General features: G+C 39.2%; 1 protein-coding gene across 1 annotated transcript; it reads left to right on the top strand.

The window, feature by feature from the left end:
• Positions 1 to 56011: 56011 nt before the first annotated feature.
• PIK3C3 (phosphatidylinositol 3-kinase catalytic subunit type 3) lies at positions 56012 to 163458 on the top strand. Its single transcript, XM_028524375.2, has 25 exons — positions 56012 to 56172; positions 58053 to 58241; positions 58924 to 59067; positions 67745 to 67874; positions 81001 to 81087; positions 83412 to 83507; positions 86827 to 86898; positions 90496 to 90600; positions 91212 to 91304; positions 96903 to 97088; positions 103129 to 103283; positions 104875 to 104965; positions 110524 to 110591; positions 119126 to 119231; positions 120745 to 120861; positions 123816 to 123947; positions 126704 to 126832; positions 127482 to 127551; positions 129448 to 129512; positions 132370 to 132454; positions 136003 to 136077; positions 145878 to 146046; positions 152850 to 152940; positions 156003 to 156128; positions 163163 to 163458. The coding sequence occupies exons 1-25, from the start codon at positions 56105 to 56107 to the stop codon at positions 163175 to 163177; spliced, it is 2664 nt and encodes an 887-aa protein (XP_028380176.1). The 5' UTR covers positions 56012 to 56104; the 3' UTR covers positions 163178 to 163458.
• Positions 163459 to 288358: the final 124900 nt, after the last annotated feature.

The following is a 288358-nucleotide window of genomic DNA, read 5'->3' as shown; positions in this document are numbered from 1 at the left end:
TTTGACATGAAAGCTTGTTTCGTGCTCCCATTTTTTGAGTCAGGCATATTATTATAAGTAATTAGCAGAATCGTGGAACGTTGGGTCCAGCTGCATCCCCGATCTGAAAGCAGCAGACAGAGGGAGTGTCTCTTCCCTAGCAGTCTGCCTCTTCACCCATGTTCGCAAGGTGGCCCTCTGCCTCGATAAATGGTTCCTTAGTGTTATGGATGAGACACGCTCTGGGTCCTACCACAGTTCTCAACTCATTCTTAACACTTTTGCTAATGCCCTCCCCACTCATCATCTTCAGCAGGTTACAGGGAAACAGAAACTCGGGCTGTATGATACATTGATATTATACTGTGACTGATACAAATAACTTCCTACTTTTTAATTTTCACTCACAGCAATTCATTCTCATAAAAAATGTTTCTGATACTCCTACGAGATGATGCTGTAGTTACTATAAAATATGTATCCATGGTGGTGGGAATGCATGGAGTAAGCACAGTAACATAGTAACACACCTTCACATGATCTGGGTCTGCCTTCCTACAAAACAGAGGACTCAAGTGTGTTAAGTCCAAGGTTCCCAAACCTCATAAACCCATGGAACAAAAAATCATAAAATCTCTGATTTAATACTCCTGTCAAAAAAATGATAAACCCTGTCTACCTCTCGCCCTCACAGCCTTCCCTTTCTCTTTGCTGGTATTTTCATAGGTCCTGTGTGTTGCTAGGAGAGGATGGCGGTAGCATTGAGACTCTTGGGGAAACAGCAGTACACACAAGTGCCGAATGATGCCATGTTACAAACCATCCTTTGGCGCCAGACTGAATCCTTGCCCCAGCTCAGACAAAGTCAGTGACCCTCAATCCTACACACCACCCTAAACAGGAATGGCTGTTTTACACATTGCTTACTTGAGAATTTTACCACTAAGCCTACCTTTTCTGAAAGATCTAGTCATTGCTCATTTGAAAGTATTCCTAAAAGTCCAGGCAGCAATAGAAGTCCATATTGTTCAATCATAATGCCCAGTGAAAGTCTCCCTAAATAATGCAATAATTGCACATGAGAGGAGAAATGGTTTCTTCAGAGCATCACTGACCTGCATCTCTTAAAGATCCACTTGGTCCTTGCTTCCAGCACTGCCCTATGAAGCACTCAACAACCATTTACAAGGCAGCCCCATCTCTCACTGCTCTGAAGATATGACCTTTCCATGTCTTAGAACTTACTCAGCCTATCTCAGAATCTTCTGGAGCAGTCAAAAAGAAGGACATTATTAAAACAGGAAATGAAAAAATAAAAAGAGAGTATTTTTTCTTTGATATATCTACTTCCAAAATTCTTCTTGTTGTTCTGAAAGATCCAGAAAACAGATGTTGAGATTTTTTAAGAAAATGGAGAGTTCCTTTATAATGTCAAACTACAATGATCTGAAAGAAGTGTAAAGACTAACAAGACATAGTTCAAATCAATTATGTCTTTTATTAAGTTGTATTAGTTTCCCCAATTGCAGCTTAGCATAGTTTCATCCACAGTAAGTTACTGCTTTCTGCAGTCGGCACAGAAGACATCATCCATCTCTATTTCTCAGAGGTGGACACAATACCAGAGAAGTTAGCTTTCCCATATTTATCTGGATAAATGTTGGTAGAGACAAAATTAGAGGGTCTTCATGTTCTTCGACCAATTTGCTTCCATTTCATTACAAATTCTTTTTCACGAAGAGTTTGGAATTACGGAGGGGAGGGGGTTTATGACATTGCAGAGTATCAGAATTGTGAAAGAGGGAGTGGACAGGCACTTAAAAAATGGGGAAAAAAGCAACAATGTTAAGATAAATAAAGATGTTATTAAGGCAGTTTAGCAAACGTGTCATGAAGATAAATTCTGCAATCAGAATACCAAAACTATAATCTCAGCTCTTTCATTTCATTCTACATGTTTGAAGACAAATAACCTTCCATCCTCAACATGATTGTCAGTAAAATGGGGGTTATCAGGGAATCATCCCTTTTGATGTTGCTTTAAGGATAAAATGAGACAATGCATGCGCAGCACATAGAATAATAAAACCTAACAAATACTTTTTAACAATTTTTATTGCTATGTCACAAGTTGTAACACAAGGTAAAAATTTAAAGTAGCTGAGAAGAAGCCCTGGCTAGCGTAATTCAGTGGATTGAGCATGGGCTGCGAACCAAAGCATCACAGGTTCGATTCCCGGCCAGGGTACATGCCTGGGTTGCAGGCCTTGACCCCCAGCAACTGCACATTGATGTTTCTCTCTCTCTCTCTTTCTCCCTCCCTTCCCTCTCTAAAAATAAATAAATAAAATCTTAAAAAAAAATAAAGTAGCTGAGAAGAGTCGATAGGAATTTATAGAGATGTCCTTGAGAAGAATCGGATTTGGACAATGTTCCCAAGTCCTTAACACTACGAAAAAGGGGCAGGGGCTTCCACAACCCCTTCTCTTGTGCCTTGCTAGAACAAACTCTAGGTGGATGGAACACAGAGCTTAACATATGTATTTATAGAAATTGTTGTGTCTTGGTTAATACATTCTTAAGACTATTGACTTCTGGAGGGCAAGGACTGAATCTTCTTTAGATCATCTAAAACCCTCCTAAAGACCAATACACTGCTCTGCACTCAATGAAATAATTTTAATCCCTTATTTATTGATGGAAAAAACATGAGGTATTTGGAGAGATTTGCCAACAGCAATTGATCGTGAAAAACAGCAATTAAACTTCATCAAGCAAAGTCAATGGCAGGTAGAAACCAAGAAATAAGCACTGAGATAATGGGGAACTGAGGCAGCAATTGCTTAGTGTAGAAACTATCCATAAAAGAACATTTATTCTGTAATTTTACCTTAAGTGTAAAATTTGATCCTCTTGAATAGCCCGGAAAAGTATGTAATATTTTTATATATGATAACTCTGAGAGTCAGAGAGAGAAAACAGCTGGCTTAGAGGCATGCAGTTGATAAATTAATATAAAATGATAAAGCCAAAGCCTTGAATTTTGAAAAAGGCAAATGGTGTTTGGGGAAATGATTGTGTTTCACATTTTTGTGTTTACAGGCAGCCAGACTGATGATGATTTTCTGGCACTTTTCTCTAGCTATCAAGATGATAATACTTTCAGACTGCAGGTGAGTCTTGTTTTTTAATGGAGCTGTAGTTGCTAAGATATAACCATTGAGAACTTCTGACATTTTCCTGAAAACCTGGCCCCACAGCTTGAAATGTTGAAGGGGTGTGTGTGTGTACTCACCTAACACAACTTCAGGTCACCATCAGCCTGGGAAAACTCAGACCATGTGACAGAATAACCCTGTGAAAGACCCAGGAGTCCCCCCACAGAGTGATCTGAGCAGTGAGGGCTCATAGGTCCCCTGAGAGCCTCCCCTTCTCTGCCTCCATAAACTGCTCCCATCGCTGAGTGACACACCTGCCCACGTCACACCATGGAATCCCACCCAGCAGTGCTGCCTGAGGGCCCCTTCTGATCTCATCGGATCCTCCTGACTGTGCTGAAAGCCTTTTAAAATCATGTGCAATTTCTTTTCCTTGTGTTTAGGCAAGAGCAGGTGCTTGGCAAATATTTACTGATGAATGCATTGGGGCTGGGGAATTGTAATGCAATTTAATAACCGTGTGAGGATAAACATGAAAGAATTCTATAGAAATACAAAGAAAGAAAATTTGTTTCTGACTGGGGGACTAAGACTGGACATCACAACATAACACTCAAGCTGGGCCTCTGGTTGAGTGGATCACCGTGGTATTAGGATAATTAGACAAACAGAGGGCTGGATGGGAGTTTGGTGGTGGATAGAGTCCAGCAGTGCTGGTCACACTGTAAAATCCCTCCACGATTTGAAAAGCAAACTCACAATTTTTAATCACATAAAATGTCTCGGCTGATTATAGTGATATTAATGAAATGACAAGTGTGACATTTTGTTTTGGGGTATTAGCTGGGTCTATCCAGACCCCAGTTATGGTTTTGTGGCACCTGATGGTGGCCATCTATTCCAGATTAATACTGATGAGGACCGTTCAGGGCTTCAGGGATCGCCGGGACTTCAAAGAGTGCTGCAGCAATTCCAGGAAGGATTGAATGAAACGGCACCTGTTCTACAGGCCTGACTGGGAGATAGGGCCAGAATGCATGCCTGCTTACTAGAGGGATGGGTGGCCTGCCCATTTCCCTTCTTCTGTCCCCTGTTCACACCCACATGAGCTGTCCATTCCCTCCACTCCTAAGAAGATAAATTTAGCCAGCCCCATTTGAAGAAGAGAAACAAAGAGGCTACTTGTCAAGTACGCCATATTAGAATCTCGATTATCATGGGCTCATTATCGCAGGATTTTACTACATCAGTGGGCAGTGGATGTACACTGCATACACCACTTGCAACGCAACCCATTCCATCAGTGGATGCTTTTAATTGATGGAAAGTTGTAGCCCAGACACCACTTCATCTTAACACACATACATTAGCACTAGCCCTGTGATTGTCCGGAAGGATGCCGTGCCCCTCCAAATACTAGGAAATGAATAGCACATGTTAGCTAAGTTTTCTCTTTCTTGGACTAAATTCTCTGTGTTCTTGGGAATTACTTATCTGCCTTGTCTGCTGTTGTATCCCCAGAGCCCAGGGAAATGTCTGGAATACAGTAGGCACTCAGTAAAGATGTACTAAATGGGTACGTGATGAATGTTTTCAGGTGTTTTGCCCTGTGAAGCCCATGCCCTCATTTGTCTCTCTCTCTCTCTCTTCAAGTATGGCACCCGAAATCGACTGTAAAACTTGAGGTACTGCCCGGCAGGCCCAGAGAACCAGATTGATCACCACTCTCATCCTGAATGCTAAGCATCCATGAATGCAACCTGAGATGGACTTCTCTTTTTGAACAATCCTATTACTATGGATTCATATCAAGTTTATTGCCAGCTAAGACCCTCCTGAGATTTTTTTTTCACAGATCTACTGTTAAGCTACATCTCCCCCAATTGAGTTTTCAGACTGAAGTGCAAGACCTCACATTATTCCCTGTAAATTTTGTCTTATTGGATTTAGGCCATTACACCAGCATCTAAAGACCTTTTTGATCCTGGATCCTGACCTCTGACATTCTAGCTATTCAGCCTAGCTTTGTGCCATTTACAAATTTGATCAGCATTCTCTCACTGTCCTCACACAGGTCTTCAATAGTCGCTGGACAGAGTCCTGGGCAGAGCCCTGAGACTTGCTTCAGAGACTTTCCTCCAGATTAGTGGTCATTTATCTTGTAGCTGCATTATTGCCTGAGGCCACATGGGAAGTCACAAGAAAGAGAAATAATATACCATCAGAGTTTAGACAGGACCACTTTGTAACCCCAGCTTATCATGTACTAATTGTGTTCCTTCTGGCAAAAGATAAGGGAAAAAACATAGCATGTATTGCCCATTTAAGGACATGTGGCAGACATTGGTAAAAAGTTTTGAACCCATATGTTTATGTCATAATTAGTACAACCTACAAATATCATGATCCCCATTTTTACAGATGTGAGAATTGAGGTTTAAAAGGGTGAAATAACTGAATGAAACTATATAAGTAGGAAACAGCAAAGCCAATATTAGAATCCAGGTCTTTCTCAATTTCAAGCACATGTTCTTCCCACTAAATCTGTGCTCCATTCAAATCTAATTTCATAGGACAGAAAACTTAGAAAACTTAGCAACAGAGCAACCAACAGACACCATCTCAGCATAACCTTATATTAAACCTGAACATCTTTGGGCTTTTGGGCTTGTTAAAAGTCTCTTGAAACTTTTTAAATAGAAATTATTATCAGTTTTTTAAAGGCTCTAAAAATTAATTATTTTACCCAAAGACATGGGGCCATTATTAACAAAGCCCATTTGGCAAATATCTAGTCAAAATCAGACCTCCATCTCCTTTTACCTGTACACGCTTCAGGACAGGAAAATGTGGTCTTACCTTAGGTCAAAATCAATCAATAATACTTGACAGGTGTATTCTTTGTACAAATTTCTTTCTTATAAGTTTCTGAGAGCATATAGAGAAAAATAAGGTATGAACTCTCCCTCAAGATGTTCACTTTCTAAACGAGAAGACATAATACATAGGATTTGATTCCCTTCCATCTATGTGATTCAATATCCTTCCATTAATGGCCTACCACAGGTAAAGTGGGGTAGAATATGCAAGTGTAAGTAAGAGACAGCTCCTGTAGGCAGATGGATTGCACACTAGTAACATGCATTATCTATGCAAGCCCATAGGATGAGATGTATTGGCATTTTAGGGCCCAAGAGATACAGGAAAATGTTCCAGGGGCTCAAGGAAGAACGAGACCTGCCTAAGATCTCTCTGTTGGTACTCATGGCAAAAGGGGAGTTTTCCCAATAACAGAAACATTAGTTCAGTGTAGGAACTTCTTTGGATCCACAAAATAAAGGAAAGATTACAATAGGAAAATGAAGCTTGATTTTGATCTCAAGAAACTCGTAAGATTTGGCTGTACTGTCAGTCTCTTCTGAAGTTCTTCATCTCCACTGTCCAATATGGTTGCCAATAGCTACATATGGCAATAAACCACTTGAGATGTGACTACTCAGACTTGAGGTGTGCTCTCAGTATAAAATGCATATGAGATTTAGAAAACTTAAATACAAGGAAAAGAATATAAAATACCTCATTAAATTTCTGTATCAATTACATGTTGAAATAATGTTCTGGACATATGGGGTTAAATAGATAGATTATTGAAAATAATTTCTACCATTTCAGTTTTTTATGTGGGTACTAGAAAATGTTAAACCTCCCATACAGCTTGCGCTCTGTTTCTGTTGGCAGTGCCAGTGCTGAGGGTGGATGGCAAGGAGCAGGTGCTTCCTACAGGCATGTTGAACCAGGCTGAGGGACAGGAAAGGCTACTCCAAGAGAATCAGACAACAAAATTGGTGCCACAAAAGCAGAAAACTAGGGTATGCTCAGGGCACAGGGGGAAAGATACGGTGTGATGGTGCTTTAGGAAAAAAAAGCTATAAATGCACTTTTTTTTGTTTTTATATTTGTATAAAGATTGCCTTACTCCTTTTGTAATTTATTTGGGACTCATTAATTGGAGAAAATAACCACTTTAAATGATAAAATAATTTCTCTTAACAAGTATTTACATGCAATTTGGTATAACAAAGGTGACAGAGAGTCCCAGTTCTTCACAAACTTACTTTGTGACATTGGTTAGGTCACTTAATTAATTTCTTGGGTCTCCACTTTCCACAAAATGAGGGAGTTGAACTGGACTCAGCTCCCTGCCATTCTACTGTGGAGGGTGGAGGGCAAGGGGTAGTCTATGGGACCTAGAAGCAGTAAGTTACCATCTAGTTCCTGCTGATGCATATTCTTCCTTTTTCTACTCCATGTGCTATGAGCTTTAAGCTTCCTAGGAACTCCAAGAAATCTTTCTTCTGTTCTTGTTGGTCTTTGTTTGGAGAAAACATAGGAGAAGAATGTTGGCCAGCTCAGCACACTGTTGGTCAGTACAATATTTAAGGAGAAAGCTAAGGAATGAATGAAAAATCCATTCACTATAAGTTTCCCTATAAAAATGTGGTAAATTATTGCAAGTATTTGATTCTGTGCTAAATAATAGTTCTTGCAGGGATAGCTAATACTTGTGCTTCAGGACATAAAATGATCATTAAGTCAAGATGACCAAAGTTTGAATTATAGTTATATTTTCTTGTAAAAACATTGACTGTTTCCTCTATTAGAGTAAGATGGCAAGCTGAGCTAGAGATGTAAAATAATTTAAATAATGGAATTCCTAGTACCCCTACATATGCCATGTTAGAAGACTCAGTCGGACTGGTTGGGGAATATATTAGTCAAGAGTTTCACGGCTGACAGTGAGAGTCACCCAGCTCAAATAGTTTAAGCTAAAAAGGAATGGCCTGGGCCAGTTAACTGGGAGGATCAGAGATGGAGCTCTTTTATTACCTCTGCCTTTGTTGAACTCACATCTCCATCTCTTTCTGCCCATTGGCCTCATTCTCTATGACTTCAGAAAGTCTTGCTCCGTGACTGAGGGGCAGAGGAAACCAGGCCACAAAATGTCCCAGCTTTACATTATCGAAGCTTTGCTATTCCAGAGAAAGAGATGGCATTTTATCTGTCTATCTATCTATCTATCTATCTATCATCCATCTAAAATCTCAGAGAAGTCTGATTGGCTGGTTTTGGTTCCTAAGCCAATTATATAACAGATAATGTGGTTGATGAGGTCTGATGACATATGTAACCTGTAAGCAAAAGATTGAGACACTGTTTGGTAGACCCAAAAGAACCACATGGAGTAGAATAAGGTCAGTTGCTCAAATGAAGGAACATATTCATAGTAAAAGAAAGAGGAAAGGCATGCTAAACAGAAAAAAAAGTCTAGTACAGGAAGCCAGTGGCCTTTAGAATGATCATTTTCCATAATGGCCGTAAATCCACTTCACTATACTTCAGAATCTTCCGGTCATCTCTTTGTTTGTCCCTGACAGTAGCAGTAGGTATCACCCCAATCCACACACTTTCTCTGGTTGTGATTAATGCCTGCAGGCCCGGGCGCCATGATAACAAAGAAAACTAATACAGCAGGAAGCAAGCACGCCTCTACTCTTGGGCCAGTCCATCGTGCCTGACAGTGCCTGCCACCAGGGAGGCTTTGTCGTACTCCGACCTTGTCAGTCGGGGGCCTGCTTGCCTTTTGGGCTGTGACTCCCTGCCTCAACCTTCCATGAACACTTCCTTATGTGGTGTTTTGGCATCGTTCACATTCCCTCAACTCAGCCAGGCTGCAAGGCTGTCTGCTGTCACTACCTGCACCTGACCCACCCATTTCTCACAGGTGGTTTTCAGTGCATTTGCTTTCTGGAGTCTGTATACATGGCTCTTCTCAAACTACACCTCTGGCACTCTACCAATAATTCAGTCCCTACTTATTTCCTAATTAAATCGAACACATTTGGTGCTGTCCAAACCACAAAGCTCACTAGACTCCCGTGCATATGTTCCTTTACGTGATCAAGGATGGTTTTGTAAAACACACAAAAGTAGATAGCCAAGATGGCGGCTTCACAATCAGGAGGGAGGTATGTCGGACACTGCCCACCAAAACTTGATTTCCTACTACTAGAATTTTATCCTATTTGTTTTATCAATTTCTTTTTAAATTTTATTTTAATTGTTGTTGCAGTACAATTTTCTATCTTTTACTCCCATCCCAACACCAATTTCATTCTTCCTCTCCTGTTAAAGTGTCAATCTTCAGTTGGAATTAGTTTATCAATCATTTCCCCAAGGCAGGATTTGATAAGGACATTTGAAAAGAGCATGAAAACTCCAAGTAGCCAAGAAGAAGACCAAGAGATGCCATCCTGTGGTCAAAGGCATAGGACCAGAGACATGGAAGACACTCCCATCTCTAGGGTGTATCTGCCCAGCACACACGTTGCTGTTTCACATTTCCCTTTACTCCTATGAGCCAATCTGCTGTCTCTCTCTTTTTTTTTTTTGCCCTGTTGGGATTCCCTGACACCACCCTAATCTTCCTTAGGACACATGTCCCTTTTATATCAGATTCGAAGATGCTTCAAACATGTGCTTACAGCAGCTTAGACTAAACAGGAGAAAGCTAAGGCTACTAAAGGGCCAAGATTAGACAAGACCTGAGAGAGATCAGCATCAGCACAGTGGTGACAAGCTAATGGGGTTGGCAGGGCTGAAACTGGCAGATCGCCAGTACCTTACCTCCCAGAAAAGAAGTTGTGGTTTGCTGGGTGGTTCTAAATAGCGATAGCAGCTCCAGGGCCAGAGAAATGACGGGCACAGGGAAGCAAGATTGTCATTTCCTCTAGCCTTCCACTGGGATGTCTTGCATCATTGGGGTTTTTGTTCTTTTGCTTGCTTGTCTGCTTGCTTGCTATTTTTTCCTTTTCCCCTTCTCCTTCTTCTTCTTTTTTTTTTTTTTTGAAGATGTGTCCTACACTGGTCTTGACACATTTGTGGATGATGTTCACAGTTGCTATCACGCTTTGCATCATCTAAAAGTGTCCAGATGAGTTGGAGGCAGCAATGAAAAACCAGGCAGCCAGCTCTCATAAAGATGAATCAAACTATGGTGATCTGATAAGAAGACTTGTGAGATCCATTTATTTTCACCCAAAAGGCTAAGAGTTATTCTATCTTCTGAAATCGTCAGTGTTGATAAAGTAACCAATTGGAAGACACACTATTCATGCTTCACCCAAATGTACCGACTGGGTAAACAGAACCATGGCTCGTACCAGCAACCATAAATTTAAAGTTAGTATTTCAGGTCTATATCTAAGGCATGACAGAACATCATCTCTCCTGATTCATCCAGCCGGAATGCATCATCCTTTTTCTCCCAATCTAATCAGGAACACTTCTGCCATGTTCATTTTTCTTTATAAGTCAGAAAGCACAGAAAAGATTTAGGCCTCCTCTCCTAAACCCCTCTTCACATAGGGTGGGGGAGGAAGCCGACTGCATAAGAGCAAAACCTCAGATTCTATTCTGACCACACCACAGGTATTCTTTTCTTCCCAGGAATCAATTTCAAACGCTGTACACAAGTGCCATCTAGTGGTCAGAAATAAATTAACATGGCTCTTCAAGAAAAGGAAAGACTTATAGCCGTTTGTGAATAATGAAACATGCTTTATTTTCTTTTTACTTAAACAAGATGATTTTTTCTGCATTTGCCTTCTTTTTCAGAGTGTAGATTACTTCTTCTATCAGTTTCTCTCTGGTCAGGATGGAAGCATCTTGGCTCATCTTCTGCCAAACTGTGCTTCTAGCCTTAAAATGCGGGCTGGAGTTTACATGTAATCACAAGGAAACATTGAGAATGTCTCCTTTACTGCCAGTCACTACTCGGTGCAATAAAACCCAGGTGCTTCTATTGACACTGTGCTCTACTTTCACAAACGCTTTGGAATTGAGCGATGGCTGAAATGAACGAGAAGATGGAGATGGAGCAAACCCCAGTCACCGTCCTCAATGGTTCTACATTGAGGAAATGTAGAAAACACAATTGTAGGAAAACACAATTTCCCACCCTGATATCAAAATGTCTACAGTACGACTCAAACTCACTTTTCTAGCCTCTTTCTCCTTCTGCACCCTGGTGTAAAGTTTTAGCTCCACATTAGCCTACCCATTAACTCCTGAAAAAATAATGTATTTTAACTTCTCTTCCTTTCCTTACTATTGTCCCTTCTATTGTGATACAATACTGTCCTCCCCCTTCGTTGCTTATTCAACCCCATTCGTCCTTCAAGTCATGTGTCATTGTAACAGGATATCAAAACGAAATTATTTTACTCTTGTTTCTCAATGAGACATGCATCAATTAGTTATTCCTGCCTAATAAATCGCCCCCAAACTTAGTGGCTTTAAATTACAAATATTAGTCATTTTCCACAAGTCTATGAGTTGGCCAGATTGTTCCAGCTTCAGCTACGCCGACTAAGGAGTCTGTGGTCAGTGGTGGGCCAGGCAGGCAGCTCTGCTCTTCTTGGTCCAGCTCGCTCCCATGCGTGTTGGTGTGATGTAACAAGGAATACATACAGGGCCCAGCACAAATGATGTCCCTTTTTATTACATGATCTTATACTACAAAATCATAAGCATATAATTCTGCAACATAACAATACCACACTCAAGCACACTGTATGGCATTTTAGGTGAAATGTTCAAATTAAAACTGTCAATTATTACCCCATATTATTACCCTACCAACCGCACTCAAGTGAGCCTTACGTCTGCTGGACCCTGTATTTGGTCTCTTCTCCTGGTTCCCAGCACAGAGCTTCTGAAACCCTGAAACCTGAGTAATAGCAGTGTTAGGAGTATCTTTTGTCTTAACGGTTGGTCTTCGACCTTGGTTCCTGACACAAAGCTCCTAAAATCCTTGGAGAGTCTTTTGTTCTAAGGAGGCAACTTTTGGTAGGTTCCTGGATAGCTTAGGATGGGGGGCTGGCCACCAGAAAGATCAAACCACGACTGGAAGCTTAGAACCTTCAACCTCTAGAGAGGGGACAGGGGCTGGAGATTGAATTAATACTAAATCATGCCTGCATGATGAAGCCTCCACAAAAATCCCCAAACTATGAGGGTTGATAAACCCAGCCACGTGTCCCCAGCTGCGTGGGGACAGAAGGTCCTGCACTGGGGACCTTCCAGACCTTGCCCTCCATATCTCTTCATCTGGCCATTCATCTGTGTCCTTTGTAATAAAACCAGTAAGTCTAAGCTGTGTTTTCCTGAGTTCTGTTAGTCCTTCCAGCAAACAATCAAACCTGAGGAGATGGTCATGGGAACCTCCTACTTATAGCCGGTTGGTCACAAATACAGGTGACAGCCTGGGACTTTTAACTGGTATCTACAGTGGGAGCAGTCTCTGGGCCTGAGCCCTTAACCTCGATGTCTATACTAACTCTGGGTAAATAATAGTATCACAATTGAATTGCAGGACACCCCATTTGGTATCTTGAGAACTGGAGCATTGGTTGATATGGGGGCGGGGAATACAATTTGGTGTCAGAAGTGTTGTAAGTTGAGTATACAAAAAAAGTTTCTATTTAATTAGTTAACTGGCTATCTGCAAGTCTAAGATGGCTTCAGTTGGGACAGCTGGGCCCTTTTGCTGTGGTTTCCCAACCTCCAGCAGGCTAGCTTACTTAGGCTTGTCCATATGGTGGTACAATGTACTCAGAGCAGAACCACTCAAGGCTTCTTGAAGCCCAAGCTTGCAACTAGCACCCTGTCACTTCCACTGAAATCAGTGGGCCAAGCAAATCACAAAATCAGTTCAGATGTAAAGAAATAGACTCCATCTTCTGACAGGATGAACTACAAAGTCTCTTAGCACTGAGATGCAGGGAAAAGTGAAGAAAAATGGCCATTTTCACTATCAGTCTACTTCAAGGCCCCCATAGAGGCTACATTTCACAGTGATGTGGGAGCCCCTGTGCAGAACTTTATTACATATTTACAAAAATAACTGATTTGTATGAAAAGCAACTGTATATTCCAAAGCAAAATAACTTAGGGGGAATAGCAGCATTGTTTTTTTTTTCATTGTTTGCAAATCTTTTAAATATCTGCTTTAATAGAAAACAGCTTAGATTCGTATACCTACTTTAGCAGTCAATACTGCAATATGTGGTTTTGATTATAGTGCATGAAGAAAATTGGGCCTCAGGCAGCTATGCACTTGAGAGGGGGAGGAGTATTCTAGGAGCAATTTCAGATAATTGTAGATATTCTTTTTTGGTACCATACTAAAACTTAACAAGTGGTAATTTCTTTAAAGTTAGTTATTATGTGAAATCCTGAACCATATTAATCAAAGATTTTTGCACTCTGTTACATGAAAACACGTTGCTTTACTGTATACTCTGAGTGGATCTCTTATCCACGCATGATTGGAAAATATTGGCTCATTGAGTTATCTACATCATCTCAATGTTGACACATTTTATTATCCAACATCAAAAAATATATTTGTTAATAATATCACCACTGGCTTCATCAGAAAATTCTTTAAATGTTGGGAAGCTATCATTTAAATGTGGCAGATAGATGGGATCTATACTGCCAATTTTTGCTTGAAAGCTCAAATATTTGCATTGGCAATAACTATTGTTCATTGTTTCCTTGACGTGACAGATTCACATTGTTCATTTGCAAAAAATATCTGCCAAATTCTCAATTCTGAATAACCATAATTTGTCTGTCAGTGTTCGGCTTCAAGCAAAATGGTGCCTCATTAAAAAAAGAAGAAGAAAGAGCTGCTAGTTAAACTATTTCAAAAGAGCTTTTCCCATGGAAACTGGAGAGTCTGTCATGTTGGCCACGCTGACTGTGCCTCTTGGCCACCTTAACAGGGGTGGCCTTTAGTCATGGGTCTCAGCAGGAATCTTGTTTTAGCTTGAGTCATCCGGAAGAACCACAGTAATAATGCCAAATTTAGTGAATTATAGAATTAGAAAATATTTCAGACATCACACTTAGAGAACATTCTCTCTACAGAAGGCTTGACACAAGGCCATTCAGCTTCTGATCAAGCACTTCCAGCGATGTGAATCTCAATAGTTCTCCAAACAGCCTATTCCACCATTCTTGGATAGCTTCAATTATTATTCAGACCTTCATCATATTAAGCCAAATGTTTCCTCCTTGGTTTTGTGATGCAGAAGAGAATGCATTTACTTTCTCTTGCATATGGCTAAACTTTAAATATTTAAACTTTAAATTTCTTTGAGTTTTTAGGATTACTTTAATCCATGCCTTCCCCACTTCATACACACACACACACACACACACACACACACACACTCCTTTTCTTTGGCTATTTTTTCTCTAGGACAGAATCTGGTTTCTTTACTACTCTTCCTGAAATAACATAGTTCCTAGATCCCTGTCCTCTTATCATCCTGGACTCTTTCTGTTCATTCATGTGCATCTTAAAAATAGCACCAGAACAATAATAAAATATTCTAAATTAAATCTTTCTGGATCAAAATTTACTTCCTTCCTGTACTTGTATTGATACAGACAATAGTTGCATTTGCTTCTTTATTTGTTATTTGTTTGTTTGTTTTTCAGAAACCATATCAAACTGTGAGCTCACACTGAATTAGTCTTCAAGCAAAATCTTTAGTCCTTTTTCCTATATGAACACTGTTAATTTGGCTTTCCTAACTCTACTCATGCAATTATTTTTTTAGCCTAAATGAAGGATTTACTTACTATGCTGAGAAATTTTATCTTTTAGGTTTAGATCCATTTAGACTGCTCTTGATTGTTGAAATTTTTATCAATTTTAATTTTCTATCTGTGGCAAAGAATACTTGCTGGCCACTAAAACCTATTATCTCGTTCCTGGGGACAAGACCAGATTACATTTCCCAACCTTCTTTGTAGTTAGATGCAGCTCTGAGACTGATTCCCAGCCAACTAAATGTGAGTAGTACCAGAGTGTGTATTACTTCAGGGGCTTTAAGCAATGGCATGCTTACCTCATTCTCTCTCTCTCCCTCCTTGCTTGAACCTGGACATGACAACTCACCTTAACTATACTATATCCAAAAGATCTATGGGTACGAAAGGAGGAACCTGGTTCCCTAAATCTCTGTGCAAGGGCTGCTTTCTGACCTTGAATACCTTGAAATTATTTGAACAAGAAATAAACTGCTCCTTAGGCTACTGGGGTCTATTTATTATCATAGCTTAGCTTACATTAGCTAATATACTATGCAATATATTGATGAAAGATATGATTATTAAGATATAGGTCTTTATCTAAATTGATTATGTTTCCCAGTGGTTAGAATAATGGAGAGAAGTATAATGCCCACTGAGTAAATTAGGTCTCCATATGTCTATGCTTTGTTTCAGCTCAAGAAACCTATTTTGTTTCATAGAGGATACCGTAAGTCCCTGATTCTGGTCACATTGTGCTTTTATCCTAAATAGCCTCCTCTTTGAAGTTCTTTCCATCTTCCCCAGCAGAATCAGTACCACTCTCTACCACACTCCCACTGAAACCTTGCCCGGGCCTCACAACTGTATGCCCATTAAAACTGCTGGCCTGCTCTCCTTTCATGAGACCATGTGCTCCAAAGACAGACACCACATTTCATTTGTGTGTGCATCCTCAGAGCTGTGCTGCAGCCTCTAACATACAGTGAGTGCTCAATAAAGCTGAAAGAAAGAAAGAAAGAAAGAAAGAAAGAAAGAAAGAAAGAAAGAAAGAAAGAAAGAAAGAAAAGATACTTTTTATTTAAACCTATAAAAAAAAGATATCACCAGGAAATAGTGGCTCTAACATCACTAGTTTCTCATTAATGTCAAATCAAGACTGAGTCCCTGAATACAAACTTATAGAAACAGAGTCACAGTTAGTTATCTGGAGAGTCTCACTAGCACTCTGAGATCTGGGAATCCTTTGATAATCCTATTTTTGCTTTACTGCCTAGAACTAGTATGATGTCATAATCACCTATGGCTAGTTTATGTTCCAGTTGCAATGAACAAGCCTCTGACAACCAGAACATGTTTTCCAAACCTTGCACATTATCTTAAGATGGCAACTACTGTCTTTTTAGATTTCTTACTTTTGGTTCGATTTATTTAAGACTATTCATGACAGCCAGATGGTCTACACTAGTTGCAGACAATTTATCACAGTGCTCAGCTGTTGCATTAAATCTATTTCTTAATGGAGAAAAATCATTTATTATTTTACCAAGAAAAGAATAGGGATTAAGACCTTCAAAGTAGTCTAAAGGTCAGCTCATGGTTCTCTGCTCTAGAATTTTTATCTGGAACTTATCTGATTGGCTCAAATTCTATTCAATGCCCTGTGGTATCCCAAAGCCCTTGCCAGATTTTCTCCCAGTCCATGGGAATCTGGAGGTAGGTGGAGTATACCCTGATAATAAACCTCTTGCTTGGAGGTCTTGCTTATCACCATCTCAGGTGCACATTCTCCATCTACACCACGTGAACTCAGGTATGAAGATGAGCCCCTTTCTCAGGTCGCACTAGAAATCCCATCAGACATCAATGATTAGGGAGAAAAGGCATGGGGAGCTTACATTATAGAATTGCAAGAGAAAAGAAGTTCAAAGTGAATGTTAGCCTTTCAGGTAGCCTTGCTCTGTCAATATTTTTTAACCCATCCAGTGATTTTGTTCCTACCAGCCCCTTCACCTGTGATGTCTCAGCCTGTGTCTTTTTACTAGCCCTTCTCTCCTTCCCTCTCCTATCTCTCTTCTTCCTCCCATCTCCATTTTTATATCTTTTTAACTCAGACCAATGTGGTTAGCTCATTTTTGGCTCATTGTGTGGCTTATTTTGGCTCATTATTTCATTGTGTGAAGACACAATGAGGATCTCCTGCTTATCTCTGAATCTTATCAAGGTGCTTTCCTAAAGAATGACATTATTTTTCTAAGTGGAATTCTGTCCCTGACTGTAAGACAATAAGACTATAAGCCCTTTGGAGTCGGAGAGAAGGATAATATCTAAACCTCAGTCATTTTGTATAAAGACATGCCCATCTACAGGGCATCAGCTGCAGAACACCACCCTGCCCCTGGGCCCCCTGACTCCCAGTTACCTCATCACCATACGCCACATCACCAGCATCTGCAGTGTGGAGTTAGTGCATTTTAGCCTGTACACCAAGCCCCGTGAACACCCCTCATCTCGCTCCTTTATGCCCCAGTTCAGTAACAGCACACCTTTCTTGCACCCTGATCCTATGTTCTAGCCTCACAGCCTGCCCATTACTTCTACCCATCTAGGACTCGGACTCTGATGCCCCAGTGCATCTAGGAGGAGAGCTACGACACCAGCTTTCTGTGTTTCACTGTTCCGGGACATTGTGCTACTTCCATGCACTAAATTATTGCATTTTGTTTATGTTTTTCAAAACCTTTGATCCTTATGATTTATACCGTGAGCTACATCTTTAAAAAGCATTATGACCATATATATCCTCATCCTGCACTAAATTGTTGCATTTTGTTTAGGTTTTTCAAAACCTTTGATCCTTATGATTTATACCGTGAGCTACATCTTTAAAAAGCATTATGACCATATATATCCTCATCCTGTTTAAAGAGACATCTGCAATGTCTCTCGTTGTTTTAGCTCACATTTCCTGAGTTACCAAAGAGGTTGGGCAGGTTTTCTTATCTTTACTGGTCATTCGAATTCACTTAGAACTAGGCAACCTTGATAAAGTGTTAGAAGTTAGATGGAGATGGGGGAAAGCCAAGAAAACCTGGAAGTGGACATAGTGTTGAATTAACCATTTCCAGGATGAAGTATTCAATATGTAATATGTAAATAGGGTTGGACATTAGATAATTCATTCATACATACACTAAGAGAGAATTATCTACATTCTGTAAATAAGACCAACATATAATATGGACTATACTTAAACATTATAAACTAGATCATAAACACTTTTTCTCAGAGTTGGGTATAAGAGGAGTTAACAATTTGTTTCAAATAACAGCACTATATCCCCTCAAAAAGTTCATACATACATACACACACATTCCAGATGTGGTGTGTTCGTGTTCCGGACACCTGGTTGTTTCTAAGTAGCTGGGTGCCTGGCCTCCTGTAGGTGGAACATCTGGGTGATTGACAGTATTCTTCCCTATTCATCCAAAAGTTTTGGCAACTAATTGCAGACAGATTGAAACTCTTTCCCTGAAACAAGCAGGAGTAGCCTCTGTCAGCTGAATATTGACAGGGTCCCTGGTAGAGTTTTTCCACAAATCTGGGCTACCATCAAAATGTTATTTTCCCACTGCAAAGTGCTGATCTTTTACATTATAACTCAACAGCAATTATATTTGTAATGAAACATTCAAAATATATTCAGTAAGACTGAAGTCCTGGCAAAGTTGCGTATATAACAGATAAAACCATAAAATGATATACAAGGCAATGTACTTGTAAATATCAGACTGTTTGACATCTGAAATTTTCCCACATGGCGAATTTCAGTTTTATGTCTATAAAAAAAAAATTGGAGTTGATCATCTATTGGCAATTAAATTTTCATTGTTTGAGACCTGTGTGTGTCCATTTATTCTAATGAACAGTGGAATGCTAAATTAAGGAATTTTCTGAGTTCCAATGGAATAAACATGCAGTTTAAATTGATTACAGATTGTCTAGCATTGGCAATAACAAATAAGTTATGTAAAACATATCTATATAGTAAAATGTATACATTTTTGTCCTGCATATACATGCACTACTTAGCTGTATGGCTTGATGCAAAACAACAACTGGTTTGTGTATAAATATTGGCTCTACCACCTTGTTTCTACATGCACTGGGGCAAGTTATTTAACCTCTCCGTGACTTTGTAAATGTAAATAACAGTAGAGACTGCATCATAAGGTCGTGGTGTGGGGTTAAATGAGATGATATGTGTAAGGTATGTGGGAGATTCCTGGAATAAAAGAAACTCCAATAGACATAATAGGAATGTGTGTGTGTGTGTGAATGAGTGTATGTGAGTGTATATGTGCTTAAAACCTAGCTTAATGCTATTTTTTCTGAATAATGAACAGCTCTTGACATTGATTTCCTAAATATTACCCTCTAAGAACTGTCAAGTGATTCATAGATTATATGAATATAGGAGGGAAAGGCAAACTAAAGAACAGAAGACACTTTTTTCAAAAGTTAAATGTTAACTATCAGCGCTTATCTCTACATTGTTAATCTTTCTTAAATATCATTTCACTTTCCTGCTCTAAAACCTTCGATGGCTTTTGGTCAAGTTTTTGCTCAACCGTTTACAAATTATTTGACTTTGGGCCAGGCACCATGTCCTCCTCTCTTAATGAGAATGGAAATTCCTGTCCTGTCTGCCTCTGGGAACCACTGTGAGAGTCACAAGGGAAACTTTGAGCCATATGTGCTGGCCTCTTCTGCATAGTTCCTTCTTTCCTTGAAGGAACTGGCTCCTTATCCATCTGCATGTCTCCTGTGGATTGTCTGTCGCCGAGACCTGCTTGCTCCTCATCCCAGACCTAGGCATGTGATACAGGCCTGATTAGCTGTGGTACTCCATTCCCATGTCCTCAGCAAGGGGTCCAAAGAATAAATAGACACCCAAAAAGAACCAGAAGTGGTCTATCCATGATTAGATATAAACAGACTCTTGGAGAATGTGGGCTGGAGCTTTTGGCACTGTCTTTAACAGCTAAGAAAGAGGGTAATCAGTGAAAGAAGTACATGTGGACATGAAGAAAGAGCAAGTCCACAGCAAAACCACTTTTCCAATCTCTCTATAGCTCTCTAAGGGTTGTTTAAATTATTTCTTGCTGTATCATGCAGTCTCCAAGTTTATGCCTTTACTCCCCGTGTTCTATTGCTGCTCCTCTTACCCTGCCCCACTTCTAACACCTAAATCTCTTTTCCCGCTGCATTTTCAGTCTTGGACCCTTCCATTGCTAGATTCCTTTTACTTCTCCACCCCTTACTGATTTCCTACTCCTCTTAAATTTTACCAACCATTACCATGTACTTCATATGTTGGTACTGAATGATATGCTATAATGATACTTTTGGATGTTTTATGCATCAGTTTGTGCTTCTGATCCACACCTGCCTTTGTATTCTAGTCCCAAAACTTCTCTTTATAGTCGAGTCAAGACTACTTGCTTGCCAGCTGCTTCCTAACCTTTAAATATTCAATCCATGTTCACAGCTAAATAAGTGGATCTTTAATAGTGCTTAGTGAAAGAGTTAAAAAAACAGTGTTATAACAACTGCATTTACAGACATTTAATATACAGACACTAAAACATGCATCCTAAAAAGCACATACAAACAGAAAGATATATATTAATCAATGAAAGTAGATATAGAAGAAAGACATAATTACAGGAGTAGGGCACAATGATGAAAGAGATTTTGCGTGAACTCATGGTGATGGTGGGCTGTAAACTGAGAGCATAAAAAAATCAGCTCTCCACATCTGAGGTTCTAAATACATTCATAAATATGTATCTGTATTCTGAGTCACAAGTGTCACAAGATCCACCAATATTTGGCGTAATTGAAATCAGACTCTCCAGTATATGTTTTGTTACATATACCCCATTTATACAATGAAGCAAAAAGAGTGTGCATGGAGTGGGTGTCAAACTAAGAAAATCCAATATAAGAAAATATGAATAAAAATTCTATTTAAAAAGCTTGAGAAGCAATTATGTCTATTGCCAAAAACTGTGTCCTATTTAACAGATAACTTGCTGCAAGTTCAGTTTAAAATTGGCCAGTCCTGTTTATGTCAAAGCATGTTTCAATTAAAATGCTCCTCTATTTACATAAATTTAACTCACATCCATATTTCATAAGAAGAATTTTTTGTTTTCCAATTCCAATTTTTTGTTTTCATTCAATCTCTGCTTTTCCAACTTTAGTTTACATGTTACGTGTCTTAATAATGAATGAAGTATGCAGCATAAAACACAAACAGATAAGTCTAAGAACATTTATTTCAAGAGTAATTTAATCAATTTAAAAATACATTTTCCAAGTATTTGTTAAAAGGGATTTTTGAGGGTTTTTTAGTGTTTTTTAATGCTAGGCGACAACACGTAGGTTCTCAAGAGCAGAGCTACGTACGCAGTGTCCTTTCCGTGCGCGTGAGTCGCAGATCCGCAAGATCTGAGGATGCCGGTTATCACGCTGATGATGTTAATGACAGTAATAATGCCGATGGCAGAGGTAGTCAAGACAGGCAAGATGAAAAATCTTATGTCTGAAATAAGCCCCTTTTAAATTGTCATTTTTTTCCTTCCCTCCTTTCCTCCATTGGCAATAATAGACAGGAATCACAAATAATTTCAAACTACATTATGTTCCTTGACACAGGGGACCATATCTTAAATCACCAGTTCTCAACCAAGTTGTCATGACACACTCATTTGTTCATAACAGCTGTGAAGTGCTTGAAGATCAGTCTTAGTGTGTGGTGTGAGTAATTAGATGTTAATAGGGAAAATACTTTAAAATGTGATTCTTAATAAAACAGAGTGTCTTTGAGGCAATGCCACAAATGTCACTTCCACTCATTTTTTTTTTCAAATATGCTCTCTTGAGTAAGGGAAAAAATGAAGATAGAGATAATATGTTAAAAATTGTACATAAGGCCCTTCTATTTTTGTCTACACCGCAGCCCTGTGCTGAAAACCCTCACGGATCCTCATTGTAAAAGCCCCGTCATCCCATAAACAAGAAAAGATTCCAGCATTCAGGTCTGCCACAATCTCACGATCTAAATCTAAATGTGCTTCTCAATGGAGGAATTGGCACAAAAATATTTTGTTGAATTCTGCATCCTGAATTTTTTTTGAAAAATATGTTTAACATGGAAATCTGCCAAAAATATAATAGTTGTTAATTGACATATAAAAGAGAAACGGAATCAGAGAACCATTATACAGATAGTTCATGAGACATAAATCAGGCATAAACCAGCGATACATAAAAATCCAGTTAAACAAACATTTTCTTTCATCAGAGCAATGCATTTAACTGATAATTTCAACATTTTCCATCCCCTAAGCCCTCTTTGCTATGTCTGTTAACAACAAAAAAAGGAGAAACTGCAAAGGGCATCTAAGCTTCTAAGAATTTATACGACCAAAAACGGAGACATTTGGTTATATTCATACCTGCAATAGATTGCCAGTCATTTGCAGTGCACTGAATAAAGAATTGCCGTTTTCAGTTCACACTGGGGAGAGAGAATAGGGAAATTCTACAGGTAAAAAGGAAAATGTCACATTCACACAAAATATTAAAAATGCAAAGTTGAGTGAGGAAAAGAAGTAGGGAGAAAGGGAGAAAAGGGGAAAAGCAGCCTGTGGGTGTCGGGGCAACAGTGAAGGAGCAGAGAAACAGAACTGAGTTTTTAATTTTAAGAGAAGGAATTAAATTCTCCACCAGAAGAATAAATCAAGAATACTTTTATAGAGTGACTAATACATTAAGAGGAAGAGGTAGGTTAATACATTAACCTACAGGAAGAGTTGGGCTCCCAGGTGAAGCCAGTTCAAGGACAAAGGGGCAAGCTTCCACTCCCCAACACTGTCAAGGGATCCTCCATGAATTCACAGAGCAGAAACACAGAATCCAGGATTCTTAGAGATGCTCGTCTGTGTCCAGAAAGTCTCTTGTGAACATCTCTGAAAGGCCTTATTATTGACTAATGAGCTTGTCTGAATCACCTATTTGCTTTATTATTTGCAAGCAAACATACAATTATGCCTGTGTTAATTTGAGATTCCAACTTTTCATTTTTAATGCAGCTTAGTTAATGCATAAAAACCTTTCACGGTGTTCATGACAAAAAGGTTACTCTTTATTCTTTTGTGCCAGTGATTTTTTTTCAAATTGAGCTTCACTGGATGTCATTTTCTCTAGAAACTTTTTTTTTTCCTTCTTCCATTAGTGGAACAGTCTAATTACAGCATAATAAAAAAAAAAAAAAGAGGCGCGCACGGCTGCCTAGCTTCGCCACATCTGCACAATGGTGCCGAATGCATCTTAACAGTCCAGTGAACTGTCAGCGGCAAAAGTAATTGGAAATTGGGGGCTATTTCTTCATGTACTGGTAGTGGGGGTTGTTCTGGTGCTTTGTTAATAGGCAAATCATTCTCGGGAGGTAAGGAGTCTATAGTTAGTCTGTAAAGACTCTTTATAATTTTTTTTAAAGTTAAGACACTGCCTTACATGCTCCTAAAATTTTTTTTCACTATACATTAAATGACTTGGCATTTGAGGAAATGTTATCTACTGTTAATTCACCTGTTAGGAAATTGCCTCTCTCCAGAACCTGGGGTTAATAGAGTGCAAAAGACCATTCTTATCAAGGGGTGGAGAAAGGCGATTAATTTACACTATAAATTAAAACACAGAAAATGGAAAGAAAACAGACTCTGAGTTCTGGCCTCAGTCCTGAAAAGCCATTATGTTTTGTTGTTTTTTCTGTTTTTAATTTGTTATTTTTATCCAGTTTAGCAGGCCTCTAATCATTTCAGGCAGAACACACAGCATGGATGAAACTATACATGAAAGAATATGCTTCAGGAAGCAAAATTAATTGACATTGCAGGGAACATATTCACAGAGTCCGTGGAGTTACAGCTGTGTGGCTTCTATTCACATCACAGTAGAATCATTTGTCTGTTTAATATTTGCAAAAGCACGTTTGAAAAGGAAAACCATGAAGTGCTAAGTAGCCTTGTTGACAAGCATGGATCTCCTTTGTCATATTTCACTTTTAATAAAAATAATGATACTAATAATGATTAAATCCATTTGTACCACATTCAGAACCCATTGCAAAGCCACACAGGTCAGAAGATGGCTTCCAATAAGTGAGCCTGGAAATAATGATTTATGGACCACCATACTGTTCTTTGTGAAGATCAGTTATCATAAATGAAGTTTCTGGTGAATTAACAGAAATAAATAAATAAAGTTAGATACATTAGTTATTTGTTTTCAATTTCAAGAGATAGACCTTTCTCTTTACCCACTTCCAACAACTAAATTTAACAGCAGGTCTTCTTACATGCAAAATTGTAAATAAGCTACCGATGCTACCTTTCACTTCCCTGACTGCCAAGTCCCAACATCCTCATGATGACTGGTACCTTCGCAGAATCCCAAACTCAATTGCCTCAAGTTAGGCTTTAGCATTGCCCTTCTCCCTCTCTGCCCAGACTCTGACATAGGGAATATGTGTGATTGGTCAAGTGCCCACCACTTACAAGTTTGGTAGCGTTGGGCATGTTGCTTCATGTTTTAAGCTTCACTTTCCTCATTTGTAAAACTGGGACAATAACCCTGTAAGAGTCTGGGGGAAGTTAAATGAGATGATGGATATAAAGCATCGATCCCAATGCCTAGCATATACAGTTAGTTAGAGATGAGATTATTATCCCCACAGCCAAGCACAGTGCCTGCCATATAATTGGAACTAACTTTCGGGTCTGGCAGAAGTAATGCCTGCTTGAGTGAGGTTGGTAGGGTAATAACATGGGTGTAATAATCTATAGTTTTAATTTGAACATTTCACTTAAAATATCATGTGATGTGCTTGAGTGTGATATTGTTATGTCACAGAATTACATGCTTATGATTTTGTAATAAAAAGGGGGGTTATTTGTTCCAGACCCTGTACATATTTGTTGACTAGAATGAATGAATGAAGACAGATGAGACCAGACTGCCATCTGCACCTGAAATATCAGAACAACTCATCGATCAAGTAGCAAATTATTTTTTTGCATAAAATATCATGCAAGCATCATAATAGTTTTCAGAAGAACATAACATTTTGGGTTGGTTCAGTTTCCTCTATGATAACGCCTAAATTACAAAGACAAAGAATAATTTTATGTTTTCAGAAAGGCATTAGAGGCTATTACAAATATCATTAGCACTCAAGAAAATATGGAATTGTTCCCATCACTGCTACCTGGGATCATTTGAATTGGAGTTAGTTAGAAATGACTCACTACTCACCTGACAATTTTAAATGATGGCCCAAATGACACACCTTTAGCATCTATTCCACTCAATCTATTTGTTGAAAACAATGATTCTTTTTTTTAAAAGATTTTAAGTATTTATTGTTAGACAAAGGGGAAGGCAGGGAGAAAGAGGAGAGAAACATCAATGTGTGGTTGTCTCTCATGTGCCCCCTACTGGGGACCTGGCCCACAACCCAGGCATGTGCCTGACTGGGAATTGAACCAGTGACCCTTTGGTTTGCAGGCTGGTGCTCAATCCACTGAACCACCCAGCCAGGGCCAATGATTCTTTTTTAAGAAGCAACACTGCAGTTAATAAATTTCAATGTATTACAAAGTAAGTATTAAAAGACAAAACTTAAAATGTCCCTGATGATTTGCAAAATTGTCCTTACGATAGTATAAAAATCAATGGGGACAAAGCAATCCTTTTAGAGAAAATAAGTAAAGAGAAAGACATGATAGAAGAAAAAATGGGGTGGGGGAAAGGGGTTTTTAAAGAAAAAGAATATGGATTTGAATATAATTCCATCACTTCTAGGCTGAATAACTTTATACACATCACTTAGCTCTAAACCTCAGTGTATCTTTAAAATGGAAATTATAATATGTCTGTGCAAGTTTCTCGTGAAAACTAGTACAATAGATATTCCTGGCCCAGAAGAGTCCATCAGTAAACAGCAATGGTGGAAGCATTGGTGGTGACGGTGGCAGAGGCCACCGGACAGCAGGAACAGTAGGAATAAACTCGTCTTCAGGGAGTCACGTTTAACGACAGGCTAAGCAAAGCATCCATGTTCCAAGCTGTAGAGGGATAAAAACAGTATTCTGAAATGTATTTTTTAAATATGTAATGGAAGGGTAAAAAATCAAATTACCAATAAACATATTAAGAGAAAAATGCAACTGTACTAATAATCAGGGAAGTGTCAATTCAATGATGAGATACCATTATGCACACATCAGCTCGGCAAAAACTAAAAGTGAAGATGTGAAAAACAGGAACTATGAAAGCAGCTTGGTGAGCGACTCACAATTTCCAGTTTGAAAGCAGCAGGTCCTCTGCTGCTCTCCAGCAGGGTTTGCCCACGAGAGGCACTCTCATGTGTGAACATGAGGACACGTGTTCAAGCACTGCTTATAATAGAGAAAAAAGAGGAAATGCAAATGTCTCTCAACAGGAAAATGTATATGAAAGTGACATATTCATTAAATAAAATGATAGAACCTTTAAAATGAATGAATCAAAACTACATGTGTCAACATGAATAAACCTTAAAAACAGTGCTAAAATGAGAAAAAAAGATATGCAGTACATTCAAAATGGCAGATTTTCCTGGGATGGGAATGAGAAGAACAGAATTAGAGGGGTGTACAGAGTCTACACTATCTGACTTCTTTCAAAAAGAAGTCTGAAGTAGGCACGACACATGGATGACATTTCCTGAATTTGGTGCTCTGTATTCAGGAAGGCCCAAATAAACACATGAGGTAGGAAAATCTCTGTAGTTTAGAGTCACCATCTAAAATGGAGTGGCTGGGGTCCTGGATGGGTAACTCAATTGGTTAGAGCATTGTCCAGATAATGTCAAGGTTGAGAATTCTATCCCTGGTCAGGGCACATGCAAGAATCAACCAATGAATGCATAAGTGAAACACAAAACTTAACTCAAAATACATCATGAACCTAAATGTCAGAGCTTAAACTATAAAATTCTTAGAAAAACCCATAGGAATCTTTGTGACTTTGAATTAAGCAAATTAACATCATTATTCCTTAGAGAAATCCAAAGTAACCTCACAATGAGCTACCACTTCATACCCACAAGGATGTCTATAACGAAAAAGACAGGTGATACCAAGTGTTGGAGAAATGTGGAGAAACCGGAAACCTCATATATTGCTAGTGGTAACATCAAATGAAGCAACCACTTTGGAAATCAGTTTGGAATTTCCTCAAAGAGTTAAACATAGATTTACCATATGACCCAGCAATTCCACTCTTAGGTATATACTCAAAAGAACTGAAAGCATATATCCACACAACACTTTTACACAAATGTTTATAGCACTATTATCGATAACAGCCAAAAGTGGAAATAACCCAAATGTCTAGAAACTGATGAATGTGGTATAGCCATACAATGGAATATTATTTGGCCTTAAAAAGGACTGAAGTATTGATACATTCTAGGAAGAGGAATGAAGTACTGAGACATTCTACAACATGAATAAACCTTTAAAACATTACGCTGAGTGGAAGAAGCCAGACAAAAAAGGTCACATATTGTATGATTCCATACAATAATGGTCAGGATAGGGACACTCATAAACAGAAAGCAGGTTAGTGATGGCCAAAGGATCAGTGAAGTGTAAATGGGGAGTAACTGCTAATGGGTACAGGTGGTCAAACAAAAGGTCCTAAAATTAGTAGTGATGGATGCACAGCTCAGAATACCCCCCAAACCATGGATTTAAATAAAGGTAGGGATGTTATTGTATATTATTTATATCTCAATAAAGCTGTTATTAAAAAGTTCAAGGGGGAAAATTTGGGGTTAGGTGTTTCAAAGTATATCTTGATGATCATAGTTATTAGAATTGTTAGGCTTTCCTTAGGAAGCTCACAGAAAATACGTGGACATTGTTGTGGAGGAGTTCCAGGTGAAAATGTGTTACAAACTCTCCTGATGCCTTCAGACATTTTTTATATGAAGGCATGAGATTGGTTCATAGAATTTTATGAAATTTCTCCCACTTTTATTCAATAATGAACCTAAGACTTCTGTTACCAAATATTGATTTTTTTGTTCTGTTTCTCTCTTGGGTTATATTTCTAAATACAAAATGTATACTCTTTCTCATCAGATGTGAGGAAAACTTTGTGGAAATCAAAATTCAGTGATAATATATTCACCTGTCATCATTAAGAAGGAATTGTCCAGAGAGGTAAATACTGCAAAATAACAGAGATTGATCTGCAGCCAAGCCCATATTGTGTTTGCCTTACCCACACTTGATAGAAATACCTTAAAAAATGCTTTCTTTTCCTGAAGCCGAGGGTAGTGACCATATCCAGCCCTGCTTCATGAAATAGGGTTAGCACTATCGATGTCCATTCCCTATAACATGCTATTGCGCACTGTCTGGCTACTCTCACCAGATGTCAATAGTCACTTCTGCTGTCATTGCAGAATGCCTGCCCTAAATCTTTTCACAGGTTTACAGAGGGATTATATTACTTCTTCTTAGCCCTCCCTGATGCTCCAAGCAAACAAACTCTTCACATCAGTCACTTTTAGATGGGGAAAAGGGGACTTTTTTATTGATAAAAAAAAACAAAAATTAAGGAAGACAATTGCCCTGCACTCCCATAACGCGATTGCATCCCGGCTTGACTGCTAGGCGAGGACTCTTGAGTCCAGCCATTCTTCCTTTAAGGATGGGTAGCTTATTGGACACTTGCTGTGAAGGAATGGATGGATCCCCATCTTTGTAGTCCCAGCGAGCGCCAGAGAAGTTGAGATGCGTGCAAGGACTTCTTCCTCATAAAATGGATATAATGTTACTTCTATCAGCACCATTCTGTCACCAGGACCCCTTCTCCCACCTCCTTTCCCTTCCCCCAATATCCTCTGAATCAAAGGAGTGGTGGGGGGATGAATGGTACAAGGCAGGCAGGCAGGCAGGAACAGGATTCTTACATTGACTTACTTCCTCCTAAGACATTAGCAAAAAATAATAGGAATTAATTATTATAGTATTTGCTTCTTAATCTTACTTAAAGGTACAACTTAAATAAATTAGCACATTCCTCTGGCTGCATTATGTTGACCAAACAGGATTATTTTTATTCATGTGCTATTTTTCATCTTTGAGCCTGAATAATATCATGGTCTTGGCTTCTGTTTTTTCTAAAGGAAAAAAATATCCGCAGAGAAAACTTTCTGCCAAACTGGCTGCCACCTGGTTTCCTCCTTTGTCTTCCCAACACTTCAGCGTCTTATAATTACAAATAAAACTTTCATAGCCTTTGAATTTGCATGGGTAGGAAGTCAGATTGATAAATGCTAAAATATTATAACATAGTTTGGATTCTCAGAGTTCCTGTCACTTATTTCTTGGTCCACTATATGCTATAAGGTTGAGTATATCTGAGGTCTTTTTTAATAAATAAATGAGATTATGTTCCATAAATTATTTAGAAGAAACAAATTTAATTTCAGTAATTGAGGTTACTGTGTGTTTTAGATAGCACAGTTATTTTTTCAGGTATTGGTCCATGAGTGATTTGTGTGGAAGTGAAATCTCTGATGACCTTTATTAGAAATGTAGAATAAAAAAATAAAGATTTGTTACATGACTGATATTTCAAGGTAATGTGTCGCTACAACATAACCTACCAATCCTGACTAATATAGGCTATGAGTCTAAAGATGCAGCAAATCTGTATGAAGGGATGTTCAGCCTGAGCTTTGTCAAAACTGGTTGTTACTTGGAAAGAAAGAAAAAGTATTCTAGGCTACGATATGCAACTTGAGCAAAAGGAGAGATGTGAGGTCCATGTGCGTAAAAGTGGAGAATGATGAATATAAAGAAAGCATTAGAGGATATCGGGCGATATGGCTGACCATATAGTATAGGACCAGACACCCTTGAAACCCAGTCAGTACATAAGACACTTTAACTGCAAGTAACAAACTGATTTAAGCTACCTTAAGCCAAATAGAAGAAATTATTAAAATGATATGGAGGGGTTTGAAAGAACCTAAATTCAGGAATGCCTCTGAAAATTTTGAGAACCAGATCTTCTGGTAAAACTTGTAGAAGTAATGTCTCTGAATATCTCACATATCTCTCTCTCTCTCTCTCTCTCTCTCTCTCTCTCTCTCTCTCTCTCTCTCTCTCTCTCTTTCCAGACTGGCTTTCTCAGATTTGATTTACATATTACAAATTTACAAATCCTGATACAGACTAGCCAGTTTTAGATTCCTATATCGTATCCCAGGATAGATGAACTTTGGGCATCATATAAGTCAGGTGACCCACACTGACCCACTCAGATGGAGGCCAGGAGGGAGGACCACATCATGCATACAGGGATGCTGGAAGCTCACTCTGAATCAAAGGTCTCCCAAAAGGGATATAATCTTGTGGGCTGGACTGGCAGTTACCTGTTACAGAAAGTATAATAATGATTGGTTTTTGTTTGATACTACAGAACTTGAGTATTACATGGACAAAAATTTCTTATTCAGTTAAAGGCATATGGAATATGAAAAAACAATATTTGTTAATGGAACCAATCACAGCATTTCCTTAAATTTTAAAGATGAAAATACATAGATCTCATAACATTAGTAAATGAAATATTAATGCCTTCTATCAGATCAATAATGGGAATTTTCCCTATCTTTAATCATTTAAGTCAGAAGAGTTTTCTGTTTAACTTTTCAGGCTATGAATAATATATTTTCTCATATATTTTTCACATTCAGAATTTATATCTTCTTTTGATTCAATCCTATAAGAAATGATAGTTTGATGAGGTTAAGAGGACCCTAGCCTGATAGTCGGAAGACCTGTTCAGAAATTGTAATTCCACCTGTCTTGGTTTGGAGTCCTTGCGCAAAGGATTTAGACAGTCTGATTCTTTGTTTCCTCACACATGTATTGATTTTTAAAAAATATTTAGTAAACAGGGTTAGGAGCAACACAAGAAAACATTTGATTCAGGCTGGACACCAAAGACAAAGGGTTGACACATGTATGTCTCCCCAGATCTCATGCCATCCTGTATAGCAGTGAGATGGGCTGAGTGTCACCGTTCCACCATGGGGCTGGGCTTCGAGAGAAGGACCCTGCCTTCTGCAGCTGCCCCACCTTCCTGTGGTGCTTTGCATTGCAGGGAATGGATATACAGTCAGTGCGGACACCAGAGTCCGAACTTGGGTGCAGCTGTTCTGGGTTGCTCAAAGACAGCAGCCCTGCACAGTTACTTTGTGGGGAGCTGACCTTTTTGTGAAGCCAACACTTAATTAGTTACTGATCTGAACAGTGTTCCTATTCCAGGGTAATGTCTGTCTTTACCCAACAGCAAACTTAGATCACTTGATAGTAAGTTTAGTGCTTGTGTGTTCAAATAAATACATGTTCTCCCATAAGAACCAAAACTACATTAGTGTAAGCCATGGCTCCATTTGGTACAACTTCCACTGACGTTCCTTATTACATGGGCAGTGGACATTAGCGTCCCCCATTGAATTCTGAGATTCTAAGGTAAAGACAACTTGCCTTTTTCCCTTTTGTACTACTTGAACTTTTCACAGTGCCTAGATCAGAATACAGACTTTCAATAAATATTTACTGGGCAAAGAAAAGACAAAACATGTCCTGGTGAAACAAACATGCCAAAAAAGCAATGAAGAAAGAAAGAGAAGCAAAAATTTGAAATGTAAGCTTACAGATGAGTAGCTTGAGACTTTAATAAAGTTCCAAGTGGATTTCTACCTGCCCGAGGGAGTGTTTTTCTGTGAAAAGAACAACGGGGATGTTTAAGTAATACGAAGTGCCCTTTCTCTCGCCCAGATGCTCTCCCTCTTTCTAGCTAATACCTATAATCAGAGGGGATGTGATTCTTTGGATTTATTGCATTTGATGTTCACTCAGCTCTTTGTTGATTTATATCTTTCACCACATTGGGGAAATTTCAGCTGTCATTTCTTTGAATAAATTTTCAATCCCATTCCCTTCTCTCTTTGGGGGATTCTACAGACATCATTGTTAGCACAGGTCCCTCAGACTGTTTATTTTTTTTCAGCCTATTTCCCCTTTATTGTTGAGATGAGGTAAATTATACTAATCTATCTTCAAATGCCCCCGGTGCTCCTCTGTCACCTCCACTCTACCACTGAACCCACTGAGCAAGTTTTTCAGACCAGTTACAGTATTTTCCAGTTTTATCCAACTCCATTAGGTTCTTTTTTATTACTTCTGTTTCTTTATCAAGATTTTCTGTCTTTTCATTTGTTTCACAGGAATACGTAATTGTTTGTTGAAGCATTTGTCAATGGCTGCTTTAAAATCTTTGTCAGACAATTCTAATGCATCATTCATCTTGGTATTAGCATGTGTTGATTGTCTTTTCTCATTCAGGTTATGATTTTCCTGGTTCTTGGTATGACAAGTGATTTTCAAATATATCCTGGTTATTTTGGATATTATATTATGAGACTATGGATCTTAGTTTTTCTGGGCAGGCTGTCCACCTGTTGACATGTAGTGAGAGGGCCAGATGGCTGTGTACGTTCTACTCCTCTAGGCCCATTTCCCATCTCTCCCCCACACAAACAGCCCCCCTGAAAAAGTGGAACCCTGATTCCTATTGCCTTTTTGTAGATGCTTGGAGTGGAAGCTCACCTCCCACTGGCCAGGCTGACACCTTCCTGGAAGGTGAGCATACACTGTCACCACAGCATTAGGCACAGTGGGAGTGCAAACTCGGCTTCAAGCTGGGCCTCCACCGGAGAGGGAAATGCAGGGAGAAAATGAAGTGCCAACCATCCCTGTCTTTTACCAGCTCACTTTGTATCATTAGAGGCCAGGTCCGCCTGAGACTGGCTGCCCACCAGGCTCTTCAGAACAGATGATGGGGGGGGTAGAATGCGACAGGGGAGGAACTGGGGAGAACGGCCTAGAACTCAGACGTGCCCTGCTTTGCGCCATCTCATTCAGTCTCATTGCAGCCATGGAGGTGTGGAGGTTCAGCTCCCCACTGAGCCCTGCCAACCTGGGTTGGGCTAGGGGGAAGTGAAGTGTGGTAGGGTGGAACACCCCCAAACCCCCAAACTCTCCATACCTGCCTTCCTCCTACCATCTTTTTAAGTCTTCTTGCTGCCTGCTGGGAATGGAGAGGCTCAGCTCTGTAAGAATCCTGCTGCCAGTGCCCTGTTGGGGGAGCCTGCTCCACTGGGGGAGAGAGGGATGGAAGATCCCCATTTAGCACTTCGCAGTGGGAGTGTGTGCTAGTTTTCCCATTAGGCCAGTCTTTTTTAGATTCTTTGCCTAAGAGAAATAGATTTTTCTTGTAGCTCTTTGATCTGTTCCTGTTGGTGGCTCCAGGTTGGAACCTTCTGTCAGCCTGATCCAATTCAGGGATATATGGGAGGCAGTAAGGAAACTTACTGGGAACTCCATCCATTTTTTTCCACCTTTCAGAGACTCCCAATGTTTGTTCTGCTATGTTCAGGTTTTTTTAGTTGACATCTGTTTTTGATCAGAACCAAAAGTTTGGGGTATGATACTTTAATTCAAACATCTCCCCAGATTCATAGGCAGGAGCCAGCCCAATCAGGAATCTTCCCAGGCAAAAATACTTTGGAGGAATGAATGAATGATTGAATAAGGGAATGAATGAATGAATGTACTCTAAAATGTTAGTCATTGTCACATGATTGTGAGAGAAGTTTCTCCCGCTGCCATCCATTTTTAGGTGACTTAACATAATCACTCTTTATTTTCACAGAAGAGACATTTTACTCCAACTGGACAGGTTAACATAAGAACACTCTCTATTTAGTTGTGATGTGTGTAAATATTTACTTATTAATCTAATGTTGAGCTTGTCTCCAAATCTGATTTTAAAATCTTTTTTAACTTTCAAAAACTTCATTTTATTTTTTATTAGAAAAGTACTACTAGCTTATTTGGAACACTTCAAAGTATAGAAAAGTTTAAAGAAGAAACTAAAAATACCTTTAATCATACTACTTTTAATATTTTGGAATATTTCTTGCTAGTCCTTTTGTGTCCGTGTCTACTTAGATGCATTAATTGAATTCATTTGGTACATATAGTTTAAATGCTCCTGTTTTTCATTTTTTAAGATTTTATTTATTTATTTTTAGAGAGAGGAGAAGACAGGGAAAAAGAGAGGGAGAAAAACATCAATGTGTGGTTGCTTCTCACATGGCCCCAATTGGGGACCTGGCCTGCAACCCAAGCATGTGCCATGACTGGGAGTTGAACTGGCAACCCTTTGGTTCACAGCCCATGCTCAGTCCAATGAGCTACAACAGCCAGGGCTCATCTCACCATTTTCTTTTGTGACTAAAAGTATTAAGAAATTTTATTTTAATGGCAATGGAGTTTTTTGCTACTATATTTTGTTCTGGAAAGCATAATTTTTAATAGAAATTTTTATCTTTATACAATTGTAATTGTTGCATTAGGTTACATTTCTTGCCTTTGCTCTTTATTTTGGAGGACAATTTTAACCCCAAAACGTTAATGCCAGTATTTTGGTCTGTACAGTAAAGGTGAAAAAATAGTCAAGATTCTAGTTTTGAACACTGCAGTATGGCTGAAAAAGCATATAAAATGTACCCAGTTATATGAATAGTGAGCATTCCATGTTTCCAGTACATATTTACATCTTAGCTACTAGGTGCCTTACAAGAGCTCATGATATTTTCAATAGCCTCTGTAATTTTGTTGAATTAGTGATGAGTGGCTCTTATCTGACATATGTGATTTTCCCACGTAAGTGTGAAGACTGCATTTGAAATACTAAGCAACATTAAAATATACCTGAACGTATGGTTTTAGGGGCAAAAGTTCTGTTTGTTTTAGTTATTAATGGTTTCATGAGAAAAATATTTCATAATAACTTTTCCTGAATGATGTGTAGAAAAAAAACATTGTTGAACAATTTGCTTGAGAATAGCATGTTAATTAGTGAAATTTTTAAAGATTTTTGGTAAAAATCATGATTTTTTAAAAAAGTGAATTTGTTTATCACTGGTAAACATAATAATTAAGCTTCAGTTGAAAGGATACAGGACTATCAAAAAAGATGAAAAACAAATTGTGTTCAGATGACTTGAGGATGAAGAGAAAATGGTTATAGATAACGTTCATTTCCTAAAATGTTCAACAGTGAAAAAATATTCACATAAAAAGGTTTAAAGATTAAATTACCTTTCATTTCTTTAGAAACTAGATCCAAATATGGATCTTTGCAGCAACAGATCACTTCTGTAACTGAAATGATAAATAAATGGAGCCAAGCAAAACCTGAGGTTGTTTGGAGTCTGAGCTGGGAGTATTGCATTTACACTTTCCAAGTTTCCTTCCTTAACTTGTGACTCTGGGGCTGAAATAATGATCTCCCTTTATTCCCTTTAAAATAAATCTTTCCCTGCTTCTAACTACCAGGGGAATATTATGAAAACATTCAGAACTAACATTACAGAACTAACATAGCTAAAAACCATGCATCAGCACTGTGAAAAAGCCTATAATCCCAGAGAGAGAAAAACTCCAAACATTATCAGCAGTGCAGAGCTCTTTACTGTTGATTCTGAGAAATAGTAAGTTTGGGGTTCTTGCTGTTCATTTAGCAAAAGTAAACTTTTTTAAAAAAGAAGAAGAAATAAAGAAAAAAGGAACCACATAGAAAACACTTCCCATGTTACCCTTCACCTTGGTACTGCATGAGGATGTAACTAGTCACACTGTCACAGGATGAGAGCTGACACTGGGGAGGGCTGGGAGGAGAGCATGAAAAGAAGGAAGGAGAGAACAGAAGCTTATAGTTCCTGGGGTGCTGCCTCCCCCTCCATGCTGCTTTGCTCATCCAAAAGAGAATACAGATGTCAGTTTTACTGTGCTGTGCCTTCCCAGCTAGCGTGGAATTAAGCAGCTCAGGTTCAAAAAGCAGATGTCCTCAAAAATTATGACTGCCCACACCCCCCACCAAACACAAATTAAACCAAGTGCCACATCTCTCCATGAGTCCTCTGGTTCTTCCTAGTATTTCAGTATAGTTTCACTGTGCATAGCTCTATCACAGCATCACAACTGTATGTGTGTATGTGGCGGGGGGGGCGGTAATCATCTATTGAGCAACTACTATCTCCCAGAAGCTGAGCTAAGTAAGTCAAAATGGCTAGCAAACAGAGGTTTAAAGGATTAAGTTACTGGTCCAGGGTCACCAGTGACTAGGGGCAAGTTAGCCCCAGGTGCTAGGCTCCTGGTACGCAATAAAGCCTCACACATTTATTGAATGAAAATAAAAAGCACCTTTACTCTCTCCCATTATGATAACTGTAACTATACAGAGCTGATATTTTAAATATAAAAAGTTGAAAAGTCTGTCTTTTCAGTATTACCAAAACACAATTTAGCACTTATATATACTGAGTTTGCCTTATAAATGTTTCCTGTCTTCTAGAAACCTCAAATCCAGGGCAACTGCATTACCGGCAGCACAAGATACAAAAAGGACACACAGCCTGAAGAATAAAAGCATTACTCTATACAACAGTGGACCATAAAATGCTGTTCAGAGGGCCTCACTTTTCAAACTACACTTGAAACTACAGCAAGAACATCTGATATACACACACACATATATACACATACATATATATACTTCTATAATTATATATATATATATACACATATACATGGATAGATAGACACACATACATGAGAGAAAACAAGCTACTTCTCTATTGATTGCTCTGACAGCTCCACTGTAAAATGGGCATTGTAAGAATTAGAAAAGATAAACCATAAAAAGTGCTCCAAATGCAGTCTGTACCCTCTCAGTCATTTCACAGACCATCACAGCAGGAGGGAACATTCCCCCTGAGGTTGAAGTAGGCATTCAAGTGAGCTGAACTCCCAGAGCAGGGCTCTCATGGACCATCAAGCCACTCGGGAAACATCTCAGGACTGCTCCAAATGCATCAAGCTCCACGTTCGTGTGCCTCACACCACCTGAAGTCCAGGTCATCCATCAGCACCTGAATTCTTATTCCCATTTGGCCATACCAGCCCACCCTGTCTCAGTTCCATCCTTCCCCTCTCTGAATCCTTTCCTGGTTCCTTCTGGAACTATCTTTTGCAATCAGACAGTAAAGTAACTTCAGTATCATTTCTAAAAGCTGTTGTTTCATTTTTTTCTCTTAACCCACCATCCACTCAAGGTCAAGCGGTGGATTAGATAAATGCTCGATCCCCACTGCTGCTTTCAACCATCCCCTTTACCCCAATGATGGGCAAGTGACCCACTGGGCCATAGGCATAGTGCCTAGGACCTGTGTTGCTTTTATGGGACTAGGAACATATTTTGATTTCTTTTAAAATCAGAAGAAAAAATAAATATAATCCAATCCAAATTATATTCCTTGTTTACTAACACAGATGTAAAATATACTTTTTAGTACTTTTCTGAGAAAGAAGGGGCCAACATGCCTAGGGCCTAGGAGAAACGTAATGTGGCCCTGCTATCACCTCTACTCCTAGTGGCCCACCTGAGGACTAGGTTTCTGCCTTTATTTACATCAGACCTGAACTCCTGTCCACCACTTTCCTCACCAGCCATACTCCAATATCCTGGGTTGGCCCAACTGAGACAACAAATCCTTTTTTTGTGTGTTTCAGTTGCATTTTTATGCTTCTTGAAATAATAAACCATAATATGCTGAAAATGTTGCACATTTCCTTCCATCTTCAATACTGAAATGGCTACATAAAAATTCACCAATTTTGATAATTTTTCTTTGAATTCATGCTGATATCACAGCTGTCACAATACAACCTAACAAAATAGTTTTGAATGAAGTTAAAGACAACTAAGCACTACTAGGGCCATCTTATGGGGGGAAAAAAAACTTTTTGGCCAACCCAATATCTTCTTGTACTATACTCACCTTTTCACTTAAAGGAAGTACTTTACAACTTTTCTTTGGCATATCTGAATTACCAGCATCATTATGCATATGCTTTGGGGATATTCTTTAGTAAAATAAGGGTTACTTGAACACAAGCACTGTGATAGGCCACCATTCAATCTGATAATCAAGATGGCTACTACGTGAGTAACGGAAGAATGATTCACGTTTGGGGAGCGAGGGAGCTGGATGTCTCGAGATTTCATCACTACTCAGAGCAGCACACAATTTAAAACATATGAATTGTTTATTTCTGAGTTTTTCCATGCAATATTTTTGGACCACAACCAACTGCAGGTAACAGAAACTGAGGAAAGCAAAACCACAGGCAAGGTAAGACTGCTGTACAACAGTTTGGGGGGTTTTCACCAAGTATTCTCTCCCTCTCTGTAGCCTTTCTTTTCTTTTCTTTTTTTTCCCTCATTTACTTGGCAGAGCTGGGTGAGCCAAGAGAGAGTGCCAGGTGGGTGTGCTCATGGCCTAGTGCTGCTAAGGTCCTCTTTATGCTTTAGTCCTGGAGCAGCAGACCACATGCCTTTGCTCACTGAGTGCCCATACCTGAAAGCCACATGTGAATTTTCAAGGGGCTTCAGTGCATCCTATAGGGAAAGCAGTGCTCGTCACAATGGAGGGAGAAAAAAAATCTTGAATCCTTATTTCCCCTGAAGCTTCATAAGTTCTTGAAGTGCAAAGTAGAGAGAAGGGCTTAGTAAGTGTGCAGAGGGCTCTTGGAGCTGTAAAAGCCAGTCTGAGAGTGGCAGGCAGCACTCATTAGGAAGGCTCCAGAGAAAGCCTCTTCTTCAAATCGCAGGAGGCAAGGCAGCTGCTGATGGGGCAGATGTGTTAGTTTTAACCTGGCTGGGTCCTGGGACTGCCTTGTGGGGTAGGAGGACTGCCCGGGGTCAGAGAATGACCCTGCCCCAGGCAGCTCTCCCCCCTCCCTTTTTCTCTCTTTGTTAAGATACAGATTTACATCAGGAAGCAGCCTAGCTTCCTAATGATGGGGACTGCCTCTGTGCAGATATAATCTCTGATTGATGGGGTGTGGGGAGGGAAGGAAAAAAGACAAAAGAGAGTTTATGAATTCACTCCAAGATTCAAATCACATCAGGGGCCTGCCGGTTTCCTTAGGCATAAAATGGGCAAGGCAGAGATCAGCACTATGTGTGGGTGTTTCACTTGCTCCCCCTTTTCTCTAAATCTATTTACTCACTTAACAATCTACTGAACTTTCATAAGGGAGCCTTACCATTCCTTATCACATAAAGCAAAACAGAAATGGGTATTGCTTTTTGTTTGTTTGTTTTTCTTTTAATCACTGCTCTTCCCTGGGGACACTGGCAAAACTGAATTTATTGGTTTACTTAAAAAAATCTTTTTTTGTTTAAGTTGCTCCCAGTGGGATGCCCCAAGGTTATTTAGTTTACTATTTGTCTCACTATTTAAAAGATTAACATATTAATAATAACAGGGGTTTGGAAATGCTCCCTGTCTCTCACCTAGAGGCAGTTACTCCATAGATAATCGATTTAACATCAATATTTTTTTTAGTGCCAATATCTGTCTGGCTCTGTTCTGGGACCTTTTGTGATTATAAGAAAATCAAGGTCATATTCCATGCAATCAATGTGGGGTAAAAAAGCAAAGAAAGCAGCACACTAAATAAAAAAGTACCAACAGGCAAAACCATGTCCCTTATACACTCTAGGTGTTCCACACATGTACTGAATAAGTACAGCTTTTATTTTCTATATAGTAATGTTGACCTGTAATAACATTATGCCATTTCATAATTCTGGTCACCTTACCTATATAACATACAAATTATCTGGTTCCAATGAAATAAAAAAGGGAGAGGTCTTTTTCCTTTTGAGGTGAGATCACTTGTGAGGCTAAGAAAAACAAATCAATAAACCACAGAAAGATTCTAAGTCATGGCAGAACTATTTAAATCAGTATAAGAAAAATGTGCTTTTTAAATGGATGCTTTCTATATAAAAAGAGAATCCATAGCTTCTATGCATTGCACTGAAAAACACTTCCAGTAACCCTAAAGTCATCTGGAAATGCAAACAGTGAAATGCATATTATCAAATGTCCAAATGGTACTAAATGATTTTATGCACCAAGTACCATTAGAGACAAGCCAACAAGTTGTATAGTTTTCCCTTCAGAATTTTTCTTTCTCTTTCTTCAACTTTAAATTATTTTAGTTTAATTATAGTTAAATCCAATAAGAAGTTTTTTATTTTTATTAGAGGATGATGATGATGGTGCAGGAAGAAGACAGCCCTCATGCAGAAGGTCCCAATAGCAGTAGGTTTGGGCAACAGATGCAAAAACTACAGGATGAGACTTCAGCTAGTGAAGGGGAAAGAGGACCAAATAGATCTGACATTGAAACTAAGGTTGATAGGAAATACTAATTTCACTGAACCTACAAGTTGATTATTAAATTCTATATTTCAATCCAATTTCAGGGCTGTTTGGGGGTACTTGGAATCTATGACTGATTGGTTCTTGTCTTTGACAAAAACCAAAGAAGAAAGAAAATTGCTTTTATTCAGGCTATTACTATAGGGAGAATACTCCAGACTCAAAGATCAGAGTTTCTCAGCAAGATGGTTTCATCTTAGAGTTTTACAGAGAGAAGTAGTCAGATTATAGGTGGAGAGATTTTACAGTTGTGATTGTTTTTATAATCAGGGTGTTCCTTAGTCAGTCACTGAAGAGGAAATGGTTCTCTCTGTGTCTAGCTAATTTGGGGGAAGCAAACAGTTTAGTTAATTATTTATGACACAAAGAATAGAAATGTGAAGGGTCTGTGTCTGGTATTGTCATAAATTAAGGAAAAAAAAGGTTCATTAACAAGTTTTATCTAAGTCATGGTGTTGACAGGAGAGGCTTGGTTCTTCTTGCTGATGCATGTAAAGAATTACATATCAGCAAATCTGTAGGAGGGTGCAGCCAGAGGGTCCCCAAAAGAAGGATTTGTAATGGGGTTCAGAGCTCAAGGTGCCCAGGAAATATTAGAAAGATATATAGGATGTCCTCACCCTTCACCACAGCTGTGAGTTGGGGGAAGGGACACAAGGAGCAGGGCCATTGAGAGCTGTTTTGCATAGCAACTAATCTTTGCAGCTAACCTCTGGTGTGGTCATTTAACATATCTATAACCTTTAACTGGTTGCATAGATATGTTAAATAGCTGTGGCCATGCTCTGAGCCAGGGGGATGGAAGGAACTTCCCCACAAGATGTAACTGGGAGGCAACTCCCCCTAGTTACAGCGCCTGCATGAGAGCTTGGAGATGATTGGCTCCACGACATGGGGTCACCCCTGTGCAGACTCTTGATGGAGCCCAGTAAAGCTGGAAGGATATTTAAACTCAGACTCGGCAGCCATTGAGGAGAGAACCATGTGGTTTTGGCTGAGTGGAAACTCCTGCAGCCATGTAAGGAAAGAGAGCCATGCAGCTGTGGTAGTGGAGAGAGGACCATGCACGTGCAGCCAAGTAAGGAGAACCACACACTTTTGACACAGGGGAACCCCGCCCCCCCCACCACCACCATGAGAAGAATCACCATGCAGCTTTAGCTGGAGATCCCAGTGACATAGCTGATAGTGCTGGGAACCGAGGGAGCCCTACCAGTCGAGCACGGATTACTGGGAAGAACCGGGATCTGCCTGAGCCATAGACTTCTATTTCTTTTCCTGAGATACGGTACCCCAGACTGAGCAAAGGGGGGAAGGAAGGACTGTGTGTGTTTGTGAGTGTTTTAAGGAACTTTGGGATTTTGACAAAGACATTAAGTCATTACTTTTAGTCTGTATAACTTGGATAAATAACTCCTTTCTTTTTCACCAATCTCTAACATGGAGAGCTACAATTCTCTGGTGAAGGGAAAGGTGAACCTAGTACAGGGAGACCCCAGGAGAAGGAGTGGTAGCTTTAAAGTAATACGACTGCTTGTACATGCGCAGTAAATGCCCACCAAAACTAGCCAGGAAGGATCCACCCTATAAGAATAGAGTCCCTCCAGCCCACGAGGTCAATCTCTGCTTGGAGTTGGCCTTCTCCCATGTTCTCTTCTATAAAATCTGGGTGTTTGGTTCAATTCTTTGTCCCGATCACTAAGAACCTGGTTACCTGTGCCCACCTGTGACAAATCCGGTAGTGTGTAATCAGTTTATTAGTGGCCTGTTTCCATGGAAGAGAACAGGACTGGGTAGAATAGGGGATGAAAGGCAAAGTTTCAGGACAAAGCAGGGTGAGAAAATTGAGAGTAGCTGAAGACCAGGGTGGCAAGCCCCTGGGCAGCCTGAGGCTGGGTGGCCAGAGGCCCTGTGACCCAAGAGCCAAGAGCACCCTAAGCCCCAGAGAGAGAGATAGAGAGAGTCCTTTGTTCTCAGAGCTTATATAGTTGGTGGGATAGGCAGGAAAAAAGTCACATATTGATTAACGGGTAAATGTGATGCCAGCTTTCCTAGGGGAATGTGACTACCCAAACTTAGGTATGTGTGGGGGTCTGTTAGCCCAAATCCTTATCTTGCTCCAGATCCCATTTGTTCGTCTTGTCGTAAAACAAATACGTGACAGGAGGCAGTTAATTAAAATTGAGGCACTTCCCAAAGTTATTTATGTGGTCTTTCTGTAAGCATCAGGAACTCCCTTGTAAAACAGATAGTGACCAGAGGTAGGCAATTAACCAAAGTTGTTTTATGGGCTCTTTCTTTGGGCACTGGGGACCCTCTCCCACATTCAGGTCTTGGGATGAAAGCACAGTTTCAAGGCTTTCTTTCCCAGATAGTGGAAATGTTACATAGAATTTCAAGGACTTTCCTTCTTTCTTGCTAATAAAGTGTTTCTTGTGATGCTGGAACACTTGGCAATATTATCAGACCAGGCTTAGGACTGCTGAGTTAACATGTGAGACTTGTCTCCTTCCTCCTCGCTGCCTTGGTTTACTATTTATTCCACCTAATTTGTAAAAGGTGTTTCCTGGCAACCAGGGACATATGCTGGCCAGTGACAGTATTGCAGTCTCAGAGTTCTTCCTATGCTGTCTCCTGCTTCAATAGAGAGAAGGGTGCTTTCTTTCAGTAAACCATGTTTTTCCAAATCATAAAGAATAAGGGCTTCTATCCTGGCTGATGTGGCCCAGTGGATTGAGCACTGGACTGCGAAGCAAAGGGTCACTGGTTTGATTCCCAGTCAGGGCACATGCCTGGGTTGTGGGCCTGGTCCTCCGCTGGGGGCGCACAAGAGGCAACCACACATTGATGTTTCTCTCTCTATCCTTCTCCTTCCCTTCCCCTCTCTCTAAAAATAATAAATAAAATCTTTTAAAAAAGAAAGGCTAAAGGTTTTTTAACCATCTCTGTTTTCCAAGAATATAGGCAGTGCTCAGATGAAGTTAAACATTGTCATTCTCCATCTGTTATTAACTAGAACTAAACTGTTTTACCACTTGAGAGTTTACTTAGTAGGAAACCTGACTTATTGATGTGCTTGTTCATTTATTGTAGAATCATCCATTGAGGGCTTTGCATTCTGGTAATTTTCAGAAAAAGGTAAAATGATGATTCTCCTACAACTATAAAAAAATAAACACATGTTAATTTTATTCAAAATTAACTCATTACTCAAAATTTACAAAATTTAACAAAATTTACTCATTAATCAAAAAAAGAAATCAGGTCAATTTCATAAAAAGGTTGAAAGAAAATTCAAAGAATAGCCCTGGCCAGTATGGCCTAGTTAGTTGAAGCGTTGTCCTGCTGAAAGGTTACATGTTTGATTCCCACTCGGAGCCCATACATGGGTGGCAGGTTCAATCCCCAGTCCAGGTGGGTATGATCCCCAGTTTGGGTGTGTATAGGAGGCAACCAATAGATGTTTCTCTCTCACATTGATTTTTCTCTCTCTCCCTTCCTCTCTCTCTAAAAGCAATATATAGATATATATATATATGTAGTCTCCATATCCTCCATCTCTTTATATGAGAATATAAAGATACAGTCTGATGTACTCCCATGGAACACTATATTATTCTCATACTATCATAAATAATTATAGTCAATTTCTGGTTATTTCTGTAGTTCTGTTCTTTTTTTAAAAAAATATTTTATTTATTTATTTTTAGAAAGGGAAGGGAGGGAGAAAGAGAAACATCAATGTGTGGTTGCTGGGGGTCATGACCTGCAACCCAGGCCTGTACCCTGACTGGGAATCGAACATATGACACTTTGGTTCGCAGCCCGAGCTCAATCCACTGAGCTACGCCAGCCAGGGCTGTCGTTCTGTTCTTTAAAGCAGCCATGAACACCAAATTAGTGAATACTGACCCATTGCTCTTAGGGAAAATACAGGGTTAATTTCCTGTGAGCCTCTGGTCCCAACATTTTCACCCATCTATTACATAATTTGTTTAAAGACACTTACTGAACGTACATTATGGATTCATTAACATTGACTTCATGGCCAACAGCTCTATAACTCAGCCAGAAAGAAGCTTATCTGACACATGTATTTTCTTTGTAAGGCTCATCACAACTTTCCTACACTTAGGAATATAAGACAGCACTTCAGCATTGTAATTGCAGGCCATTTTAAGCAGTGGGGTCACCATTAAAAAGTACCAACAAACTAAACAATCTGTTTAGTGCAAAACAATGTGGTACTAAATAGATTGCAAAGTGGACATTTGTTTAAAGCACAAGAGCTGAAACAAGGAAGAGCATTGCCTTGTCCAACCTCAGCTGGGATGTGCACATCAAATGACTCAAAATTTTTTCCATTCTTCACATGTCTGTAAATGGCCACAAAAGTGCTGTTTTAATTTGAAGGTTACAGAAAAGTTTCAGTAAGAGTAGGTAAATTTATAAATACGGAACCCTTGAATAGTGAGGAATACTGTACTTTTTAGTTGTATGTCTTCCCTATGGGGCTGTTAACACGGAGAGAGCAGAGACTATAACTAAATCTATTTTCTCTGTTTTCTCTGAGTGCTATGCCTGGCTCATAGCAGATGCTCAATAAATATTTGTTGAATGAATGAATGATAGGTACAATATAAATTTTCAGGCAATTCTGTGGAAAATATAAAAATGAATTAATTTTGGTTCTGGGTTACTTATACAAGATAACAAATGTACATACATGTGCATGCCAATAAATATAGGGGTTTCGAAAATATCTAGAAATTTGAAATATTTGTGCCTGAAGATGAAAGGCTAGATGTAATGAAGGTTATTCTTAAAATAAGAGGGATAATGAGGAAAGAACAGACTTTTTAAGGAGGAAACATAGCATAAGCAACAGACACATGAGGAAACATAGGTTGTACGGAAGAGTGCAGTTGGCTAGAGCTTAATCAGAGGGTCTACCTTGAGAAGCAGTAGAAAACAGCACCAAAAGGAGGACCATCTGAAGTAGAAGACCTGATTTTTGTTCCATCAGATATGATGAGCCATTGAAGGGTTTTGAGCAGAGTAGGGACCAACTGATACATACTAAAATGCAGGCATGATGGAAAGAATGGAATGGGCTTTTGTCTGGGCTTATTAGAAATCCTGTTAGAAAGGTTTTGCTCTTTTAAAGATATCTCAAGTAGACCCTCCACAGCATACAGGCGGCCTTCAAGAAGTGCAAAAAGATTTGGGAAAGGAATGGGGAAGGGAAAAGGCAGAAAGTGGCCAAAGTACTTAGGAAGCCCTAACTGTAAATTTAATTAGCATCACAAAAGCCCAGCTTCTCACTAAGTCTTCTGGCACCCTTGCTCTGGTTCCAATTCTACAATTATCACCTGGTGTTAGCAATTAAATTTCTACAGGACACAATTACTGTGCCTTTAAATAAAGAGGGATGGATGGTGCAGATTAGTATTCCTCAGGACAGTCTTAGCTCCACTCATCAGAAATGTAGACTCTCAGGTCCCACTGCCCACATCTGTTGAATTGGAATCTGAATTTTAGTAAGATCCCCTGGGGAGTCATAGTCATACAGGTCTAGATAAGTTCTTTGCTCTCTTTTGTGAACAAATACAGTTGTTTCTGATTATTCATGGATTCTGTATTTGTTACTTTGCCTGCTCACTACAATTTATTTGTAACCCAAAAATCAATACTCACAGCCATCATGAGCATGCACGGTGAGAAATTTGAGTCACTCGATGCACATGTTCCCAACTGAAGTCAATCAAGGCAATGTTCTGTCTTCTTGTTTCAGTTCTCTTACTGTAAACAAGTGCCTCTTTTTTGCAGTCTATTTGGTGTCATGTTGTGGTTTGTTTCTTTGTTTTTTGCAATTTTTGTGGTTTTTTATTGGCTATTTCACTGTTTAAAGTGGCCCCCAAGTGCAGAGCTGAACTGAAACCTGCTTTTCATAAGTGCAAAAAGAATGTGATGCACCTCATGGACAAAATACATGTGTTAGGTAAGCTTTGTTCAGGTATGAGTTATGGTGTTATTGGCCATAAGTTTAGTTTTAACAGATCAACAGTATATATTAAATGAGGTGTCTACAGACAGACACATACAGAAAACAAGGTTATATACTCATTGTTTGATGAAATGTTGGGACCAGAGGCTCTCTGGCACATAACCCACTAACAGCAATGTTTCAATAGTTATTAATTCAGTGCACACTGACCTTATAAAACCTAATGACCATAAATAACAAAAATCAACTATATCACTTACTGGTGAGGATAAAGATAAAATCTGATTATAGAATTAAAAAAAGGATATTCAAAACTGATATCTTCAAACAAACACTGAAAGGGAAATAAAAAATAAAAATTTCATGATTCCAGGGTCAAGATGGCAGTATAGGCACGCATGGCCTGCATCTTCACACAACTACATCAAAATTACAGCTAAAATATGAACAACTGTCACTCAGTAATGTCAGAAATCGAGCTGAATGGAAGTCTGACAACTATAGAATTAAGGAAACCACATCCATCCAGACTGGTGAGAGAGGCACAGACACAGAACAGGCTGGTCCATCACCCACATGAATAAAAATTTGAGAGGGTATGTCAGGAATGAGGAGTCCTAGACCCACACTAGACCCCCCAGCCCAGGATTCCAGTGCCAGGAAGATAAGTCCCCACAACTTCTGGCTGTGAAAACCAGTGGGGATTGAGTCGGTGGAAGAAACTTCTAGAGCCCCAAGCAGTTCCTACTAAAGAACCCACACACGGACTCACCTACTCAGACTCATTCCCTCTGGGCTCCAGTGCCAGGATGGCAGCTTGAAGAGCACCAGTGGCACACAAGAAGAGACAGAAGTCTCTACCATCAAGGGGAGCAGAGGCCACTACCCCTTTGCTAAATCCTCCCCCCACTGCTGATAAGTTGGTGCTATATTGGAGATTCCATCAACCTGGCTAACACTGTTTGATCCAAGCTGCTTTTCCATAGAAATGGCTGGTCTTGGCTCCTAAATCCTATCAAACAAACAATAGCTGGCTTCAGTGAGCCCTAGTGGCAGCCAGATTAGATTCACAGTTTGGCTTCACCTAGGAATCTCCTAGCCCAGCACAAGTAACAGCCATCTCAGATTGCTTTACAGCTCAGGCAGGGCAAAACAAAGGTGGTGGCTGACCATGGGCTGCACCACCTGTGAAACCCCAGGGTGAAATCATCCAGTGGACACCTACAGACCATGTCAGAGCGCCACCACCCTGCCCCTGCACAGCTGATCCTCCACAGATGGTAGAGGTTGGTGGTCAGTGGTCACAGCCAGTCCTTGCAGCTGACTGGCCTGGGTAAATCCCTTCCATTGATCTGCCAACAGCAACCAAGGCTGGACTGCAAAAGGAGGGTATACTCGGCCCACACAAAAGGCACACCTCAACTACCCAGCTTGAGTAGTAGGGGAGGTTGTGCCCCTGGACACTACAGGAGGACACCTACTGCATTAGGCCACACTACCAAGACACAGAGTCAAATCTCTACCTAATACATAGAAACAAACACAGGGAGGCTGCCAAAATGAGACAAAGAAACATGGTTCAAATGAAAGAATGGATCAAAACTCCAGAAAAAAAGCTAAAGCTAAATGAAATGGACATAAGCAATCTATCAGATACAGAGTTCAAAACACTGGTTATATAAGTATGCTCAAGGAACTTAGTGAGGACCTCAGCAGCATAAAAAAGACACAGTCAGAAATGAAGGACACATTAATTGAAATAAAGAACCATTTACAGGGAAACAATAGTAGAGTGGAAGAAGCTGAGAATCAAATTAATGATTTGGAACATAAGGAAGCAAAAAACAAACAAACAAACAAAAAAACAACCATGCAGAGCAACAAGAGGAAAAAGAATCCAAAAACATGAAGATAGTATAAATAGCCTCTGGGACAACTTCAAGAGGTTCAACATTTGCATCATAAAGCAGCCAGGAAGAAAAAAGAGCGAGCAAGAAATTGGAAATCTATTTGAAAAAATTGTGATAAAAAACATCCCTGATTTTGTGAAGGAAATAGACATGCAAGTCCAGGAAGCACAGAGACCCAACTATAATGGATGCAAAAAGGCCCACTCCAGACACATCATATTTTAAGCTCAAAGGTTAAAGATAGAATCTTTTTGCAGCAAGAGAAAAGAAGCCAATTACTAGATGGTTGTCAGATGGGAAGTGGGGGGAGAATGGGTGAAGAGGTGAGGGGATTAAGAAATATGAATAGGTAGTTAAAGAATAGCCATGGGGATATAAAGTACAGCACAGGAAATGGGGTAGCCAAAGTACTTATCTACTTGGCCCATGGACATGAACAATGGTGGCGGTATTGCCTGAGGGAGTAGGAGGCACTGGGTGGAGGGGGCAGAGGGGGAAAATTCAGGACAATTGTAATAGTATAACCAATAAAATATAATTTTAAAAAATTTTCACAGAACAACTAAAACTTAGCTCCAATTCGAAATAGTCCATGAATCTGGAAATCTTATTTCCTCCTAACCATTGTGAAGAGCCCTGGCACAGAAAAGCATTTGTGTTGGTTCAGAAACTCCAGAGCTTCCTGGATAAAACCTGTAACTGACCCACTGTACACGAAAGGCAAGGAGAAACAGAAGGAAGATGTAGGCCTCTTTGGATTGGTACCTGGCAGTTTTAATAACTAAGGGAACTTACCCATGATACTTGTCTTGGGTGGCTGAAAGAAAGGCAGATCTCTGCATCTACCTATCAGAATCTTCAAAGTTTATATAGAGGCCTTAACTGGGTTCATTCAGGTCTACCATCCAGATGGTCTCAACAATACCTTACTCTTGCAGGGTTTTATCCGTGAAACTGGCCCCAGCTAAGGAAACTGCATTAAACATACACTCCAAGGACAGTGGAGGGGTGAGGAGCCTCCAGTTGCCTGGGTCCCACTCTCCAGGCAACCAGCAGTAACATCCTCTCAGTGACCTCTTCCAATAGCCTTTAAGACAAAAAAGAGACAACGTTTCAATGTTGCACATAAATTAGACTTGATTTCTCTGAAAAGATGGAAGCCCCAATGTTTTGTTTCTCATATTCTGTCATTTTAGTCTTTCTCTTTTCCCTTATGAAATCCCTCCTCTAGCCTGACAAACATCTCCCTTTTTTTTTAATGGCAAAGGTATTAACTCTCAGAACTCTTACACCAGCACACAGCTCAAATCTAAGCAGACTCTCAACTGAACAGTTTTCATTTCCCCACTTCTCTCTCATTCCAGGTTTTCTTTTGGTGTTTACATAATCTTTTTGTTTCTCATTCAAACAAAAATTTCTACAACACAGTGAAGATACTTCTTTCCATTGAGGATCTCTGTCATTTTTTCCCCCTGTGCACTTACAGAATCTGTAGGTAGCCAAGTGACTTACAATGGCATCACTAATTACTGTCTGTGGACTCAGACTCTGATTGCTCCTCTTCCTTCTGTCTCAGAGAAGCAAGTCTGAGTTGGGTCAATAACCTTTCTGTGATTAAATATTCATGCACAAACACAAATGCACACAGGCGAGGCAATAAGAATTGCCAAAAATAACAGCAGCACCTCTGCCCTGCAGAGCACACAGAAGCGCAAGTAAAGAATGAACACGGGGGCAGAACTGCAGATCAAACATAATGTGGGCTGATGATGCACTCATTGCAGTGAGTTTTCTAACAACAGTGAGTTCTCGGAAATGGATAAAATGATTATTATGATCCACCCAACCATTCTTTTAACATTGTTTCTGTAAATGATGACTTGTAAATTCTCATGTAGCTACTGATCAACAGGAGCTAACCTCAAAGGAAGCAGGCTCCAGCTTTCAGGCATTTGGGCTGCAGGAGATTTGTTCACCTTCCAGGAAAACAAGAGCATTCCTTGGCCGGCTCTGAGATGGTAATTGAAGCAGACTGTGCTGGCTTGCCCACCACCCTCTCTGCTTTCCTCTGTTCTGCCTCCCCCTTCCTCACTCCTAAAACCCCCTGCCTGCACTGAGGTGCTAAGACGGTCTTTGTGACAAGCATCCCTTACCTTCTCAAGCTACTGGCTCTTAAATAAACTTGCTTTCCTTCCACCAGACCCTGTCCCCTGATTATTGGTGTTTGAGCCACAGGCAGATGAACCTGTGTTCAGCATCATTACCATCACCCAATATTTAGAGAACAAATGAACTAAAGTCTTTTGGCCTAGGTTCTTCTAAGACAGATTGCCTGAAGGCATAGGAAACACACCCTGACAGATGCTGGGGTGGTACCACATGCAGAAGGGGCTACGATTTTCTCCCTGGTGGGACTGGAGAAGCCAGTATCTAAAACAATGTTTCATGTGGATCATGGCACACAGTAAGTGTTCAGTATATACTTGTTAAATAAATAGAAGACTTGCAAAAATGTTGAGTGCGATACCATCTCCTCCATCCATGTAGTTAATCAGTAATGAATCAAGATGTTTACCTGAGAATATAACCTATATAGAGGTAGAGGGATCAATAGCAGTGCTAAATAACACCAAGGATGTTAGAGACACTGCCATTAAGAATTTATTTTCCTCAGATGAGGTCAGGTTAAAGGAGTTCATCATCACCAAGCCTTTATTATATGAAATGTTAAAGGGATTTATATAAAAAAAGTGAACAGTAAAATGCCAGCAAACTCACAATTATTGACAACCACACCTAAAACAAAAATAAAAGCAAACTAAGCAAACAACTAGAACAGGAATAGAACCACAGTAATGGAGATCACATGGAGAGTTATCAACAGGGGAGGCCGGGGGCAAGGAGGGGAAGATACAGAGAATAAGTGGCATAGATGGTAGGTAGAAAGTAGAAAGGGGGAGGGTAAGAATAGTATGGGAATTGTAGAAGCCAAAGAACTTATACGTATGACCCATGGACATGAACTAAAGGGGGAGAATGTGGGTGGGAGGGGCATGCAGGGTGGAGGGGAATAAAAGGGGGGAAATGGGACAACTGTAACAGCATAATCAATAAAATATATTATAAAAAATGTTTAAAAAAGAATGTATTTTCACTTGCAAAAAGGAAGATCAGGAATCGCTCTGGAATATCCCATCACAGTTTGGTAAGTGTATCATGCCTTATGAAGTCAGACACACCTGGCTCTGCCCTGTATTTGCAAAAATCATATACAAATCACCTAAATTACTTTATGGTTACTTTTCTGTAAAATCAGGCACCTAATTCACTGATTGGTTGAAATAATTAAATAAAATAATATACATGAAGTTGCCTAATGTGTTATCTGACAGATAGTAGCTTTTCAAAGCCTAGTTTCTTTCCTATTTTCTTTACATCTGCTCAGAGCCAGGAACTTAATGTAGGGTACAGTGGTAAACAAAACTGAAATAAACCCTTTCCTTGCAGAGCTATCTGAAAGTAGAGTGTTCCTGTGAAAACTTTTATAAGCTCAAATGGTGTGAATAGAAGCAGCAGTTATTAATTCCTTTCGAATGTTTTTTAGTGTTGCCAGACCTAAAGTTCAACTTATGCACAGTGGCTTTATTTTGTTCACCACCATCGAAATGCTTAATTATGCCCAGCATTACACTGAGTGTAATACCCTTATGAGCACTCTGAGGCTTTTCTGAAACCTGCGGACACACCTTGCTAACAGATGAACAAACTAAGTCAAGATAAAGCACAGATGCTCATAGACCCAGTTCAAAGCAATGGTGGCTCGGTGCTGAGTGTAGTTCCAGGGATAAGAGTTGTGGGGGGAGGGGTGCAGTGGAGGTACTCTTTCTGATTAGGGTGCAGCTGCTTCTATAATGGCTGGTTGAAAACAAATGCTGAGGGTGGCTCAGTTTGGTTGGAGCCTCATCCCATCCACCAAAAGGTTGTGGGTTTTATTCCTGGTCGGTGCACATACCTAGGTTGTGGGTTTGATACCCAGTTGGGAGGCAACTGATTGATGTTTGTCTCTCACATCTGTGTTTCTTTCTCTTTCTCCCCCTTCTCTCTGTAAAACCAGTAAACATATCCTCAGGTAGGATTAAAAAAAAAGACACTGAATGCTATTTTTGCTTTTGGCCTTTTTCCCCCTAAAAAAGCAAAAATCCTCTTTGGATTTCTTTCAGTTAGCAAAAACCGGTACTAATGTAGTTCATAATTAAAAGCAAATTGGTGTAACTCAAACTTCCAAAAACTGGGGGATATCTGTATTATAATAGAAACTCTTGAAAACACTGAGAAAGAAGAATACAAGAAGGGATAAATTTTTCAGTGAGATGACATAACTAGTCTTGCATGCCTCCTACTGGGGACCTGGCCCGCAACCCACAGGCTGCCACTCAGTCCCCTGAGCCACACCAGCCAGGGCCCCATTCCTCTTTTATAGCTGAGACTCTTTACAGTGATGTCATTTGACTGCAAGTTTTTTTTCTTTCCTCAATTGTGACACTGAGAGAAGAGCTTCTTCCATTTATAATAAAAACATTACAAAGAAGCTCAGGTACAAAATATGCTTTTATTATTTTTAAGAATACCATTTGCTTCCTGTTGGGTACTGAAAATATGAGGGGGAGCACTTTGTAAAGTATATGATCATCTAACTACTATACTGTACCCCTGAAACTAATACAAAATAATATTCGATATAAACTGTAATTGCAAACATATTTTTTTAAAAAGAATACCTTTTGTTTTTGATCCTTCCCCTTTTGTAGATGATTACAGTTCCCTTTTTGACTGGCACCACCCAGGCTTTGTGGGATGCTGCTCCAGGATCACTGGTAGCCATTCTCAACCACGTTGTCTTTCACATTGTCACCTGACAAATAGCCAAGAGTCTTGGCTTATGATGTAGAATTTTTCAAGTTTCCAACACCGTTTGTTTGTTTTACCACGTGATTTGGTTCTAAATGACCTGGAGTTATTAGAAAATCTTGTAAAGGCAATTTTTCAATTGGAGCAAAAGAAATTATGAAGTCATTTTTTAATTTTAATTCATTTTTTTCTTGATGAAAGCTCAATAAAAGGTGATGGCTTTTTAAAGCTTCAAGTGCAATTTTTTTTTTTACTACGAGCTAAGGAGAGTAAGTTGGGTGACAGAAGTTGACAAAAACAAGCTTGATGATCACTGTGTGAGTCCTGGGCCACTCAGACGAATGGGCCACTATCGACAGATTCCTTAACCATCATTAAAATCCATTATTTGAATAATTAAGCATAAAATTAAAAGAAGATGGCAAAAGAAAGATAAAATCAAAATGGCAACTCCAAAGGTGAATTAAATATAGAACCAAATAGTCAGTGACGTAGCCTAACACACAAAAGAAGGACCTATGCACACAAGTTATCTTTTTACAGACAGGCAGTGGTCTCTGGAACCATGGGGGTTTTTCAATGCAAATTGTGTTGCATAAGTGTGTGTTATACTAATGAGCTGTGAAAAATCACACGGGGAAAGAAAATACCATGCTCTTCCTTTCAGAATAAAATGCCTAAGGCTTCCATTACCCTATGGACGTGGCCTTGACAAGTGTATTCTGGTACTCAGATCTACTAACCCACATCTTCCTGACCAATGGTTGGTCCAGGAAAGGAACTGCCAGATTTGGCTTCTATGACTTTTACCATGTTTCTAGACCTACAAGTATCTCCTCTTTACTGGCACATTAATTTTTCTTGTTGCATTAATGCCTTTAACAATTACAGTCCAGTCTTCTATGATTTTCTGTAATAAATTTTTAATGTTTTTCTCTATAATTATATTTAAAAAGTTAATATAAGTTTATGCTGGATTCTATGAACAAACATCTTAGAACAAAGTACTAACACTTCATTTTTCTACCTTTATCTGTGTTGTGTGTGTTATGTGACTGTGTAGGTGCCGACTAGTATTACCTTAACTGTTAATGAGCTAATGAGAAAAATACAGTGATAGACTTAGGTCAAAAAAATGCTTTGGGGAGCATGTAAGGGACAAATAGATCATAGTACTTACACTAATGAAGATTTCATGTTAATATGAATCAAAAATGAGGCAAGAAAACTGAATTGCCCATGGCATGTAGTAGTATAGACCAGCAGAATTTCAAAGAGCTGGTTATGTAAGACTAGTAGATGTCATATGCATGTCATATGCAATAGAATTTCAGCAAAAACATTGTTACTTAGGGCTATTAACTTAAAGTTCTTGTAATTTGTAAATTTGGTTTTTAAATAATTTATAAGAAATAGATGTATGTTTATATATGAAGTTTTATTTAGGTTTGGACATTAAATAACATTATAATAAAAGTAATTTAAGTCAGCACTGGGTTTAGAAAATGTAGTTCTTTACAAATTGTCAATATTTTATTTAAGTTTGAGAAGCTTGTTTGACATCAAACCTCACACCCACTGCTGAAATTATCCATAAACAGGGCACTTGTAACCATTTGTTTTACTGTGGGGTAGCTCTGACAATTCGAAAGGTCAATTTTTACTGCATGCTACATCTACATTTTTTTGTAAGTTCCAGCCATTGGTGGTAGTTATACTTAGGTACGAATTAACTCTGCTCTCTTTCTGTTGGGATTTTTAGTTATTATAGTAGGATAGCTATCATGACTTTTCTCAATCTTGCTTTCACAAATATTTTTGAAAACTTCTTTTTGAGGACAAAACATTGTACATTAGCCATTTTTTAATTTTTCCCCTGAAGGGAACTACATTTCTTCTAACCACTCCCTTAAAGATATTTTTCTCTAATTACTGTAAATTATACATACTCTAGTGATTTCCCTCTTACAATGCATCACTTAAAAAACAACACACAGAAAACGGAGACTTTTATTCATATAGCCAATAATAATAAAAGTGAATTATTAAACTAGGTACTAACGTGTTAGGCACTATGAGGTCAGCAACAGAACTATATTGGCACACCATTTTTGCCTTCAAAGAGTTTGACTCTAGTTGGAAATGAAATTACAATTTTAGATAATATTAAATATTAGAAAGACAAGCGTTGTAGGAGGGTTTAGAAAACTGAGTTCTGGAGTCATTACTGACGTTTCTGGAATTACAGTCTTGAAAGCTACAGTGGGTCTGAACACACGCAGTGCAAACAAGCACCTAAGCACTTTGCCAAATATTGCATAAGACCTGATAATGCCAGGAATTCATTTTTTTGCTTTGTCTAGTCCTTTCTCCATTCTTTAGAGCAGAAAGAGGAAGTCGTTGCTTGAGACAGCAAATTTTTTATTAAATCTACATTTTTAGAAAGGTTACTGAAATTTATACTTGGCGAATTTCCACTTATTGTGACTTCCTTGTTTCGCCTGTAGCCAGTGAAAGTTGTTACAATTCTTCACGAAACGAATTTTCTCTTGTATTGATTATAGCAACAGCTCAAGCCCAATAGTCACCTTGTCTCCTTAGCAACAACAACAAAAACGTCCCGTCAAAACAGAAACAACACAGAAAGCCTGGAAAGTAACCTGACCCGCGGCGTTTCTGGACATTATTTACCCTTAAGCAAGATGGAGGTCTCCTTTGCACTTGCGCAGAAGGAAAGATGGGCGGGGAGTTCCGGCGCGTCTAGTTTCGCTCGGGGCAAGGATTGGCGCCGCCCAGGGTGAGAGGCGGAACCGGAAGCGCTCTTGTTTTCGGACCCAGCTGGTTCAATCCCGGCGTTTTCCGGCGCCTTACTTCCAGCGGTAGGGTCTCGTTTTGCAGAGGTGCAATGGGGGAAGCGGAGAAGTTTCACTATATTTACAGTTGTGACCTGGATATCAACGTGCAGCTTAAGATGTAAGAGAATCTGGGCACAGGGACTGGCATTGCTGAAGTTGAGAGACAGGGAGGCAGGGACCTATGGGTTAGAGAGAGAGGGAGGTTACTAGTCTGAGGGCCGGCTTGGGGGCGGCGGGGAGGGTTGTGGCCAGGGCTGCGAAGGAAAACGGGAGCGTGGAGAGGGGTGCTGTGGAGGAAGGATTGAGGACACCGTTTCTGGGAGAAGGGCAGCTGTTAAGAATAATCCCTTAAGTCCCACGGTGTTTTACTTTCTTCAAAGCATTTTGATGTGCACAGCAACTTTTGAGGGATTATCCAGTTTTACAGATGAAGAAATCAAGTGTCCGTAAAGTCGTCCCGCAGTTAATAATGGGAAGATCTTTACTTTGGAGCGGGGCTTGGAGGTGGAGCGCAGGCTGAAGTTATGGAAAGGTAGACACAGGCAGATACAGATGCTGAAAGTGAGATGACCATGTGGGTGTACAGTAGTATTAGAAACAGTGAATGTGGTAGAGAGTTGAGAAGAATCTTTGGACAGTCTGACATTGTTTCGCCAGGGAAATTGGGAAGGTTAATGCAAAATTTGATGCAGGTTCGTTGCTGTTCTTGCTCAGTCATTTTGAATGGTGGCCACACAGTACACATACTTACTCAATGGAATCTACCACCCACTGACTAGTACAGTGAAGTCATCATTGTACATGCATGTTTATTCCAGTCCACTTTCCTTGGCTGCCAGGTTCCATTGATGTTGTATACACTACTCTTAATATATTAACAATGGCTGGATTTTTTTCCGGACAGACCATGTATATGCTGCTGGTTTTGTTTGTTTGTTTTCTGTTATGACTCCCTCCTCTTTGCTTTTCATTTTTAAGATATTGTTCAGGCTCTCTTCAGACATCTTTCTGGGACTAGAGTTCCCAACTCCAAGACTTTGATGTACAGCATCTTCCTGTGGTGGGAAGAATGTTGGCTTCGACCTTCTCTTCCTGGGTTTTTATTCTCATCTCTGTTACTCTGTGATCCCTGATCTCTGAGTCTCTGCTTCATCATTTATAGAATGAGCATATGGTGAAAAATAAATAAGAAAGAGTATATAAAATGCTTGGTACAATGTCTGACACAATCTTGACTTCCAATTGACGTTTCTACCTCTTAGAGTTTTCTGTGTTTATCTTTAATGACTTACAACACCATATTTTTTAATTTAAAGAAATGATCAGATAATACATCTATATAGAAAAAAATGAAAGTATAAAAAGAACATGCAGTTAAAAGTAAGTTTTCCCCACAGAAGCAAGGACTTAACATTTTCTTGTAATGCTGTGTTGTTTATCTTGTCTCTCATTTCTGGGCCTCTATGCCAAGTAAAGAAATCATTTGAAAGAATAGATAAATAAGTGCTCAGTTTGGAATTAATAAAAATGAAATCAAGGCTTGGAAAGCTGGTGATGTCTAGAAGGTAGACCAAGAGTTAATGATAGGATTTAAAGTTAAGAAGATAGAGGAATATGTTGATGAAGATAGAAATGGTTTTAAGGAAAGATACCTTTATTAGATGTAAAAGTAACTTGAATGTCATATACAGGAAAATGTTTAGGTCAGGGGTCCCCAACCTCTGGGCTGCACACTGGGACCCGTCTAGGCCTGTCAGGAACCGGGCCACACAGCAGGCGGTGAGCTTGAATGTCAGGTGCTTGAATCATCCCAGAACCATTCCCCCAACTCCAGTCTGTAGAAAAATTGTCTTCCACAAAACTGGTCCCTGGTGCCAAAAAAGTTGGGGACTGCTGGTTTGAGTAATATAAATTTATTGTAACAGCCATAAAGTCTTTAGTATTTGTTATCTATATGCTTAACAGAATGTTTGAACATTATTGTTCTTATGCTTCCAGAGGAAGTTTGGAAGGCAAGAGAGAACAAAAGAGTTACAAAGCTGTTCTAGAAGACCCGATGTTGAAGTTTTCAGGACTGTACCAAGAGACATGCTCTGACCTTTATGTTACTTGTCAAGTTTTTGCAGAAGGGAAGCCTCTGGCCTTGCCAGTGAGAACATCTTACAAGGCATTTAGTACAAGATGGAAGTAAGTAGTTGTCTTGCATATGGTGGGTTCCAGACTGTTCTCCCGTTTCTTTATACGTGTTGCTAACTGTGATTTGGTAGTGATTACAGGGGAACTTCCTAAAAAATTTCTTTAGTACTTATAAGAATGGTTGAAAAGTTTAAAGCAGTAACCTACTCAGATAGGATAAAGTATTAAGCATAATTAAGATGGAAGTGAGTTTGTTTGTATTTAGTATATTGATATGTTTTTATAACAACTTGACTGATTCACAAAATGACCCAATGAAAACCACATGTAGCATCTCTAAATTCTCTATTCTGTGTCTTTGAACACATAAATACTTCTTTTTTTTTAAGATTTTATTTATTTTTAGAGAGGAAAGGGAGGGAGAGAGAGAAACATCAATGTGCGGTTGCTGGGGGTCATGGCCTGCAACCCAGGTATGTACCCTGACTGGGATTCGAACCTGCGACACTTTGGTTCTCAGCCCGCGCTCAATCCAATGAGCTACGCCAGCCAGGGCTAATACTTCTTGATAGTCTTAAATGTTGTCTAGTTAGATGTTTGGAGCTCAGATTTGTGAAGAGAGATTTATTGTCATCTGTTTAGATCATATTTTTATTATATGAAACTTTTTTTTAAGTTCATATGGTTTGCTGATTTAAAGTAAAATTATGCTTATATTGATTTGTTTCCATAGCTGGAATGAGTGGCTAAAACTGCCTGTGAAATACCCTGACCTGCCCAGGAATGCCCAAGTGGCCCTGACTATATGGGATGTGTATGGACCAGGAAAGGCAGTGCCTGTCGGCGGGACAACAGTGTCACTCTTTGGGAAATATGGGTAAGCATTCTATTCTCCCAAGCTATAGGGATGTTGTAGTTTTCTGGTCCTTTTCTTTCTGGGAAGCTTAAATGGTTTATGCCCAGTCAGGTTCTTCTTCTTGCTGGCGCAGTAAAGAATTACATATTAGCAAGTCTATATTGCCAACCAAGCAAAGTTTGTTAGTGATACCTTCTCATGGAAGAGAATGGGCCCTGCTGATGTGGGGGTGAAAGGCATAGGCTTCAATGGCGAAGAGCAAGGGGGGGAAAGCGTCAGGTCATTTGTCCTGAGGATGTAAACAGTTGGCAGGATGGTGGTGAAGAAGTTACCTATTGATTGGTGGGTAAATGGGGTGCCAGTTTCCCCTGGGGGGACGTGACTTCCCAAATGCAGGTATGTGTGGGCATCTGTTAGCCCAAATTCTTATCCTGCTCTAGACCCCATTTGTTCATCTTGTTGTAAGACAGGTATATGACAGGAGGCAGTTAAAGTTGGGGCAGTTACTCAAAGCTATTTATGGGCTCTTTCTGTAAGCATTAGGGATACCCATGTAAAACAGATAGTGACCAGAGGTAGGCAGTTAGCCAAAGCTGTTTTATGGGCTGCTTCTTTGGGCACTGTGGACCCCCTCCTCTTCCCCTTTCTAGACCTTGGGATGAAAGCATAGTTTCAAAGGCTTTCTCCCACACAGTGGAAACCATATGTAGAATTTCAAGGACTCCCCTCCTCCCATGATAGCATGGTATTTCTTGTGATGCTGGAATACCTGGCAGTACTGTCAGACCAGGCTTGGGACTGCTGAGTCAGTGGGTGAGACGTGTCTCCCTCCTCCTCCTTGCCTTGGTTTTCTATCCTTCCTGCCCAACAGTACATTGTTCTGTCATTCTTGAGACTGAATTTGACACATTTCTTATGAGATATGCAAATAGATTAATCAAGAAACACAATTTATATTGCTCTACTTTTAGTGATTGGTAATGTGATTCCTATTAGAAAATAGTCATTGGAAGTAGGACTCTTGCTTTCAGGAAAAAAGACCATATGGTGTGTACTGTAATAGCGTTGTTTTTTCTGCTTAGTTATAATAGTGATAAAAAGGGCAATAAGCAGGTTTAAAAAGCACTAATTTTCTAATAATGGTAATGATTATAATAGAAAACTTGTTAGTATAATTTCTAAAAATTTACAGATAATAGAAGTTGATTGTGGAAAAAAACCAAAACCATATTTCTATCACTTGTCTTCTGGAACAGAGGAATCACTCTTTATCTTTAGGGAATTGTTGATATTCTGTTATTCTCTCTGCATAGTAAGTGGAATTTTTCTTTAAAGAACTTGATAAAGGTCATTTATCAAGTATTGAATTACCTTAATATATGCTTTCTGTAGGAAAGACAGGTGTATGTTTTATTTTTAATTTTTTTAACTTTCATTTGTTTTAAGAATGTGGTACTGCCCTGGTAACCTGATGGCTTTTGAATTTTTGTCTTTAAATTTTGTCATGAACTGTTACTCTTAACATGTTTGAAATATTTCCATCTTTATTCTCTGTAATGTGCGATAGGAGCCCCTCCAAGTTGACCCCATGTCCTTTTGAGAGTACCCCAGCAGTCATTAGTAGCTTTGTGCTTTCTGGCAGACAAGCTATTCCAGGCTCATTGGCAATTTTCTGCCCCAGAAGTGGTGTCTCTAAAAGATGTCCTACTTTCTTTCACTGCCAAACAGTAGAAACCTTAATCTAAAGATTATCAAACTTATTAATTCTGATCCATTTTGTCCAGTAGGGAGTGGGTGAGAGACAGGGGGAGTGAGAGAGAGAGGGGAGAAACATCAAGTGTGGTTGCCTCTCATGGGCACCCTACTGGAGGCCTGGCCCACAACCTAGGCATGTGCCCTAATGGGAATCGAACCCTCGACCATTTGGTTTGCGGGCCGGCACTTAATCCACTGAATGACACCAGCTAAGGCTCAAAATGTTTTAATATTATATAGGGATAATCTTCTTCATTGGTTCTCCTTTAATTTTTTTAAAATTTTTTAATATATTTTATTGATTATGCTATTACAGTTGTCCCATTTCCCCCCTTCTCTTCCCTCCACCCAGCACCCCCTCTCCCAACCACATTCCCCCCCTTTAGTTCATGTCCATGTGTATGAGTTCTTTAGTTTCTACATTTCCCATACTATTCTTGCCCTCCCCCTTTCTATTTTCAACCTACCTTCTATGCTACTTATTCTCTGTACCTTTTCCTCCTCTCTCCTCCTCCCACTCCCCTGTTGCTAACCCTCCATGTGCCCTCCATTTCTGTGGTTCTGTTCCTGTTCTAGTTGTTTACTTAGTTTCTTTTGGTTTTGCTTTAGGTGTGGTTGTTAATAATTGTGAGTTTGCTGCCCTTTTACTATACATGTCTTTTCTTTATCTTCTTTTCTTAGATAAGTCCCTTTAGCATTTCATAAAATAAGGGCTTGGTGATGATGAACTCCATTAACTTGATCTTATCTGAAAAGCACTTTATCTGCCCTCCCATTCTAAATGAGAGCTTTGCTGGATAGAGCAATCTGGGATGTAGATCCTTGTCTTTCATGACTTGGAATATTTCTTTCCAGCCCCTTCTTGCCTGTAAGGTCTCTTTGGAGAAATCAGCTGACAGTCTGATGGGAACTCCTTTGTAGGTTACTGTCCCCTTATCTCTTGCTGCTTCTAGGATTCTGTCCTTCGTTTTTACCTTGGCTAATGTAATTATGATGTGCCTTGGTGTGTTTCTTCTTGGGTCCAACTTCTTTGGGGCTCTCTGAGCTTCTTGGATTTCTTGGAAGACTGTTCCCTTTGCCAGATTGGGGAAGTTCTCCTTTATTATTTGTTCAAATACGTGCTCAATTTGTTGCCTTTCCCCTTCCGATTCTGGTACCCCTATAATTCGGATGTTGGAACGGTTAAAGGTGTCCTGGATGCTCTTAAGCTTTTCCTCGTTTTTTTGAATTCTTATTTCATCATGCTTTCCTGCTTGGTTGATTCTATCTTCCTTCTGGTCTACAGTATTGTTTTGAGACTCAGATTCCTTCCTTTCACTATTGGCTCTCCTCTGTGTATCTTCCTGCATCTCTTTTATGGTAACCTGCATCCTTTGATCTAATTTGCACCCAAAATCAACCAATTCCGTGAGCTTTCTGATCACCAGTGTTTTGAACTGTGTATCTGATAGATTGGCTGTTTCTTGGTCACTCAAAAGGATGAGTCCTGGGGGACTGATCTGTTCTGTTGGAAACATGTCTTTCCCTGTCTCTCCTTTTTTTTTTCCGGTCTGGTCGCTCTTGTTACAGTGGGGGGCGGAGCCTTAGGTGTTCACCAGGGCTGGACACCCCAGTCGCTAGATTATGACGTTATATGTGGGGGTGGGGTGGGGGCGGGAGCAGGGATGGGAGGGAACAATGGTGGTAGTTCCGTTCCCCTGGACTCAGACCCTTCTTTGGGATCCTTGGCTGTGAGCTCTGCCCTGGTCCACAATCGCTGCCCCTCTGGGTCTGCCAGCCGCAGCTTGCGTACTCAGGGATCACCGCTGCCTTCTTGCGCCCCCGGATGGCTGTCGCGCCGATTTCACGCCAGACTTTCCCCGACCTCCGCGCGCCACCGACCCGTGCCAGCCCTGCGCCCGCCTGGCTCGTCTTCTCCTACCAGTCTGGATATATGGGTCTACTTCAACTTCTTGGCTGTCCGACTTCCATTCAGATAAATCCTCTGTCAGTTCTGGGTGTTATTCTGTCTGTAAATTATTGTTGTTCTAATCTTGGTTGTGCGAGGAGGTACGGTGTGTCCACCTACTCCTCCATCTTGCCGGAAGTCCCCTGGTTTTCTTTTTAGAATTTCTCTGGACGTTCTGTTTTGTCAGACAGATTTTAATATTATTTCCTCAATTTAAAAAGAGCTCATTGTTATTTTGTTGAAAAATTGTATTGAATTGTATATGTTAATTAAAGAGATAATCGGCACCTTTAATAATACTGAACTGTTCTATCCAGGAATAGGGTGTCTCAGAAAGGCTTAAACTCGTGGATAAAATCTAGATGTAATTCCATTTAGAATAGCTTGATTGTTTAGTAATAAGTGGGTATTTTAGTTTAATGTAGCTATTAAAGAGATACTTATTATTGAAATCTATACAGGAATAATAATTCAGACATAGCCTGAGACTTTGATAAAATAGCATGTTTCAGTAGAACAGGCATATTACCAAATAAGTGTTGTTCCTTTTCCAGAGTGTTTGTTCCTTTTTACTTTTCTAGGGTGGGGTTTGCTTTCCTCGGAGAAAAAGTACACAGCAGTTTATTTCTCATACTAGAGTCTTAGTGGTTAAGTGTTCTTGAGAAGCAGGCAGGTAGACCTCGTGGTTTTTCCTCCTGGCCTCATCATAAGTGGTTTACCTTCTGGAATATTAGCTGCAGGTTCCCTCATAAACATGCCTCTTTAGCACCGTGTGCATTTTAGGTGACCTTAGCATACTTGCATAGTTTCTGGGGCACTCTGATTAGGACATGGGTGTGAAACCATTGAAACTCCCACCGAAGTGTGGTGAGATGACCTGCCTAAAGCAAATAAACTCTCAGATTGACGTTTGTGATACTCTTTCCCTCAGATTTTGACAAGTTCTTAAAAAGTACATGGAGTCAGTAGTAGGCAATCTATGTATAGGAACCATCTGGTGAGCTCACTAAAAAAGCCCCTTCCCGAGTTCTCACTACTCATTAAGACTCTGGTGGGGGTGTAAGAAATCAGCATTTTTAACAGGCATCCCCAGTGATTCTGTGAGTGGTGGCCTGTGGACCATATTTTGAGACACACTGCATTAACCTTTTCATAGTAATCTATTTATATGACTTTTGCATACAGTTCTTTTCAGAGTTTCTTCCTTTACTCCGTCCTCTGGCACCCACTTTATTTGTATTTGTATGTATATCCCAGTAAAAGAGTAATTTCCTTGCCTTTCTCCCAAACATGCCAGAAATGTGCCTGAACATAAACCGGAGTATTTGTTCTACTTTACAAAGTAATTAAAGCCCAAAGATTTCCATGAAGGTAGTGGGGGTTAAATTTCAATTAGGGGTTTTTTTGGTATCAAATGAAGTAAAACTTTTAATCTTGGAGAGTCATCTATTTTCTCTTAACTGGAAAAATAGCTCATGCTGTCCCTCCATGTCCTGAACACATCAGATGTTACATACAAATGAATGAAACACAGCCGAGAGCAGCACTGATTCTGAGAGATTACCTCCTGGAGAGCAAGGTTCCTCAAAGACGAGTCATTGATTTACTGCTTTCAGAATTCCCGCATGTCTCTGTACTAAATACATACACTCTTATTCACTTGATATTTTTTATTTAAGTCAGCTCACTTTTCTTTGCTTCCAATTTAGTTGAAAGCAAAAATTTAATATCCAGCTGTACACGGAAAACAAGTATTATTTAACATTGGCAGGTAATAATAAATACAGTGAAAATAACTGTTACTAATGTCACTAAGTATTAGAATTAAAGCAAAAAATTCCAATGAAATACAAATGATACTAAATCTGTTTGCTTTGCAAATATGTATAAATGCCTACAAAAAAAGTCCTTTAATTAGAATGGTTCTGTTTGTGCCTAGTTAAATATAAGGGGAGATTCAGCTAACTGTCACTTAAGGTTTTACATCAACATTTTCTTTTACTTGTTGAACTCCTATATGGTAGGGCATTTAGCCAAATGAACATTAGATTTTCATAGAGTTAGTTCCATGGATACTTTGAACAGTGGGGAAGGAATGCAAAAAACCTAGAGCCCTTTCTGCTATTCCCTTGAGGCTGACACTTATACCGACCTTTACCTCAGAAGAAGGAATTCAAAGAAAATGTATAAAATTAAAATAACTCCTTTTTCACTCTGTGTCCTGGGGTCTTTCTTTGAGTTTCGGTGGAGACAAGCCCAGTAATTCCCTAGAGTGATGCTGGTCTTCCTGTGCAGCTCTGAATTGTTCAGGAGTTCCAGGCGCCACAGCAGAGTGCAAACATTGACTGGAGCCGCTGCACAGCTGCCTCTCTGCGTGGTGCTGCTGGCATCGAGGGAGAGAGGTCAGCCTGGGTCTTCTGAGTGTCCTCAGCCAGAAGCCTGTGCCGATTTTCTTCCACCTCCCATTAAAAATCATGCCATGCGCTTCCATATCCTCCTGACTTAGGGAAACAGTAGTTTCCTCAAATGTTTCTTTAAGCAGTGAAATAATACCAGAAGCTCCCCAGTTGTTCCCTAAATAGTTCTGGTATGGACTTAGTAGGCTTTAAATAGTGGTCCTCAAAGCATCTAATAGTTGAATTATAGTATTGGGAATCTCATGGCTATCAGCTCTTGCCATTTGCAAGTATCTGTTTTTTATACTTGAGTCAGTGTGAAGCAGTACTTCTTGAAGAATAGTGTAATTAATAATTGAAAGACCGTGTCTGTTAGGATATGGCTAGAATAACTAATGGTTCTCATTTTGAAAGTCTAGCTTGTGAGATTTCTAAGTAGGCGAGGAATGGATTGATCATTAGATTAAATTGGCAAAGAACCATAGGCAAGCTGCAGATTTCTCCTGCAGATGTCTTTTCCAAATGTGACTTCTGAAGTCAGGGCGGTTGCTGCTGTAGTGGCTTGGCACTGGGAGCTGGAGCAGCAGCAGCAGCTGTTGCTGGGGCCTCCGCTGGCATCTGAAGGAGGGCCTGCTGTGCTGTTTCTTTTGTGTTGCCTGCTTGGCTTAATTTCCCAGTGGACACGATGCTCTTGAGCATCTTCTGGCTTGCCACCTGGAGGCTATGTAACTCTACAAAGTTTCCATTAGTGTCAAAAAAGTAATATGTTTACTTGATCATTCGAGTCACTCGCTATCACCCCCGCCCTCCTTGTCCCCATCCTTAAATCTACTCTCCAGATCCATCCCAAGGCACCTAAATCATTTAGTAAACTGACTTCCTGCCAATTGTACTTATTTTTGATTTAGTTAAGTTCAGCCAGTTGAAGTAGTCACTGGAGTGTAGGGAGGTAGAGAAAAGGAGTGGAGACCTTCTGAGGCTTCTGAAGGTAGATTTAAGGATATTCATGTAAAGAGATGTTGTCACCTCGCTGTACCCAGTTTCTTAGAGACTAAGCGGGTCTGCTTGATGTTGAATCTGTATCTCATTTGAATTGGAAAGAAAATGAACTTTATGAAAGGCTTGTATATATGCTTTTTTGTAATGCAACTTTTATTTTTGATCTTGAACATGGCAAATACTAAGACTTTTGGTTCTCCACAGCCAGTCAGTGCATTTGTGTTGCGCTTACAAGTAAAGCTTTTGCAGATGTGGTTGCTGCATATTACCTGTTTATTGCCCACCTTAGAGACTTTGCAACAGATACGGTCTTTAATCTTATTGTGCTCATGAGCTTCTAACCATCCTTTATAGTTCCCAAACTAAATGTTTATGGCATCATTACTTTGCATAATGTTCAGTGAAAATCCTCTTTGTTACTCCAGGAAAATCTATGAAGAAATTTTCCATTAGTCAGAACATGATAATAATAGTTTTAAAGATTCATGTAAAACTTTTACAGTTAAGTGCAATGTTTTTAAAGATTGGAAAAATGTGTGTGTGTGTGTGTATATATATATATATATATATGCACGCAACATGTACCTTATTTTTAAAAATATTTAATGTCGGTGTGCAGAGTGCTTTGGACTTGCCTGTTCTTTGGCAGCCTGCTCTTTCAGCCTTGGGGGATACTATCTGAGTAGACGTTATGTTGTCTGAATGGTTTTGTTAAAACAAAAACACTGAAACAGGGAGGACACACTAACAGAAGACTTGTATTCTAGATCTTCTTGGTAGTTTTTTGAAGGAAACATGACAATCAAAGGTCATTAATTGTTTCACTTTAAAGTAGGATCACCAAGCTCAGAATTTCTCACTATGTGTTTTGTAGACGTGGGAATTTTTCTTTATATGGATCCACTATTTTATTTTCCATCAGACATTGCTCTTATAGAAAAGAAGACAGGAAAAGAGTCAACCTGTACCTATTTTGTAGCAGTTAATACTATAAGCACTTCTTACTTGTGCTGATTTACTTATTTTTCTAACAGTCCTGTGAGGTACAGGTACTCTTTACAATCATATTTTATAGATGAGGAAGCTGAGGCACAGAGAAGTGAAGCAATTAATTTAACCAAGGTCACATAGGTCATAGATGGCACAACTGGGATTTGGACCCAAACAGTTTGACGGTACAGCTTGCTATGCTGAATCATCGCCTAAAGTAGACAGTTATGTAATTATTTAAATTTTGTTTCAGTTGTTGTGAATATGACATTTTTTCATTGGGCGGGAATCTGGTCTCTATTACTTCTAAGATCTCCACTGAAGTGTTGAAGGGTGTGTGGTCCATTACTGATCCTTCTGTTTGTCCAGTCTGTCCTTAGAATCTCTGTAATAGTTCTGATTGCCTGGAGAGGGAAAGGATGGCGTGTGAAAAACAGTGTTTTACTTGGATTTAAGTTGCTTAGTTGCTTTACAACCCACGGGAGGTTTAAAGCTTGGCAAAAGAGACACATATTTCCTAGTGTGGGATTCTCTCTGTTTAGGGATCCAACATTTTCTATAATGAATGGCATTAATTTACTTCTACCCTGAACTTTCTCTTTTTGCCTAGCATGTTTCGCCAAGGGATGCATGATTTGAAAGTCTGGCCTAATGTGGAAGCAGATGGATCAGAACCCACGAAAACTCCTGGCAGAACAAGCAGTACTGTCTCAGAAGATCAGATGAGCCGCCTCGCCAAGGTAGAAAGAAACTATTGGAACAGGTGGAAAGCTCTGAATGATGTCTGTTGTAGTATAAATTAACACCATGAGTTCTGTCATATTATTTTTTAATTTAGATTTAATTTTTTAATAGTTTTATTGAAATATTTACGTCTCATAAAACTCACTCTTGGAAAGTGTACAGTGCATTGAGTTTTAATAGATTCACAGAGTTGTACCATCATCACCACTATTTAATTTTAGAGCATTTTCATAAAAATGTAACCATGTACCCTTTAGCAGTCACTCCCTATTCCCTCCTCCCTCCAGCCACGGGCAACTACTAATCTGCTTTCTATCTTCGTGAATTTTCCCATTCTGGATATTTCATGTAAATGGAATCGTATATTATGGGGCTTTTTGTGTCTATAATTCCATCAGATTTGAAAATGTGGAGCTTTTGGTGATATTTTCAAGATGACCACCAACCTTTTTGTGACATAGTCCTAAAGATGCCACACATTACATGCTAGAAATTCTTAACCTTTGGAAGTGAAGATTCCATATACTATTAGTTAATCTAGTTTTGTAAGCAGACTGAGTTACTACCTTTTTCCTTCAAAATTGTTTTAATGAAGTGTTTTCATTTAGAAATACAAAAGCTAAGCTCAAATCTGTGCTTAAATCAGAACAATATAGCTTATTTTTTCAAAATTTTTTCACAAAGCATTATGCTAAATAGATCCTTTTACAATTCTTAAAAGACTTTCTTTTCATTCTTACATGTATTTTTTCTTTGCAATCTTATTAGTATAGATGGACCTCTCATGTCTGGAGAAAGTTTTGATCCCAAGAATTTTGTAGCTTGTTGCCTGAAGCCTGTATATGGAAGAAATACTAATTACAGAGAATAAGTACTTGCATTGGCTAAGCTTTGTGCTTCAACATAAAGTTTTTGCTGTCAAGTCCATTCTGTGTCTTTTTGTATAGTTCTCTTATGGAAAAATGATGTCATGGCTTTCTAACCATATTACTATTACCACCATCCTCCTCCATAATTAAATAAATGAAGTGTAATTTTCAATTCAGCTGCTTATTCTAAGATTTTATTTACATTCTTACGTGGGATATAGGAAGGTTCTCAGACTTGTCATTTGTCTACCTACTTTTTAAGGGTTTATCTGAGTGATGAACTTTGATTTAATCTTCCCTATGGCTTTTGTAAATCTTGAATAATTAATAGAAATTTCATAGAATGTGTTAAAGAAGCAAACACTCTTAAATGGCTTTATTAGAACATCATTATGATTCACATTATGGTTGAAATACTAAGTTTGAGGGGGAATGGGCAGACTGAAGAAATATAAAGCTGTATAGTTGTACGGTTTATCCACTTTGCTTCTCATTAAATGAATTATTTAGGCTTCTGTTCATATGTTTTTAATTTTTTCCCAATTATTTTTGATGAAAGTTTCAAAAATAATTTTTATAACAACTGACTATGACCTCCTTCAAATAGCAATATATACAGCATTAGAATTTGTTTGAACTGGACTTCTAGCTTCCTACTGTAGCAAAATGTCATAGCACACATTTCTCATTTTTACCTTTTAAATTTTATAGTTGGAAAACAGAGATGTGACTTGATAATGATCAGCTCTTTATGATTGAAGAATAACCCTTAAAAACTCGTGTGAGTTTGTAGTTATTTTTTTGGTTATCAGTGCACATTTGCAACTCTAGAAATGATGACCAAGCATGCACACTACACGAGGGGTTAGGAAGAGGCCTTGTTATCACTTTTGTTAATTAGTAGCTATCATCATTAGTAATCTGAATTTTTTATAACTGAGTTGGGCGAGTTGGGCCCTTCTTTTTCAAGAGAGAATTATTAAAATTTATATGCTGTCTGTATTGCCCAGAGTGGGTAACAGTTCTCAAGTCAGTCTTTATGCATTGGTTTCTAAATTTTTTAAATAGGAATAAAAATTAATGAGAATATGCATCTTACAGTCTTTATGATGCTAATTGGAGATGAGCTTTTTTCAAAGGTCTTTGTCCCTAAAAGAATTATGCTTTTTACTTGAGTGGAGACTTCAGAGCTTGCTATACTGTGACAGCTTGCATTTCTGTTAACTCACATTCCCCAGAAATTAAATGGAAACCGTTAAAACCAGTTATTACATTTCTTAAGGGGAAAAAATGCATCATGTTTGCAGCATTGTTGAAGTAACTGCTCCTTCTTTGGAGGAAGCTTTTTATTTCTTGGCACTTGGGGCTAATATGTCTCACTCTTCTCTAAGCAACAGTTGGTCATGTTCTATGAGGTTCCAAAGCCTAGTATATCCCTACTGCTGTAGAAGAAGAATGGGTTTTAAAAGTGATGTCTTAGGTTTCATGCAATTGGGGCTCAGACACTTGGGAGCAGTGTACAGTGGGAAGAGCACTGTAGTACGAGGCAGAGATTTGCTGTCCAGCCGACTCAGGAAAAACCGTTTCTAACCCTGTAAAATCAGAAATTCAGAATGAGTGATTTCTGAGGTTCTATGTAGCTGTGCATATATCCTGTGATCTAAAAGCACTGAAATAGTAGATAATTGGGATTATTCATCTACCTGGATTTTATAGTTATCACCTTAGTAGAGAATGAACATGTGGTTGTGAGTTTGCATTTGTGAATGTGTTGTGTTCATGTCACTTTTTTTCTTCAATGACTGTGCCTGCAGCAAAGTATTGCTCAGGGCCTGTCTAATGTGAGTGCTGTGGTTGTGCTCTCAGATTTTGTTGTTGTTGTTATTGGATTAGTGCCTGCTTTGTCCCTTAAATTTTTCAGACTGGATTCCTGAGCCCGTTTCCCTTGCCTTGTACCCCAGAGAAGGTGTACTTTGGTATTTGTTATGGTCTTAATTTCTACACTTACAAGAAAGAGGGTATACTTGCTATTTGTTATGTTCTGAAATTGAAATTATTCATTTTGTTTAAAACTGTTCCAGAATAGCTCTCTTTTTCCCTCCATCCCTGTCACTCACCTTTCCTCCCCCACCTCACAGGTTTCTGGTTCCACTTTAAAAGGTTTGTTCAGTTAAATTATCATTTTCTTCAGCAAAATATTTGAAAATTGTCTTTACTGTAACATACTTTTAAAAACTAGGAAAGAATGTGTATGATCATGTTTGTATTTTCATATAGTAGGAACAGAAATTTTCAATGTAAAACTCATATTTTTCACACTCCCTTTTTAAGACAAGAAATGAATATTCAAAAGATGAGGTTTAAATGGTTAGTCGGAATGGTTTATTTTTTGTTGCACTTTGATTTTCCAGCCAGTGAATTTACTATGATTGTTTCTAATTGTTGAGAAGGCAGTTGGCTTAAGTGTAAAAAGGTATACATAAATCTTAATAATAGGGCAGCATAGTTACCATGTATTGTACCCACGAGCCAAAATAAATAGCAGAGTGACAATTTCGAACTGCAGTGTTAGACATGCTGAAGTCTTGGCTGCCTGGGGATAATGGGACAAGAGGACTGTGAAATGAAGATGAACTGTTTAAATGGCCTTTGAAAAGATGGTGCTACATAATTGTTAAACAAACAATCTGAAACCCAAGCTGGGTTAAATATTCTTATTCTGATGTATTGCTCAGCTAAGAAAGGAGAATTATAACTGCAGTATGACTAACTGAAGTTTAAAAACCTTATTTCTACGTTTAACATTTTAAAAAATCAAGTCCTTTCAGAAGAATTTTGGTGTAATTAACCTCTAATGATTTGACACCATTTTGCAAACGTGGGTAGTTTTCCTCTGAGGAAAAATGAGTGTGAAAAAAGGAAACAATTGAATAGTCTTCAGTTTAGTTATTTTATGTAATTGGATTTCTTAGTGTAGGGGGCAGGAAGAAGTGTATATTAAAATACACTCTTTTCCCCCATCTTCCTCATTATCTTGTCTTTTCCATCTCTAAATTTCCCTAATTAATTTTTAGTGATATAGTACTTTTCTGTTTGAATTGATTTGTGAAAATAATCAAAGGACAGACTTCTGGGGCATTTATTACACTTCCATTGTCCATGACCCAGCCTTTTAATGATTGTGGCCTTGAGCGAATTTGCCCATTGTTCCCATCTGCTCTGTTTTTCAGCTTGTCATATGTTAAGAATTTTATGACTAGGACGCATATCCACCTGGGGTTTTGGATGTGACTACCAAGCTTTAGTGTTTGATTTATATTTGAATCCATGGCTTTAGACACGAAAGGTTAGTACAAAAGCATGCTTTTCTACTGTCTCCTTTTCATTTTAGCATCTCTGCTTGATGCCTTTGGAATGTGCTGTAGTTTCCATCAATTTGATTAAGTGGCGGCAAAGAGAGTGCAACGACTAGATGAAAAACGTTTTGTGGTCTGAGTGACACAGATAGGTTAGGGAATGTTGACCAGTGTGTGCATATTGGTACAGTGAAGTGGTGGTAAGATGTGATGTTCTAGACTGAGCTTCAAATTGCCTGCATGGGGTCACTGTGGTTCAGGGGCAGGCCTCAGGTTGTTAGCAGGAGGAACTAGATGTTTCTAATTCATGCAAGAATAACTAATATCTTGAGAATAGGTTCATGTCAATCAATTCAAAGGGTTATTTATAATCTAGAGCTGTACTGTTTAATAGTCACAGATCACATGTGGCAATTTAAGTTTCAGTTAATTAAAATTAAATAAAATTCAGAACTTTATGTTACCATAATGATTTTGCCATAATCACATTTCAGGTGCTCAGTACCCAAATACCCATATGTGTCTTGCAGCTGCTTGTTGGACAGTGCAGATACGGAATGTTGTCATTATTCCCGAGAGTTCAGTTAGATAGCACTGGTCTAGAGTGCTAGTTTACTAATTTGTAACGGATGAGTTACCATTTTATTGCCTTCTTAGTAATCACAATGCTTGTGTCGGCTATCCAGAACACCATTTTCCAAGGTACCTTGGAAATTAAATTAGTCTTCAGGAGACTGTTGATTTCTTAGTGAGCCATGAAGGAACTAGAAAGTTTTGTGAGATATTTCTCTCATTTTGAGGGAAATCTTAGAAGAAAAGGACTTTCTCTCTTGACATTATCGTTCTAGTTGCAGGATTACTTGAATATGCTAGCCACACCACATCTTTTGAATAAACATTGACAAATTATCATGATCACAAACAATTTTTTAAAATTGAGAATAAGGTAACAAAAAATTTTTTGTCACATTAGTGAGGTGGGATTGAGACTCTTAGAGTTAAATTATTATATAGTACTATTTGACCTGCTGAAATACTTTGCACTGAATGCATTGCATTGAATGAGTACTTGTCTTGAGGCATTAATTGTTAGAGAAGTTCACTGGGATTTTTATTTCTAGTATGTGGACGAGCCCTCTTACTCTCCACCATCATCACCTGTTGTGTGTGGAAGGCACACTTCTAAATGTCGAAAACAAAGTATATTACCAGGTTGATGCTGTCATTGTTATTAGTAACGTTATGAGGAATAATAACTGTAATGATAATCATCTTGCATGTATAAAGTGCTTTAATTACCTGTAAAACCCTTTAGCATAGATTGAGAACTCAAATGGAGAAATTGTTAAAATCGTGGCTTTGGAGACCATTTTTCATTCAGATTCCAGTTGTGTCTCTTGTTTAAATGTGAAGAATCATTTAATTTACATGGTTCTTCGGTTGGCTCTATTTGAAGGGCCTTGGAAGAAATAATTTGAGAGCAGTTATGTTAGTACCTGGTTTTCATTTCAGATGGTGAAGTTATGTTAATCAAATGGGTTTTTATTTTTTGAGTTTTTGTTATGAGGTAAGAAAACTTTAGTTAGCATACCTTAAAAATGCTGACTTCGATGGTTTTCTCAACAGAGATTTTTGCACAGTGAATTGTTTTTAAAAGAGCTGTAGTGTTTAAATAACATTATTTTTTTCTCATTACAAAGATAGTATACATCTTCTACCATGGTAGGAGCTTGTTAAAGCACAAAAACTGTAAAAAATCACCTCTGATCCTTTATCCAGAAATAACCATCATTAATATTTTAATTGACATGCTTTCAGTAAATCAATATGTATGTTATAATGAATGAATGCAGATTTTTTCCATTTATTTATTTATTACCTTTTAAATTTGCATATTTTGTTGAATTTATTGGGGTGACATTGGTTAACAAAACTATGTAAGTTTCAGGCAGGGGTACAGTCCTTTTTTTTTAAATTTTAAACATTTTTTTAAAAATTTTAATTGTTCAAGTACAGTTTTCTGCCTTTTACTCCCATCCCAGCCCATTCTGCCCCCACCCTCCCCACCTCCCTCCTGTTTCCACCCCCCGCCTTGATATTTTTAAATTGGGATCATATCGTGTGTGTTTAATTGAATCCTGCTTTCACACTTAATGGTGTCTCAAAATTGTTTCAGGTCATTTAGGATACAGCAAATCTTCAAATGATGTCATTTCCTTATAATGTTGGTAAGATACCATAGGAACTTAACTTTTGTTTTTATCAATTAGCCTATGGTAAAATTAGTTTTGTTACAGATCATGTCGCTTAAAGTCACTGAACCTATCAAGAATGTTAAGTGAGGAGTTACTGTACTAATACAACATGTTTGTAAAGACTTCAGGATTTTACATAGCATAGGTATGCCATAATTCATTTCATCAATCCACAGTGGTTGGGTATTCAGAATGTTTTAAATTTTGGGCTTAGTAAAGCTATTAATCACTTTACATTTTCTATTGGTTTGAAAATTAAAAAATAAATGAGACTTGGTTCTTTTGCGTTGTTTTTAGATAACTTATTTGACTTGCTTATATACTATATAAAGAAGTTACCAGACATAGTTTTATAAGTTGTATGTGGGTGCTTTAAATCAGAATCTAACTTTTGTATATATCTCTGAGTTTTTGTATTCATAAGTTATATTTTTATGTTTTCATTTTGTTTTCACAGCTACATATTAAACTTCTTAAGCAATTGTATCATCAGTTATAAGCAAACAAAAGAAAAGTAACCCAACTTCCACAGCATCTGTGAACTTGGGCCACATTATCTGACATTGTTTGTTAAATACATGGTCATTGATATCTTTTGTAAAGACAGAGTAGCATACAAATATATGGAAGAAACTGGCTAAGGAGAATTTGTAAAGCAATAGTCATTTCTCTTCAGTTTCACTTACCTCTACAGATTCTTGGGCAGACTTGAAGTAGTAAACATTGATTTTTTTCAGTGTTTCTCACCCTCTCCTTTACCCCTTCAGGCTTTTTAAGTGTAGTGTCTACTATAAAGAAAAATTTAGATCCTGAGGACCTCAGGAAGGTTGATTACCAGTAAGCATCTCATGTATGTATAGAACTTCCTACTTTACACCTTTGAAGAGAACTTGATTTATTTAGTTAAATGTTTACTGAGGTCTGTTATGCTGATCTCTCTTTAATGCCTGGGCATGTCATGCTGACAGACAAGCTGTTTCCTCTGCCTGGAAAATTTCATCCAGTATGTTTGGCTGATTCTTTATCCTTTAAGTCTCTGCTCAAATGTTACATCCCTGAGACGCCTTCCCAAGACCCCCGTTAATTTCTGTCACAGCACTCTGTTCACTACTTTCATACGGTTTCATTTTTAGTGACTCATTTAGGTATTTACCATGAAAATGGTTTATCCCCTCCTAATTTTAAATTTTGTGAGGGCTGGCTACCTCCTTCTAATGTTCTTGATTATCCAGAGCAGGGGACCTGATGGAAGTTTGAAATTTAAAACAACTAAGTATTACATGTTTACATTGAGAGTACAGACATACCTTGGAGATACTGCAGGTCTGATTCTAGACCACTGCAATAAAGACAGTTTGTTTTTTATTTTTTGCTGGTGAAGGGTTTTGCCTTCAGTTTGTAAAAACCCACAACATCTGAATTGCAGTAAAGCGAAGTGCAATAAATTGAGGCGTGTCTCCATGTCAATACTAGGGAAAAGTGACCAACAGCAGGGTGGTTCTTTTTCCATCTTCCTGTTTTCAGTATCACTGCCTCTCCCATCAATTCCCCCGAGCTCTGGAGCAGAAATTCCAAATGCACAAACACTTGTTTTCCATTCTGTCACCTTTCCACATTAAAGGGATTTTCAGTGAATACAAGTATTCAGTGAATAAATAAATTCTAAATTCTGACAACCATTCATAGCTCTAGCACTGAAGAACCTTATAGTCCAGTAGGACAGATATGAATAAGGAGCAATGAGTTGTGAATTGTGGTGATCATGGAAATCTCTGTTCCCAGGGGTCACTGTTTGGTTTGACATCTGTTTTCCCAGCTGTTCTTAGTCTATATACAGTGTAGAAAGTTGGTCTACTTGTAATTCTGACCCTGGTACTTGTATCGAACATCTACAAATCTGAGACATTTTTCTCAAGCACGTATTTCTGGCCTCCCATCAAATCTGATAATACATGATTGTGTTTCAGCTGTTTGCCTGGGCATGTTGTTATTTGGTTCTCACAGATTATTCTAGCTAAATAGCTTTTAAAACCTCTTGCTGTTTAGGTCTTGGAGAAGTTAGAGCTCAATAACTATGCTACTATTTCTGTTACAGTGGACTTCTCTTCCAAGCTCTATATGGCTCCTTATGAATTCTGTGGGAACCTGTGCTCCTTAAAAAGAGAGAATGACACTGTCAGTGATTGACCCAGCTTCTTCCTGGGGTGGGCCCCCTAGTGAGGATCACTTCTTCACATGCAACTTGAAACAGATTGTACTAGTTTTACCCTGCTGTTTAACAAAATGTACATTTTCTGTTTTTTTTCCCCCCTAAGATTTTATTTATTTTTTTTTAGAGAGAGGGGAAGGGAGAGAGGGAGAGAAACATCAGTGCATGGTTACCTCTCACACACCCCCCACTGGGGACCTGGCCTGCAACCCAGGCATGTGCCCTAGACTGGAAATCAAACTAGTGACCCTTTGGATCGCAGGCCTGTGCTCAATCCACAGAGCTATATTAGCCAGGGCCACATTTTCTCTTTTGAAAGATCTAGGTCACTGACATTTCAGACCCAAAATGAAATATATATTGTTAAAGTTCATTTTTGGTCCTTATTATCCATAGACATTCCCAGCCTGGAGAGAACTAGAAGCTGCTCTGAACTGGTGAAAATACCCCAGTCTGCCTACAGTGTCGTCAGCACCATAGGAGATGAAGTGACACAGATTATGGGCTAATTATACCAGCTGCTAACAATTTACACAGTGCTTTATAGTTCAGTAAAATTTTTATAAATTTTAGTAAAATATTTTCATCCAATATTTAATCATTTAATCGGCATTAAGTCATAAAAGTGAAAGCCTTTATGGTTTGAAGAACTGAAAAGGGTGGTAGGAGTATAGTGTGTCAGATGGAGAATTATAGGAGATTATTTTGGAGAGGAAGGTAAGGGCCAATCATTTAGGAATTACAGTAGCTAATTCTAGACTCTCCCTGCTGACCAAAGCCCAGCCAAGAGACTTTGCCAGCTCCAGAGTCCATTCTCTTTGCCCTTTTGCAATTGAGCAGTCAGTTGTATTGTATGCTTGGACTTCCCAATAAGTACATGCTCTGTTGCCTAGTCTCCAAAGATGGTCCTCAATGAAACATGCCTCCTGATACTCACATCATTCTGTGTTTGATCTTCACTAGCCCTGTGAGTCACTTTAACCACTATGGTGCAGCTGAAGTGTGATGCTGTGCCTGTTTTAGGCCTAACCCTTAAGAGAGCTTGACAGCTTCTGGTTTTGCACTTTTGGGAGCAATGAGCCACCATGTAAGAGGTCCCACTACTATGTTGGAAAGACCCCTTGGAGAGGGAACAACGTTGAGAGGAAGAGCAAAAAGAGAAAGTCCCACCACCCTGGTTTCCCAGCTGGGCCCACTCTTTTCTACAAAGGTGTTAGTAACGTGAGTAAAGCTTCAGTCACCAAGTGACAACAGTTTCAGGAGAGACTGTTACACCAGTAGAAAAAAATCCAAATGTCCCTCAAAAAGTAACCTCATGACTTCTCCAACAGTCATGAGAGATAATGAAATGAATGTTGTTTTGAGGCACTGAGGTTTGGGGTACTTTATTATACAGTAGTAGGTAATAGTATAGGTGGCTGCCAGGGGACATGTTGAGGGGTAACTCTCCAGCTCTGCAGAAAGTATAAAATTAATTAAAGCAGAGAAATATCTAGAAATTCTGCTCTTAGTCTCAAGAGTCTAGGGCAGGAGGCAGATTTGTAAGCAGTCATAGCATGAGGCAGACCTCTCATTTTGCAGCTGATTTTGCATTCAGCTGCACTGTACTAATCTTTCCCTACTGGGGTTTATTGATATTCCTTTTCTTTTGATTGCAGTATTTTATAGTGTGTGTTTACTCTAGTTTACTTACAGTGCCCACTGTTGATGGACATTTACGTTCTTTGTATGTATAAATTTTCAGTATTGCAAATAATGATGCATAAATGTGACCGTGCCTAGGATCATTTAAACTTCTCCCAAGTGGCTTTACCAGTTTATGATTCTACTATCCTGACCATATGTTCTTTGGTTGCTATTAATAAGGTTGAGAATGGTCATCTTTAGCATTCATATAGGAAAGCTAGAAATATGGTATATAGGAAGTAATGTATATTAGCAACAAACATGAATTCTGGAGCAAGTGAAAATGACGTTTTTTAAGCATGTTTAGGTGGCAAATTGTGGGCATTTAACATTTTTTAAAAATTGTTTTTGTTTAAGAAAACATAACGATGAGTCACTAGCCCAGTTTGTCTTATCCTGATGTTGTGTATGGTTTCTGTTTGTATATGGGGATGTGTCAGATGTGAAGGTGACATAACCATTGTGGAGCAGTTTTAGGTTCACAGCAACATTTAGAGGAAGGTACAGCGATTTCCCATATACCTTCTGGCCCCAGGTATGCATAGCTTCTCCTGCTTTCAGCATTCCCCACCAGAGGGCACAGTGGTTACAGCTGATGAGCCCACACCGACTCACCATTATCACCCAGTGTCCCCAAGTTTACTCCAGGGTTCACTCCGTGTGTTGTATGTTCTGTGGACTCAGACACATGTATAACGACACGTACCCATCATCATGGTGTCATTCAGAGCAGTTTTACGGTGCTAAAAATCTTCCGTGCTTCCTATATTCAGCCTTCCTTCCCCTCTTAACCCTGAGCTACCAGTTATCTTTTTATTGCTTCTATGGTTTTATTTTTTTCAGAATGTCATAGAGTTGGAATCATACAAAGTATCGCTTTTTCAGATAGATAGGATTCTTTCACTTAGTAATATGCATTTAAGGTTCCTCCATGGCTTTTCTTTTTCTCTCTCTTTTTTTTTTTTGTTTTCCTCCATGTTTTTTCATGGCTTGATAGCTCGTTTCATTTTAGTGCTAATATTCCATCATCTGGATGGACCACAGTTTATCCATTCATCTACTGAAGGACATCTTAGTTGTTTCCAAGTTTTTGCAATTATGGATAAACTTGGTATAAACATTTATATGTGGGCTTTTGTGTAGACAAAATTTTTCAACTCATTTGTATAAATATCAAGGAGTGCAATGCCTGGATCATGTAGTAAGATTATGTTTAGTTTTGTAGGAAACCGTCACAAAATAGTTGTACCAGTTTATATTCCTATCAGCAGTGAATAAGAGTTTCTATCATCTTGTACCCTCACCACCATTTGGTGTTGCCAGTATTTCAGCTTTTGGCCATTCTAATAGGTGTTTAGGGATATCTTGTTTTCATTTGCATTTGTCTGAGTCATATGATGTGGGATTTCTTTTCATGTGGATGTTTGTCATCTGTGTATCTTCTTTGGTGAGTTGTCTATTAAGGGCCTGTTATTTAATCCAGTTACTATTACTGAGTTTTAATAGTTCTTTGTATATTTTAGATAGCAGTCCTTTATTAAATATGTTTTCTGCAAATATTTTCTTTCATTAGTGGCTTGTCTTAATCTCTTCGCAGTGACTTTTACAGAGCAAAAGTTTTTAATTTGAATGAAGTCCAACTTAATCAATGATTTCTTTCACAGATCATGTCTGTTCCATCTAAAAAGTCACTACCATATCCAAAGTCATCTACGTTTTCTTCTCTGTTACCTTATTGGAGTTTTATAGTTTTGCATTATACATTTAAATCTGTGGTTCATTTTTAGTTAGTTTTTCAAGGGTGTATGTTCTGTTTCTTGATTCTATTTTTGTTCTGCATGGATATCTGGTTAGTCCATTTGTTGAAGACTGTCTTTGCTCCACTGTGTTATCTCCGCTTTATCAGAGATCAGTCGGCTATATTTATGTTGGTCTATTTCCAGAACATTTATTCTGTTCCATTAATACATTTGCCTGTTTTTTTGCCAGCGCCAACTTGTCTCGATTATCCTAGTTTTATAATAATTCTTGATGTTGGATAGTGTCACCCTCCAGTTTTGTTCTTCTCCTTCCATGTGTTGTTGACTGTTCTGGACTTTGCCTCTCCGCATCAATTTTAAAATCATGTTGTTATCTACAAAATAACTTGCTGGGATTTTCATTGAGATTACATTAAATCCATAGATCAAGTTGGGACAAAATGAAATCTTGGCAATATTGAGTCTTCCTGTCCATGAACTGGAATATCTCTCTGTTTGTTTAGGTTTTTCGTTTTATTTTTCGGAGTCTTGTAGTTTTCCTCATATAGATCTTTTACATATTTTATTAGATATATACCAATCTTATTTTTCTGGGTGTTAATATAAATAATGCTTTTAAAATAATGGTTTTATTGAGATGCCATTTTCATCATATACATATGTCTGTGTTTTTAATTTCTAATTCCAGTTGTTTATTGCTGGTACACAGGAAAGTAATCAACTTTTGTATATTAACCTTGTATTCTGCAACCTTGCTATAATTGCTTTTAGTTCTGGGAGGGTTTTTTAAATATTCTTTCCTATTTTCTACATAGACGATCATGTCATCTGTGAGCAGACAATTTTATTTCCTTCATCCCAGTCTCTCTCATTATATTAGCTAGTTCTTTCTGTATGACACTGAAAGGAAATGATGGGAATCACTGTTGTCTCCCTCCTTTCTGTGAGATCTCTGTTAAAATGTTCTTTGTTATATTTGTTCTGCAGCTCACCAAAGCTCATCGACAAGGACACATGGTGAAAGTGGATTGGCTGGACAGATTGACATTTAGAGAAATTGAAATGATAAATGAGGTGGGTTGTATCCCCTGTTTTAGAGAGAAGGAGGGGAGGGAGAAAGAGAGGGAAAGAAACGTAGATGTGCGAGAGCAGCGTGGGTCAGTTGCCTCTTGAATGCCCCTAACTGGGGACTTGGCCCGCTACCCAGACATGCCCTGACCAGGGGGTCAAACTGGTGGACGACACCCGATCCACTGGCTACAACAGTGAGGACTTCATTTTTTAAAAAAATTTCAGAATATTTTTTCTCGAGTATCAAAATCAAGAAGAATTGTTTATTGCCAGGTATCTCACAAATGTGATGTTTTGGGGTTACCATGTTGTTTAGGGAGTTCTATGCTAATAAAGTGGAAAACTTGAGATTTCTACCTTTCCTTTATCTTAATGTTACGTCCAACCACGAAGCAGGTGATGAATATTTTAAGTGTAGTAAATATGTAAGTGAAGCCTGTGGGAGTTTGATGCCTCACTTGTGTGTTCTCTCTCCCTCCATATGGCAGCTCATGCCCAAGTTCAAATCAATATTAGATAAATCTATCAACAGTTCTATCTCTTCACTTCAATTACCTTAAATCACCTTTAGCAAGTCTTTTCCCTGATTAAGATACTTCTTATGTCCTGCATATAGGACTTTGCACCCTTAATAAATTTGCGTGGTTCAAGTATTTGATTTATTTCTTGATCCTATGTATTAATCTAGAATATGGTTAATTAAAAGACTTCGGTGAACCTTTCTAAAAGTTAGAACGTAGTTTTTTTTTCCTTTTTTTATGTATTTTCACTGAAATACTAGTTGTTTGACCTAATATTTGGCATCTACAGAACATAAATATTATATTAATCACATTAGGAAAGAATATTATCAATTTTGTGATGTACCTAACTTATAGAGACTACCACGGATCACTAATCTTTAAAAAGTTTTGAGGAGATAGAAAGAGAAATTATTTTATTTTTACAATGAACACTTCTAAATGTTATATTCCGGTGTCCTTTTTTTAAAAAAAAAACAAATTAGTGGTGTTGTCCACTTAAATTTGATATGAATACTGGGCATCTTTTCTAAATTTATTTATAACACATTCTCATATTTTCAAACTGGAAGAAAAATTTCCTGTTTTCAATTTTTATAATAGTCACATTCTAAAAATAGTTTAATCAAAATGCTTTGCTATTATTATTTTTTCTTTAACTTAGGTTCCCATGGTATAGAAAAAGTAATGTTAGGGCTTACTTTGCCCAGCCTTTCCCGTCCTCCCACCCCAACTCCTTTAAAGATAGGACACCATTACTTACCATGATAGACTATAATATGCTTTATAAAGCTAAACAATTTAAGTGACCTTTTTAGACTTTTCTGTGGTTTTATACATGTAGATTTAAAACCATTTTAAAAAGCGTGTTGGGTTAAGACTAATCATCCTTTTAGACTTCATTTGATTTTCACTTTATTAACATAGTATTTTGTTTAAGGGACAAATACATACACAGAATCAGAATCAACATTTTTTTTTATGTTGAGAAGGAAGTAACTGTTTCCTGGTATATTTAAAAATCTGGCCCTGGGTGGTATGGCTCAGTGGATTGAGTGCCGTCCTGCGAACCAAAAGGTCGATAGTTTAATTCCCAGTCAAGGGCACATCCCTGGGTTATGGGCCAGGTTCCTGGTTGGGTTGTATGAGAGACAGCCAATTCAGTGTATCTCTTGCACATTGATGTTTCTTTCCCTCCCTTCCCCTCTCTCTAAGAGTAAATAAATAAAATCTTAAAAAGAAAACTAATTAAAGTTTTGCAAATGACTGCACGTAATCTCAAGACCATTTATAAATTGTGAAAAACCTATAAAAGTTGTATCTGTTAAGCTTAAAAGGCCTCAATACTTTGTTACAAACTTTGTTTAGTTTTTGTCACCCTTATATTAATTGTTATAGTTAGATTAATCATATGGTTTAAGGGTGAGCTGTTCTTTACTTAAAATTGTTAAAGTACAAAACATTTTTATTTTTGAAGTTAAGTAGTTCTTATGCAATGTATGTAAACACACTATCAAGATTTTATGTAATAAAATCCTAACTTCTGAATAAACCGACAATGTCATTAAGTTTTAGGAGGAGTTATAAGTGACTAGTAGACACTACTGGATAAAAGAATAGTGCTGTATATAAGATAGTAGAGCTGTATAAAACAGTGCATTTATAATCATGAAATGAAAATGTGCTGCATTTTAACTTGTACCTGATAGGTTCATATGTAACTGAGTTGGAAATAATGATACATACTTATCCTTTAAGAGAATGTTAAAGATGATTATTTTTCATAAAAATCCTTTTCTTTTTCAGAGTGAAAAACGAAGTTCAAATTTCATGTACTTGATGGTTGAGTTTCGATGTGTCAAGTGTGATGATAAGGAATATGGTATTGTTTATTATGAAAAGGTATTTGCCTTGGAACTGTTATGGTCTCTAAAGTAGAGGAGAGGGGAAACGTTAAAAAAGATGACTGCTGTTCCTGTTTCAGTGAATTATTTGGTTGTAGGATAGGATCAGACAGCTGTCATCAGCAGCTGTTCATGTATGCACAAATCAAGTCACATAGCTACAACAATATTACAAAAACCAATCATTTGTAGAATGTAACTCTAGGTTACAGAATATGCAAAAGGTTAAAATTTTTTTGTAATTTTTCTGAAAATTGGCAAGAAGGATATTAAAGTAATGGCTTTATTAACAGTTAATACTCATTTAAAAAGTGAAAAGAAGGAATCTTATTTTTTTAAGTGGTAAACTTGAAAGTTAAGGATTATTTATTTGAGTATATATGAGGAGGTGTGTCCAGAAAGTATCCAGCCATGTGCTATGTAAAATAGGCATTCATCGAAGAAGATACAAGAAATACTGTGCATAAGACAATGATGCCCCAATCCCCTTCAAAGTAGGCACCTTGGGATCTCACACAGTTCTCCCAATTGCCATTTGCTGCCCCATAGTATTTTCTTGAATCTCATCAGTGATCTGAAATCTCTTCCCTTTCAAAGGTGATTTCAGTTTTTGGAAAAGCCAGAGATCGTGGGGTGTCATATCTGGGCTGTAGGGGGCTGAGTCAAGCTTAACACAAAATTTGATGCAGATTCATTGCTCGACTCGTTCATTTTGAATGCCACAGCCATGCAGTACACATGCTCACTCACTGGCATCTATCACTCCCATTGACTAGTACAGTGAAGTCCTCATTGTTCATGTATGTGCATTCCAGCCACTCTCCTTGACTGCCAGGTTACACTGATGTCATGCAGGTGTTCTCATAATATTAACAAGGGTTAGACTTTTTCTGAACAGGCTAATAAAATTTATATATACACATATATAGCATTGAAATTTTATATGTGATCCAAACATATATATGCTTATGAAAGACTTCACAGATTTGCATTTATTTGTATAGTATGTACAGAATTAAGAAAATTTTGTTATCAGGCTAAGTGATAACATACATAGTTCTGGATTTCCACTGGTTTGCTCATTATGCTAAAGAGGAGTGGTGAATGCTTGACATGTAGCTACTAGAAAAATATCTGTGCATTAAATACTTGTTGAAGTATTTAAGTACAACAAGTAATTATATGCATAGTTCAAAACAGTGTAAACCAGGTACCTGCTATTTTTGTAGAAACACTTAAGTGCTTAAATCAGTGCAAATCAGGACAGACTTTGATTTGTGGCATAATTGAATAATATATTCTCTAGTGTATAGCTGAGCTTATATGAAGTATATTTGTTCATTAGAAGCAGCACTTTTAAATCACATTTTAACTGTAGTGTTATTTGTTAAAGTTGTCACAAGTGATTTTAAACTATATTTGTAACTATATTATTTGAAGGATGTTTTCATAATGGAAATACAGGGTTTGTACAGTTAATTTATGATCACTTTTCTGGCATTTTTCAAGTTAATATTTATATTTTTCCCTTGAGCTTATATCACTTCCTTTTAGTAAAAGATAAGGAAACATTAATTTCTTTCAGCTTTTTTATTTTATAAATTATATTTCCTGGTGAAAAAAAGGAGCTAGAAAGATAGACTAACATTGTTCATTAATTTATTAGAATTTGTGACATGAGTGATTCAAAGACGAAAAGCCAGGTGTGGGAAAGTGAGGCTGAGGTCGTGTTCCCTGAGCTGAGCCCAGGGTCTGGGTGACCCTCTTCCCGGTGGGGAGTTGGACCCACAAGGGGGCTAGTAGGACCTGGAGTGTGAAGGTGAGGCAGCATCTGCCAAACCACCGCCCAAAGCAGAGAGAAAGGAAGACTGGTTATTAGGAAAATAATCTTACAAAGAAAGGGGGATGTAGGTGAGTGAAATTTGTCACCAATACATTTTAATAAAATTATGTTTTATACTTTATACCATATGTAATTTCATGAAAAGCAGTAGTCCCTGCCCATATGGAGTTTATATTGCAAAAACATGCTAATGGAGGTGATAATTTATAACATTGAAGATGTGAAGGATTGTTCAAAAGACACTTCTGATTATAAATGAAATAATAACAGAATAGAAATTAGAAGAATTTTGAGTGTTTTTGAAAAGGTTCTTGCCCCCTTTCTACTGCTTCTTGAGCAATTGCCCATAAATTAATGCCTGTGTGCCTACCCTGTCATATTTCCACTTAGTGTAAAGGTTGCTGGGCCAGTGTATTGAATCTAATGGAAATAGACTTTCTTGTCACCTGTCTTTTGTGACAGATAGCCTTACTGAAGATTACTTGTCACAGTGGGACTGATGAATGTGTTTTCTGTTGTTGTGACTGAGAATCAGCCTGTTAAACAGCAGCTGTGGGAATTTGTGGTTTTCGCTAAGACGCAATTACTGCGCTAAAGTCAAGTCACAGTGCTTCCCCTATTTCAGTCTCCTGGTTTTGTTGCACGTATCTAAACTTGAAACTATAGTAGCATTTGGAAATTGACAGAAGATCTTCATTCTAGGTGTACAGTTGTGAGGAAATGAATTTCGACCTTAATTAGTTTAGCCTTTTCTGGTATGTATGCAGTGACATTTTATTATGCTGAATTACCTTTCTTGCCTGAATTGGATAAAAATAAAAGTCACCATTCTTCAAAAATGATAATACCAACAAAATAAGACAGCTTTATTTCTTAAGGAATGATAGACTGATTCTCATTATTCAAATTTGCACGGTGTTGAATAGATATCTCTCTGAGAAGCAATGTTTCTGAGTCTCTAAGCTGTGTATAAATTTAAGTAACATTAACCCCATTCTTAAAATTCTGCTTCTGTGAGTGGAGCGCAATTGTGACAATTTGAAGTTACCAACATCCACTTAATAGTTTTTGCAAATGATGTAACGTACCCATTGTAACATATTTTAATTAGTTCTGTGGTTTCTTATTCTAAGTTTAACAATCAGAACATATTTTTGACCTATCATCATTATGAACACAGTTTTAAAAAAAGATGAAAACCATCTACTGATTTCCAGACCTCATATCTCTAAAAATATAAGTTTTTATTGTCAGATTGTATTTTTCTTAAAATATTTCATCAGCAATGAAAGGTAAAAATAATGTATTCTAAAATATAGTTGAAAGAAGACCAATTTTTGAAAGGAAGAAATGTTCATTAAATAGAATTAAAAAACATTGGAGTATACATTATCATGTGTTGTTTCTTACCAGTTGGTTAAATTTTAACTTATTTGTCTATTTATTTATTTTAATTTATTACGCTATAACCCAGGATGGCGATGAATCATCTCCAATTTTAACAAGCTTTGAGATAGTGAAAGTCCCTGACCCTCAGATGTCTATGGTGAGTTACTGTCAGATCACTCCAGAGTGATTATTACTTAGATAGATTATCATGCACTTTCATTTTAAAAACTGTATCTGTAAAGTACCTCAGCTATCTAAAAGTGATGTATAAATCTACTTCAGCTATCTGGAATCAAACTCAGGTGGGATTTGTACAAGAAGTATTAACACGTAAGGACAAGGTCAGGACGGAGCCGTGTGGGGAAGCCACTTTGTTCGGGTCATCGAGAGAGTGAGGGAAGGTGGTCGTGAAGTGAGCCCTGGGGGCACAGGTCTAGGTGTGCCCCCGCGTCACCGCATGTTGGGTTCCACACTACTGCAATAAAGCAAATGTCACAAACAAAGCAAGTCACACAGACTTTTTGGTTCCCCACCTCTGCTAGCTTCAGACTTTCCTTTTACAGCTTCCTCACCTCTTTCAGCCCTCGTACAACTGAAGAGAGTTAGGGCCTTGCTCTGGATTAGACTTTGGTGTAAGGAAATGTTGTGGCTGGTTTGATCTTCTCTCCAGTCCACTGAAACTCTCCGTATCAGCAATAAGGCTGTTACTGCTTTCTTATCACTTGTGTGTTCACTATAGTAGCTCATTTAATAATGTTTTTCAAGAACTTTCCCTCCACATTCACAACTTAGCTAACTGGTGTAAGATGCCTAGCTTTTGGCCTCTCTCAGCTTTCAACATGCCTTCCTCACTAAGCTTAATCTTTTCTAGCTTTCGATTTGAAGTGAGAGATGTGTGACTCTTCTTTTCATTTAAACTCTTAGAGGCTGTTGTATGGTTATTAATTGACCTAACTTCCATTTGGTTGTGCTGCAGGGAAGAGGGAGGCTTGAGGAGAGGGAGGGAGATGGGGAACAGCCGCTCAGAGGGGCATTCAGAACACACACATTCGTCACTGAAGTTCACTGATCTATATATGTGGGTATGTGGTACCCCAAAACAATTGCAATGGCAGCATCAAACATCACTGACCACAGACCGCCATAGCAAATATAATAGAAATAAAAAGTATGAAATATTGCAAGAATTACTAAAAATGTAACACAGAGACACAAAGTGGGCCAAATGCTATTGGAAAATGGTACCTATAGACTTATTTAAGTCAGGGTTGCTACAGACCTTTGATTAGTTTAAAAATGCAGTATCTGGGAAATTCAGCAAAGTGAAAATGCCAGTATTTGAAAGATTGCCATCATACATAAGGGGAATTGGTTTATACCAGGATGTGATAGGATCAGTGGATGAAAATTTTAGGGAGACTGGGTTAGTTGCAAAATACGGAGGGTCATTGTAGTTGTTGGAAGTGTTCAGTTTGAGTCATGATGTCTCAGATGATTTTGAGATGCCCCCCTCTTGAATTTGTGAGATGATAGCTCTTTCGTGGATACAAAGAGTAAGAATTGCAGGGGGAAGAATCCTTTTAACAGCATAGTAGATAATTATGATAGTCATACTTAGAACTCATTTACATCACTCTGAACCATTTCATTCTTACTTTATGCATTTCTAATTAGATTAGTTACCTTTCTAATTCGGCCAAAACAGGTTGAAAGCAGCACATTGGAAGACTGAAAACACAAGGACTGAGGTAAATGCAGATCATTGTCAAGAGCTAATGGCTGGTGACCCAGCATCAGAGGAAAAGGTAGATAGGGAAAGAGAGTATAAAAAGTTAGGAAACCTGGCTGGCATAGCTCAGTGGATTGAGCTCGGGCTGCGAACCAAAGTGTCGCAGGTTCAATTCCCAGTCAGGGCACATGTCTGGGTTGCAGGCCATGGCCCCCGGCAACCGCACATTGATGTTTCTCTCTCTCTCTCTTTCTCCCTCCCTTCCCTCTCTAAAAATAAATAAATAAAATCTTTAAAAAAAAAAGAACACACACAAAAAATGTTTTAAAAAAGTTAGGAAAAAAGGTCACTTTTGGGAATCTTAGAAACAAACACCCTAAATACCTTCATGGAGCCTTTTCACAGCATAATAAAATCGAGTCAATATATCTTAATTTGAAATATTTTGCATTCTGGGTAATTCAGACACATGAGTGGAGGTACCCTGTAGTTACCTTCAAAATGGGCAAGAGTAAATAAGTTTTGTCAAACTGGCATCATAGATATTACTTTTGTGTCACTCTGCCAAGATGTCAGGTACATAAGATGTCTATATATTGAGTGTGTTCTTTTCTAAAGAAAATGCTCGACATTTATAGCTTAAACTTTATAGATAATGTAATTTTAAAACAAAGAACTAGGGCTCTTGTTAATTTTTTTTTTTTATTTTTAAATGTAGCAAGCAGGCACAAAAGAGAAGTTTTTGTTTTTTTTTTTTTAAAGCAAATTACTCTTCCTCACCCTCTGTGCTCAAAAGGTCAGTTCAGTTTGAAGCTGTGATTATTTACTAAATAGAGGAGTGTATTTTGACATCATACCTGGGAATGCCACTGAGCCAGTATACTGGGTATCAAACAGAACAGCCTATGAAATTTTTATAAATTTCAGGAGCTATACTTGTACTTGCACTTGCACAGACAGATTGGCGGAACCGAGTAAAAAGCCCAGAAGTAGATCTCAGTAAATATGAGTATGAAGGTTAGTATATGATAAAAGTGGCATTTCCTTACTGAAGCATAGTGCTGGAGAACTGATTAGCCATTTGGAAAAGATAAAATTAAATCAGATCCATACTTCATACATTCTATTCATAAGGAAAAATTCCAAATGAATCAGGGATTTAAGTGTTAAATATGAAACTTGACTGGTACTTTACCCTTGGTGTAGGGAGGAAAACTTTCTAATGATGGCTCAAAATCCAGAGGAAGGAAAAGATATGCTTAATAAAAAACTGTATTAAAAAATTCACTGCATAGCAAAAACACCAAAAACAAAGTCAAAAGACAATTGATAAATTGGGAAAAACTGTGACTTACATCACAGACAAAGGGGCGCATATCTACTGTATGAAGAACTATTAAATACTAAAGAACAAAGGTCCAAAAAGCCAATTGAAAATTAGGAAAAAGACATGGACAGACAATTTACAAATGCAAAAATAAAATAAAAAGTCTCTTAAGCAAAGACAGTATGTTTAAAATGAATTGTTTTGGCCATAGGTAAAATAGTCAACACCAAGTAAGTATATTTAGTAAAATATGGTCATTCTGTCTGCCCTCAAGTTACCATAGGGAGTTAAACCGCTAAGATGATAGTACTATAACGCATCACAAGCTGTTAGCCGATTGGAAGAGTGAATGCTTTAGCCTGGGCTGCCAGGGAAGTTCTTAGAGAGAAGGTGGTGTTTGAGTGGGGACAGGGTATAAAAACCTTGACTACCCGGGGAATGGGGGTAGGTGTTTTTAAGAGCCGGGATGGCATGTGCATATTACAGTACTAGTGAAGTGTAAAGCATGCATAGCTTCCTCATCTCAGAATGGTGATGTATTTTTAAAACATAGGAGACTAAAGCTGCAACCAAAAGAAAACATTAAGTATGATAAAATGATCTTAGGTAACTGTTTACTTTTCTATTTCTAACTGGCTGTTGAAACTTCCTTTTGGTGATGTTTACATTGTTGATGAATATTTTTAAATAATTAATAGGAGAACTTGGTTGAGAGCAAACATCACAAGCTCGCCCGGAGTTTAAGAAGTGGACCTTCTGACCATGATCTCAAACCTAATGCTGCCACAAGAGATCAACTAAATGTAAGAATTTATAAAATATCAGTGTAAAAATAATTAAATGGGTATTTTGGTTAGAATTGTGATACCACTTCACTTAAATGTGATTCAGATGTTTTTTCCCCTAATTTAATGAACCCGAAGTAATTTCAAAAATTTCAAATTTCTGTAGTTTTACTATTATTTGGGGGCTTTCGGTAAGTATGTTTGTCCTGCAGACAGACGTGTAGCTCCTGGAAACTGGCCCCGGGTGCACTGCCCAAGGGAGGGAGGCCGTGGTGCACTCACGTGCGTCACCGTGCAGCTGACTCGGCAGGAGAGACGTTTATTCGGATTTTTCCTGTTTGAGGGGGGAGGCTGTCATTATTTTGGTTTAATTAAATTAGCTCTGTTGCTATATACTTCACACAGAGTTTGACTTTTTCATCTTTTTCTCCCCTTTACAACCTAGTAATAATCCTTTTCGGACTGATAGGTACAGTAAATTGAAGTCATACTGGGCTGCATGCACATTCTTCTTGGTTCTATAGTAGTTCTATACTGGAAGTATTTAGATAAATGAAAAATGTTAAGTAAAGTGGAAATATATGGGAAGAATGTTTGACAAAAGTAGTTCTTTTTTTTCTTGGTTGCAGATCATTGTGAGTTACCCACCAACCAAGCAACTTACATATGAAGAACAAGATCTTGTTTGGAAGTTTAGATATTACCTTACTAACCAAGAAAAAGTAAGTTTCTTGAATGTTCATGTATCAGATTGTCTCCCAAGTTTGTTGCTGATGGAAGAAGATGAGACAAAACTGCGAGAGAAATAAAGAATTCTTGTCCCGGAACAAGATATATGATACTCCATTTTAAAAAATTACAGAGATAGCCACACAAAGGCACATGTACCTTTTGTTGATGTGCAGACAGCAACTGAACAGGTTAGGTCGGAGAGACGTGGGTTTGGTTTCTAGCCCTATACCTTCTTATTACTAGGCAAGGTGAAACAAAGTGCTTTGGAAACCTGGTTTCCTCAATTTTCTGATGGCAGAACCCTCCTTCACAGGTGAGATAATACAGGTGAATAACCTGGCCGAATAGTAGGTGCAGAGTAAATGTTGGTTTGCTTTTTTCCTCTCCTCTCTTTGAGCCTGGGTTCACTAGCAGAATGTTTACATCATTTCAGGAAATACAGAATCCTGGAGGAGCGTGACTAGAGAGAACATGAGGAATGTAATTTGAAATTTGTAAATTGAGTTGGTAGAGTGACAGCCGCTTGGAGTGCAGGAGAGGGTAGGTCAGAACTAGACATTTGCTTTCTGTAATGAAACCATGGATTTAGTTAAAGTCTCTGGAGAGGCTGAATTATGATGAGGGACTCAGCACTAGACTTGAGTCTGCAGACTGGGTTTTGATTCTTAGTACTGCCACAGTACTAAGTACTGCCACAGTACTGCCACAGTACTAAGTACTGCCACAGTACTGCCACAGTACTAAGTACTACGTACTAAGTACACAGTACGTAGTACTGCTACAGTACTAACAGTCAGTGTCTGTTAAATAGCCGTTCACGCCAGGGATCTTCATATCCCGCAGCCACCCCCCAGTTTCGGTGTTGCTGCTGCTGTTCCACGGATGAGGACAGTTGCGGCTGACATTAAGGACCCTGTGCAGAATCACAAAGCTTCTCCTTGATATGCTCACATTTATGAGTTTGAATGAAAGTAGTCAGTGAAGACAGAGAAGAGTGTTGGAGAGAAAATATTTGCATATTTGCAGCATTGTGCACACGCCTTAGCAGGAATTAGGAAATGCATTGGGGGCAAAACAGAGAAGCACAAGGAAAATTAATATCTGTCAGAAAGCTATTCTGTATTTACGTGAGAATGCATGTTTTACAATCTCATGAGATGGTCTTTAGCTGCTTTAACTTGTTTTCCTGAAACAATAGTATTTTCTTAATTACAAAAGTAAAGATAAAAATCCAGTGGCAGCTCATCTTCACTCTTCAGCTTTCCCTCTTTATCTTTTATTGAGGCCTTTGAAAATTCGTTGTAGTTGAATCATCTTCCTTGTCTGTATATCCATAATAAGAATGAGAGAAGAATCTTAAATTTACTACAGCTTTGAGTGTTGTTCTCTCTATCACAAAAAAAGGAAATAGTCATTAGTAGGATCACAGGGTTGTGATTTTGTGTTTAAAATTTTTGATTTAGGATATGATACTTTGTTAAATGAAGAAAAACTTTGGTCACAGAAATTGTATCTTGAATGCAGCACAGTCTTGTCTAAAACACAGCAAGAAATTGGATTGAACTGTTAGAATGTATAGGCTCAAGAAGCATAGAATAGATTTACAGAGCAGAACTGCCTTAGATAGAAAGGCTTACAAGAAAAATTGTTTGTTTAAAAAGTAGTCACTTCCCACTGAAATTCAATTGCTTCTAGGTATGTGCACAAGAAATAAAATGCTCAAGTGATATTAAGTGTGTGACAAGTTTCATTTAACTAGTTGATTTCGAGTTTTCAGAAAGTGGGTGATGAAACTTCAATTCTCAGGACATATTACAGGGTTCTTTTGATCGCTTGGGTGTAGTGAACAATATTTTTTAATGTTTGGGAAGCACTTTTCAATATATTGGCCTTGATGTGACCAGAGAAGTTATTCACACAGCCACATTTGTATCTTTGCAATAATTTAAAATGGGTCTTGTAGAAAACAAATGCACTTGGACCCTGGTCCCTTAATTTATTCTTCTCTGTGTCAGTTTCCCAGGAACAGTGCTTTAGGTTAGTTGGCACTTGGGCCCTGAGGCTAAAAAGATTTTCTAGAGAGAAAGCTGTGCTCATAAAACAGATTGGTGGAAATTGCTTCTTACAAAGTTTTACTTATTTATTTTTTAATTAAATTTGGCCTTTCCACCTATTTTTTTCCTAAATGACCATGTATCAGGGCTTGCTGGCAAACATAACTTTCAGTACTTCGGATGACAACTCTCTCGTTTAAACTCGATGTTGCACCTAGAAAGTTCACAGTAATAGCTTTGTCCAACAAAACCAGTAAAATTTACGGAGTATTTTAAAGTTTACGGTCCATAGCATTTAAGAAGTGACTCATTTTTATGGAACCCAAAATGTGAATATTGTAACTTTTCAAAACCAGCTTTTACCATGGTAAATGGCCTTTTTCTTCATATAAAAATATTAACTAAAAAATTACTGGTATGTTCACTTAATTCCTTTTCATTACATTTGGGGAAAGTGTGGTCGGAAGAGTACTATATGGTGAAGGTATGAGTGATACACTGCATGTTCTGAACAGTCTGCTGCTGGGACAGTGACGTCAGGACTGCCGAGACACGGGCTTGTTTTTGCCTCCTGACAAGAAGTTGTTGGTGAACACAACGGGAGGGAATTCAGTTCAGCAAGCATTTGTTTTCAACTCTTGGTCTAGTATTATTCAGAAGTCTGGGCTTAAGATACCATTTTTCTGTCTTCATATAAGCTTAAACTGTTTCAGGGAAATACCATTTAGGAACACAATGAGAATGGAGAAGTGGGGGGTAGTAGATTGAGGGTTACTCTCTTAGTTAGGAAACACTGAGGTAACTACTATAATAGAAATGTGGAGTAGAACAAGGTCAGTGGGCTGTGTTACGAAGCAGGTTTCGCAGAGCAAAGACTGGTCTTAAAATTTGAGTAAGCTGTTGTGGTATTTTTTATCTGGTGATTATGTCTCGTGGGAGAGAAAAGCATGAGTAAGGCAACGTGTTAGGTTTAGAGACAGTCTCTGAACCTCCGTGAATGGATAGAAAGTGGAAAAGATGGCATCCGTTTGTGATGAGCCTTGCATTCTGTGCTCAGGAGTTGGATTTCACTGGCAATAGAGAACCACTAGAGCTACAGATTGTGTCTTCACAAGTGATATTTTAAGGAAGAAAAAACCAGGGTAGATTGGAGCAGAGCGGAGAGTGACAAAAAAGAGACATAATTACAAGATTCAATGTACTGATTTTGAAATGGGAAGTATTCTTGTGAGACTAGCCCCTTAGCCCTTGGAATCTGCACTGTTTCCAGGGAGTTAGGGCCAGGATTGAGTTCCGTTGTAGGACATCTAGTTGGTGTCCTCAGAGAATTAGGGGGCAGAATGGTGTGGAAAACCCACACGTTTGTATCAGATGTGTCTTCAGTAGAGAAATAGGTTTCCCTTTAACGGTAAAGTGGGAATTTCTAAGAATTGAGTTGGTAGAAGTTAAAATTAGAAATGTGTATGATAAACACGGTATATTCAGCTCTAAAGTGATTGTGCTTATGATTGTAAGAATAGGAGGTACCAGTGAGGTGATTCTAAGATCAAAGGGAGGTGAACAAAAATATTGCTGTTAATATAAAACACAGTAATAAATGCAATAATGTTAACATTTGACATTGTATTCAGTGTCAGATATAGACTATTCTATATTGTTATATAGAATAACAATAATATTGGACAATAAAATTAACATTTATCAAGTATTTATTACATACAAGTTACTGTCTTAAACAGTTGTAGTCAATAACTAATTTAATTTTCACCACAACCTTAGGAGATAGGTTCCTTAAAAGTTAAATAATACGCTTCAGATAACTCAGCCAATAGTTGGTGGAGCCAGGTGTTAGGATTTGAACCCAGACACACTGGTTCTAAAGCTTTATGTGTACTCCAGTTATCTGTGGAAGCTCTAGGGACAACATTGCATCTGAATGCTGTACCTTTCCATAGGGCAGTACAGCCTCTTTAAGGATTTAAAATGAAGTATCATTAGAATTGCTGTTTTCAGATTCTTATACTTTTGTCTTCCTCATTCCTCTTTCCTTGTTTCTCCTTGTTTACATTTGTAGCACTTAGCATTGTAAAGCTGTGGAATTCGTTCAATAGTGCCCTAAGTTTCTTGGCAGTGGTGTGTGCTGTAAATCGTACTAATAAGTCTATAAATCTGAGAATCTGGGAGCTAGATTGTTTCAGTTATTGAATTGAGGATATTGGCATACTGCAAGATTTGCTTATGATAAGCACACAGCCACATGTTTCTATTACTGCTGCTGATGTACTATGAAATGGAAAACCTTTCACTGTAGTTATTTAAGAAGTATTGCTTTGTTTCCACATTCAACCTAGAAATACATTTTAAAAGTGAAAAATAATTGCATGGATTGTTACTATGGCAGTTTGTGTTCTTACTTGGACACAGAACACGGTATGAACAGTGTGCAGCATGTGCAGGAGAATGGATCACTGTCCTTGGGAATGCAGATAGCAGTTGTAGAAATCAGAATGTCCTCAAAGGCATTCAGCAGGTAGAAGAGCATCATTTAAATGAAGGTGATAAGATCGAGGCAACTACTAAAGGAAGAGCTGAAAGTGCAGAAAACTTCTAGAATCGTTGAACTGTTGACAAGTACGCACCTTTCTTTAAAGAGCATTTATTAGCCACAAGTGATATTTTCCAAGGCAATTTACTCTTACCTGACAGTCTGGTGAAAACTCAGTATGCTACCTTAAACTTCTAGAATCGTTGAATTGTTGACAAGTATGCACCTTTCTTTAAAGAGCATTTATTAGCCACAAGTGATATTTTCCAAGGCAATTTACTTACTTGACAGTCTGGTGAAAACTTCAGCATGCTACCTATGTAAAGAAGTGAGGTTCCAGAAAGATGCTACAGACAGCTAATGGAAATCGTGAATATTTGCTAACTGCCTCTGTGTTTATATGTTTTTATTCTTGTTTCTGTGGAGTCTTTATTGGATTGTCTTTTTAAATAGTTACTTTGTGAAGAGAGACAGAATCATTTGGGTCTTCATGTGTGTGAGCATCTAGGAAAGGCAGAGACTCTGGAGAGTATTCAGGAGTGGGCTTAGTAGTTTCTCGTGTGCTTTGGACTTTTTCATTCATTGGCTCCTTTTTGTTACATGTAGATGTTATAAAGTGAAGGTCGTCTCAAAGGCATCTCAGAGTTTGTAAGACATGGATGCTTCAACTGTTTCCAGGCCACAGTACTATAAAATAACAAATGCATATTGAAGAAAAGCCAAAGGAAACTTTAAAATTTATAGTGCTCTGAAAATAGTTTGGTCTGTAAAGTTATAGGCATATAGGCAACATGCTTTTTTCTCTTTCTGCCCTGCACTGTTCTTCTGGGATCGAATGTAAACATTTTTAGTGTTTACATAAGAAGTCTATTGTTTACTCTTTGACTCTTCCATCTGGACCGCCTGGAACTCTGTGTAATCATCCTTGACCTCCCCTACCCCAGGTAATACGCTGTTGTTTCTAATTTAAAAATCTTTCCTGATTTTAGGCTTTGACAAAATTCTTGAAATGTGTTAATTGGGATCTACCTCAGGAGGCCAAACAGGCATTGGAACTTCTGGGGAAATGGAAGCCAATGGATGTCGAGGATTCCTTGGAGCTGCTGTCTTCCCATTACACCAACCCAACAGTGCGGTGCTATGCCGTGGCTCGGTTGCGGCAGGCAGATGACGAGGTGCGTTACTGTTCGTCATTCCTCTTTGGGTGCGTTTTAAACTAGAGCCTGGTTGTAGACTCTGAGTGTGTGTGTGTGTAAGAGAAAGGAGGGGTGGGGAGATTTTTTAGAGGGAAGAGGATATACTAGGTGTGTTTTCAGAAGTAAAATTAAAATATTCCTCCAGGGACTCCTCGGTGAAATGAAAATTTACTTCCTGATCTGTTTCATGATAGGACAATCTCTCCCAGGACATTTCCCTGGCAGCGGAGCTTGTATCGCTCTGTCTGGAAAAAGGAATTCTAATGAAAAATGGCTTCATGCAGCACCAGCTGGGGAATAATTCAGAGTCCTCTATTAGTCAGTATACAACAAGCCACATTTAATTGTAGCCTTGAAAAGCCCTTGTGGCCTTTAAAGCACAGAGACGCGTGGGCATCTTACTCTCCTTCAGACTCCTTTAAACTTTCAGTTGCTGACAATTATGTGTATATGTAGATTTTCTGAAGATGGTTTTGAATCCTCTGGAGAGCAAAGATCACAGACTTTATATTGGCTATTTTTGTACCCCAAAGGCCACTAGGGAAGGAGGAATGCTCTGTGTTGTCACAAAGTGTTGCTGGATTTGAATTTTAGTAATTCAGTCGTTTTTTTACTTATTTAGTAATAAGTAAAAAAAAAACTTAGTTTTTTTACTTATTTATTTTTATAGGGTGAACGTGCTCTCAAACATAACCTAACCTGCTAGCCTGCAGGGCTTATGGGGTATGGGATAACTCTTCTCAAGCCTCGATATGTGTATAGGAATGCTGACCCCACAGAACAGTTCTTATCAGAGACCTTTATTGAAAAGTAATTAAACCATTTTGAATTTGTAATGGTATTTGAACTACAAAGAAGCAAAACACAGTGTTTACTGAGGTTGATATTTGTACGGATGCATTATAGTAAAATGTCAACACTGACGTCAGTAGTGTGCTGGGCGCTCACATGTAAGTTTCCCATCCTGAACAGTTGTGAACTCATAGCTCATCTTGTTTCATCTGTAACATTTCTCACCCTCTGCCCCATTCCCTGCCCTCCATTGGATTACTTTGAGGACGATTTCAGATGTTGTATGGTTTTATCAGAACAGGATGTTATTTACTCTCCTATCAAAGAACAGTTCTAAGCAATGCATTTCATCGTATTATCTTCTTCCTAATTGTGTTTGCTGTAGCACAAGTAAAAAAAATTTCAGAATTTATTTGAAATATCAAAATATTTATTTTGAAACTCATTAGAAATTTCACTCAAGTCATTAATCCTCTCTGTTTGACACGAGTCATAGAGTTCAGATAAATGCCTCTGGGGTGTAGTCAGCTCAGTCCCTCAGTGTGGGTTCAGAATTTAAATAGGAAAATTGTAAATCATTCATGACTGCCTGGCTTAGTTCCTTCAAGCTTAGAGGCTAAGTATTTGTGTCTGGAGTTATCAGTGCTTGTGTAGGTACTGAGCTCTTTCTAGACCATTTTATAATTTTTGTTGTGAGGCAGAGGATAGAAATGTTGTGTGCATCCTAAACTGCAAAATGTGGTTCGGCTATTGAGTGTTAGTGTTTTGAGGTTTTAGAGATACAGCATAACTAGTGCGGTGCTTAAGTTAGCTCATGATTTCTCCTCTGAGTTTAGTTAAGTAGTGAATTACATATACTCAGCTAAAAAAATGTCTTTAATTCTGTAACTACTAGTTTGTTAGATGTACTGTATACTGTATATTAAGATCTGAATTTTGCCTTTTCTCTGACTCAGTATAGCTGAGTCTATGTGTTTGGGAATACTGTATACAGGAGTGGGCAAAAGTAGGTTTACATTTGTTTGTATGGGAAATAATGCAGTAAATAATAATGCAGGAATAACTGTGTTTGCTTACTTACAACTGCCAACTTACTTTTGCCCACCCCTGTGTTATTCTCACCTCAGTTTCCTATCCAATTAAAAGAGACAGAGAATAGTTGCTTATGCCACTTGATAATTATGAAGAAAAAATTATGTGGGGCAAAGTTTTGAAAACTGTATTCATGCACATGTCCATAAAGATTGCACATTTATATTATGTCAGTTTTATGCTAAAATCATGCAAGTTGTGCCTTTTATTCCTAATTGGTTTAAAATTTCCCCTTGGCTTTTGCTGTATCTGTGGAACACATTAGAGTTTATAAACTTCAAAAATTTTTGATATTACAAACGATAATAGAATCCCATAAATCGTAGCATCAAAAGGTACATCAAAGGTCATTGTGTCTAAATATCTACATCTTGGACAACTGGGTGTTTTATGTTTGGACAGTTAGACTAATGCCTCAGCCTCTCTGCTAGCGGTGCCTCTGCCTGTGTTCCTTTGTTGCCCCAGGTGTCGTACTCTGTCCCTCCTTCCAGCTGGAGTGCAGGTCTCGCTGCCCCTGAGAAGCTTGTGTGAGCTGTCTCAGGAGCGGGAAGCATTTGGACTTGTTTCTCTTTAGCTCCCACAGCATTCGGTTTATTCCTTTGCTCTGATGTTAACCTTTTTTCTCTGGTTTACTCTGCTTTTTAATTGTGAAAGAAATAATATAGGACCCACTCATCCAACAATTTCTTACCCCCAGAAGGGTAGCCACTCATACATTGATCGTTTCATATATTCTCTGCAAATTGCAAGCATATGTGTATATATATACACAGTATATGTACTTTTTATAGATTAATATAAATATGAATATCCTATGAATATACTGGTAAAAACTTGCCTCATTCTAACACTATAATCTTGGACACTTTCTCACTAGCACATGCATTTGGTGTCTGTAAAGTCTGGAAACAGGCTAATGAGTATAAAGTCAAATGATGTCCAAGTTGTGTTTAATTTGTAAAAAATAAACAAACAAACTGTGTTTCTAGACTTTATGAATACCTGGAAATCTACTTCTATAATTTTTGTACATTTATTTTTCTCAAGAATTTAAAAGCAATTTTGTCATTTTCCTAAAACTCCACCAAAATCTTAAGTGGAATTACATTAAAATTTTATATTAATTAAGGAAAAAGTATCTTTATGATACTAAATCCTTCCTCCTAGAGATGGGATTTTTTTTTTTTAATTCAAGCTGTGATTTTATAAACAAAATGTGTTTTTTAAAACAAAATTAGGTTTATTTAGTGACAATTATTGTTATGAATTACTTTACCCATTTCATGTCTTATTTTTTTTTAGTTAAATGGAAAACTGTGTTTTTGTTTAATATTTATATTTTACCTGGTCAGCTTAGTGAGTTGTCTTATTCTAATAGGTATTAGGTGGGTTCCTGTTTTTTGTCTCTGTAGCATCATGCTATCTGAAAAACGTCAGTATATAGAACATACATGGAATCTATGCTTATAGTTTTCCTAATGCTATACTAGCTGTACATTTATAAAATAAATCTTAATCTTTTAATACCTTTCTGAATTTGACTTGCTAATAGTCTACTTGGAAATTTTTTTTAAAGATTTTATTTATGTAATTTTAGAGAGGGAAGGGAGGGAGAAAGAAAGGGAGAGGAACATCAGTGTGTGGTTGCCTCTCATATATCCCCTACAGGGGACCTGGCCTGCAACCCAGGCATGTGTCCTAGACTGGGAATCGAACCGGCAACCTTTGGTTCTCAGGCTGGTACTCAATCCACTGAGCCACACCAGCCAGAGCTACTTAGAAAACTTTTAAAAACATATTTTTTATTGCTGTGTGGCTCAAAAGGAGAGATACCCTATTAGAATGTAAGGAGGAAGTAGCATTTGAGAGTCATTGAAGGAAGAATAGAATTTTCACAGTTGGACAAGAGTTTATATTCCAAGTGAGGAGAGCAATGTGAACAAAGTCAAGGTGATTGAAAAGTGCTGGAAAAGTAGAAAGTATTTCACTTTAACAGGTATGTGGGTTGTGTGTAGCTGTGAGTCAGGATCAGGACCCATGTCTCTAACTGCAAATGGAGAGTTATTCTCCATTCAGTATGAAATGAGAAGTCAGTGAGTGATTTTTGACTGAAGACTTTGCATTTGCACCCTGAAGCATCACAGTTAACTTTTTCTTGAGAAAAATGGTGATCACTATCTACATAATATTTCATAGCTCTTGGGAAATTCTTACTGAATTGTCTGAGATGGAAACCTGATTTCTTTTTTTCTTTGTTTTACTCGTATGCTATGTCCTTCATGCTTGGAGGAACTTGATGTTTTTCAAGATGTGACTGTATAATGAGCAAACAGTCTTTGTATTTTCTGTTGAAGTTAATTCATTTCCATACAAATGAAGGAAAGTGTAGTTTGAATATAGAATACCAGATGACCAACAAATCAGATGGTGATGAGTTGCTTAAAAAGAGTAAAGTTTTCTCTGACTTTCTCCTTCCTGGGGAATTTAATAACAGTGCTGCTTTTCTGATTTCATACAATAAGTCTTTTCTGTAATTAGGAAAATACAATATGTCTGGTGATACAATCAGCAACATTTCCAAAGCATGCCTTCGTAATGAAGACTATCAGTGAAATTGAATTACTTCTACCTCCTAAGAAGGTTACTTGTCATTGAATATATAAATCTATTTTCTGTTATGTAATTCACTGTTTTTTTTCCCCTTAGAAAAAGCATGGAACCATACCTATTGCTGTTAGATGCCATAAATTTTAAATAAAGTAATAGTAAATCAGATGTTTATTGCTCCAATTAAAATAGTTTTTAGAAACCACAGTACACTGTAGAGGTGCTTTGTACAGTCACTTGATTTCCCTGGCCATTGACATTGATTAATATATTTGAATAGGAAATTAATAAGCCAGTTAAGTGCTCATTTAATTTTCTTGTGAAAAAATCATTTAGTGGTGAAATCATGGGTATTACTCTGTTAGTATTTGGCTAATGATAAAAATCTTGGGTATGTCAATATAGGAAAAAAATAATAAAAAGCATATTATGGTATTAAGGAAGGGGAAATAGGTTGTTGGGAAGTGGTCTCTGTCCCTGTGGAGTTTATAATATAGTGGAAAAGGCAAAGAGCAAAGCAAGTAACTACAAATGCTATAGGTATGTTACAGATAGGAAGGGAAACGGGGCCTTGTGATGTTTTCACAGAGGGGTTAACCTGGTTTGTGGGCTGAAGAGACAAAATGAATTCGTACTTACAAATTTGGAGGAGCTAACTAGGTGAGTGACCGTTGGAACTGGAAGATAATAGATACTTTAAAAAGTCATTGGGAACGGCTAAGAACTACATTTATAGAGTAAGAAGAAATATTTCTATCCTAAATATTAAACCTAAAGAGTATTTTTACGCCAGGAGAACGCTCAGAAAAGTAAAAGCTATGTTGTTGATATATTTAGATCTAATTATCTCATTGATTGTCAATAGACATGGGAAATTTAGGCTTTGGGATTTGCTTTCTTCAAATTGTTATTGGAAGTTGTTGGGGAAGTAAGTATTTTGCGTAACCACAAGTGTTAAAATACCTGTTTTATAGGATTTTAAGAAGCAACCCAAATTCTTTAAAACTTGAGTTTTCAGGAAAAATAAAAGGAATGCCAGATTTTTAAAAATCCAAACCAGAAAAGGTTATGAAACAAAGCCTTAAAAAACTTGAAAACTTTGAGTTTCTTATGTAATCTTGAGTATAAAATACTGTTACTTGACTTACTGCTGTAAAAGGGATTCTGTCTTAATTTCTAAGTTTAACATGAATGGTCTCAGTCCTTTTCTTGCTTTGTTTTGTTTTTTGCTTTGCTTTTTGAATACTGCTTTAAATCAGGCATTTACTGGCCACGTACTCTGCGCCAGGCTCTTCTTTGCATTGATTTAATCTTCATACCTCATCTCTGGCGCTTGTGTGATTATGTCCATTTTATGGATGAGGACCCAGTGAGACACCAGAAGGTTAGGTATCGTAGTGATCTGCCAAAGGTGACACAGCTGATAAGTGGTAAAGTGAATCGGTAGCTTGGTATTTAGGAATCAATTATGTCTATAACATACTACATTTGTTTTTCTAATATTACCTTCTTTTTGTTTGTTTTCCAGGACTTGTTGATGTACCTATTACAGCTGGTCCAAGCTCTCAAATATGAAAATTTTGATGATATAAAGAATGGATTAGAACCTACCAAGAAGGATAGTCAGGGCTCTGTGTCAGAGAGCGGGTCAAATGCTGGAATAAACTCTGCAGAAATAGATAGGTATGACTATTTAGGGAGAGCATATGGTCAACTCTGACAGTTTCCTTCCTTTTCAAACTGTCTTCTTTCCATGTTCCCCAGGTGTGCCCAGCCCTAGTTGGTATTGAGTTTGAAGTTTTACCAGTGACTATGTCATGTGCACTCACAAAACACAGGGCAGTGTTTGCAGACTATGAAGTCAAACTGCCTAAATTAAAATCTTAACTCTGCCACTTACTATCTGTGTACACTTGTATAAGTTCCGTATTCTCTCTGTGGCCCCAATTACCCATCTTCAAAATGGGGATATAAATAATAACTGATCCTTAAGGGTTGTTGAAAGATCAAATGAGTTAATGCACATAAAGCATTTAGGAAAGTGTCGGGCATACAGTGCTCAGTGAGTGTTAAATACTGTTTATTGTTAGTGTAAAAATAAAATGAAGAACAGGGCATGTCAGCAAACTCAAATATTTTATTGTAAATTATATTTTTTGGTAGTTATACTAAAGAAATAGCATATTATTTGAATTAAATCAGCTAGTAACAATAACAACAATTAAGAACTCACCTCTTCAGTGACACCGTGAGGTAGTCTACGCACATTGACTTGTCACAGTAATCCACTAAGGTGGTGTTCATACCCCACATTTAGGTGTCTAAGACTTCAGTAGAAGTTAAGTAAGTGGCCCAAACTCTGTATAACTTGCAAATGGTGGAGTTAATATCAGATTCCCTGTTCTTTATACTTTGCCATTATGTTTTCCATAACAATCGTAAAATTTTTGAGATGAATAGGAACATTTGGGTAAGAACTTCGAGACCCAGTGATATCAGGTGTTTCGTGAAAAGTCACCAGAGTTGTTAATGACCAAATGAAATTTGGAAATAGGATTCTTTGAATCAGTCCAATTATTTCAATTATCACATGGGTTCAAGATTGTATTTCTGAATTTTTTTTTATGAAAATGCTGTTTTTCTTTTGTGTTTCATTTGGAGAAGAACTGAAAAACAGGAGAAAACATTTTTTTCTTCCCTAGGCTGCTTTATATATTTGTGTTGTTAAGAGAAGAGGCCCCTTGTGTCTTCTCCTACTGTCCAGTGGAGGCCTTCAGTCCGTAGTCATGCTCACTTACCTTACCTCATGCCACACAGAATGGTTTTTAGGAGTCTGCTTAAGATTTTATGGTAGGGTATAAACTGTAACCCAATGTTTCCCAGATCATGGTTTGCTGGTCACTAATTTGTGTATTTTTTTTTAAAGATAGTAGAGTAGGTAGAGGTGGTCTTTTGGGCAGATTTGTTTAAGAAATGCTGAAATGCTTATTTATAGTAAAATGGGCTTTTTAAAAAAAATATATATATATATGCTATCAATATGCAGACTGGCACATAAATCCCCATGAGGCTTTTACCCATATTCTTTGACTATGGAGCTTCATTTCCAAAGAACAATATGACTCTAGTATAGCCCAGAACACACTTTAGGAAGTTACACATTATCCAGACAAAATTGAGGTGAACTGTGCTTTAAAAAAAAAAAAAAGATGTGTGTCTTCTCTTCCAGACAGAATATTTGATGTATCAGTGACATCTCCTATTATTTTTTTAGCTCCCAAATTATAACCAGCCCTCTACCTCCAGTGTCTTCCCCTCCTCCTGCATCTAAAACAAAGGAAAGTTCAGACAGTGAAAATTTAGAGGTGAGTACAGAGCTTTTCAAGTTTCCTGTAGATGAAATCCTACCAGATACACATTTTATGGTGGTTTTTAAAGCATTGATTTTGATTAATAAACCAAATACTGCAACTTTATTAAATAACTTGTTTTATGATGCATGTTTATGACTTTTCCTCTCAGCAAAAAGTGCCAGATGATCATCAATTTGAAGCATTTTATTGGTGCTTTGGGTATATAAATGGATTCATATGCAATGTGAAAATAAACTGGCTTAAATATTTTATTAAAGAAGCTCAGAATATTTATTGTTAACATATCCACAAACATTACTGTAATTGTTGGTGTTTGTGATTACATTGTGGAAATGTATGACTTTGATTCTAAGGCTAATACATTACAAAACTGTTTTTAACTCATAGAAGAATTAAATCCTTTTAGATAAATAGGCCAACTTTTAAGGTAAAACAGGCCTATTTGGCTGGTGCTGCTCTGAAAAATATGTTTGGAACTGCATTTGCAGAAGCATTAGTATGTTTTGTTGAATTCTAAGGCTTCTAATTTGAGAAGAATCTTTCATACTCCTATTTAAAACACATGTTTGATATTAGGTCAGTTGATTTTTTAATATATTCAATATATGTATTACATTTAGTCAAAATTTATGAGTTACTGTTAATGATTGAAAGAATCTTGTTTTCATTAGTAACTGTTAACCAAAGTTTGTATGCTGTCTTAACCTTTTGAAGTAATAGAAAACATCGAAACAGGGATTTTAAACTGTAAGATCGTAGAATGCTTGGCGGAGCCCTTTAAACAACCATTCGGCTCCAGTTTAGTTGTTTTTGCCCTTGCAAAGCTAAGGTGCTGATGAATTGATTCAGTAATTCACTCGTTCACACTTATTTTTTGAGCTGTAATTATTTACGAGAAACTTTCTAGGTCCTGGGGATGGTATAGTCATAATCTTTGTCTTCATGTGACATACATTCTTGTGTTTGGGCAGATGATAGTCAATACTATTTATATATAATGGAAGAGAGAATATTTATTTTCTGTGGAGAAAGATTAATCAGAGAAGGATAACAGGGAGTGTTGGGGTGGGGTTAGCTGCAACTTCGAAAAGATTAAGTCAGTAAAGGCCTGTCTGAGAAAGAACCATCTTTATAAAAGATGAAGCAGGTGAGGAAACAGCCACGTGGTGGTCTGGGAAGAGCATTTCAGGCAGATGGAGCAGCGAGGATGGAGGCCCTAATACCAGAGCTTAGGTGTTGAAAAGCAGAGCCAGTGTGTCTGGCTCTGTGGGTTGAGCACAGCCGAGCATGGCAAAAGAGTGGCTCAGAGAAAGAGCAGGAGACAGTCATGCTGGGCCCTGTAACCATGGTCTCAAATGACTTCTACTTGGAAGTTGTTAAAATAATCCAGGTGAGATTCACTGGTGGCTTGAACCAGTGTGGTTTACATTGAAGATGGTGAAGAGGTGATTGAATTCTGAAATCCAATGTTCAGAATAGAGTTTAGCACACTACCTATCACGCAAAATTTTTAGGCTAAAAATAAAAGTAGGCTTTATATATTTCTTTTTTTTTTAGATGTTATTTATTTTTTAGAGAGGGGGAAGGGAGTGAGAAAGATAGGGAGAGAAACATCAGTGTACTAGAGAAACATTGATTGGTTGCCTCCCTCACACCCTCCAACTCTGGGCCCAGCCAGGAACTGAACCTGTGACCCTTTCACAGGTTGGCGCTCAATCCACTGAACCACACTGGCCAGGGAAGTTTCTATATATTTCTGATACTGTTTCTTTTTTGACTGATGATCATTTCTGTTTACACATCAGTGACTATGCCATTTAAGCTGTTTTGCCTTTTCTCAGCTCAGTAGTTCCTTAAAGGGTGCAGGTAATCCAAGCTATTCCAGAAATCAGTAGGAATTATTATTATGTTAAAAATGTTTTATTATTTATGCTTTTACATTTGTCCCAATTTTCCTCCCTTTATCCCCTTCCACCAATCAAACCCCTCTTCCCTTATCCCTACCTCGAATGGACTGATAATACTGCATCAGCAGCCATCGCCTTTAAGATACCTGTAAGCAGTTCTTAGGGATATCAGGGTGATATCCAGCAAAGCTGAATTCCCTCTTGTTAATCTTTATAGATAACTTTCTTGTCTCCTCCCCCACACCTGAGGAGTGTCTTGTTTGCTTAACTTTTTCTTCCCTGTTTCTCTTGGAGTTTCAGGAAACCACTAAGCATGGCTGGCCAAATGTTAAAAAATAGAAACTCAGTTAACCTCATTGCCCAAATGTGGTCATTTTTCATAAATTCCATGAAATCTTGAATAGAGGGCATATTCCCCAATTTTGGAGTACATCATTATTTATATGTCACTTGAGTAAGCTTCTGTACCCTTCCTGATTTTTTTTTAATGCCTGATCTGTTAAAGAATTAGGGTAAAATTATCCCTTGTATAATGGTGAAATTATCAAATTCTCTTTATCTTTCTGTTGGTGTTTGCTTTAACTATTTTGAGGCTATTTTATTAGGAACATTCAGGTAATGAATATTTTCTCACTGTTTAGTAGCCCTCTTTATATCTAATTATGATTGTTGTCTTAAAGTCTGGTTTGTCTGATACTAATACAGCTTTGTATTGATTAGTATTCACTGGTATGCTTTTTAGTTCTTTCGATATTTTGTGCCTTTTTTTTAGGTTTATCTTAAAAATGTATAACTAGGTTTTATTTTTTAATCAAGTTTAACACTCTTATCTTTGAACTAAATTTTTTTACCCCATTTGTTTTTATTGTGATTAGAGCTATATTTGGATTATTCCATTATCTTATGTGGTACTTTTAACTTTTTTATATCTTTTTTTCTTTCCTGTGTTTAGCTGGATCTCTTCCTTCCACCTCTACCCCCAGCTTAGGTGTCTATATCAATTCTTTTGCTGGTTAACATAGATATTTTAATATCCATTCTTTAAGTCTGGCATAATCAGCATTGCCCTTTTCTAAAACTGTACTCTACTTGTATGCAGTTTTTATTCATTGATTTAGTCCTATCTTATTTAAACCCCAAATTGGATAATATTATTGTATATAATCAATAATTATTTAGAGGCACTTACTTGTATCCTTATTCACCATTTTTTAGTATCTAAACTTCATTATGAGATCATTTTTTGCCTAAAGAACATTCTTTTGTTTTACATTTTTAAAATATTGTTCATCCAAATTGAGTTAAAAATTTTATAGTATGTGTTTCCTGCTTCACAACTGTTTTAAATGTAAGACTTCCCTATTTATGCTATGTAAACAATTTTTAATGAAAAGAACATAGTGTCAAACACATGTTTTCTATTTAAATTTTACATCACTGTATAAAAGTATAGTACCTTTCTCATATAGTTGAAGAAAAACTTTAGGCCTAGATTCATTCTGCTTGTTACATTCATGAATTCAACATTACATACTGGCTTTCTAATTGAGGAGTTTTCTTACTGGGCTCTTCAATGTAGCACTTTTATACTAAAGTGCTCAGGTTTTAGGTCTAAAATTGGAGGTAAGATTCTTGCCACTTCTGAAAGTACTGACATGCTCTTTTGTGATAACAACCTGTTATTAACTCTAGCTTAACTTTCATAAGTACACCGAAACTTCTAATGCATCGATTTCTACCCTTTTCTTTGTTTATCAGCCCCCTTTAGTATTTGCTTTTCTCTGAATACAGCTTTTATTCTATACCACATTATTTCAATCATTCTTTTATTAGTACCTTCAGTTCCCCTGGCAAAATCTTAACTCTTGATAAAGCAAATAATTACCTCATTTCTCTGTGCCTGAGTACTGCTGAAGAAAAGACCATCGCCAGCACGTTGGTGTCACTATGCATTCGTGAGCACAGCAGTGCCTGCCATCTTCCATTTCTCTGGTTGCGTTGCTGCCCCTGCCCTGCGGTGACTCCCTCATTCCTTCCGTACTCTGTTCTTTATGCTCTGTCTCCCAGTCTCCAGGTGACAGTTCTGCCTCAGACTTAATGTAAACAGGTAGAGACCACTAGGTAAAAATGGTTCCAATTTCTCATCACCAGATTTCCAGGCATGACTCGCTTTGCATCCTTTCCTTATGTTTCCTTACCCAGCAGAAATATAATTCTCTTTAAAGGTATGCTGTCTTCTTTTCCTGGTAGAAGTGTTCACATACGTGTTAATACCTCCCACCTTAAACATTCAGAAAGGAAAACACAAAACAAATTCTTCCCTGTTACCACATCCCTCGAAATAGCACCTTATTTTTTCACTTCTCCTCACGATCAGGCTTCTCCAAGGAGTTCTTTGTACCCCTGACTCTCTCCTTTCTTTCTGTCTGTCTTCAGGTCTTTAGCACATCATTCTGGCTTTGCATCCCATCACTATATTAAAACTTTCCTGAACTCATAAATGACTTTAATGTTTGTGGTTGTGTGTAGTTTTTAGTTCACCTCTGCAGTATTCAGCAAAGTAAAACACTCCCTCAAAAAAACTAGCTGCTCTTACGGTTTACACAACTCCATACATTCCTTGTTTTCCTCTTCTCCTCATTTGCTGTTCCTTCTCTTTCCTTTGTCTGTGCTTTTTCTCCACTGCTTGATACTTTTATGTTCCTCAGGGTCCTCTTCTATTCTCCATGTATACCCTTGCCCTAGGAAGTACTGATAAACCCAAATTTATATTTCTAATGCATTTCTCTCACCTGAAGTTTGAGATTCATATATCCAGATGATCAGCTTACTTGATGCCCCTTGTATATCTGTCAGTCATTTCAAAATACAACTCCCTTTCCCCACACTCTAGCCCATTCTCACCTATAATTTTCATCTGTGATGTAACAAGTCAACCCATTAATTTGGGAATCACTGCCAATTCCATTTTTTTCTTCCTACTTCCTCTTTACCAGCAATTCCTAGTAATTCTACTTCCTATGTATGTTTTAAAAATCTGTCTACTTTATCCATTTTCACCTTTCAGTCTTCTAGACTTCTGATGTCAGGTCTTGTAACTGAAGTCATTTTCATAAAACATAAATCAGATCATCTCACTCTCTACGACTTTTTGTTGAGTATCCATTGCTTTGAAAAAAAAATCATACTCAGTACTTTGACCTTAAAGGTCTTGCACACCCTGTCCTTTGTGTATCTTTTCAGCCTCCTATACTTTAGAGTTCACTCTGTTTTAGCCACATTGAGCCTTTGTAAACAGTGTTGTTTTGATCTTGTCTAAATATCAGATCCTCATCACCTTTGCTGACTTCCCAATCTAAATTATTTCTGTGACTGTTTCTGTAATGTCTGTCTTCTACACTCAATGTTAAGCTTTCAGTAGACAATGGACCCTGAACCACGACGCCCTTACCTCTTAGATAGTGTAGCCTGGGTGAGAATAACTATTTGATGGAGGGATAGAGGGATACATGGATGCCTGGAATCAGATCTGTGACGTGAGATGTATAGATGAAAACTGATGGGCAGATGCAGATTCTCTCATATTTTCTCCTTGTTAATAACTGACAGTAATATAACATATAAACATTTCTTTTCTTTCAGCAAGACCTTTGTACCTTCTTGATATCAAGAGCCTGCAAAAACTCAACACTGGCTAATTATTTATACTGGTATGTGAAAATAATTTTTTTTTAATTTTCTTACCAATCTGGCGGACTTCCCCTCCCCATACTATAAACATAAAGTCAGTTTAAATTAAGATATGAGCAATCATACCTTATATATCTAGCTGTTTTCCTTTACAGTTGTGTTCATGGAAATGTTTGTTAGCACCACTGTTTCTTTTCCTTTTACTATCCAGTATCTAAGATGAAATTGGGTAATGTTTTTTTTTCAATTTGATATCTGTTTGCTTTTTGTGGTATCTAAACAGTTTGATACTTCACTGTCCCTTAGCAGTGTGTATTTCACATTATTTACAAAAACATTGGAATCATACAGAAATGAGGAGTGGAGATTTAAAGTTATTTATTTTATAGATGAAACTGAGGCAGAGGCATGAAATAATTGAACTTGATACAACCAGCACTAGGATTAGATCATTTATCTAGTTCTTTGCCATTTAAAGGGTATTTTCAGTGACCTTTTCTCATCTGTCCCTGTGCAGTTAAACAGGACAAACATAAATACCTGTATTTTGCCAGTCTCTTGAGTTGAAGGAAAGAAACTAAGGCACAGAGAGGCTAATTGACTGTTTGAGACACAGTTAATATGAAGCATGGTTCCCTTTTCTGTCACAGAATTCTAAATTGTAAAAGACAAGAAACTTAAGCCACAATAAAATATTTTAGTTCAATTTAAAAAACTAGCAGTAGGATTAAACATTGTGACAGGGAAGCCTCACCCAGTTGTACTGAGCAAACGGGGACGAGCCAGCTGCTTGGCCCCACCCCAGGAGCCTTCCATACATTTGAGAGAACATTAGAAACTTCTGGACATACTTGATATTTTTTAACTATTGAAGTGATCTCTGATCTAGCCTTACCACTCAATTTACTATGTTTATCTAAACAGTACAAATGAATAGATACTCATTCTGGAAGCTCATTATTTTTTAAGAAAAATAAGGCATTTTGAGCTCAATGACAAAATTTTTTAAAATGCTGTCTTTACACTGATTTTTAAAAAACTGTCCAGTTGGTCAAATTAAGCCTTAACTTTCTTCTCCCACTTTCTAGACTTAATGTTATCGTGGATACTGCCTGGGTAGCAAGTAAATAGGTAACTGAATTAAAGGGCTCTTTACAAACACAGGTGCCCATGATTTACATAAACAATAAATAATTGCTTAGTTTCAGCCTTTATGGTTCTCTTTACAAATAATAAAACTGCTATCAGTTATCTTAACTAAATCTGTCATTTTTACCCCCTTTGGGCCCTGTGATTTTTTCTTCCTGTTGGCCTTAATGGGAAGAAAAATAGTTCTTGCTTTTACTTTAGCAGTTTAATATAATATTCATAAAACTACATTTCCCTCACAGTAAATTTCAGTATGTCCTCGAAAATATGCCCACAAAATGTTTTGGCTAGTTGTTAATCACCATTTTTACTTTGAAATATTTACTTAGAAATTCTCATATTACCAAATAGCAACTATTTCCTTTTAATGCAACCTCTTGCTTCCTAATGTTCTCCATATTCCAATCTGAATTCTTTACTGCATGTCTATTCACTGGTGTTATGAAAAATATTTTCTCATGCAAATCTAGGTAAATATTTTAAAGGAAATAAAAAAATGTGGGCATGTTGTTGTGTTTTTGAGTAGGTTCTTATAAGCCTCTTAGGTATTTTAAAATTAATATTTTATATTTTTACATCATTTACTAAGAATTTCTTTATAGGTATTTTTATTTTCTTGCACTTTTCATGGAAAAATGTTTTCTGGCTCAGAATTTACAGTCTAGAGTAGTTACTATTATTATTATAAGAGCTCTGTGGATATAGTGATCTGTGGTGTTTTAAAATTATGTATTCTTTAGATTTGCCCGTAGAGCAGATTTCACTGTAAGACACAAAATAAGCTGTGATAGAATCTTTGATCTCTTATTTCAAGTAGGAAGAGCTTTCAAACCATTCTGAAAGCGACCGAACAGTAGGAAATCTAATAGATGAGCAATTTGTAACAAGGCAACAGTTTCTGTTCAGAAAGACCAATTTGTTTTCTTGGTAGATAATAAACAAAATGCAATCCCAGCTCCCAGTCTTATAAACATTCCATCAAACTGAGATTTGATTTGTGGTTTTCCACTATATCTCTGATTTATTGAAGCAACGGTGTGTTGTGTCTATTCTCTGAGGAGTAATTGTTTTTCCCATATTTACAGTCTGCATATTACATACTCAGAAATACTCAGGGGAAAAGCTATTGATGTGGACTTCTGACTTTGGTAGACAGTGATTTTGTGACTGTAGGTGAGTGTGTGGAAAATAATTTCAAATAGTTGGTTTATAATGATTATTCTCTCCCTTTGAATATTGATAGAATTGTATAAAGGTATTAATCAAATGTAACAATTTAAATGTCACTAAGCTTACTCTACTACAGCATATGTATTAAGATACAAATTTTAATTGATTTGTTTTCTTTTGAACATTTTGAATTTCTGTTTTCATTTGTTCCCTTTCCAGTGATTCAAATGGGATTTTTGCTATAGCTGAATCCTTCGGGGCCTATTGTTGTACAGACAATCCTTTTAAAATGAATAGTGTCAATCTGTTAAGCCGCAGAGGGGAGTTAGTCTGGGATCTGTAAAGCATTGGGCATGAGGATCTATAAATCGTTTCAGTGTTTTATTTTTACAGCTGTTCCAGTGTGTTGAAATTAAAAGTAAACTTCAGATGCTTTGACATGTTTTTCAATAACTTTTATGACCTTTCAAGGTAATAAAGTTTATTTGCCCCACAAAACAAAATCGCCGGGAAACAGCTGGCCCACTGATACCGTCTTACAGTGGGTGCCAGACAGTTCCGTGGGCCGCTCTGCTTCAAGAGGACAGATTTCAAGGGAATACGTGGAGTGCTTTGTGGAATCTAGCTTGCAACTCTGAACAGAGAATTGAGAAATGATTCCAATCTACATTTTCTAGTCCTGATTTAAATTTTTCCTTCATATTTGGAAATGGCACTGCTATTTTTATTTTATATGGACTTTCTCTTTGCCACAGAATGTTGGCTTGAGTGACGTTGAGAGTGTGTGATACTTGAACCTGTTATCAGGAGCATCGGTCTGTACCCGCAGTCACTCCGACTCGGGAGCCAGTGTGTTTACCTGGTGGTCAGGAAAGCCCGAGCAGAGCAAGGGAGCCTGCGCAGTGTGGGCACCTGTGTTGCTCATTTGGAAATAAGTCTGCTGCATAAACACACAGGAAAATACGATCGAGGCAGTGAGGTCATACAGACAGTCAGGGACTTTAAAGGGAGAAAGATATAGATTGGATTTGAATCGGGCCATACTGACAGGTCTATAGTTTAGAATTACTGTCTGTCTGACATTCTTAGGTGGTGTCCTGAAATGATCAAACATCGTGGAATGCTGTGGATAGGAAATATGAGTTTGCCTTAACTGTTCTTAGCCTATTCACCTAGAACAGAGCTGTCCAGTAAAACTCTCTGCAATGTTGAAAATAACTTACAATGTTGCATATATGCACCCTGAGTGGTTGAAATGTGTATATTGTGACTGACAAACTGAATTTTTAAGTTAATTTAATCACAATTACTTTTATTTTAACTAGTCATATATTTCCTGTGACTCTAGAAAGCTTTCGTGATTCAAGAATGCCTTCTTGAGTTTTGGGTTTAGAACTCCTGTTGGGAACACGGTGTGGTGGATACAGTGTCATAGTGTAGTTCCTCTTAACACTTCACAGGAAATTCTAGTTTATAAAACTCTGGGAACTATTTCTGTCGGATAGTGATAAATAAGATAAAATGATTCAGCACAAGGTGTGTGAAAGGCTGTGCCTATTCTAGGAAGAGAAGGAGGTTGTTAAGCCTTGCAAAGCCTTCCTGAAGGAGACAGATGTGTTGGAAGGGTGGGTAGAACGTGCAGCTGGGAAGGGGTTCCTGGACGGCACTGCAGCGCAACCCGAAGCACAGGTGGCTGTTAGGGGATTGACCTGGCTGGAGAGTGAATGTGGACAGTTGGGCATAGAGCAAGTATGAACCAGGAGTTTGGGCCAGAAACTCTTAAAATAGTGGAAAAGAGGGAACCATTGATGCTTTTGTTAATATAAGTGGGACATGATAAAGGTAGTTTAAAAGAGAAAAATTGAAAGTGATTGTATTGGGCAATACGGAGGTTCCTTTTTGGAGTTGAAGAGGCCAGGTGAGACATATCTGCTGGTGGAGTCCAGACGGGGCTGGCTGTACAGAAGACCATTGTAAGAGGCATTTTACAGGGAAAAGTCAACAGGGCCCCATGACAAACGGAGGATAGATTGGGGAATGTGAGCGAGGTTTGGCTCTCGATGTACAGACCACGGATTAAACACAAAGCATCAGTGACAGCTTCAGGTGGAACTTGCATTCTCTGGTTTGTTTACAACCTCATTTCTCTTGTCTTGTATTCAGGTGATTCATACGTTTGTGTTTCCACCTGACCTTTGAGGAAACTTGCATTTATAAACCCTGCTACGAGAGAATTTGCGGCCCAGATGCCTGGAATATTCATAGTATCTTCAATAGGGATAGAAAAATAACTCATTTAGTGTGATAACATTAGTTTTATGCAGATTTGTTTAAAAATAACAAGCAATGCCTTTGAAAAAGGGCTTGCTGCTTGAAAATTGGGGTAGGCGAATGCAGAAGCAGGCTGCCTACTGAAATACGGAATTGAACCATAGTTGTGTTAAAAGGAATGCATATTCATATTTGAAAAATACCAACTTTGAGATAATGATTAAATCCATGAGATTGGAGTCATTTATTCAGTCAACAATAATATATTGAATATTATGAGCCAGGCCTGAAAGTGTTGAGGGTATAGTGTGAACAAGGCAGGTAAGCTCTCGGCTCTTGTGAAATTTACCTCCTACATGGCCAAATATACTTTTTCCCAGAAATAGTACAAAGGAAATAGGTGGCTGTGACTTGAGATTTGTGAACCACTATCACTGGACAAGGCTGAAAAGTTTCATATGGCCTTTAAAATAAAACAATGTGTTGAGAGTAAGCTTTGTAGAGCAGGAAGAATTCTGACCTGGAGGCCCAGGCTCCTGTGTTCTGATTTTAGCTCTAAAATTAACTAATTGCACCACCATGGGCAAGACACAACCCCTCTAAGTTTCACTGTTGATAAAATAAGCAAGTTGTTCTAGATCTGTGATTTCCAAACTATGGGTTTGGCCAAAAAGTTTGTTTAGTTTTTTCCAAACTAAGTCTCAGAAGCATTTAGTTGTCTTTAACTTCTTTGGAAACAATTTTGTTAGTTGTATTATGGCAGCTATAATATCAGAGTGCAATAAAGAAGATAAATTGCTGAATTTTTGTGCAGCCATTTTAATATTAAAGATGGAAGAAGATACATTTTTAGTGTATTATACTTTAATATTTCAAGAAAGGGAAAAATGCAACTGAAACACAAAAGATTTGTGCAGGGTATGGAGAAGGTGCTGTGACTGATCCAACATGTCAAAAATGGTTTGCGAAGTTTCATGGTACTATTGACATTTTGGCCAGATGATTCTTTGCTGTGGGGCTGTCTTAGGCATTGGAAGATGTTTAGCTGCATCCCTGGCCTCTACCCACTGGAACCCAATTGTGGGAGATAGCCAATATACTCAAAATATCCAAATCAGTAAAGTTATTGGTGAAAATAAAAACAGTTTGCATGACTTGAAAGTAACCTGGCAGCCAAGGAGAGGGGACTGGAATGCACAGGAGTGAACAATGACAACTTCACTGTTAACAGTCAGTGGGGGCGGTAGCTGCTGTTAAGTGAGCATGTGGACTGTTTGGCCATCACATTCAAGATGACTGAGCTAGTAAAGCAACAAAAGGGCATCAGATTTTGCATTAAGCTTGAACATTTCTCTATGGAAACTATTCTGATGATTTACAATGCAGCAAGTGCAGTGCAAATAAAAATGTGGCATAAACACGTCAAAGATGGCCGAGAACCTGTTGAAAGTGATGCATGTTCTGGAAGGCCTGCAGAACAGGCAGAACACCTGAGAATGTTGAACGGATAGAGGCTACAATCAACAAAGATGGGTGACTGACAGTGCAGGAATTAGAAGCTGATCTGGGGATTCCAAAAACTATTATGTTCAAGATTTTGATGCAGGATCTTGGCATGAACCATGTTGTGGCAAAATTTATATTGCAGCTTCTGCTACCAAAGCAGAAGGAACATCGTACTTTAATTGATAATGACGTGACTTAAACTGCTACCAATGAACCATATTTCCTTAAGAAGGTCATAACTTGGTAGGGGACTGAGATGTTATAGTCCTATGTGCAGTATTTCTTGTATCTGATATCTTCTTCAGTATCTCTTTTTCATATTACATGCCAGGTTACTTTCTGGAAAGACCTCATACATTACAATCCATTGACATCACCTTGAAGGTTCACAGTCTAGCATTTGTCATTTAAAGAAAAAATGTGAAACTTATTTTGTGTTAGGCACCTGTGTGCACCCCTGTGGCCATATGTACAAAGTTGTGACAGGAACCCCTGAGCACTATTAGTGGGATTGTAAGTTGGTGCAGCCACTATGGGAAACAGTGTGGAGGTTTCTCAAAAAATTAAAACTAGAACTACCATGTGATCCAGCAATTTCACTTCTAGGCATTTATCCAAAAATCAAAAGCACTAATTAGAAAAGATATATGCACCCTTATGTTCATTATGTTATTTACAATAGCTAAGATATGGAATGAACATTATTTACAATAGCTAAGATATGGAAGCAACTGAGATGTTCATCAAAAAATGAATTGATTCAGAAGTTGTGGTGTATCTGTAGAGATAGAGACACGCTGGAATATTACTCAGCCACAAAAAAAGAGTGAATCTATTTGCAACGACATGGATAGATTTATAGCAGGGGTCCCCAACCCTCAGTCCGAGGACCAGTACCTTTCTGTGGCCTGTTAGGAACCTGGCCTCCAGGGAAGCTTGCCTGAGCTCCTCCCCCTGTCTCCGCCCACTCCTCCCCTGCCCCCTCAGCCCACAAAGCAGGAGGTGAGAGGTGGTGAGCAATCGAAGCTTACCTGAGGCGCTCCACCTCCTGACCCCCCACCTGTGCCTCAGCTTCATCTCCTGCTCCCCACAACCCCCATCCTTGGAAAAACCGGTCTCTGGTGCCAGCAAGGTTGGCGATCGCTGACTTAGAGAGTATTATGCTAGGTGAACTAAGTCAAAGAAAGACAGATACCATATGATTTCACTTATATGTGAAATCTGAAGGTCAAAACAAGTGAGCAAGCAAAACAAACTCATAGATACTGAGAACACACTGATGATTGGCAGAGGGGAAGAGGATGGAGGGATGAATGAACAAGTGAGGGGGATTACAAGGTACCAGTGTCCAGTTATAAATGTCATGGGGATACATTGTTCAGCACAGGGAATGTAGACATTGATACTGCAGTACTGCATGGTGGTATGTTACTAGAATTGTTGTTGTGATCACTTTGTCGAATTGCTGTGCTATATACCTGAAATTAATATCATACAGTGTGTTGACTATACTTAAAAAAAAAGAAATACTGGATTAGAGGAGCTCTAAAATGTAATCTAGATCATTGCTTATATGATTGTATAATAGTATAAGCAGTTTAGGTTTAACATTTAAAATATCTTTATCTCTCCAGGACCATAATGTTATTATGATAGAAAAGTTTAAGGTTATGTATAGATTCTTGAGACATAGGGAGATTGGATGGGAAAGGAAAAATCAATTTCAAATTTTATTCATCTTTCAGGAAAATGTTAATGAAGGAAATAGCTTCAGATGGTTTTCAGAATGAGAGCCTTAAGTAATACCAAAAGAATAACATGGACTGTGGAAATATTCTTGATCTTGGGTCACTTAGTAGATGTGGGAGCGTAGGTGACTTCTGAAGGTGTTAAGGCTCTATGTCAGCGATTTTCAGCCTCCTTCAGTCTTGTGGCACACGTAAACTAATTACCATCATTCTGCAGCACACCAAAAAATATATTTTTTGCTGATTAGACAAAAAATAGGTATCATTTTGATTTTCATTGACACCAGATGACCGTTGTTGTGGTTGGCTGTTGTCATATTTTTATTTGACAGTCTAAGGGAAAAGAGGTCAGTACCCCTGACCAAATAGTCAGGTATTGCATGTTTTACAGTTTGTTGTGACACACCAATTGAAAATTAATGCTGTCTGTACTTTTTAAAGAAATAGGAGAAAATGTTTTCATACCAAAATTTTTAGAAAATCTAGGATATTGTGCAAATTAAAACATTACTGTTACTAATTTACCTTTTATAGATAGTTGTGTGTGTCGTTTCTTACATTTCTGCTTTTAGAAGAGTGATGATAACATCTCATTTCTCTCAATTATTTATGCAAATGTGAATTAACCTCTTAATGGAAAGGCATAAATATTTACAAAATGAATCTGAGCTTCATTTCGCGTCATCTGTATGACTAAACGTATTTTTAAGGTATGTGATAGTGGAATGTGAAGATCAAGATACTCAGCAGAGAGATCCAAAGACCCACGAGATGTACTTGAATGTAATGAGACGATTCAGCCAAGCTTTGCTGAAGGTAATCATTTAATGTGTGGGTTCAGAAACGGTGCCTGGACCAGATACAGCCTATTTTTGCCTGTTTTGGTATGTCCTCTGAGCTGAAAATGGTTTTTATATTTTCAGATGGTTGAAAAAAGTCAAAAGAAAAATAATATTTTGTTGTGATAGAGGAAAATTATGTGAAATTCAAACTTCAGTTTGATAAGTGAAGTGTTACTGGAACCTAGTCGTGCTTTTTGTTTTCATATTGTTTGTGGCCAGTTTCGCTCTGCAATAGCAGTTGAACAATTGGACTGCAAAGGTGAACAGGAAAAAAGAATTTCTTCATTGGCCCTTTATGGAAAGTTTGTTGATCTCTTATTTAATGAAGTAAATTTATCCATGGAACAAAAATACTTCAAAGCTTTGCCTTTTTATTTCTATCTCTGTTTAATATTTTTACTTTCAAAACTAGGTACATTCCTAGAATTTGGCAGTGGTTTTATTACAGCTAATGGTCCTACTGCAAATACGTTGTATATAACATATATTTTCCTTTATTAGACAATTTTTAGAGATCTGTAAAGCCATTTTTCCCTTGGTGTTTATGGACTCTTAAAGCAATGTCACAGTTCAGCCAGCAGAGGGTGTGTGAACAATGAAAAGAAAACTCACATTAATCTGTGGTTTATGGAAATATTTATTTCATAGCATCTTTTATTTTTGTTTAATACTTCATGTTATTAAATAATTAAATCACCTCTTACTGAACTCTTGGAAACTAAACTTTTATGTAGTTCTCAGAGCTCAGATTGTCTCTGCAGCAAACTGATGAGCAAATAGGCAGTTGGTCCTCCTGTCTAACCCCCAGTCCTGTCACTTAGATCTGTCACTCTGCGAAGAAGTCTCAGTTCCTCTGAACTCAAACTTTCTCATCTTCAAAATTAGGATGCCAATATTTGCCCAGCTGCAAATTTTGGAAGATTAAATGAGAAAAGCTATTTTGTAATATTTTATGAACTAGGAATCTCTAACCTAAGTCTTTATAGCATTTTGTTCTTATGACTTTTATTAAGCAAGCATGCAATATGTTGCTATTTGAGGGCTTTGCCCTTTTTGGGTAGATTTTTAGTCCTTGAAGATAAAATGGTTTCTTCCATATCCTTAGCAAATTTCCGAAGACATAAGTGTCTGGATATTTATTGAATCAATGAGTGAATGCATTTTGGGTGAATGAATTCTATCTTGTCACATGGTTATATGTGAAAAAAGTGCTGTTTTTGGTAGATTCTGATATTTGCTGAAGACTCAGATGATATTTCAACTATAGAAGAGTTGGTTGTGTTTAAGATAACAGGAAGAGTTGGTGGTATTTAACTAAGATAACAGGCTTCTCATTATCTCTGAATCAAGATGATTAATCTTTTTCAATTACAATTTGTATTGAAGTTTGAAGCTATTAGAATAAATAAAGATCGCCCATGCTATTAAAGAGACCCTGATCATTATGCGGTACACAACTAATTTTCCTTACCATTGAATCCCTTCAGGGTGATAAGTCTGTCAGAGTGATGCGTTCTTTGCTGGCTGCACAGCAGACATTTGTAGATCGGCTGGTGCATCTAATGAAGGCGGTGCAGCGTGAAAGCGGAAATCGCAAGAAGAAGGTGAACCTGTAGGCTTTGCTTTCTGTTCATGACTAATAATGTCTTGGTATCACAAAATTCTGAGTTTTTTACTTTCCTTTTGGATTGATATCTTTTATCAAAATCTTACATAATTTTAGAAATAGGAACACTTGAAAGTACTGATTATGTATGAGATTCTGTTTTACTATGCATTTATGTATATTGATTTAATCCTCACAGCAACCCTGTAAGTTAGGTGTTGTTATCCCAATTGAAAGGAGAGGTAGGAATAGAGAGGTTAAGTTAACTTGTCCAGTGTCCTTAGTGAGTGCTGGCATTTGGATTGGCGCCCAGACCTCTAGGTCTATATTTTTATCTACAGTGTTTTAATTGACTCTTATTTTAGAGTCTTGGCATCCCAGAATAGAGTCCATTTGACATGGAAAGGACCTCCAGGAGTAATTTAGATTGAAATCCTTCAGTAAAAATGAATGTCCAGAGTGACTAGCTGGAACTTCCTTGGCTTTGAATCTGTTTCCATGGCTAGTACATTGATCTTTCTCTGAACAGGGAGGTTTCTGCTCAGTGAGAACAGATGAGTGTCTCTTCTTCATATGTCGGTTTTTTCCCCAACCAATCACCTAAATTATATGAAGGACTCACTTGATAGCTTCTCTTTACCCAGTTCCCTAAGACACAGGTCCTTCTCAGTGCCCTTGGTTAAGCAATGAATACAGGTTGCTGTTGCTCCCCAGGCTGTGAGGGGCCAGTGGAGGAGGGAAAGCAAAAACACTGAGTCAGAAGCTCCAGGTAGGGATCGGGCCTGAGGAGAGCTGCTGGGTGAGATATGTACGTGGAATAATGTTGACCAGGTTAGGAGGGAGAAAACAGGATAACGAGAAACATGTTTTTATGTGTCACATGGATAAAACAAATGATACTATTGGTGCTATCTTCTTTTTATCTGGACCTCTAGTTTAAGAAAATCTCTCGTTAGAAGAGGCCTCTGAGATGTTTTGAGTTCTAATAAAAATGTATGTTCCACTGACGTTTATTAAAAGGTGAAGCTTTTATTTTGCTTGTTAAGTCATCTCTTTTTACCTGGTCACGCTTTAGATAATGATAGGCATTTATTTGTTCTATAAAAATGTATTGCATGCCAATCACTCCATGCCAATCACTTTTCTGGGTTCTGGGGTTACAGCAGTAAATATAAAAGTCCCTGCTCTGATGGAGCTTACATTCCTGTTGGAGGAAAAAGTAAACAAAATCAATAAGTGAGTTACATAGTATGCTTCATACAACGTTGTGTGCTATGGAGAAAAAGAAAGCAGGAAATGGGGATTGGAAGGGCTGGGTTCCTCTCAGTAGAATGGTCAGGGAAAGCCACACTGAGAAGTTGACATTTGAACAAAGACCTGAAGCAGGTGAGGGAACAAGCCATATAAATATCAGGAGAAGACGATTCCAGCCAGAGGAACAGCGGGACAAAGGCTCTGGTGTCTCCGCTAGGAACACCAGCTCTGGGAACAAGTTGACATGTTTGAGACACAGGAAGAAGCCCAGTGTTTTTGGAGCAGAAAGGGTGTAGGGAAGAGTAGTGGGCAAGGAGGACAGAGGACAGAAATACTAGGGAGGCGGATGGAGTGCATCCGTGTAAGCCATTATAAGGACTTGACTTGAACATTCAGTAAGAATGGAAGCTGTTGAAGGTTTGGACAGCAGAGGGATGTGATTTGACTCTTGTAGCAGCAGCACTCTGGGCTGTTGGATAAGAAACTGTAGGAGGCAGAGGGTGAAGAACAGGAACCGTCAGGAGGCTGTTGCAGGACTAGAGATGAGAAATGGTGGCAGGTGGCTTGTAGCAGTGGAGGTGGCCCGGCTGGATTTCTCGCCCTTCTCACATTATCTGATTTCTGGTTATTTTATTGGTTTATTTTATTGGTTATTTATCTGGTTTATCTGTTTATTAGCACACCAACTAGAAATTGGTTATGATAGGATCATTGGAAATTCAGATTAGTTGATGTTACTTTAATGCTAGTATATATCTGTTGGTACATTTGGTCAGGAAGATTTACTGATTGATTTTGGTAGGGGATATATAGAAATTTGTACCAGTCTTCCAATTGACTTTAATTTTCCAGGATTCAACAGGAGAATTGGGGTATTATTAAAGGGAAAGAATTTAATTTTGCATCTTGGTGGTCCTTGAAACAGTTTTCTGAACTCGCATCTCACTGATTCCAGAGTTCTCTCCTTTGAGGTGTACGTCCTGTCAGTAGTATTCCAGTTGGAGTGCTCTGTGCTGCTGGGACTGACAGGTCAAGCTTTCCCCCCTTAAGAAGAAGCTCACCTGTTCAAAGAGTGCTTGGCTCCCACAGCATTCAAAAGAAGCACATCGTTCTTCTGAAATTGAACGGCAGGGCTTAGTCTAAATATGATAGATGTTGGTAAATGATGAAGTTTGTTCACTGTGACTTGAAATCTTGGCTCAATGCAGTATGTGTGTGAGCTGAAGAAAATAAATGTTGATACCTTAGGAAAAGTTTGATCAGAGTCAGGGAGCAGTAAAAGGTAGGGTCCAAGTTTTTTGCTTAATATTTGGTCATGCAGAAATTAAGGTTCAGGTGAAATTAGTTTCTCTTTGTGGTTTCACAAGTCCTTTGAAAACAGAAATCAAATCCGTAAGTCTGGCTATTCCTGAGGATATTCCTGATTCTTGGCTGCAGCAAGAGAAATGTATTTCCTAACCCTGTGAGAGTCAGCTCTTCAGAGTCGAAGGATTCCTCCTTTTAGAGCACGCTGCTGCTGTCCGCCGGGTTACGAGTGCTTGTGTCTCACGTATACGCTGTCTGCTTTATGTTACTTTGCACTATTTTTTGTGGTGCAGATATTTTAAAGTTAACAGAATCAGTCTTTATGTCTTTACTGTGTTTTATAAACTACTTTTTATTTTAACCTAATTAATCCTTTCTGACTTGTTCCCCTAGAATGAGAGGCTACAGGCATTGCTTGGAGACAGCGAAAAGATGAACTTGTCAGATATGGAAGTTATCCCATTGCCTTTAGAACCCCAGGTGAAAATTAGAGGAATAATCCCAGAAACAGCTACGCTCTTCAAGGTAATTGTGATGGGTCTTTAATGTCTGTGATTGAGACCTTGTTCTTCAAAGCTAGAACAGACATGCTACTTTGAAAATTATTACATTGCAGGTAATATCTATAATTTTATTGATTTAGTAAATGCTAGGAAAAAAAGGTACCCTGTATTTTAAGATCTTGTATTACCAGTAGACATTAAAGTATGAAATGTGTAAAATATTCTTATAGTCTGGGTTGTTTTCGTCTTTAATTTTTTGAACTATTTATTAATCAGAGCCACACCTACTTTTTTCCATGTGAACTTTTTTTTAAAGTTAAGTTGAAAAAAATGACATTACCCATTTAATTCATAAGTTCACATCTTAGATATGAGTCCCAGTTAACCTTTTTTAACATTAGATATGAGTCTCAACCTCTCTGTTCCTGTGACTGAAAGTTGTCCTACAATTTTACTACATATGTAGTAAGTACGTACTACATATTTTAAAATAGTACAGTAATTCTCTTTAGTCCTTAAGAGCATGCTAGGCATTTCTCTTGGCCAGCTGCCACTTGGGCAGTTAAAAACAGCCAGCAGATGGCAGCTTTCTTCTGCAGTTGGGCCAGAGAACGGAGCACTGTTACCTGTGAAGCGCAGTTATCTGCCAGGCGTCATAATGAAAGGTCTCTGTGAGACATGGTGTTTTGTTAATTGTAGGGGTGGTATAAGAAAGGTGTAAGTTGCACCAAGATGTTACTTTGCATTAGATAAGAAAGGGTTCACAGAACAACTTAGATCTATAAAAAGGGATGTCATGACAGTAAGAAATAATTCATCCCTGCCTGGATAGCTCAGTTGGTTAGAACATTGTCCCAGTATGCCAAAGTTGCAGGTTCATTCCCCCGTCAGGGCACACACAAGAATGAATCAGTGAAATCATAAATAAGTGCAACAACAAACTGATGTTTCTCTGTCTCGGCTCTCATTCCCTCTGTCTGTCTCTCGTCTCCTCTCCCTCCTTCTCCCCTCCCTCTCTCTGTTTATAATCAATAAATTTAAAAAAATGAAATAGTTCAGATTTCTTTAAGGCTGTGTTTAAAGGCAAAATATTTCAACATTCTTGAAAATCCTGAGTTAAAGTTAGGGTTAATGGCTCTCGCTTAGTAATAATGCTTAGTCATTTTGTGTCATGAAGACCTTGTATATGTTAGGGAGTTAACCCAGAGGCTTGTGTGTCTTGCCCTTTCTGCACACAATTCAGGGGTGCCCATGGGTTCTTACTGTCCTTTTATGTGCTCCTTAGAGCTGAAAAGGTTATGGACCCAGTGTTTGGTATTTTTAAGGAGTGTTTTGTAGACCTTAGCCTAAGAGCCAAAGCCTGATCTTCATGTGGAGTGAACCCCTTAAGGAATTAAGAATAGTATCAGTTATCTTGTGGCTGTCATCTGCTTGCTTAGATTTCACGTGAGATCTAAATTTCAGAATCAGGTCTGAATCTGAAAAGGGAAATTACTACAAAGCTCCTCTTGCCTACTATTTATCTTGAGGAAGATCAGTTCCAGTTAATTCTTCTTGACCTTTTATAAACTAAGGCCCAAGGTAATTTATAAAATACATTTTTGCCTGGGGTTCTAAAAGGATACTCCAGATTTAAGATAATTTGAAATTCAGAGTTTCAGTTCACTAGAGGTTATAGAGGTTATATGTTCAAAACATATATTTTGAAGCATTTTTGATGCCTTTTCCCCCAGCATTATGTAGGAAAGTTTTTAAACTTACAGTAAAATTGAAATAATTTATGGTACTGTAAATAACTGTATACCTACCACTTTGATTCTGTTATTAACATTTTATTGTAAATGCTTTGTCACGCATTTCTTCATTCCTCTGAGTGACACTTTGTGCTATTATTTGTCATGGCCTGTGTAAATCAAGGTTATTATCATTTGTTTTTCTTACTTGTCAGACTCATTTATTTTGATTATTAGAACTTTCTCCAAGTTTCTTATATAATTTCTTCACAGTAATCAAAACCATTAGGGCATATTTCTCAAAAACAGTTTTTTGAACTTTTACCTCCTAAGTAGTAGTTGTAGGGTGCTATTCTATATGAGGTTTTGTTTCTAAAGAGAATTTAGTTATATGCTGATTTTTTAACATGCCCCTAAGCTAAGCCAGATTTCATTTAATTAAGGGAAAGATTCCAGAGAAAACATGTAGTTATGCCTGAATAAAAGATAAAGGTATTTGAGATCACCCTTCATTTTGTAATAGAGTAATTTAAGTCTCAAAGCTGCAAAGCTGGTCATGCACCTGCCATTAGAAGCCAGGGCTCTGGACTCTTTATCAGGTGCATTTTCGTGCTGTACGGTTTTACCTCATTTACTCCAGTATGTCTCTGATAATGGCAGTCATCATGGGGAACACATACGGAATGTCTGCTCTTTGCTAAGCACGGTGCCAGACTCTCGAACCTGTCCCGTTTTAGGTTGCCTTAGCAACTCTGGAGAGGAGCCAGGTCAGAGAATGTGAGCAGGGTCATCCAGCTCTGGTAGAGCCTGGGCTCCTGACCAGGACCCACGCCGAGCTCCTGGCCCTCAGGCCCTGTACTCTGACTATTAGCTAGGCCGTTGTTTTCTCCAGGGTGCCCTAGTGCGTCTTGCTGCCACCCCATCTTGTTTCTCAGGTCCCCTTTACCTGTTTGTTTGTCCCACATGTCCACATTGTGTTCTGTGTACAGTAAATGTCATACATTAATTTATGTCCAGATTTGAAAACGGTATTATTTATTTCCAGAGCGCCCTTATGCCTGCACAGTTATTCTTTAAGACAGAAGATGGAGGCAAATACCCAGTTATATTTAAGCACGGGGACGACTTACGCCAAGATCAACTTATTCTTCAGATCATTTCACTCATGGACAAGGTGAACGTAACCTTATGTCGGTGCGGAACAGTATTTAATCTGAGAACACTGGTTTAGTACATACGCTGTACTTGGACCCACGGCGTTTTTGTTACCTTCAGGCCCAGGACAGAAAGCTCAGCAGCCTCCACTTGGCCTTGATCAAATTTGGTTGTTTTTATACACTGCAGAGTGGCTTTCATGATGAGTATAAAATGAAACGGCATGTGTTTCCTTTCATAAAAACTTCTTCCCAATTAAGTTTTTTCAATGTTGTATTTAAGTAATTTCTTTCACTGGATTTTCTTTTTTAAATCCATCCCCATCCCTGGATTTTAAAGGAATATATTTGCTCTTATTTCTTTTTCTCTGAGTCTAAATTACTTATAAAATACTTTATATGTAGAAAGAAACTGTAAATTAGTAGGAGGAACTCTACTGTTCATTGAGAACTACTGACAGTGATTTAGAATAAGATAAAAATTTGGCATACCATCTAGTAAGTGCTTAATAAATTTATTTTGAAGATGAAAATTAAATTAAATAATTTAGTTAAACCTTAATTTAGGTCCAGTTCCTTACTCTCTTAAATTGCTATAATAAATGCCTGTAAAATTGTTCCATAACAGTCTTTCCACCTAGTTAATATATTTTGTCTTTTGATCCAAAGCTTCTACGGAAAGAAAATCTAGATTTGAAGTTAACACCCTATAAAGTTTTAGCCACAAGTACAAAACATGGTAAGTTGACTTACACAGTGATTATTTATTTCGATGTCCAGTGAATATATTTTTCACTTTCAATTGAAAGTTGTTAAAATGCTAAACATCAAACTCATTTGTAGCATCAAACACCAGCTGGACTGGCCTGCCTGCCTTTCTTCTTCTCTCCCTCCCTTTGAAATTATTAAACACCATATTTGGAAGAAAAATTAAAAGCTTTATAGTGTATTTCTTTGCATTCAGAATTGTTTATAATTCACAGCAGTTTCTTACATGGTCACCTATGTCCCGAGTCATCATTTCAGAGTTACTACCACCAGAGTGGCTTTGTACTGTGCTCTGCTTATAATAGCCACTAATTAACTAACTTCTTCATGTAGAATCTATAGTATCCACATCCTTTGGAGATTGAATAACCTCTGGAAGTTTGGTGAAGAGTCCCCAGGAATGCTAGCCTAGTGCTTGTGAATTCTGTAGTCTTGTTACTCTTGGAGCTTCGTATCTGTGAATACCCTGGAGAAACAAAAATATCTCTTAGGTTTCCTGCCCTTCCCTTGGCCACTCCCAAATCTTTTTTAATTCCTCTTCACATTTTTCTCTTAGAATGATCTTATTAAAAGTGTAAGTATGCCCTTTGACTATCCTGCTTAAATTCATTTACAACCTTTCGTTTGCTCTTGGGACAAAGACTTAAAGTTTCAACTTAGTTCTGGCAAGTGTTACATTCCTCCTGCCACCTGTGTCTGGAGCCTCTCTTTTGCCCCCCCCCCCCCCCCCCCCCCCGCCTTGCTTCCTAGGCTTTTGCCCCTCTGACCACCTTCCAGTTTCCTGAATGCACTGTGGTCTTTTCAGCTGTAAGGCCTTCACGTGTGCTGTGTTCATGATCTTTAACATTGTGTCCTCCACAGCTTTACCTGTTAACTATCACTGCCCTTCCAAACGTGGCTCAAATTGTCAGATGCCCTCTGATCCCTACGCTGTTCCCTTTTATAATGCCCTTTCATTTGTAGTATTTATCCTGATAAAACTTGCAAGCTTGTATGAATTGTGAAGGCAGGGTCAAGGAGCTAGGTTTTACCTGGGAAAGTTCTTGCTACATAGTAGAAAAACAATAAAAGTCTTAAGTGAATTAATGAAGCCTATTTCATGTTTATGATAGAGTAATGAATGAAACATTTCATATTCTAAAGGAGTGGCCAGTCTCCACATTTGTGCACAAATAGCTACAATGTGTAGGGCTCACCGAAACCAGACCAGGATTATTTATGATCCTGTGACATCGTTTCCTTCATTCAACTTGGCTTTATTTCACATATTTGTTGTTATACTCCTGTTGCTCCCAGATCTTTCTCCTTCTTGTTCCCCTGTATACTATATCCTCCCTCTTCTTTTTCATAGTTTAAAGCATTTATACTTTCTTCTGTTATTTCCAGTAAAGGGCAGAGATGGAGTATTAAACAAAAAAAGCTAATGAGTATACTATAAGTTTAAGGGCAGATGGTTGATGTTACATAATTTCAGATTTCTTAAATTGATTTTAAATGTGGAATGGAATACTTTTAATTGATAGATTTTAAAAAATACTACAGAATACAGAAAGACGACATTTTTATGCCAGAGTTAAGAAGCTTGGCTTTCTTAAATCTTTGTATTCCTTATGTGCTGTAGTAGAAATTGGCATAAGAGAAACATACAGGTTAATACAGCCTAATTTTTTTTTAAGTTTTCCTGTAATTCCTTTGAGATAAAACTCCAATATAAATGTATAAACTGAAATAGTGTTTGCAGACCTTTTATAAGTTATTCAGGTATATAGTGTATACATTTGCAGATGAAGGTTATTCTTAGCAGAAACTCTATTTTTATTGCTTAACCAATAACTCTGCTTAAGGCAATGCGTGTATTTCCCTGTAGGATTCATGCAGTTTATCCAGTCGGTTCCTGTTGCCGAAGTTCTTGATACGGAAGGAAGCATTCAGGTATAGTAGCTATTTAAAGATTTACGCAGTTCATGAATATATTCTTGTTAAAAAATTTCAGTCTTTATAAAAATAAGTTAAAAATGAATGTCTCCTTTTATCACCCATTTTTCTTCAAGTGCTATTTCGTTTCCTCACAAGTAAACAGTGCTGACAGTTGAAAATTCTTTGATGTTAGGACATACAGATGCTCAAATCCTTAAACGGCACGTAATAGATCAGTAATTGTGAACAGATTTAAAATGTGTTAAAGTTTCTGGCTCTATTTCAAAATATGGAAATACTATAATATACCCATTAATGAACACTTTGATTCTTCCCAGTTTTTGTTCAGAATAGTGCGATGGTGATATTCTTGCTCCTGTGTGTTTTGCACAATCATTTTTTAAGGCCCTTCTCCTCCCCTTCCAGCCTTCTTGCTCTCATTTGATGCAAGAAAAGGCAAGTAGATTCTAGAACTCAACCTTGTTTATCTTTGGAATTTTTTAAATATTTTGTTTACATGGATTAGTTCTTATTATACCTTAATGGTTTATTTTTGTTATCTTTCATTTGTAATGTTTCCCTTTTTCTATGCAATTAAAATGTTTGTAATTCTCACAGAATAACTGATAGGCCTGAAATGAAAGATGATACAACAGGGCTTGATAAAGGATATTTGCTACAGTGTTTTTGTATTTTTCCATTTGGAGTATCCTAGTAATTCAACACAGAATTTAGGTTTGCAGAAAAGCATTACTCTGATTTCTTAACAGAGCAAGTGGCTGTTCTGTTCTTCTGTTAGGGGTACAGTTATGTGCAATGGTTAAAAAAGCTCAGACTCAGAACATCAAACTGCCTGGGCTTGAAGTTTGGCTATGCAGCGGTCCAGCTGTTAATATAGTGACTGCTCACCCCTTTGTGGGAAGCATTAATGTAGCAGGCGGAGGCTACTGCCCTTAAAAGGCCTGCTTGATTGCATGGTTAGTCTTTTGCTGTTGTCAGGGAGCTTGGCTTTCAGTGTGTTCCTCTGTTCTATAGCTGAAAACAGGTTCGCTGTGCCTACTCTGTATAAATATAATTTATAGCAGACAGTCTGCTTTCCTTTCAAAATTTTGATAGTTCCTAGACAGAGGGTACCTTTTGCTCTAATAAACCTTAATTGCGCTACAATTATGTGTTGCATCTGTGACTGCATCTAACAAATCAAACCTATCAGGTCCGGAACACCCTAATATACCCTTCAAGCCTCAGGTTTTGCATCTGTAAATTTTGGCTAAAAATTAGTAGTACCTAACTCTAGGATTATTCCAAAGATTACATGAAATGTATGCAGAACTTTAACATAGGTTACAACTGAAATGATTGTTCAATAAAGTTATCAATTGCTGTATTGTTGTGTGCAGTTATGCATTTATAAAATGGTGATGCTTTGCCTGTTGATTCTTGGTTCAGGTTTGATCCATGTATATAGTTTAGCTGGGCCATAGGTTGTTTCCATCTTCAACTTCAGTAGATAGATAAAAATTGCTTTCCAAAATAGTTGCATCTCATATGTTTCTTTTTGCTACGTGTCTTTTCCTAATCTCCTTATTGTCAGAATTCTGAGTTTTTGTGGGTTTTTTGTGGTTTTAGTTTGCACTCCCTGATTACCCACAAGACTGAACATTTTTAAATAAGTGTATCTGTGATTTGTGTATTCTGTGAAGTGATTGCTCACATCCTTTGCCCATTTCCTGTTGGGTTGTGTGTCTTTTCTTTATTGATTTATAGTAGTTCTTTGCATATTCCAGGTAAAGATCCTATGTCAAATGTACAGGATATACATAAAAGCTGAAAATATAAGATAAGCTTATTTTTTAAAGGATATGTGAGTTTTATCAACTATGTTTTTCTGTAAGTGGATAGGTCCAGTTGGTAGTCTGAAAAGCTAAATTAAATGCACTATTTCCCCCCATTGTTTTCAGATTCTTCCGACACTAATGCATTTATTGTGCCCGTGCGATTCTTTTGCCCTAGCAACATCTAGCTTATATTTATCTATCCATCAATTGCAGCTGAATTCTGAGAATTCTTACCACTTGTATTATAATTATCTAAAAGTTTGGTTGTAATTTCATTGAGCTTGTTAATAGTAACTGTTTCAGTAGCTATGCTTAAAAGGTACAGTTGTCCTATGGCATCCTTGAGGGATTGGTCCCAGGACCCCCAAGCATACCCAAATCCTTGGATGCTCAAGTCCCTTACATAAAATGGCATAGTATTTTCATAGAACTTGGGAACGTTGTCCTGTATACTTGAAATCACCTCTAGATTACTTATAATACCTAATACAATATAAATAGTTATTATACTGTATTGTTTAGGGAATAATGACAAGGAAAAAAGTCTGTACATGTTCAGTACAGATGTAGCCATAGTATATTTACCAACTCTATTTCTGGTCTGCTGCTGGTTGACCCCACGGTTGTGTAACTCGTAGATATCAAGGGCTGATTATAATGAAAAAATAACTCATGTTCATTTTCAGGAGAATGTGTCCATTTCAAAAAACAAAACCTCATGTTCACCGTCAGGAGAAAAATGAAACAAAGTGACATTTGTTAAGTATTGAGGTAGAGCAGTAAATTTATTTTATTTTCTTTAATGTTTTCACTGGGTTATAGAAGTAGCAACATATATATGTTGTTGTTTATTGTTTGTTTTGTCTTAACAGTTTGTAAGCATCGTAATAGACTTATTCCTGAGGAACATATTTCCTAAAATTCACATTTTATAATTACTGACTAAATTTTAGATCAGACGTCTATGGTCATTATTTACAGCTTTGAAATGGCAAATGCATTCATTTCTTAATATGTAAATACTACCTTTTCAGAACTTTTTTAGAAAATATGCACCAAGTGACAATGGGCCCTATGGGATCAGTGCTGAGGTTATGGACACTTACGTTAAAAGCTGTGGTAAGTTTTACAAATAATTATTTCTCATTGATACATTCAAACGAGGGAAAGTGGGCTAGTCTGGGATTGCCACAATCACACGCATTTAGAATATGTTAAGATACTGTCTCAGTCCCTTCAGGCAGCCGTGACAAAATGCCAGGGACTGGGTGTCTTATAAACAACAGAAATTTATTTCTCACAGTTCTGGAGGCTGGAATTCTGAGCATGGGTACCAGTGTGGTCAGCTGAGGGTCTTCTTTGGATTGAAGACTTCTTGTGTCCTCGTGTGGTGAGAGGGGCTAGGGAGTCTGTGGTATCTCTTTTATGAGTGCTAATCCCATTCATAGGGCTCCGCCCCCTTTCCTCAATACTTCCCAAGGGTCCCATCCTCTGACACCATCCCTTTGGGCATTAGGATTCCCACAGGTAGATTTTGGGGAGATACAAAAATGCTCTATAGGAAGACTAACATAAAATGCTGATAAAAGAAGTCATTCATGTTTTTGATTAATAGTAATGATGAGGTATAAATCCTACTTAGTCTTTAATGGATATATCTTATAGTCACTTAACAATTTTAAAACTACAAGTTATTTCTTACTGGAAGCTGTTAATTGTTCCCTAGATTTTTCCTGTATTTGAGTAAATGAAATTAGACTGCCAAAGAAGTTCCAGTTAGCAGTACGTGTGCTTTAGATAAATCCGGAGCTAAGATACCAGTGTTGTGTTATGAGGGCGCCTCTTGTGGTATCTTAGGTTAGTGCTCACGGTCCATTCCTGGAAATGAGTCGCAGCATGCCGCAGGGGTCATTCCTGTGTTTTAACCACATATGCCTGTCCTCATGAAGTTTACATTCTAGAGAATTATTTTTTCATTTTTTTAAGTTTCTTTTTTTTAACAACTAGATTGTTTAAGGGAAGCTTCACAAGGGAATTGACACTAGATTAAAGCCGTGAATGTTATATGGTATATGTTATTGCTTTTTTATATAAATATTTATTTATATTTATGTCCATATGTCTACCTGTACTTGAGCAACCAAACCTGAGAGGAGCAAGTAGATGGCTTTCTAGACACATAACAACTGGATTTAAACCTTCATATCATTGTATGGTTTATAAATTGATTTGTTATGCACATTTTTAAATTGCGAACAATGCTCCAGTGAAGTAGTGTTCCAGATTATTTTGAACCCCATTACTTATCCCCAAATTTATGCTTGATGATACATTTTTAGCTGAGAAGTATAAATAAAATAAATTTCTAGGAAATTTGCAAACCCTGAAATAAAATATTTGTCTATTAGAACCCTTTATGTTTTCAGTTCGTATTTTCAATGAAGGAGCATGTGTTGCATGTGACTCTCTTTCCCATAAAAATGATTATATGCGCTGTATTTAGGTTTAAAGACTAAAAAACCAAGATTGAAATGTTTGAAGAAATGTTTTTCTTTTACTCCCCCTTGCTCGCTCATTCCATATGTTTCTCTCCTCTCCCTCCCTCCCTCCCTGCTTTCTTTTCTTCCTTTTGCCTTTTTTCTTCTTTCCTTTTTTTCCTCAGACCTTCAGGTCTGTGTTTTCTGTGACCTGAAACAATTACGTATCGTCTGTGGACTTGAGTAGGTGACAGATCACTCACAAGACAAGTAGTTTACATTGTTTTTCAGTTAGACTCGTCAGTTGAATCTCCTATGCATGGCTTTTCTGAGGCTTGGGCTCCTCGGAGCTGGGTTCCGAGAGGAAGTATTCTAGGAGACGGGGGCCGAAAGTGTTGGTTTCTGAAGGCCGGGCTGGCAAGTTGGTACTTTGTCACTTCTGTGGTATTCTGTTAGTTAAAGCAGTCACAGAGCCTGCCTGGATTCATGGGTGAGGAACGTAGTTCCCACCTGAATGCAAAGAGTGTTAAGAAGTGTGTGGCCATCTGTAATTCACCACACCTTGTTCTCAATACTGTATTAAATGAGAGAGTTTTCAGGCCCCTAGTTATCTTCTTTTTACTTGACTTTCAGATAGCTACCGTAAACTTTTTTCATCATAAATCTGTTTAATAAAGGAATGCTTACTTTTTCTATTTGAAATATACACGCATATACAATCTGTAAATACTGACTAAAATTTGAGAATCCCGCTCGCTTAGTAAAAATTACCAGAACAATATATTATGGATACACACAAATGAATCTAGGAGATGTCTTTTACCTAAGCACAGTCTTGCCCCATAAATCCTGGTTTGGTTTTGTCTTAAGGAAGAAGCATAGATAGAAATTACGTAGGCAAACTAGTAGTCCCTTTCATACTACAGACTATATTTGAGAATCACTGATTTGTTAACAACTAAGTAAAAATTGTTAATAGACTAGTGGTATGATTAGAAGCATTTTTTTGAATAATGGTATGTGATGTTCCATTTATTCTCTAGATATAGATATATTTTGAAATGCATAATTTTATTTGTAATTAGAATATTGTTATTTATTCTAAACAAATATACTTTAGCTTAAATATCTTGTTGAGTATTTCGCCTATCAAAATACCACTTTGGGGAGGAGGAATTATACAGTGCAAAAATAGCATGAGCTAGGACTTCAGAGTCAAGCTTAGATTCAAATTCCAGCCCATTAAATTTGGACAGGATGAATTTGGCCATTAACAGGTGGTCTCATCATTTTTGTACATATTGGCTGAAATAAACACTTTTTGTAAATGCTGTTATAGTCATAATGTATTTTTTCAAGTCATATTTGTTGTCAGGTTACTAATGGGAAAAATGTGTATTATATATTATATGTTATATATTTTGAAGCATAAAATATACGATACACATGAAATATATAAAATATAAAATTGGAAGTATATACATATATGTCTATATATATACATATGTGTGTATGTATCTCTATATGCATATGCTTCAAATTTTGTTTGAGCATTTTCAACACATGCCAAGGTTCCAGACTCTTTGGAAGAGAAGGATAAAGGAGGAAAAAGCTAGAGCCAATGACTCTGCCCCTAGCCCTGGTCATTTTATTTATCTTAATACTTTAAAAGACTGTGATATAGATTTCATAAATGTCTTTACCACTTAAGTGAATTATTTTTTTTTTCTCTCCATTGGCACTTCAAGATTGTTTCTCTAAAATTTTGTGTGTGTTTTTTCACCTTGCATTTTCTTTTATTGCCCTGTAGTCAGCATGGTCATGGGGTGATTGACTGCATTATCTGCATTTCTGTAGACAGTGCTTTTTCACTGTCATCTTCAACATGTGTCCAGTTTTAAATGAGAAATGATAGACCTGGAACCGAATTTCACTTTTGATACAGCTGGCTCTTATAATTTGACAAAAGTACTTTTCTTGTTGCAAATAGTATTTCTTCTGAGTTTCAAGTAAAAACACTTAAAGAGCCAAAGTTTATCAATTTAATTTGAGAATTTAGGTGAAAAATGAAAAACAGTAGGAAGCAAATGGAAATTAAAGTAGCACAAATTGTTTTTCTATTCAGTGTTCCATAGAACCTGGTTTGCACATGTTTTTCACAGTTTTGCTTTTTTTGAACTGTTGTTGCAGCTGGATACTGTGTGATTACATATATCCTTGGAGTTGGAGACAGGCACTTGGATAACCTCTTGCTGACAAAAACAGGTAACACATAATGTCTACTAGTAGATAGATACACATTTCACATACATTTTATATACATTTACATTTTTTATCTTGGAATTTACTTAGCAACAAAATAATATGTGTAAGTGAAGGTAAATCATAGAGTCTTAAAAGCCCCGGGAAGTGGTACCTTGGAAGGACATCGAAGGGAAACTTTCATCCCTTATAGGAAATGCTTTAGCAGTGATCCTCCAGATGCTTGTCCAGCCCACGCTGTCCTTTGGTGGACAGCTCGCGATATACACAAGCAGTCCAGTCTCTGTACAGCTGTTACTAAAAACTCTCACGAAGCTTAATTAGCCTCAAACCGAAATACACAATCACTTACTTGAACTCCTGATTACATGACTAGTTGTACGAGTTGTCCCTCCCTCCACTACCTGCTGAAACCTGCTCTTCACCTCGTTTTCCCATCTCAGTCAGTAGTCTTCTCCACCCAGCTGTTTAAACACCAACCTTAGGAGACATTTTTAATACTACTCTTGGCCTCGTCGCACACATTTAACCTATCAGCAAATCATGCCTACACCTCACCTCCAAAATAGAGCAGAAGTTACACATTCTCTACATTTCTACTGCTTTGACCCCATGTGGAACCAGCATCTTTTGCCCACACTATTTGAGTGAAATCAGACTCTTTACCAGGGCTTCTGTGGCTTGCCCACACTGACCAGTTTGCTTGTCTAAATGTCAAACCACTCCTGCCTCTTCCTGGAATGCTCTTCTTTCAGGTCTCTGCAAGTCTGACTTTGGTTATTAAGTCTCAGTTCTAACGGTGTTTCCTTAAGAGAAGCCTCTTCTAATTCTCCAATCTGGAATAGCATGTACCTGCCATACACCCTTGCCCATTGCTCTATTTATTATTGTTTTTTTTCTTTATACTACTCATCACTAGCTGAAGTTCCCTTTTTATATAATTCAGTAAACATTTATGGAGCACCTACTGTGGGCCAGGTGTTGCTGCAGGCTCAGGGGATACCGAAGTGAATAGAAGAGACAGAAATCCTGACCCTAATGGAGCTTGCTGATTTCTTATCACCTGTCCCCACTGAAGATGCAGGCTCTGTGAGAGCAGGGACCTGGTGCCTCCAGTGTGCCACCGTGCCCCCAGAGTCTTCAACAGCACCTGGTTAGTGGGCCCTGCAAATCGGTGCTTAATTATCTGCTCTCCTATGGACCCTTCTCTTCCCCAGGCTAAATAATTTAAGTATTGTCAGCCTTCCTCAGAAAATACATTTTTAATTATTTTTTAAAATGGTCTCTCAAGGACGTTTTCTGTTTTGTTAATATTTCTCCAAATTTTGATGCAAAGAATTTACATAATACGTTATGTATGTATAGTATAATTATTAATAGATAACACTGTTAATACACATAATCTGGGGTTTCATCTATTCAGTTTTAAATTACTAATGTAAAAGAATCATCTGGGTAGCATTTGCATGTGGGGACCATGCCTGTTGCAAGGCTGGGCAGTCACTTTGGTAACCAGGAGTGAAGGAGTACATTCAGATTGTGCTGGAAGTTCTCACCTAATTTGTAGTTTAGCAAAGGCTGTTCATAAAATGTGCGGTGTGTTTCTGAGAGCAACTGTCATTTGGAAGAAGTTTTCCTGTTGTGTTCCCTCAGCGCTCTTTTTGGTTGACTCTTAACCACATGTATCAATCTACCAAAGTGATTCCCTGAGTTTCTATGGTTTAATCATTTTGTGACCACAGCAAATGTTTAATGTATAGTGTACATTATGACATTATATTTGCAGACCTGGGGGTATTTTTTAATTGATAAATAATAGACTTTTCCTGTTGTTCTTCAGAAACTGATCTGTTGTGTGTGTGTGGGTGCATTTGGGAATATTTTAAAAGTATGATTTGGAAAGAGGATCTACCTAACCTACTTTTTGTCCTAGGTCACAGTTGTTTGTTTAATGGAAATTGAATTATAAAATCTCAGAAACAGAAGCTTTAACTTCTTGTTACCAGTTTTCCACTAGAGGGTGCTTCAGATTTGCCATTGAAAATAAAACTTTCCTTAAAATGTGCTCAATAAGTGGCATGCTCTTTTTAAAAACAGCATTTTTTGAGTTATTTCTTTCTTAACTTCTTTTTAATTGTTTCATCCAGGTGTACCACACAGTTAATATTTTAAGCCTTCTTCACTAGCGAAAATATTTTCAATTTTCAAGTTTCATTTGAATGAAATTATATAAGAAAAGTCTGATTATGTTAAGCCAAATATGTGTTATATGTTATGTTAAAGTATAATGTGTTCTTCAACTTTAAAAACCTGTAATGATTTTAATATATTTGTGTCTTTAGTCATCTTTTACTAATAGTCCATATATTTCAAAGCTGTTTCAAGTTATACTAATTACATATGTGTTATAAATAGAGTTTGTATAGTTTATGCAACTATTATGTATTCGAAGTGCATTTTAAATGTGGTTCATTGCAGGAAATACAAAGTGCTTGTAGTTAAGAATGCCTTGAATACCATGAGGCATCTTCTGTATATTTTGGGTCCATTATACCTTCAATACAGACTGTAATATATTCAATATTTAGAACTTTAGATTTTATGTAGTTGTACAATCTCTTAATGTTAGTGAAATCTTTTTTTTTTTTAAATAAAAAGTAAGATTTCTCTCATTCTTCAAAACATAACACCGTTGTCTTCTGTTCTCATTTGCCAGTTTAGGCAGGTTTAAAAGCTATGACCCTGCTTTGGTTTGGAGCTGTAGTCAGAGTTCCACTGTGCAGCCATGTCCAGTTCTCTGGTATGAGAGGTGTGGTAGAGAGAAGGGAGATACCGAGATTTCATGTCACTGGGGGCTTTTGGGGACTTGCTCCCAATACACTGTCCTACCCTGTAACTCTGTATAGGCCAGGACAGAAAGGGTCAGACAGAGGAGAAAATGCTTCACTGCATATAGGGAATTTTAAATTCTATGCAATGGTAATTTGAGAAAACATAAAATATGAGTCTCAATTACAGATACCCAAGAAGGCCATGCCTTTTTTGGTTTTGGATCCTTTCAGCTTGGCGGACGTTTCTGCAGCTTGTGCAGCAGAGGGCGCTGTGTATCCACCACAAATGTAAAGCTCTCTAAATTCCTTTCAGTGTATTGTCATGTGGTCAATTATTGAGCAGATTTGAAGTGCTTTGTGTTTGCCTTTTAATGTATTACTATAACATTATTTAAGCAAGAAGTTTTAAAATTTAAGCACTGATACGGGGTTGAAACAAATGTGAACTTTTTTCAGAGTTGGTGTCCTTTGAGGAAACTTTCAATTTATTTAGAAATAATCATCTGTGACAGGACCCAAATGAAATATGATTTGGGTTTTTCCCAACTCTTTGGAAAAAAGTTTATTTTTGTTTTTAGTTTTGAGAATTTGAGGGGGGAAATGATCAGTATAACTGAACAACTTGTTCATTGTTTATTATACACAGACTTTTAATAGAATTAACATATAAAATTAATATGTAAATAACTGAAAAACATTCGCAGATGATAACAAGGAACTAAGTGTCTGTGGTGTCAGGAAAGTTAGCTGTAGGTCCCAAGGGAGGCCCTTCGGGTCTGGATTTACAGCTTGTACGGTGAAGGAAACGATGGCTCTTCTGTCTGTCTTGGAACTGCAGAGTGGTGTCCTTTGAGCCTGTCAGAGTGCTCGGAGTAAAAAAAAAAAAAAGTCATTCTTAATTCTGATTTTTAAAATTTTAAATATATTCCCTAACTGGATCTTCTTTGTCATTTTTTAATTTTAGGTGAAATTGATTCACTTCCTTCTTTAATTCTTAGGAACAGTCTTGCATTGTATAAGTTAGTATGTCAGGCTAAGTCAAAGTCAGAATCTTTGGGTTTGAATTGCCCCTCCACCATTGGGTGACTTTGGGTAAGTTAGAATCTACAAGTCAGTCTTTTCTTCTGAATGTGCAAATAATAACAGAGCCTCTCTTCTAGTGGTGTTGTGAGAGTTGAATTAGATACATCATAGAATTTTCTGTGGTCCTGAGCACATAGTAAACAGTCCTGAAGGGATAGTGGTTCTTATGGTCTTGTCTTTGCTTATATGTTCTACCTTCAGGAAGAAGGAATGGTTTCCATTTTTTACTTATGTAGCTAATATTTGGAATCATGATTTTAGAGATAAAATAGTTCATTTCAAATATCCCTTTTTTCCCCACTGTAAAATCCAAACTTTTTGCAGTTACCACCTTCTAAGTTTTCTTTTCAGTGGCTATTTTACTAGTACAGGAAGGCTTATAAAAGAGAAGTAGCCAATTTGATCATTGATTTTGATGTTACCCTATGTGTGTTTTAATGTAAAGCTTGATGTCTTAAGATACATACTACACTTATTTGTTTGATTTTCCCTCAGGACATAATGCAGTTGTTTATGATGTTCAATATGTTCTTAAATGGAAGGAACTTAGTTACTATTCAAATGGTGGCACCTCCTCAGCTCTTTGTATTTAAGTTACTCAGTTTGGTAGATTTATATGCTGCAGAATTTAACACTACAGACTTAATTTCTTAATGTTCTTATTTCCTGGGAAACGAGAGAAAGGGATATAAAAACTTTTATGTTTTTAGTAAGCACCCAGTAAGTTCTTTTAGAATGAATAAATGAACTAGTTTTTTTTTAATGTCATTTTTATCCATTTTCAGGGTTCCCAGGAAAATCTGTTTCTTGTCTAAACTTTATTATCCAGTTGAATTGGTTTTTCTCAGTTAATGTGTACAAAAAAGAGACAGGCATAAGACTTTTCCTTTTTATCCATAAGTAATTTTTTAGTCGATTGTTACTCTAGATGTTTAAATAATGAGAAGGACTTGTCTTCATGTGAATTGTTTTCTTCTTTGACATTATTTGAAATCTGGTCCTTAGAAAATTTCTTGAATATTCAGTATCAAAAATTTTTCTCATGGTTACTGAAAACAAAATTTTAATGGTTTCTGTAAGTGTGCTTTTTTAAAAAGTTTGTTTTAGAAGAAAAACTTTTTTTCTCATAAGAAATAACAAAAAATGATAAGGTGGTATATACTGTGTTGCCTAAGGAGCTAGAAATTACTCTGTGGAGAAAGTAACTCAGGCTGGGTAACGAAGAAGGTGTTGGATATGTACGCAGTGGGAAGGAAAGACGTATGTTCTGGCAAAAGCCTAAGAAGCTGAAATGATGCCTTTGCCACTAATGTACCCACAGGCTGATTAGAGTAATGTGAGGTCAGACTGAGGATGGAAATCAACCTACTTCTGTCTGGATTACCTCTCATATGGCAAAGGCAAAGTCAACCATTGCAGTAAAACTGTAGATGCAGACATTAAAATGTCTTTATGTAAGGTTTTATATCGTGTGTATTTAACACTGTTAAGACACTTTTTCTTTGCAGTAAATGACTTGGGGGAGGTTAAATTTTAATGTATTTTAAAGCATTCAAGTTCCACCATTAACTGGAAACAATAAACCAGATTGTTAAAAAGTTAATACATTTCAGAGTGACCCCTTGAATTTAAAAAAAATGTGTCAAATTTTAACAAAATGGGGTTGAACAACACAGGGAAACGGTAAACGTTAGCTTTGAATGTGAGTTTTAGTTCCTTTGGGTGATTGGTCTTGCCACTGTCCCTCCACAGTGACCTAATGGGAGTGGAGGGTTGTGTTAGTGTAACGTAGAAGTCCTCCAGGGTCAGCCTGATGTGACTTCCTGTCGTCGTTATCTGGAGAGCGAGTTCACACGAGTTGCACATAGATTGTTGGGCTCCAGGTTTCTGGCTCACTGGGCGTGGGAGAGCCTGAGAGTTTGTTAAGCTATCCATAGTTATCTGAAAAGGGCATTAAAATTCTTCTCCCCTGTCTGTTTATAGGCTGGGTTCTCTTCTCTTACCTCACTCAAATATCATAACAGTTAGAAAGGAGAAGCCACCGGGAGAACCCAGCTGTCTCTTACTAACCCGGACGCATTGTAAAATGTAAGGCAGTGCCACTCTTCTCACTAAATTATGGTTTTGTTTTAGAAAACAATTTATTACTCATTAAAAAAAAGTTATGTTAAAATGTTGGCTTATTTTTTAATTAATTATTTTTTGAGAGATTATGAGACCAAAACATTTTAGAATTGCTCATTCAAGACTATTACTTTTCATCTTCAAGGGATTACCGTTTTTGCTTTAAAGGTTAAATATTCCATTCAGGGAAAAACTCCATGGCATTATTGACTATAGAGAAAATGAAAATACATAACACTTAAAATGTCGTTTTTCTTGAATGATAACAGACTGTCTAACCAGATGCACTCAAGTAGGCCTGGTGTGTCCCCTTGTCATCAGCATGCTTTTGTCACTATTCATAAGATGCCTTAACAGTTGAATGTGACATGATAATTTTAGCAGATCGTTGAAATGGTTCTATTCATCTGTACTTATCTGTGGGTTAGTGTCCTTTGTCACTCAGAATCGGTTGTTGAAATATACTTAGTCATCACAGTGCTTTTAACTGTAAGTGAGAACTAACTCTGACCAAGTATATCATAAGGGTTTAACTGGTAAGTGGGAGTGCGGGTATAGGGAGCATTTTTAATTCCTGAAATACAGCTTTCATTAAAGCAATCAGTAGCCATTTGCCACCTTCTTGATTCTAGGTTTTATGTTAAGGCAACAGGGAAGATATGACACTCACATAAGAAATAAAGTCCTTTTGTGGAAAAAGAGTAATGTTGAATTGTTTACAAAAGCTAAGAAAATGGGAAACTTGCTCTGGAAGAGTAACAGGAAGAATTTTTGAATTTAGGAATTTTGTAGGATTTTGAAAAAACATAAGTTGGATTATAGAAAATAGGAGAATCAAATAGAAGGGCATTAAGCAGAGGTGTGAAAAATGAAATAATTACAGTTTTGAGATTGGTCACATTTCATTGGCAATTTTAAAAACTCCCTTATTAAATACTATTAATTTTAGTAATATTTGTTCTCTTTAATCCAAGAATGGCAAATGTCTCGAACTACAGTTTTAGAAATAACTGCTTGTTGCTCATGCAAATGACAGGACAGTCTAAGTGACTCCTGTTGTCCCCGTTGTGTTCCGAGTCAGGGCCTCGGGAGATAACTGCAGTCGGCATTCCGTTTGTTTTCTGTGCATGTTACCTCCTGACTGTTTGAGGTAATAGATTCGAGTAAGACCACACTTTCTGAATTGCTTAATTAAACTTTTAATTTTATGAAGTACATTTTAAAATCCTTACTTGTGCATTTCATCTACAGGTATTAACTTTAAAATAGCCATTTCCCTTGCTGTGTAAGAGGATATATTTTCTTGAAGCATTAATAGCCTCTTTTCAAAATACATGACTGTGAACTTGCAAAGCATAATGATGGTTTCACTGTTAGATACTGAATCTTTTATGCCTTATAATTAAGCAGTAATGCTGTTCTTTGAGAGTTTTCTTACGAGAAGAATAGCAGTACACTCTGCATTTGTAAGCAGCGATGCATAGCTGACATTGGAATTCCAGTAATGGCTGTAATGCATTGAAGAAAAGTGGGGCTGGGTCTCCTATTAAAAACACAGAGCCCATTAAATAAACTACCTGTGATGGCTGATACCATTTGGTACTAGGGTGTCGTGTGATTCATTAAGGGCGGCAGTTTTGAATCAAAGATTGGTCAGATAGGTTATCTGCTCGAGTGCTGAGTATCATGAAGAATTATATTCCTAAGAAAACGAAACGTTATCTGTACCTATAATGATGTGGGTAGAATGTTTGTCTAACAAGGTAGAAAATAAGTGAGAACTCACGAATGAGAATAAAGCTCAAAACAGAGTGCTTACTATAGCTTAGTTGGACAGAGGATACGTGCAGGGTGGGGCAGAAGTAGGTTTACAGTTGTGAGCACAGGAAACACAGTTTATTCTTATATTATCGTGTGTTGCTGTATTATTTTCCATGCGAACAACTGCAGACCTACTTTTGCCTCACCTTGTATTTAGTTGAAGGCAGTGAAATCCTTAGCAGATGATGATCATGGACTTTTCACCACATCTTAAAGAATTCAGTGACAGCTTATTCCCTTGAACCTGAAGAGATTAGGAGATGATGCTTTCCCAGTGAGTACTACAATGATCAAATCAAGTCTTACTCTAGAACTGGTTTTTCATATTTTTGAAATCTTGGACTTCACTTGAGAATGTGACGAACTCTCTGGGTTTCCCTAAAATTGATTTTCATTGTGTTTAGAGACCTCTAGAGCCTATGATTGAAAAGGTGTTTTTCAATCGTGAACAATACACAGGACTGTTGTGAACAGAAATGAAACCCCATGTTGACATATTGCATTTTATAATGGTCAATACGTACTACATAAAATCCGATGTTAACTTCTTGTACATCTACTCTTACATAACTGAAAAATAAAGATTTAAGAATGAAGTCATGTTACAAACTTGCAGTGCATCTATGCTACAGATAATATAGTGTGAGTTTGAGTTCACAGTGCTGTTCATATCATACTTATGTGAATATTCTTAATACTTTTCTCTACTTGAACTATTTTGTAATCTCCGTTGTTCAGGAGGCTGTCCTGTAATTTCAAGGTAAAACTAATTCTGCTTCTGTTGGTGTTAGCTTGCAGCATTTGAGGTCGCCTTGCTGTTTGATACTAGTTCAGTCAAAATTGCTGAAATGACACAACAGTAACAATAATGAGGTAGCAGCATCCAGGTGATCCAGATTTAGCCTCCATTATTTTTATTCTAGATCTTCACGGAAATGAAGACAGTTGTTTTAAGAAACAAATTATTATAAGAACTTTCAGGTTTCTAGAAGAAAATTTCTTACATCAACAATGTTATTAAAAGTTTCTTAAGTTGTAAATGTGTTTTCGAGATGTGATTGCTTAAATGAATGCAGAATAGCCACATTGAATGCCTCTGTATGCTAGGTATTATCCGAGGCTTCAGGACTATAAAAAATGAAACAACGTTTTTTATTATAAGACTCTTAATGGTTCTTTAACATTTTCGTGAGGAGAAAAAGATAAGTGAACAATTTTAATGTACACTTAGCTAAGGTGTTTTAAAGGAAATAGGTATATGCCTATTTTATACCATCTTATAAGTCACAAGATGCTTTGTGCACTCTGTGGGGAATCACTCTGTAAAGGGAGTGGTCACATGCTTGCATCCCTGCTGTAGGGGCGTAGATGGCGGCTCCAGGGCTGGTCTTCATGGGCAGTGCAGCCGCGTTCAGCTCCTGGCAGACGTGAGCGCTGTGCTGGGTTTCTTAGTCTGCAGCCGATGAGTGACGCACATTCGTTGGAAGTAGTTCGGGTGAAGCTAACAGTAGACTATGAAGTTTAAGGAATTTTTTTTGGTAGGGGCAGGGGTGGGGATTGTTGTAAGTCGAAGGCAGGCTTCGTTTTAGGAATGTTTAAAAGAAATGGCCTTCTGCTTAAACTTTAGCATGAGAAATTTGCTGCAGGATATTTATTTATGCTGATACTGTAAAAAATAGTTGTTCAGGCTTTGCCAATTTTGTGGTGATCTCAAAGAAAGATTTAAATTTTTAATTTTACTATGCGATGATTTTAAGCATAATTTTATATGAATGAATGTAGGCTACTCCCAAGCCTGGGATTAGAGGGTCAACAATTTGCTAGACTTCATCACGAACTAATATTCTTTATGAAGAGACACTGCTTTACCAATTGTATGTCATACCCCCTTTCTAGTCCCTCAAGATAATTATGGAAACATACGGGTTTCTTATCAACACCTAGGCAAACTCTTCCACATAGACTTTGGATACATCTTGGGTCGGGATCCGAAGCCCCTCCCCCCTCCAATGAAGCTGAATAAAGAAATGGTGGAAGGCATGGGAGGCACACAGAGTGAGCAGTACCAGGAGTTCCGTAAACAGTGCTACACAGCTTTTCTCCACCTTCGGAGGTAAGTCGATTTGCTTGGCATAGAGAATTTTTGTAAATTCATTTCATAGAGCAAAAAAAAAAGAGTTGTTCAAATGTAGACCATCTTTAGCATCACTCTTTTAGAGTGACACAGGCAACAATATGTTTTATTGTATATCTGATGTCTATTTTGATAGACCGTCTGATGTTAAAGGAAAAAGAATTTCTTGCTTTATACTATCTGATTACTAAATCCCACCAAACGGGGCTGGCATTACACAAGATCAGGCAAACACAGAGGCTTCAGAATCAATGGGTTGAAATCATTTTAATAAAATATATTCTGTGTTTGACAGTCCTGGGATAGAGAAAACGTTAAGAAGCTTGCTATCATTCCCATCTCCCAGTCCCACCTCCCCGAGGCCGGCCCTGAAGGGTTGCAGTCGCCACTTTGGGTGATTCTCCTCCTGCCTTCCTGACTTCCTGCTTCTCTGTCAATGACTTCCTAATCTCCATGAGTGACTTCCTGCTTCTTCATCAGTGAAGCATTTAGCTTATTTAGGGTGATATTAATACAGTCATTTTTATTGTTTGGCACCTTTATCAGCTTTAGTTTTGTTGGCTCTTCAGGATCATTCAGAAATTTGTTACGTGAATGCAGAATAAACGTTATGTATGATTTTTGTCTCTAACACCTCATCAGTCATTTTGCTTTTAGAAAAATGTTGATTTTTCTCAATCCATTCATTTCCCTCCAGTGCCACTATCTTTCTGCTTCCTTTCTCCTTCCTTTCTGTTTACGTAGGACCGGATGTCATATATAATCAGGGGGAAAAAAAGACTCATATTTGTAAATAAATTCAGGACATGGCTGTAATTATAGTCAAAAATGACAGGATCATTTGACTCTAACTCCGTTTTCAACCTAACTATGCAAAATATTCTTAGTCCAGCAGAAAATCCCAGTTTAGGAGACGTACCGCATACTCTCTTCCAGGAGGAAATGTAACCTATACATAGTGAGTTGCCTCTGAATCTGGGCTCTGCCTTGACCTCCTTGTAACCTCCTTTACTTGTATTATATAGTGCTTAGAGCATAGACACCCAGCGTATGTTTACTGAATGAGAACCTTCAGTATTTTTATGGGACACCGCCTCCCCACTGAATTTCTGCTGTGCACATCTGGAGTGAAGCTGTGTTCCAAGATAATGTCACTGCTTCTGGTTGCAGGAGAAGGGCTATCCTATATTAATCAGGGATTTGTTTGTTGGTTGTTTTTTGTTGTGTGTTTGTGTGTGTGTTTTAATTTTTAGAGAGATGGGAAGGAAGGGAGAAAGAGAGAAACATCAATGTGTGGTTGCCTCTCGTGTGCTCCCCACTGGGTACTCGGCCCGCAACCCAGGCGTGTGCCCTGACTGGGAATCAAACTGGCGACACTTTAGTTCACAGGCCAGTGCTCAGTCCACTGAGCCACGCCAGCCAGGACATTAATCAGTTTTAACTTTGCATTGACTCAGTAAGGCAGTAGGCCTTCATTGTCAACCTAGTCTCTCACACATGTCACAAACTCTAATGTGCATTTTACAAATAGCCATGTCGTTTATCCTTTGGGTGGCAGAGTGGCTCAATTTTACTTTTCAGAAATACTGAAGAAATAGTGAGAAGACCAGCGTTCTTCTGATTTGCCTGGTGATGCAGAGGCACTTTCAGAAAGATGAGAGTTCCACTTTAATATCTGCCATTTTAAATTTATCATAGTCAAAGCCCACAGGAAACTAGACGGGACCTTGGCAATCTCAGTGAGGAGGCAGACAACAGGATATGAGGTAATAAGTAGAAAAATGTCAAAGGCGCTCTGATTTATTGAAAGCAGAAGGAAAACAATACGCTTTATAAACTGTCATTGATGGTGGATTAGTAGCAACTCAGAATGAGGAAAAAGAGGCAACTTATTAATGTGGAGCCAAAGTTAACTTTTTCTCACTATTAAGAAAAATCACAGAGATTAAATAATTTTATGTTATGTCTTCATGAAAATTATTTTATTTTTCATTTTAAAAGATTTTAGTGTACTTCAGGTAAGATTCGCTGGACCCCAATGTTTTTTTATTGTTGTTCAAGTACAGTTGTTTCCATTTTCACCCCACCAATATTTTGCTCAACATTTATTTTTAATGTATTTTAGAAAATGGTTCAATTAATAAAAATTCCCTATAGGACATAAGAATTAGCTGATGATAGTCAAAAGTTTGGAGCTCAGGTTATTTGACACATTTATTATTAGGGTTTGTAGCCAGCCATCTTCTCGTGTGTTTTGTTGACTGCTGGTCAGTTTCTGCAGTGATCCATTGAATAACAGTGGCCCACACACACAGAGCAGTCTGTTCTGAACCAAGTTCTCAGTGGCTACAGTTGTGCAGATGTCAGAACACGTAGGGTGTGATTTTTGTGTAACAAAATGTATTATCGTCTCTTTTATGTATCAGTACATTGCACCAGTGAATGGTAAATTTATTTTTTAATACTCATGATGCAAAGAAATAGTAGTAATACTAAAACATTTTAAATTGTAAGTACTCGAGGAAAACATAGCTCATTCTCCTAACCCACGTTTATGCCAGATGTTGGACTAGACACTGAAGGTACAAAGGTGGCCTCAACTGTTCAGTCAAAATACTGACATTAGGAATGCATTTAACTGTATCAGGGAAGGTTCTGTCATTGTCTTAATGATGTCTTTGCCTGGACACCAAACAGCAGTGAATTTATTGATTATGCTTCCTTTGATCATTAACGTCATTGTTTTTCCTCTTTGAAGCTGTTCATTTATTTAAAAAAAAAACAAAAAACTTTTTTGTAGCGTTCCACTCTGATATTTGTTGCATGCAAAATGGCTAGATGTGTAAGACATAGACCCGAAACACTACAAAAGCCTTGCTTGATGTACTTAAATGCATTTCTATTTTTAGCATTGAAGGTTTTCACTGAAAAATGTAGACCATCTTTGTGTGACTATAGCATGGTGGTTGGTGTAAACTTGGGTAAAAGAAAGAGAGCATTTGCCTTGAACACGGCAGTGGACTGGTCCTTTTTTAAAAATTAAATTATGTCATCTCTGTCCTTATGTCTTTGTCTGGACTTAATTTTGTAAGCCTTTTCCACTTTATCATTTTTTTTAACTTAACCTTATGTATTTTTTATGATGGTTTTACAGATTTCTAGTAACCTTTAAATGTGTTTTTTGGGGGAGTAGGATACTGAATGACTAACACATACTGTATGTTTCGGGTCACTGTATTCTGTCTTCAGTGGGAAGTGCAGGTCAGTGGCAACAGATGTAAAGGGTTCGTTCAGTAAAGGTAGTGGCAGAGTAATCACACAGTAACTGGATGTCTAAGGTTCTTACACGACATCCTATTTTATGTTTATTTACATTATTTTCCCCTTTGCCTATAGCATTAGAAGCATGAGTGGTGAAATTTAAAACAGCATATAATCCACAACATGATGTTTGCCTCTTAAACAAAGAAACGTATTGCGCTTAGATAAAGGTGACATTTTCACATAGATCCTGGCTGCCCATTGGAATCACCTGGGGAACTGGCGGGGGTGGTGGCCACTCTGGGCCCCATCAGATTTAATTGGTCTGGGATCGGGCCCAGGCACTGACATTTTCACAGAGTCTCCCAGGTGCACCTCATGGGCAGCCAGGTTTGAGAATCTCTAAAACAGGGGCGTCAAACTCATTTTCACTGGGGGCTGCATCTGCCTCTTGGTTGCCCTCAAAGAGTCGAATGTAATTTTAACTCCTTGACTGTTAAGGAGTAGTCACATTTATACAGTGCTAACGTTATTGCAACCCTTTGAAGACAACCTCTAGGCTGATGTGGCCCCCGGTGAAAATGAGTTTGACACCCCTGCTCTAAAATACCCCTTTAAAAGTTGAGCCTTGTATTCCCCTTCCCTGTGTTACTCTGGTAGATTCCTGAGATTCCCGTATGGCCAGATTGGGAGAAAATGTGTGTAATCAACAAAGCAGAGTATGAGTGAGGCTTTATTGGAAAAGCATCTTTTTTTTTTTTTTTCATAACGTAATACGTACCAGCTGGCTGTCCTCTGCTGACACTTTGGGCCTTGCAGCCCTCCGGGAGGGGGGGCCTTTGTTTCTACAGCCTGCATACCGTTGAGCTTAGAGAAGCGCTTTGTGCCCTTCTTGCCCCCTATTGCCACTTCCCAATTGTTTTCTTTCCTTGCATGTCTTTTCTTTTTTCTTAAAGAAGAAAAACTGACACACACACACCATGAGATCACACCATCAGATATACTATCCACTGCTGTCATCTGCCTCTCTCCCTGTCACTCATTCGTTGAAAACTTGCATTGTCTTCTTCATCACTAGTACTGTGATTTCAGCATCCCTGTGACTGGTCCAGCTGAGACCTGCCCTCCCCAGGTCTTATCTTCATGTAGACCCAGCCTTGGCCACTCTCTTCATCGGTAGTGGTAAATTTGCCCCTCCAACTCTTGATCCCAAGCTTTCCACTCTAACCCAGGGGTCCCCAACCTCTGGACCACAGACCAGCACCCTTCCTGGCCTGTTAGGAACAGGGATGCACAGCAGGAGGTGAGCTTGAAAGTAATGTGCTTGAATCATCCCGAAACCACCCCACTCCCCCCACCCTAGTCTGTGGAAAAATTGTCTTCCACAGAACCAGTCAGTCCCTGGTGCCAGGAAGGTTGGGGACCACTGCTCTAACCAGTACCTGCCCTTACAGCCCTTTCTGGACGGGTCCTCATTCCTGCAGGTCTTCAGCCTCATTGATTCTTCCAGTCTTGTCGTCCCACCACCATGTATAATCTCCCTCGTATCCTCACCTTTCTCCTTCCCCGCTGCGTTTTATGGCCCCAACCTGCTGTCACTCTTATTGCCCTCCCTCTAAACTCCCCTTCGGCAGTTCTTACCCAGTCCTGTGATCTCACCTGCTGAAACTCCAAGTTACTTAGAACTGTCTCTTCCTGTGTCACACGTACAGTGTAACAGCTGTACGTTACTGAAGGAAATCTAGCAGCCGTGGTGTTTTTACCATTGGTTTTCAGTTAGTGGCTCTCAACTCGGAACTACTTTGCACTTGGCCTCCCTTTCTCGACCCCTGAGGACCCCTGGGCACGGCTGGCAGTGTCTGAGAGTTGTGGTCCTCGCATCCGGTGGGGGCGGGCGGGGATGCTGCTGAAGGCTGCATGCTGCCCTGTTCTGTCACTCTCCCTCACAGCGCAGCTGCTGCAAAAAGTTCTCGCTGTCTCTGCTGATTGCCCGCTGTTCTTCCTTCACCCTTCTCTGTCTGGTGAGGCTTCCATTCTGCTCTGCCTTTGAAACTAATTTTATAAAGTTCAACAGGTCCACCTCTATGAAGTCCAGTTGCCAGGTTTGCTCCTAGCATCTTTGGCATAGTTGGCCACGTCTTTGTTTCTAAAACCTTTCTAGTTAGTATTTGGTGTGGCCCACTCTGCTGTTTCCTTTTTCCCTACTGGCCGCTTCTGCTTCTCTGCTGATTTCCTCTTCTGTCTCCTGCTACATAATGAACTATCGAGAACTCCACTTATCAGTGTAAGCGTTCTGGATCTTTTTCCCCGTAACTCCCTCCTTAAGCATTTTTATCCAGACCTGATTAGAAGATTACATCAAAGTAGAAATTTTCATTATAGTCGCTTTTGGTTTTCATGAGCAATATAAAATTCAAAAATGATAAAATAAGGAATTTGAGGTTTATATACCTAGTCATTTTTATCTGTAAGTTCCCTTATCCTTGTAGGTCCAGTATTAAATAGTTTTTATGTAACAAGTGGTGCTTTTTTATATTATGGGTAGGTAGATGGCTGGAATGAAGGTTCTGCATCTCCTAAATCCTGACCTCCCCCTGCTAGAGAAGACAGTGCGAGGCAGTTGTATTGACCAGTCTCCTGAGACCAGATAAAAGCCGTCATTGCCTGAAACCAAAGCTTTACTCACATCCATCTCCAGAGTCAAACCGGAATCTCCTCTATGGTGCTAAGGGGCCCCCGAGAGTGTGCTGTTCAAGAAGAGAGTGCTCTGGGGCAGGAGGTGGACTGGGCCCTGTGTACGCTTTATTATCCCTTCCCCACAAGGCTCCATCTCTGGAAATGAACATTTAGAATAGTAACATTCCTTCTCTTTGTTTGGGGTGAGATGAAAAGTGAGGATTGGTGAGGATAAACCTTTAGTCCTTGTTGGGTCAGCATAACCCAAAGATGGTATTATTTAAGGATCTTGCCCATTTTCCATACAGCAGGGCACTAGCTGTTTCTTCTTCCTTCATTTAGCATTGCTTATATTCAGAACAGTCGCTATGGTTTCTAAAATGATGATTAGTACCCCTGGAGGACACTCCTAAATGACTAGTGGGATGGCAGTGTTTCTCTTTCATTCATTTACCCATGGCACTGAAATAGTCTTAAAGTGGCAGGTTCCTGTCATCACTTAGCAAAGACAGATCTTTCATCGCTTAGTAAAATGCTAAGTAGGTATGAGGTGGGTTCTCCTTAGACCCCATTAAAAAGAATATACTCTCTAAAAACACTGGGAAAAGTTTGTTCCATGGTGTGGGACCTAGAAATGGTATTATATCAAGGCCCCAGAGTAAGATATTTTTTTCAAGGCTTGCTTTTCATTGAGACACCTAGTGAGAAGTCACATTCTATTTTCCGTAGGAGTAATAGAAATTGTTTCAAAGATCCAGGTACCACTATTTCTAGAAGTTCATGATAAGAGAAAAAATGCAGAGTTCTAATGCATTGCCGTTTTTTTCTTCCCCATTCTCCTTTAGGTATTCGAATCTGATTTTGAACTTGTTTTCCTTGATGGTGGATGCAAACATTCCAGATATTGCTCTTGAACCAGATAAAACTGTGAAAAAGGTAATTTGTGTACATCCTTGGAAATCGCAGTCTCCTTTTATACGTGAAAGATGTTAGGGTTTTAGCAACCCATTTGTCCTTTTTGTCCCAGCCCCTAGATTGTCAAGTAACACAGATTAGCAAAGAGACCTCGTGTATAATTTTTCATATTTTAAAAGACAGCAGCCTCTCAAGTCCTCTGTGGCCAGCTCTGTCGTTTTCTGTGTCACACCCACTGCCACGTGAATAGGTCCCTGTGTTTAGAGAGGAAGCTTCCTGCCACAGCCTTTACTCTTTGTCTTGAACAGTTGAGCTTTTCCTTATTATTCCTAATAGGATACCTGACTCCTGGGGCTCCCAGGTTAAGCATACTAAGGATCAGAAACACATTATTCTAATACTTTATAGGAGAAAACAGCCATTCTCTATCCTTCCCATTCATACCCATGGTTGCAGGGGTTTCTTCCTCTATCAGGAGAGCAGAGGCTGGCTTTTTTACTCGGCCTGCAAAGAGAAGAACAAAGGAAAACCATCATGTAGATGGACAGTTCCTCAGAACTGCCTCACGCTGAGTTTTCAGTAAGAGATGGGAGGAAGGGTAATGGATTTAAAGGTTTTTGTCCAAATTAATTTCTGACTCTTGCTTCATTGAGACAGAGGCACTTTATTTACTCAAAGATAACATGAGATGGCCTTAAATATCAGTGTGATTATCAATACTGAACTTCAAAGAAAGAGAGTGTAGTTTTTCAACTTGTCGAAGTATAAAATGACTGAAGGGCAGTAGCAGTGGCAGAGATGGGATTTCTCTGGAGGGTGAAAGTAGTACCTGGCCCCGAGAGCCCCAACCTCTGACACAACTGCTCCTGTATGTTGTTAGAAGGAAACCCTTGTGGATTGAACATTGTCTTAGTCCCTTCAGGCTGCTGTAGCAAAGTGCCAGAGGCTGGGAGGCTTATAAACAACAGAAATTTATTTCTTATGGGTCTGGAGGCTGGGAAGTTGGTATCAGAGTGGTCGATATCAAGTGAGGGACCTTTCGAGGTTGAAGGCCTCTCATAGCCTCCCACGGTGGAAGGATCTAGGGGCTCTTTTATACGAACACCAATCCCGTTCTCCAGGAGTTCACCCTCAGGACCTAAGTACCTCCAAAAGCCTCTGCTCTCTCAAACTGTTCACTCCTATTTCAACATGGACACTGCAAACACCAATGAGGCTAGTCTTCTTTACCTAATTTTGTAAGTCTTTGGCAAACAATGAGAGGGATTTTAATTTAAATATGTGATTGGCCATTTAAGAAAACTATACTTTTATTAAGATTTTATTTGTTATTTTATTCAGCAGTCACAGTTTCAATAACCACCTTTATTCCCTCTTAGGAAATAGACTACTTACCACACTAGCTTTTAGCATGACTTATTTTGTCATTTTATTTATTTTTTTATTGGCTAAAACTCATTTATCAAGAAATAATTGGTTAATGAAAACTTCCTTAGTCGTAAATCCTGCCTGCCCCAGATTTCAATTTTTTTTTTCTTTTGCATTGCTCTATTTTGGGTCTCTTTTGCTGTTTATTTTAGACCCATTTATCTCTGTCACATGTTCCCTTCTCCCTGGCTTCGCTGGTGTTCAGAAACCATTTATGACAGTTCTAACGGTGTTTGTCACACGGAGTCTTCCAGTTTCTCCTACCGATTAAGTTATGTTGTTCATGTTCTTATTAGATCTCAGTTTCTCTTTCAGAAAATCATGATTTTATTATGGAGAGTGCCCTTTTGTTACCAGCCACCTCTGTAGCACTGGTTTTTAACATATGAAACAAATTATTTGAAAAAGAAAAAAAAAGCATGTTCATTACTCATTTTTCTTTCAACTAGTACTCCCGAGCTGTTCGTTCTGCTAAAGTAAACCGTTAAAAAGGCTACTTCACCATATTTTCTCCAAAAGTGTATTTCAGAAAAGTTTTCTTTGTTTTCTGTTGTTTTATATCAAGAATGTGATGTAATCAGCTACATCATAAAGTGACAATTAACTCATAATAATATTGGAGAGTTATGCTTAAAGGCTAAAATTTGTTTCATGTTGGTTGGCTTTTTAAAGAAGTAGATTTTTATACTTCGATGAAATAACAATAGTGACACTGCTTTGAAGTATTACTACTTGGGAAAATTTTTTGTTCACCTCATGAAGGGAAGTCAGGTAGAGAAATAGAACAGCATTTTTGAGGCTGAAGTCTTCAGAAGAGTACAGGTCACTCAAGTTATTTGAGTAATCATAGCACAAAAATATTTTGCTGTTTCTGTAACTTATTTTAATCCATTAAATTTGCTTAATTTTGGAAACTGATTATGTATCTATGGAATGTATATTTTTGTTCATCAGATTTATTTCTTAGAAACTCCTGGGCAGGAATGTGAGATGGGGTCACAGTTTAAAACCTGTAATCACTAGTCACACATCCGCCAGTCACTGGTGGTGGTTAGCACGCCACTTGTTGCTTGGTGCCATCAGAAGCTTGTTCAGATGTTGTTTTAACTCAGTAATAATTTAGGCAAAGTTATCCAAGTAGTCTAGTAAAAGTAATACATATTGATAAAAGCAAAGTTTTATAGTTCTACTATTAACTAAAGCATAGTGGACAGACTAATTCTAACAATGAGCAGACTTAGTATAATAGTTTTTTGATATTTTTTATAGGAAACATGATTAAGTCATAAAAATACAAATGCTCATATAACAAACACCCATTAACATACACCCTTATTTAACAAATATAATTTCACCTCGCTATGTCCATTTCACAATGAATAACAGGAAAAATGTAAAGGGGACTGTTAATAAACATGATAATTTAAAACTTAGTGGTTCTAGATTTGAAATGTAAGAAAATAAAGCACACCCTAAAAGAACAGTTTTTTATCTACAGTAGACTTCCACAGTCAAATGAACCGTACCCAGAACTCCTTATAAATGATGAATTACTTCTTTGGCATAGAAATAGCTCATAATATAGTGTAACGTCCATATGAGTTTAACTCTGTCTCTTCAACCATGTCTCTTTTCCAAAACATGTGACCGCGTAGGTCCAGGATAAGTTCCGTCTGGACCTGTCGGATGAGGAGGCGGTGCATTACATGCAGAGTCTGATCGACGAGAGCGTCCACGCCGTGTTTGCCGCAGTGGTGGAACAGATCCACAAGTTCGCCCAGGTGGGTTCCCCGAGGGCAGTGCGGCTACCTCAGCCTCTCCGCGTGCGTGCTACCCCAGAGTCCTCCGACCCGGAGCCACACTTTCTCAGGCCAACCGATGTCTTGTCTGGGCTTTTGTGTTTGGTTGGTGGTTGGTTTGTTTGTTTGTTTTTTGGTTAAGGCTATTTGACATCTCAAACCAGCCAGCTGATGTGAACATGTTCCATGCACAACTAGTCGTAAAACATTCCACTTAATTTTCTTAGTGGAAGGTGGAAAATTGTGTAGTGAATTGTGGTGTTAACATTGGTGTATCATCCTTTTATGGTGATTATAAACCTTTGCTGAGAATGATTTTGGGTTTAGTAGAGGCTTTGGCAAATGGGACTTCAACACTTGTTAGGTTTCGGTGAACGGTGAAGTTCTAGGAAACAGTTTCGAAGCTGAGAAAAGCAATGCATACCACACCCTGAAGAGGTCTGTGCATAGACTTACTGTTCGCACAGTCTTTCGTAAAAATGTCTGACTGAGGGAAGACCTTTTCACACTAGCTGATGGTGATAACCCTTAGATGTAAAACCTATCTTACTTATGAATTTCATCATGAGGATTATGAAAACGGATAGCTAACAGGAAAAACAGGCCTCTTCCCTCTCCCACACCTTCACATGCCTCCTTGTGAACTCCTTCCTGACCTCTTCACACAGCTAAAAATAGTTTTCCTCATTTCCCAGCCTCAAAGTCTATCTGCATGGACTTGTCCTTCACCCAGCGTCCAGTATGTCCCAAGCCTGTGTGGGTCTTTAATCATGCCTTTAATTATCCTTTTCTGTCATTTTCTCACTGCTAATATTCTAACCTACAGAAGGTCCCCAGTTTATGACGGCTTGACTAAAGACTTCAACTTTAGGATGGTGCGAAAGTGATACCCATTCAGTGGAAACCGTACTTGGAATTGTGAATTTTGATCTTTTCCTGGGCTAGCAAGTAGTCTAACCACACAGTACTCTATCCCCAGCTGCTGGTCACCTGCATGGCACCTGGCTTCCCAGAGAGACGGGGAAAGCAGGAACAAGAGGCCTCTTAAAACAAGTCACGGGGTCAGGCCAGGTTCACAGGGAGGAGGAAGAGATTCTACCTCCTGATGGGAGAAGAGGGTGCATATGCAGGGGAGAGGAATTAAGTGTGTCATCTTTGAAGACTTACCAGCCACTCATCCAACATGCTCCAGCTTAAGGCTTGAGCTTTGAAGTTCCATAAATTGAACTAGTGGTCTAGTTTGGAAATTCTGTTGTCAATTTACATAAGGTTGTATGGTTTGCTTTGCTAGCTAGATCTAAGACTAGAAAGACCATTTTTGCTTAATTCTGTATTAAAAACAAAGGAGAGGAAGAGCCTGATAAAAAAGGGACCACACAGTTATTTGGGGAGATAGTAGTAAAGGGGCCTTGGTTTGCCAATAACTCTGGACCTCAGTGTCCACATTTATAAAGTGATTGATAGTGAGGTAAAAACTAATGTAAATTTAACTTGACATCAGAGATGTACAAAAGGTCATTGCCTTCCATATATAAGGCTAGTATTGACCACCACACAGACTAAATAAAGGAAATCCCCTCCCCAGTAGTTGAATTATGAAGTTGTTCAGAAATGAGAGTGATGCCTTGTACCTTTTCTGTTCACAGAGAAGAATGTGAATGATGAATTAGTAATAGAGATTGTCATACTCTTACATTAGACATGGGAAAGAAAGGTCATTTTATAACCATTACTAATAGATGATTATGTTTCTTGGAAGGAAGCATTAAGTCCATTTGCTAGAGTCCAGGTACTCACTAAAATAAATAAGATAGAGAAATTCTGAATAACTTTAGCCTTGTTGTTACAAATACCTTTGAACTAGGGTATATCCTTGAAAACAGTAGTGTAGAAAAACAAGTCAATGGTAACGAGAATACAAGTTCAGACCAAATACCTGGATGATTCCAGCTACTTAAGGACCACCATCATTGTTCTAGACTGGTAACACTGGAGCTTTAATGCAACATGGATATTTATGCAGATACACTTTTTTAGATATCTCGGCTCTCCATTTTGTAACATCTGAGACAATAGCCTCTATTTATTTAAACTTTTTTACATCATATCGTGCTTATCCGCTTTTATAGATGAGAAGACTAAACCACATAAAAAATTGTTTTGCCCTGGCTGGTGTGGCTCAGTGGATTGAGCATGGACCTGCGAACCAAAAAGTCACCTGTTGGATTCCTGGTTAGGGCATGCACGTGGGTTGCAGGCCAGGTCCCTAGTTAGGGCCATGGGAGAGGCAACCAATCATTTCTCTCATTCTCTTTCTCCTTCCTTTCCCCTCTCTCTGAAAATAAATTAATAAAATATTTTTTAAAATGTTGCCTAGCATATCAAATACAGGTGTTCTTTACCAGAATCCCATATATTTATCCTAAGAAATGAACTTGAAAATGCTCATGTTCCTTTTTAGCTTTTCTTAAGCATATTACCTGTGCCCATAATACTGTGCCACTGAAACACTATCAAAGTAAGAGTACCCTAAGGATGGTAAGTTTCACCCGAGCTTGACTAGGTATTGAAGGATACAAAGAGATACTAAATAAGGTCTTAGCTTCACCTAACTCTGATCAAAGTATAAAATTAGAGAAATACCTGGTTCTTAACTGATTTCTGAAGTTTATTTTCTTTTTGAAACCCCTGTCCATGTGTATATTTTCTAACTATTGATACTAATTAAATCACACACTCAAATCTGATGACCAACATCTTTTTCACTCATAGCATTTATTTGCCCATTGATTTATGCTAATTTTAGTGCCTTCCTGTTAATCACTATGGATTATAGAACTGAGTTTTTTAAAAATGGAGGTAGACTGATACTAGTGTTAACAAAAGTCATAGCTGTTTTGGTGTAAACGAACCAATATTCTAAAACACAACTTAAAAATTGCCAGATCCAACTATTATTTGAAACACTGGAATTTATTTTATTTCCTTCCATCGTGCCATTCCCTGGAAAGGGTAGAGATTAAACACTGCAATATTTGCTACCTAGCAACACCCTATTAGTGGAACAAATTTTCCATGGAGAAACACTTTTATTTGGGTCACTGTCTTTGAAATTACATCATCAGAACTCTTCTCCCGGCTGAAATGATTTTCAATGGGCTTTTTAGTCTTTCTTGCACAGAAAGGTAGAGATCACACCGTTTGGGTCACTAATAGCTCTAAAACTGGGGCTCTCACACTCAGCCCATTCCTTCCCTGCTCCTTCATTTGCCTGCCGGTGTCTCTCCTCACTGAGGGATGGCAGAAGTCTGGAGAGTGGAGTGTGATTCCCACCCATCGTAATACATGTTAAATCTAATTAACTAAGTGAATTTTGGTAGACTAACCGGGGTTAGAGATGTATTTTTCCAGACTTGCGCATAAAAATAAGAGAACAGATTAGGTTCAGGAAGTTTGCCTAAGATGCCAAGAAGTCATCACTGCTGTCCATTTGGCAAGAATACTTGCTTAGCTCTGCGGTAGTGGAGAAGGAAAAGCACAGGCCCAGGGAGAGGGGCACCCGAGTGTGCAGTCACATCTTATGTTTTCGTAACTGAAGAGGATTTATGTGTACCTGGGGGGTATTAAAAAAAACAATGGAAGAAGGAAAAGGGTGTGGTTACTCTGCTTGACATTTCCCCTGAGGGGCACGTGGCCTCTAATAAACGTGCGAGGAGCCCCCCCCTCGGAAGGCAGTCAGATCCCCAGAGCCCCCGTGACAAGACGTCTCACCGAGCCGCATGCGATTCCGGTGTTGCTGGTTCTCGGTTTTTATACACGATGGCCTCTGAGTGCAAGTCATCTGCCCGTCTTCTGCTCAAAGAAACGGGATTTTTGTTTGTTTTGTTTTTGCCATCAGTGCTGTACTAGGAGGGAAAGCTCCTGTTTTCGACTTTTTGAGAGAGGACTGTCTACAGTGTTTTGCCTTCTGAAGAGCTTTTCTTGAGTAGTGTAGTTTATTCATATTCCTGTTTTACATATGCCCGGTGTAGGATGCCTGAAAGGTATAGATGCAAAAGATGCCCAAATGAGAACAGAGCATCATTTCTGATTTCATTATATAGACCTTATTTTACCATTAGTAATAAAGAACAGCCTGTAAAATATTTCATTCAACAAAACAAAATGCATTGAATTCTATAGAAGAAATTCTTCTGCTTTAAAATCAAATGCTTTTTAATTTAGTACACAATTTTCTAAAGAGCCCCATAATTCCCAGACCAGTAGCTTAAATAAATAACATAAAACAGCATATCATACAAAGCTGTTTTGTATCATTTTGCCTTGATCTATTCCTAATTTATTCCAAATATCCTGGGAGGAATAAGAACAGCAGCAGCAAAGAAGCAACAGTATTAGTGTAACAACAGCATCTTCAGCACTTAAATGTGCCAGGGATTATGTAAAATGCATCCTCTGTATCACCTCCCTGAGTCCTCACACCTGTGAAGTAGATGCACCACTAGGCCTGTTTTACAGGTGAGAAAACTGAGGCTTAGATCAGTTAAATAACTTGTCCAGGTTCTCAAAACAAAGCCCAGATTCATACTCAAACCCTGGATTATAAAAACAGACGGTAGCTTATAAATGTTTCTCATTCTGCATCTAGGCTTTGTTAGATATGAATAAATTTTATTGTGAATAGCTTGTTTTTAAAAGTGTACTTGTAAATTTTAAGTATAGTCCTTTAATCCTTAGTCTTTCATCTGATCACCAGAAGAAAAAATCAGCCGTGCAAAGAGCCAGTAGATCATGCTGTGAAAGGAGGCACTGGAAACAGTGGCCTGAGACGAATGTGGTAAACAGGGGAAGGCATGTTGTTTTGCATGCTGACCTGGCCCGTCGGGAGTTTCGCTGACCCGCACGAGCTCCCCTGTTGCACTGCAGTTGGCACGACGGATGTGCTGAAGTCTTAAATCAGTTAGATGTGGTAACAGCAACAGCAGAATGCCTCATAATTTTTCAGCTAAAATGTCCTGCAGTATATTTTTCTTATATCTATATAAGTTTAATCTCCTTAACTTATCTAAGGAACGTTTGCAAGCACTTACATGCAACCCATGGTAAGATTTGTCCATTTGCTTCAATGACTACTTTTAATAAGGTTAGTTGCTCTACTGGTATTTTCCTGCACCCATGTCATACCAAACCCTCTTATGTAAATTCTTCAGATGTACAGGGAGTTCAGTATGTGGGACTGACTCTGCTACATCACTATCACTGGTTTTTTTTTTTTTTTGCACAGACACACACTTTGAAGTGTTTAGGAACTCTCTGAGAGCCATCTGCTCAGCAGCAGCATTGCTGTCACACCAGCACACAGATACTTGTGTGGGTTTTCATTGTTTCCAGGGTTTTTAGGCTTCCTAACATGTCAGTGAGGATTCTCCACAATTTGACTTTAACCTGAAATTTTAACTTTTATCTTCTTCCACCAGCAATCAGAAAGAACCTTCTTTGTAGCTCTGATGACCTGCCCACATGACAGCTCCTCACACCCAGCAGTAGCCCTGCCCTGTGCTCTTTGCCTGGGATGAGTCCCCACCCCACCCATTTGCCCAGTTTTCAGATGTGTGTGCGCGCGCGTGTGTGTGTGTGCACGCGTGTGTGTGTGTGTGTTGTGACTCTTTCCGTATGCAAACATTTTGTCTTCAGGAACTTGGAGTCTCTCACAGAAGCCGACTCCTGTCACAGAGTAGGCAGCAGTTAAGTGTATGTGGTTTTATGTGAGTGCCAAGGACTATTCAAGAAGTTTACTTTCTCTGATACTGCCTTTAAGAAAACAGTTAACTTCTTAAATTGTATGTTACATTTCTTTTATTAGCATTAAAAGTAAATCTTACCATATTCTTTAATTTGTATCAAATTAAAATCAGCATCTTTCACATTTTTACACGTACACACATGTGTACACACGTGTGCACACACAAACACATTTGTTAGTGAGGGTTTTTTTCCATCGTGTTTCTCCTTGGAGTAATAATGAGGTGAAATTCATAGGAACAAAGCTTTGTTACACAGAAACGACATTCTTAATTCCTCTGAGATGGGCCAGCGTATGTGGCATTGAACAAGAGGGCACAAGAGGTGGGGGTGGCCCAGGGCCCCTTCACCCGAACACAGTGCTCAGAGTTGTCCCTGCTGAACGGGCGGGTGACTGATAGCATCTGTCTGTGTTACCGACACTTTTAACTGCCGCTGGTTGTTTCTGCATTGAATAGTGCTCAAAAGTGATAGCCAGTAGCCTCTATCAGTCACACTGAATGCAAACTTTGAGAAATGCTAATAATGAAGGGATGAAGTGTCCCGCTTCTTTATAAACCTCCTATAAGTGTGAGGGTGCCTGCCATAAAATGGGTGCTGGTAATGTTGGTTTATTTTATTTCTACTTGATATTTTAATACTGAGCACTGTTAATGTGTTGGCGCCCAAATAACTCTTGACCAGTTCTGTCTTATTCTGTCAGGACTACTTCCTTTGACTCTTCCAGACCTTTTCTGGAGTGAAACGGTTGGGGAGTGAAGTATTTGGAGAAGTGTTCTGTGTGTGGAATGAACGCCAGGTTCTCACAGCCTCTCTAAAATTGTTGCACCAAGAACTTGGCACACTTCTCAAAATACTATCCGTAGCTGCAGAATTCAGTGGGATGTTAGCCATGTCATAATGATCAGGTCATGCAAAACATTCCTTTTCTAAAATATGTTTCCATAAAACTGTTTTTTAAGCCAAGTCTCAGGAATCTTGTACTAGGGGTTAATTAAAATCCTCTTTATAGCATTTAATAAATTAATTATTTCACTTTTTTTTAAGTAGGAGATTGTTCTCAAAAGGACTGGATTTAGCCAAGGGCTTTATTTTTTCTATAGAAGAAATGTGTGATTATCTCTAGGCATTTTATAAAACTATAGACTGTTGTTTACCTTTTTTTGTGAACAATGAAGCTAATTATTTTGTTTATTTACTGTTAATTTTTGTAGTACTGGAGAAAATGAAACTGGGTTTTCACTCATCGAGATGTCTGGCTCTGAAGAAAACTACCTTGGAAGCAACCTGTGTCTAATGAAGATTCCAGAGTAACAAGCAAGAAAGAACATTGAATCTTCAAGACACCATATATCCTAAATGTCACATGGTGTCTGAATTCCTTGGATGCCATTGGTTAAATATGGTCTTGAAGGGATTTGTCTTGAAATACTGTATATATTTATTTTCAAATGTACACATTGTTAAGATACTCATTTTCTCTAATAAATACTGGTTTTGTTTTGTTTTGTTTTCTTTTGTTTGAAAACTCTAGTACACTGTTCTAGGTTGTAAATGCATAAAGCAGGGTCTGAAAAAGTAGCCATATCTGGATAACTGGCCAGAAAGTAGTATAGCGGCACCTTTTAGTATTGAGCCTGATATGTTTTTACATATATGTATAAGCATAAATTGTCTTCCTACAATAAAATTTTTGATGTAACCTTAGTTTTTAAATGCCTTTCGAAATAGTTCCCCTAGACCTGTTAATGTAATGTATCCCCTCTGATTTAACAAAATGATTTTTTGTCTTTTGAGACTAGAACTCCCTCGGATCCGTCTAGCTTTCTTGCCTCGCGCAACTTCAGGACAAAGAAATGCACACGAATGAGAAGAGCAACACAGGGGTAATCTTTGCAGCTTAACATGCTGCCTAATCACATGACTTCGCTTTGGAAGGAAAAGAATATCTCACTCTCTTGGTGCTGAATAAATACGAAATACCGAATGACAGGAAAAATTAAGAAGGTTAACGTAAAGCACCCTTTCAGGAAATACCATTAATTATAGTGTTTACTTGTCACCAGACTCTCATCTGTGAGTTTGTCTCTCCAGAGTGGGGTCACCAGCTGGAAAGGAAGCATACAATTAGGAGACATCCTAAGAGCATATGGAATGTGATTTCTAGAAAACACACGCAGATGAGAATTGTAAAGATGAACAGACCTTTGCAAATCTTCATAAGAGATCTTATGCCCAAACTAATTGGCAAACTCCATCCTCTATCTAATTTTTTCTTTGATTCACATATTTATACCATTTTTTTTCTTGTCCAGAAGCTTTTTAATCATCTCCGTTTTCATTGCTTTAGTCCTGTTTCTGTTGGTACTTCCAAAAAGTCTTCTTGAGCAACCCTGTTCAAAGTGACTTCTCCAGCCTTCTGAATTCTTGTAATTCTTAGTTACAGCTTTTGAATTGGCATGTAGTAAAATGGGGCATTTTTGTCCATACTTGCATCTCTTACAGAGGTTGGCAAACTTTTTCTGTACAGGATCAAAATGGTAAATATTTTCAGCTTTGAAAGGCATTGATCTTTCACAACAATCCAACTCTGCTGTTAGGGTAAAAAAGCAGCCACAGAGACATGTAAACAGATAGCAAGGCCAGACTTGACCTGAGGGTCATAACTTGCTGACCCCTTTCGGTATTATTCTAAGGCAAAACCATGTTATCTTACTCATCATTATAAACTCCACAGCACTTTGCATGAATAGTAACATGCTTATAGTAAAGCTCTACAAATAACTTTTAAAGTAAAACCTGCAAGGGCAAACGCAACCAGTAAAAGGGGTTGATCGTGAGTAATCCTATATTCAATATACTTGGTAAGAATTCTAGGGGGGGATACGACTTTCTAGCAGGAAAGACAGATACTGACAGATTGGCAGTGGCTTTGCTGAGAGTGTTTTGAATATGGGTAGGGCGCCTACATCAGAAAGAAAAGTGATCCATCACTCAATTTCTATTGCTCAAAGCAATCCCTCTGCTCCTACTGTTTCCCCCAAATCCCACTGTTGCATTGTAAAGAACTGTATTTTTACAGTGTAGTCGGTATGTTTCTTTATCGTCATCAACATCCAAATTATTTTGGCATTCTGTAGTGTTTCAAGCACAAAGTTGGCTTTGAGTTTGAGAAGTGTATTTGTGAGGGCGTCGTGCTTTGATTAAAAAGTGAGTGCCATGGTCGTGGACAGTGAGTGTTCCCGGTGAGGTTTCTGACGGGGGCAGAGAAAACGTGGGTGGCAGCCACTGAGAATGGGGCTACTGGCAACAAAGAAGTCAAGTGTGGCTCACATTCCTAAATAAAGGGTTGCAGATGCTGACTTTTGCTGGTCTCTCTACACTAGGGTTCGCTGTTCCCCAGCCATTTGTATTAGAGTCTTCAGCTGTGTCTCTGTGGTAATAATACAGCCAACATTATTTATAAGGGCTTACTGTTACATGTCAGGACTCTGCTAATTGCCTCGTGTGCCTTATCTCACTATTCTGTGCAACAGTCCTCGGAGGTAGAAATGTTTCCCCATTTTCTCAAAGTTGAATCATCTGCCCTAGGTGAGGCTGCAAGGGAGAGCAGAGTTGGGGTTTGAAGTTGACTTACTCAGATTTCTGTGATCAGTGTCTTGACTATCAGATTCTCACTGGGCCAGGGTGACAGAACCTACTCTCGTCTGGGCGTGTGTGCATCCGTGCTCCGTTAGACTTGCACCCTCCAAACCCGAAGCCTGTTCCTTTTCTTTTTGGTCATGGACAAGATTACCAAAGACACAGTAAATTAAACAAATTTCTTAAGATACTGAATTGTGTCATTATGCCACATATTCATACTTGCAGTGAGATGGGAAATAAATGATTCCGTTAAAAACATGTGGGCAGAATAAATCTTAAACGTGCAGCTGTTACCCGTAACCTGCAATCATGATGTCCTTTACATCCTTGCGTACAGATCTGCCATTTTCATCTTTAAAATACAAACCAGATTAAGATTTAGGATTTTTTTAATAGATAAATTTCAAAAATGACACGAACTTTCTGTAATTAAATAGAAAAAAATATATTGGTTTTCTAAAATGAATAACTTCATATATTAACACTTTACCATAAAGAATGTGTACCACCCAGATAGGATCCTAGGACTAAGAAGGGAGACTAGCTAAAAACTAAAGAAACCTAAATAAAGTATAGAGTTTATATAAAAGTACAAGGCACTTGCTTTGTAAGTGTAAGATTTGTAGAAAATCCCATAGTTTGGGTTTGGTGAATTTCCCTCCAGGATTACTCATTTCTGCGAGGAGTACTTCAGATGTGATGCTGTGCTCTCGAGGCGTCTTGTTAGAGGGCATGCGCTGCCGGTTCATGCTGTTTCTGGGGGTGGCAACCTTCATTTCTTGGTTCATATCGTGTTTCCCAGCTGTTTCCAGCCTGAAGTTAGTTCATTTGTATTTGAGGCTTGCAAATTAACGAGCAATTCATGTGTTTTATGAAGAAATATTTTGAAACTATGTAAATATCCTGTTCTTTTTTTTTCTTAACCACACTCTGACCCACCAACTTCAGCATAGATTGGTAATTCTTGCCTGAATCAAGTATTACTGTGGTGAAAGCCAAATGGCAATTTAAAAAAATTACCGTATTCTTTCTACACTTGTTAGTGTTCTAATATAAGGCAGAGCTCTCCTTTCACCGTTATTTATTCATTTGTTTTTATTAATATGGACTCTGTGGATAATACTATAAATGTATTTCTGTTGTCACCTCCTTGGACGGTAAAATTGCCCAGAAGCAGCATGCATTCAGGCTGCTGTCTGTCTCTGACACACCCCCAGTGTTCCCGGGCCTTCCCTTCCTTTTTTGCACAAGACGATCTGGGCTCGAGTCCCAGCTTGCAGGCTGAGTCCAGGGCCTCCCCGGCCCTGGACTCAGCCTTCTCCACGGAGTCCCGGTTAGTGTTTTTTTCTTTTTTCCCCTAGTTCGATTTTACAAGGTAACTCCCCAAATAAAGTGTCTGATTTTTCTGGAAAAGTAGAAGATCATACAGCATCCTGATTTTGCAATTCTAAACATGGGGTTGGGAGTATGGATATAAACCAGCTCAAAATAGGTATAGTAACCCATATGTGAATGAACCATAGAATTCAGCTAGAATTTAGCTAGCTATCTTAAATTCCCAATTTTAGATCACCACCACCACCAGCTGCCCTAAGATCATCAGGACTAATCTTATCGTGCCCTTGACCTCTTTTTCTGTGAGTCACCGCAAGAATCCCAGACCTCTGAGTCATCCCCCTCATTCCCATAGCGCCCTGCACAGCCCCCATCTCCCAAACCCTGACGTCCTAGCGCCATCATCGACAGAATCTGAGTGTCAAGTTTACCTTCTGTGCTGTAAAACTAGGTAACACACATTTTTTTTACCCATTTTCTTTTTAAAAGAAAAACAGAACCAGGCAACATAGTTTCAGAAATTCCATAGAGTCAACTAAAAAAAAAATCAAAAGATACCCAATGTCTGTATATAATCTTCAGCCCCATTTGCTACAAAGCACTAAATAAACACAATTATGTTCATAATCATGATCCTTTGCAAGACTACCACATTAAAGAGAACCAAAGATGTTTAGTTAACTTACCTCATATTGAATGCTTTTTGCAATGTCTAGCTCAGTGAATTTCAAAAATGAATAAAAATAGTTAATTCTCAGAAGTTCAATTAGAAACTTCATCTACTTTAGTTAATTTTAGTCTCAATAAGCTGGGGTTTTGATCAAACATTCTCTTTTGAACCTACTAAAGCGGTCTGAGTTTGACATTTAAAAAAAGTTGAACATAAATTTAGCATACAAAACTGCAATTTCACTATGAGTATGAGATACCTACCCGAGAGAAATAAAAACACGTCCCCATAAAAACTTGTACACAGGCCCTGGCTAGGTAGCTCAGCTGTTTAGAGCGTCGTCTGGATGTACCAAGGTTGTGGGTTCGCTCCCTGGTCTGGGCACACATAAGGATCAACTAACAAATATCACTAAGAGAATGCAACTTGCTCTAAATTCAGTAAGTAAAAATTTAAAAAAAAACTTGTACACAAATGTTGCTACCATGGTTCATAATAACCCTCCAAGTGTAACAATTCAAATGTCCATCAATTGGTAAATGGCTAAAAAAAATGTGACACATTCATACAGTGGGATGCTAGTCAGCAATTAAAGAAAAAAACTTATACTGCAACAATATGGATGAACCTCAACAATATTAATGCTAAGTAAAAACCAGACACAATAGGCCACATATTGCAAGCTTCCATGTCCAGAAAAGGGAAATCTTAAAGGCAGGAAGCAGACTAGAGGTTGCCAGGGGTTGGGGGTGAAAACGGTAATTGACTGGAAAGGGGCAAGGAATTACTGGCTTTCTGTCTCACTGGAGGCAGGCAGCTGGGGCTGGAGACATGGGAAGACCCCCGGGGCCGGGTCTGCACTGCCTGTGAGGCAGCCGGAAGAGGCGGTTCCAGGACGACTCCCACCCAGGCAGGGATTCCACCTGGTCTCCACCGGTCTTAGCTTGGGTTGGGCAGGAGTCTCCACCTTCGACTGCGGTGTGTGTGTCCGCCCAGTTGTGGGCCTCAGAGCTCTGGCAGAGGCCACCTCTTCCTGCACTGAGTTCCCACCACATGGGGAAGCCGACACTGTGCTTTCCGCATGGTTGACCATAGGAACCCACCTCCTGGGCCAGGGTAGGGCTGCACGGCCCCTGCATGTGGGTGCAACGAGCTCCTTACCAGCATGCCTGCCTCAAGCCCAGCTGGCCAAGGAGACTTAGACCCTGAAAGACAGTAGGACGCTTTATTTAAGTCAGTACATTATTCGAGACATGGACTCTTCAATTCAGAAAAGTCTCTTGTCTGCAAAATAGGGCAGGAGGCAGAAGTCAAACCAAAGACAAAGCCCAGTACATAAGCAGATAGCTACAAACTTCTGAACAGTTTTCTTGAGACCTTTCTCCCCTGGCGTGGAGTGAGGGAGTACCTCCTCCTTTACCTTAAGGAAAAGAACATCTCGTGGAACATGGCGCTGTCCTCCAAAAGGTAACTGCCCCCCCCCCTTTTCTGTCCATTTATATACAGCAGGTGGGGGTGGTGGATTGGCAATGGTAATACCAGTTCTGATAAACTGATGCTTCAGTTTGTATAGAGAAAGCCAGACTGGCATTCTAGGGCTGGTCACTTTTTCTTGGTTCTGGTGAGGAACTGGCCTCCCTTCCCAAATGTTCTGGGAATTCCCAGGGGTTCTCTTCTGTGTCCTAGGATTGCTGCTGCAACAGCCACTGTCCACTGCCGGGTCAAGGTGCTCTGGCTTGTCTTCTGTTAGGGAAAAGCCATGCGCACATGATGCCCCAGGAGAATTAGCCCCCAAATATCTGGTGCACATGGATATGGGCACTTAACTCAAATTTCCTTACAGACATCGCTCAGAATCCAAGATCTGCTCAGAACTCATTTTCAAATGTTACTACACTTCCCTGTGAGACCATTAATGTGCTAGTACTATAACTAAGTGATGCCCTTCTGTCATAGCCACGTGTAGTGCTGACAGTTACACCAGAATCTCAGTATGAACTTGGACATCAGTGCCATCCTATTTAGTGTGTCTCAGAATAAGTCAGAGAGAGACAAATCCTGTATGCTCTCAGTTATATGTGGAATCTGAAAACAAATTTATGGAAAGAGTAGAATGGTGTTTGCCAGAGGCAGGGGCATGGGCGAAGGCAGTAACTTCCAGTCAGGAGATGCGTGTTCTGGAAATGCAATGTACAGCACGGTGACTGTAGTGTGTTGTATATTTGAAAGTTGCTATGAGAGTAGGTGTTAAAAGTTCTCAACACACTCATAATTGAAATTATGTGAGGTGAGATAAATCGACCGCCCTTATTGTAGTAGTCATTTCACAGCAGTTTCACAACGTAATCAATATAACGTCTTTCAAACCTTTCACACCTTTCTTCCTCTATCACTGTCAGCCAGTAACCTTCCCTACTATTACACTGGAAAAATGAAAACTCCAATTGAAACTCCCTCGCCCTGGCTAGTGTGGTGTAGTTGGTTGGAACCGAAGGGTTGCAGATAAGAACCCCTTTTCCGACACAGACGGGAGGTAACCAGTGATGTTTCTCACAGAGATGCTTCCCTCTCCCTTCTTCTCTCCCTTCCTCTTTCTCTAGAAGCAATGAAAAAATGTCCTCAGGTGAGGATTTAAAAAAAAATCATCCCTTTACCCAACATCCTTTTTAACCTGTCCCCTCACTCCCATGCTCCTTCAGGAGTCAGAAAACAACGGTGGTACACAATCCATCTCCAGTTCTCACCTATACTTCACTCCAAGACCATTCCAGCCTGTCTCCACCTTTGCATAGCAGTTGACAATTTTATCAACCTGCCTTCAAGAAATTTGCATTCTAATAGGTGATAAAGATAATCCTACTCAACCAAATTCAATGACCATTTTCTGGTATTCAGTTTAGGTTCTCCCAGTAACATTCCCTAAGGTCACCCCCTGTGCTGTTTTCTTCTCTTGGAGATCTTGGGGATCTGCAGTGAGCAAGGCGGAATTGGGGAGATGATGGTCACATGGTGCAAACTTACTAGTAGAAGGTGAGTAAGTTCTGGAGATCTAATGCACAACATGGTGATTATACTATGTCAATAATACTGTATTATAAACAGTATTCCTCAAATCCTCAAAAGACTAAATTCAGGATTGATTTTGAGGAACTAACATGTACCCTTATTGAAATTCATAAGAGATTTAAAAGGAGAAACTTGCACACACGAGCAAAGTAGCTGCTTGTCCCTCCCAGGACAGGACCCCTTTCTTATAGGGGGTTAAGCAGTAAAACCATTTGGTGGGTAGTCACAGAGATCACCAGAAAAAGCAACGCATTTCTAAGTTAACAGGTAACAGCAGACAGTTATCCACACTCTATACATTCATTAACTTTCTTCTCGGGGCCTGACCTTTATCTTTGGGCAGCGTTCCCGCTTTCCGGGTAGCCAGCCACGCCTGAGGCTACAGAGAGTTACACGGTCACAAAAGGTTAAACACACAGAGTCCAACATTACTGCTGCAGACACACTGCATCTCTGAGTGGCTTCCCCTACAAGACTCCATCCCACCTTCTCAACACAAAACAGAAATTATATGTCATAAAAAAGGTGCCACTAATGTCACTGTAATAATCACATTCCAATACATAAATGTACAACACACTGCACACGTTAACATTACAAAATGTTATAGGAAAGTTGAATCTCAATAAAATGCATAGGTATATAAAAAGAGAAGCCTCACAGTGGGCACTGCTGTGCACTGGGTTGGCCTTGGCCTTCATGTCATCATCCCTGTCTCCACAGCACACACGTGTGCACACACAGCACTTCCTGGCATTTCAGGATGCACACAGGGGTTGTGGGCTGTTTGTGTTTGTAGAACACCTTTATCTTCTTTCTGTTCTGGTTCAAGTGGAAAGCGACGCCTCTTGGAAACGTCAGTGTCCCCAGTTTTGGTCGTAGATATAACACCATTACCTTGTACTCTTTGCATCTCCCTGACTGAGCATCATGTGCTGTGGCCCCACCAGCATTCTGTGCTTCCGGGGCACTGTCGATGCTAACAGAGTAGCAAGGATGGTGACCAACACACATATGGAGGGTATCTCCTTTCCTCTGGTACACGCTCCACTGCCCCATCAGACTTCACTTACAGAAACACCAACTCAAAGATGAAATTATGAAGGCTTCTAACACAGCAACAGCAGAGCATTAGGTCAAGCTCCAGGCCCTTCTGCACATTGAGTCTTGTGTAACTAACCACACAAGTCTCGCACCCATGAACCTGGCTCTGGCCATCGGCAGGTAAGTGGCATTTAACCCCACAGGGTTGGTGGAGATCGCCTGTGACAGAGGATGGATAGAAAGAACAAAGCACCCCAACTGCAAGCGCTGCAGGGGTTGAACATTTAGACGTTGATCAGGGGAGAGTCTACAAAGGAGAGTGAGAAAGAGCCACCGGGGAAGGAAGAGGAGCTGAAATGAAAATGCATCTTGCCATGATGCTATTTTCTTTGTTTATTTATGTCCCCTATACCCTACTTTACCTCTCCCTCCTCTCCCCTCCCTTCCCCCCCATAATCATCACCCTACTGTCCATGATGCTATTAATAGCATTTTCTGGGATGCTATCAATAGCATATAAAGTGGAATTATTAGATCATATGTTAGTTCTATTTTAACATTTTGAGGAATCTCCATAATGATTTTCATAGTAGCTGTACCATTTTACATTCCCATCAACAGTGTAAAAGGGTACATTTTTTCATATCCTCACTAACATTTGTTGTCTTTTTGATAATAGCCATTCTGACAGGTGTGAGGTGATATCTTATTGTGTTTTTTATTAGCATTTCCCTGATGGGTATTAATGTCGAACATCCTTTCATGTACCTGTTGGATGTGTGAATTTTTTTGAATGTTATTCAAGTCCTTTGCCCACTTTCAGAATCAGATTGTTTGTTTTCTGTTATTGTGTTCTTTATATATTTTGGACAGTGACTCCTTATCAGATACACATGTAGTTTGCAAATATCTTTGCCTAAACTTTACGTTGTGTTTTACTTTTCTTGCTCATTTATTTTGCTGTGCAGAGCTTTTTTAGCTTGATGCAGTCCCATTTACTGATTTTTGCTTTTGCTGCTTGCACTTCTGGTCATATAAAAAAAATCACTGCCAAGCCCAATGTCAAGGAGCTTTTGCCTTATGTTTTCTTGTAGGAGTTTTATGATCTCGGGTTTTATGTTTTAGTTTTTAATCCATTTCGAGTTAAATATTGTGAGTGTTAGAATTTAGAGGTCCAGTTTCAATCTTCTGTATAAGAATATCCAGTTTTTCCAGCACCGTTTATTGAAGAGACTACTTTTTCCCTGTTGATTATTCTTGCCTCCCTTGTTAAGTAGCAGTTGACCGTATAGGCCTGGCTAGTCATGTATGACCTGGGTGGTTATTTCTGGGCCCTCGTTGCTGTCCACTGGCCTGTGTGTCTCCAGTACGAACCTGTTTTGATGACTGTGGCTTTATAATAAGCATAGTTTGTGATCAGGAAGCATGATGCTCCCAGTTTTGTTCTTTTTCAAGATTGCTTTGAATCTTTGGGATCTTTTGTGCTCCCATATGAATTTGAGGATTTTTTTTCATTTGTGTGAAAAACGCCATTGGAATTTTGAGAGAGATCGCATTGAATCTATAGATGGCTTTGAGTAGCATGGACGTCTTAACAACTCTAATTCTTCTGATCCATAAACATGAGTCAGCTTTCCGTGTAGTTGTGCCATCTTCAATTTCTTTCATCAATATCTTATAGTTTTTAGCATACAGGTCTTTTACCTCCTTGGTTAAATTTATTCCTAAGTATTTTTGATTCTATTATACATGAGATTTTAATTTTTAAAAAAAGTATTTTGATGTTAGTGTATAGAAACAGTTTGTTTCAAAGATACTTTATTTCTTGGAACCCGTCATCCTTCCTGGCATTTTTCTTGCTTGCGACTTAACATAGTTCTAGGCCAGCTCTCTCTCCTATGAGACCATCTAGTCCATTAAAGATTCTTATGCATTGTTTTTGCCCCAACCAAGCAGTAACTCCATTTCATTCTTCCTCCAATGTCATGCACTGACCATCTCTTATTCTCTGAGTCTCCTAGACTGAAATCAGATATCAGTTCACTGACTACTCTCCTTACTGCAAAGAATCCATAGGGGCTTTACTTGTAAGTCTCTTCTTAAAACTTAGTTATAGGGTTGGATTAGTTATAGGGCTGGATTAGTTATAGGGCTGGATTTTAGGAGAAGCTGGACCACAGGAGAAGCTGACTGAGAAACACAGCGGGGCTTAGAATCGCTCCATCCTTTCAACCCTGAGTGAACGTCCTTGAACTAAATGTTTCTTCTCTCCCCTTTCCTTAGACTGCAGTTCCCCCTGAGCAAGCCACTCCAAAGACCCTCTAGACATGTGAAATGAGGATAATAACGTCTCTAACTCATAGGGTTGTGTGAAGGTTAAATGAGTTAATGTGTGTAAAGCACTTACAACAGATCCTGGCACATAGTAATTGCCATGCAAGTATCGGCTATTATCATAATTACAGTGTGACTTGGATGAATCCTCTACTTAGTCGCTCTGGTTCTGTGGTTTGGAGGCAGAAGGGTGGAGGTGCAGGTGGAGGTGGGAGCAGCGAAGAACATTACTCCTGAACAGGAGACTTGGGATTCCTGTGGGTGATTTAAGTACTTTAGGTTTATTAACTGGAAAGGAAGCAGCTAATTAAAAACAGTATTATTGAAATTTCTTTGAATTAGGCTGCATGAAGACAAAGTGTTCAATTGCCAGACACTGAGATATGAAAATGCATTTGCTGGATTGAAAGAAGCATTGATGGGTCAATACTGCCTTGTTAAATATGTACAAATGTATACAGTAATTGATTTTCAGTGAACTAGGAAAACTTTTTTAAAATCTAGTTTATGTCTCAAACATTGTCTAAATGGCTTGAGGTTCCAGTGGGGCTCTGATGCCCAGTAGGGCTTAACATGGCAACTCCTCAGCCCAGGGGCTGCCAGTATCTCCCAGCCAGCAGTTGAGGTTGTCCGTTTCAGGCATTGGGTTGCTGTTGTGTCCTGTGTCTCGGGCTACTGAAGTGTGTGAAGTGTGCATACCCGACTCAGGCAGTGCCTGGAGGGGGGTGCCCAGTCAGTGTGCCCGCCTGGGTGCATTCACTCATTCAGTGAAAGTTCTACATGTTTTAGGGTTCCTGTGTTTTCCAAATTTTATAAAAATTAGCAGTTTTTACAGTCACATAAAAGACCTCTCCAACCTGAACTAATAAGCTCTACACCTGGTTTGATTGTTCTTTCTGCTTATTTCATGCCTGGTTCCCATCAGCTTCTGCTGGCTTCCCTGTCTGCCTGTCTCAGAGCCTTGTGGGCCAGTTCATTCTTTACATGCTCCTTCAGACCTGCTTGCTGGCTGGGCCTCCTCTCCCCCAATAGCGGCATGTAAAACATGGATGTTCTGCACATTTTAATTTAGTCACATTGATTCCATTGATGTCTTGTCAGATACTCCGGAGCCCAAGGCCTCATCGGACACACAAGACAGATCTGAGATGGGCCCTCTGGTCTTTTGACCGTGATTATTTTTATTCTGACTTTCTTTTGGCGGGATACAATCATGTGCGGAAGGGAAGCCTGGGGGAGGAGAGAAGGGAGGAAACAAAGAGGAGGGAGTAAGAGGTCAGTGCTCACAAAAGCAGAAGAATGAAAGAACTGCAAATTGGGACCTCTCTCCACAGGCACCTTGCTTTCAGAAAGTCAGTGAAGCACCACCCATCGTCTCCCAGGGACCCCAGCTCAGGGCTGGCCCCGTTCTAGTGAGATCTGTCTGGGCAGTCGCTTGTCAGATTAATCCTAGGGCCACCTGTGTGCAGATGCCCTGCCTTCCCTGTGTGGGGCCTCCCACCGCCTTCAGGGACTCTACACGCCAATTATTTATTAAGGGAGCTAAAAGGAATAGTTGATGGAGCCCAGGGTTGGAAAGCAGGAAGTCGCCCTGGGGCTGAGACCAAGTTTTTTTTTGTTGTTGTCGTCGTTTTAAATTGTGTTTGGATTTTTTCGTTGTTGTTAATGAGCACATCCAGAGGTGATATGTGCCCTAACTACACTTCCAGAATACTTTTTGATGGTTCTGATAAACTGTTGATTTTTAAAATTTAAATATTAGAGATTCCTTAAATATTGGAGTCTGATTTGTACATGAAGGCGGGTCGAGACTGGGGAGTCGATGAGTAATATATGCAATTTGTAACCATCCGTGGAGCTGAAAATAAAGTAGATTGTGTGTGTGCCTAAAAACTCTGTGTCTGCATCCTGTGTTTAGAATTTAGTTTTAGCAGAAAGATGGTGCCTTTAACTGACCTGTCAACATTACAGAAGATACTGTATATTTATAAACATATTTGCATATCTTTTATCACATGGGTGTTCTTAGTTGACTTGGAGCTCCAGTTTCTGTTTGGAAAATATGTCAGTATTTGAAATGAAGATGAGAAGCTCGTGGGATATTTCTAATGCCAGTCCGACATTTCTCTTATACGTGGGATGTATGACCTTTGGGGGTCAATGCTGGATGTGGGCCAGTCAGTGAGACAGGAGCCTTCCCCTCTCTCTCCCTTTTGTTACCTCCAGTTTCCGGGACTGTAGTGTACCCTAATTTTCTAAGGTTCATTCTGGGCTCTGCTGTCAACTGATTAGCATGTAAAATGCATCCCCCTTCTATTACGTTTTAAATGGACATTTTTTAAGACCTAAAGTATCCAAGATTTTTAAAAATATAGTTCTTAAAGAATTTCCACAAAAAGCAAACCTGGTCGAAAAAGTGCTTTTGCATATATTATCTCATTTGGATTTTTCTTTCTCTATTACAAAAGCCCTATTTGATAAGAAGGACCAATTTTATTATGTATATTACAAGGTGGTAAAAGTGATATTCAGAGAGGTAAGGGATTTAAAGGCGCAGTAAGCCTCAGTCCCAAGATCTGAGGGTTCATGGTATCTGACTTGAAATGCTGTCGAGATACAGCGCTGTGTTCTCTAATGGTGGAGTTGTAGGCAGTGGGAGAGGGAGAGAGATTTTGGTGACGAAGCGCACTCAGACCTGGACCCTCTGCCCCACCTCATCTTGAGGAATAATACTGTAGAGCAGAACCGACTCGCAGTCAGGCAAAATTCAGTTCTTACTCCAGCTCTGCAACATGCTGGCTGTGTGAGTTTTGCAGGGTATTCAACACCTCTGACACCCAGTTTCACATTCTGTAGAATGAAAAACATTGACGAACTGAGTGAGAATTTGAGAGGTGTGTGTAATGTTCCTGGTTCGTAGTGAATAACCGACACGGAATTCCTGATTATTCACACCTCACACTTGCTTTCTACTTATTGGGGGCAAGAAAAGCTCCAGTATGAGAACGGTTTAGGCTATGCAAGCATACAGGTGTTTACACATGAGTTGGTTTGGAGTCAAAAAAATTGTGTGTGTGCCTAAAAAAAATGGGATTAAAAAGGAAAACTCATCCCCTTTAGATAAGCAATGATTTTTCTACTATGAAATAGCTAATTGATTCCTTCATGTTCTAAGTAGAGATAGAGTATCATTTCATTGAGCTGTCACCTTGGCTGCCTAGTAACATCCATCTAGAGGACTCATTTGGGGACTGGAAAACAGACTCAGTTCAGTGATGTCAACAATTGTGATGGGTCTGAGATCTTTAGCTTACTAGCTAACAAGTTGGTCAGCCAACTTGTTTTTGTTAAAATATATGATATTGAGGACTTCTCATGCACCAGCACTGCTGATGATTTTCACGGTTAGCTAATTAACTCCATTCCACAGATGAAGTGTTAAGGCAGCTTAAGCACGGTCTCGTGGGTGATTGGTGGCAGGGTCATACTGAAAGATCTTCAGGTTCTTTATAAACTCACTAAAAAAAGAAAAGTGTATTTTTAATGCAGTTCTTTCTTCTTCGTACACTAGGAGAGGGGAGGAATGGGTGCAGATGAACCATGCAACTGAGAAGCAGGGGCAGGAAAACTGGGGAAAACATTCTCTTCACATTTTATAGTCACCATTTAAGTCATTATTTATACAAAGGGTGCTTGGGGAAAGCTATAAAATAATTAATAGCACAAGGGAGGAACATTTGTATTTCAATTGTCTGCATTTAAGAAACACTTTGCATATCTGTTCAAGGCTTCAGACGTGGTCTTGAATATGAATGAGAGGAGGAAACAAAGAAGACCCAGAGGGGAGAAAAGGCAATTAGAGGGCCTCAGACAGGGCACTGCAGCCCGGTAGAATCCCAGGCAGGACCTGGCTGCCGAGCCAGCTAGAAGTCCACGAGTGCTTTGGTCTGTTTTCTCTCCCTGAGATCAACGTCCCCTTCATGGCCTCCTCTGAGGTTTACCCTCTGAGGTTTACCCTCTGAGGTTCATGAGAACCGGGCCCATAATTTTCCTTTGTAATTGGCCTCTGTGGGCCACGTGACATATAAAGGTTACAGGTTATTGGGTCCTAGGCAGTCATTTCATATATTTTAAGAAGCACTAATTAGGTGAATATATGCCACAGTTCTAGGAGGAGAGAAAATCAATAGTTTCCAGCCCAATTTATCTAAATGTACCTTGAGGGTTCTGCTTTCTGTTAGACAAAAATTAACTTTCATCTTTCAAGTGAAGGTATATGAACTAAAATAATAAAGACTCGAAGGCTCTGCATTGCTTCCTCTTTTTTTTTTTAACCTCAGCTGAGAAGGTAGACACAGCAAGCGCTATAATCCCCAATTTTATGCAAGAGACTGCTGATGCAGAGTTAAATGACTTTTCTGAAGCCATTAGCTGATTGCTAGTAAAACTGAGAATTGAAACAAAATGCTCCCACTAGATGGCAATGCCCACTAAGGCCACAGAGCTGGTTTTCTGCTAAGGAAGCTTGAAAGAGGTTTTCTCCCCTTAAATAACTAAAGGAAGAGAGCCTCACTATATGTTCTAGAGTCCTTTTTAACTTCCCTCTGCTCAGCCATCATTTACTGTGGTTAGGATCACGGTACAAATCTGAACACACGTTTTAGAGGCAACATTTATAAAGTAAATTTCTGAAGATTGGACAATTTTTAAAACTTTAATTTACATGATTAAAAATATAAATGGGTGTTAAGAAAGAAATTTGGCATTCCAGGCAAAATATGGACTTACAAAAACAAGCAGAAGATGAAAGAAATTCACACCATTTGGAAAAGGTTTTGGTAATAATAGCAGAAAAAGTCACAAGAAGAAATATTATCTTGAAATTCTGTTCTCTGTGATTTACAGATATCCAAGAAACAATGTAATAGTATTTGGAATTCCACCTTCTTTAGTTAACATCTTCTATTTCAAATATTCCCTTTTTAAGATTAATTTTATAAATATAAATAACTATTGGCCCTGCACCTGTTTAGGTTTTGTTATTGCACTCTCTGTCTCCCTTTGCTATCTCTTTTGATAGTTTGCAGGATAAATTTTGTTTCCTGGTTACTGTTAACACTTATTTTTAAAAAAAGAACCTTCTTCCCTGGCTGGCATAGCTCAGTGGATTGAGCGTGGGCTGCAAACCAAAGCATCGCACGTTCGATTCCCAGTCAGGGCACATGCCTGAGTTGCAGGCCATGACCCCCAGCAACCACACATTGATGTTTCTCTCTCTCTCTCTTTATCCCTCCCTTCCCTCTATAAAAATAAATAAATACATCTTTTTTTTTAAAGAACCTTCTTGAGCCCAGAAATAAAACCTCAACTTCATGGTCAATTACTATTTGACAAAGGAGGCATGAACATACAATGGGGTAAAGATAATCTATTCAATAAATGATGTTGGGAAAATTAGATAGATGCATGCAAAAACAAGACTAGACCGCCTTCTTACACCACATATAAAAATAAACTCAAAATGGATTAAACACATAAATGTTAGACTTGAAACCATAAAAATCCTAGAAGAAAACATAAGCATTAAAATCTTGGTCATTTCTTATAGCAATATTTTTTCTGATATATCACCTTGGACAAAGGAAAGAAAATACAAAATAAATATCAAACTAAAAAGTTTTTGCATAGCACTGGAAACCATCAACAAAATGAAAAGACAACCCACAGAATGGATGACATATTTGCCAATGATACCTCTGAAAAGGGGTTAGTATCCAAACTTTATAAAGAATTTATACAACTCAACAACAAAAACCACCCAAGTAATCCAATTAAAAAATGGGCAAAGGACCAGAATAGATACTTCTCCAAAGAGGACATACAGTTGTCCAATAGACATATGAAAAGATGCTCAACACACTAATCATCAGAGAGATGCAAGTTAAAACCACAGTGAGATACCATCTCATACCTGTCAGAATAGCTATCATTAATAAATCAACAAACATCAAGTGTTGGCGAGGATGTGGAGAAAAAGGGAGCCTTAGTGCACTCTTGATAGGAATGCAGACTGGTGCAGCCACTGTGGAAAACAGTATGGAATTTCCTCAAAAATTAAAAATGGAACCACCTTATGACCCAATGATTCTACTTCTGTGAATATATCTGAAGAAACCAAAAACACTGATTTGAAAGAATATATGTACCCCTATGTACATCGCAGCATTGTTTACAATAGTCAAGATTTAGAAGCAGCCCAAGTGCCCATCGGTAGGTGAGTAGATAAAAAAGCTGTGGTACACTTACACAATGGAATACTACTCACCTGTCAAAAAGAAGAAAATCTTGTACGGCATGGATGGACCTGGAGAACATTATGCTAAATGAAATAAGCCAGTCAGAGAAATACAAGTATCATTTAATTTCACTTATATGTGGAATCTAATGAGCCAAATAAGCTAACAAACAAAATAGAAACACTCATAGATACAGAGAACAAACTGATAGCTATTAGAGGGGAGGGAATTGGGAGCTGGGTGAAAAAGATGAGGGGATTGAGAAAAAAACAACAATCTCATAGACACAGATAACAGTGTGGTGATTACCAGAGGGAAACAGGGATGAGGGGAGGCAGAAGAGAGTAAAGGAGATAAATAGTGATGGGAGGAGACTTAACTTTGGGTGGTGAACAAGCAATACAATATAGAGATGATGTATTATAGAGCTGTACACCTGAAACCTATATTATTTTATTAACCAGTATCACCCCAATTAATTCAATAAAAATTAAAAATAAAAGAAGAACCTTCTTTGCTTATTGCTTCTTGCATTCTACTTCTTTCTTCTGGGTTCAATTTCCTTCTTGTGGAAGTATATATATCATACAATTATTTCATGAAGGTTTTGTCATTAGTTAACACTTTCAGTTTTTGTATTTTTGGTAAAGGTTTTTATTTTCTACTTTGCTCTTGAATGATCATTTAATTTCTTATCAAAATCTCACCTGACAGTAATTTCCATACTACTTTGAAGATGTTAATCTTTTGTCTTTTGGCATCTTTTATTGCTCAGGACCCATTGTGATTCTCAAGTCTCAGAGTTCATCATGTTCATTGATTTCCATTTCATCCTTTCATATTTTCCTTCTCACACTTACATTGTTTCATTTATTTTTTATAGTGTCTTAAATTGAAAACTAAGGTCATTAATTTTTGGCCTTTTTTTCCTAAACTGGTGCTGTAAATTTCTAAATACTGCCCCAGTTATGTCACACACAATTGGATATGTTGCTTTTTCATTTTCATTCATTTCAAGGTATGTTCTAATTTTTCAATTTTGTCTTTAACCCAAGGGTTATTTAGAAGCATATTATTTAGTTTGAAAATATAAATGATGTTTCCAGATATATTTCTGTTATTTATTTCTAATTTAATTCCACCGAAGGCTGAGGAAATACTTTTCTCTTTATCACTGATTTAAGAAAACTGATTATGATATATGTTGGTTTAATTTTCTCCAGTTCTTGTACTTGGGATGTGTTGACCTTCTTGGATGTGTGAGGTTATAGTTTCAATCAAGTTTTGGAGTCATTATTTCTTCAAATATTTTTTTCTGCTCTATCCCCTAAGAACTCCAATTATACATTTATTAGATTGCTTGAAATCGTTTCCAGCTCACTGATGCTCTTTTTATTAAACATTTTTTTCTTGGTATATTTCCTTTTGGATAGGTTTCATTTCTGTGTTGTCAAGTTTACTAATCTTTTCATTGGCAGTGACTAATCTACTACTAGATACATACTATGCATTTCTTGTTGTTCTTAGATGTTGTAGTTTCCAACTCCAGGAGTTTGTTGGGCCTTTATCCATATCTCTCTCTCTCTCTCTCTCTCTCTTTTTTTTTGGCTGTCTAGAATACAGTTAACTTTTCAAAATGTTAGTGCTTAATTCTGCTATTTTAATTTCTGTATTTTTGTTCTGTTTCTTGTTCCTCTGTTGTCCCTTCCTAGCCTTCTTGTAAGTTGTTTAACTTTATTTAGAATTTTGTTTTCATTTACCTGTAGTATTTTTAATATATTAATATCATGTATATATTTTTATGTGTTTCCTTTGGTATTAAAATATACATATGCAATATTTCACAGTCTACTTGTATCAACATTTTACCACTTTCAGCTAGATGTAAGAACATTATTTCCATTTAGTTTCCTTTATATATCCCACTTTTAAAACATAAATGTCTTTAGTTTCTCCTCTAAAATACATTAGTGTCACATCAGATGATGTTGTAATTTGTGCTTTATCCACCAAGTACAATATTAAAAAACTCATATGTGAGGCAGAGTCTATTATATTTATTCTATTTTTACCCATTCTTTTGTTCTGTCTAACTTTGTTAAGTTCAAGTTTCTTTCTGCTCTATTATCACTTCCTTTTTGTTTAGAGAAGTTCCTTCAGTGACTTTTAAGAATAAGCTTCTTGGCAAAAATTTTTCTTAGTTCTATTTATTCTGAGAATCACTTAAGGTCCTTTTTTATTGCTGAAGGATATTTTCGCCAGTTATAGAGTTCATTGTGAGTAGATGTTTCATTTCAGTAATTGGAAAGTTTGTGTCCTTTTTCCCATTTCTTTTTGGCTTTCATGGTTTCAATGAGAAATCTACAATCATTTGAATAGGTTTTGTCTACTACAGGTAAGACTAACCTCTCAAGAGGTGTTTTTTCGGGGGGGACTTTGGTTTTTAGACGTTTGATCATATCTCCATGTGACTTCCTTTGCTTCTTTTAAAAAAATTCATTTATCTTTATTCTGTGTAGGATTCATGCATTTTCTTAAATTAGTACGTTTATGCCTTTTGGTGAAGATGGGAAAATTTCAGCCATTATTTCTTTGAATATTTTTTTCAACCCCATGCTTTTCCTCTCCTACAATTCCAGTGATACAAATGTTAAATCTTTTGTTATTGTTTTAGCGATTCCTGAGGAGCTCTTCATTTTTGGCAGTTTCTTTTGTCTCTGTTCTTCATTTTGGGTAATTTCTATTAATCTGTCTTCAAGTTAACTAAAATTTATTTTTGAGCCTGTCCGGTGAGATGTTGTGTTTTTTTTTTCATACTGTATTTTTTATTTTTATATCTTTGTGTGTTTCTTCTTTGACTAAGATTTTCTAATGTTCATTTGTTTTAGGAGTGTTCATAATTGCTAAACGAAAACATTTTATGGTGGCTGCTTTAAAATCCTTTTGTAATTCCAAAATTGGAGTCATCTCACTGTTGGTATCTATTGATTATTTTTTATCATTCAGTTTGTCGTTGTCCTAGTTCTTGTTATGAAGAGTAGTTTTCAGTTGTATATTTGACATTTTTGTGTTAAGTTGTGAGAGTTTGGATCCTATTTAATCTTATTTATTTATTTATTTGGCAGGTAGTTGCCCTGTTTAGGTACAGTGTGTAGGTCTAGGCTGGAGATTAAATGTTCCATTACCTGCTAGGCCTTGGGGACCCTACCCTGGCCAAAGGGAAGTAGGGGGTGTGATAAGCTTTTGGTTGGGCCCTGAGGACGTCTCCCTGGAGAAGGTGAAACATGAACTTGTAACTCCCAGCTGCTGTTGCTTAGGCATGTAAGTCCAGTTCCCTACTTGGTCCTGCCATCACCCCCCTGGTGGGGGATTTGGACTACCACGATCTTTTCCCACTGGAAAGGGGGAGGATGATCAAGCTACCTCCTTGTCCCCACTCCAGCTGCAGGAGGGAGGGAATGCGAGTGGTGTTTTCATTGGTGTTCAGCTGGAGTAGGGTGAGTATTGTAAAAGAGATTTTCTATTCTGTTAGGCTGATCTTTCCCAAGTCTTTTAACTAGAGAGAACAAGGGAGGTGGGGTTTTTTGTTGTTGTTTGTTTGTTTGTTTGTTTTTGTTTTTTGACCTTTGTGCCTGTTTGGAATTCTGGGTTTCAGCCTTCTTCAGTACCAGCTCTGGCATGTATGAAAGACAGAAAGACAACCCAGCAAACTTGCTGTTACATTGTTCTTCAAGTCCTTGCATTCTTTCTACCTTTCAGAGGCTTTCTATGGTTGCTATTTTTGTTATGTCAGGGTTTTGTAGTTGTTTTAATAACTATTGTTGATTGTTACAGTTCTGTTAATTATGGGTTCTTTTCAGTTGGTTCATTTCTCCTTATATCGAACCTGTGTGTGTATGTTCATGGGTTCATACATTTAGTTTTTTAAAATGAGCTCCTGTTTTCTGATCCCTGTACCAGGGCTTCTTTGGCACATGAGTCTTCTGGGACTGTAGCTGAGACTGTTGGCTAAAGTACCTACACATGGCCTCTCTCTGTGCCATTAGTTTCTTTAGCTTTTATAGCATGGCGGCCTCAGTCTTTTGATGTGGCAGCTCAGAGCTCCAGCTGTCCCTGGAGGCTCACGCGGAAGCTAAATCATTTTTTGTGACCTAGTCATAGAAGTCACATAATATCACTTCTAACACAGTCATAGGCCTACTCTCATTCAATGACTGGAATACAGATGCCGCATCTAAATGAGAAGTGTCATTGTTACATTGCAAGAAGAGTCCGTAGATTGAAGAAACCATCTTGAAATATCATTTATCACACATTCTTTAGAAAGTATATGGAGTTGATTTGGTAAAAGTGTAAGAGATACATATATGTCAGAAATAATAAAATAATGGTGTTGTTTTAAGTTGCTGAATTTTAGAGTAACTTGTTATATATCAATAAATACCTGAAACATTTATAAATATTTTTATCTTTGATTTATCAATTTTAAACATTATCTACTGTCTTTTTTATGGTACTTGACAATTTACCTGTCTTATACCACCAGATCCTTTGTTTACTCTCCTCATCCTTCTGATATAATTTTGTATTTATCATTTTTGGCCAAATTAACAATTGTATTTACATTCTTATGACTATAATATACTCTGATTATTCCCTTTTTCACTTTTTATCTTGTTCAGTGAATAAGTTTGCAAATACCTTGATTTTAGTTTGCTTTGTTTTTTGGTGTGAAATTGTTTCCCTCTCATCCCAGTTGCCTCTCCAGTGCAGTTTTCCCAAGTACGTAATAATCACAGTCCTGAGCAAGCCTATCTGTAATCCAGGATGGAATAAGTGTATAAAAATTCTGGGGACCTTGCATATCTGAATATACCTTCTTTAGAACTTAGTGTTTAAAGTAATCAAAGTTTCTTCATAGCAACTTTGCCTAAGTTTGAGTGGAAAATTTCAGCGTTTGGGCCAAACTGTGGACTGGTATAAGTAGGCACATCAATACTAGGAGGAAGGGGAGTGACTAGTCCCTCATAGTGAGCCTGCAAGAAGGATTACAATTTTCTAGACTAGAGGCTGGGAAAGCACATAAACATATTTGTGAGAATCATGTGTGAAATAAAATTAGAGAAATTGGAACACTTGTACATTGCTGGTGGGAATGCAAAATGGTTCAGCTGTCGTGGAAATTAGTTTGTCAGTTCCTCAAAAAGTTAAACAAAAAATTACTATACAGTTCATCAATTTCATTCATAGGTATTTGCCCCTGAGAATTAAAATCATGTGTTCAGATAAATATTCATAGCAGTACTATTCACCATGGTCAAAAATGGAAAACAACCAATGTCTATCAATGGATAAACAAATGTGGTGTGTCCGTACAGTGGACTGTTACTCAGCTATGACAGTAACGAAGTACCGGTACGCGTTTCTGTCTGGATGAACCTTATAAACATTATTCTGAGTAAAAGAAGCTAGATACACAAGGTCATGTATTGTGTGATTCCATTTGTATGAAATATGAGGGGGGACCCAGAAAATGGAAGTGTCTTCTGGAGGGCATCCCTCTTGTAGTACATGCTTCCCCTGCTCAGTGAGTGTTCCAGGAACCCATCTGTAGCAGTGTACCAGCTGGCATTGTTGTGAGAGGCTTTGTTCGTGCTCAGTGATTTTTGTTTGGTTTGGTTTTCGTTTTTTTGAGACTCTTTGAACATGTCTGCTGATTTCATGCTGGGTGATTTACGAGCTCACCTGCCTACACCATGCTGAGTGTTCAGCAGTTTTTGACCCAAAACAGCAAGACCGCTGTGCTCCACCATCTCTTATTCACCAGATCTCAGATCTCACCCTAAGTGACTTTTTTTGTTACCCCAGATGAAAAAGTCCTCAAAGGGAAACATTTTGCTAATGTGGAAGAGGTGAAACAAACAAAAAAAATGACAGAAACACCAAAAGACATCAAAATTGATGAGTTCAAAAACTGTTTTGAGCAGTGGGAAAAACTTCTCAGTAGGTGTTTTGCATCAAATGGAGAGGACTTTGAAGGTGACTGAAGTTTAAACATGTAAGAATACAGATGTTTTTAATAAATAAATTCTGGGTTTTTTGGGTCCCCCCTCATATATGAAATTGGTAAATGCCTAGAGGCAGCAGATTGCTGGTGGCCAGCAGCTAGGGGGAGGGGCAAAGAGGAGGAGCCACTTAATGTAATAGATAATGAGGTTTCATTTTGGGGTGGCAAGAATGTTTTGGAACTAGATAGAAGTGGTGGTTGTACAACGTTGTGAATGTGCTAAATGCCACTGAATTGTTCACTTTAAAAAGGTTCATTTTGTGTTATTTGAATTTCACAAGCCTAACTGGGACAAGAGGAGCAGGAAGAGCACTGACTGGCCCCTAAAAATAAGCCTGTAGGAAGCATTGTTACTTTTTAGACTGAGGACTGGGAAATCACACACATACGTTTGTGAGAACAGTGTGTAAAGTGAAAATATATACATGTGTATATATGTATGTGCAAACACACAATACTATTTCAACTTTCTAGAAAACTGCTTTGAGTTAAGTGATGCTTCTATATAATATTTTGGATATCAGAATACTCTAGAAAGATGAGTCCTGTCTAGATAAATTGTTATATTGCAAAATATAAGCATGCACTTATATTTTGTGATAATAATTTAAAATTTGTGACCAAATGAGATAGAGTATCTGAGAAAAAAATGACATTTAGGAATATTAAATACAAGGTACTATCCAGGGATTCCTACACCTAAAATAATGCTTGCCAGAATAATTAAAAAAAATAAAGCTTACTAAAGACAGAATAAAGGGCATGGAACAAGGCAAGGTGGGAAAGAACCTGGTGTTAGAGACACTCCCTTTGGCCGGGGAGAGGCCTTCCGCCTCCCCCAGCGTCTTCCTGTGCCAGGTGAGTGCAGTTCTCGGATAAACAGAATGAGCTCACGAGGCCAAGAAGCCCAGCCCTGCCCAGCCCAGCCCAGCCAGCAGCAGAGCCGTTATTAAACTGTAGCTCCAGAGTCTCCCAGTTTTATTTTATTGTTTCTGGGGTAACAGTGCTGTGCAGTCCTTAGGCAACTTTCTTTCCAAGCAATTAAATCCCCCATTTTCCCGTCTCCGAAGCCACAAAAAGGAAGTAAATAAGACGGGGGGAGGCAGCGGTTTGGTGGGGGCATCCAGGTTATTTATTACTTTAATAATCTGGGCTCCTCCCAGCCCGCCTCACACTCCTGCTTCTGTCAGGCTTGCGAGGACAAACGATCACTTAATTGTAGGGTTTGTGGGCCGAGGTGGGCGCCAAGCACCGTTTATCGTCCAGGAGAGGCTGTTAAGTAGGACGATGTGAAAGCACCCTGGCTAATACATCATTAAACAGAAATTAAAAGCGGAAAACTTCCAAGTAGCCGCTCTCGCTAACTTGTATTAACCTCTTAGAGGGGGAGTCGGTTGTGCTGGGAGCTAAGGGTGAAGTGGGAGAAGGTTTAGTCAGAGAAAGAGGAGGAACAAAGGGGTTTAGCATCATCGCGTGTGTCCTGTGCCCGGGAGGGCGTGGCCCGAGCCTGCTGGATCCAGGCAGCAGGTGTCTTCCCGGGTGTAGAAGGCTGCTGAGCCCCTGGCAGTGTGTTCTCGTGTCATTTCACCCACTTTGTTGCCTTCCTGAAGTATGTGGGGCACATTACTATTGCGTTAACAGGAGGCGTCCGGGTGTTTGGGACTTGCTTAGGTCACACCTTCGGGTGAAAGCCTGGAGGCCCTGAAGGTCTCCTCAGCTGTTCAACTTCACTGCGAGCTAAAACCTCTTCTTCCTTCGGCTTCAGTTCATTCAGACAGCATGGCATCCCCGTACGGAACAGAGCCTGATTTCTCCCGCCTGGGTTTAACCGAAGAACGTTGTATAATGGTCAAGCAGCTGATCACTGCTTCCTTCCAACAGCATCACAAGGAAGTCCACAGAGCAAGTGAATAATAAGGGAATGGAAATGTCAATTTACCCTTATTTCCAGTTTTCATGAACCCCTCTGCTTTTGCCTCTCCCTTCTCCCTTTGCTCTTTTAACCTCAGCTTCTTCTGCCGCTCCTTCCTGGTTGTGACTTTATCTGATTCCCATCTCCACTGCCCCCTACCCTGTTCCTCCTGGCCTTCATGTTTGTCTCTTTGATTCTTGTCTGGTCTTTTCTTAAATTTCTCCTTTATACTCTCTTTCATTTCTCTGCCTTTTCCCACCATTACTTCCCTTACTTCCATTCCAGCTTGCATAGATGTGAATTTGAAGAGTAATGTATATGTTCAGGACACATTAGTTGTATCAATATATTAGTTAGCTCTTAAAAATAGTGAGTATTAGCATTTTATATTTCTCTATGGAAGATAGCCCAAATAAATTCTTTTTTTTGTATGTAGCTCTTTATTTATTTATTTACTTTTTCTGTGGGGTCAGTAATTCTCAAAAGTGATTTCCTACCCCATTATTAGTCTGTATGTAATGTACCCACAAGTATTTTTAGCAAGTGGAAAAAAATGATTCTCAATTTATTTCTGATCCTGTAAGATTATCTTCTCAAGCCTATATTTCTCAAATTGAAACTGAGTTTTATTTTCTCTTACTCAGTCCATAGCTGAGAGTGGTGCTTCTCCTAATAATGCACTGGAGTAGAGAGTTGAGTAACGACCCTGTCATCCCAGCTCTTCCTTCAGTCTTAATGATGTTTGTTTCCACTGTTGCTCTCGCTCTCCTTTTGATAAGGAAAAATCTTTTAAAATATGCAACTGAGGCAGGAAGAATCCTGCATGTCCTTTCAGGGTCATCTTAGAGCCCTTCCTAGCAAATGCACCCAAGGGTCATCTCACACTCTGGAGGAAGGTAACTTCGTTTGGCTTATTATTTATTATTTGATTAGGGCTCAGACTCTTGAAAATTGGGTGCTAAATTGTGGAAGATTTATATGTTGCAAATGATTTTTATATTGGGTAGAAAAGATCCCTCCAAGCTATGTTTTTATTGTTCTGTTGGGCATTACCAGTTTTCAATCCGAGTTTGCGACCTTTCCCTTTCTTTCCCCTCACTGACATCTATCAGTTTCTCGGCGCCTTCAAATTGGCTTTGCCGTCCTGCTGGTTCCTCATTAATGAGTTAATATATCTTTGACTCATCTCTCCACTCATATGACAGTTAACTTATTGGAAAATGTTCTGGTATCTTCAAGTTTAGCTCAAGTGACACATCACACATCTTCCCTTATTACTTTCGCAACATCCATCTTGCCTTTCATAGAGCTTTGGCAATTGATTTAAGTGAGTCAGTGTCTTTTTATTTACAAAAATGTATAGAGACAGGACCTCTGTCGTGTATTTCTACACACCATCCTTAACTATCAATGAGAACAGAGGCAGCCTCCTTAAATGTTTATCGGATTGGCTGGAATTGGACTGAATCTGTCTCAATTGTTTTCAGCCTCAGGCTGCTAACAATAGCTGCATGGAAAGAAACCTTTAGCTCTCACAGAATATTAGTTTTTAGAGATCCCCATTATTGTCTCTTGGGAATATTTATTCTGGCTAGTGTTTGTTCTTGTTGCTGTCCATCTCTGGCCCCAATTTTGAGCTTTTCCTGGAATCTCTCGGTAAGCAACAGAGCATATTTGAGTCATCTTGCTTAATGCAAGTAAAATGCCACCCAGGTTCCACCTCAGAGTGCTGGACTAAAACCAACTGCATCATTCTTCCTCATTTAGAAGTTTTATCCACACTGGGCTAGGTGCTGCCTGGGAATTATAGAAAATGTAACATTTATACCCTTCTTTTTTTGTTTTCATATGTTGAAATTAATGTGTCATTGTGAGGATTCTAAACAGATGGGGAAAGGTCAAGGTTCCTTTGTTGCTAAGTGTGTTTCCATGGCTACAGCAATATGTGTGTATTATCAGAAAGCATCATTTGTTTGGCTGTGGTGGCTCATTAGAGGAGGGAGGAGCCCCCCTTTGATGGCTCTGGGTGGTTTATTTCTGTTTTACTTTTCATCTAGCTCTGAGATACGTAGAGATAGGGTGAAACACAAATAAGCCTGGCAACAGTAGGTGGAATATATCAGAACAGCTCAATACTGCTGTACAAATAACCTAAGCAGTTTAATTGGGACAGCTGAGCTCAGATGAAATAAGCTCTGAGTAACATGAGGCAGCATCCAAACAACCGTATATCTGGGTTTGGCTTGTCTCAGGGGCTCATCACTTTCTGTAGCACCTGCCCTCTCTGTTTTACTTCCTAGTACTTTACCAACACCTGGGCAGTGGTGGGGGCGTTGTTCTTATTTATCTGCCACTAAGACGGGCTGACTTAAGACTCTTTTCTTTTTTGGTCCCGGTCTCCTCATTTGTCCAATCCAGGGCTGGGTTTGCAGTGCTGAGGGGCTCTGATGATGCTCTTTGCAATGCAGCCTGAAGAATGAACAGCAGAAAGTTGCCTGTTTCAGAATTTAAAAATGGAATAACCCTCAGTTAATACCTTCAGTTGATGCTATGAACACTCCATCTCCATCTGATAGATGAAAAATAGGTCTGATCTTTCCCTTTCTCCTCCTCTGAGTTTAGGCTGGGCCACCACGATTTCAGGCCTGGTTTATTTTTGCAGCCAACTAACCAGCATTCTCTGTCTCCGGTTCTTCTCCACTTCACTGTGTCCAGCTAACTGCTGCCAGAATTATTTTCCCCAACACTATCATTTGTCTGCTCAGAACAGTGTTCTGTGCTCCACCACTCCCAGGATAAAGAATAAACTCATTAGCTGTCTGTTGAAAGCCTCGCACAAGCCATCTTTATTTTCCATCACCATTAACAGGAAACAGATAGGCTGGCCTCTTTGCAGTCCTCCCACTGGCCGTTTTCACCCCCCTGCGTGCTGCATGCTTTCCCGCGCAATCACGCACTCATACCGGCTGGTCTCCTGGTCTGAGATGTGATCTGCTCCTCCAGTGTCATCTGGCTAACTGTTTATGCATTGACTGACTCACCTGTGGCATCTTGGGTAGGCCTCTCCCATGCGATACGGCACATTACATTGGCCTTACCTATGGGCGGGGGCAGAACCCATGTCACGCTCTTCTCAGTTCTCCAGTTCAAGGCATGTGCATTTGATTAAACTGAACCGACTCCAGGTTTCTGCTCATGTTATTCATTGGGAATCTTCTTTTCTCTTAAGTCTCTCCTCCAGCCAGGCCTCCCCCAGGCCTCCTGCATTCTGTGACTAGCGAGCAACATTTTATCTTCCAGGAACCTGCTTATATATCATCTCTGGTGAAACCTCACCTAGCTTTCTCCTCCTGTTTAATTTTACTACGAATAGTTGGAAGCAGCCAGGGTATTCACAATCGTGTCCCCAGACCCTAACCCTGGCTCTCAATACATGTTTATGGAAGCAATATTATTAATTTTGTTCCTAAGACACTTTACATTTTATAAAATTCTTTTGCCAGAACTCTCCTTTAGTAAAACGAGGTTACGTAGTTAAGGCAGGCAATGTTAACTTTTTTTTAATGCATAAAGGATTTGGGATTTATAGCAAATGGGACCTGGCTAAGATCAGCATTAGAAAACAGAGGACAGGGGTTCAAACTGTCATTTTGGACTTACAGTGAATTTCCCACTGTTTCCATAGTAAGACAATCAGCAGAGTCCCCTCCTCCCGCACTGTCCCGCCCCCTCAGACTGCCTGAGGCCTCAGTGTGATGCTTTCACTTCCCCTCAAGCCTATGAGGACCCCTTGCTGCTCTGCTGGCTGGCAGGCCCCCTGTTTGACGTGTGTGACGAGAGAGAGAGCTGACATTTGGGAAGTTCCTAGATGGTAGAGCTTTCGTATTTATTATGCAATTCTTACAAACACCCTTGGCTCTACTGATTTATTATCTTTTATTAATTCATGTTGTATGTTTTGTAAATTCCTCTGTGAGGAGTGTAGGTTTTTAGTCTCCATTTGCATCAACCTGCATGTAAGAGAGGCTGGACTTAAATTCTTGTCTTCTGGTTCCAGGTGATTTCCTGGGTCCCCACCTTCGAGCGAAGGAAGGGAGAGAGTTTCAGCTTCTTGAACCCAAGCAGGTCACATTCTGGTAACACACATTTGAAAACGTCCTTGTCTTCACCACCTTTTAGAAACTTCCCGTTTTTCTCTTGGGAAGCTCACAAGGAACCAACCAAACACAGAAATGGAAGATCACCTTTGGCCCAATTTGCTCTTCATAAAACCAGAAAAGCCTGATTCTTTATCAGAAAGTGCAGTTGTTTTTATTCTGGTACACAGCTGTTTCAAAAGCACATTTCCTTTGGAGGGTGAGTGTTTCTGGTGCGAACACCGTGTCCTCAGCTAAAAGGCAGCTGCACTGGGGTGAAACGACAAGGGAGGGGAGGCACGCTCCTGGAAATACCACGTCGGATATGTTGTTCTTGAATGTGCTTTCTGCCGTAGGCGGTGGTTCGTTAGGTGAAGTTGAGGTTTTAGAGGAAAGTGGATTTCCTCTACCAATGAAAAGGACAGCGTACAATTTGGAAAAAAAGAAAAAGGCAAAGGGCATTTCAAAGTCGTTCCGTGTCAGGGCGCTGATGGAAGTCAGGGGACAGGATGTGTATGAAGTGTGTGTGCTGTGGCCAGAATCACTCGGCACGTGGGTCTTTCCTGGATTGGGAATGTTGGTCTGCGTGGTTACAAAGGGCTTAAGACAGATCAAGTAAATGGTCACTTGCTTGGACAAGCTTGAGAGAGGAGAGAAATCTCGGTGTGATAGCATAATTGAATTAAAAGGTTACAAGAAATTTTAGCGGGCAGCTTCCAGAATTAGGTTTATCCAACTGCCGGTGATAACCCTCTAGTTAGGTATGAAATAATTTAAGGATAGCATTTAAAAAAAATGATAGAACAGAACCAATAACAAAATACACTACCCATAGTAGGATTAGGTATTGTTTCATGAAAGTTTTGTTTTATACACATACACACATGCAATGTTTGGTTTAAAATATATTTATATATTTCTAATAGTGGGTCATGTCAGAATATTTAAACACCCCTACCCGAGACCCAAGTTCCATGAGAAGAGGGAAGTTATCTGTTCCACGGGACAATCCAGTGAAATGTCCTATGTCTAGCACAGTGCTGCCTCTACCAAGGTCTTTAATAAGTATGGATTGACTGATCTAGTCCACCCCTTGTATCGTATAGTCATGACACTGAGGCCCAGAAAGGTGAATGTCTAAAGTCACAAGACTGACTAGTGACAGAATCTGAAGTTTTTGGTTCTGGGTCACATTCTGTAATACAGTACCTTCTCCTTCACCCTTCAGCAGCAGATGCTTGTAGAACTGGCATTTCTTGGCAATTTAAATATTTTCCCTCATAACATGAACCCCTTTGCAGGGAGTAAGCCCTTTCCTGATCTCCCCAGTCCTTCCTGGGTCTGCCTGCTATCCCTATCCCCCTTGCCCTTGAATAACTGGCCCTGGACTTGACATCTGTCCTCAGAAGATTGGCTCTTACCCCTTAGCGTATCTAGGCTTTTTGTCACAGTCTCCTTTATTTGGGCTCCTGCTATATTGTCTTGGATCCTAAGCCCCATAACCCAGACAAGGTCATCATTAACATATGTTTTTTTTCTATTCATTTTACTCAGTTGCAATGACGCTACATTTTGCATTCTGCTTTCTTCTAATAGTTTGAATGATTAAGTGCTTAATGATGATGAAATGCCTGTAGATAGAGGACTCAGAAATAGGGCGGCTTGCCAGAAGACATGGACTTGAAGACTCTACATGTTAATTGGATTTGGAGTTTTAGGAATCCCTAAGAGCACAGGAGATGCATCTTCATATCAGGCTGTAACAACCGGAGGCCATGGTGTGTAAGAGCACCTTGCAGTGAACACCAGCAATCGTTTTACCTGATCAGGGCTGCTCTCCATCATGGCGTGGCTTGGTCTGGAATCCCTGTGTCACTCACTCTCCAGTGCTAAGCAGCTGACAGCTACAAAGGGGAGGATTGGGTCAGATGATGCATCTTTGACTTGTGCTTGTGGAGTAATGCCCTGTTTGTACTTGCGTCTTATTTCCAGGGAGTGGTGACTCCTTCCTATTCTGATAAATAAATAACTCCAAGACTAGGAGAGACAGTACCATGGGCATCTTAAAAAACAACAGGTTTTTATTCATCAATGAACCCAATGTTTGGTACTTAGGTAAGATGACATGTTATTCTTTAAGAAGGGGGAGGGGCATCAGATTAGAAGTAAGGAGATTCGAATTTTAACTCTTTGCTCTATCTCCAAGGACTTGTGGATTTGGAACCGGTCACTTCTTATGTCTGAACCACAGTTTTCACATCTGCAAAGTGAGGATTTGATTAGACCACTGTTTTTGAACTCTGGGTAAACATTAGAATCATTGGGGGAGTTAATACAAAACAACAAAAAACTGATGTGTGGGTTTCACCTGGAGGGATTTTGATTTATTTGGACTAGGTCCAGACTTAGGTATCAAAATAGTTTGCCAGGTTACTGTTATATGTAATAAGGGCTAGATGACTTCTAAGGGCCTTTCAATCTCTGATATATTATAGTTACAGTGAGAACACGCAGGTATTAAGCAGAGCACTACTTTAACTGTAGCAGAAGTTCGACTCAGGAAAAATAAAAGGAAGATATTTGATGGCTCCAGGCTTCAGGGATCCCCAGTTTGAACTTTGTTTTCCGTGGTTTGATTTTCTCCTTGAAGCAGTTTGGCTTCCCGTATGTGCCAAGGAAATTTGTCAGGTCTCAATTCACTTACTTCAGATTCCCCAGTGGGAAAAGTAGCTGCTTCCTTCGAATGTCTGTATATCAGCTATTCAGAGGGGCTCTGATTGGTCTTGCTTGGGTCATCTGTCCCCCTCCTGGTATGTTGGGCTATGAGATTGACAGTCTCAGTACATGGGAGCCCTATGACGTCCTACCCAGATCCCTCTTCTCTAGGACTTGCTGTGGGGAGCATAGCTGATTGTCTGCCTTCCACTGCCATGACTTGGGATCACACCAGACCACGTTTTCGCTGGGCTGCTCCCAGCCAGTGACTGCACCGTGGGGGTCCTCAAACCAAGCTGGTTATGCCTGATGAGGGATTCCTCTGATGGGCTCTAACAAGTTCAAGTACCACCCTCACCCCACCCCAAATGGCCTGGCCGAGGCTCTCTCAAAAGCACTTTGTAATGTGAGGTGTTTCTTTGCCAATTTTTCCTTCCTTTTCTCCTTTCGTAGATGTCAAACCTGTATCTTGGTCTACATGAAGGTTCTCCGCAACTATTTCTGCTCTCTCCCTCTTCATCCTTGATAAATGTTTTCCCCAATAATCTCTCACTTTCTAATTTCACCTTGGTGTCTACTTCTTGGAGGACCTGAACTGGTTCAGACCAGAACCTCATGGAAGAGGGATGAGGTAGTTCACCTAAGGAAGGGGTGTCAGGTGTTTAAGAGAAAGCCTGCTTGCCCACTGCAGGCTGCATCTCTGGGTCTCTGCCCAGTGTGAGTCATTCTGAGGGCAGGACACAGAGAGGGTGTCGAGGTGTAGAGCATCGAGGCTTCCTGCAGCCCTGAGCAAACTTCCAGGGGAAGACTGATATGCCAAGGACCAGTGAAACCCCGAAGGGTCATGACAGACACAGCAGGGCTCGGTCTGTTGGAGAGTTCATTAAAAGGAATCAACCTGGACGCTCATCCAGAGTCGCTACCTGTGTCATGCCGAGGCCTGGACAGACAGCAGCCTTAGAGCGTTTTGTCTAATAGTGCACTGCATGTCTGATATTTCCAGCGTCCATTTTATTTATTTTCTTAATTAAAAAATCCAGGGAAGTACATCCTCTGTCTACTTTTCATGTGGAATTGATAAAAGCTAATGTTTTGTTACATATGTTTCCTATTTGCTTTTTGGTTCTTGTTTAGTGATTCCTCTTTGAAGAACTTTATCAGGATCACAAAATGCAGGGCTTGGGTGGGACAGTAGGGAGCATTCTGCCACTCTTCCTTAAGCCTTAGTCTCCAGATATCAACCCTGTCATCCCATTGGTTTTCCTGGAGATAATCCTGGAAAAGGATTGCCAAACCAATCCTTTTTGCAAAAGGATTGCCAAAAATGCCAAACCATAAATTTGGCACTTATGATTTTGGGGGGAAATTTACCTAAGATCCTATTAGTAACATCCTAATATTCCTGAGGGAAGTTACTTTTAAATTTGCTCCATCTGAGGTCTTCAGAGTGAGCTGCCTATCAGCTCAGATTTCCAGCTTGCTGCAAATGGCTGAGCCCAGGGCGAGAAAGGGGCTGCACAGTTGCAGTGGGTTTGGGAGCAGAGATATCTAAGCCTGCATGGCCTGGCTTTGACGAGTCATGGATGTGAGCTCTCAAGGGTCACAGAAGGGGCACTCTGTGGTGAGGAAATGGGGAGATTGAAGAAAAAATAGAGACGATGAAGGCAGAGGTTTTTTGCTTCATGATTTTGCCCAAAAGCTGCCTTGGACTCTGCCTTTGCAGCAAATTGTGCAAGAGGTACAGTGACATCCTGAGCAGAACAGGTGGTCACAGCCTCCTCTGCTTCTCTCTAACCAGGAGGAGGCCAACGTCCAGCCCTGGTGAGGCCCACTCGATTCACCAGGCAGAGCACAGTGACCTGAGGACCTGTGCCAACTCTCCTGCCTGGCCAAGCTGTGAGACCAACTGTCCCTTATTTTCTAAGCACTGAGCTGCTTATGGACTTTGCTCTTTTGTTTCGGAATGGCGTCCAAATCCCTCTTCTCTGGCTTTGCTTTATCTTCATGCCAGAAGTCAAGCCAGCAGTGGCTATTATCTGTGCTCCCAACCACACACTGAACAACCATAATAACCATACCACACATTTGTAGCTTCACTTCTTGTTTTCAAAGGGCTTCTTCATATTCTACCTGATACGATACTAGAAACAAAGCTCTACATTGGATTGGACCGGTGTTATCACCTGTTCGGCATGCGTAAGCCTGAGGTTCAGAAAAGTTAGTGTAAAGCTCGTGTCAGAGCCAGGATCTCAACTTCAGTCTCTTCATCTATGGTCCAGGGTTACCAGAGTGTGACCTCTTGGGAAGAAGATGCATATTCCTGCCTCCTATTGGACAATCTAAACTCCTGCAGGACATTTATCTTCAGTTCTTTGTTCTCAGTAGCCAAATGAAGGAAAAGAGCCATTAACATGGTGGGGCCCAAGGCCATGCTCTTGATAGGGCAAAACTAGGAACTTGTAGGAGCAAATGGGCAAGTCTGTGATTTAACAGAATACGAAAGTTTTAATTCCACCTTTTCATTGAATGAGCTCTATGATATTTATTAAATTCAGTCTCTCTGAACTTTGTCCTCTTCTTAAGCAGGAATATAACTAACCTGTCATGTATTCTCCACAGAATTGTTAAGACAATCAGATGAAACTGTGAAGTAAAATAGTGTTTACTATTATAAAGCACTATGGATAGAGTAAGTAAATATCTGTTGAAGTAGTGAATAAAGAAATAAATGAATAATTTGGCTCTTTCGAAAATTCCACATCTTCATGACCTCTTGCAATCTATTAACTTCTTCAGTCCCTCCACCCACTACCTCATTGGTTAAGGTTAGATTGTCTTTTCCCATTTTCCGTTAACTAGATGCCAGTCTTTCAGGCACAACTTTGATCCCAAAAGTGTGTGTATTGTCACCAAGCACTATTTATGAACCCTTTGGTTGTCAGTGACAGCCCCTTCCGCATGCCCTAAAACACAGGGAGGAGCCTCTTTGAAGCAAATGGCTTCACCTCCCATTCCTGTTATTGCCTCTGCCCAGCAGTTTCTAAGCCGTTTGGCTAGTCACAAAACTGTTAGACTCTACAGGGGAACAGATTTGATTCAAAGAGCCTCAAAGCTATAAGGGTCCCGACAGAACATCTTAACCACTTTGTTTAATTTACAAATGCAGCTTTGGAGGTTCACAAGGATAAAAGGGCTTCATTGGGCTTACTGAGCTATTTCATGCAAGAACCACCAAATCCAATACTCCGGACTTACCAGTTCAGTGGTCTTTGCAATTTATAACCCTGGCAGGAAGCTGCAGAATGAGCAAGCCAAGGGAAGCCCAGCACTCTCTTTATCGGGGCTTTCCTTAGATGGGAGAGTGAATTTCAAAGGGTCTGAACGGTCTGTTTCTGCTGCCCTTGCCTCCCAATTTTGAAGACTTCTTCAGCCTTCACTGTGGCCCCCGGGCTTTATCCCATTGAAGCCAACTATTCTAGGCAGTGTTATTTTTCTGATTTACACTTCTAGAGGACTCAAGCTTTAGTGCCCACCTTCATGCTGTTCACACGCTTTATCATTTATTTCATTGGAGGGTAGATTCAGTTGATGACTCAACTGGAGAGCTTGTTGAGAAAAATTCCAGTGTGATCCCAGTATGGTTGAGTACTTCTGAGACGAAGGGGGTCTTATCAGGTATTAGCAGCCTGGAGCAGGCTGGGAAAAATCTCAGTCATATTTCTGGTTTCCAAAGATTTGAGATTTTGAGTGTGCAAGTTAGCCCAAGGAACACCTGTAATTGTTATTTTGGGGGTGTGGACCTCTAATATCAATTATACATGGAAAAAAGTTCCAAAAGTATAGGTGCCAAGGAGATTATCCATCCACAAGTGACCAGCTGTGGTCCAAGGTTCACACCATCCATTGCTTATAGAATATTTTTGGTTTTATCTTTTGCAATGCCATTCCTAGCTTGTTGTAATATGTAAAGTCCACTAAGAAGAATCTTAAGAGAGAAGAAATGGTCACTTTGAGAAAGGGGATGATTTCAGGAGCCCCAAGGAAGACTCCAAGTCATAACCAGATACTACCTGAGGCATGAAAGTATAATTTTACTGAAATTCCTTGTGTTTTATATAGAGTATAATAGAAATTACAATATGTTTTCATATTATCTCTTTAAGCATTCTTTTTAAATTTATTCAACAAATATTTCTTGAGTTCCTATTACATCCAAGGCATTGCAGGTAAAGGTTGTTATATACGTTTTACAGATCAGTTTTGGATTAGTGACTTAGCTCACAGGCACCAAAGCTTGAATTCAGGACCTTTAGATTTTAGGTTCACCGATCTTTCTGACACATCCTGTGCTGGGTCTCCTGAACTCTGCTTTAGGTTCCCTTCCTCCAGAATTAGACTGAGTTCTCCTAGCATCAAACCTTGGATTTGACTGTGAAGGAATAAGCATGTAGCCAGTTGCTGAATTTTTCACTTTTTAAATTTTTGTCCATTTTGATTGTTCCATGTCCATGCCACACTGGTTGGTAAGTGTTTGACCATCACTCGGTATGACCCTGTCACATTTGAGACTACATTGTCTTTATTTGTTATTGTTGTGTTCTTTAATTTTAAAAAGCCTTTTAATTGTGGTAAAATACACATAAAATTTACCATCTGAACCGTCTTTCAAGTGCACAGTGCAGTAGCGTTCAGTACATTCACACTGTTGTGCAGCCAGTCTCCGGAGCCCTTTCATGTTGGAGAACTGGGACTCCGTGCTCATGAAACAACAGCTCCCTAGTGCTCCTCCCCCCGCCCCTGGCAACCACCCTTCTGCTTTCTGCCTCTGTGAACCGGGTTACTCCACGTGTGTCATATAAATGGAATCATATAGTGTTTGTCTTTTTGTGTTTGGCTTATTTCACTTAGCATAATGTCTTCAAGGTTCGTCCATGTTGTAGCATGTGTCAGAATTTCTCCCCTTTTCAGGCTGAATAACATTCCATTGTATGTGTATGTCACATTTTGTTTATCCATTTATCTATTGATGGGCACTTGGGTTGCTACCACCATTTGGCTATTGCGAATAATGCCGCTATCATCATGGGAATACAAATACCTCTGGACAATCTTCTTTCAATTTGGGGGGATATATACCCATAAGTAGAATTATTGGCTAATACAGTGATTTTGTTTGTAATTTTTTTGAGGAAGGGCCACACTATGGCCCCTTTTTATGTCTGATCATCCGAATAGATGTTACATTAACTTCCAAGTAAACCTGAACAGTATTCACTATCTAAATTGAAAACTTGGCACAGCAAACTGACATGTGTCAGGGAAAACATGTGAGTCACATGAGTTCTAATGTGCACTGTTTTACACTCCCACCCCGCTGTACAAGGGTTCGTTTTTCTCCACACCCTCAAACACTTTTCATTTTCTGTGTGTTTTTTTTTATAGTAGCCTAACCTAACCTACTTGGTGCAAGGTGGTATCTCATCATTTTGTGGTTAACTAATCTTTTAAAAATCAAAGTAAAACCTGCATGAGGCTGAACAGTCAAGTAACGCCATTAGAAAGGCTCCCTGTGTCATCAGTCCTGTCCGTTCATCTTTGCCCCCCGTCCTGCTCCCCCGAGGCAGCCTTTTCAACTTTTTTAGTAATTCCGGTCCTTGAATCACTAATCCTAAATAATATACTAATACTCTTATTTCACAATTTAGCTATTTCAGTCATTATTATTTTACAGTTAAGGCAGAAGTTTAGCATTCTCCAACTGCTGTCTTCCACTCCTCTGATTCTCCCAATATAGTGATGTAAATGCGTGTAGTTAATTCACTTTGACTAAGGATCATTGACTTCTGTGCCATGCACTGTACATACTTTGTTTCCTTTCTTACACATATGTTGTTTAGTCCAGATTTAACATTCACTTCACTTTTTAATTTGGTCAATTTTATATATATATATCTGTTCTTTCCATGTGCTGCCACTGCTCCGTATAGGCTATTACAGAGTTAGGCGTCGAACATCTGAGACAGTTCATGATTTTCACGTTTTCCTGGAGATGCCTTTTCTTCCTGTACCCCTCCTATTTAGATGCATTGTTTTCTAAAGACTACATTGATTTTGAACTTAGCTAGCTGCTCAGTGTTGGCTGTTGACTCAGACATGGTTTATTCATTTATTGAACCCCTTTTCAAAGTACGGATATTCTGGGGCCCAACCCTATGCCAGGCCCTGAAGATGGGAAAGAGGGGTGGCATGGAGAGAACACTACGCAGACCTCAGTTTCCTCATCTCTAAAACTGGAATGATAAAGTTTATTTCATACAGTCCTTTGACATGGAATCAATTGATATATTGTCTGTGGAAAAACCTAATAAATGGTAAGACATGAGAGAAATAAAATATGATGTTAGTTTTTATGCAGGAAAGAGTAAAACACAGCTCAGCATCTAGCACCTTACTCTGCATGCAGGCAGGTACACTGACCTCTGAGCTTCTCTTAGGGAAGATCTGGGTGCTATTTACTGATGTATTCTTGGCCCCTGTACACATGATATATGTTGGAAGAAAAAAATAAATTAGCTAAGTAAGAAAATAAGGAAGTCAGTGCCAAAGCAAAGTACAAAAAGTAAATCCTATGGAAGTTCACAGAAGTGAGCAAATTTGCTTGTGTAGAGAGCTGTTACAGCAACTTTTGTGTAGCCCTGGATCAAGGAAGAGTCTAACTGTGGAATGCATCGTCACAAGATTGTCACAAGTAAGGTAAATTTCTTCCCCTGAGAATATTCCAGAGAAGGCTGGAGAAACCACACATCAGAAATCTTCTGTATTGCATGTAATAAAAATACAAAATCTAATACTTGTATATAATGCATGTACATATTTAAAGTAATTTTACATGAATCCTTTCATTTGATTCTTACTGTGATTATAGTACTGTGAAAATGATAATAATACAAGCTAGGCACTGTTCTGTATATATTGTTAATATACTATTATATTAATTATGTGTTAATATGATACATTCAACATGTGAATTCATTCAATCTTCACAAAGCCTTCTGAGGCAAGTCATTGTTATTATCCCTTTAGACACATAATGAAACTAAGGCAGCAAGAAGTGGATCACTTACCTAAGGTCACATCAGTTATAAATGCCAGAGCTGGGATTTGAACACATGCTATCAAAAACAGCCACTCTGTGCTTTCAGCCCATTACGTCATGTGGTAGAGAAGCCAAATCTAATGCCTATCTTGTCCTGGCCTGAGGCGTACATAAGTGATGTGGGCAGACTGGCGAGTGACTGCCCCATGTAAACAAGGCAAGCAAACCTCGATTCCAGGCAATTTTTTCAATGTTGGAATGCAAGTTCAATGTTGCCAGGTCTTCTAAATTTTCTATGTCATCACCCAGTTGTTAATCATGTCAGTTAAGTAAATATATACTTAAATATGTGTTTGTGTGTGCGTATGGGTCTAATGGTTCAATGACTTGCTCATGGTGATGATAGTTGACTTCGAGTGTAAGGAAGGCCTGGCCTTTATTTCAGCATCGTGTCTATGCTACACCAAGTTTATGTAGAGGCCAGGTGAAGAAGCAGCAATCACCTTCCTTCATGTAGAATTCATCTCAGCGTTTCCATGGTGTGTTACACGGGCCACAGGTTCTTTGTTATTCTTGTCATTGAGACATGGCATCTAGTTCTGTCACCCTAGAGATTTGGTTGACCTAAAGAATGTGGCAGAAAGGATGATCTGCGATGTCTTGGATTAGTCAGGAGCAGCCACACAGCATCTGCTTGGGCCTTTTGGTATATTCACTTGTGGCATGCTTTCTCTGGAACCTGGCCACCAGCTAGGAGAAGCCCAAGCCACATGGCAATGCCAAGTGTCAGCTCTCTGGCCTACAGCCACAGCTGGGTTCCCAACCATCAGAATCTGCTGCCAGGCACCCAGCCCAGGCTTCAGAACAGTACACGAAGATGCCACATTGGATGTCAGCCTTTCTTCAGGTGCTCCCACCCCCTCGGCTACCCCAGCTGATGTTGCATGGTTCAGAGCTCAAGTCTCCATTCCAGCTGTTTCTATATTTCTGACCCACAAATGTGCAAGCAAATAAAACAATGTTTGAAGCAACTGTGTTTGTTGCACAGCAGTCAATGACTAGAATAATACCTTTACTAGTTTTCAGGAAAACACTCCAGAGCTGCCTCCTCCACCCACATTACCTTCACGTTCTCCTGTTAAAATCTCATTTCCTGCTGGGACCTCACACAAGTCTAGTTGTGCAGAGGATGACTCGGGAGGTCCCATTTTCCTACTGAATGCATTTGTCACTTGGACATGGCTGACAGGTAGAAACCCTCAGACAAAGGAGTTGAGTGAAATATCAGTGTATGTTCCTTGCCATGGGATTTATCACCTCACCTCTGTGGGCCTGTGGAAGGTGAGTAGAGCTGGGAGGATGAAAGTGGTCTCTAGTGACCCTGGGCCCCCTTAGGGGGAAACCCTGGGTTCAGATCACTGATGGGAAGTGACTGCTGTGGGAAGAGAGAGCGCGGTGTGGTCCCAGGGTTGCTGCGTCTGACAGCCCGACACTTGCTGGTGGATGTGCCAGACGGAACATTTGTGTCCGCCTGGGCAGCCCTTCATCGTCATCTCATCCCAGGTGGTGTGCCGGCAGCTACGAATGCAAAGTGAACAACCGTGCCTCTTTCCTCAAAAAAAGCTGCAAACCAAAAGGATATATGTGTGTATGCATATATGCATATATCTCACTTATGTACACACACACGTATATGCACACACACATATGTAAAAATGAAGCATTACTTGGGCTGAACTTTGGAAAGTGCAAACAGGAAGTGGCCTCATTATTTTCTTATCATTTCCTTCAGCCATTTACCATATTTTTGGACCATAAGATGCACCTAGGTTTTAGAGGAGGAAAATAGAAAAAAAAGTTTGAAGCAAAAAATGGGGTAAAATATTTAATAACATAAATAACATAATATTTCACCAATGTAAACATAAACAGAACTCAATAGCAGCATTGACAACCATTATTCCTCCCAAATTTGGGTGGGGGTGGGATAGGGCATGGAGTGCGTCTCATAGTCCAAAAAATATGGTCCCTAATTTCCCTTTTTTGCCCCTTTATGACATTTTGGGCAGATTCCATAGCTGTCCGCCTTTTATCTCTTTTCGGACAATGTAGAATCCCTTTCAGGTATTCAAAAGCCCAATACTGTCCTTTTTAAAATGTTAAGATAACATCTAATTTACAGCTTCTCTCCTCCCTTCAGAGCAGGTTCAACTTGTGGCTGGGTGGCCTGGAGGGACCATGGCGATCTGTTTCTTCTTTCTTCTTTCACCTTCACCCCATCCTGCTTCATATTCCTCTAGGGTTGAGGGGAAGGGTGGGGAGGAGAGGTGAAGTAATGTGCAAGGATAAGGGAGGCAAGAACTTCATGGCTAATAGTGTGTGAGGCAGGCATCCACCCCCTGGGCTGCAGCAGGGGTCCAGATGCCATGGTGGACACGTTAGCAGGTTGTTCACAGGCCCCGCTGCCCAGCGCCCCTGCCACACCCCCGACAGGGATTTTTGCAGTGCAGTTTCCTGAGGCGGAGGCCCCAGTCTCAGGATGAACCTGGCAACCCCTTTCTAACCCTTGTTCCTCGGAGGTCAGTCAATAAGCATCTAGCCCTCGAATTGGATCTCTTGAGCAGGAGCTGGAGATCTGAGTCTCTGAGCCACACCCTTGGTCCACAGAAAACTCACATGTGCTTAAGACCCACACTGCTGTCCTGCTGCCTGCTGCCTGCTGCCCTCCCCCTGCCATTGGGATTATCCTGGCTAGGCCTGAGTCCCTGGAGTCCTCTGGGTGGGAAGCAGGTTCTGGTCTTTGTCCACATGTCCTCTAACTCACACTCTCTCAAGAAGGCACCCTCTGTGCTTCACCTGCATCCCTGGCTGCTTCAGAGCCTATGGTTGGAGACACATTAAACATCCCCTGGGGACGGAGGCTCCAGACTTGCCTTTCTGCAGCCACTCCCAGGGCTGGTAAAGGCTGTTCTTCAACCCTTCCTCCAGCCTCTTGGTTGAGAAAAAGCCAAGAACTTTCTGTCCATTCACTGAACCGTCTCCCACATTCCCGGTGTTTTTTCACACTGACTAGGTGGTCGGTGGTCTTCGCTTTCACTTTAAAATGCACGCATCGTCCTCGGTTTCATCCCAGACTCTAGGACAATGGGAGACTCTCCTTAAATGCAGACTATTCTGAACCTTGTTGATAACTGTTCAGTGGAGCTGAACGCTAAACAAGTTTGAGGGGAGGAGGAAGCTGAAGTGCCTCCTGTGGCCGGGTATCAAGGCGCAGTGGGGTCTGGAAGGATCGGCAGGGTTTTATCAAGGACAGCAAGGAGGACATTGCAGGCAGTCACGAAAACAAGCTTTGAGGACAGAGCCCGGTGAACTCAGAGCACACCAAGGGTATAAGTCAGGTCTGGGGACGGGGACAGTGGAGACTGCAGGGGCCGCCTGGAGTGGGGTATGTATGGGGTGGGGGGCACCAAAGAGCTGTAGGCAGGAAGGTGGAGGATGATGTGATATCATTTGCTAGTCAGAAGGGGCCTAGGAGAGGAAGCAGGGAGAGCTGCTGAGAGACTTATGCCAGGCCTAGATGAGAGGTAGCAAAGCCCTGCTCTAAGGCAGGGCAGGCATGTAGAAGAGGAGGGCTGCTGGAGAGAGATCTTCAGGCAGAGCCTGGTGATTTGCTGGCTGCATGGAACTCGGGGCTATGGTAGGGTGTCAAACTTTGTTCAGGCCCCCCCCCAGTAATCCCATTTACCTTTAAAGTTTGCCATCTTATATTTTCCTTAAATACCAGTTGTTCTGTGTGCTCAAATCTCTGTACCCTCTGTGTCCTTCTCTAGGGGCCACAGCCACAGGTAAGTGAATAGAAAAGTATTCATTTGGTGGTGGAGGAGCAGGTTCTGATGTCCAAGTCCATTTTTGGCCACCTCTGTAAGACCGAGTGAAGCAGGTGTGTGAACGTGCGTAAACCTGAGAAAATGCAGGGGGCTCTTATTTTTAAGCCGATATTGTATGGACAATTCTTCTGGCAATTAATCATGAACTAGCTGTGACCTTTCTTCTCTTGTTATCTGGGAAGTTAACAAGATTGTAAATCTGCCTGCCCCATCCCTCAGGGTTCTGCTTCTCAGTTTCCAAGGTGACAGCTAGTTAGCAAGTAGATTAACCCGTGGTAAGCAGTTAGTTGCTGCTGTAGGAGGCCACTCTGAGTAATGTTATGTATGCATGTATGTATGTATGTACGTATGTATGTATTTATGAGAAAGGTTGGAAGAGAGAGACAGAAAAGGAACCAGACATCGATTTGTTAGAATTGTTCCACTTATTTATGCATTCAGTGGTTGCTTCTTGTATGTGCTCTGACCAGGGATCGAACCCACAACCTGGGTATATTGAGATGATGCTCAAATCAACTGAGCTCCCTGGCCAGGGCCAACGTCATGCATTTTAAACCAAATAATGTTCAGGCTTTTTTTTTTTGAAGAAAAAAATTATTTCAGACCCCAAGTAATGACCTAGTAATAATTTAAAATATAACACAATGTAAAATTATAACATTAATTAAATATATAGACCATTTGGGTGTATCAGATATGTTATATTAGTTTATATCTTTTCATTCAGACTGAGTAAAAAGATTCTGAATGCTTATCCTTCTGGGCCAGCAGGAGATTCAATCTTAGTCTTATTGGGGTTCCCTTCATCTCAGCTAACTCATCTATGAACAGTTATATAAAGGTTTTGGAAGGGTCTTAGACGGTGACAAAATGTATAAGCTCTCAGCCCTACTAGTAATCAGTGAGCTGATCTCATTTAAGTTCTCAAAGCCACTTCAAGCCTACTGCTCTGCTCCCCAGTCTGGGGCATGTGTGCATCCCTAGACCAGGCCCTAGATCCCCAGGGTTCCCTCCTTCCGGGTGCACTAGGCAGCCCTTCATCCCCGTCTCCCACACCTTGTCCTTACAGGGAGCAGGACCTGGATTTCACTACTTGAGGACATTTAGAGCTTTCTTTTACTTTCCTTCTTGAAAACAAAATCCTCACCAGAGGATATGTTTATTGACTTTTAAAGAGGAAGGGAGAGAGAGGAAGAGACAGAAGAAGCAGTCGTCTGAGAGAAACATCAGTCGATGAGGTATGGGCTCTGACCAGGAACTGAGCCCACAGACTTTTTGGTGCCCAGGACAATGTTTTAACCAACTGAGCCTCTCAAGGATAGTTAGAGCTTTATCTCCTCCCAAATGTGGGTAAATCTGCCATTATTTACATTTTTCTTTCTCCCTAGCGAAGACCTTTGCCTCCTCCCCCTCCCCTCTGGTGTACGGTGTGGGCTTCAAGCAGCATCAGTGGTGGCCCCACAAGGGCTCCAGATGCAAGCAAACAAAGGACAAGACTAACCTCTGAAGTGGAACTGGTGAGCATTGCAGACCACAAAACACAACTTAGTACTTCAGTAAATTCTTCTACCTCTTGTCCAGTCATAAAAGGAGATACAAGTTTTTTAATGCCTCTAGCTGTTAACACAGTAATAAACATAATGTTATTAATTTTAAAAAGGCAAATATGCAACGCAATAAAATCTTACTGATATTATTCATATGTGGTGATGGTATTTGAAGAAAACTCACCGTTTTGGGCATCATCGTAGCTCTGACTGCAATAGCATGGTCTTTTTGAGGCTGGCACAAGTGTACTCTCATGTGTTGTGTGCTGGTGTGTTTCTGCAATTTGCCCACAGTGTCTTTGTTTTAGCTACTGTGACCTCTTTTTATAAAATCATCTATGATGCTATTAGGTCTTCACATAGTGGCAAATCACTATTTACAAAATTATAATGCTCTACTCTGTCTTGATTACTCTGCGACAGGTAAAGTTATACCCATTGGTACCAGGTCGATCCCCAACACAGATGCAAGCTTGGACACAGAAATAATGGGGGAGTTTTAATTATCAGATGGCTAATGATGTAAGTCCATATGTGAATATGAGGTCTGTCCAGAAAACGTCCTGCCTTGTTAATATAATGACAACAGTTTCCACAACATTGATGTAACCTGGCAGCCAAGGAGAGCACATTTGTGACTGGAATGCACATGTGTGAACAGTGACGACTTCACTGTACTAGTCAGTCGGGACAGTAGGCCCTGTTGAGTGAGCATGTGTGCTGTGTGGCCGTCATATTCAAAATGACTGAGCAAGCAGAGCAACAAATCTGCATCTAATTTTGCATTGAGCTTAAACATCCCTCCACAGAAACTATTCAGATGATCCAGAAGGCTGAAGCTATGGGCAACTTGGTGATTGGCAGCTTCATCATGCCAGGACAACATGCCAGCTTATGCATCACATCTTGTGTAGAGTTTTTGCCGAAACATCAAATCACCCAGGTGACTCAGCTCCACTACAGCCCAGATTTGGTGCCCTGCAACTCTGGTTTTTCCCAAAACTAAAAATCATCTTTGAAAGGGAAGAGATATTTCACACTCTCGATGAGATTCAGAAAAATATGATAGGGCAATTGATGGTGATTGAGAGAACTGTATAAGGTCCCAAGGTGCCTACTTTGACGGGGACTAAGATGTCATTGTCCTATGTACAATGTTTCTTGTATCTTGTATCTTCTTCAATAAATGTATCTATTTTTCCTGTTACATGGCTGAATACCTTCTGAACAGACCTTGTATGCTCATTTTAAAAACTTGAAATGTGAATAGAAAATTAAAGATTTTTTTGAATGAATGCTTTGAATTTTGAGCACGTGTCTATGAACCTCAGGCCCATGGAAACCTGTTTGGAAGCATTGATGTAGTTGCACTGGTACCAGACACATGGGAATAATACTTGCCTTTATGTTAGTGTGTTTGTGCTTGCATAGTAAATGCTACAAGCTGGTTGATTAGAATAATAGGAATATATTATCTCACAGTTTGGAGGCTAGAAGTCTAAAATCAAGGTGTTTGTAGGGCTGTGCCCCCTCCAAAGGAGAAGGACCTGCTCCATGCCTCCCTCTTAGCCTCTGGTGGCCCCAGGGATTCCTTTGTCTTAGGAGTGTCACTCCAATCTTCCGTCTTCAGATAGGGCTCTTCCCGTGTCTTCACATCATCTTCCCTCTGTGCCTGTGTTTCTGTGCAAATTCCCCCTTTTTATAAGGATAAACCATGGGATTAGAGCCCCCCACATTTAAATGATCTCATTTAAATGTGGTTGTCTCTGGAAAGACCCCGTTTCCAAATGAGATCACATTCCGAGGAACTTCAACACATCTCTTTGGTGGGGACACAATTCGAACCGTCCTTTGAAGTTCTGAGAATTAGAGACAATGGTGCTAAATGGCTGGTCTCATTTTATTTTCTTAAAAAAAATTTTTTTTGACATTCAGTATTATTAGCTTTAGGTGTACAGCATAGCAGTTAGACAATCATATAACTTACCCAGAGATCCCCCTGATATTTCCAGTACCCACTGGCACCATCTTTAGTTATTACAATGTTATCGACTATATTCACTATGCTGTACTTTACATCTGGTGGCTATTTTGTAACTACCAATTTGTATTTCTTAATCCCCTCAACTTTTCTCCCAGCTCCTCACCCCTGCCTCTTCTGGCAACTAGCAATTTGTTTTCTGTGTCTATGAGTCTATTTCTGTTTTCTTAGTTTGTTTCTTTAGATCCTGCATTTAAGTGAAATCATATGGTATTTATATTTCTCTGTATGACTTATTTTACTTAGTACAATAACCCTCTAGATCCATCTACATTGTGAAAAATGGTAAGATTTTATTCTTTTTTTATGGCTAAGTAATATTCCATTGTATATATGTGCCACAACTTTTTTTTATCAGGTTGTCTATTGATGGGCACTTGGGCTGCTTCTGTATCTTGGCTATTGTAAATAATGCTGCAGTGAACATAGGGGTGCAAATGTCTTTTCAAATTAGTGTTTTGGGTTTCTTCAGATATATACCCAGAAGCAGAATTGCTGGGTCGTAAGGCAGTCTTATTTTTAATTTTTGAGGACCCTCCATACAGTTCTGCCAGGCTCCTTTTAGATGCTCCACAAGGAGCAGTCCGTGTGTTTGAACAGTGTGTTTATCGCCAGAGACACATTTCCTGGCGATAGTTCCATCCAGCCTACTGACTGCGGTTCGGGATTTCAGACACCGGCATGTGTCAGCGAAACAAAGGCCCTTTTCTACAGATCAAATCCCATTAAAAGGTTTATGTACACTCGAGGCTAAGGCTGTCAGAAATTTTTATCTACTGTGTTAGTTTTCAACAATCGCTTTGGATCAGATTGAGTCTTTCGTTGGCACGCGCTACCCAATCTATCACTATTTTCCAACAGCTGCTGAACAAATACCAGCTCCTCCGTCCTTCCAAGTTTAGTCTGTGAGTTTCTTTTGCCTTAAGAATGCAGGCTACTATATACGTATTTTTTTTCTTTACTTTTTTTCAGTTGGATTTTGGGACCACGTCTGATTCTTCCACAAATGAAGAACGTTAATGCCCACCTAGGGACAGTGGAATGGGGAGCTTACACGACCGAGGGGAAGGGAGTATGTGTGATCCGTCATTGTGGGCATAGCCAGTTGTGTCCTAAGAGTTTGAAAAGCTCTGCATTTTTAATACTGGGCTGTCACATTCTGTGCAGATTAGAGTCCCACGAAGAACTCTGAACGGTGGTCTCTGCCTCGTAGACATGACATTTTTCTTTGTGAAGTCTCATATACTTAAAGCGCAGAGTGGGGTCCAGCTCATCAGGCTGGCTGAGGGTTTTTATGTGGTAGAGGGAGAGTGGCAGGGGGTGGGTTTATAGAGTGCCTTATCAGGCAGACACACATTTGACACAAGAATGCTGAGTTATCAACTTTTCTACAAGGGCAATCATATATCTTGGGAATCCAGAGCCAAATTATATTTGACATTTCATTTAAAGCCTGAGACATCTTGATGTTAAACCAGTCTAAGAGTGCTAAAGCACCAGGCTGCTGAATTTGACAGAGCGGATGTTTCTATTCCTATCTTACCTGCATGGGTAATAGACAAGTCGTGATAGTTCTTCCTTATTCCATCCAGATGAAAATCACTGAGTTAGCTCTCTGCAGAAATGGTACTAGCTCAAAGTCATTTTCTCTCTGGCGAGTGAAGAGCGCACACCTGCAGTCATTCGATGCTGCATCGTGGCTGGTTTTATTTATGTAGTGGTTTAACAAAGCTGTATTCACTTGGCTTACATTCCAGATTGAAGAGGTATGGGTGTGTGTGTGTGAGCAGAAGATGCATGAGCAATACCCATCAGGTAACATTTTCTCCAGATGGAGAGGGCAAAGAAGGAGGAGGCTGGGGGAATTGCCTTTAACTTAGGGTGAAGACAGTCCCAACATTCTCATTTCCTTTTCATGAGAACTTGATCCTTGTGGTTTTGGAAGGAGGGCAGGGAGGAGCAAAAGGGGACAACAGGATGGCTAGTTTGATCCAGTATTTTCTAGAGGTTGTGGAAATAAAATAATTTGTGGATTAAAAATAAGAATAATTTAGACATATTATGTTAGCATGATGGACTATAATTCATAGATTAAAGTATGCATGCTTTGAGAGGTAATACTCACTTTTTTTTTAATTGAGGGGAGTACATAAAAAATATTTGGAGATAACCAGTGAATGGCCTGTGCTGGTTGATGTGTTTCATTATTACCTTAGGAAGTTACAAAGACACAATCAGTCCATCTGGTAGTCAGTATTTTATTTTATGAGCAACTAGTATGTACATAATCTTCTGGTTAACTTTGCAACAGAAAGTAAGAAGAATGGGTGATGATCTTCATCCCCTAAACATTCTGGAATGGGGAAGAGGAAGAAGAAGCTGAGCCCCAGGTGAGATGCTGAGGGCTACAAACATGCACCCATCTTCCCATGCCCAGCATCTATGTCAAACCTCCCGAACAGCCAGGAATCAAGAAGAGCTTGTGCAGTCACTGTAGAAGTGAGCGACTGAGCAAATGGATGAAAAAGTGCTCCATCGTGCTGCTACGGGACAGCTCACAATGGTCAGGGCTGCACGGTCACTGAGAACTCGAAAGAGGGAAAACTAATGAGCTGTGAGTTCCTGTCTTATCTGTGAACTTCTGCAAGTGCAGCCAAATTTCTTTTTCAGAGGCCTCAACAGGACTCAGTAGCTAATCATTGTCATCATCATCATCGTCATCATCATCATCTCCTTGAAGGATGAGAACAAACACATCAATGCCTCAGACTCTCTATCAAGGTTCCTCCTGCTCCAAAATGTCACTTTGGCCTCATTTACCATCTCTCTCTTAAAACTATCCCTATAGTATTACAGCCCAATGTATGGCACCAGTAGAAGTGTGTTGTTGAATCTTAGAGAAATTTTTAAAAACCCCCAAACCAGCATGTTCTCATCACCCAGAAGTCGTGCAGTGAGTGCCTTGTTGCTGCACAGCTATCTGATCATATCTACAATGTGTTACACCCAAATGAGATCATACTTCTGCAACCTGCTGCTTTTCTCATTAACGATGTTCACATTTTCATTTTACCAAGTTGCAAACTCTTCAAATGTTCTCCCAGATAACATTCAGATGATTTGTACAGTGGGTTTCTCCAGTATCTATTCAGGATGACATTGAATAACTAGCTATTTGATGTCATACAGGTAGCTTAAAATTGCCCTGGTGGGTATTACAGTAGGGAAATTGGCAAATACTGCATATTGGGGCTTCCCAGTCTCTCCGAACTGGTTGTGAAACCTTTATCAGCACACCTTTGGCTCTACTATCTTTTAATGTAGCATAGCACCTCCCACCCCTCTTTTCTCATGACACTGACTTGTTAATGAGAATAGGTCAGTTGTCCTGTAGAACGTATTATAGTCTTCGTTTGCCTGGTGTGTGTTGTCATTTGCTCACGTATGTTGTATATAGCATGTGTTTCCATGTACTGGAAGTTGTGTCGAAAGGTTTAATAAGTTCAAGTTAAACACTTCTGGCTGATTTTAGTTGACTTTAGATATGTAATATTGCAGTATGCCGGCGGACACATAGTATTTGGTTGACTTATCATTAGTGATACTAACATTGACCCTTGACTTTAAAATAAGGACAATTTAGTCCCTCTTTTATAGAAGTACTTTTTTCTCTTGGGACTACAAAGTAATCTGTGTGGTATTCCTTTGCCTGTAGGAATGTATTACTGTTTAAACCATTGACCAGCTGGTTTTGACACCAACTGATAATCCTCTCCTGAAGCAGTCCATTTAATTAGAATTTCTAAATGTTTTTAAAATCCCACCACTCCTTTTTTATTTGTTAGCCCGCATTCCTATGTAAAGAGCTTTCTCTCACGGAGTGGGTTATTTTATTACCCTGGAACCCAGTTACTAACAGAAAGACAAGATCGACAGTCAGTTCTTTCCCTTTATTTTTCAGTTTTCAGAGGAGTTGTGTTAATACTTACCTCAAATGGTGACAAGTGAGATCTTCATGACTTTTCTTTTTTATAGGATCATTACGTACTCATTGACTTTTTGTTGATTCATTCTGGTTCAGTCCACTAAACTCCTTATTCTGTTTGAGGTCCAAATGGCCACAATCCTGACCAGTAGTAGCCCCTCCACGGCGGCTGCTGGCTCCGTTTGCACAGCACCATTAACTGTGCAGGCTCCTTTGCTGTCTGACCCAACAAGAGGCCCGGGCCTCCCTTTCTCCTTTCCTCCCGGAGACTGGAATCAGCCTTGGTTTTTTTTCAAGGGGAACGGTAACAAACGCCACACTCAGCATGGGAGATGTTTATTGGTGTTGAGATTACATTGATTCCAGAGCCTTTCAGGGTCTTTAAGTGTATATTTAAAATGCCATGAGCTCATATTCATAATTTAAATTAGGATGTTAACATTAGAGTGTTTTCACTTGCTCTTTTTTATTTTATATTTGTATTCTCTTTTTTATACTGAAAGTTTAGAATTCTAAAACATCAACATAATTACTTGTTTTAGCATGTATTAAAATAGTTTGAAAATACCAGTTTCACAGCAAAGAGTAAGTTGTCAATGAGTACTCCTGAGAGGTTTATTTTTGTGTGTGTGGTTTTTTTTTTTCTTAGAATGTTTCATGTTCAGTATTCACAGTCAAAATACTATGCTTTTATGTCCGTTGAATGAAATCTTTTTGCAGTTACCAATGTGATAAATGGTTAGGTTCATTTGATTCAATTGGAGGTGTATTTTCTAATTTAATTTCTTGAAAAGTTAATACATTCACATAATTCAAAGGTCAAAACAATACAGAATACATATTTAGAAAAGTCTTGCTTTAATTTTCTCCTCACCGATTTCATGCAATCACTTAATAATTAGCTTCTGGTTTATTGTTCCAGTGTTTCTTTTTACATAGACTTTCCCCATGGACTACACACACAATTCTGTGTCTTGCTTTTTGTTATTCTACAATATTTACTGGCTTTCTTTCTGTATCAGTTGATGAATGCTGCCCTCGTTCTTCTTGACCTCAGCAGAACCTCCCTTCTTGAGGCACTAATACAGGTGGGGAAGGGAAAATAGAGGCAGAGGCGGGGGAGCTAGGAGAGCAGAAGCAATGCCCCGTTGCTTAGGGTGACTGCAGCAAACCCAGAGACAAGGTGGGGTGGGAAAGTCCAGGCTTATGCCAGGTGGGAAGAAGGGTACATTTTGGGCTGGGTAATGTTTTCTCAGCATATTCCAGACAGCTGCCTTCCTTCTTAGCGGCTAAACATGCTCCAACAACGGAGTCCTACTTATTCAGTGTGACAAGGGGCAAGGCTCTCTGTGCTATGGTGAGCCTGCAAATCAGGTGGGCCAGCATTCCTTAGCCAGTGACAGTGGGGCTCTGGGGACGCAAGAGAAGTTAATGAGGTCAGGCTGTGTCTCTTGTATAGGGAGCCTGATGACTGGTTTCACTGAAGACATTTTCTTATGATCAGGTACTGAAATTGTGGGGGTTTATTTGATGAAGATGGGCCAATACAAAATATAGGAATATAAAGTTAATGGGCATGTTCACTTACTACTTTATTCATTCATCTATTCAACATGTGTTTATAGATGGTCTACTATTTTCTAGCAACTTAGCTAGGTTCTGAATATATAAAGAAAACTTATGCATAGTCCTGTCGTAAGGATCTTCTAGTACAGAACGATGGTCCCCTAGTTTTTTCAGTTGTACACGCCAGCACTAAACACTTCCAGCATGCATCCCAGTTATCCTCATTCATCCATACCATGTTTTGCTACTCTGATGTGAACATTATAAAATGAACACAAAAGTAAACCTTAGAAAGCATTTGTGAAAATATAAATAAATGTCACAATGGTTCTTTCTCTTAGAATGTTTTTGTGAAAATTATTGAATACAGTACCAATACGATATGGGCTATTGAAACCTGTTTGGCATCCTGGCAGAAATTAAGCTCTTTAAAACAGTTTGTGAAGGATCTTCTTATTTGGTATCCAGATACCAGAATCTTGCCTCTAATATCAACATGGAGTTGCATTGTTCATCTAAAGCAAACAGAGGACTTTTTTGTTTAAACTAAGACTTGAAGAACATAATAAAAATTTGGGGAGGGAGGAAAAATGACCATAAACAAATGTACACCACGTGGTAAAGGCAAACGCTCCTGCAGTTGGTCCCGGCTGGTCTGTCATTAGGCACTGGTGACAGTTCCCACTGGCGCGGTGAGAGTCAGTTTGAGTCCATGCTTCATTTTCCCCTGGATGTGCCATGTTGTCCTGTTCTTCTGCGAGTTAATGCGTGTGCATCTTGCTCTTGATTTAAAGGCCTTGTTATTAAGGCATGGTCTGTACTTGAGCACATACAAATAAAGCATTTGAACACCTCCATTAGCTTAGTCTGAGAATTGCTGCCTTCAGCTCTATGGTGCAACTTTTTGTGACTTGAATCTTCTTGGTGAAGGAGATTCTTAATGAATTGTGGTGTTCTGGGGTTGGGGTAGTGAGGAGACTCCATTTTACTTGAAGACTTACTTCCCTGTTGAAGTTCTCGTTGAGAAATGAGCTCGTCATTGTGCGGAGACATGAGCACCAAGACATTTCCTGCAGACGTGATGAGACATCTCCATGGCAACTGTGGATTAGGACACTGCGTTAATCGCTCATGTCCAATATTTTGTGAGTTACAACAAGATAAAAATATTAGTGCTACATTTGAAATGCAAACTTAAAAAAAAATTTCCAGCTTACTATCCCAAGTTAGAAGAGAAATTTAAACAAAGCATTTTTTTCATGTGTTCCATGGAAGATTTGTTTTAAAAGAAGTAAAATAATAATTTCTAATTTCACAGTTCATACATGAATGGGTGCTGCTAAAAGGCTTGAAAATAACTTACAAATATTGTTTCAATATCTCTCACTCCAGTCCCCAGAATTTTACTTTACAATATTAACTTACTTAGCAAAATACCCCTCAGAGACAACTAGGAGACTTCAGCTTAAGTCAGTACTATTCAGATTTTAAGTGTTACAATCCAAATTACGGAGTGATTACTTGGTGAATGTTAACACTTGTTTTAGGATTAAGCTGACAAACAGCAAGGAGCCACTCCTGGTGATGGAATGTCTTGGCAGGCTTTCTGTCCTTTGTTTATGTGGGCTCTGCTCAGCTTTCTCCTGAGTCCCCATTTGCTGTATTCATTCATTCATTCATTCATTCTAACCCAAGGATATGCTTAGGGGTGATAGAGAGAGAGAGCGAGAGAGCATGCGTGCAGAGAGAAACACTGATGTAAGAGAGATACCCCATCAACATCATCAGCTTCCTCTCATACACGTCCTGACCAGGGATCAAACCCTCAATCAACCCAGGTACGCACTCTGACCAGGGAATCCTACTCGCAACCTTTCTGGTGCACAGACGATGCCCCAACCCACCTGGTCCCCCAGCCAGGGCCCCATTTGCAATATAATAACATAATAACATCTACATACATATATTTATAGGATGCATCCCTTTCAAGGAGAAAAGCTATTAAGTCAAATATTTTTATTTTCCCAGCCGTATTATGAACAAAACAATTGCTTTCCTTGCCTCTGGGTTGGAAAGCCTCAGTTGCCTCAGTCACCCAACTACTATGCTGGGGATAAAATTGACCGAAATTCTGGTATCATTTTAAATGGAAGATAATGACATAACCCTGGTACAACACTTGGGATTAATGAAAACAAGTTCTGAAAGTGAACTTCTCTTAGGGAGCATTCAGTGGTCCAGATGGCATCAAACAGCAGAGAGGCAGTGCCTGCATTGAGATGACCATCGTGGCTTGTTGTTTGCAGCAGCAGCCGAGCATACTCCTGGCTCCTCACTGAGTACTCTGCGTCCAAACCTCCTCTTGTAGCTCTTTCATAATTGCAACTTCTGTTTATTTGTGTGATTATTTTATAAGTGTCTGTATTTCCTCAGACCACCTGCTCTATGAAGGCAAAGACCATTTCTGATTTACTCTCAGTCTCTACATGGGAACCAGCCAAGACTAGTACCAAATACCTCACTAGAAGGAAGGAAAGAAAAGAAGGAGGAAGGGAAGGAAAGAGAGAGGGACAAAAGAAGGAGGGCTCTGGCTGGGTAGCTCAGTTGGTTCGAGTGTCATCCTGATATGCCAAAGTTGTGGGCTGCATCTCTGGTCAGGGGACACACAAGAAGCAACCAATGATTGCATAAATAAATGGAACAACAGATCAATGTCTCTCTCTCAAAATCAGTAAATAAAAAATTCTTTAAAAAAGGAAGGCGGGAAGGACTGAATACATAAAGTATAATGCAGCTATGTCCTTGAACTCTCCTTGAACTCTTGGAGCTCTTCAAATGTTTTGGAGAGGTGGGTGTATTTTTAATTATTCAGGGCCCTCAGGTCATGGGACATTAGTAGGATGACCATAGTCTCATTTGCCTGGCTTAGTCCTCATTAACTCCTGTTGACCTGGTATAAAGATTAATACAATGCTTTTTCAGTCTCAAAAGCATCCTATTTTGGCAGACAAACTTTATGGTTATCTTAGGTAAGAGAATGTGGAAAATGGGACTGGTCAGAATTTAGCTACTCACTGGCCACTCTCAGCTCACCCAGTACTTCTCTGTTTTTGTGAAATATTCACCCAGATGGTCCAAGGCTACATCACACACAGCTTTGTTAAGTAGGAAAAATAATTTCCCCTCTACCCTTCTGAGTTCTTGACTGCAGCTCCTATAGTAAAATACAGATTAACAAGAGAAAACCAAACAGAAGTTTATTAACATGTTTACCTCACGTGTACATGGGAAACACCCAGGGAAAAATGAGTAACTCAACGATATGGCTTTAGAATTTGGGATTAAATCCCATCTTGAGAGAGAGGGAAGATGTGGGCCTCTTAGGGGAGAACACATGAGTTTTAGGCAAGGTGACTGGGTCCTTAGAAGACGAGGTGAGAGGCAGCATAGTCTGTGACAGTCTGTCTGGTTGTGGTGTGGACTTCTAGTCCCCTCTCCTGTGATAAGACTCGATCCTCTCTGGATGATGAAGCTCCAGGGGAGGGGATGTTTAATAATTGAGTTCCTTTCAGAAGATCTGTCTTTGGGAAGGTAAGGAGAAGAGAAAGCCTCTCTCTGCATTTGCTGTTCAAGTACCTATAGCTTAAAACAGTACACCAAAGTGGTATATTTCGAGGTGGCATATTCTACCTTCAGTTTGTACCTCCTTAAAGCAGTCCCATGTGCTGTGATCCATAAGCATGTTTCTATCAAAATGCCTGAATTATTTGATGACCATTATTTTTTACTCTTCCAAGGTATGGGTCTGGCTCCAATTTTTGGACACAAACAGAAACGAAACAGCTGGAAGAAGCAGTATGTTCCTAGTGTGTTAATGATGCACTTGGCCCTCACTTGTTTGTGACTTTCTGCAGCCAGACTGTCTGTTTTCACTGCTAGGGGTACTAGAGAGTGAAACAAGGGCTAGCAGTGCAATGCGGGTTGATCTGATGTGTACAGTGTCGAAACAAAGGCAAAAAAAGAAACCCTTCAATATATCTAAATGTTTTGTTTCTGTGGCACCCATTATATAGATGCAGGGTTTGGAAATAGCCAAAATATTCCCATCTTCCACTGTTTATCTGATTTCTTTTCTCATGATATATAACTCGTACTTATCTGCCTTCACACTTACTTTGGAGCTAGAGCAGGTCAAGTGTTGAACCTCAGCTCACTGAGAAGAGAATTAACACTCATGAGAATGGAACCACAAAGAGGTTGTTCAGACCATTGTAGATGCTGACTTTCAGGTCTAAGAGAAGCTTGGGAGCTTCTCAAGTCCTCATTTTCCTACAGAGGAAATTGAGGCTCAGAGAGGTTAGGTGACTTGCCAAAGGTGACACAACTGATGGCAGTATTGTGCGCCCTCTCTTCCACGCTGCTGTTGGGGGGGTGGGTGCAGTGGACTGCAAACAAGGCATGCACACTCTGATTGCTGATGCACTGAATGCTGAGGGGAAGCTGGAATTCTTGCTTCAAAGGGACTGTGCTGAAGCAGGATAATTGTGGAACGTTACAACAGTCTCTGAGAGGGACTTGTAGCCAATCGTGTGGAATTTGAGCATCTGGCTGAAACCGAGCTCAGTCAGTCACTGTCTCTTTCTTTGGCTGTTGGGAGGGAGTTAGCAGAATTTTTTGGTTGTTGCTTTCATTGTAGTTATGGGTTGACATTTTTAATGAGTGTACAACGATCTGGCACAAATAACGCCCCTTTTTATTACAAACTCACAAGCATGTAATTCTGTAACATAACAATATTACACCCATATTATTACCCTACCAGTGAAGCAGGCATTACTTCTGCTGGACCCTGTACTTTTTCTCCTTTCAGATCTTTGTTTCTGGTAAGGCTAACTGGGCTCTTGATTTGTCATATTCAGTACCAGAGAAAGATAGAGGCTCCTCATTTCAGACTTACATGTAGTTTGTAGCCCTGCTATTTCATGTATCCCAGGCCATGTAGCCTATACATCCTCATTATGTAATTATTTGAAAAGATTCCGATACTGTCTACTTATCAAAGGTGTCTGGAATACACACCATACCCTCTGATTAGGGGTGATTAGGGGTGATTAGAGAAATACCCTATACCAAACTGTTTTCACATTTCCTTCTATATTGATTGTGATTATTGTGGCTGCTCAGCTGGCTGTTCTCATTAGGAAGCCATTGATTGTGGTCTGGTTATGGTTTCTCATGCCAGGCTAAATGCACTGCTTTCAATTCATAGTGTGAGGCAGCCAGATAAGAAAAAGAAAAAATTAAGACAGCATTTGATTGTCCAAGCCCTGGCTAAATCACTCCACCTTCTTACTATTTTTCCAGCTTCCTCCCCAAAGAAATAATATTAATTAGTCTGTTCAGCTATTCAGTCTTTGGAAGCAATACTCTTGATCTATTGAAGGCTGCATTATTAAAATTATCTGCTGTGTCTGTCCTTAATAAGGTCAAAGAAAGAATCTATGAAAGCTGATTCATCACAAAGGCCCTGGGGATGCACATCATTGAGAAAGCCAATTTTATTTTCCTATTGCAAGATAGAACTTGCAACCTCCCTTGCTTATCAGAAGGCAAAGCCCAGAGAATCCACCATTAATTTGGAAGAGGCCTAATCAGTCCATCTGCCCTTCTTTGCACAGGGTTCCTCATGACCAGGCTACCTGTGGGGGATGGAGTAGTGGGGGAAAGTCTTAACTCTCTAAGTGAATGCTAATTTCTCTGGGGACATGCTTGTTGGAATAGATTTCCCTTCCAGCTTTCAGCTTACATTTCTTTAATAGTTATTAATGCCACTGCATTGGCAGTGTTCCTCTCCCACCGTGATAAAATCTCTCCAAAAGGATTGCTATCATGTATATGCTGTGGGAGTTAGGAAGACAAGATGCAGGGAAAGAATTGATTTTTCCTCTTTCAGCAGAGGACAACGATGGGGACATCAGCGTGTCTTGTAGCACAAAGTCTGTAAATTGCTTCAGAATTGTACAGGGCCTTCTCCATAATATCCTCAAAGCATAAAGACTCTCAATGTGGTCATTTGTGCTTTCTGAAAAAAGAGTTGGTGTCCTATTGTTTTACTAAAAGAATTTAGTTCTCAAATTTTGGGGATACCCAGTGTAGAAAAAAATTTGGTGTTTGGTCCCATATTGTGCTGGATGCATAATATGTATTCAGGAAATCTTTGCTGACCTGTGGATATGTTGCCAAGATAAAAAGCTAAAATTCCAGTGAGGAATTAGAGCTTGATATTTAACTCAATGTATTTATTGCACAGGTGTAACTGTATGAGCGTGGACTCCAAGCACTGGAGGTTCTCCACGCTCCCCCTCACATCATATGCAGGTATCAAGTGAGAAGTCACCATTGAGCCTCTAGCTCTGGGGGCATGTTAATTTTTTCCCCACTTACAGAATTGTAATGATATTTCTTTTCTTTTTTTTTAAGATTATTTATTTATTTATTTATTTTTAGGGAGGGAAGGGAGGGAGTAGAGAGAGAGAGAGAGAGAGAGAGAGAGAGAGAGAGAAACATCAATGTGCGGTTGCTGGGGGTTATGGCCTGCAACCCAGGAATGTACCCTTGCTGGGAATCGAACCTGGGACACTTTGGTTCCCAGCCCACGCTCAATCCACTGAGCTACACCAGCCAGGTGATATTTCTTAAAATATGTGGAAAAATTGGGTCTTACCCCTAGCCAAGTAACAGGTATGTTAGTAAAATGAGTGAGGAAGTAGGTTCTTTTTTCAAAGCCTTGAAAGTGTTAGATTCCTCTTGGCTGAGAATGAGGTGGAAAGTCTTAATTACTAGGTCATACTCAACATACTAAAAATGTACATCTAGCAATTTCTAGAATGTTCTGGGACCTTTGGAGTTAGAGGTACTAAGATCCCTACATCATGGCCCCTATCCATTCACTCCAAACTAACTAGATTAGTAAAATTGTAATGGGGTGTGGAGGAGGAGATAAAATTTCCCAGTTTGACATGCCCAGTTAAAGGATCTGGAAAATCTGCTGTGCCTGAAGGGGAGTGGCTGGAAAAAAGCTTGCCATTTATGGAGAGGCCATATCATTCAGGACCGGATGGAGCAAAGTGGGGAGAATGGATTACTGCCTGTATTGGCAGCAGAAAAATTTAACCCAGGGTGACAAGACACCTTTGTCCTTCAGAAACTTTGTGGTTGTTCATAAATCCAAAGAAAAAAGCAGAAAGTTGGACTAACAATAGTCCAACTATACAATAGTATATATTGTATACTATACAATATACCCCACATCCAAAATACCCTAGATTAACAGCCTTGGCCATTACTTTATTCTGGTAAGGTTTTTTTTTTAAAGATTTTATTTATTAATTTTTAGAGAGGGAAGGGAGGGAGAAAGAGAGAGAGAGAGAGAGAGAGAAACATCAATGTGCGGTTGCTGGGGGCCATGGCCTGCAACCCGGGCATGTGACCTGACTGGGAATGGAACCTACGATGCTTTGGTTCGCAGCCCGCACTCAATCCACTGAACTATGCCAGCCAGGGCAGGGCTTTTTAAATATATATTTTTACAACTATTTCAATAACACAATTGGAGGATACAACCCAGTGGGGAGATCACTAATTTTTATTTCTCACTACCAACATCACAGGGTAAAATATCCTTTGTGTGGCTCTGGATGGATTGACGGACCTTCAGGTGGGATAAAATGTTCTGCATGCACTCTTTATTTGATTTCCGTTTTACATAGTAGCTCTCTGTTCGGCAAGGAACATCCTGCATGGCCTCCTGAAGCTGACCTAAATTTTACTTATAGCTGCTCTAAATTGTGTTACCATGGTATACCAGTTGTTCAGTATTCTGTCGTGTCCCTCTGTAACTCAATATTATGATTTATTTCTGACTTGGCTTTTCTTTATCACATGCTGACTTTTCCTAAGAGGTTCCTGTGGCAAAGTGCTGCGTGGAAAAAAAAAGAGCACAGTTTGGCCTGGGGGCAAAAGCATGAATACTGACCCCTGAATATGGGGGCAGAAGAGATGGTGCCAGGAGCACTTAAGCAGCCCTCAAGATTAACTCATTCCTGTGCCTCTGTGCTCCTAAATGTCGTGGAGTGCCTGAAAATTTTAGCACTGACCCTGAAGTCAGGAAGTAATTTTTGTCTTCTAACAAACTATTCTTTCAACCTTGAATTTAAAACTTTACTTTATGCAAATTCCAGAGGGGATGGAGACCTGTTTGTTCATCCAGCTTAAGAACAAATTAGGATGTGGGAGACCTCTGGGCTTGGCTTTTTGGCTGGTAGCCTTTTGGGGAGCAAGGGAAGCGCTGGGTCTTGTGGAGAGGAGGGCTCAGAGCAGGAGTGCTCTCGGCACCCCCGAGGCTGGAGTCCTGTTAATAAAAATGTGTTTCTTTCAAAAAATAAAAATGAAATAAAAATTCACTTTACACGACATCTTCATTTAACGAGTTTTAAGGTAATCTCATAACTCTGATCCTACCTCAAAAGCAAATTTTTCTGCAGTCTACTTTCAAATGATTTGAATGAACTCATAGCAAATAATTCAGAGAAAGATAAAATATCCCTTGAAATACACCCAAACTTAATAATTAGGAGGAAAGTACTTGAATAAACACATTTAGAGTGTTGTTTAGTGTATTCCCTTGAATAATGCCCTTTTCTTCAACACTGTTTTGTTATAACATCAATGATATGATGTAGGAACTTCAACTCCTGTTTCTATCAATTAGCCTGTGGTAATACTGGTTTTGTCATACATCATTTTGCTTAAAAGCATAGAACCTATTGACAATGTTAGGTAAGGATTTACTGGATGAGCTAAGAAGGTACACATTTTGAAAGGGGTACACATTTTGAAAGGGGTACACATTTTGAAAGGGGTACACATTTTGAGTCTACGGTGCATTCTTGGATGCTCAGCAGATTACGCCATAAATAAAAATGGCAGTGGAGGCATTGTTTTATCATTCAGCTAAGCAGGAGCTATTTTCTCATACCTAGAGGGACTTAGGTAGGACAAATAAGCAAACCTAACAATGAAAACAACAGAAAACAAGAAAGCATTACCATTCAAAAGTATGGAATTATTTCTCTTAGAGTCTTTTTTGTTGTCGGTAACATCAAACTAAAGCTTTTTCTAAAGCAGCAGATACGTAGATAGCTTTTAATATATCACCGAGGGTTTATGGTCTCCTATTACTAAACCAACATCCCTCACGTATTTTCAAATCATTTCTTTCCATTTCTCCAGCATTCAAAACCTACTGGATAGCGTGTAGGTGTGGGTTCAAATCCCGCCTCTGTCACTGGCTTGCTCTCTAATCTTGAGCAAGGTCTTCCGTTTCTCCATCTGTGAATGAGGGGATGTGAAACACCAGCCTCACGAGTCTGCTCTGTGGGTCGAATGAGGTAACAAGGAAGGAGCTTGGCCAGCATTGTAACAATCCCCTTGTCCATCAGGTCATCCCTCTTGGTATGTAGTCAGACATGGCCTTCGGTCTCATCTCACGCAGTCTGTGCTGGCTGTTGTGTTTTCCAGTTCACAAATACCCTTGTCATTGTCCCTTGCCTATACTCCTTCCAATTATTCCTGCGTACATGGAACCTCTAATTACAGTGCCATCTTTCTAGAGAATCTGTGAAGTAGAAATGTTACTAACCCGTGGTGAATATAAAAATACTCGTAGCGAAAGGAAGGCTGAATGTGACTGAGGATAAAATGATGGATTTTGGGGGGACATATATAAACAGAAAGTACTTATTTTTTACTTTTAAAAAGGGGGTGGGGGTAGTTCTGGTTTCATGCTGTCACTATTCTGGCTGTCCTAATCATAGAGAGAGGCTTGGTAGAGACCCAGCCTGGAGTCTTTGCCATAAGGGTGAAGTTTTACTGTGGTTTGAAGGGAGATTCTAGGTGAACTCTCTTTGTGAGCTTCCTAGGGACCCCTTGGAATGGGCAGGGGACCTCTGTCCTCAGAAGCTAGGACTCAGACATGGCATCTACATGACTCAGCACCAAATGGTTCTTTCCCAGAATTTTCCCTGCTTGCTTTCCCCCAGGCTAGCTCACCCCCTGACTGCAGCCTGCCCTGACTCACCCAAGTCTCCGCTCTTCCTGAAGGCTCCCGCCCTGCTCAGGTCTGATGCTGCTCCTTGGGGTCACTTCAAAAAGCCTGCCTTATGTGTGCGGCTGTCCCACTCGGGTCTATTTCCATCCAGAGCTGTCTCAAAACACCCAGATGGTCTGCAATGTAATTTGCATTTAGAGAGCTCTCAGGCCAAAATATCTTTTGGAAATTCAACTGTAAATATGTCACTTCCCTGGGTTATATGTCAGTCTTCTCCCTGTTCAAATGCATATGCCCCTGGGAAGTGTTAGGTGTCTCAGGTGGCTAAGAAAGGACCCGGAGCCAAAAAAGTTGCTATTAAGGGCTTTTATTCAAGGTGGGCCACTGCAATCAGGTGGGCTGAGTCAGAGCAGACTGCAGCAGCAAGGGAAACGGTAGAAGGGTTTTTAAGAGTGTGTAGCAGACCCCCGGGGAGGGTGGGTCTCCCTGCTGATCTGCCCCAGGTGGTCTGGGTACAGGTGTTTGCAAGACAATGTCCTCTGATCAGAGATGGCTCATTCAGAGACAGAAAGTCTGGGAGATTTATGGTCTTGTTTCTGGGAAAAGCTCGACAGAGGGGGAGGCACAGTGAAGATTCTCTCAGTTTCCAGAAGGATGCTGGCGGCTTTGCCTCTGTTGCTTCTGATAATAGGATGTGGAAATAGGTCAGGTACTCAGCTGGTGACTCATACCCTCTTTTTTTCCAGCATAGGTGGTGGCTTAGCTCCTCCATGTCTCAGCACCTTCTAACAGGAAGCACCCATGGCATCTCTCCACTGTTAACAATGTGCATTGCACACAGGCTGTGATGAGTTGCGGTGGCGTGAAAGGGGGGAAAAAGGAGTGAGGAGGTGAGGTGGGTCGTATGGGAGATGTCCATGAAGGGCGTGGGTAGAGGATGTGGGGCAGCTATGCACGTATGGAGGAGGACAGAGAAGAACCAAGCCAAAGCCTCTTATTACACAGTTTTGCATGAGCTGGCCCTGCTCGCCACAAGCGGCCACAGGTTTGCACAGTGCTTTAGTGATAGCAGCCACCTGTACCTCATTAGGAGCAAACTCTCTTATTGTTAATAGTACATTCCATTTCTTCAGATGATAAAAGTCCTCTGCTCCAACTCGCTCTCCTAGAACGGCATTCAAGTTTTCAGAAAAGCACCAGCATATTTCTTATCAGCTTTGAAGGTTATAATAAATCCTTCCTTCTGTTAATCCACAAATCCTTTAACCAAATGTCATTCTTGGTCCATATGTTTTCCTTCCTCCCTCTAACCCTGGGAAAGATCTTTCACACCCAGTCTCAGTAGATATCTGAATGTGAAGTCCTGTATGCTTATCCTATTCCTCTCATCAGAAGGTCAGCGGTTGCCTGGGGCTTTTCCATCTGTCCACCAGCTGAACGCTGGCATTTAGTAAATCAAAAATTGGTTACAAATTACTGAAGCTGACTGGCGCAAAGAGATCCCGCCTGCAGTCTTTGCTGAAAGGGTGGAGGTTTAAATACTGTTTGAGGGGAGATTCTAGGAGAACTCTATTTGTCGAAACCATAGAGCAGTGTGGATGAGAGAGGCTCTCCTGGGGAAAGATGTCAGTGTGCATGGGGAATGGAATATTTCACAGGGGATTATTGAATTTGGAGCATCTCTCTGTAGATTTTGCAGATACAAAGAAGTATTTGGAAATAATGTGTTCCAGCCTAGAAATCAGCAGGGAAGCCCCCTGTGTGTTTCCAGTCTAGAAGACACAGGATACCTTTCAAAGTACAGGGAAACACACCGGTGACACAATTTGCAAAAAGTGCTAACCTACATAGTGTGGATTACAGATGCATTCAGACACCAAGAAAAAGAGGGAAGGACAGTGGCAGCTGAAGAAATTTCAGGAGAGCTTCCTGCAGAAGCTGAGTTTTGTTCTGAACAATTAAAAAGTGGGTGTGGTTTCCATACCAGAGGAAGAGGCGAGGGAACTGAAGGTGGGAAGAGATACAAGGAATGATGAGAGTGGACAGGGAGAGTGAGTAAGTCTGTCCCCCTGGAGCTGCAGGGAAGTGACAGGAAATGGTGTGTGTGGTGGGAGGATGGTGCTGGTCACTGAAAGACTGGCCAGGACATTCAGAGTTCCTATTTTAAGCAGGGGTGCCCTACCTGCTGCCCAGGATGGCTGCGAATGTGTCCCAACACAAAGTCATAAATTTACTTAAAATAGTGTGAGATTTTTTTGTGATTACCCATTGCAATGTGTTTGATGTGTGGCCCTAGACAACTCTTCTACTTCCAATGTGGTCCAGAGACACCAAAAGGTTGGATGCCCCTGTAAGAGCAAAGGGCCCCACCGATGTTTCTCAATAACAATGTAAAAGGAAGATAAAGGTGGTGCTTTAGTGCATATCTGGCCGTTGGGCCTGAGATTGGGAAGGAAGTCCCAAGAAAGGTTAGTATAATAATCCCAGCATGACTTGATGGAACTGGTCTATGAGGAAGAGGTAGAGAGAAGACACAATTTTGCAGTGAAAATGTCCATGAAAATCGATAGTTTTCCTTCACAAGATAAAGAGGGCTTGAACACATTTCTAACCTGCAGGGGAGGAAAAAGTTGTGTTTCTAGCTGTGGTGGGCCTTCTCCACTGGAATGACTGCATTTCAGACAAATTTGCCCTCACGTTTGTGAAGCCTGGGCCCTCCCTTTACTGGGAAGGGGTCTGCTGTCCCTCCCCCAGTTCAGGTGGGCTCAGGAACAGCAGGACTCCACGGGATCTGGATGCAAGGCTGCTGCTTTCCTGGTGGCGCTGGGTTGGGCCTGCAGTAACCGGTGCTCCCTGACCACGTGCAACTGGTTTAAGGTACAAAGATGGATAGCACGTGCTGAGAAGCAGGTGTCAGAGGTCTGGTGGTGGTGGCTTAGCTTGCGTGGGGACTTGGCAGACCACCCAGCATTTACATCTCAGAGTGACTGTTTCCTTTCTTATCACTATCTTGTCAGAGCAATTCTGGTGGAAGGTCTGAGGGGGGCACTTCGCTTTTTTCCTTTAGAATTTCCTGCATTTTATGCCAGAAATGATATGCTAAAATGCTATGTACACACGTAGGTATTAGTAAAGGTTTCTGAGCATATTTATGAATATCAGTGGCACGGTTGAATCACATTGGGGCCGGAGCCTGTTCAGTCTTGGTGCTGCCAGAATGTGGGGGGACATGGAGCAGGGGGTAGCAGAAAGGGAGAGGGGCAGGTGGGGGTCAGGGATGCAGAGACAGGACTGGAACTAGGCTGAGGGACAGATGGGCTGGACTGGCCAGTTAGTCCAGTGAGACACTGCGGCGAGAGGAAGAGACCTGCTTTTCCTGCAGCTGTTTTCTCTAAAGTGGGTGATCGCTCCTGATACTCTGAAGGGTCCAGCCTGGGGAAGCTGAGGGAGCAGCTGATGACGACTCTTTGGAGCCAAGGTTGGGTCCCTACCATTGATGGGTTTTCAGAGCTGGTGACAGAGGCCCTTCTTACTCAATGTGCCCTAGGGATTGTGAGGCCGTCAGACAGAAACTGAATTCACGAATTCCCCAGGGCTGCCACTGTCCTATTTGGTGCCTGTGGCTGGGGCCGAAGGCTCTTAAATGGAGCCCTTAACTAGGGCTTTGCCTCCCCTTACCAGTCATTTTCAAACTTGCAAAAAATGATGTGTTTTCCCAGGCAGGCGTGTGGCTGCCTGTAGCAACCTTTAGCTAAATGAAAGCATTTTCTTGGTCTCTGGGGAAGCAGGTGCTAACAGACAGGCTTTTAGGATTTAGAATTTCCTGGGTTTGTTATTGAGCCTAACAAAAGAGAAAAACCCATCCTGGATGCAATTAGACCATATTTTTCTTTGTCAACCTCCTTCTCCCTCCCCCCAGCAGAGGAAGAAATGTGAAGGACCGAATTTTATAGATGGTATTGGAAATTTTAAGCCCAGTGTGGGTGAGATAATATCTGATAACAAATAAAAGGTTTGTGTGTGTCCTTTTAGTTCTCTGTAAAGGCTATAATGCCATGAGTACACTCTGAGCAGGAGGGAAATTCTTAATGTATTCAAATAAAATAAAGGATAATTTTATTACGATACCATGCAGTGAATCTTCTGTGCAGGGCTAGAAGCTCCCAGAGGAAAGTCATTTTAGAGCAACTGCTACAGCCCGGGAAGGGCATGCCGACCCTGAGGGTGTAGCAGGGAGGAGCACACATTCTCATTATTCAGCATGATAAACGGGTGTCATGCCCACAGGTGTGTAGTAATCAATTGTGATGTGTGTCCTCCCAATCTTGTTACTAATAACAAACACTGGATTATGTGATAACAATGCTTAACGTTAACTTTGTTGAGTTTAATTTAGCTATGGCAAAACTCACCGATTTAAAAAGTGTGATTTGAGGAGGTGTTGACAAATGTGTATCATCATAAAATCACCAGTATAATCAATGTGTACAGAATTTCCAGCACCCTAAAATGTTGCCCCTGCAGTCCTGCAGTCGGCTCCTATCACCTCCTCCACCCCCACCCCTGTGGCAACCACTGATCTGCTTTTGTCTCTACAGGTTAGTCTTTGTTTTATTTCTGAGCTAACCTTTTAAGTAATAACCGCATTGCTTCTATATCTATATTAATGTTACTAATCACACTTTAGCCTAGTCATTGTGACCTTAGAACCATTCTGTCTCTTTAAGGTAGCTTTGTAGATTTCCATGACCTGTGATCCATATGATTTTAATTTAGCTAATTTTCCCCACCTCCAGGATTCTTGACGAGGTACATCTCATTGTTAACTTTAAGAATTGTGCAAGGAGCCCTGACTGGTGTGGCTCAGTGGATTGAGTACCGGCCTGCAAACTGAAAGATAGCTGGTTCGTATTCCCAGTCAGGGCACTTGCCTGGGCTGTGGGCCAGGTCCCTAGTTGGGAGCATGCAAATTGCGGTATCTCTTGCACGCTGATGCTTCTCTCCCTATTTTTCTCCCTCCCTTCTCCTCTCTCTAAAAAGAAAATCTTAACAAAGAAAAAACAAATGTGAAAGGAGAATAGGGATGGGTCAAGAGGAGGGGAAACCAGGGAGGATGGAGAGGAAGCGGGGCAAGCATCCTGGAGGAGGGAAAGTAGAATGTGTGGTTGGCCCTGGTGGGGGCAGTGGGTGGGGACACCTCTTCCAGGACAGCAGGTTAGACTAGTTATTGTTAACAGGTTATCCCGAGGTAAAGAAATGCCACTAAGTTGTGCACTGACAGTGATCGGAAGGGGTAGACGGCTTGGTATAGAGAAACTGCTACAGGGCACTGGGGGACCTTATTCCTCCTTTACATTACCATCTGGGTACCTTTTTCCATGGGTTCTTCTTTGATCAGACAGATCCTTAGTCCTGCACAATTAAATTTTTATTAAAAAACTTTTTGCGATACAGAGAAGTTTCAAGAATATTACGTTGTACTCCCATATGTCTTACACTTAAATTTAACCCAATGTTAGCATTTTGCCACATTTGCTTTCTCCCTCAATATATAATATAAAACATTCACAGTATTATTCTTATAATTATTATAGTAGTTATTATTATCTTGTTGAACCACTTGGAAGTAATTTGCAGAGGTCACACCTCTTCATTCTTTCAGCATATATTTCCAAAGAATATAAACTTTATTTTTGTATACCCCAGCTCAATTCCCAAAATCAAGAAATTTAATATTAATATAATAATTTCGTGTGAAGTTCATATTCAAATTTCTCTCACTGTAGGAGCTTGCATTTTAAATGACTCTCTGGAACTGAAGTAGTCTCATGACTCAAAAGGATGACCCTTCAAGTGGGGGAACTAAAGGTCACGGGAGAGAAGAAGAGAGAGACCCACAGACCACATATACAAATATAGGCTGAGTCATGTGGAACGTGTCCAAAAATATCTGTTTAATTGACCTAAAGTATTTGTACATTGGTTGAAAAATCATTTGCTTGTTTTCATGTTTTATTTGTAGCTGTGGGGTCCTCGCTGGTGGTGAGTGGGCACTAGCCGTCTGGGGCACCCCATATCAGCTTCATTTCCCCAGCGCCTTGTAACAGGGCTCTACAAAAGAAAACCCTTTTTATTGTCCCAATTAATATCAATCAAACACCAAGGAAAGGATCCTAATATCTTTCTAAAATGCTTTCATTTTTCTTAGAGCTCAGTTGTCATAAAAATTGTATGTTTAAAGTGTCCGTTGGGTGTAAATGGTCCCTTAAACCCTTGTAACTGAGTGACATGTAATAATGAAAGTACCTTCACAAAGAACAACAAAAATAGATCTTTTTTTTATTGTAATCATCAAATAGTAAGCCCCAAGGTACTGATTGAATTATACATAAACCTGATATGGAGCTATAAAAATGATGCTAGCGTGCTGGTTTCTGACAGACCACACAGAGATTAGGTTTCACAAAATAACCTTAATTCTAACAGTACCCAGCCTCTGCTGGATGGGTCACACACACAAAATATTTCTGGATAAAAATATTTTCTGCATGCATATAGTTTTTTTAGGGAGTGCTGTGAGAACTTTTATCAATCAACAAGTAGAGAGCGTGCATTGAACAAGAAAGACATTTATTTAGGAGAGAAGATTAAATGCACAGGAGGGTGGCTAAGGGTCCTGGGTGTTTCCTTCTAAGTCTCTACAACAGAATTAGTGTTCAGAGGAGAACAGACTTGTCAAGGTCTGGAAAAATTCCAGAATACTTTGTGGAGAAAGGTGGTTTGAACTATGTTTTTGTATATTTTCTACCTGAAATATTTAACTGTTTTAAAGAAATGAATTATATTTTTCTTTAAATTTTTAATTTTCCATTGATGAAATGAAGGGTGTGATGGATTGGGCAGAGCATTGGAGTAGTAGGATTTGGAATTCTCTGCTTTTCACTGGTGCATTTCTCCCAGATGAGAAAACCCTTTAAATATCCTTATCTGCTCAGAATATCCTGGGATGGAAAACATATCGCTCCTGACATTTTTCTTCATCTTAAATCTCTGTTCCTGTTCTGTGCCCCATGCTTTTTCATCTTCATGCCTCTGCTCACACCTTCCACTCCTTCTGGAATTCGCTCTTCCTCATTTCTGTGTGCTCGAATCCTACCCCTTGTCAAGGTGGAGCACAATTCCTCTCACGGTGGGAAGTCTCCCCTGATTTCCCCAACTGGGAATGTATTCTCACCTTTCGGAGTCTCCTTGACTACTGGCTCTACATCCTTTATGGCCCTTGCCACTTCCAACTTGGTGTGATGAGTCTGAAAGGTCTTTTGCTCTTTCTTCTGGCCTGTGACCCCCTGGAGGACAGGGCTAGAGCATGCTTTTTGAAGAACAGTTTGTTGGTGCCAAACTTGTAAAATATGTAGTGAATATTGCAGATTCAAAAGCAAGTAGTCAAGACAGCATATAATATTTTAACGAATTAGCCTAGAAAAAAATGCATTTAAAAAATTAGTGCCCAAACGGATGTTGTCACAATCTGTTCTTTAGAAGAACCTTAGGGACCCTCAGTATTGTTGTTCTAATTGCGTAGATGTCATTTAGATAGAACTAGTTAGGACGACTTGATCCAAGGTGATGGACCGTAGAATTTCTGTCTCGGCACGGAGCACTGACACTGCAGGCAAGGCTTTTCTCTGCTGCGGAGGGGTGCGCAGTGCATTGTACTGTGTGGAGCTGCATTCCTGGCCTCTACTCACCACACCCCTGCGGTATTTCTCACTCCAGTTGAGAAAGTCAAAATAATTTGCTGACGTTGCCAAATTTTCCCAGGGAGCAAAGTAGTTCCCCGTTGAGAAACAACGTTCTACTAAGACTTCGCCATTGGACAGAGTCTTCCAAGCAACTTCTCTTGTTTGCTTTACAGCTCTCTCTTTACTTCTTGGTTTATCTCCAGTTGCCACTGGTTATTGCATTTAATGTTGTTCTGTTTACTTGGACTTGTTTTTCATTCTGTTATTGTACAAAGTTATCTTAAGTAATTTTTTAAATAAAGGGTGTGTGGATGGGTAAAAAAATAAAATAAACTTGGGGTTTCTCTTTGGAGGCAGATGTGCAGATAGAGATGCCAGAAAAATTCAGTAGGGTAAGGATAATCTTTTCAACAACTAGTGTTGGGATATTTGGATAGGTATATATAAACAAACAAAGAAGCAAGCAAAGAAAACCTTAAAAAATCAATTTTTACCTAATATCATATAAAAAATGAATTTGAAATGGACCCTAAATGTAATAACTAAAGCTATAAAAGTTTAAAAGGAAAACAGAAGAAAGGAATCATAGTGACTTTGAGTTTGGCAAAGAATTCTAAAATACCACACAGAAAGCACAGTTAATAAAAGAAAAAGCACTGAAGTAAAAGAGATTTGACTTCGTCAAAATTATAATCTTTTGTTCTTAGAAGACACTTATGAAAACGAAAAGGCAAAGGCAACTCCAGTTAAAAATATAGCAAAGCATATATCTAATAAAGGACTTAATATGTAGAATATATAAAGTACTTGTACAACTCAATAAAAGGAAAAGTTGACACCCAACTTAAAAGAGCAAAACATTCTGAGGATACTTCATCATAGAAGATGTACACGTGGCAAACAAGCACAGGAAAAGGTGTTTAACGTTGTTAGTCATCAGGGAAACGCAAATTACTTCAGAAAATATTTACTACAAGTGCCCCCTATACATACAAAGCCATTAGGATTGGATCATAAAATGAAAAACTTGATAATGAAATTTTTGATTGGAAAAACATAATTATTTTAAAAACTTCAGTTGTGTGAATTTGTCCAGATTTTACCATGTGTATTTCTTTAATCCAGAAAAAAGAAAAAGGTTTGACTGATTTAATAAAGCAGACATACAGGAATTTAAATAACGAGTGTCTTGTTCAGGCTTTAATGACTCTCCATCTGGAATTTGCCATTGATGTGCTTCTTTCAGGCAGTGCCTTCCAGCCTCCTCAACAGATATGAAAGCCCGGAAGTTCCTGAGAAAGGAGTCCATGCGTACTAGTTTTAAGTATCTTCAGCAAGGCCACAGAGTTCTCTGTGAGCTTCAGGCGTTCTGAAGCTTTTGTTAACACTTGAAGGCAGCTTGCTTCCCAGGATTCGTTGGACCAGGCAGCAAGTCCTTTATGTACCACCAGAAACCAGTGAGGACTTGTGGAATGTCTGGGAGGAGGTCATTGCTAAAAAGCTGCATTTTCAGCTGGAGAAATGCACAGCAGCCACATTCTTCAAGCCATTGTTCAGTGACCTCGGAAATTCTGTGGTCGCATTGAAAAACAACAAGCCAACAAACAAATTTAAAATCCACCACAATTCAGTCTTGATTAGTTTGGAATTTGTGTTGTTTGGTGCTTGAACTGAAACTTGCCATTTGTTTAGAAAATCCATTTTAGAAAGACAGCTTTCCAGATTATGCTGTGATTATAATGGAGCTCCTTAAAATATTCAGTGATATTAATGTCTTCAAGAATTTATATATACTTAAAATTTTTTTCAGTTGCAGTTTACATTCAATATCATTTTGTATTAGTTTCAGGTGTACAGCATAGTGGTTAGAAAAATCATGTACTTTACAAAGTGTTCCCCCTGATATCTTCAGTACCCAACTGAGGCATTTGTGTACACTTTTAATGTTCTTACTTGCAGGAGGCCCTTAGGCTTATAACAACCATGTTATTCAATTTTCTCTCTTCATTACATATATACTTTTGCAATTCAAATCACTTTTTAAAGGAGGTGGGTTATTCATGAATAAATCAAGAAGCAGTAGGACCCTGTTAAGTACCTCATATTAACTGCATCCCTGGAGCTCCTCAGTAGGATCAGTTCATAGCTGATGTCTTCCATTCCCTGTTCACAGCCCCACAGCAATGATGCTCCCATGTCCACCTACCAGCACCTGCCACTGTACCTGGGCACTCTTTCTGTCTGCTGGAGCCTGCTTTGGCTGACCACTCAGTAAGTCAGAATTGCCCATATATACCCCACTGAGTAAATAACCCAGCTCCCTCTTCCATGGGGTGGGATAAGTCAAATGTCCACACTCTGAACTATACTCTAGTTCTGTAGATGAATTAAGCTCCAGTTGTCTGCAGTGTAACTTGCTTGAGGACACATCCTTTATGGATGCTTTTCTTTCCCATCTCACCATTCCACTTCCCCACCAGTGTCTTCTGGGATCACCTTCCAGATAAGCTATTGCACTTGACTCTTCATCTCAGGATCCTCTTCATTGGAATCTGCACTAAGGGGGACCTGTGGACTTTAGGTTTAAACAGTGCTTTTTCTGGGGCCTTCTTTGAAAATTCACATGTTCCTGGGAGGCATACTTATCCCCTAAACTCTTGGTGTGAGCCACTTATAAAGGAATAGGGGTAAGGTAATATGCTGTTGCACACTGCACTTCTGAAGACAGGGACAAAGTTGAGAAGCAGGCTTATCTCCAAAAGCCAACTTTCCTCTTTTTACAAGTTCTTGGAGGGGAAGGACAACATGGACATCCACAAACCCACTTATTTAATTTGGGGATGGCTCTTAGTGGGGGCACCTCTACTTTCAGCCTTGACAAATGTTGCTGGTATTATATTTAATGACACCTCAGTAGTGAATCAGGCTCTGTGTGAATCTGGAAAGGAGCCTCAGATCCACCAGCCATAATACAGAGACAGCATTTCTTGCTCAATAATATGTCAAAGAGCTACTTAAAGTTAATCTTTGATTATAGTCTACAAATGATGGCAGACATTTTTCGGTTGCTGGGACAGGATTTAAAGACTTGCTTACTGCCTAAGACATGATGTATTTGAGGGGAAAACAAATGCGGAATAACATGCCTGTTTTGTAGAATTATTTCATAACTGTATTTCAGTGGGGTTAGCACCAGCAGAGTGGGGAAGAAGGCGGTGTGAAGACGTGTGCTGTGCGCTGTATGGCAAACACAGGGCAGGAGGTCTGTCGCTGATGGAACATGGTGCTGATGAAGCCACAGCCGGGTGGTCATTCCCTCTACGGATAAGTGAATGTCAAATCCTAGACAGGACCATAATCCTCACTCTTGTTCCAGCTTCATGTGAGAACTCGATGTGTTGGAAGGACACTGTACTTTCCAACAATGATGTGCAGGTGCTTGCTGAATTCCTCCCAGCTTTAATAATAAGCTGGCACTCTTATAGAGGGGTATATGAGTTTCTCAGGCTCCACAATAAAATGTCATGGGCTGGGTGGCTTAATGGAAATTTATTTTCTTACAGTTCTTGAGACCAAAAGTCCAACATTCAGGTGCTGTGAAGATTGGTTCTGGTGACAGCTCCCTTCTCGGCTTGCAGATCCCACCTTCTTGCCGTATCCTCGCCTGGCCTTTCCCCTGAATGTGCAGGTACTTCCTTATTTTCTAGGCTAGGGAACTTGAAGCTCAGAAAAGTGAGATCAAGCTAGTATGTGAGCCAGGATACAAACAGAAAACTCTTGTTTTATTCTTGTCTATAACTGTGATTTCCTCTTACGAAGGAATTATTCAGATGCTTGCAGCTTCAACTTTCTATACTCTTCCCTGATATTAAGCTCTTATCAATTGTTAAAACTTAGTGGTGAGGCTTCCAGACAGAGTGTATAGTTGGAGAGATATGTTATTAGAAGCTATTTTTCCATTGGAGATTAATTATGTGTAAATACATAATAGCATTTTGAACTTATATAAATCAATGAAAACAGAATTTATTTAACAAGTATCTAATACACAAGGAGAATTTTTACGGAGGAAAATTTATGAAGGTAATAAGGACTGGTAAACAGGGATGGACTTACATTTTCTTCCAAATAAAGAAATCAAGCAGAGTTGTTCTGCTATTTTTTAAAAACATATGTATTCTGTAAGTATACAGGGTAGGTTGAAAGTAAGTCTACAGTTGTGAGTACACAAGACAGAGTTTATTCTTGTATTATTATTTATTAATTATTGTATTATTTTTCATACAAACAGCCTGCTTTTGCCCCACCCTGTACATGATGAAAAATTCTGTGCTAGGCCCTGCACTGGATGTGCATACAACAGGCTATATTTAAGGTGCTGTTTAGTCTAGTAAAGGCAGTACAGACATCCACTCACAAAACTAGGAGAAAAAGGGTGTAAGCTTCAGAACAGGCTGTTCCAGATGGAAAAAAATAACCCACTTTCTCTATCATTTTGTGTCCATTTTTTACTAAAAATCTGCCCCAATTTTAATGTGCATTGAGGCAGATTTGTATAGCCTGGAATAACTGTGACTACAATGTAGACCTTTTTCAGAAGAGGAATGTAATTGAAACTACCCAAATTGTTGAATTATTGGATGTTGAGTCTCAAAGACTCCTTTGAGGTCATGTGAGCCTGTTTTAGCTCTTTGCAGAAATGTTTTTTGCTCTGGTAAGCACTTTGGCTTCTGTGTAAAATCTTTGATGATAGGGTATTTACATTCTGATGGTGCTCACCCTAGAAATATGGAGGAAACATTAGTACAGATATAAGTAATCTCCCCAGTGGGAGTTTTCAGGGATTGGCTGTGGAGTTTTATTTTCTTCCTCTAAGGGATGTGCTATTTCATTATAATTTTTCTTTTACATGTGCTAGCTTGCTCACGCGACCCTTAAGATGATGGTCACACTCATGTTCACAAGGTGTTTGCAGACCCCCCACACTTCTTTCCTGTTACAGTTCACAAAAAAATGTCTTCGGAAGGAATTAAGTACTAATCTGGTGGCTGACGTCTTGCATTTTCAGAATCTTTGGCTAACCATCCACACACAAACATAAGTGTGCGTACTTACACACAAGCACATAAGAAGTCCTACATTGGTCCTTTCATAGTTCACAGTTAAAGCAAGGCTGTGCTCTGTAACAATGCCTTTTAGTATAAGCTCACAGACTGAAAAGACAGCCTTCCTTCTCAGAAAGAAGTTGATGTGATCTAGAATCCCAGTCATCATCTTACGGTTCTTTGTGCCAAAGGAACAATAGAAGTCTACTTCAAGATGGAAACCCTGTAAGCATATCTGGCTTTTTTTCTTTTGGTTACCAACCAACCCGCTATTTCTTCCACTGTTGCTTTTCCGGCACAGTTTACAAACTCCTTACAATTGTGTCTGCTCTTCTGGTTTTATTGTTTACCCATCTGTCTGTTCAAAAATGGCTTTCACATGTGACCAGTATGTTTGTGTGAGCCCCAAATATGGAGGTGATATTACCACCCAAGCTTAAAATATCACACTTCTACTAAATAGGCTAAAATTCTAGAAGCTATACAAAATCAGGCTCACATAATTGGCTGATGTTGGGCTTGCAGACAACCAGGAATTTTCAATTGTGGTTGGTTAAACCAGGTGTTGGCTGTTGCCTTGAAAGGGGTTAGTGCCTTCATAAAAGCAGTTCGAGAAGACTCCCTGCTTACTTTTTGCCAGGAGGGGTTCTGTGAGGAGGCTGCTGTCCACACAGGCCCTCACAGGAGGAGGTGCATCTGCTGGTGCCTTATTCTTGGATTTCCCAACCTCCGGAATGGTGAGAAATAATTACATTTTGTTTATAAGTCACTTAGTTTATGGTATTTTGTTGTACAGCAGCTCAATGGACTAAGACAACGTGATTAATATGCACCTTTGTGAGGATCTGCCCACTTGAGCAGCGTGATGTCTGTGGGATGGAGTGACAGGTATTACCACATCCATTTTGTAAATGAGGAAGTGAAGGCCCAAGGAGGTTAAGTGATGCAGCCATCATCCTATCATTTCTAAGTTTTTAAACAAAATACCTTTTGATTTAATTATCTCCTTAGTATGGTAAAATAAGATGTATTTTGTTGTTTGTAGAATTTGCAATAATGCCCAAGAGCTAATTGTCTTGTTAAATGTATTTATAGCAGGAGCATAAATCGTGTTAAATGGATTTTAAAGATAAATTATGCCAATTCACAACTCTAACAGAATAGCCGATTCCATTTCAGCATTTTTTTCAGTTTTAGTTGGTATCATTTATATAATTATAATAGTAGGAATTATACATTTCTGAATATGAATTTTTTAGTTTATAATGTTATAAACATTTTTTCTTGTAGTTGCATAGTTTATTGCCATTACTTTTTAAAATTACATCTTATTGAGTTTAATAGTTTATTCAACTACTTCAAAAATATATACTTTAGAAAATGCGGCAATGACTTACTTTAAAACCTATTATTTTCTTAATATAAATTTTTAGAAACTCTTAAGTAAAAAAGTAGACATATTGATATGGGTCAAGGGGCGTATATCCATATTGCGTTCCAAAGCGGTCTTCCTTATGTCCCAGGCTCATAGTAATGTAGACACGGCCTAACACTGGGCTCTAAGTTATTTATTTTAATCATTTTGTTAACTTTGATGTAAAATGCTATTTATCTCATTCTCATTTTAATTTTCATTTCTCATGACTGGTAAAGTGAGCCATTTCCCCACGTCTTTGCCATTTCTTCATAAACACTTTCCCCCATTCTTTGCTAATTTACTTACGTTTAAAATTTGTAATAAACTACCTACCAAACATTTCTGAATCTCAGTGATGGATGAAGCCTAGGTTGTGGCCTAGGCTCTTGCTGGCACTGTAATTAGCCACAAGACTGAGTATCTCTATAAAGGGGTAGCTCTGCACATTGGTTAGACATGTGTGTTTTGGGGGCGTGTCTATTGTGCAAAGGGGTCGGACGAACCCAACAGTGTTGTTCCTTGTAAGCTGGGTTTCCCCTTCTTCTGGCAGAGGGGAGGACTTCAGCCAGGCTTCCTGGACTTTCCATGGCGTTTTTACTGTAAGACAGAAGCCTCACCCTCTGTTGTTTCCCCCTTGTCATGGGAGATTATGGAACAGCCTTTACAGCTGGAGATGAGCACCACCTCAGCCCCAATCACTTTGACCTTAGTTGTCAACTCTTAGCACCTGCTTACCTTGTGGGAGATTGGGTTTGTACGCAGCCTGCTCTGCTTGGAAGGAGCCCCCAGTCCCGTTTGCTTTTAATCAGGCTGCTGAGGTCCAGTGTCCAGGGGGTAGGGGGTCATTTATTGAATAACATGTTTGTACATCCATAGGGCTGAAATAAAATAAGGCACTTGGAACCATTGTGAAATGTAATGCGAGAGACATAAGGTCAAGGTCTGGATGACCCCTGGCATGAGCATTTCTCTACTAATGAGGGCATGTGAATGTGTTTTTTTAAAGTCTTTCTTAACTCTAACATGTATATTAAAAAGGATTTTGGTTTGGGGGAGAGAGAGAGAGAGAGAGATGTCAGAAATCTGAAAAATTGCATTATAATGAGAAAAGCGAACCTAGCTATTACTTAGTCCAAGTATATTTGTATATTAGATAATTGCATGGCTGTTACTAAAGATTGAAAACTTGAGTTTTAATATGGTAATAATTGCTCTTCTGCCTATTTAATTGCTTTCCATTTCAAATATTATGCAACTGCTGTGCTGGGAAACTTTCTTCTTAATTTTCATATTTGCATTTATTTTCTGTGAATAGAATGGTAGAATCAACAGAGCAAAATTTTAAAGTTAAACCTTTTTCTCTTGAAGTGTTTTACTTGAAAAGCATTTAAGTTTCAGAAGTAAATTTTCTACTGACATTTAACATATATTCAGAGAGGTGCACATAAGTGTATATCTCGCTTTCCACAAAGTGGCCAAACCTGTGCAACTAGCACCCAATGGAAAAAATCAATGATGCTCAGCTCCCAGAAACACCCGCAGCCATCCCCCCAACACTATCCAGACCCCATCTCCCTAAAGGAAACGACCATTCTCTGGTATCATTGGTTAGTTTTGCCTGGTTTTGAAATTCATATAATGAAATCATCCAATATGTACTCTTTTGTGTTTGGCTTCAAGAAGTAATTACGTTTTGTAAGGCAACTTCCATATGTGCTAAGAATGATTCTTAGTTGACTATTACATTTTCTAAGTTCCTTTGCTATTATGTAAGTCATGCATGATCATTATGGAAAATTTGAAAAGCCAGGAAAAATAGAGCATTCATATTCCTACCACTCAAAGACAGCCATTTTGATGTATTTCCTACTAGTATTTTATCAATGCATTCACTAACTAATAAATGTGTACATGGACTATTCATGGAGCATCCGCAATATGTAGGCACTATGTTAGGCACAAGAAAAACAAACACTTGTTTTTACATAGTTAAACACTTTGTAAACCTTTGTACCTCATCTTTTCATGTAAGGCTGTAATGCAGGCTTTGTGCATTTCCGTGCTGGCTGGAAACCAGCTATGTGGCAGCTCGGAGGTCTTCAATTTGCTTATGCCTGGATCTCACCATCTCAGAAAGAACAAAAGGTTTTCTTAGGACCCTCCTTTTGGAGGGGGTGGAAGGAGAGATGGGAATGAAGAAGGGAGAGGGTGACTGTCTCCTGCATCACAATGAGGGGCATAAGGGAGTGTGCAAGACTGCTGGTTATCCACAACAAGTGAGTGAATAACGACTCCGAGGCTTCAAAACTGGTTGCAGGCCAGGGGTTGGGAATCTGGAAATGAAGACATTGACTAGCAGGCAGCTAAGGCATGGAAAACAGTGAGCCAGGAAATGTATTGATAGTAAATTAATCTTAGGAGTAGATGCAAAGAAGATTGGCTATTCATAAGCGTAAAAAAGGAAAGAAGCAACAGAGAACAAATGTAAGAAAAGTGTGCTGGTCCCAGATCAGGAACCTAGGTAGTTATGGATACTAAGATCATCCGTGAAGGGAGGAGGTCACAGGCTTCAGATGTGCCCAATCCCCAACCCACTTCAGGGAAAAAGGGAGTCAGTGTTGTAGGGGGTTTTCATGGCCTCATCCTCTCAGGGGATGGGAGTGGACAGGATCAGAAATGAACTGATCAACTCGCCCGAGAGTTTTAGTCCTAAGAAAAAAAAAGGTTACAAAGTCTGCTGCTTCCATTTGAAAATCCTTACTTTTATTTAAACATATTATCTTGTGACAATCTCATGGCAGGTAGTAATAGAACTTTTGAAACTAGTCAGCACTTCAGATGATACCTTCAACATTTGCTTTAATAACCACTAATAATAGTTCTCAGTGGTTAAAATGTATTGAGGTTCCTGCAGCCTTAGGAACTTACCTCATCTTTACAAAGATTACAGGGCATAGGTAAGTCTTTACCCATTTTACAGACGAGGAAACTGAGTTGTAATATGGTTAAGTATACTTTGTCCAATGAGACTCAGGAAATACACAGCAGAAGGAGTCAATATGCCACCTGAACTTTCTGCTAAGTATTCTGGGGGCAGGAAACCGCTCTGCAAGATGCTTTCAACCCAGAAGCCTCCATCAGCAATGACCTCTGCTACCACATAGGGGAGGAGGGAGTGGGAGGCAGGAGTGCTCAATGGGTTGGAGAAGCCCAAGTTCATGTGTAACTAGGCCACCAGGGCTCAGTGGACAGTCCCAGAACACACATTTCATTCATTTTGTGACTGGAGGGGCAACGGAGGTAGCGGTGCTGGTGATGCACAGTGCAGCAGAACTGCAGGAGGCCAGGGACCCTGGAATGAGAGTGAAAACAGACCTGCTGTGTTTCCCGGCACAGGTGCCAGGCGCTTGCCTGTGCATAGCAGGTGTCTTCAAAGAGGTGGTTTTGTCAGGATCCAGGCAGCCTTCCCAGGCCTGTCAAGTTCAAAACCTGATTACCTATTCTCAGCTGAGTTTGCTTTTTAATCTGGTGAACATGTATCACTTCTAAAAAGTCTTCATGGGCACAACAGACATTTAAAAACACGTTAGGAACACATGGGGAGTTTAAAGCTCTTTTCTTCCGAGGGTGGTTTTGCTTCGGCTTTTTCTGAGCCTGCTGCTGTGTCATCATGGCAGGCACCTTCTGGAGCCGTGCTTCCTGGCCTTTCCCTGAGAATGTCTGTGGGGCGTCCCATTTGTGGGAATTCTGAAGGGGATCCCAGCGCTTCTTCTTAAAAATGGTGACCCAGTCATTGCCTTTTCTGTGTGTTATATAAGAACAATAAATACTGAATGAAAGAATACATATTTGTAAAATTCCAGATAAATTTCTTTTCATTGTACTGAGGAACCCGAGCTTTCTTTTATGGATATAACTTTTAAATACAAGAGTTAATGCTTGAAGTGACTACATAGATTATCTGATTAAGAGTTTTTAATTGCCAGCCTTAGGAGGACTGTTGATCGTCTTCATCCACAAAGGAATTTTATTCCACAAATGGTTTCTCTCTCTCACACACACACCCCCACACACACCTTAAAACAATTTTTCAATTATTCTGTAATTCATTTACAACAGTAGAAATTACCTTTCAGGCTCTAATAGCTCTACTTTTTATTTCATGGAGTAATACTGACATTTTTGTGGTAATGTGAAAAGATTCGAATCCAATTGAAATTTTCATATCAAGTATTTAGAAGAAGTGGAGTTCTGCTTTGCAGCACGTGCATGTGATTGTGAGAACGTAGCTCTGCAGGTAGCTGGGCTGCTGATGAAAGGGCACGTCCATGCAAATTGACAGGAATTCTAACACAGGTGAAAGCAGGGATTCGGGGCACTGCCTGGGACTTTGCACACCAGGTACTTGAACCTGACCCCCACTTCACCCCCAAGTGGCCATGTCTCAGGCTACAGAGAGAAGTGCTCCTTGCTTACCCAGAGTATGATATCCTGTAGCAGTTTTGCTGGTTGTTCCCTCCATTTCAGCAGCAGGGCTGCATTTTGCAGCTGCCTTCTGAAGTACAGTGCCAAGCACAGCACCTCCCTGTCGACATCAGCCTCCCAGGACAACAGCAGCACATGACAGACATCACTCTTCTCTCCAGTGGCCTGGGGTGCGCAATACTTCAGACCCCGCTTTGAGGAGCTCCAACACGCTTTGAGGAGCTTGGAAGAGATGGATTGTGGTTGCAACTGGTCTGTTGGCTTGGGCTGCCCTGCACCCCATCATCTAGCTGCCTAGGGCTGATGGGGTCTCCTGGTACCTGTTGCAGAATACGTTTTTTGGAGAGCTCAGATTTAGAGAGACAAATTTGTTTTCTCTAAGTTCTTAGGAACTTGAATAGAACTTCCTTTTTTAAAGGTTTCTAGGTTAAGTCTACCATCTTACTCAATGTTTTTGCAAGCAGTCCATTGGGCAGGGTAAGAGGCAGCAATGTGTAATTTCTCAGAGGTTGACCATGGTGTCAGACTCACAGATTTCAAATCTTAGCCCAGCCAGGTGCTAGATGTGTGCCCTGTTTTGCTCCCCTCACCCCTATGAAATAGGGACAATAATAATGCTGTTTCCCTAGGATTCTTGGGAGGATTAATTGGTTAATGCATGTTAATTTTTTAAAACAGTGCCTAGCCAAGAGTGTCTAGTAGTATTAATTGATATTATTACTGTTATTGTCAATAGGAACAATAAGATGATGTTAGTGGTATTACCAAGAAGTTCATTATTACTCCAGGAGAATTTTTATAATGGAATTATACTCAGGAGAAATGAACACTGGCTATGAAATCTGAAGGGATGTTAGCTTTAAGCAATTACCAGACTCCCCTCTTTGTTTTGGGTTTGCAATATTTTTCATTCACATTATGTTTTTTTGTAACCAGATTGATATTTCCCTTCCATGTTAACCAGTTGCAACAAGATAACAAGCCAGGATTACAGTTAGGGTTTAAAGTATGGGACAGCTATCTACCTCTAAGAAGATTGGATTCTGTATGTATTGTCATCGAGTTGGCTAGAGTAACCTGCAGCTAAACAAAAACTCAGTGACATCAATTTTTTAAAAAAGTATTATGTTCTTGGTATCCAGAGTCCTCCTAATTTTTCACATTCTTTGAACCTTGGATTTGGGGGAAGGGGAACTATAATAATCAGAAGACCACCTACAATTTTGGTATTAACTAAAGACATAAGGTGGCTTCACAATTGACATGGAAAGTGTACAGGGTGGAAGGCTTTGTCTTCCACTGATTACAGCTTTTGTCATGGAAAAGTGGATTAATATAGTAACACTTCATTGTAAATGGACATTAATGAATGCTAAATTACCACCAAATGCCTATGGAACTGCACATAACAGTTACTTCCACATTCAAAGAGTTTTGCATGATTAATGTTGTTGTAATAAATACCAAAGAAATTAATACCCATTTGTCACTTTAAAAAGTGTTGCCGATTAATTTCATGCTATTTTTTTCTGTTCTCATTTGTCAGAAGAATGAGAACCTAGAATTTTAATGTCTAATATGTAGTGCAAATTAAAGAACTGGCCACACCACACTGACCTTTTCAGTATTCTAATCTCTGCGTCACTGACCTCCTAGACCCATTCCTGGCAAGACTCAGGCTTTGGAGAAAAGGGAGAGTCAAGTCTGTTGGGTGAGTGAGCCGAATGAGGAAATATTTTAAGACATACTTTCATAATTCATTGACTTTATTGGAAATTCAAACTTTCAGACTATTCATTATCTTGACAAACATTGTAATGTGTGTGGAATATGGCACCACATAAATCCATTCTGGTGACAAAGTGTATAATGAGAATGGGAAATGGTGGAGACCCAAAGCAATCACTTTACAATCTGGAGACTGGATGAAACTAAGGTCCCACCAGGTTTCACGGCAGTTCACTGTTGGCACTCCCCACAACTGCTTTCTGTAGAAAGCACAGCGTGGCACCAAAGCCGAGCACTCGTAATGGGAGTTTGGACACATTCATTTGGAACGTGGCCTCCATCCAAGAAGAAGCTCAGTTAATGAATTCATACCCTGCACTGTGTGGGGCGGTGATTTGACATTGCTGATTTGTAGTGAACGATTCAGTCCTGTTTTAAAATGGACACAAATATTTTTATGTATTAGTTCATGTATTCATTTATGTTTTAGTCAACTAGTGAATAAGTATCAAATTACTAGTGTATGTGTGATATTGTGCTAGCTAATAAGGAACTTATAATCTAAAAAGACTGAATATTGATGAATGGGCTCTAAAAGCACAAATAGCTGAAGATAGATCCCCTCAGAATGAGCAATTATGGTTCTATTTTCTGGTGTATATAAAGGTGGATTGCTCTGGTTATGGGGAGCCAGGGCAATTGTATGCCAGTAGGAGGGTCTTTGGTCTTGGGGAAAAATGGGGATGTTCAACGTGCATGAGAAGTGTAACTGAAGGATGAGCAGGGATGAAGAAATGTTTGCATTTTAACAATTTTATAAACAATTGGGTACATCAGCATAAGGCTTTACTGTTGTTGCCAACATTTTAGTTAGAAGTAGCACATACACGCACCAACAAATGTGCTTCACACCTACTGTGGGGAGGCTTTAACCTCAAGAGTTTAGGGAGGTAGAAGCCAATTAGCTATGGTTGTTAGGCAGCACGTCCCACTCAAATATACCCATATTTTCTGTAATCGCATAACCATATGCTTAGTCCACGTGACTGAAAGTTGCAATCAGAATAGTTTAGTAGTAGGAGTCTGCCAGCCAGTGGAAAATCTGGAGTGGGGGTATATTAAAGTTGCTGAATTTCAAAGCAAGATCATGGATCAGGACTGAGTAGGGAAGTTTAAGTCAGGGCAGGAATTAAGGCTGGGATTTGGACTGGGTTGGGCAGAAGGCAGTGGGTTAGAGGCCCGGAAACAGGAAATGAGGATGAAGAAAGGAAAACAGGCAGTCCTGGGAACAAGGGAGTCTGAAAGATCTACAAGAATGAGGCAAGGTGATGCAGAAGAATCACTTTTCAGGTAGAGTTTTGAAACATGACGTTCAGGATGGTGGCAGTTCAGTGTGTGACTGTGACATTTGCATTCACTTTATACAGAACATTAGCACCTGAGGGAAACTTAATCTTAACTACCCAAGTTTGTGGACGGGAAGCCCTTAGGAGGTGCCTGACAGAGCTGATTCTTGTAGGTTGTGTGGTCAAGGATAAGTAGTGCTTTTGGCTAGAAAATTCAGACATTGTTTAATGCACTTATAAAAGCCTAATAACATTTATTTGCCTTTTATTGTGTAAGAACATCTACAGGGGTTGGCAAAAGTAGGTTTACAGTTGTTTGTATGGAAAAAGACATACAAGTTAATATAATAATTAATAATACGTGACTAAACTCTGTTGCAAATACTCCTAACTGGAAACCTACTTTTGCCCACCTGTGTGTCAACAATGCACAGAATAGTATGATGAACAACCAATAACTGTCCCCAGTTTCAGCAATGATTATTCATGGCTAGATTAGTTTCATCAGATACCCACTTACTCTCATCTCTGCTTGTTCTGATTACTTTGTGGTGAATCTCAGACTTGAAATCATTTAATCCGTGAATATGTCTGTATATATTGCTAAAAGATAAAGAATGAGTCTTAAGCATAGCCATAATATTACTGTCTCACCTTAAACAAGTTAAGAATTTTTTTTACACTGTTGAAGGTTCAGTCAGTTTTCAAAGTTACCTGATTGTCTTATTTCTCCTGTAATTTGCCTTTATGAACCAGGGTTAAGTAAGTCCATATATTGCAATTACCTGATAGGAGATTTAGGCTTCTTTTAAGTACTTAATGTTTTTATCATTTTGGGAAAGTCTTAGTCATTGTTTGTTTAAACATTGCTTCTGCCAGATTCTATCACTTCTCTTTCTTGGACTCATTATATAAGTTTCTCAACAGCTGCTTTATTGCCATTTTTGCGCCATGTAATCCTTACTTGTGTGAGCCTGTCCTGTCCATTGTAACATGTTTAACAGTACCTCTGGACTGCACCCACTAGGTGTCAGTAACAATCCCTAGAAGTTGTTACAATAAAAAATGTCTGTAGATATTGCCAAATGTTAGGGGAGGAGGACAAAATTGTCTCTAGTTAAGAACCATTGGATTACATGTCTATTAACCCTACAGGAAGTTGTATTCCATTTGCCTCTTCTGTTGTTCTTTTCTCCATGTTTCAGTCTGTATGCTTGTTTGACCTGTGTTCCCAGTTTTTATTAATTTTGTCAACATTTTTATTTTGTCTGCCTTGTTATTAAACTTCTTAATTTCAATTGTATTGATTTTGTAGTTCTAATAATTTCATTTTACTTTATTTTACTTATTGTTTAAAAATTTAACTTATTTATTTCTAGAGAGAGAGAGGAAGGGAGGGAGAATGAGAGGGAGAGAAACATCAGTGTGTGGTTGCCTCTCATGCACCCACTCCAGGGTACCTGACCCAAAATCCAGGCATGTGCCTGACTGGGAATCTAACCGGCAAACCACTGAGCTCAATCCATTAAAGCCACACTAGCCAGGGCTTTGTTTTATTTTATTTTAGTTTAGTTTTTTGCTGAACATCTTGTCATTTATTTTCTTGAATATAATAATCACAGTTATCTTAGTGATGTCTAGTAACTTGAATATCTAGGTAACTTGTGGGTGTATTTTTCTTTTCTGATTTATCTCTTGGTCTTATTTCTTTCTATGCCTGGTCATTTTTAATTGAATGTGAGTCATTGTTTATTTAAAAAAAATGAAGAGATTCTGGTCTTCAGAAGGAATAGGGCAGATCACTTTAATTCAGGCAGACACTGAGCTGATTAGAAGTTGAATGTATACCTCTTCAGGTGTTTTTACCACAGTAACTAATCATACATGGTGGATCTTGAATACCATTTCTTTCTTTTTAAAAATGTATTTTGTTGATTGATTTTAGAGAAAGGGAGAGAGAAACATTCATTTGTTGTTCCCCTTATTGATATATTCACTGGTTGATTCTTGTATGTGCCCTGAGTAGGGATCAAACCCACAATGCTGGCATGTTGAGATGACACCTAACCTACTGAGATATGCAGCCAGGGCCTTGAATACCATTTCTTTTCCTTTCCAACACTGTGAAACTATTAAAATTTCTTCTTAATATCTGTCTTTTAGAAACTACATTATTTTTTGGCTTATGGCTTAGGTTTTTTCACTAGAAGCAGAGGCAGAATCAATGATTCCTGATACACCATTTCTACCTTTGAGTTGTTATTGGGCCTATGTGAACTTATGACTTGATGCTAGTAATAGTATGAAGCGTGTGGTGGGCGCTTCTGGTCTCAGGGTCACTAGATACTTCATCATTAGTTGTTTAGTTTCCACCATTGCAAGTGGTGTGCTAAAAGCTACTTTTTGAATGATACACAGGTCTCTTCTGAAGTTGGAATTTTCAATTACAAATTTAACTAAGAGTTGCATCTGCTGTCTTAAGTCAGATACCTCTCCTCTTGCTCTGGGCCTCATTCCAAACTTCATAGTCTTCTGTGTTCCCTGATGGATGGGATGGAACAGTATTCCCAAGTGTAGAATATGCTGTCTCCAAAACTCAAAAGAAGCCTACTGAGCACTGTTTCCTTCCTAATGGTAGCAGTTGCAAGATGCAATAATTCGTCCTTTATTTTAAAGGGGGTATTCCAGCATGCTCTTGGTCACTAGACCCCTAAAAATGTCAACAGTGTGGTAGGTCTCTCCCCCTTTATGAGGCTTATCTTTTGTCCTCTGGAATGCATGTATCTTACCAAGACATTCAGAATAATGGCCAATTATCATCAAATTTGGTAAGCTTGATCCCATGTATTTAGTAGGCAATGTGATGCTTCACAGAATGTCCAGTTCTGTTCCCTTTGAGTTATATTTTGACAAAAAGCAGTAAAATTAAGATGGCTCTCAGGAAAGGCCGTTAATGTATATTTTTGTGTCCCAGGTAGAAACAAGCAGCTTTTTATCTTTCCTGATAGATGTTGAAAGGCTGCATTGGACAGATGTATGACTCTCATAACTGGGGATGTGTTAACCTGCTCTACTGAAGATATCATATCTGATACAGCAGCTGGACTTGGGCCTACTATTTACTTAGGCTTGTAATGATCCACTATCAGTTGTTAGGATTCAGCAGGCTTTTTGCAAGAGCCACACTGGTGAATTAAATAGGACATGATGGCACCACCATTACTTACTTAAGTCTGGAAAATGGCACATCTCTCCCCAGAACACAATACTGGTTTTTTGGTTTGTTTGTTGTTTTTACTATCTTGACTGGAGGGAGAAATTTCAAGTATTCCGTTTGACTTTTCTTACTACACTGGCTCTTTCTTTATGGGTCCAGGAACGAATATGAAGTTTCTGAATCGTTACTCATGTCTCTTCTAATTGTAAATTTTAGAATGGAGAAATAATTAATTACCAGGTGGGCCCACAGGCCTATGGGACACAGTGAAATGGACCTGGGTCAGTAGTCCATTACCTGAACTCCATACTCTCCTTCTGGAACAGGGGATCATAAGCACTCTTTGGATCCTTTGTTCTCAGCATCAACTCACACAGCTGCCTTTGAAATATCTGGCTATTCATTCTCCAGGGTACAGTAGTCTGAGTGGAGAGCCATAGTCAACTTTCAGAAGGACTGTGGGGAGCACTGGCGTGTGCACTGTCTGTGGGGCTACTGGTCCTTTTCCATCAGGACCTGTCCTCTGCTTTAGCTGACGGGTCCTGAGTCTGAGAACTGACTCAGGTCAGGTTTGGAAATTGGCCAAGTATCATGACTTCTTATTAGGTAGATGACCTCTGTCTTCTGCATATTCATTTTTGATCACTTTATGATTTGTTAATCAATAACCTTCATGGATTCCCACCCTGTTCTACCGTCAACTCTACCCTGGCTTCCTTTCCAACCTTGCCACTTAGGGTGGTAATTTTGACCACCTTGCTTATGATGGTTAAGTGCTGCCACCTGGCCTCTACTATTCTGGGCTCCTTAGTCCCATTTACAATTATTCAGACATTTTTGTATTCTTCTTGTGATTTCTTCTTTAATTCATGGGATTCTACTTCTATAGCAATTTATTATCTGTTGAATCAGCTATTTCTCTCTCTGGGGAACAGTATTAGGAACCAAGATCTGAGTACTAGGTATACTCTGTTACACCTGTTATTGCTTCTAGGCACCTGCAACTAAAGTGTAAGAAAATACATGTGTGTATACTAGCCCATGTATATGTGCATATCTGGAAGTATTTCCATATGTAATCACTTGTATCTATGTTAAGCTGAACGAGTTTACTCTAATACCTCCAATTCCAGTCCATTACCCTATGTATCATTCTAGCCTCTTCCACATGTTTTGTAAATTGTTTTTGAGAAAAGTTCCTGAGGTGTATGGGAACCAAACTCTAAATGAGATTGGGTTGAGAGACGAAAGAGAAAGGCTGACAACTCCAGAATTAGAGTTTACTAAGGGAACTTATGGACAGAGGCAGGGTTTGGAGCTGCAGGAAGACAGTGACTCTCCAAACTGAAAGGAGGTGGGGTCTCAATATGTATGTCCTCCAGGAACACAGGTAGCTTATAATCCAGTGACATGTGCTTGTTAAGAGCTGTATATTCCACAGCAGCGCACAACTTAAAGGGCTTACTTATCAACGTAAGAGCATTCCAGGGGAGAGCTGACCATCACTGAGAGCAACTCCTTAAGATCGCTTCAGTTGCATCAAACACAAGAAACCATTTTGCCTGTAATTTCAGCTGAAGCTACAACAGTGAGAAACCTGGCTCCCACTGTCCCCCATTCATTTTGCTTCATTGTTCAAATCCAGCATGCATGTGCACCAATATCAGAATTAACTCATAGCCCCGTGGGAAATAACTTTATCAGCACAAGTACAGTGCTTATGCACAGTTTCTTTGCTTTTAGTTTTATAGATTCAAGTCATGTTCAAAATTACCTAGGTCAGCACACTTCCCAAACCCTGCTCAGTGAGGTGGTGTCACACAATGGTAATGCAGTTAGACTGTTTGATCACATCACATTTTACACTAGGAATCCCCTAACAGCCTAAATGACTTTTTAAAAATTTGCCTACATTAAGGTGTATTCTTTATGCTGTAAAGTTCAATTGGTTTTGACAAATCAGCGTCATGTATCTACTCCTATAGTATCATACAGAATAATATCATCAGTCTAAAAATGTGTGTGCTCCATCTACTCAAACTTCCGGCTCTTCTCCCTGAACCTCTGGCAGCCACTGAACTTTTTACTGTTTTTATAGTCTTGACTTTTGTAGAATGTCATATAATTGGAATTATACTGAGTATGTAGCATTTTCAAATTCTTTCAATTAGCAATATTAGTTTATGGTTGTCTTTTCTTGGCTGGATATCTTTCTTTTTTTTTCTTTTATCTTCACCTGAGGACCTTTTTCTACTCCTTTTTTAGTGGGGTGAGTGGGGGAAAGAGAGAGAGAGAGAGAGAGAGAAAGGGAAACATCAATCAGTTGCCCTCTTGTACACACCCAAATTGGGGATCAAACTTGCAACCTGGGTATGTGCCCTGACCAGGAATTGAACCTATGACCTTTTGGTCTATGGGACAACACTTCAACCAAGTAAGCCACACTGGCTAGAGAAGCTCATTTTCTCTTATCACTGAATATTATTTGTATGGATGTCCCACAGTTTGATTATGTATTTACTATAAGACACTTGGTTGCTTCTGGATTTTGGCAATTATGAATAAAGCTACTACAAGTACTCACATGCAGACTTTTGTGTTGCTGTGTGTATCCCAGAGTATTTGAGCGAATACCTAGGAGTGAGATTGCTGCATCATATGCTAAGTCTACGTTTGACTTAGTAAGAAACTGACAAGCTCTCTTCCCAGTGGCTATACCATTTTGCATTTCTACCAGCATACAAATGAGTTCCTGTTGCTCTGCTTTCTTGCCAGCAATTGGTTTTGTCAGATTTTATTTTAGCCAATCCAATAGGTGTGCAGTGGTATTTCATTGTTTTAATTTTAATCTCCTTAATGACAGATGTTTATCATCTTTTCCATATGTTTACTTGCCATCTGTTTCTTTTATGAGGTGTCTGTTTGGCTCTTTGCTCATTTTTTAATTGGGTTGTTCGTTTTCTTATTGCTGAGTTGTTCTTTGTATCTTGTTTCCGATGCAAGTCATTTTTCAAAATGTGTTTTGCAAATATTTTCTCCCACTTTGTGGTTTATCATTTTATTTTTTAAATGGTGTCTTTTACAGAAGTTTTTAATTTTAAAATATTAATAAATTCCATATATAATTTTTCAGGGATCATGCTTTTGATATTGTATCTGAAAACTCAATGCCACACCAAAGTCAACTAGATTTTTTTCCTAGAAAGTTTGATAGTTTTTCTTCTAGAAGTTTAATCATTTTATGTTTTACATTTAGGTTTATGGTATTTTAAAAGTCTCTGTGAAAGATCTAAAATCTGCATCTAAATTACTTTTTTGCACATGGATGTCCACTTATTCCACCACCATTTGTTGAATTGCTTTTGTTCTTTTGCTAAAGATCAATTGACTATATTTGTTTGAGTTCTCTATTCTATTGATATGTGTCTATTCTTTTGCCAATACCATACTGACTTGACTAGTATAGCTCTACAGTAACCTTTGAAATTGAGTACTCTCAGTCCCCTCACTTCGACCACCTTGTCTTCAATGCTGTGTTGGTGATTTAGACCTTCTCAGAAAAATGCGCTTTGTAATAATGTCAATATCTACAAAAGAGCTTGTTAGGACTTTATCCTCCCTTAGGTGAGTCAGGGAGGCTAGATGGAGCAGGAGCTGGGGAAATACCCTTTTCAGAGTGGGATAAGGTGGGGTGAAGTCTTTCCCTCTGAAGAGTAGACCTTTGTGATGGAAAACGTTTTCAGCACATTTCACGTGGTTATTTCACCCTTCCTCTGCCAGAGCCACAAAAAGATCTTTGTAAGCTCTTCTCTGTAAAAAGTATGATTGGGTTTTTGATGGTAAAAAAAAAAAAACAAAGTGTGGAGGTCCCTTTAAGGCTGCTGCAACCCCCAGGAGTTTCTCACTCTCAAGCTAGTCTAAAAGCTTCAGCAACTCATAAAAATCACCACATAAGTGTTCCTACCAGTGTATAGCTTCCCTGACTTCTGCTCCAGGCAAGCAGACATTGGATGGAACCTTCTAGATTCAGCCAGATAACAAGTCTCTCCAGATCGAGGGTGATAGTTCACCCTATGAAAACAGTTTTCCTAGTCTGAGAAAAGTCATCGATTTTCAGTTTCTTCAATTCTTTCATATTGTAAGAATGAAAGTAATGATTTTAATCTGTTCATGTCAGAGCTTACACTATAACTCTACCTCAAATATGCTCTTGGGCCACTTTCTCTCTCTTTGTCCTTCTGGGACTGCCATTATGTATATATTGATTCTTTATGGTTTTCTGATAAGTCTCTGGGTCTGTTAATTCCTCTTTAATCTACTTTCTTACGCTTCTTCCTGCCATTACAAATCTGCTATTGAGTCCATCTGGTGAATTTTTCATTTTTGTTATTACATTTTCTTAACTTGAAAATTTCCATTTGGATCTTTCAATATTTTGTCTCCTTAAATCTCCTATTTGTTGAGTTTTGCTATCAAATTTTCCTCCAATACTTTGAATATTATTTCCTTTACCTTTTGGTACACATTTATACTAGCTGCATTGAAGTTTTTGGTTGCTAAATCTTGTATCTAGGACTACTCAGCTTTCTGGGTTACTGTTTCCTGTTTGTTTTGCATATCATACAATATTTTCTTGAAACTGAGCATTTTAGCTAATACAGTGATTTTATATTCTGATTTTATCTCTCCTGTTTTTTCTTTTGTCATTATTTTGTTTTCTGTAACTTACCTGGAATTAAACTGGAATTTATCTACTGAAGAATGTATTTGCTTGTCTCTGTTCAGAGTTTTTAAAAAAAACTTTATTGCTTAAAATAGCTTCCTTGGAGTTGCCTCAGTGTTTGCATAGCCAGTGATTAGGGAATGTGTGTGCTCCGCACATTCTTCCTCTCTATTCTGATTGATCTTCGTGGGGGTTGGGGAACACATTTAATGTTTAGCCAGTTCTCAAGTCTTCTTGGGCTTTTACTTTCTCTTAGGCATGTCTCACACATGAGCATAAATTCCCAGTTAGCCAGAAATGCATGAGAAGTTTATCTCATCTCTTCTATGGCTCTCTTACTTCCCAGGTTTCTCCACCAAGTTTATGGCTGGTTCTTTTCTTGCTTCAACTAGGACCACAACCTTGGGCTAGTGGAGCTGTCAGTTTTCCACTTATTTCCTACTGATAGTGCCTCTTGCTGTGGATTTTTTTTCCTGTTCCTAAAATTGTGCTCACTCTCACTGGTAGCAAAGCTATTGCTATTCTGGCCAGCCCCATGTTGGCAACACTGTGATTACCACTGATCAAGCTGGAGATGGGGGTATGATTTCAGTCCCAGCTTAGACTACATACTCTGTTTTGAGCTGAAGGACTGGCAGTTTTCCATAAATACTTCTCAGTTTGTTTTTTGCATTTGGTCAACTTTTCAGAGTCCCCAAAATAGTTGTTTTTGATAATTTTGTCCTCTTTTGTGGGGGTAGAGAGAATTGTTGACCTCTTTACTTCTCCATAACTTACTTGCTTGTTTGTTTTCTTGTTGGCAGAGCACTTATTGCTTATCAGTTTAGTTGCTGTTTATATATGTATATGATAAAATATATCAAGTTTGCACTGATACTTCTAATTCAAATTTAGGATTGTTTTTTCTTAATGTAATCTCTTTTATATTGTGTCTATGTGTCCTTTCTGCCATGCCAAAGGTCTTGGTTGTTAATAGCAACAGCTTGTGGTATCTCACAATAGCCATGTGCCTGTCTATGTAAAATAATACCAACATGATGACAAATATGATTATTTAAAATATGTTTTATTTGCACTGCCCTGTTTGTTGTATAACATAATGCTGATGCTGATTTTTTTTTTGCTGCTTTATATTTGTATATTTGCTACTTGAGTCAGGATGTATCTGCTTGTCTTAGAGGAAAATCAGTATTCTACCTTGCCAAATCCTTAAACATTCTGTGTTTTATATTCACAATGGATAACACATTTCAGTGAGATTCAGAAAGCTGTTCTACTGTCCAGTTCTGCACATTTTTACTAGACCATAATTCTGCTCCAAATCTGATACAGTTTACATTCCAACCTTCTGTCAAATGTACTAGGGTACTTTTAAAATACTGAATATTAAAGATTTTTCAAAAGTGGTTGTAAAATTTGGAATTTTCTGCCACTTTTGAGCTGCTCATTTATGAGTGAGTCACATGGTATCAGGATATAGACCATGAAGAGTGTTTTGGGTATATCACATCCCAGCAATTTCAAGAAGGAAGGTCATAGAAAAACTACTTCTCCAGTTAATGGACATGGCTGTGGTGAATAGAGGAACCTAACTATAGAATTTTATTCAAGAGTGAATTGTAGCTTGCATATTCTCCAAACTCAAAAGAGTAAAAACAAATCAAATAATAAACCTCCAGTTGTCCCCTCCCCACCATTAAATTTATTTGAAAGAAGTTAAATAATTTTTCAGGTTTCTATAACTTTTTAATCATATGCAAAAGTACACATTAGCAGAATGAACTCACATGCATTCACAGTCCAGCTTCAGAAATTATAAACTCATGGCAATATCATTTCATTAATATCTCTGTCTACTTACCCCCCATTAAGTAACTGCTTGAAGCAAACCCCAGAAATCAAATTATTTCATCTGTAAACATTTTCAGTGTATATTTTCCAAAAATAATACTTTAAAAAATAAGCATAATTGCATTGCCACAAATAAAACAATAACTTCTTAATATCATCAAATACCTAGTCAATGTTCAAATTTCAAATCCCTATAAGCATCATAATTCTTAAACCATTTGTATGAATTGAGGCTGAAAAATTTTAATGCTTTGCTTTGTTGAAGGAACAATTGTTCTATAGAGTTTTCCCAGTCGATTTTGATGGTTGTATCCCTCATGGATTTTCTTTAATAAGTTTTTTTTGTTTCTGTATTTTCTCTAAGTCAGGGGTTGAATCTAGAGGGTTTAAAAAGATGCAGGTAGTTTTTTGTTTTGTTTTTGTTTTTGCCAATGTTGCTGGATCGTTGTTGCTGTGTTTTTCCCTTTGTAGCCTTCTACTGTCTGGTTGCCTATCTTTTAGTAACTGTTAATGGTCAATGATGGGATGCATTCATTCATTAAAAGTTGTAAAATGGGTCTGTTCTAACTCTGTTATTGTCCCTGCATCTAAAATTAGATATATATATAGATGCATGTATATATATTTCAGAAATACATCTGTAAATAGTAAATAGAATATTTAGAGATCAAATGGTATAGTCTGTACAAGAAATGCTGGATAAATGTAAAATATTATGTTTTACAAGTGAGCCATAAACATAAAAACACGCTTTGAAATGCTATAGGACGAGACACCCAAATATCCCCAAATGGTTAGTATTCTCCTCATACTCAAAGGCCTTTGAGATCCTTTGTGCAAAAGTTGTAATTACATTTGTTTTTTTAATTTATTTTAATTATTGTTCAAGTACAGTTTTCTGTCCTTTTACATTTGCTTTTAATATTTAAAAATTAAGCTTATAATTGTATTCTGTCCAAAAAGTTATGTGTACTTATTTTAGAAAACATAGATCAATATGAAAAAGAGGGAAAATCATCTCTAATTCTTTTTCCTGGGGAAAACCACTGTTCAGATTATCTCATATATGCTTTCTGATTTAAACCTGTTAATCAGTGAAGAGTGATAACTTGAGATGCAGAATACTAACACGAGTAGTGGGTGCTTCAGTGAGCTGCTTTTTTTTTTTTTTTTTTTTTTTTTTAGAGAGGGAAGGAGGGGGGGAGAGAGAGAGAGAGAGAGAGAGAAACATCAATGTGTGGTTGTTGGGGGTCATGGCCTGCAACCCAGACATGTACCCTGACTGGGAATCGAACCTGCAACACTTTGGTTCGCAGCCCATGCTCAATCCACTGAGCTATACCAGCCAGGGCTTTTTTTTTTTTTTTTTTTTTTTTTTGCTGCTTTGTTTTTGAATTATAAAATTACATAAAACTTGCCATGTTTACCATTTTAAAGCATACAAAGTGGTAGCATTAAGGACATAAGCAGTGTTATACTACTATCTGAACCCAGAAATTTTTTATCACCCCAAATGAAGACCTTGTGATAGGTCTACATCTTGGTGACTAGACTAAGAAAAATGCAACTGTAATTTCAAGGTGGTGGGTTTTAGAGTATATCAATTATATTTTAAAGCTGTTTTTTAAAACAGGAGACAGTAGGAAACAAAATAGAAAAAAAAAAGTCCTTGACTTTGTGGAGCTTGCATTCTAGTGATAATCATTATCAATAAAATTCTCTAATGCCATCAATAAAAGAAATTGGGCAGACTGCTCTTAGGACAGAAAGTTCATGGATGTGCTGTTCCTATAAACTTCCTTAGGCTGCTTGAATGAAATCCTAGATTGCTGGTACCCAACCCCCAGTTCTTGTTCTCATGAACAGACAGCCAACCACGGCTGCAGTGGGGGCAGCCAATCCTGTCCCTCCCAGATGAAGAAACCCCTAATTCACAAAACAAAAACAACAACCAAAATTTTGCAAGGTAAATACTTTATTTTTTAATTACTTTATCAATTTTGTTACTACAGTTGTCTTGATTTTTCCCTGTTTACCCCCTCCACCCAGCAACCCGCACTCTCTCAGGCAACCCCCCCCCCCATCATTGTTCATGCCTGTGGGTCATGTGTGTACATTCTCTGGCTACTCCATTTCCTGTACTGTACTCTATACCCCCATGGCTATTCTGTAACTACCTATTTGTCCTTGTTAGCCCCCTCTCCTCTTCACCCATTCCCCCACACTCCTCCCATCTGGCAACCATCAAAACACTCTTTATATCCATGATTCTGTTTCTTGTTTGCTTAGTTTGTTTAGATTCAATTGTTGATATATGTGTGTGTGTGTGTGTGTGTGTGTGTGTGTATATTTCCATTGTCTTATTCATAATTTTGATCTTCTTTTTCTTAAAAAGTCTCTAACATTTTATAGAATAATGGTTTGGTGATGATGATGAACTCCTTTAGTTCTTTCTTGTCTGGTAAGCTCTTCATCTGCCCTTCTATTGCAAATGATAGCTTTGCTGGGTAGAGCAATCTTGACTGTAGGTCCCTGCTTTTCATGACTTTAAATATTTCTTGCCAATCCCTTCTATTCTGCAAAGTTTCTTTTCAGAAATCAGCTGACACTCTTATGGGAGCTCCCCTATAGGTAACTAACTGCTTTTGTCTTGTTGCTTTTGAGTCTCTCTTTATCTTTAACCATTGCCATTTTAATTGTGATGTGTCTCACAGTGGGCCTCTTTGTGTCATCTTGTTTGGGACCCTGTGCTTCCTGGACTTGCATGTCTATTTCCTCCACCAAATTAGGGGAGCTTTTTCACTATTTTTTCAAATAGATTTCCAATTTCTTTGCTCTTTCTCTTCTCCTTCTGTCACCCCTATGATGTGAATGTTGGACCTCTTGAAATTGTCTCAGGCTGCTTACAATATCCTTATTTTTTGGATTCTTTTTTCTTCTTCTGATTGGTTGTTTTTGCTTCCTTGCATTCCAAATCATTGATTTGACTCTCAGCTTCCTCCACTCTACTGTTGTTACCCTGTACAATCTTTTCTTCAATTAGCATATCCTTCATTTTTGACTGGATCTTTTTTATGTTATTGAGGTCCTCAGTAAGTTCCTTCATCATCCTTATAACCGTTGTTTGTTTTTTTTAGATTTTATTTATTTTTAGAGAGGGAAGGGAGGGAGAGAGGGGGAGAGAGAGAGATAGAGAGAGAGAGAGGAGAGAGAGAGAGAGAGAGAGAGAGAGAGAGAGAGAGAGAAAGAAACATCAATGTGCAGTTGCTGGGGGTCATGGCCTTCATGGCCTGCAACCCAGGCATGTACCCTGACTGGGAATTGAACCTGCAACACTTTGGTTCACAGCCCGTGCTCAATCCGCTGAGCTACGCCAGCCAGGGCTTTTTTTTTTTTTTTTTTAAGATTTTATAACCATTGTTTTGAATTCTGCATCTGATAGATTTCTTACTTTCATTTTGTTTAGCTCTTTTTCTGGAGTTTTGATCTGTTCTTTCATTTGGGCCATGTTTCTTTGTTTCCTCATTTTTGCAGCCTCCCTGTGTTTGTTTCTATCTATTAAGTAAAGCTGCTTTGGCTCTGTGTCTTGGCAGTGTGGTATAATGTAGTAGGTGACTTGTAGGTTCCAGTGGCACTGCCTCCCCTATCACCAAGTGTGGTACTCAAAGTGCACCCTTCATGTGGGCCGAGTATACCCTCCTCTTGTAGAGTTGGTCTTGGTTGTTGTTGGCAGATGGATGGGGGGAATTTACCCAGTCGAGTTAGGGGTAAGGACTGGCTTTTGCCACTTATCACCAACCCCTGTTCACTGTGGAGGATCCACTGTGCAGGGCAGAGTGGTGGTGCTACAACATTGTCTGTAGCTGTCCACTGGGTGTACTGGCCCTGGGGTTTCTTGGGTGGAACAGGCCAAGGTCAATCCACAACTGTGTTTTGCCCAGGGCCACCCTGCTTGAGCTATAAAGCAATCTGAGATGGATGCTACTTGTCCTGGGCTTGGAGATTACCAGGCAAAGTCAAGCTGTGAATCTAGGTTGGCTGCTGCTAGTGCTGGATCTGGGACTTACTGAGTCCAGCTGTTGCTTGTTTGAGAGGATTTAGGAAGTTGTGAAACATGAGCCAAGACCAGCTATTTGTAATAAAAAGCAGCTTGGATAGGTGCATAAGTTGGGCATGGCAGAGTCTCTGAGGATCCCTAAGGTGGGTCCAATAGGGTTAGCCAGGTTGATGTGTCAGATATGGCACCAGCCTTCTGGCTCTGTGCGTAAGGGTCCTGAAAATGTACAATGGCCTCTGCCCACCTTGGTGCCAGACATTTCAGCTCCCCCCGCATCCCTCTGGTGCTCTTCAAGCAGCCACCATAGTGCTACAGCCCAGAGGGAGTGAGTCTGAGTGGGTGAGTCTATTCTTTGGACTTCGGGTTCTTAAAGGACCCAGTCCAAAGAACCTGGGTTCTTTAAGAGGAACTGATTGGGCTCCAGAAGTTTTTTCCACCAACTCAATCCCCACTGGTTTTTGTAGCCAGAAGTTGTGGCGACTTATCTTCCTGGCACTGGAACCCTGGGCTGGGGGGCCTGGTGTGGGGCTGAGACTCCTCACTCCTGAGATATCCCTCCTGAATTTTTATCCACCACATGTGGGCGAGGGACCAACCCATTTTGTGTCTGTGCGCCTCCTACCAGTCTGAATGGATATGGTTTCTTTAACTCTGTAGTTGTCAGACTTGCATTCAACTCAGTTTCTGATGGTTCTAAGTGAAGGTTGTTCTATGTGTCAGTTGTAATATTGATGTAGTTGTGCGAAGAGATAAGCCATGTCTGCCTATGCAGCCATCTTGACCAGAAGCCCACAAGATAAGTTTTAAAAAGTAATTCAACATTTCACACAGTGATGACATCTTAGATTTGGAAGTAATCTCAGAGATGATAAAATTCAACCTAACTGTTTTTCAGACAGGCAGCTAACACCGGTGGAAGATGAAGGTTTTAGTCACAACCAGCCAGGCCGTGTCTGAGTCTGTAAGTAGTTACGGTTAACCGCAGTGATTGCTATGTTTTGTTTTGCTCCCCCCCCCGCCCCGGAAGCATTATCTGTCTGTCTGCTCACGGATGACTCAGATTCTCTATTTGTAAAATATGCTTTACTTTGCTATCCTAGCAAAGATGGAGTTTGGATTAATATTGCATATCAAATAACTACTTTCAGTTTATATTCATAGTTGTCAATAGCAAAGCTGCAGAAGTGTTACTGAATAAAGAGGGATTCGGCTAGGTGCTGCCATACACTAGCATAATACAGTAATTGGTGGGGAAGGAAAAAGGTTTTTATTAAAAGGTTGCCCAGATTGGGGGAGTAGAGACTCCCCTGCTCCAAGTCATTCTCATCTGCAAAATACAGAAATCCCTTTTTTCCCAAAAAGACTGAAATCCCAATCCATGCTCAGAGATCATCCCCCCACAAATCTTATCTGCTCTCAGGGAGTCCAAGGCTGGTATGAAAATGGGTCTCTGTCTCTCCAGCTCTAGTGTCTCTGTCTCTCTGTCTCTCTGTCTCTCTGTCTCTCTGTCTCTCTCTCTCTCTCTCTCTCTCTCTCTCTCTCCCTCCCTCTCTCTCCCTCCCTCCCTCTCCCTCTCTCTCTCCCTCTCTCTCCCTCTCTCTCTCTCGTGCCCACTTGCGGGATCCATGTTTCCATTGCCCCACCGCAGCTTCCTCCCTCTCCCAGGGCGGAGGCACACTGCCAGAACACTGCAGCTGGTCATGAAAGGGGCTCTGTCTGTGGGGCTTTGGCATTCAAGGCTGCTTATACCTCTGTGGCAAGCGAACTTTCCTGGCCTGCGTGTCTGTGCACTGCTCTCAGTACGAGAAGATGGAGCAACCCTGGACCCATATCGTGCAGCCACAGTGTCCAGCAGGCTGCCCCTGGCCAGGTGAGTATCTTGTGTGAGCCTACTCCTGACCATGCAGGTGGGGCAAGGCAAAAGCTGCAAGTAGGGCCTAGCGTCTGCCCTCCCTTGAATGCCCTATTCCCTGGCAGGGCAAGGGTAATGCAAAAAGGGGGAAATCTTTGGCCCCAAACTTCTTAAATCTCCATTTTAAATCTTTGGCCCTGAACTCCCACACGAGACAGAAGTGCCCCAATTTCCAGCCAATCGAAGCTGGCGTCTACCACTTACCAGCCAACATGGCACCTCTGCTCCTCCTCTGGCCTCCGCTCTCCAGGAGTGAGTAGAGGTGTTTCTAGCCATGTTCAGGGCACAGTGTCTCTGCCAGGTACAGGGCATCATCATGCTCACCTTGAAGATACACCTTTTCAGCCCATACACACTCTGTGCAAGCTGTGGTACAGCCAGATTAGTTGTTTACCTTTCCCCAGGGTATGGGGCTTGTCACAGGGCTTAGATTTCGATTTCAGTGTGCATCTTCCTGACCTCTCTTGGGTGTCCCTCCCTCCCCTCTGCCCAGTGATCTGGCCAGACCTCCCTGTTACAGAAGGAGGTTCTGAATGGGAAAGATTACTAAAATTTGACTTGGCTCATAGACAACAGCCCCAGGGTATGGTGGGCATAACATGCCCCTGTGGAAGAAACTCAGTGTGAAAACCATAGATGTTGTCAAATGCTCTCAGTGAAACATACAGCTATAGAGAAAGTGATGTCCTTGAATGGTGAGCCTCTTCCTCTCGTTCTTAGAAGCTACCTGGTGACAGAGTTGAGACAGCTCCTCTAGAGCCTGGTGTGTGCTCCTTGTTGCCTTGTGGCAAAAATCCTTCACACTTGACTCTCTTATGACTCAGTTAGTCTAATCTAGCAAATAAGGCCAAAGATTCCTTTGCCAATTAAAAACCTTGCCAAATCACTGGGTCCTATTTCTGAACGTGATTTCTCATTCACCCTGGAAAGAGTGGATTATGAATGGAGGGAAGGAAGGGTGAGATTAGGCTGAATCTATCAGAGGTAAAGTGAGATGCCCCAAAGTCCACTGCATGGATTTCAAAGGTATTCCCTGTACTTGTGAGTCACAAAAGCTAGCACAGATTTGCATTTGGTCCATCGGAACAGAAAGAAGTCTGCCAAAATTTTCATCTAGGGGGCTGGCCCTTTAGGACAGAGGGATAAAAATACAAAGTTGTATTTGTTTTTATCACATGCAGAGCTTTTCAGTATTCTGTGTAGTTTGAAACTTATGCAAATTCAGGAATGGAGAAGAAAGGGGGAAGTAGATATGTAGGGAAGTGAAGGGCTCATAATTATTGCTGGGAAGGGGCCAGGTCTTCTAACAGGGAGCTGCCGTTTGGTGTCTGGGTGACTCACATGATGCAAAGCAAGCAATTTGGAGTCACCATATATTTACTTTTCATCATCTAAGCATAGTAACATCTATGAGAGGTAAGGCAGGCCAATATTACCTCAGCATAGGTGAGGTGCTCCAGAGAGAAGGGCATTAGTCTTTGTAAGAACATCAGTTCATTCATTCAGAAAGGTAAGCTGAAGTGGAACAAGAAGCCGGGTCTGTTAGTGAGCCAGCTGGCCTTCGATCTGAACTATGTTGTCTCTTTCTGCCCGTTATGGGGCCCCTTTTCTACTGCAAACTCTCAAACCAGTAGGAAGATCCTATTGTTAAACACACTGCTTTTGCCTGCTGTCTTTGCAGCAGAGACGGAAGTCTGAGAATCCGCTTGAAGGCATCCATCACTCTGACGGTTAGAGAATAAACATGATTGGGGGGAACGGATTTGAGTGGCCTACAATAATTTGTGGTTAATGAATTGTCTCAAGGGTTTTATGTGTCCCTCTCCTCCACATTGCTTTGCATGGCGGTGGCCCCTTCCCCATTAAAAGGCCTTTCTCATTCGAACTGCTTTTATGAATAGAGGGCTCTCTCCGTTTTCACAGACGATTTCCTTTTATTGCCTTTATTGCAGTTTAACAGGGAGACAAATGACACCACAAACAGAGATGAGGGAAGCTGCCCCCCCCCTTTCCTTTATGTGTTTTTCTTAACCTTTGTTCCTCCCTCGGCTCAGGTTGTGGGATGTGGACCTTCCGTGCAGGTCATCAACGAACAGTCAGATCCAAAGCTCTGAGGGAAAGCTCTGTAGCAGGCTAGAGTGGACCCTGAAACTAAGTTTGTTCTCTGAAATTGTAGCTGAAGTTATAGTGAAAATAACAGCAAGTATAATAATAAAAATTGTAACGCTAACAGGTCTATGGACAGAAGCAAACATTTAGGATCTACTGTATACTAGACAGTCTACATTTTTTTCTACTAAAACGTTACATGGTTATGATAAAGATATGGGAGTATATAGAATAAAAGGTAAAAATTATCTTGATTTTCCTCTTTCCTAAAATACCAGTGGCCTCATGAGGCTTCATAACAATTTGATCTGTGTATATAATACATATTATGTTCTTTTTTGACATTAACTCCACATATTTTTCAATGACATTCATTTTTAATTTAACATGTTTCAAAAGGCTTTAAGTTGCTAATTTATATAAACTCCAACTTGCTCTTTTTTATCAGCATTTCCCTTTTGACGGAGATTTAGTTCTTCTTTGTGGCTGTTACAGTGAAAACAGCAGTAAACATATATTTGCCTGTCAGACACATTTCTAGGAGACGCATTTCTGTGTGGCTGGGGCTGTGCGTTTTATAGTTCGGTGGACAGGACAGGTTTTCCTCTGGCAGCTGGACCACTTCATGTGCTCACGTATGTGCGGCGGAGAGTGACTTGGGCTCTTTGTGTGTTGTTTCTTTGAATCCTCAGAATACTCGGACAGTGAACTCTAATCATTATGTTTATCAGCTGAGCGTAACAACCTTCAGAGATACCATGTAAACTTGCCTTCCCCAGCTACAGTGTGGAAGATGAGTTTTAGCTGTCACGAAGGCCTGTGCTCTTTTCCACAGTCAGGACTTCTTAGGCACAAACTCCATATCCAGCTTATCCACCACCTGGTTTTATGTCTTGGGGAAGTCATATCATTTCTCTGGTTCCTCTCCTCTTTTCTATACGATGAGGTACTTTGATTAGAAGGGTTTTAGGAACCGCTTAAGCTTTACATTTTGAGTGTATTTTGGAGTATACTTTATAAACAGAAGTGAGAATATTATTTTGCCCAGGTTTTGATTGTGTTTCTTCTACTTAGAAGAAACTTTTCACTTGGAATTTCACTTTTCAATGAAGAAAAGGATTTGCACCAGGGTTAATTTTAATGATACGATATTAATGAAGTTAAAATTTATCATAAGTAAACTTGTTAAGCACTTCTTTGCGCTGAGTACTATTCACCCATCTAAGTGTTTCCCCGCATTATTTTATACTATTCTTCCTGTGTTCTAGTGAGTGATGTGTTGATATTGTCTCAATTTTACAGACGGGAAACATGGCAGGGAGGGCAGATAACTTGCCCCGAATCATACAGTGCACAGTGAGTTCTCAAACCGAAGCTGTCACACTTAAGAGACCAAACTTAGACTTTTTTTGTTCTTATTTGTTTTTTGGAATGGTGGAACATTTTGTGGGGGAGAAATAAAGCGATTCCTCTTTCCAGCATGACTAAGAAAGAAAGGGTCCAAAAACAATGAATTTTCTAGACAAATAAATTTACCCTCATTAGGCTCAAACATTGGAACTTTTATAATTCAGGATGAAATCCTTTTAGAACTTGTTACAGATTCATTGCTTACATTTAATGTAATCATTTCTTCCTGGGACAGTGTCATTTTATAGGTATTTTTCCCTTATTAGATTCCTTCTCTTGGGAGTAATTAAGTGGAATAATCTATTTTTCTCTTTGTCTGAATGATTTAGGACTGCCACGCATTGTGAGTGTTTGAAGTCCCTTTTTAAGAGTTACATTTCTCTTCCCTCAGTGGTGGGATGTCAGCATTGAAGGCCTCTATGGTTTGGAGAAGGTGTGGTTCAGTGGAGAGGATGTGCCGTAGGGACCACATCTCTCGTCCTCTAAACCAGGACACTGCTGAGAACGAAGGGGAACGCTGTAAGTAAGGAAGCAGGACAACAGGAATAAAATGCAACCGCCCCATTCAAACTGGGATGCTTGGTCCCCTTCCTTAGGGCCAGGTCCGAATTCTGGCCTCGTTACTTGCTAGTTAAGGAATTTTGCCCCAAGTTGTTTAGTTTCTCTGAGCCAGCTTCCTTATTGCAGATTAAGGACATTAATACCAAATAGCTGTGAGGGTTAAAAAATATTATGTAAAATTCATAGCAGTAGTAGGTTCCTCACAGGCTTGTTGAGAGGAATGAAAGTCAAGGGCATAGTTAAGTGCTTGGCACATAGTAACCACTCATCGCCAGTTAATGTGATTATTGTTTAGTTTATTATTTCACTTTCTGTTCTTGCAATTGTTTACATCTGGATGCTCCCTCCTGCACCCTTTTCTTAGCTATTTCCAACACCATGTGAGCTGGGAAACAAGATAACCAATTTGTATGTATTCTGGAAAATTCCCACATCTCAGTAAGATATCTATCTATCTATCTATCTATCTCTATCTATCTATATATGTATATATAAATATATCTATATATGTGTATATATATAAATATAACTGCAAGTTTTCATCTTAACTGCTTAAATGATCACTTTTGACTGAACAATAGATGTTATGTGATAACTGATTACTATATAAGTAATACTACTTGGTCATTCTACGTGTTGGAATATTACAGGTTGATTGACAGGAGAATTTTAGGTATTAAGGTAGTTTAGTTTGATATAGTTTAATTTTCCACCAGCTTGCAAGGAGGGAGAGGCCCTCTCCAAGGAGCGAGATGGGGTGCAGTAGAACTTCTAGAGCATTAGACAATCAGTGAGGTACAGGCTTCAAGGGGGTGAAGTTCTGAACGACCTGATTTCTTCTCAGGAAAACAAGATGTATTTTAAATTAAGACAGAAGCGAACTTAGGAATCCCTTCTACATACTGGTGCAGAAATCTGGGGATATAAATTAAAATATGCTTATAGTGTCAAAGGCACATGTAGGGTGAATTAAGTGCTGTTGTAACTTTTCCTTGCAGTTTAAAAATCATAATTATGGGAATTTATTTTCATCTTCTCCACCAAAATAGAAGTGGGGATGACATCTATCTTACTGCTGTATCCTGGGCACCCCCACATGGGCTCTGGCACATAATAGGTTCTCAAAATATGATTTAAATTGTTGAATGCACATTTATGACACAAAGTATGAATAATTTCAGTTTGGTCAACTAAGTGTTTACTTTCCTTAACAATTGTGTAAGAGTGCACACAAATAAAATTTTGTTTGCTTCATTTTGCAGCTTTTTCAGATGAATTGTGGACCTATTCTTAGTAGACTGATCATTTTGGGGAAACTGAGACATCACTTCTGTATAAGTATATAAAGAGTAATAACACTTTTCCAGAGCAAGAAAATACCTACTGAAATAAGCTAATATTCTCTTATGCATATGTCAGTTCAGTCACTTATTTATTGAATGCCTGCTATGTGCCAGGTGTTGTGTAATGTGTGAGGCATGGATGGGAAAAGGAGGGAACATGAATGAGGTACTTTCTAATTTTTCATGAGTCTTTTTTTTCTCATGCAAAAGCTCCTAAGGATACACATACACATGTATACACAGTTACCACTGTTCTTACGTGTGTGCATGACAAGATGACAGCCATTGTCTTTGCTGTCCATGTTTCCCATGTCTAGTTAAATTACTGTTGTACCCCAGAAAATGAAAGTACTCTGTGTTTTCCCTCTGAAAAATAGAGTGTTCTCTGGACAGCCATGGTAAATGACTAATGGAAAGCTGGGACACCCTCTTCATTTTTGCCAGTCTGGGGTGGAAATGTTTGCAAATACGCCAACTCTCAACTGTTCTCATTAATGGTGAACAGCATGTGGTTAGGCAAAGTCAGTAGCTAAACATTGACAGTGTGCTTTTTGGCTTGGAAACATAGACACAGCACCAGCCAGCCTGCTTCTCCCCCACCCCCAACCGCCCCCGCACCCCACCTTCCTCTCTCTCCTCTCTGTGCCCTTTCCTTGTTCCTTACTCTTCTGAACTTTTGATAGCCGTTTTGTTAGCTATGTAGTACACAACCATTTGCTAAGCCCCAGTTCATGTTAATCATTGTGTCAGGGCCTATGGTTAGGACTCTGGTTTCTGGGCTTAAAACCTTATAGTCCAGTAAGGAAAATAGTAAATAAATACGTGAATGTGTTTTATTAAATGTGTATAAGGAAAACAATAGGATCCTCAAGGAGGGGTGATTGAGTCCTCTAGGGAGTGGGGGAAAGCTTCATTGGTGATGGGAAGAGAGGTAGTCAAGAGCAGACATCCAGGGTCCCGTCATTTTCCTGACCAGTACAGGCCTTGTGTTAGGATGTTTAACTCCAGGTCTTCTAAAAAGATGGATGAGTTTAGGAAAGTAGTTTAGTTTCTTAGTGCTTTGGCTTTCTTATCACTAGCAAGTGCATAAGAATCCTCAGTGCTGTGAAGACAGGATAAAACAATGCTTGAGAAAGCTCTTTGACAGGCTTAGCTGATTATCATGTTATCTTCATGTTGCTGGTGTGGAAACAGTCTGGGGCCCTTGAACCAGCACGTTTCTTCTGACCAGGTCCCTGCATCTCCTTTGAAGAATCCGGGCAAGACCAGGACCCTTCCCTGAAAGACACGACCAACAGACATACAGAATTTGGAATTCCAATTCTTTGAAAAACTAGAAGTTTTAACATGGTGGTAATGATGGCATTACCTTACCTTTGTGGAAAACTTAGAGCCTTTCCAAGCACTTACATGGCCACGATCTTATACGATATTTAGGGGAAAAGTTTTATCATCTTTACATTGTAGACAAGTTCACTAAGGAACAAAAAAACAAAAGAATGTTCTGTGTTAAGGCCAGAATTAGAATGATTGTCAGGATTCTAAAAGAAATCTTTAAAATAAAAGTGCAGTCACATATGTGGATGACATTGGAGAGACTAAGTACCCTGTGCAGGGCTGCGTAGTTAATTATGAAAGCAGAAGTTACAATTGCTCTAACTCCAAGCTCTCCTGACTCTTGCAGCTCAAAGATTTTGCTGCTGAATCATGCTGCACTACATCTTTATTTTGAATTCATCTTTATGGTTCAGGTTTTTGAATGATGACTTTTAAAAAGAAGTTTTAAAATCACTTATTTTTAAACAGAGGGGAAGGGAGAAAGAGAAACATCAATGTGTGGTTGTCTCTCACACACACCCTACTGGGGACCTGGCTCATAACCCAGGCATGTGCCCAAATGGGAAATGAACCCATGACCCTTTGATTCACTGGCAGGTACTCAATCCACTGAGCCATACCAGCCAGGGACTTTTGCTGACTTTAAAATGCTGACTTTTAAATTCCATGGTTATACAACTCCTTACCTTAAAGCTTTTCAACCAGTTGATTGATAATTTGAAACTAACACTTAATTGTTAGGGAAATTCATTAAATGAAATCCTGTATTCTACAGATGCAAAAGACTATAGTGTTACACGATTTATAGATTTTTCTCTTCCATCACTAATTTGCCTGTTTTGTAATGTATAGAATACTCTGATCTGGAATTTAATTCCTCAGCATGCCAGGAGTTGCTGCAGCCTCTGTGGACCTCAGACCTAGGCCTTGGCCCCATCATGTGCTCTGAGGATACAGGCAAGGCTGGGCATCTGCAGAGCACCAAGCACTAACTGTGCCTGTGTCCCCAAACATCTCAACCAATTAACCCCAAGCCCTAGAACACCAGTAAATACATGAGGCAAAATCAAATCCAATTAACTTCCTCTCATTCAGCCTATTGAACTGACACTCAAGATATGATTGTTGCTTAAAATGGCTTTTAACATTGTGGTCCTGATCTGAGATTATTTTGTTGAGGTGGTAAGTGGTGAGGTCTTGGGCAGCCTTAGGTCTTGAGGAATCATATCTCCCTCTCATTTCCCTGTTTCTAGCAGAACTGTTCATAGATAATAGGAGACTGTGATGATGAACTTCATGTGTCAACTTGACTGGGTAAAGCAGATGATAATCTGGTCAATTAGGTTAAACCTTTCTGGGTGTGTCCGTAAGGCTATTTCTGGAAGATATTAGCATTTGAATTGGTGAACTGGGTAAGACAGATGGCCCTCCCCAATGTGTGTGGCATCATCCACTCTGTGACCTTGGACCGGAACTTTCACCATCTGTTCACTTGTGTTCTCAAGTCTTCAAACTTGGCTGAAACCACACCACCAATTTTTGAATGTTGGTAAAGCTGTAATACCAATGAAATAGAATGGAGGCCCTTAGTGTATCAGATGGCATAGCCTGTAGGAGAGGTAGACTTCCTCCTGTGAGTTGGCTATACAGTTGCTGCTTGTCTTCCTTTTTCCTGTGTCTGAACTCTAATGAAACTGGCAGTGGGAACACCCAGCGAGAACGCCATGTGACTGAGAAGGCAGAGATCAGGATGCTGTGACTACAAGCCAAGGAATACCAAAAATTGCTAGCAAATCACCAGAAACTAGAAGAGAAGCTTGGAACAGATTCAACCTCATAGCCCTCAGAGAAAAAAAAAAAAAACAGCCCTACAGACAGTGTGACTTCTGGCCTTTGGAGCATTATGTTAAGATTGGACTTTAGCCTGGCTGGTGTGGCTCAGTGGATTGAGTGCTGGCCTGGGAACCAAAGGGTCGCCAGTTCAATTCCTAGTCAGGGCACTTGCCTGGGTTGTGGGCCAGGTCCCCAGTAGGGTACGAGTAAGAGGCAACCACATGTTAATGTTTCCCTCCCTCTTTCTCCTTCCTTTCCTCTCTTTAAAAATAAATAAATCTTAAAATCAGATTCTTTAAAAAATAAAAAGATTGGACACTTTAGCCAACTATAATTTTCTCAGTTGTAATCAAATCTTAATGGCATCTATCCCCAAGACAAGAACCTACCTACCAACTCAAACAGCAAATCTGCACAGAGTTCATGAATAATAAAGGTCCCTGCCATGAACATTGTTGTCAGTACCTTTGAGAAGCCACAGCCCGCCCCCCCCCCCCCCCCGCCCCACCTTCTAGGAACAGAAAGGTACACTACAGTCCACAGGAGAGGCCCAGAATCATCCTCATCTGGAGGCCAAGGTCAAGTGTGGGTCTCTCTGCCCTGTTCTCCATCCCCCAAAGAGAAAAAGTCAGTAAATAAAAACCTATCTTTCCCCCTTATGAACATCTACTTTACCCAAGCCCAACTCAGAACAAAGTCTAGAATTCTCTCTCTGTATACAGACTTGACACTTAAAGTCAGTTAAAGTGATACTAACAAGAACCTGTCAGAATTCCAAGAAATTCAAGACCCAGAATGTTTTTTGCACAGAATGCAACTCATCTGTTCTTTCACTGGTCTGAGAAACATTTTCAGACAGTGTTCCTATCTTTTCTAGCTTTTCTTTCAATAAAATGGAGACCCTACCTTGAACCTGGGGGAAAATAAAAAAAAAAAAAAAAACCTGACAATATGGAATCTTCCAATCAGTTAGGACTTTCTGCAAAGCCTTGCCTTGACTATAACTTCACAAGTTGGAGGTTATAAAGGAGAATAACCCAGTCCCAGTAGCCTCTGGCTGGGGAGGAAAAGGGTCATGAAAAGGCCAGGAAAGTTTCCTGGAGGAGGTGACATTAGAAGAGAGCCTGGACAAGGCAGAAAGAAAGAGACATGGGATGGTGGGGAAGAAGTCATTGTGTTTGAGAAAATAATGAGAGAGTTAATGTGCAACCCTACTTTCCAGACAATCTTTGTGCATCTTAAACACTTTTTTAGCATGACTATCTACCCCATTTTTTTTGTTGACCAAATGTGTTTTAGTATAATGACTATGAAGAGATAACATACAAAGAGGATAATTCATAAATTATTAATGAATATGGGAAAACACCTCCCTGGCAATTAAAAAAATACAAAGTGTAAATAATGAGAACTTTTTACTCAGCAAATTGGCAAAGATTTAAATGTTAATAATAAAATGTACTTCTGGTGAAGGTGCAGAGAGATGCAAAATCCCTCACAGAGCTGGCGGGAAGTTCGGTGCAAGTCCTCGGAAGCTGTTTGAGAATGTGTATCAAAACCTTACAAACCTTTATACCCCCCAGATATATTTAAAAAAATAGTATTTTAATGAAAGTAAACAAAAAGTTGCATTTAAAGAGATTTTATTTCAATGTTAGTGCTTCTAAATAAAGAAAATTAGGGGGAAAAAAACCCTGATTTTAATAATAGGTGATTAAATATACTATATACTTAGAATAGGAAATTGTATTTGCATTACAATAATACTTCAACATAGTGTACAGTAGTGGCTGCCATGTACTGAGGGCTTGCTTTATACCAGACCCTGTACTAGGAATTTTGAATACAAATCCAATTTTTAAACATTAATACAATAGATTGGTTCCCCACTGGACTTTACTATTATGGAAGAAGAGTGAATTTCTAAAGTTGAATACTAAGATCCTTCCCAAGATGCTCCTGACCTATCATCCTAATTTCCAGTTTTTCTGATCTAAAGATGAGGAAAATGAGGCTTAAAAATGTTACATTAGTTATTTAATATCAAAGAAGTCAGAGTGAAAACTCATGTATGAAACCCCTAGATCTTGATGCCAATTCAATGACCTTTTTCATCCCACAGGTTCTTGGATAATTATAACCCATTTCACAAACATTTATTGAGCGTCTAATATGTTCCAGGCAGTGGTTTAGGCAGGCACTAGAGTGACAAAACCTAAGACAAAGCCTTCACTCTCCAGGAGTTCACAGCACACCAGAAGACAAACTTAAAGAAGAACTAAATCAAACTATTGAATGACCTTTTTGGATTGAAATAGGGTATCAACTGACAAAAAATTTGCTCTGCAGTGTGACAGATGTGCTAGCAATGTGGTGGCAGAGAAAAGCTCATTATCATCTTTTTTTAAATAGGTTAGCAGAGTCACCCCAGAATCATGGCTATGTTTTAGAACTCATCAAATCCTATGCACACTTCTAAATGCCCTATGGGGATTGATTTATTTAATCCCCACTACAATCCCATGAAGGAGGTACTATTATTATTACTTCCCACTCTGCAGATGATGAAGTCGAGGTAATAAGTAACTTTGGCAGCCAGGGAGCTGGCGCCAGGATTTGAGCTCATGTGGTCTTCACAGTCCGCATCTCGCTGAACCCAGGATGGAACCATTGATGTAGGAATTAAAGGATGAAGAAGAGAAATTCATTCTAGACAGAGGAACAGTGTGTTTGAAACCTTGAAGGCTGAAAGTTGTTTAATTTACTTGGGGAGCTTCAGGAAATCCACTGTGGGAGGAGGGGGTAGGGGCGATCTCTGCTAGGGTGGGGTGTGGGTGCAAGGGGTGCGCAGCCATGAGGCCTGAGCCCTAGCAGGCTGCGCCGAGGAGCGTGGCTTTGGTCGGGTAGGCAAGTGGTAGCCCCAGAAAGCTTAAGCAGGGAAGAAATATGGTCACGCTCGCCTTTTAGAAGGATCAGGTATTAATCAGTCAACAAAGGGACCAAGATGGCTTCAGCAGCCTTGAGACCCCAACCCTCTGACCGTGGTTCAGCTACACTCTTCTTCCAGTAAAAAGGAACTGCCCTCAAATGAAAACCATTGCTCATTGCTACAGGGGGTTAATAAAATCTCCTGAGGCCAAGCAAGCCAAATCACAATTTAAAGGCATCCCTTCCCAGCTGGCCGCCACCGTGAGTGACTTGTGTGTGTGGGTGTCTGACAGCTGCGCGTTCACTGCCAGTACTATATTGCTTTGCTTCCCCCTCATAAACCTTTCTGTTTATTTTGTGGGAGGGTAAAGTGCCTGACAGACCTTATATAGGAGGAAAATAAAGAAGGAGAAGACCTTAAATCTTCATCAAATTCCAGAGACCTCTAAACCAACAGAAGAAACTGTCAGGTTTGAAAGTTGGAAAATTGGGGACCTTACCTGGGCATGCCTTGGGCTGCCTCCCACCTCTCTCCCGCTCCCCTCACGTCTCATCTCTGTACCCACCTCCCAATGGATCGACGTTCTTTATTGCCAGACCTCATGCTGCGTTTCCCCGGGGCAAGCCTGCCCTTTCCAGAACTGCCCACCTTTCAAAATTACTTTCTTATGTTTCTAGTTACAGCTATTAAACTCCTCCCGGGGCCGAGCTCAAATATGTGTTAGGAGGAGAGCAATTTAATTAAATCGCACCCCACTAAGGTATAAATAACATATTTCCCAACCCTTTCCCCCCAATCATCCCAGGCATGTTAGAGATGTAATGAAAGAAACGAGTCTCTCTTTATTGAATATAGTAATGTTGTAATAATAGTATCTTCCAAGTGGAGGTCATATTTCTAGAACCCTTAAAACATGCTGCCTTTGTAGACACCCCACTTCTGGCCAAGGCCGATCTGTTTATTGTGTACTCTGGACTCTGTTCAGCAGTTTTTTTAAATATTTGTGCTCAGTTTGTGCTTACCAGCAGCAGCTGCTGTCCCTTCCCTGTACCAGGTCTCCCATAAGCCAGTGCGTGTTCACTTTCACTCTGAGGATCATGTTCGGTCACGGAGTGAGGAAGCAAGAGGGCGGGTGGCTGATTAGGAAAGCAGGGTCAATGAGAATGAATTATCTACATCCAAAAGAGAAAGGTGATTTGTTTTAAATAATTATCCACAGTGATAGGTAGGAATTACAACAATAAACTATATGACAAAACGTTCAGCAAGTTCATGGTTTGGTGCAAAGTGTGGACCAGCACATGGGGATGCTTTTTCCTTTCAGTCTTGTAAGTTACCTCCAGTCTTTGAGTCTTGGTGTTATTGCCTGTGAAATGAAGGGGTCTGACCAGACAAGTTTCAGTTTCTTTTAGGTCTGATTGGTACTTTTTCAGTATTGGGCCTCCTGTGGAGACATCGGACCTATGTGTTGTCACATTGACCTGCTTTAGACACTGTTCTGTTGACCACAGTGTCTCTGCTACAGAGCTGAAGAAAGTCCATACCAATGGTGAAATTGTTGGAAAAAAACCTGAACTTGGGACTGAAAGACTTGTGTTCTAGTCCCAACTTCTTCGCTTAGAATATCTGAACTGGGCTTGTAATATGGCAGCATTACACCTAAGTTTGTCCATAAACTAGGGCTAGTAATTCCATTTGGCTTTCTTTACAGTATTGGGAACCACATAGTTTCACAACTGCTAAGTCTTCTTTTTCAAAAAATGCTTTCGTTCTGAAAATCACATATGCCAGAACCTATGTTACCTGATGGCTGCTGAGGAACGTGGGGGCAAATGGGGGTATGTGTGGACAGAGTTTCCTAAACTTGGGTTTAATAGAACTCAGTACCCCAATTACATGTAACTGGCTTTCTCTTTTTATAAGTCATACAATGAAAAATTGTGTTATATGCCCAGGACTACCAACTGTGTCAACAGGAAGAAGATGCAGGTTAAGTTACTGGCATTTTTCTTAATTCCAGGCACAGATGATCTTTGATCTTCTTGAGTTTTATCCACCATTGAAAAGATGCTCTTGGATTACATGGGTGTTAGTCTCTCTCCTGAGAGAAACACATGATTGGCAAGCATGTATTCCCCACCATGCACCTAGGTGCTGATCACAAGCAGGCATGAAAGAGGCCTTGACCTTAGCTCCCTGAGAGTCCAAGTTTGCATTGCATGGTTAGGAATTGCTTACCGGGGCTTCGGCTTCCTTCATGCTGCACATTAGAGAGTTTGGCCCCCATCTTGCTGTTGCAAAGCCTCTCAGGTCAGGCCCCTGTTAGCACTGTTTGGTCTCCCCATTTAACTAGCTTGGCAGAAAATAATTTGTGGTTTCATCTTATCTTTTAATTTAAGTGTAGCCAATATAATAAATTATAAGCTCTTTTGGATCAGGAGCTCTGTTTTTGTACCCTTTTCCCTTGAATGCTGAGTTCCTAAATCAGAACATAAACTCCTTCTGGGTTCAGAGTTTGTCTTTCATTTTTGTTCCTCCATTACAGTTCAGCGTTGGACTCAGAGTAGACACTAGAAGCTTGTATTGTGGAATTTAACTGAAGCCCTTTGTCTGATAATATTCTGGCTCACTAATTCATCAGCAGCAGATTAGGAAGCTGTTTGGTTTGAGAAGTACAGAGTTTAGGGAGATGGCAAGCTTCACCTCTCTGACATTAGCCTCATGTGAAGACAGGGCCACAGTCCTTGGGACCCAGGAAAGCAGGGGGAAGTAACTGAAAAGTTACTGCACTGTTGTCATAGATATTGGCTTGGAGACCAACATTTCATTCACCTCAAGGCACATTAAACAATGACATCTCTGATTCATGCAGTTGGTGGTTAGAAGATGTAGTTCAGCTTTGCTGTTTTATAGATAAAGACATTGAGGGCATGGGGCTTAAAGGAGGATCAACTTTGAAGAGGTTGTTTCTGAAAGTAATTGTATTTTTTTAATAACACAATTCAGTTACACAGCTTAACAAAAGTAAGTTTTACATGATCAAGTTCAGTGTTTGGTAAAGCATTTAAAGTCAAATAATAGCAGCAGAAACACAGCAATGTATCTCTGTGTGGCAGAGCCTGCCAACTGTCTTCCAAAGGTTCTTTCTTCCCTTCTACCATGTAGGGTTGTTTCTGGGTCGTGGATGCTCAGCTAGGGACAGCATTTTCTAGCTCCCTTTGCATTTCTGTGGGATGTACGGCAGGAACTGCACCATGGAATGTGGGTAAAAGTGAGATATCCCACTTCCAGAACTGGGTCCCTGAAAGTCACTCCACTGTCCTCCATGATCTCTTCTTCCATTCTCTTTCCTCCACTGTCTTATTTCATCAAGGGCTACTGGCTCTAGTAAACTGGAAGTAAGGCAATTAAAAAATATGTATCTAATGGTGTGTGTGAGGGGAGTTGAGAAAAGAGTTGACAGGAACAAAATTGGGAGAAAGATTTCTTAATCTATACCTTATTATACAGTTATTTTAATCTAAGTGAATGGAGTGCCTGTTAGACTACAAGTAAATCAAAAATAAAGTGAAGAAATTATGCAGGCCATTCTTGTTGGCTTTCATCCAAAAGAGGCACCAAAGTAGGAGTTACTGGATAATTAATATCAAAGAACCGTTATTAAGAAAAGCACGTTTTACTTTGGAGTGATTGATCAAGAGTTACAGCTACACTTCTGTGAGCCCCCACTGGGTCAGTATATTGCGCTCATCGACTTTTGTTTTCAACTCTAATCATTTGCTTGATTGAGTGGAGCTCTTCTGCTTTCCTCAGATCATCAGCGCCTTTCAAGAAATTATGAGTTTTGCTCCCATGAGCTTGTTTGTGTGATCTTCCTTTCCTCTGTAGCTCCTATTTACAGTGTACAGATTATGTGTTATGGCATTGTTCACCTGAAGCCTGAACATTTGTTAGCCAGTGTTACCCAAATAAAATCAGTAAAAAGGGGGAAAAAAGAGTCTCCTATGTGCCAGATGCTGTGTTAGGAGCTGGAATTCATAGGCAGTAAGACAAACCTCTACTTTTAGGAGATCATAACTAGAAGGGGGAGAGATAAAGAAGTACCTTGGAGCCCTGGCTGGCATAGCTCAGTGGATTGAGCACGGGCTGGGGACCAAAGTGTCCCAGGTTCGATTCCCAGCCAGGGTACATTCCTGGGTTGCAGGCCAGAACCCCCAGCAACCGCACATTGATGTTTCTCTCTCTCTGTCTCTCTCTCTCTCTCTCTCTCTCTCCCCCCTCCCTCTCTCCCTCCCTCCCTTCTCTCCCTAAAAATAAATAAATAAAATCTTAAAAAAAAAACAAGTACCTTGGTATGGGCTGAATTGTGTCCCCCCAAATGTATGTTTAAGTCCTAACTACCAGTACCTTGGATTGTGACTGTTTTGAAGATAGGGTATTTAAAGATATGTTTAAGTGAGGCCATTGGGGTAGGCCCTAATCCAATATGATTGAAGTCCTTAAAAGAAGAAGTTAGGACACACACAGGTAGAGAGGGGAGACCGAGTAAGTACAAAGGGAGAAGACAGTTATTTCCAAGCTAAGGAAATGGGCCTCAGAGTGAAATCTACGCTGCTGACCTCTTCATAGTTCTAAGCCTCTAAAATAGAAAGTTGCTGTTCACGCCCCCTAGTCAGTGGTTTGATAAAACAGCTCTAGTGTAAACTCATACATGTCTACAAGGCAGCTCAGTTAGGACTGGGGTGCTGAAGTTAACCCTGAGTGACACGGAAGCACAGAGTAGGGTCCCCAAAGTCAACCGTGCAGATAAGGCACAGAATCTACGTGCCATCTGAGCAGAATCTATGAGGCAACTCTATTCCTATCTCTTCTTTAGAGTCAGCTCTATTCCTCTCCCTATACAGGACAGTCATGTAAATTTCCCAAGATTATAGAACTAAGTAGTGACAGAGCCTGCATTCAAAATCAGGCAGACTTCTCCCAGTCTGTGCTTTTATGATGATACTGTGCTGCCTCTGATAAAAGTTATCAAGGGGAAATGATGAATAGGGGAAAGAGTACATAAAGCATTCAGGGAGTTGTGTGTATGTTGCTTGAACATAAAGCACAAGTTGGGTGGCAGCAGATGGTGGTGGCGGGGGAAGTGTTCTATGGGCCTCATGGGCCTTATGATTTGGGGGTTTATTTGAAAATCAATGGAGCCTCATTTTTGCATTTTCAAGTACAAATTTATGCCTAAACCATAAACGTTAAGCTCAATGAATTTTTATATGCTGACACACCTATGTAACTGGCAACTAGTTCAAGAAACAACATTACCAGCCCCTTAGAAGTCTTCTCTTGTTCTTTTCCTTCACTATCTCCTTCAATAATCACTGCTATACTGACTTCTAAGACTGTGGACTCGTTCTACCTCATTTTGGTTTTTTGGAATCATACAGGGTATGTGCTCTTCTATCAGCCTTCTTTTGCTCCCTCTTATAAGAGTAATCTTATATAGACTTGTAGTGAGTTCATTCTTTTTGCTATGTAGTATTTCGGAGTGTATCTTCCTGAATTTATCCATTCTATTGTTGATTGGCACATGAGTGGTTTCTAGTTTGAGGCTAATATAAACAACACTGCCATTATAAATATTATAAATATTTTAGCATGAACATAGTATGTTTAACAGTACAATCATTGTATCATAGGGTATTTTCACTCCAGTAGATACTAGCAAACAACATATATCCTTAACAGTAAAATATTGAAAGATTTTCCTTGACATCGGGAATTGTTTTTGTTCAGTGTTTTTACTGAGGTCCCAGCCAGTGTAAAAAGGGAAAAGGACAACATAAAAAGCATGAATATTGGAAGGAAAGAAGTGAAACCACCATTAGTCATAGGACACATAATTATGTAGGTGTGAAATCCAAAAGAATCTTTAAACTTTGATGTAATAAGTGAATTTATCAAGGTCTCACTTTATATATTAATATAAAGTAAATAAGTAAAAATGGACTGTATTTCTGCAAAAATAAATGGAAGACAAAATTTCAAAAATGATACTATTTTTTATAGCTTCCTTCATAAAGCATCAATTAGGAATTAATTGAATAACATATGTACTATCTGCATACTGAAAAGTGCAAGAGATCATTAAGAGAAATTAATAGAACTTACCATATTATCATTGAGTCCAGTGTTGGAAGACTCTATACTGTAAAGAGGTCAGTTTTCAAATTTATCAATGGATTCATTGAAATACCAAACACAATCTTGGCAGGTTGTTTTGTAGAAGTAGACAAACACTAACATATATGGAAAAGAAAATAACTAAAAGTAAAATATTAAAAAAATTAAATTAGTACTACTGATTGAGGCATATTGTGTTGTGACCTAGAATAGTAGTCCTTACTCTTCTCTCTAAAATTAATACGGTAATCTGTTAGTTGAAAACAATATTTATACTCTTTCTAATGTCATCAGTCTGATGGTCTGGGTCAACATAGAGGAGAAAAATTTATACTAATTGGACAAAGAGAAAAACCAAACCCAAGAGAGAGGCAAATAACTTTCTTCAAGGTACCAGTCCAAGACAAAATTAGGATAAGAATTCTGATTTTTACTTTAATCCCACTTTTCCTAAACTCACACTTCATAGACCCAAATGAATGAATCTGTCTCTTATTCTTTTGTGGGCATTCATGGTGAGAGTAACCTACCAAATAACATGACAGAATGGAGAACTTAACAATAACAGACCTAGGTCAGGCACGTGAATCTCAGTGGTATATTTCAGAGCGGCTACAGGAAGGTGTCAGGTTGGAAACACACAATTTCTTGCTAAGTACAGCAGTGCTTTTTTCTTTTCCCTCCAGCAATAAAGCATATACCTGTGTCTCTAGTTGAGTACCAGATGTAGTGTGGTCAGCTTGCATTTGGGTCACATTGTAAAAGGCATGTTGTTTCTCTCTAGAGTCTCACCCAAGTGGTAAGATGCTCACACTAAACCATGAGAACTTAAGGGAACTAAGACTGGACTGAGGAACTACAGATTCGTGACTCCTATCTGAAGCACACTCTGAGGCATATGGTCACAGAGGGGAATTAGCTGCGTAGATCACTCACACTGTATAAATTGTTAGTTCTTTTTCTCACTTTTATTTTTTAATTTGCCAAGCATATGTAGTCAAATTGCAGACATCAAATGCCTGTGTGCTGAGATTTCATTGTATCTTATTATACACAGTCTTTAACTATTTCTACTTTATTGTGATTGCTAGCATCTCAGTACCCCCAGCTACAGCAGATTAGGATTTCTTTTGATTCACTATTTACATGGGGAAGCATCCCATTTTTGGATCCCAATATAGTTATTTCCCTAAATTGAAGCAAGCAAGCTGCTGGTAAGAAAATAACTAATTTTATTTATTTCATGAAAATAACAGGTTGCTTCCTTGTTAAACACTTTCAGTAACTTGTCAGCAAAATTACAGTATGTTCCCCCTACATCCAACAGATTTTTACACACTGCTGTTACAAGCAAGGTCTTAGTTTCACCAGCAGAAGCGCATGCTGTTGGCATCTCATTAAGTGTACTTCTCACTCCAGTGCTTAGATATCTAAAAGAGGCTGTCTCACGTTCCACACTTCCGTCTTTTCTAATTCCACTTGCACTAATTCTAACTTCACATGAAATAGTGAGGTTTCTAGGCTCCTCGTCTCCTTGGTTGCTTCTCATGTCCAAGCAGCAGAATAGGATTAATGAGGAAACAGCTAACGGGGCAAAACAAACAAACAAACAAACAAACAACAACAACAACCCAGATGGAAGGAAGAGAAAAGAGAGAGGCTCTGTTGTGGGAGGAAGCAAGAAAAGAGGAGGGATGCAGTTACTCCTCCTAGTTTGTGGAACAGGAATTGTGGAATTTAGTTACTGGATGAGGACATAAAGGTCACTTACGGTGATAGTTTGCATACTAACAGGGAAAACCAAGGAAGCTTTGTAAAACCTGAACTTTTTGAAATTTCCCTAAGTAGAGAGTTTCATAACAGTTTCTCTTTGTGTTTTCTTTGGTGCTTTGCCAGTGTTATACATCAACAAAGCATTTGATTCAAAGGACTGGAAGTTTAATATTCTCTCATCTGCTCATACTTAAATTAGGAATGGTCCATTACTTCCAAGGAACGTCTTTGTGGTCTTTCTCTACTAATGCTAAACATTCTTTCATTTATTTTATTCAGAGAGACATGAATCACCAAATGGGCTACTCTTGTATTTCTCTAGATTAGATACAGGTTTTTATTGCAGTCGACTAAAGGCAATTAATGTCAGTTGATACTTCGTTACACTTTTCAGATGAATTGACATATTAAAAAAATAACTTTGGAATACATCAAAACCTGTTTTCAAAGTGTTTTCACTTTGAGTAATGAATCTATATATCATACTGATATGTGAAATATTGCTTCTTACTTTATTCAGTGTGATTATATATCTAAAAAGCAAAACAAAAATTCAAGGTTTCAAAGGGACATTTATTCAGAAGTTTTTATAGTACAAAGGAAAATAATAGATTTCATTAAAATCTGTCTATTTTAAAACTCAGTGGGCATACCCAATTATTCACCTATACATTCATTGACTAAACACATATTTTATGAATGCCTACTAGGTTCCAGGTACCATATTAAGGAGTGAATAAAAATATCATGAGACCGGTAAGAGAGAATCACACATAGTAACTACTCAATCCAATAACTCGAAAGGCCAGGAATGTGGTTCCTTGAAGTCAAGGACAAGACCACCTTGACCTCACGGGCCTGGCAGGTGGGGAAATGTGTGAGGCGTGTTGCAAAAAGGCTAGGGCTGGGTGACTGCAGAACCTGTCAAGTCATATTAAGGATTGTGGTCTTTGTCTGAGGCCATTGGAGAGGCTGTGCAGGGTTCTATTTGTTTGTTTTATCTGATACCCAGATTTTATTCCAATTTCACCCATAGTCTTACTTGCCCTCTGCAGTAAGAATTTTTCAGGTATAGGATCCAATCCAAGATCACCACTTGCATTTCAGCCATCCTTCGCCTGGATCTGTCTGAGTCTTCCTTAGTCCTCTTACCTTCAACATTTTGAAGACACGGGGCCAGGTATTTGGTAGAATGTCCCTCAATTTGGGTTGGTCTGATACTTCAGTGCATTCTAGTTATGTATAGGTGGCAAGAATACCCCCAAAGTGACACTGTTCTTCTTGTTGATCCTATCAGGTGGCAGGTGATTGTGACTCATTCTTGTATTGGCGTTAACTTCAATCACTAAGTCCTGGATATGTCCCCCAAGTTTCCCTTCTGTACAGTTACTATTTTCCCCTTCATAATAATTAATATGCCTGTGGGGAGATTATTTAAAGTTATGTGAATATCCTGTTGCTTATAGTAGATTGATTGATCTTGCCTGAATCAGGTTACTGTAGTGATCACCAGGTAGTTGTATTTAGGCTCTGTCCTTCCTTCTGCACTTATTAGTTAACATTTTACTGTAAGAGTCTTCTCCACTATTTATCTGCTTCTGCTAATATGGATTCATAGACTCTAATTTTGTTCAGTGGGTTATAATCCATTGATCTCATCACTTATCTGGAAGCTCAGGTTGTCCCAGATTTGTCCAGTGGCAGCTCCTTCCCATAGGAGCTTATGTGCCTGTCATTCTTTGAACACGTTCTACTTATGGCATTAGATGGCCCAGGCTTACTCTCTCAGCCCCCGCCCTGGACTCAGCCATTTTGCTAAGTGCTCCTGGGTCTTTTTAGTGGGAAGTGATATTAGAACCTGAGATCTGGAAGCTAGGTGTGCTCATTGCCACTGAGGTGCCATTGCTCATGGCTTTTCAGTGGACAGATTGGGGAAAATAGTCAATTCATATCATTCTCACTTTTCACCATTTCATATTTATACTTTTCTCTCGCCATGAGAAGCCTGACTCCCAACAAAATCAAAGTATTTACTGCTTTCCTCAGTTCTATAATACACATAAACTTGTTTCAGAAGTACTATACCCATACCACTATTAACAATAAATCTAAAGTATTAAATCAAACTTAAGTTTTCTTTGCAGCTTTCTTGGTCCTTTTATTTTCACACTGAGAGGAGTGAAAATCCTTAGCTACAAGTTATTTGGCTTTTTCTTTTCCACTTTTGCAGGGTTTTATGTGAGTGGTGAAAATCTATTTTTTCCAGTTTTACTTAGCTCTAATTGACATACATCACTGTGTATGTTTCATGTTTTCAGATCTTACATTTAAGTCAGTAATCCATTTCTAGTTAATTTTTGTTAGTGGTATAAGATAGGGGTCTAGTTTCATGCTTCTACATGTGAATATCCAAATTATCTCAGCATCATTTATTAAAGAGACCGTTTTTTTCTCCATTGAGTATTTTTGGCTTTCTTGTAAAATATTAATCACATGTGTTAGGTTTATTTCTGGGTTCTTGATTCTGTTCCAAGTGTCTTCCTATGCCATTACCATACTGTTTTAGTTACTATGGCTTTGCAATATGTATAATTTGGATCAGGAAGTGTGATATCTTATGCTTTGTTCTTGTTTCTCAGGATTGCTTTGGCTACTTGGCGTCTTTTGCAGTTCTAAATAAATTTTAGAATTGTTTCTTTTCCTACTTGTGTAAAATTGCCATTGGAATCTTGATATGATTGCACTGAAATCATAGATGGTTTTCGGTAGTATTGACATTTTAACATTATTTCTTCTGATCTGTGAATATGGGAAACCTTTCTATTTGTCTCATCTTTGAATTTTGTTCATCATTGTCTTGTAGTTTTCAAAATAGAGATCTTTTACCTCCTTGGTTAAGTTTATCTCAAAGTATTTTGGTTTTATAAATGGGATCATTTTCTTTCTTTTTCAGATAATTTGTTGTTAGCATATAAAAACAGTGCTGATTTTTATATGTTAATTTTGTATCCTGCAACTTTTCTGAATTTCTTGGTTAAATGTAACAGTTTTGGGGTGAAGTCTTTAGAATTTTGTATATAAGGTGACATAATCTTATGTGCATTTAGGAGAACAGATAGAAGGGATCTAGAAAGTTTTCCTTGGAAATTTTGTTGGTAGTTTATTTTACTGGTCTCAGTGAGAGATATGGGGAGGGTATAACGAACTAGAATTTTAGCTTTGGAGATGGAGGAAATTAAAAAATAAGCTGTTGAGGAGAAAAATCAAGAAGGTTTGGTGACAGGTTGCTTCTTGGATAGGAAGATGGTGTTAAAGATCACCTATAGGTTTCTATCTTAATGATTCTAACTTATACTACTGAGAAGCCTTGTGTGTGCCCATACAGAGAAAGAGGTAATTAGCATCAAGTTATCCCTGAGTAAGTTTTTTAACTCACTGAATTGCTAGTGTAAGTACATAGGGTGGAACCCAATGTTAACAAAACTCAAGTCATGAGTTTCATTTGATCCCAAGTGGTTCAGTTAACTTTACTGTCTTAATGGACCACAGATTCTATTCCTCATGTCTACTCTCTCAAAAAGAATTTTGATCACAACCATTCCTGGGAGACAGCATGGAAGCTATTTCACTACAGATGTGTCTTAAAAAGATAGCTCAAATATTTGTCATAAAAAGTACAGATATTGAGCTCTTTCAGAGCAACTGTTAGCACAGTGGCTGGCATACCATGGTTGCTAAATACTTTGGGGCAGACGTTGGATCATTAAGTTTGCTTTTGTAAGGGGATTCTATGTACTTTTTGGAGGAATTGATATGTCCTAAATATCTGGAGCTAAGAAGGTGTGAGGTGAATGCACACTAAAGATTTTACCTCTGCGCCCTATGGACAGTTACTAAGTATTTCAAGTGGAGAGGTAATACAGGAACTCAGTAATACAACTGGGGAAAAGAAGAAAGAATCCTGGTGTCATGAGATGCTTATGGAGCTTGGGAAAGGGCTGGACTGACTATACTGCAGGGGCCAGCACACCAATAGGAAGTAGTCTATTTGCTGAACCTGTGGTGCATTTGTAATTATTCAGGAGACCATTATTCTCTTAACTAGACTGTAAGCTCAGTGATGGAAAGAACCAACTTCCTTCTGCTCACACTCAAATCTTCAGAGCCCAGTCTAGCACCTGGCATGTGGTTGATGTTTCATAAATGAGTGAATGAATAAAAGTGGCCCCCACTGCAGTGTCTACCATGAGGTGGAGTATAGCCTTTGATCAGTGCTTGGGATCTAACCAGTGCAGAACAGCTACAAACTCAATTAGCAAGCCATATTGCTGTGGTTGGAATCAGTTTGGGAAGGTATCTTTTTAGGTTGCAGGGACCTTAACAGCATCCAAGTATGAAGATGAGGCTCTTGGCACAGAAATGAAGAGCCAGAATGATCTAGACTAGCTACTGTGATTTCAGTCACTGCCGGTGGTTTTGGGGAAGTGCTCAAATTTTAGATGGGGATTGCAATTAGAGAGGGTGACGTTGTGAAATCAAGGGGGTACCCACTCAGAACAATTGGAACAGTATAGGACTAAGCTGGAAATTGCTATGACTTAGAGGCTGTCCCTCAAACACAAAGCTGTGTTTATGATGAGACATCAGGGCTGCACAGATGAACTGGGCACATGGTGGTTCCGAGATGTTTGAGGTCTGGCATGCAGGGGTCTAGGTGAGAGCACTGATATCCTGAGGGTGCTCTCCCAGACGTACAGGCAACACTCGGGGGGCCACATGGGAGAGGGGTCCACCCTCCACAGGAGGGGAGAGACATGCCTTTCCCCACTTAGGCAATGACACCTAGGTCTACTGTTAAAGAATTTGTAAAAATGATTACCTTCTTTTTCTAGGAAAGTGTAAAGAAGACATACAAACAAGGCTATAAACGTTATGTAAAATCTACACTCTCAGAGGTAATCATTGTGAATATCTTGGTGAACACCCTTGGAGACATCTTTCTATACATATTATATGCGTAGAGATACATTTATATAATTCTACTGATGAAGAATCATACCAGGTATCCTATTTGTTCTGAAAGTTGCTCTTTTTCAATATAATTGAATTATTTTTAATGTTAACAACTTGAGATAAACATCAATTTAAATAACTACATAGTCATTCATTGCACATGCATATTATTATTTACCGTATTTTTCAGACTATTAGCACACACACTCCAATTTGGGAGGAATAGTGGTTGTTAATGCTGCCGTTGAGTTTTGTTTACATTTACATTGGTGAAATATATTATTTATGTCATTAAATATTTTACCACATTTTTTGCTTCAAAAATTTTTTCCTATTTTTGTCCTCTAAAACCTAGGTGCAACTTATGGTCTGAAGAATATGGTACCCGTTTCCTACTGATAGATATCTCATTTGTTTCTAATTACTTTTATAAACAACATGAAAATGGACATGGATAGTGGTGTATTCATTATTTTACATTTAACAAAAGTTAAAAACATGACTCTCAAAGATTAAACACGTATCAAATATTGAAGCCAATTATTAGGAAACAATCAAGATATTACAGCTGGTTCTTTGGGCATTTGAGGAACATGTATTGACATGTTTAATAGGGAAAGACATTCTGATGTAAGCTCACTAATTTGGATACTTTTCAGGACAGTATAACTCTAATTTTGGGTTCATCTTCTCTACCAGGCAGAAATCATTTGCGCTTCTACCAAACAGAAGTCTACAAGTTAACGTGAAACTTAAAAATGGCTGGAATGTAGTTAATAATAAATTCTACAACAGAGCAGGCACATTATCTTAGAGAATTAAATAATCTTTGGGAAGGCCTATTAGCGCTTCAGTATTACATTGCAAGTACCCGCAGTCCTCCTTTTTCCT

Source organism: Phyllostomus discolor, chromosome 9 (assembly GCF_004126475.2).
Source record: "Phyllostomus discolor isolate MPI-MPIP mPhyDis1 chromosome 9, mPhyDis1.pri.v3, whole genome shotgun sequence".
NCBI lineage: Eukaryota > Metazoa > Chordata > Mammalia > Chiroptera > Phyllostomidae > Phyllostomus > Phyllostomus discolor.
Note: the sequence above shows the minus strand (reverse complement) of the source record. Positions and strands in the feature narration are given on the sequence as shown.

Excerpts from the sequence above, each read along its gene's own strand:
- PIK3C3 (XM_028524375.2), top strand. The coding sequence starts at position 56,105 with ATGGGGGAAGCGGAGAAGTTTCACTATATTTACAGTTGTGACCTGGAT. Across the intron at positions 104,966-110,523 it reads CAGACAGTGAAAATTTAGAG|CAAGACCTTTGTACCTTCTT; the intron begins GTGAGTACAGAG and ends CTTTTCTTTCAG. Across the intron at positions 136,078-145,877 it reads CCTCTTGCTGACAAAAACAG|GCAAACTCTTCCACATAGAC; the intron begins GTAACACATAAT and ends ATCAACACCTAG.